Source organism: Bufo bufo, chromosome 2, assembly GCF_905171765.1.
Source record: "Bufo bufo chromosome 2, aBufBuf1.1, whole genome shotgun sequence".
In the NCBI taxonomy this organism is placed as follows: Eukaryota; Metazoa; Chordata; class Amphibia; order Anura; family Bufonidae; genus Bufo; species Bufo bufo.
In genome coordinates, this window is record NC_053390.1 from 360,746,001 (window position 1) to 361,034,358 (window position 288,358).

At 45.4% G+C, this 288,358-nt stretch overlaps 2 protein-coding genes across 2 annotated transcripts; one reads left to right on the forward strand and one right to left on the reverse strand.

Moving 5' to 3' along the window:
- Positions 1 to 14,028: 14,028 nt before the first annotated feature.
- MLANA (melan-A) lies at positions 14,029 to 45,532 on the forward strand. Its single transcript, XM_040420327.1, has 5 exons — positions 14,029 to 14,085; positions 23,541 to 23,656; positions 35,887 to 35,983; positions 43,870 to 43,974; positions 45,222 to 45,532. The coding sequence occupies exons 2-5, from the start codon at positions 23,574 to 23,576 to the stop codon at positions 45,288 to 45,290; spliced, it is 354 nt and encodes a 117-aa protein (XP_040276261.1). The 5' UTR covers positions 14,029 to 14,085; positions 23,541 to 23,573; the 3' UTR covers positions 45,291 to 45,532.
- Positions 45,533 to 67,400: 21,868 nt separating this feature from the next.
- Positions 67,401 to 147,547, reverse strand: KIAA2026 (KIAA2026 ortholog). The gene is made up of 8 exons (XM_040417146.1): positions 147,035 to 147,547; positions 102,785 to 102,979; positions 98,666 to 100,059; positions 97,444 to 97,523; positions 93,664 to 93,753; positions 93,419 to 93,534; positions 82,168 to 82,334; positions 67,401 to 71,157 (listed from the first exon to the last, which is right to left on the reverse strand). The coding sequence occupies exons 1-8, from the start codon at positions 147,409 to 147,411 to the stop codon at positions 67,952 to 67,954; spliced, it is 5,625 nt and encodes a 1,874-aa protein (XP_040273080.1). The 5' UTR covers positions 147,412 to 147,547; the 3' UTR covers positions 67,401 to 67,951.
- Between the last annotated feature and the right edge of the window lie 140,811 nt (positions 147,548 to 288,358).

A 288,358-nucleotide genomic window follows, 5' to 3' on the forward strand; every position in this document is an offset into this window, starting at 1 on the left:
TGAAATATACCCGTGCGAAGCCAGGTTCTTCTGCTAGTATCTAATATATAAAGCTGAGTGTATGTATGTGTGTATGTTCGCTAAAGGAATCCGCACTGTCGCATTTACAACAACAACATTTTGCACAGCCGCCTCCTTTGACTTGGAGAACATCATAGATTATGTTTTGAGTGGAAATTTTCACCCTATGCTTTCCAATTATTTGCTAGAAAATATGCTTAGTAACCTAACCTACAGGAGGCATTGTCTGTTGTGGCAGTTAGCCTGGATATTCATCAGGTTGCATATTACAACCAATCACAGCTCAGCTTCTACTTTGCAGGTCATTAATATGAACTCTGATTGGTTGCTATAGGCAATGAGGGACATTCTTGGTATAAGACAGATTATGTGTGAGTTAATATGATTTTGATTGTGACTAGGGATAAGCGAACACCTGGAAGTTTGGGTTCGCCGGGTTCAGTCAAACTTTGGTTCAAAGTTCGGGTTCGGGACCTGAACTTGACCCCGAACCCAAACCACATTGAAGTCACTAAAATGCCTGTAAAATTGACATAGTAAGGGGTAGAGGGCTGCAAAAGGAAGCAAAATGGGGGTAAGAGCAGGACAATTGTCCTGCAAACAAATGTGGATAGGGAAATTACTTAAAATAACATAGAATAGAAAAAAAAAAAATTATAATCTTGAACTAGGAGGTGGAGGTCAAAGTGGAGTAGGAGGTTGAGGAGGCGGTGGACGTGGCGGTGTAGGTGGAAGCGGCGGTAGCCAACACTGTTTTTGTTGTGTTTTTTTTACACAGTTTTTTTTTATTAATTTGGGAAGACCCCAAAACATTGGGAAATAGAAAAGAGAATGCAAAGAGAAAGTGCACTGGAGTATAACAATGGCTGGGTGCGGCCAGTATACTTGTATACTCAGCACAAGGTACGGACAAGTCCTGTGGGATCCATACCTGGTTCATTTTAATGAACGTGAGCTTGTCTACATTGGCTGTGGACAGGCGGCTGCGCTTGTCTGTGATCATCCCCCCTGCCGTGCTAAACACATGTTCAGACAATACACTGGCCGCAGGGCAGGCCAGCATCTCCAAGGCGTGAAGGCCAAGCTCAGGCCATGTGCCCAATTTGGAGACCCAGAGGTTGAATGGGGCAGACCCATCAGTCAGTACGTGTAGGCGTGTGCACACGTACTGTTCCACCATGTTGCTGAAATGCTGCCTCCTGCTAAGACGTTCCATAACAGCTGGTGGTGTTGGTTGTTGTGGAGTGCTGACAAAGCTTTTCCACATTTCGGCCTTGCTAACTTTCTTCTGAGGTGCTGGCAGTGCCCCAGCTGTGTTGGCGACTTCTTCCTCCTCCTCTGCCTTCGCCTTCTGCTTCCACTGAGCCCCCGCTGTCAGGTGGGAATGCCATCAGCAGCACGTCTACCAGCGTGCGCTTGTACTCGCACATTTTCCTATCACGCTCCAGTGACGGAATTAAGGATGGCACATTGTCCTTGTAGCGGGGATCCAGGAGGGTGGCCACCCAGTAATCAGCACTGGTTAAAATGTGGGCAACTTCATGGTCGTTGCGCAGACATTGCAGCATGTAGTCGCTCATGTGTGCCAGGCTGCCCAGAGGCAACAACAAGCTATCCTCTGTGGGAGGTGTATCGTCTGTGTCCTCTGTATCCGCCCAGCCATGCTCCAGTGATGCCCATAAGCTGCTTTTGGTGCCACCCTGCTGTGAACACGGTTCCTCCTCCTCCTCCACATCCTCCAGAACTGTGCCCTGGCTGGACAGTTGTGTACCTGGCCTCTGTTGGTGCAGGAACCCACCCTCCGAGCCACTTGTGAATGACTGGCCTGATAACCGTGGAAATGATCCCTCTTCCTCCTCCTCTTCCTCCTGTGCCACATCCTCTTCCATCATCGCCCGAAGTGTTTTTTCAAGGAGACATAGAAGTGGAATAGTAACGCTGAGGATGGCATCATCGGCACTGGCCATGTTGGTGGAGTACTCGAAAACAGCACAACACAGCACACACGTCTCGCATGGAGGTGAAGTGGTGCTGTTCCGCAGAGTGACTTACCCGTGGGTGATGCAGCTGAAACTCCACTATCGCCTGCTGCTGCTCGCACAGTCTCTCCAGCATGTGCAAGGTGGGTACATCGCATATGAGGCGGTAAGCTGGAAGGCCGAAGTTACGCTGCAGCACAGACAGGCGAGCCGCAGCAGGGTGAGAATGCCGAAAGCGTGCAGAGACGGCCCACACTTTCTGCAGCAGCTAAGACATATCGGGGTAATTTTTCAGGAACCTCTGCACCACCAAATTCAGCACTTGCGCCAGGCTAAGGATGTGCGTCAAACCAGCTATGCCCAGAGCTGCTATGAGATTTCGCCCGTCATCGCACACCACCAGGCCGGGCTTGAGGCTCAGTGGCACCAACCACTCATGGGTCTGTTGTTCCATGCCCGTCCACAGCTCCTGCGCAGTGTGGGTTTTCCCCCCCAAACAGATGAGTTTCAAAACTGCCTGCTGTCGTTTCTCCCTGGCTGTGCTGAAGTTGGTGGTGAAGGTGTTACGCTGACCGGATGAGGAGGTGGTAGAGGAGGAAGTGGAGTAGAAGGAGGAGGCAACAGGTGGCAAAGAGAAACGTCCTGCAATCCTCGGTGGCGGAAGGACATGCGCCATACTGCTATCGCCTCAGGCCCAGCCGCCACTGCATTTACCCAGTGTGCAGTTAGGGAGATATAACATCCCTTCCCGTGCTTACTGGTCTGCGTATGGGTGGTTATGTGGACCTTGCCACAGATGGCGTTATGCAGTGCACACCTAATTTTGTCCGCCACTTGGTTGTGCAGGGCAAGGATGGCTCACCTGGAAAAGTAGTGGCGGCTGGGAACCACGTACTGTTGGACAGCCACCGCCATAAGGTTTTAAAAGTCTCCGTCTCCCCCAGACGGAATGACAGCATTTCAAAGGCCAGGAATTTAAAAATGCTGGCATTCAGGGCCAGGGATCGTGGGTGGGTAGGGGGGAACTTCCTCTTTCTCTCCAGTGTTTGGGAGATGGACAGCTGAACGCTTCCATAGGACAGTGTGGAGATGCTTGGTGATGGTGGCGTTGCTGCCACATCCTCTGTTTGCTGGGTGGCAGGTGCCACTGTCACTCCAGAGGGGGAGGACGAGGACCAGACTGCAGCAGAAGAGGGAGCAGGAGGACCCTGAGACCTTTCTTGGTTTTTGAGGTGTTTACTCCACTGCAACTCGTGCTTTGCATTTAGATGCCTGGTCATGCAGGTGGTGCTCAGGTTTAGAACATTTATGCCTCGCTTCAGACTCCGATTGCACAGCGTGCAAACCACTCGCATCTTGTCGTCAGCACATTGTCTGAAGAACTGCCACGCCAGGGAACTCCTTGGAGCTGGCTTTGGTTTGCTTAGTCTCTGGGTGTGGTGGGCAGTAGAAGGCGTACTGGCTAGGGGACGGCCACTCTGCTTACCACCTCTTCCTCCGACCTGCACACGTTACTAGCATGACCTTGATTCCATGTGGGGTCTAGGACCTCATCATCCTCCACATCATCTTTCACCTACTCTTCACCCCTGCCCTCCTTGCCGGTCTGCACACTTCAAAAAGACGCAGCAGTTGGCACCTGTGTTTCATCAGCATCAGGGACGTGCTGCGGTGGTCCTCCCATGTCCACATCCTGAAACATAAGTGGTTGGGCATCGGTGCACTCAATCTCTTCCACTTCTGGGGCAGGGCTAGGTGAATGGCCCACGGAAACCCCGCCAACAGAGTCATTAAAAAGCATAAGAGACTGCTGCATGACTTGGGGCTCAGACTGCTCGGCTAATTTGCAAGGGGGTGAGGTGAAAGACAGATGCCCATGGGCTGCAGGTGCCAACTCTGCGCTTTCAGCAGGGGACCGGGTTGGAGACAATGTGAGGGAACTGGAGGCACTGTCAGCCACTCAATCTACTAACACCTCTACTTGTTCTGGCCTCAGCATTCGTACACCGGTATTCGGGCCTACAAAATAACGCTGACGTTTTTGTTGTCTACGTGCACCTGAGGAAGGTGTATCATTTGGGCTTGTAGCTGGCACAGATCGACCATGTCCTCTCCCTGCAACAGAAGCTCCACCAACACCAGCAGCACCACAACCAGGGCCACGTCCCTTATTTGATGCTGTCCTTATTCTTTGAGGTCACCCACCGAACAGATGATTAACTATATTAATTTCCCTGTCACATATGCAATGTACCTCACACAAAAATTGGGTATATTTCACCCACCGAACTAACAGACGAATTAACTATGTCAATTTCACTGTCATGTATGCAATGCAGGTGTACCTGAGACAAAAATTGGGTATATGTCACCCACTGAACTAACAGACAAATGAACTATGTCAATTTCCCTGTCACGTATGCAATGCAGGTGTACCTCACACAAAAATTGGGTATATTTCACCCACCGAACTAACAGACAAATTAACTATGTCAATTTCACTGTCATGTATGCAATGCAGGTGTACCTGAGACAAAAATTGGGTATATGTCACCCACCGAACTAACAGACGAATGAACTATGTCAATTTCACTGTCACGTATGCAATGCAGGTGTACCTCAGACAAAAAATGGGTATATTTCACCCACCGAACTAACAGACGGACAGTGATGGCTAGTTCGCAGTGTTCGCCAACGAACACATGCGGGCTGCCATCTTAACTCACAAGTCCGGCGATGCACAGGTAAGCCCTTACCTGTGCCTGTGTCGGGAGCCGGTCTGAAACAAATGCGATCACCGGGAGCAGGCAGTTCCGAGAACAGCCCAATGAAGGCCCCCGGTGGCTGTTCTCGGAACTACCTGCTCCCGGTGACCGCATTTGTTTCAGACCGGCACCCCCGCCACAGGCACAGGTAAGGGCTTAACTGTGCATCGCCGGACTTGTGAGTTAAGATGGCAGCCTGCATGTGTTCGTTGGCGAACACTGCGAACTGGCCATCACTGCAGACGGATTAACTGTATTTATTTCCCTGTCACGTATGCAATGCAGGTGTACCCTCACACAAAAATTGGGCATATTTCACCCAACGAAGTAACAGACGAATTAACTATATCAATTTCACTGTCACGTATACAATGCAGGTGTACCTCAGACAAAAAATGGGTATATGTCACCCACCGAACTAACAGACGGATTAACTCTATTTATTTCCCTGTCAGATATGCAGTGTAGGTGTACCTCACAACAAGAATGTGAATATGTCACCCACCAATCTAACAGACGGATTAACTATATAAATTTCACTGTCACGTATGCAATGCAGGTGTACCTCACACAAAAATTGGGAATATGTCACCCACCAATCTAACAGACAGATTAACTATATCAATTTCACTGTCACATATGCAATGCAGGTTAACTATTATATTTTTGTATCAGGGGTACAAAGATGGTGCATTGCACCCACAAAAATCACTATAGGTCACCCACAGAATTAACAGCCAGATTAATTATTATATTTCTGTGTCAGGGGTGCAAAGATGGTGCATTGCAGCCACATAAGATTGCTATAGGTCACCCACAGAATTAAAAGCCAGATTTAGTATTATATTTCTGTGTCACGGGTGCAAAGCTGGTGTATTGCACCCACAAAAAATCTTTATACTGTAGGTCACCCACAAAACATATAGCCAGATCCCTAACTCTCTCCCTCACTTCAGCTGCCTGTTTCCTGTCCCTGCAATACTCAGAGCTGATGGGCGGTGCTACATGTGATCCAGCTTTTATAGAAGCTGGGTCACATGATGCACCGGCCAATCACAGCCATGCCATTAGCAGGCATGGCTGTAATGGCTTCTAAGTGCCTACAGCCTAAAAGCTTGTTGATTGGCTGCCCTACAGCCTTTCAACAAGCTTTATTAAATGCTCGAACACCGAACTCCAACTTTTCCAGCAAAGTTCGGGTTCGGGTCCGGGTACCCGAACTCGCAAAGTTCGGTGCAGACACGAACTTTACAGTTTGGCTTCGCTCAACACTAATTGCGACGCTTAGCCAACGTTGTAGAGGCTGATGTAACTCACATGACCTTAAGTGTACAGTCGTGGCCAAAAGTTTTGAGAATGACAAAAATATTAGTTTTCACAAAGTTTGCTGCCAAACTGCTTTTAGATCTTTGTTTCAGTTGTTTCTGTGATTGTAGTGAAATATAATTACACGCACTTCATACGTTTCAAAGGCTTTTATCAACAATTACATGACATTTATGCAAAGAGTCAGTATTTGCAATGTTGGCCCTTCTTTTTCAGGACCTCTGCAATTCGACTGAGCATGCTCTCAGTCAACTTCTGGGCCAATTCCTGACTGATAGCAACCAATTCTTTCATAATCACTTCTTGGAGTTTGTCAGAATTAGTGGGTTTTTGTTTGTCCACCCGCCTCTTGAGGATTGACCACAAGTTCTCAATGGGATTAAGATCTGGGGAGTTTCCAGGCCATGGACCCAAAATGTCAACGTTTTGGTCCCCGAGCCACTTAGTTATCACTTTTGCCTTATGGCACGGTGCTCCATCGTGCTGGAAAATGCATTGTTCTTCACTAAACTGTTGTTGGATTGTTGGAAGAAGTTGCTGTTGGAGGGTGTTTTGGTACCATTCTTTATTCATGGCTGTGTTTTTGGGCAAAATTGTGAGTGAGCCCACTCCCTTGGATGAGAAGCAACCCCACACATGAATGGTCTCAGGATGCTTTACTGTTGGCATGACACAGCACTGATGGTAGCGCTCACCTTTTCTTCTCCGGACAAGCCTTTTTCCAGATGCCCCAAACAATCGGAAAGAGGCTTCATCGGAGAATATGACTTTGCCCCAGTCCTCAGCAGTCCATTCACCATACTTTCTGCAGAAGATCAATCTGTCCCTGATGTTTTTTTTGGAGAGAAGTGGCATCTTTGCTGCCCTTCTTGACACCAGGCCATCTTCCAAAAGTCTTCGCCTCACTGTGCGTGCAGATGCGCTCACACCTGCCTGCTGCCATTCCTGAGCAAGCTCTGCACTGGTGGCACTCCGATCCCGCAGCTGAATCTTCTTTAGGAGACGATCCTGGCGCTTGCTGGACTTTCTTGGACGCCCTGAAGCCTTCTTAACAAGAATTGAACCTCTTTCCTTGAAGTTCTTAATGATCCTATAAATTGTTGATTGAGGTGCAATCTTAGTAGCCACAATATCCTTGCCTGTGAAGCCATTTTTATGCAACGCAATGATGGCTGCACGCGTTTCTTTGCAGGTCACCATTGTTAACAATGGAAGAACAATGATTTCAAGCATCACCCTCCTTTTGACATGTCAACTCTGCCATTTTAACCCAATCAGCCTGACATAATGATCTCCAGCCTTGTGCTCGTCAACATTCTCACCTGAGTTAACAAGACGATTACTGAAATGATCTCAGCAGGTCCTTTAATGACAGCAATGAAATGCAGTGGAAAGGTTTTTTGGGATTAAGTTAATTTTCACAGCAAAGAAGGACTATGCAATTCATCTGATCACTCTTCATAACATTCTGGAGTATATGCAAATTGCTATTATAAAAACTTTACCAGCAACTTTTCCAATTTCCAATATTTATGTAATTCTCAAAACTTTTGGCCACGACTGTATACTAATTCTGTGAGGTTTTATATACTGTCAAGTAAAGACAATAATGCCCCGTAAGAAAAGGAATTCGATTGGACGATTGTCAGGCCACTGTGGAGGTCACTGTTAAAAGGGCTGGCACTGTGGAGGTCACTGTTAAGGGGTCAGGGAACTGTGGAGGCCACTATTAAAGGGGCAGCTGCTGTATTGATGGGCTGGGAGGGGAGAGTTAGATTACATAGCAAGGCAATTCACAGCGCGTCCACGCTATTACCCCAACTCCCCTGACGAAGCAGCATCACGGCGAAACATGTTAGCCGGGGTAGTGTCAGTTTGCGTTTTTTAGGCAGGAGACAGTACAGGGCTATACATTGAATACTATTGTAGGGATAGAACCCTGATCAGTTGCTTAGCAACTGTGTGTGTGCTCAGCGGGAGATTAGCTCCCATAAACATTTGTATGGAGATGGTGTGAGTGTATGATGGATGCCTGATAAATAGGGTTTAATGAGTCCACTATACTTGGTCCATGTAATCCCATGAAAAGGACATTGCGGCAATTTTCAATATATAAGTGAACAGTGGGAACCCATTAATTCACCACTAGTGATCACACCAGTTAACAAAACAAGCAGAGAGCTGTGGCATTAATATACAACCTATATGAGGAGTAGCGTCACATCTCTCAGCTGATCTCCAGTACAAAGCACTTTGTTACCAATCAATAATATACTGCTAGCGATAGGCAGAGCATTTATTGAGAAAAGCTTTGGGGAAAAAAGCTCTTAATACATAGTGCTTAGCAACTGGCAGTGACCATTTACTATACACTGTGATAAGATATAAGCCCATAACTGTCTCTCATTTTGTGGAGTTCCAGTGACATAGTAACATAGTACATAATACATAAGGCCGAAAAAAGACATTTGTCCCTCCAGTTCGGCCTGTCATCCTGCAAGTTGATCCAGAGGAAGGCAAAAAAAAAAACTGTGAGATAGAAGCCAATTTCCCCCACTTTAGGGGAATAAAAAATCCCTTCCTGACTCCAATCAGGCAATCAGAATAACTCCCTGGATCAACGACCCTTCTCTAGTAGCTATAGCCTGTAATATTATTACACTCCAGAAATACATCCAGGCCCCTCTTGAATTCCTTTATTGTACTCACCATCACCACCTCCTCAGGCAGAGAGTTCCATAGTCTCACTGCTCTTACCGTAAAGAATCCTCTTCTATGTTTGTGTACAAACCTTCTTTCCTCCAGATGCAGAGGATGTCCCCTCGTCACAGTCACAGTCCTGGGGATAAATAGATGGGATAGATCTCTGTACTGACCCCTGATCTATTTATACATAGTAATTAGATCTCCCCTCAATCGTCTTTTTTCTAAAGTGAATTACCCTAATTTTGATAATCTTTCAGGGTACTGTAGTCCCCCCATTCCAGTTATTACTTTAGTTGCCCTCCTCTGGACCCTCTCCAGCTCTGCTATGTCTGCCTTGTTCACAGGAGCCCAGTAGTACACAGTACTCCATGTGTGGTCTGACTAGTGATTTGTAAAGTGGTAGGACTATGTTCTTATCACGGGCATCTTTGCCCCTTTTGATGCAACCCATTATCTTATTGGCCTTTGCAGCAGCTGCCTGACACTGGTTTTTGCAGCTTAGTTTGCTGTTTATTAAAATTCCTAGATCCTTTTCCATGTCAGTGTTACTGAGTGTTTTACCATTTAGTATGTACCGGTGACTTGCATTATTCCTTCCCATGTGCATAACTTTACATTTGTCAGTGTTAAACCTCATCTGCCACTTATCTGCCCAAGCCTCCAATCTATCCAGATCCCTCTGTAGTAGTATACTGTCCTCTTCAGTGGTAATTACTTTACACAGTTTAGTGTCATCTGCAACAATTGATATTTTACTATGCAAGCCTTCTACAAGATCATTAATAAATATATTGAACAGAATAGGGCCTAATACTGACCCCTGAGGTACCCCACTAGTGACAGTGACCCAATCTGAGTGTGTACCATTAATAACCACCCTCTGTTTTCTATCATTGAGCCAGTTACTTACCCACATACAGACATTTTCTCCCAGTCCGAGCATTCTCATTTTATATACTAACCTTTTATGTGGTACAGTGTCAAATGCTTTGGAGAAGTCCAGATATACGACATCCATTGATTCGCCGCTGTCAAGTCTAGAACTTACCTCCTCATAGAAACTGATTAAATTAGTTTGCCATGACCAATCCCTCATGAAGCCATGCTGATATGGCGTTATTTGCTTATTTCCGTTGAGATGCTCTAAGATAGCATCTCTTAGAAAACCTTCAAACAGTTTACCCACAACAGATGTTAAACTTACCGGCCTATAGTTTCCAGGCTCTGTTTTTGGACCATTTTTGAATATTGGCACCACATTTGCTATGCGCCAATCCTGTGGAACACTCCGTGTCAGTATAGAGTCTGTAAATATCAGAAATAAGGGTCTGGCTATGACATTACTTAATTCTCTTAGGATACGGGGGTGTATGCCATCCGGTCCTGGCGATTTGTCTATTTTAATCTTTTTAAGTCACTGTTGTACTTTTTCCTGGGTCAGACAGGGCACTTTTAATGTGGAATTTATTTTTACATTCAGCATTTCATCTGACAGTTTATTTTCATTGGAGAAAAAAATATTTAACAGCTTTGCTTTCTCCTCGTCGCTCTCTGCGACTCCCCCCTCATGATTCTTTAAAGGGCCGAAACCTTCAGATTTATACTTTTTAACATTTATATAATTGAAGAACATTTTAGGGTTAGTTTTACTCTCTTTGGCAATTAATCTCTCGGTCTCTAGTTTGGCCGCTTTTATTTGTTTTTTACATGTTCAATTTTTTTCCTTATAATTTTTCAGTGCTTCCGTGCTACCCTCCTGTTTTAGTGATTTATATGCTTTCTTTTTGTCATTTATTGCTTTCTTTACAGTTTTATTTATCCACATTGGTTTCTTTTTGTTCCTTAACCTTTTATTCCCATACGGTATGTACCTCTCACAATGAGATTTTAAGATGCTTTTAAAGATATCCCATTTTGTGGCTGTATTTTTATTTTTGAGGACTTTGTCCCAGTTAGTTAGGCCTATGGCCTCTCTTCGTTGGCTAAATTTTGCTTTTTTGAAGTTTGGTATTTTTGTTCCTCCCTGTAGAAACGCTCTTTTGAATAATAATTGGAAGGTTATTACTTTATGGTCACTATTTCCCAGGTGTCCCCCAACCTGCACGTCTGTTGTTCTGTCAGGCCTATTGGTTAATACTAAGTCCAGTACGGCCGTCCCTCTAGTCAGGTCCTGAACCAGTTGGGAAAGATAATTGTCTTTGGTTATTGCCAAGAACCTGATTCCTTTATGAGATATACAAGTTTCAGTTTCCCAGTCTATATCTGGATAGTTGAGGTCCCCCATAATAACCACCTCATTATGATTTGCCGCCTTGTCTATCTCGTTTAGTAGTTGATTTTCTGTGGACTCTGCTATATTAGGTGGTTTATAGTAAACTCCTATTAGTAATTTATAATTGTTTTTAGCTCTATGTATCTCTACTCACAGTGACTCCACATGTTCATGTCCCTCACTTATATATTCTCGGAGTGTAGGCTTTAGACAGGACTTTACATAAAGGCAGACCCCTGCCCCTCTCTGACGAACCAGGCTCTCTTTCAGGCTGCCCTCCTTCGGGCTAGGGCAGCGCTAAAGCCCGCCCATCAGAGTCGGTGACGTCACCGAACACACTGCTGGGAGGATGCCTCTGCCCGGCAGTGTGTTATAGTAAATAAAAGAGCCCTTGCCCTGCGCAATTCCTGTGCAGGGTAAAGGAGAGCATCGGAGCATGAACTGCTCCGATGCTCATGTCAGGGGGGGCTGCCTGGGTGAAATTATGGGTCTGTGTTCAGCTCTGAACCTCGACAACTCCTTTAAGGGAGCGGGGTACTGTGGCAGTCACTGTTAAAGGGGCAGGCACTGTGGAGGTCTCTGTTAAGGGGGCAGGAAATAGTGGAGGTCACAGTTAAGGGGACTGTCCCCTATGGAGGTCACTGTTAAGGGGTGGGGTGCTGTAGAGGTCACTGTTAAGGGGGCAGGCCCCTGTAGAGGTCAATGTCAAGGGTTTGAGGTGCTGCGGAACTCACTGTTAAAGGGGCAGGCTGCTGTGAAGGTCCCATTTTAAGGAGGTGGGGCACTGTGGGGGGTCAGTGTTAAGGGGTGGGGTGCTGTGAAGGTCACTGTTAAGGGGGATACTGTCGATATCTTTTAACGACAAACACAAACATTAAATGAAATAGATGAAATATACCCGTGTGAAGCCGGGTCCTTCTGCTAGTATGTACATATAATTCACAGAACATTTTGACACACATTTGTACCTGTGCTGGAGCTTCATGGGGTGAGTAGCAGAAGCATTTATGTGTCCTCGAATTATATTGAAGTATGTAAAGAAAAGTCAAAACATATGCACAACTATAAAAAAACTTTACTGCATGGTAAGGGTTGCAAACCAAGCAAATGCAAAAATCACTGTTCACCACTTGAAAGCCATGAAAGACCTATCTGGATGAATTGGATAACTAGTGCAGCAGTAAGTTTGAAGGACTAGGTATAATACTTAAGTCTCGGAGACTACTTTGTTACAGAAGATATATTATAAAATGTAACCATACTTTTCAGTCAACCGCATGTAAAAGGACCTAAAAAAAAACCTTGGCAGTCTTAGGGGTGTGTGGCCATATAGGGGCGCATTACCTTTCACTTCTGAAGAGGGGGGCAAGACAGTCCCCTCTCCTGGCCACCGGGTTGATTCAACCGGTTTCTGGACGCCCGACACTCAGTGGTATCCGCGCTCACAGGACACAAATATATTTGAGTAACCACCTCAGCCCTGGCAGGACAAGAGAACTACTGTATCCCTGCCCTGCCATTTGGTGCTATGTTATGATGTCATTGCACTGCCTGCGATGTTCTGCAGATGCCGTCCTGAAGAGGCTAGGACTGCATTGCTGGATAACTTTGTGGGACCAGGGAAAGTTGAGTATTATACAGTCTGTGCACTATATACTGGGGCACAAAGCATGAGGCACAGTATGGGATCATACAGAATGAGGCAATACATGCAGGAGGCATAGAGCTTATGGGACCAGGGGAATAACTACCATAGCGGCAGACCATGCAACTGCTATGGGGCCCCGGGCAAGAAGAGGCCCAGTTGGTATCATCCCCTCTTCTACTGGGGTGAAAACTTGGTCAAGACTTTACCCTCTAAAGGAACAACTTCTAGCCAACGAGGCAGTGAAAAAAATGGCCCACGGGTCATTGAAAGGGGTTTAGGTGGAAACCTTTCTGTCTTGTGTGGGGGGCCTGGTTTGATCCTTGCTATGGGGCCCTTACTTCTCTATGTACACCACTGTATGGAAGTATGTATGGGCACTATATGAGCTGCTATATATGGGCCACAGAGTGTGTGGAACTATTTATAGAAGGCTCTACCTTTAGGGGCACTCTGTGTGGTGCATTATTGTCACACGGCATATTATGTGACATGATTGTATTCAGGGGCACAGCATGTGGCACAGTAAGGAGTTTATGTTTGTATTTTGGTTGCAGGTAAGTTCGGAAAGTGAGAAGCTGAAGACATCTAGGTGGCAGTCGTGGCCTGGAGAAGCCAACTATGGTGGTTTGAAATGGATGGAATGAAAAGGAAAGAGAATAACTCTGGAGAAGACATCACCTATAAGTAAATCTATATTCTGTCACTGACTACGTTTGATCAGTACTGTAGTCACAACTATGGTCAACAGTGTGAAACAACAACTCCCAGCATACTTTTACACCTGTTCAGGAGCTGCAAAATACTGACCATATACTTCTGGAATTGGTCTAATACAATAAAATATTTCAGAAAGACTCTTTGCCGTGGAATGGAACCTATAGAGGAAAGTTTAAGGGTCCGGCTACATGTGTTGCGCAACTTTTTTTGTATTGATAGTCAATAGTGTCGCAAAGCTGCATGCTGCAACTGCGATGTGACAGTTGCAAAAATCGACTTGGGTCACAGTCGCTACATGTCTCATTGCAACACCATTGACTATCATTACAAAAAAAGTCCCGGAAAAAGAAGCTGTCACATGTTGTCGTGTAGCATATATATGCTGAGAGTGTGCCACAGACATGGTGTAAATCTGGCCTAAACTTGTGATGTATTTTATTTAATATGGTTATAGTGGGGAATATGTGGGGAATGTGTCTGGAGGGCTTTCAGAGGGGGTGAGGGTGGCTTCAGCTTTCACGCTCATTAAAACATATCAAAAGGTTTCTTTAGAGTTCAACCCGTGATGGTCACAAGATTCAATCTGCAAAGATTAAGAGTGGAAAGCAATATCTATGCCCAGAAACAAGGAGCTGCTGCACTGACTGAGAGGTAAGTCCAAGCTGATGCTTCTGAAGCATCTCGAGAATTAGATTTTTATATATAAATATATCTCTAAAGAATTATTTTACAGACCCATGATATCAACTAAACACAAACATTAAGATAACTACAAATCTTTATTTTTTAGTCTGCACGCATTCCATCTAATGCGATTTGGTTTTAGATAATAATGGTTTGCATTGCATGACTATGAAAATGTGAATCAAATTTGATTTTGAAAAGTTATTACTTCATTTTCCACAGAATCTCCAGTTTTTGAAGCCTGTGCTTAGAGTACAACTGGTCCATTCAGTAATCATTTATGATTAGTTACACTGAATTTTTGCAGTAGGTTTTCATAATTAGAATTGTACTGCATTTTTATATGCACAATTTAAATTATGGATGAAGCCAAAAAAATGCATATTTATATAATGTATGTATTATATAAAGTATGTATTTCACATCCATTAAGAGTAAGAGCACATGGGACTGAACGCTTTGGATTTGCCAACACAGAATTCCATGTGGCAAACATGCAGTGGGTGCCTTCACACATTGCACAAAATTCTGCCAGAAAATCAGCAGGATTTTTGAAGATTTTTTGGTGTGAAGTATAGTGCAGATTTCCTATATGAGAATCTCTCCTTTCAATTCAATGTCAAACTGATTCTGAATCTGTTGCTGATCAGCTTGCCATAGGATAACATGGTGGAAGTCTTTAAGTTGCAGATTTTCTGGCAGAATTTTCCGCAACGTGTGAAGGCACCCTAAATGACCTGCGACATGGAATGTAAAGCTAGGGCTACACTGCAATTTGTTATTTTTTTTTGTAGCACTACTGATTGATTTTAAACATTGAGTGACAGTCGTAGTCCACACGATTGCATACAACCTAATGGGGGTCATCTCTGAATATTTTTACAACAGCTCTTGGGGTAAAAATAGTTGCAAGACCCTTTTTTGAACTCCCATGCAATAATATTTATATTTATTTATTATCCAGGCCACTGTTTGCAAAAACACCCGAAAAGAGCCACAAAATACACAAGTGGACAAAAAAATGCTTGCGCTTAATTTGTTGCTTTTAAAGCCCAAACTTGAATAAAAGGATCAGAAAAGGAGAGAAATTATGGGGGTCATTTACAAAGGACAGCTTTTTATGCCAGTCTTTGTTTCCAACCTGCGCTGGAGAAAGTATTGTCGCACAGGCGTTCAAAAAAGGGTCTTGCAACTATTTTTACACCAAAAGCTGGCATAAAATTATTTGGAAATGATCCTCCTCCTACTTCCCTTTTTTGTAAATTCACCTCTTGTGGCTTGAAAAGCTACATAAATATCCTGAACATGTAAATACACCCAATTGGTACATAGTTGTACACATGAGACTGAAAATCTGCAATGGGAATTATCAAGGGACTTACGACTAGTCGCAAGTCACATTTTTGACTGGCCGAGCAACAATATGAAAGGGTATCTGTCAGCAGATTTGTACCTATGACACTGGCTGACCTGCTGCATGTGTACTTGGCAGCTGAAGGCATCTGTGTTGGTCCCATGTTCTTATGTGCCTGCATTGCTGAGAAAAATGAAGTTTAAATATATGCAAATGAGCCTCTAGGAGCAACTGGGGTGTTGCTGTTACACCTAGAGGCTGTGCTCTCTCTGCAACTACCACGCCCTCTTCACTTTAATTGACAGAGCCAGGCATGCTAACATTTTTACTGCCTGGCCCTGTCAATCAAATTGTAGAGGGCGCGGCAGTTGCACAGAGAGCAGAGCCTCTAGATGCAAAAACAACGCCCCAATTCCTCCTAGAGGCTCATTTGCATATATTAAAACATAATTTCTCCCAGCAATGCGGGCACATATGAACATGGGACCAACACAGATGCCTTCAGCTGCCAAGCGCACATACAACACGTCAGCCAGTTTCAAAGGTACAAATCTGCTGACAGATGAACTTTAAGTTGCGTGGCTTGTGTCAAAAAGTTCTCGGCAGTTGGGTGGGACAGGGGTGGAGTGGGGGCATGTCAGGGGCTGTGTCGGGATTGGGACACTGGCCCTGGCAGATTTACTAATCTGTACCACTGGAAACAGGCGTACATATTGGCTAAAAATTACGCAAGCTTGGGGCTGGCATAGTTTTCCGCCAGACTCACAGGTGCCGGAGGATTAGCCAAATGAATGATAAGGCACACGTTTCATCATAAGGCCTCATGCACACAACCATTTTTGTGGTCCGCATCCGAGCCGTATTTTTTGCGGCTCGGGTGCGGACCCGTTCACTTCAATGGGGCCGCAAAAGATGGGGACAGCACACGGAGTTGCACCGTTCCGTGGCCCCGCAAAGAAAATATAGCATGTCCTATTCTTGTCCGTTTTGCGGACAAGAATAGGCATTTCTACAATGGGCCGCCCGTTCTGTTCTGCAAATTGCGGAAGGCACACGGGCGACTTCCATTTTTTGCGGATCTGCGGTTTGCGGACCGCAAAAAATGGCATGGTCGTGTGCATGAGGCCTAAATTAGGCCTCTTGCACACGACCGTGGTTTGGTTTCCCAACAGAGCTGCATTTTTTGCGGCTTGGGTGCAGACCCATTCACTTCAATGGGGCCGCAAAAGATGCGGACAGCACTCCGTGTGCTGTCCGCAATCGTAGCTCTGTTATGTGGCCCCGCAAAAATTATAGATCATGTCCTATTCTTATCCGTTTTGCGGACAAGAATAGGCATTTCTATAATGAGCCGTCTGTTCCGTTCCGCAAATTGCGGACCGCAAAACATGGCACGTTCGTGTGCAAGAGGCCCAAGGGTACTTTCACACTTGCGGCAGAGGGATCCGGCAAGCAGTTCCGTAGCCGGAACTGCCTGCCGGATCAGGCAAAACGTATGCCAACTGATGGCATTAGTAAGACTGATCAGGATCCTGATCAGTCTTAAAAATGCCGGATCAGTCGAAAAAATGCATTGAAACGCCGGATCCGTCTTTCCGGTGTCATCCGGCAAAACCGATCCGGCATATTTTTTCCACCTTTTTTTCAGTCTGCGCATGCCGGATCCGGCACTAATACATTCCTATGGGAAAAAATGCCGGATCCGGCATTCAGGCAAGTCTTCAGTTTTTTTCGCCGGAGATAAAACCGTAGCAAGCTGCGGTTTTCTCTTTTGCCTGATCAGTCAAAACCACTGAACTGAAGACATCCTGATGCATCCTGAACGGATTGCTCTCCATTCAGAATGCATGGGGATAAAACTGATCAGTTATTGTCCGGTATAGAGCCCCTGTGACGGAACTCTATGCCGGAAAAGAAAAACGCTAGTGTGAAAGTACCCTTAGGCTAATCATCTGGCAGCGCAAGGGGAAACAAAGATTTTCTGCTGGAAATCTGCAGCAGAAAAAAACACACCCAATGGCTGGTTTCACACGAGCAAGTTCAACACATTGCAGCATGTGTCTGCGGAAGCTCCCGTACTGATGTCCCTAGCACAGATGGGGGCACGTAGTATCATATTGATTTATGATGCTATAAAACCGTTACATAATGCTGTCAGTGTTAGGCTGAGTTCACACGGGCGAGATTTCCGCGCGGGTGCAATGCGGGAGGTGAACGCATTGCACCCGCACTGAATCTGGACCTATTCATTTCTATGGGGCTGTGCACATGAGCTGTGATTTTCACGCATCACTTATGTGTTGCGTGAAAATCGCAGCATGCTCTATATTGTGCGTTTATCACGCAACGCAGGCCCCATAGAAGTGAATGGGGCTGAGTGAAAATCACAAGCATCCGCAATCAAGTGCGGATGCTAGGTGACAGTCTATTCATTGTATTATTTTCCCTTATAACATGGTTATAAGGGAAAATAATAGCATTCTTTAATACAGAATGCTTAGTAGGTGGTCAATTGAGGGTTAAAAAATAAAAAATAATTAACTCACCTTCTCCTGTTGATCGTGGTGATGGACCATGTGATTGGACCATGTGATGAGCTCAGTGACGTCACCACAGGTCCTTTAGCCGGCAGCTCATGATTAAAGAAGTAAGAAGAGACCGGCAGCTACGCGATCAAGAGGAGAAGGTGAGTTAATTATTTTTTATTTTTTAACCCTCAATTGACCACCTACTAAGCATTCTGTATTAAAGAATGTTATTATTTTCCCTTATAACCATGTTATAAGGGAAAATAATAACATCTACACAACACCTAACCCAAACCTGAACTTCTGTGAAGAGGTTCGGGTCTGGGTACCACAGTCAGTTTTTTATCACGCGCGTGCAAAACACATTGCACCCGCGCGATAAAAACTGAACGGAACGCAATCGCAGTCAAAACTGACTGCAATTGGGTACCTACTCGCGCGGGTTTGCCGCAACGCATCTGGACCTTATCCGGACACGCTCGTGTGAACTCAGCCTTATACATTACATTCCAGAACTCTAGGGGTTACATAGCATGATAAATTAATATAATGCTAAGTGACACCGTCAGTGCTGGGAGGTCAGAACGCGAGTTGCAGCAGACATACGCTGCGAGTTCAATGCATTGAACTTGCGTGTGTGAAACCATCCAATAGAGAGTATTTTTTGTTGCGTACTTCATTGCAGAAAGACTGCTGGTTTGATGCAGATGCATACCTCCCAACATTTTGAACGTTCAAAGAGGGACACTTATGGTTCATTGCGTGAAAGATCCATTTTTCCTGCATATCTATATACTTCAATAGTTCTCTCTTGCGAAATGCAAAAATAATCGGAATATAGAAACTTCTAAAATTGAAATTGCATCAAATAATGAACTAATAAACAAGGTGGGTTCTAATATGCAGAAAGGAACCAGACGAACACTTTCTGGATCAATATTGTAAATGCAGTAATGAAAATCTATACCTCAGATCAAAACGAGGGACACTTGGGAGGTCTGCAGATGTGCTGCAAATTTAAAGGGGTTGTCAGGCTGCAGATATTGACAACCTATCTTCAGGATAGTTCATCAAAATCACATTGGCGGGGTTCTGACTCTTTGCTCTCCCACGGATAAGCTATTTGAAGGGGCCACGCCACACATCTCCCTTATAACAGCTGTTTATCCCATTCAAGACAATGGGAGAGCAAACTGTTTGGCCCCTTTCACACAAGCGAGTTTTTCGCACGAGTGCAATGCGTGACGTGAACACATAGCACCAGCACTGAATCCTGACTCATTCATTTCAATGGGTCTGTGTACATGAGCATTTTTTTCACGCTTCAGTTCTGCGTTGCGTGAAAAACACAGCATGTTCTATATTCTGCATTTTTAACGCAGCCCTGGCCCCATAGAAGTGAATGGGGCTTCCGTGAAAAACGCATTGCATCCGGAAGCGTTTTTCACTGGTGGTTGCTAGGAGATGTTGTTTGTAAACCTTCAGTTTTTTATCACGCGCGTTAAAAACGCATCAAAACGCATTGCACTCGCATGGAAAAAACTGAACAACTGAACGCAATCGCAGACAAAACTGACTGAATTTGCTTGTAAAATGGTGCGAGTTTCACTGAACGCATCCAGAGCCAATCCGTCACGCTCGTGTGAAAGAGGCCTTATACATTAGGGTGCCTTCACACGTTGCAGAAAATTCTGCCAGAAAATCTGCAGGGATGTTACAGATTTTTTGGTGTGAAGTATGGTGCAGATTTCCTGTATGAGAATCTCTCCATTCAATTCAATGGCAAACTGATTCTGCAGTAGAGAATGTTGCAGAAAAATCTGCAACAAAATCTGCGTTTTCTACTGCAAAATCAGATTGCCTTAGGATAACATGGTGGAAATCTTGGTGTCGAGGACTTTTTGGCAGAATTTTCCGCAAAGTATTAAGGCACTCTTAGGCCCCTTTCACACGGGCGAGTATTCCATGCGGATGCGATGCGTGAGTTGAACACATTGCACCCGCACTGAATACCGACCCATTCATTTCTATGGGGCTGTTCACATCAGCGGTGATTTTCACGCGTCACTTGTGCGTTGCGTGAAAATCGCAGCATGCTTCATATTCTGCGTTTTTCACGCAACGCAGGTCCCATAGAAGTGAATGGGGTTGCGTGAAAAAGTGCGGATGCGGTGCGATTTTCACGCACGGTTGCTAGGAGACGATTGGGATGGAGACCCGATCATTATTATTTTCCCTTATAACATGGTTATAAGGGAAAATAGCATTCTGAATACAAAATGCATAGTAAAATAGCGCTGGAGGGGTTTATAAATAAAATTTAACTCACCTTAATCCACTTGATCGCGAAGCCCGGCTTCTCTTCTGTCTTCATCTTAGCTGTGTGGAGGAACAGGACCTGTGGTGACGTCACTTCGGTCATCACATGGTCCATCACATGATCCATCACCATGGTAAAAGATCATGTGATGGATCATGTGATGACCGGAGTGACGTCACCACAGATCCTGTTCCTCCACACAAAAGATGAAGACAGAAGGAGATGCCGGGCTGCGCGATCAAGTGGATTAAGGTGAGTTAACTTTTTATTTTTATTTTTTTAACCCCTCCAGCGCTATTTTACTATGCATTCTGTATTCAGAATGCTATTATTTTCCCTTATAACCATGTTATAAGGAAAAATAATACAATCTACAGAACACCGATCCCAAGCCAGAACTTCTGTGAAGAAGTTCGGGTTTGGGTACCAAACATGCGTGATTTTTCTCACGCGAGTGCAAAATGCATTACAATGTTTTGCACTCGCGCGGAAAAATCGCACGTGTTCCCGCAACGCACCCGCACCTTTTCCCGCAACGCCCGTGTGAAAGAGGCCTTACTCTGCCTGTACAAGGTAACCATTGAAGAGGACGCAGTGCTAACACAATCACTGCAGGTCCTTCAAAACAGCTGATTAGAGGGGATGTTGAGAGTCAGACCTGTCCTGAGAATATTTGTAGCAAGGACAATCCCTTTAAAAATCTGCACCACAGGTCAATCTCCACTGGGGGTTATTTATCAAAGGACTTGCGACCCCTTTAGATGTTAAAATAGTCGCAAGTCCCCCTTTTGACCGACCATGCGACAATATTACGTCGTACAGCCAGTGTCTAAAAGTTTTTGACAGTTGGGTGGGACGGGGGTAGAGCGGGGCATGTCAGGGCGGTGAAAAACAGGCATACATGTTGGCTAAAAACGACACCAGCCTGGGGGTGGCGCAGTCTTTCCACAAGGCACACGGCTCCCGGGATGAAAACGCTGGTCTTTGTAAATCTGCTCCACTAGTTTTTTTTCTGCAGCGTGTGGATGAGAATTAATAAAACTCATTTATTAAAGACTGGCTTTTTACGCCAGTCCTTCATAGCCACTGTGCTGCTACAGGAAGCCCCTAATTGACAAGGCGCAAGCACACCTCTGGTAATCCAGGCGTAAATGTTCGTGAAGTTGCTGGGGATGTCCCAGCCCCTGCCACTCCCGAATGGCGAGGTCGGCGTAAAAATGCCCGTGTGACAAAATATTCACGTGGCCTTGCTACTTTTTTTTTATGCCAAATATTACTGTGGCACTAGTAGTAAAGTAAGGTCCGCAATATACGGGTAACGGGTGATTGTGCACAGCATCACAGATGCTGACCAATTCACTTGAATGGGTCCTCAATCCAGAAGATGAGGTGTGGAATGGAGGCATGAAACCACACGTGAATAACATAGTAACATAACATCGTTTATAACGCCGAAAAAAGACATTTGTCCATCCAGTTCAGCCTGTTAGGCCTCTTGCACACCAACGTGTGCGCCCCGTTGCCGTATTGCAGACCGCATTTGCGGATCCGCAATACACGGCTCCGCAAATCCGGAGATGCGGAATGGTGCGGAACGGAAGCACGGAACGGAACCCTACGGAAGCACTACAGAGTGCTTCCGTGGGGTTTCGTCCTGTACTTCCGTTCCGCAAAGAGATAGAACATGTCCTATCTTTTTGCGGAACGGCAGGATTGCGGACCCATTAAAGTGAATGGGTCCGCGATCCGCTGCGGCTGCCCCACGTACTGTGCTCGTGCATTGCGGCCCGCATTTTGCGGCCCGCAGCACGACCACGGGGCGCACACGTTCGTGTGCAAGAGGCCTTATTCTGCAAGTTGATCCAGAGGAAGGCAAAAAAAAAACTGTGAGGTAGAAGCCAATTTTCCCCATTTAAGGCTACATGCACACGACCGGATGACATCCATATGCTATAGCCTGTAATATTATTACACTCCAGAAATACATCCAGGCCCCTCTTGAATTCCTTTATTGTACTCACCATCACCACCTCCTCAGGCAGAGAGTTCCATAGTCTCACTGCTCTTACCGTAAAGAATCCTCTTCTATGTTTGTGTACAAACATTCTTTCCTCCAGACGCAGAGGATGTCCCCTCGTCACAGTCACAGTCCTGGGGATAAATAGATGATGGGAGAGATCTCTGTACTGACCCCTGATATATTTATACATAGTAATTAGATCTCCCCTCAGTCGTCTTTTTTCTAAAGTGAATAACCCTAATGTTGATAATCTTTCAGGGTATTGTAGTTGCCCCATTCCAGTTATTACTTTAGTTGCCCTCCTCTGGACCTTCTCCAGCTCTGCTATGTCTGCCTTGTTCACTCTAGCCGAGAACTGTACACAGTACTCCATGTGTGGTCTGTAAAGTGGTAGGACTATGTTCTCATCACGGGCATCCATGTCCCTTTTGATGCACTCCTTTTTTGCGGTGCGGATTGCGGACCCCATTCAAGTCAATGTGTCCGTGTCTGCAGACGGTAGGCACATGGCCCGGCCATCACACGTTCATGTGCACGAGCCCTAAGGCCTGTTTCACATATTTTAATTCCATGTCGTTCCGTTTTTTTGGCGTATACGAAACCATTCATTTCAATGGGTCCGCAAAAAAAACAAAAAACGGAAGTTACTCCGTATGCATTCCGTTTCCGTATTTCCATTCCACTAAAAGATAGAACTTGTCCTATTATTGTCCGCATAACGGACAAGGATAGAACTGTTCTATTATGGGCCAGCTGTTCCGTTCCGCAAAATATGAAATGCACACGGACGTCATCCGTATTTTTTGCGGATAACAAAATACATACGGTCGTGTGCAAGAGGCCTCAGTATTTGGTCGGTACTTTGCATCAGTATTTGGTCAGTATTTTTAAGCCAAAACCAGGAGTAGAACCTACAGAGAAAAGGTATAATAGAAATATTTGTGCCTCTTCAGTGCTTGCCTCTTGGTTTTTGCTCAATAAAATTCCACAATGGCATATCCACAGCATTTCAGTCATATGTGGACATTGACTAACTATTGAAATTAGCCCCCAGTCTAGAGTCACTGCAGATCAATGAAGGGTTTAATGCACCTGTCAAGTACTAATTGGATAGCTGGGAGGGTACTTAGGTGTGAGCCTAAAGATAGATCACATACATGATTTAAGACTGAAATGGTTTTATACAATTCTTTCTCCCAGTTTAGCAAAAGCTGGCTCTGTGAACCCAGGAGAATGCCTCGTCCTGATTCAGCTCGTGCACTGGGGGCGTACAATGCAAGCAGGGGCAGGCCACACTTGGGGCTCAGTGCAGAAGAGTAAGTGTGATTACCCTTAAGTTTATGGTGTCTGTGTGTTATTTTGCTGTAGTTGTATTAGACTTCTTTCACATGAGCGTGTCCAGTGCAGAAAACATGCTCCGTGTGGGAGCGTGATTTCCTATGATGGACTCTGCTTGTTTAACAGGATCGCACTGCATTATAATACTGTGTGTCTCTGCGTGACCTGTATCTACAGCATTATGTCATTGTGAGGCCCCATTTACACCGCTGTATTCTGGGTCCTCATTTGATCTGCATTTTTTGCAGATCAGATACAATGAGGCCGCATAAAATACGGACGTCATGCATATTTATTTTTGCGGACTGCAAAATACATATGGCCATGTGAACGCACCCTAATTATGTAAATGTAAGGTGATGGAGAGAGACACACCGCATTATAATGCCATGCAGTCCTGTGAAATGAGATGTTCACAATGGGAAATTGCACTCCCATATGGAGCATGTTTTCTGCACTGGACACACTGGTGCATGTAATTTGGATTTTGTAGACGCTAAGGCCACCTGCACACAGATTTTTAAATCTGCAATGCAGGTCTATTTCCGCATGGAAAAAATCTGCAGCATTTTAATTATGTTTGCAGTTTTAGCTGCAGATTTCACCCTTCTTCAATGGAAGGCTGAGATTTTCATCAAAACCACATGGAATAAAGTGTAACAAATTTAGGCTGTGTTCACATCACTATTTCGTTTTCCGTTCCTCTGATCCATCAGAGGAAAAGAAAACAAACAAAAAAAAAACACTTCCTGTATTTTAAGCATCCATTTTGCATCTGTTAGGCCTCATGCCCACAAATGTATTTTCATTCCGTGTCCGTTCCAGTTTTTTTTGCGGACCGTATACAAAACCATTCAATGGAAATGCAAAAAAAAAAAAAAGTTACTCCGTGTGCATTCCATTTCCGGATTTACGTTCCGCAAAAAAATAGAACATGTCCTATTATTGTCCGCATTACGGAAAAGGATAATACTGTTCTATTAGAGGCCAGCTGTTCCGTTCCGCAATATATGGAATGCACACGGATGTCATCTATTTTTTTTTATTTTATTTTTTTGCGGATCAGTTTTTTGTGGACTGCAAAATACATACGGTTGTGTGCATGAAGCCTTAGACTACTTTCACATCTGAGGCACTAAAATCCTGCTGCCTAATCTGGCAGAGAATGCCGGGAATCAGACAGACAAAAAACACAGTGTGCAGCGGTTTGTGTCTGGCCAATTCTCAGCATTTTTGTCGAACTGCAGACAGATTAATGGGGCCGGCAGGCATTCTATTGCATCCAGTAGTGCCAGATACAGAGAATTCCAGCAGTCTGTTATCTGTCTGAACAGCCTGTCAGAATCAATCCTGCAGATGTGAAAGTAGCCTTAGTCATTTCCGTCTAAGATCCGTTATTGTAGATGGGGGAAGGTAGTGCACGGATGCAAAATGTGCATGACTGATGCTTAAAATACAGGATAAGTTTTTAAGACTAAGTTCACATCACAGTTCTTCTGATCCATCAGAACAAAAAATAAATAAAACCAGATCCTTTATTTTGAATATGCGTTTTGCTCACTTTGCATCAGTTTTTCTCAGTTACTTTAGATGGGACTTTTTCACCCGTCTAAAACAGATCTGACAGAGATGACATAAACTGATGCTCAAAAAAAGGGCTAACTGAGCAGTACTGATGCTCAAAATAAAGGATCCATATATAATTTTATTTTAATTTTTTTTTGTGATATTTATGTTCTTCTGACGGAGTTCATCTATACCTTCATAGGTAAGATAATTATTTTTGGTGTATTGCGCTTCGCTTATACGGTATGTTTTAGGTAGCAAAGGCACCTAGGAAGGGCTCCACATGGGCCGAGAATCCACCAGATAATCACTAACTAGCGTTCATAGGAACGCTCATTAGTAGGGTTGAGCAAACCCGAACTTTAGGCTTTTTGGACCACGGTCCCAAACCCGAACATTTCAGGAAAAAGTTCGGGTTCAGCGATTTCTTGGCGCTTTTTGAAAGGCTGCAGAGCAGCCAATCAACAAGCGTTTAACTCTGTGCCCTTAGAAATCATCACAGCCATGCCTACTAATGGCATGGCTGTGATTGGCCAGTGCAGCATGTGACCCAGCCTCTATATAAGCTGGAGTCGCGTAGCGATGCACGTCACTCTGCTGTGCTTAGTGTAGGGAGAGGATGCTGCTGCTGTGAGGGAGAGAATAGGAAAGCAACTTTAATCAGAACTGCAATTGAAATCAGCGATCTACATAGATTTAGTTGTGTGGGTGCAGTGCACAATCTTTTTACCCTGCCCTGAGCCCAGTGACAGAGAAAAATAACTTTTATCCGTCTGTTAGTTAGGTGGGCGGTGGCGGCGGCCATTTTATGCAAGCTCAGTGCACCAGCATTGCATATGTGCTTTTGTGACATTGAAATCCAAGCTTGAAATACTGCAATAATAATCTGGGTTTAAAAAAAAAACACCCATTTTTGACAATACCCTACATCTGGTGCCTTTGCAGCATTAGTCAGTGTGCAATTTAAGCTAGAAATACAGCTATAATTTTATGGGTTTTAACCGCCTCCGGACCGCCTAACGCAGGATCGCGTTCCGGAGGCGGCAGCCCTGCGCAGAGTCACGCATCTACACGTCATCTCGCGAGACGCGAGATTTCCTGTGAACGCGCGCACACAGGCGCGCGCGCGCGCGCTCACATGATCGGAAGGTAAGCGAGTGGATCTCCACCATTTAGGGCAAAATACTTAATTTGTGGCCTTGTCTGCATCTGTACGTGTGAAATTCAAGCGTTATATACTGCTGTCATATTCTGGTATTAAAAAAAAACCACACATTTAGGGCAAAAATCTTAATTTTGCTGCATATGTCATTGTGAGATACACCCTTTAGATACTGTTGTTCTATTCTGTTATAAAAAAAACACCCATTTTGGGCAAGATCCTAAATATGAGGAGAGTGTCAAATACGGGACGTGGCCCCAGTCGTGGAGCTCCTGTTGCAGGGAGAGGACGTAGTCTATCTGTGCCAGTTACATGCACAAGTGAAACACCTTCCTCAGGTGCGAGTAGGCGACAGAACCTTCAGCGGTATTTGGTCAGACCTAATACGGCTCTACGAATGGTAAGGCCAGAACAAGTACAGGCGATAATAGATTGGGTTGCTGACAGTGCCTCCAGTTCCTTCACATTGTCTCCCACCCAGTGTCCTGCTGATGGACATCGGCTGCAGGTGCCAACTCTGATCTATCAGTCTTTCACCTCACCCCCTTGCAAATCAGCCAAGCAGTCTGAGCCCCAAGTAATGCAGCAGTCTCTTTTGCTTTTTGATGACTGTTAGCAGGGTTTCCCAGGGCCATCCACCTAGCTCTGTCCTAAAAGTGGAAGATATTGAGTGCACCGATGCCCAACCACTTATCTTTCAAGATGAGTACATGGGAGGACCATCGCAGCATGTCTCGGATGATGACTAAACACAGGTGCCAACTGCTGTGGCTTTCGAAAGTGTGCAGACCGACAAGGAGGGCAGGGGTGAAGACTGGGTGGAAGATGATGTGGAGGACTATGAGCTCCTTGACCCCACATGGAATCAAGGTCATGCCAGTGACCTGTGTAGTTCAGAGGAAGAGGCGGTGGTCGCACAGAGCCACCAGCACAGCAGAAGAGGGAGAAGGGTTAAAAAGCGGAGTGGCCATCCTCTAGACAGTACGCCTTCTACTGCCCACCGCAGCATGGGACCGAGCACACCAAAGCCAGCTCCAAGGAGTTCCCTGGCGTGGCAGTTCTTCAGACAATGTGCTGATGACAAGACACGAGTGGTTTGCACGCTGTGCAATCAGAGCCTGAAGCGAGGCATAAACGTTCTCAACCTGAGCAGAACCTGCATGACCATGCATCTGAGTGCAAAGCACGAGCTGCAGTGGAGTAGACGCCTCAAAAACCAAGAAAGGTCTGTGGCTCCTCCTGCTTCCTCTTCTTCTGCTGCAGTCTTGGTCTCTTCATCCACCTCTAGAGTGACAGTGCCACCTGCCACCCCGCAAACAGAGGATCTGCCAGCAACACCATTATCGGGGTCACCAAGCATCTCCACAATGTCCCAAGGAAGCGTTCAGCTCTCAATCTCCCAAACGCTGGAGAGGAAAAGGAAGTACCCCCCTACCCACCCGCGATCCCTAGCCCTGAATGCCAGCATTTCAAAATTACTGGCCTTTGAAATGCTGTCATTCCGTCTGGTAGAGACGGAAAGTTATAAAAGCCTTATGGCGGTGGCTGTCCCACAGTACGTTGTGCCCAGCCGCCACTACTTTTCCAGGCGTGCCATCCCTTCCCTGCACAACCAAGTGGGGGACAAAATCAGGTGTGCACTGCGCAACGCCATCTGTGGAAAGGTGCACCTCACTACGGATACGTGGACCAGTAAGCACGGTCAGGGATGTTATATCTCCATAACAGCACACTGGGTAAATGCAGTAGCAGCTGGGCCTGAGGCGGATAGCAGTTTGCCGCATGTCCTTCCACCACCGAGGATTGCAGGGCGCTTCAGTTTGCTTCCTGTTGCTTCCTCATCCTCTACCGCAGGGGTGCACAACCTGCGGGTCGCATGCGGCCCCCAGAGCCATGGTTTGCGGCCCCCGCCCTGCTGGGCAGAAACACAGCTGATCCTGCAATCAGCTGTGTTTCTGCACAGAGCGCCACACAGCAGATGGATCACAGTTTTTGCACTGTAGCAGGAGCGAAAAGGGTCCCTGGCTATTAGTGAGAGCGGGGAAGACGAGGAGAAGACAGAAGCGCTTTATTAGCGCTTCTGCCTTCTCCTCTGAGTGCTCTGTGTGGACCCGGCGATCACGTGATCGATGGGTGTCTCGGGAACAGAGGAGCGCTGCCCTGGTACAAAGCCTGGTTTCCCTGTAACTGGGGCTCCTTGAATGCTCCAGTTACAGTGGAAATAGTACAAAAAAAAGTCACTTATTGTCTCCCAAAGGTCTTTCAGTGACCTCTTGGGGACAAATTGTGGTAAATATATATTTTTTTAAAAAGCTACAATGATTTTAAAAAATTTGAAAACTAAATAAAAAATATAATAAAATATAAATAGAAACCATACAATAGAAAGGAAAAAGTGCTTACTAAAAGTGTTCACTGTCCCACAACAGTCTTTTTATGACCCCTTGGGGGACATATTATGTGGCAAAAATATATTTTAAAAAAATTATAGGAAAAAAAAAAAATTAATTATAAAAAAAATACAATAAAATTATTAATACATTTCAAATCGAAGTAAAAAAATTAAAAAGAAAAGGTGCAAAATTTAAGTGACAGTGTCCCCCCCCCCCCCAAGGTCTTTTTATGACCTCTTGGGGGACATATGTAGCAGAAATATATTAAGTAAAAGAAAAAACACCTACACCAATCAAAACTGTCACCATTACCGCCCCATTCACGTGAAACCTTTCATATTATATAGCAAAACGGCCTACACGAAATATGGAACTAATTATAATAATTTATTTTGGTGTCAGTTTGCATATTTAAAGAATAAGGAGCTATAGTTTGAAAAAAATATACTTTTTAAAAACGTTCTGTACAGTTTCCCCCCAAATAAAAATTGTTGCAAAAATTATTTTGGTAGTCCAACAAATAAGATAGTTACAACCATTTGAACCACCACGCGCGCTAAATCACAAAAAAGTGTCTGGTCATTAAGGCCTTTTCGGGCCTGGTCATTCAAGTGTTAACCAATAGGAGCCTTCCCCACTAGCAAGGTAATGTTTAGGATTGGTAGGAAATGGTAATAACCAGTGAGCTCCGTCCTCTGCAGTGAAGGAAAACGATGATTTATAAATAGGAGGCAGGATGGAAGGAAATGTTGCCACTTTTCTGATAAAAATTATTTTTAACAGCAACTGCAGCATGGCCTCTGAAATAGAAGATTCATAATTACCTGCTCCACTCCGCTCTGGTCCTCTGCGCTGCCTCCATCTTCCGATTCCTGCTCAGTTTACACCTGACAGTGCATGGCTCCAGTCAATGACTGGCTTCAGCAGTGACACGTTGCTTGTGGCCACATCACAGCGTAAGCCAGTCATTGGCTGGAGTGGTGTATGACTGTCCATGCACTGCCAGGTGTAAACAGTGGGGGCAGTTTGAAGGACCGGAGCGGCGGGGAGCAGTTAAGTATAACTCTTGGGTCTATGCTGCAGCATGATATTTGGGACAATTACTGGGAACAAGTGTTCATATGAGCACTTATATCTGGCCAGTATAATCGTCCAGCTGATCAGTCGATAAACAAGGAATCGCTCATTTGTTGGCTGATTTGCATATTTTATCAGGATGAAAGATGTCCGATTATCTGCAGCACATCTCCCTGTGTAATCTAAATGAAAATGGAAGACTGTGACAGCAATCACTCCTCCCCAGTCACTTTGCACTGGCTTGTGTAATAGGCAGATGAGCGCCGATCAACATTTTTTATTTGCGGCCCCTTGAAATAGAACGATGTGACCATGCGGCCCCCAGATCCAAAAAAGGTTGTGCACCCCTGCTCTACCAGCTCCTCATCCAGTCAGCGTAACACCTTCACTACCAACTTTAGCACAGCCAGGGGTAAACGATAGCAGGCAGTTTTAAAACTTATCTGTTTGGGGGACAAACCCCACCCCGCAGGAGCTGTGGAAGGGCCTTGAACAACAGACCGATGAGTGGTTGGTGCCAGTGAGCCTCAAGCCCGGCCTAGTGGTGTGCGATAATGGGCGAAATCTCGTAGCAGCTCTGGGACTAGCCGGTTTGATGCACATCCCTTGCCTGGCGCATGTGCTGAATTTGGTGGTGCAGAGGTTCCTGAAAAATTACCCCGATATGCAGCAGCTCTGACATAAAGTGCAGGCTGTCCGTGAGCGCTTTCGGCGTTCTCACCCTGCTGCTGCTCGCCTGTCAGCGCTGCAGCGTAACTTCGGCCTTCCCGCTCACCGTCTCATATGCGACGTGCCCACAAGGTGGAACGCCACCTTGCACATGCTGGCCAGACTGTGCGAGCCGCAGCAGGCGATAGTGGAGTTTCAGCTGCAGCACGCATGGGTGAGTTGCTGTGCGGAACAGCACCACTTCACCACCAATGACTGGGCCTCCATGCGAGACCTGTGTTCCTTGTTGTGCTGTTTCAAGTACTCCACCAACATGGCCAGTGCCGATAACGCCGTTCTCAGTGTTTACTATCCCACTTCTATGCCTCCTTGAAAAAAACGCTGCTGGCGATGATGGAAGAGGATGTGGCACAGAAGGAGGAAGAGGGATAATTTCATAGGGTTTCCAGACAGTCATTCCCAAGTGGCTCTGAGGGTGGGTTCCTGCACCCACAAACGCCAGGTACACAATTGTCCAGGCAGGGCGCAGTTCTGGAGGATGACTAGGTGGAGGAGGAACCATGTTCACAGCAGGGTGGCACCCAGACCAGCTCATGGCCATCACTGGTGCGTGGCTGGGGGGATACAGAGGACAGCTTTTCGTTGCCTCTGGGCAGCCTGGCACACACGAGCCATTACATGCTGCAGTGTCTCCGCAACGACCGCCGAGTTGCCCACATTCTAACTTGTGCTGATTACTGGGTGGCCATGTTGCTGGATCCCCGTTACAAGGACAACGTACCGTCCTTAATTCCCTTACTGGAGCGTGATCGTAAGATGCGCGAGTACAAGTGCACGCTGGTAGACTCTCTGCTGGTGGCATTCCCACCTGACAGCGGGGGAACAGTGGAAGCACAAGGCGAAGGCAGAGGAGGAGGAAGAGGTCGCCAACGCAGGTGGGGCACCACCAGCACCTCAGAAGGCAGGGTTAGCATGGCCGAAATGTGGAAAAGCTTTGTCAGCACGCCACAACAACCAGCACCACCAGCTGATATGGAACATCTTAGCAGGAGGCAGCATTTCAGCAACATGGTGGAGCAGTATGTGTGCACACGCCTACACGTACTGAATGACTGGTCTGCCTCCTTCAACTTCTGGGTCTCCAAATTGGGCACAAGGCCTGAGCTTGTCCTTTACGCCTTGGAGGTGCTGGCCTGCCCTGCAGCCAGTGTATTATCTGAACGTGTGTTTAGCACGACTGGAGGGTTATATTTCCCAATGTTTTGGGGTGTACCCTAATTAAAAAAATTAAAAACCAAAAAGCAGTGTAGGCTACCTTCTCCTCCACCGCAGCTTCTGCCTCCACCACCTCCTCAACCTCCTACTCCATATGGACCTCGTCCTCCTAAATCAAGATTATTTTATATATTTTGTTATTTAAAGTCCTTTCCCTATCCACATTTGATTGCAGAGCACTTGCCATGCTCTTAACCACATTTTGATGCCATTTGCAGCCCTCTAGCCCTTTCCATGACATTTTTACAGCCATTTTAGTGCTCAAAAGTTCGGGGCCCCCATTGACTTCAATGGGTTTCGGGGTCAAGTTCAGGTCCCGAACTCGAACCTTTTTTGTGAAGGTCGACCCCGAACATCCAGGTGTCCGCTCAACTCTACTCATTAGCGATTATCTGGTGGTGTAAAGGGTAATTGGATCGTTTGTGTAGGCATTTGCCAGCAGCAGATTGTGCTGCGTAAAAAGCCTCTGCTGTGGTCAAATAACGAGTCTTTATGGGGATGAGCGATGGCATTAGCTATTACTCCTCCCCATACTGTGGAGGAGATTGCTGCATATAAATGCAGCAGTCTCCTCCACACTGATGAGCAGATGATTGCTGTGAAGGAACACTTCCTTCCCGACAACTGCCTGAAAAATCAAGTGGCCAGTGTAAAGGGGCCTTAAGAATAGAGAATGTGGGGTGTGTAGACGTTTGTTACTGCAGATTATATATATATATATATATATATATATATATATATATATATATATATATATATATATATATATATATATACACAGGAAAAATGGCGGCACTGGAACACAATCAAAGAAAAAGAGGGTGCACGTATCCAGGGGATTAGGCTTCTTACCCCAATATGTAATCCAGAAAGGTAGGCGGCACTCCGAGAAAGATGACAAGTGAACTTTATTCACCCAGGTGGTGCAACGTTTCGGTTCTTCACTAGAACCTTTTTTGCTTGAAAAAGGTTCTAGTGAAGAACCGAAACGTTGCACCACCTGGGTGAATAAAGTTCACTTATCATCTTTCTCGGAGTGCCGCCTACTTTTCTGGATTATATATATATATATATATACCGTACATACCTTGTGTAGACTGGTTGCTAATCTACTGTGATATCAGAAAGGAAACATTATTAAAATCCTGGAAGTATCATCTTCCCAAAGCTGGTGGTTTTCGAAGGCTATAGTAAGGATTTGAAGTCTTCTTATGAGGAAGAATATGAGATTGACTTGGGCGAGATCTTTTCAGAGGAAGCCTCGTTCTCTGATACAGCAAGGAATGCCTTATTCCCAGTGGATACACAGCTTCTGCTAAAAGGGGTTAAATCCACTATGCTGTTGGAGGGTGTGAAACTGCCTAAGGCCCCTTTCACATGCGCGTGACTGATTAGGTCTGGATGCATTCAAGGTGCGTCCAGTGAAACTCGCACCATTTTGCAAGCAAGTTCAGTCAGTTTTGTCTGCGGTTGCGTTCAGTTTTTTCCGCGCGAGTGCAATGCGTTTTGATGCATTTTTCACGCGCGTGATAAACTGAAGGTTTACAAACAACATCTCTTAGCAACCATTAGTGAAAAACACATCGCATCCGCAATTGCTTCCGGATGCAATGCGTTTTTCACTGAAGCCTTATTAACTTCTATGGAACCAGGGCTGCATGAAAAACGCAGAATATAGAACATGTTCAGTTTTTCACACAACGCTGAACTGATACGTGAAAAAAATAAACGCTCATCTACACAGACCCATTGAAAGAAATGGGTCAGAATTCAGTGCGGGTGCATTGCACCCGCGTGGAAAACTCGCTCGTGTGAGAAGGGCCTAAATCTACTGCAGATCAGATGTTTAAAGGCTTGGGGCCTGGGCGGATTTTTTATTTATTTTTTTTGTCCACAAAAATATGGAAGCTTTAATCAAGAGAGAATGAAAAAAAAAATATACAAAGTTCCCTCTATTGATACCCTGGAGACAAAAATATCAAAGAAGTCTTCCCTTTCCATAGGTATAGAGGCTTTCAGGGAATTTCACGCTTCGACAAATTCTGTCATCTCTTCCCTCTTTTGTTAAGGTGGGAGATTTATTTTTTAGTAGATGCTTCAAAGGATGCAGTTAGATTTTAAAGGGCTTCTGTCACCCCACTAAACTTTTTTTTTTTGCTTACTTATAATCCCTATACTGCGATTTATGCATACATACTGTAATTAATCATTTTGGTTCAGCAGATTATGTTAAAAACGTACTTTTAAAATATGCAAATTACCTTGCTACCAGCAAGTAGGGCGGCTACTTGCTGGTAGCAGCCGCATCCTCCTATCCTAAAGACGCCCCCTCCGCATGTTGAGTGACAGGGCCAGCGGACGGGATCTTTCTCTGCTGGCCCTGTTTGCATTCAAAATCTGGCGCCTGCGCCGTACCTGTCTTCAGTCGGCGCAGGCGCACTGAGAGGTGGACGCTCGCTCGGCCGCTCCATCCTCAATGCGCCTGCGCCAATGACGTCACATCTACACCCGATGCAGGCGCATTGAGGAAGGAGCGGCCGAGCGAGCGTCCCCCCTTCTCAATGCGCCTGCGCCGGGTGTAAATGTAACGTCATCGGCGCAGGCGCATTGAGGATGGAGCGGCCGAGCGAGCATCCGCCTCTCAGTGCGTTTGCGCCGACTGAAGACAGGTACGGCGCAGGCGCCAGATTTTGAATGCAAACAGGGCCAGCAGAGAAAGATCCCGTCCGCTGGCCCTGTCACTCAACATGCGGAGGGGGCGTCTTTAGGATAGGAGGATGCGGCTGCTACCAGAAAGTAGCCGCCCTACTTGCTGGTAGCAAGGTAATTTGCATATTTTAAAAGTACGTTTTTAACATAATCTGCTGAACCAAAATGATTAATTACAGTATGTATGCATAAATCGCAGTATAGGGATTATAAGTAACCCAAAAAAAAAAAAATGTTTAGTGGGGTGACAGAAGCCCTGCAGCTCACAAAGCTATTTGGCTGTGATAAAGGCGGTTCTACAGTAGACTGGTTCTTCCTTAGGGCTCTTTCACATGACCGTAGGCCGTCCGTGCCCAATTTGCAGACAGCAAACGGCGGATCCGCAATATATGGGCACTGGCCGTATAAATCCTGTATCATGGATATGGGAATGGGTCCACAATCTGCAAGATACACGGAGGTACGGATCAGAAGCCCATGAAAGCACTTTGAAGCGCTTCCGTGGGCTTTTTTGGTTTGTCCTATCTCTCCCTGATTATTGGGGAACGTTGACCCATTCAAGTCAATAGTTTGCGCTGTAATACCAGATTCACACGGCCAGTGCCTGTGCATTGCGGACCGCATGAGCCCTTGGGGTCAAATACATGTGGACTGAAGCAAATCTGAAATTTGCTCATCTCTATCCAAAATCCTTCAAGAAAATGTGATTAGCTGCAAAACCTACCAAGAATTAAGAGTAATACATTTATAGTTGGGCTTTGCAAGATCAAATTGTAAGGGTCCAGACACGCATGGCGGGTCTACGCCAAATATTTCACAGTGGAAAATCCAGTGTCTACCAAAATTCCACAGCAGCAAATTCCACATGAAATGGTAAAGAATTAGCTACTGAAATGCTGCAGATTTTTACAGATTTCACCCTTTGCAGATTTTAAATTTACACCATATGTCAAGTAATGTGCACAACATTTGCTGCGGCTGTAAATGTTGCAGATGTTCTGCATTCAGTTCCATTGCGGAAAATCCACAACATCTATGCCGTGTGTTGCCATTCCCTTACTGTACAGCGATGTGTCCTAATGATTATCAATGGTGTCACAATGTGACACTCGACATACTGCAACATGGCAGTCGCACAAATCTAGGCATGTCTGAATTTGTCGCAGGTCGCGCCCAACTTTCCTATGATTGGCTTTAATGTTGTCACAGCTAAATCACAATTCTAAAGTAGTCACGCAACTGTAAGTTGCAGAAAAGTTGCCCTTGCAAATGGATGGTCTTGGTCACTATGGCGGTATTCACTAACCATTTTTAAAGCTGTACCTTTGACATGTTCTTGCCATTTATATTTTGCTAGGACTGCTGGAATTGCAATACTTGCCATTATAGCTGCCCTTGTCTTGATCATTGGATGTTGGTATTTCAAGAGGCGAAATGGCTACAAAATACTTGGGGTAAGAACTTTATTTTACAATAAGGCGTGAGCTGTAGTTAAAGCTGCTACATACTTTGGCTATTTCTTTTTTGATTAGCTTTCTCTTGATTAGGCCTCCTGCACACGACAGTATTTTTTCACGGTCCGCAAAACGGGGTTCCGTTGGTCCGTGATCCGTGACCGTTTTTTCATCCGTGGGTCTTCCTTGATTTTTGGAGGATCCACGGACATGAAAAATGAAAAAAAAAATCTAAGTCAAGTTTGCCATTGAAATGATAGGAAAAAACGGACACGGATAACGGACACGGATCACGGACGCGGATGACAATCTTGTGTGCATCCGTGATATTTCACGGACCCATTGACTTAAATGGGTCCGCGAACCGTTGACCGTGAAAAAAATAGGACAGGTCATATTTTTTTCACGGCCAGGAAACACGGATCACGGATGCGGCTGCCAAACAGTGCATTTTCCGATTTTTCCACGGACCCATTGAAAGTCAATGGGTCCGCGAAAAAAAACGGAAAACGGAACCATGGACGCGGATGCACACAACGGTCGTGTGCATGAGGCCTTAATCTGTCGCTGCTGATTCATCCAGTTACATAGGCAGAATTTCGCACCAGTTATCACGAACATTTTAAAGCTGTTAGCTCGTCACTGATAAATGTGCCACTGAGCATGCAACAAGCTTGTTTGTCATTTGATCACGTAATTTATGCTGCATAAAATATAATTGGTTTGTCGGCAGCACATCTCTATACAGTGCTATAAGCTGCATGGGGACGAAACAATCGCAGTACTTTTAGTCCGGCTGCCTTTCGCCATGCCACGGCCGGAACTCCGCCCCACCCCCATTATAGTCATGGGGGACGGAGCTGCAGTCCGAGGACAAACATGAACTAGCAGCAGGACAGATCCGACAGGCTGTTCACCCGCCAGAACAGCCTGCCGAATTCCCCTGCCGCTAGTGTAAAACTAGCAGGCCGCGTTCACATCAATGTTTTCCATTCTTTTGATCCTTCAGAAGAACAGGAAAAAATAAAAATGGATCCTGTATTTTTAAGCATCAGTTACTTTTTCTTGCAACTGTATGTGAACCCTTTGGAATGAATTGGATTTCTGCACAAATTGGTCATAAATTGTGATCTGATCTTCATCTAAGTCACAACAATAGACAATCACAGTCTGCTTAAACTAATAACACACAAAGAATTAAATGTTACCATGTTTTTATTGAACACACCATGTAAACATTCACAGTGCAGGTGGAAAAAGTATGTGAGCCCCTGGGCCTAGACTAATGACCTAGAGCTAATTGGAGTGAGGTTTCAGCCAACTGGAGTCCAATCAATGAGATGAGATTGGAGGTGTTGGTTACAGCTGCCCTGCCCTATAAAAAACACACACCAGTTCTGGGTTTGCTTTTCACAAGAATCATTGCCTGATGTGAATGATGCCTCGCACAAAAGAGCTCTCAGAAGACCTATTACTTAAGAATTGGCCTTCTGGAGTGGTCCAGTCAGAGTCCTGACCTCAACCCGATTGAGATGCTGTGGCATGACCTCAAGAAAGCGATTCACACCAGACATCCCAAGAATATTGCTGAACTGAAACAGTTCTGTAAAGAGGAATGGTCAATAATTACTCCTGACCGTTGTGCACGTCTGATCAGCAACTACAGGAAATGTTTGGCTGAAGTTATTGCTGCCAAAGGAGGTTCCACCAGTTATTAAATCCAAGGGTTCACATACTTTTCCACCTGCACGGTGAAGGTTTACATGGTGTGTTCAATAAAAACATGGTAACATTTAATTCTTTGTGTGTTTATTAGTTTAAGCAGACTAATTGTCTATTGTTGTGACTTAGATGATCAGATCACATTTTATGACCAATTTGTGCAGAAATTCATATAATTCCAAAGGGTTCACATACTTTTTCTTGCAACTGTATGCACCTTTTGCATCCATTTTAGCTCTTTCCGTCTGAGATCTTATTTTAGATGGGTGGGGGACGACTTTTTTTTCCATCTAGAATAATGGATTTCAGATGAAAATGGCTAGAACGGATGCTTAAAATACAGATATATTTTTTTTATATATCTATATATTATTTTTTTTTTTTAAGGTACCATGCACCCACCTCCCAAACCATATTAAGTTCAACCTATAATCCTATAGTGTTGATCCAGAGGAAGGAACTAAAACCCTAGATGCCAATTAGAAGGAAAACGAGAAATTCTTTAAAATAACAAAAAACATCCAGGGATTCCAGGCTCTTTTTATACTTAAAGGGATTCTGTCACCAAGTTTTAGGCTATAGAGATACGGACATGCACGGCTAGATCGCCGCTGGCATGTCCGCAATATACCTGTCCTATAGGGCTGTGTGCTTTTATTTTGTTAAAGTTTAAAAAAAGGATTTTAGAGATATGTAAATTAGCCTTGTAAGGTGCCCAAGGGGCTGTACGAACCTTCCTGGAGCCCAGCCGTGCCCAGCCACTCCCCCCTGTGAAGGAGCCCAGCACCGCCTATGTCCTCCGAATCTCCTCCTTTCGTCACCGATAGATTGCTGTAATCTTGCGATGCGCAGTACCTTCCCTGAGGCTGATGCCAGCACAGGGAAGGAACACTATACCGGCACTGCGCATGCGCGAGCATCGCGAGATTACGGCAATCTATTGGTGATGAAAGGAGGAGATTCGGAGGACATAGGCGGTGCTGGGTTCCTTCACAGGCAGGCGTGGCTGGGCACCAGGAAGGTTCGTACAGCCCCTTGGGCACCTTACAAGACTAATTTACAAATCTCAAATCCTTTTTTAAACAAAATAAAAGCACACAGCCCTATAGGACCGGTATATTGCGGACATGCTAGCGGCGATCTAGCCGTGCATGTCCGTATCTCTATAGCCTAAAACTTGGTGACAGAATCCCTTTAAGGGCCCTTTACAAGGGCTGAGAATCTGCCAGATAATCGCTAAAGAACGTTTGTTGGATAGTCATGATCTGGCGGTATAAAGGTGCCACCGATTACCCCATGAACAAGCAAAACGCTTGTTCATCTGGTAATTCGATTGTTTGTCATTTGCTGGCAGCAGATCCTGCTGTGTAAACACGCTCTGCTGCCAGCAGACAAGTCTGTATGGGGACGAGCAATGGCATTAGCTATCGCTCCTTCTCATGCTGTGGAGGAGATTGCTGCATGTAAATGCTGCTGTCTCCTCCACTGATGAGCAGGCAATTGCCAGGAAGGAACTCTTCCTTCCGACAATAGCCTGCTGTATTGTCCCATCTAAAGGGACCTTTTAGTTAAATGAATAAACCGTCACAACAGTGTTCAACAGAGGGTTCCATAGTTTTGCTGCCAAGTAAATAACTCCTCTCTGACCATGTTGAAACCTTCTTTCCTCTATATGTAGAGGATGGCCTCTTGTCCTGGTTACTTACTCCTAGCCCTGTCATCAGACAGATCTATGTATTGTCCATTCATATACAGTTGAGTCCATAAATATTGGGACATTGACACAATTCTAAAATTTTTGGCTCTATGCACCACCACAATGGATTTGAAATAAAACTAACAAGATGTGCTTTAACTGCAGACTGTCAGCTTCAATTTGAGGGTATTTACATCCAAATCGGGTGAACGGTGTAGGAATAACAGTTTGCATATGTGCCTCCCACTTAAGGGACCAAAAGTAATGGGACAATTGGCTTCTCAGCTGTTCCATGGCCAGGTGTGTTATTCCCTCATTATCCCAATTACAATGAGCAGATAAAAGGTCCAGAGTTAATTTCAAGTGTGCTATATGCATTTGGAATCTGTTGCTGTCAACTCTCAAGATGAGATCCAAAGATCTGTCACGATCAGTGAAGCAAGCCATCATTAGGCTGAAAAAACAAAACAAACCCATCAGAGATAGCAAAAACATTAGGCGTGGCCAAAACAACTGTTTGGAACATCCTTAAAAAGAAGGAACGCATCGGTGAGCTCGGCAACACCGGAAGACCATGGAAAACAACTGTGGTGGATGACCGAATAATTTTTTCCCTAGTGAAGAAAACACCCTTCACAACAGTTGGCCAGATCAAGAACACTCTTCAGGAGGTAGGTGTTTGTGTGTCAAAGTCAACAATCAAGAGAAGATTTCCCCAAAGTGAATACAGAGGATTCACCACAAGATGTAAACCATTGGTGACCCTCAAACCGGAATGCCAGATTAGAGTTTGCCAAACGACATCTAAAAAAGCCTTCGCAGTTCTGGAACAACATCCTATGGACAGATGAAACCAAGATCAACTTGTACCAGAGTGATGGGAAGAGTATGGAGACGGAAAGGAACTGCTCATGATCCTAAGCATACCATCTCATCAGTGAAGCATGGTGGTGGTAGTGTCATGGCGTGGGCATGTGTGGCTGCCAATGGAACTGGTTCTCTTGTATTTATTGATGATCTGACTCCTGACAAAAGCAGCAGGATGAATTCTGAAGTGTTTTGGGCAATATTATCTGCTCATATTCAGACAAATGCTTCAGAACTTATTGGACGGCGCTTCACAGTGCAGATGGACAATGACCCAAAGCATACTGCAAAAGCAACCAAAGAGTTTTTTAGGCCTCATGCACACGACAGTTGTTTTTCTCGGTCCGCAAAATGGGGTTCCGTTGTTCGGTGATCCGTTTGTTTTTGTTTCTGTGTGTCTTCCTTTATTTTTGGAGGATCACCAAACATGAAGGAAAGTAAAAAAAAATCTAAGTCAAGTTTGCTTTGCAAATGATAGGAAAAAAAACGGACGCGGATGACAATCTTGTGTGCCTCCTGTTTTTTCGCGGACCCATTGACTTGAATGGGTCCGCGAACCGTTATCTACGAAAAAAATAGGACGGGTCATATTTTTTTGACGGACTGAAACCACTGATGCGGATGACAAACGGTGCTTTAGCTGAGTTTTCAACGGACCCATTGAAAGTCAATGGGTCCGCAGAAAATCATGGAAAACGGACACGGAACACAACAACGTTTGTGTGCATGAGGCCTAAGGGAAAGAAGTGGAATGTTATGCAATGGCCAAGTCAATCACCTGACCTGAATCCGATTGAGCATGCGTTTTCACTAGCTGAAGACAAAACTGAAGGGGAAAATGCCCTAAGAACAAGCGGGAACTGAAGACAGTTGCAGTAGAGGCCTGGCAGAGCTTCACCAGGGATGAAACCCAGCGTCCGGTGATGTCTATGCGTTCCAGACTTCAGGCTGTAATTGACTGCAAAGGATTTGCAACCAAGTATTAAAAAGTGAAAGTTTGATTTATGATTATTATTATGACCCGGGCCGTAACAAGTGGAGGCACATATGCAAACTGTTGTAATTCCTACACCGTTCACCTGATTTGGATGTAAATGCCCTCAAATTAAAGCTGACAGTCTGCAGTTAAAGCACATGTTGTTCGTTTCATTTCAAATCCATTGTGGTGGTGTATAGAGCCATAAATGTTAGAATTGTGTTGATGTCCCAATATTTATGGACCTGACTGTATTTCTACATGGCAGTTGACCCTAAGGCCCCTTTCACACGGGCGAGTATTCTGCGCGGATGCGATGCGTGAGTTGAACGCATTGCACCCGCACTGAATACCGACCGATTCATTTCTATGGGGCTGTTCACATGAGCGGTGATTTTCACGCATCACTTGTGCGTTGCGTGAAAATCACAGCATGCTCTATATATTCTGCGTTTTTCACGCAACGCAGGCCCCATAGAAGTGAATGGGGTTGCGTGAAAATCGCAAGCAAGTGCGGATGCGGTGCGATTTTCACGCACTGCTGCTAGGAGACGATCCGGATGGAGACCCGATCATTATTATTTTCCCTTATAACATAGTTCTAAGGGAAAATGGCATTCTGAATACAGAATGCATAGTAAAATAGTGCTGGAGGGGTTAAAAAATAAATAAATAAAATAATTTCACTCTCCTTAATCCACTTGCTCGCGCAGCCTGGCATCTCCTTCTGTCTCCTTTGCTGAACAGGACCTGTGGTGATGTCACATGATCCGTCGGATCATGTGATGACCGGAGTGACGTCACCCACAGGTCCTGTTCAGCAAAGGAGACAGAAGGAGATGCCAGGCTGCGCGAGCAAGTGGATTAAGGTGAGTTAAATTTATTTTATTTTTTTTAACCCCTCCAGCGCTATTTTACTATGCATTCTGTATTCAGAATGCTATTATTTTCCCTTTATAACCATGTTATAAGGGAAAATAATACAATCTACAGAACACCGATCCCAAGCCCGAACTTCTGTGAAGAAGTTCGGGTTTGGGTACCAAACATGCATGATTTTTCTCACGCGAGTGCAAAACGCATTACAATGTTTTGCACTCGCGCAGAAAAATCGCGGGTGTTCCCGTAACGCCCGTCTGAAAGAGGCCTAAATGTGCCTACATGCCTTCAATAGCTGTCTGCTGAATGCTTGTTTGGCCGACTGCTATTTCTCCATACTCCCTTATACATATACACACAGGGAAGAGAGGGGAATGTAGCTTCCGAACACATCTGGCGGCTTATCTCATAGGACAGCCATGCTCAACCTGTGGCCCTCCAGCTGTTGTAAAACTACAACTCCCACAATGCCCTGCTGTAGGCTTATAGCTGTAGGCTGTTCGGGCATGCTGGGAGTTGTAGTTTTGCAACAGCTGGGCCGCAGGTTGAGCATGCCTGTCCTAGGATAACAAAAGGATCAGGCATTGACACTTGAAGCACCTAATCCTTTTCTGACATCTGTCAGGAAAGAGATTGGAGATACCCATATACAGGTGAAACTCGAAAAATTAGAATATCGTGCAAAAGTCCATTTATTTCAGAAATGCAAATTAAAAGGATTTGCATTAATGCAGCTTAAAATTAGAATTTTGTGAAAAGGTCAAATATTCTAGGCTCAAAGTGTCACACTCTAGTCAGCTAATTAATCCATACCCCCTGAGCTAAGGGTACCTCAAAATTGTGACTTTGGGGGTTTCATAAACTAAGCCATAATCATCCAAATTATAACAAATAAAGGCTTTAAATCTCACTTTGCATGTAATGAGTCTATCTCATATGTTAGTTTCACCTTTAAGTTGCATTACTGAAATATATGAACTTTGCACGATATTCTAATTTTTCGAGTTTCACCTGTACATTCGCGTGTTGCCAGGCTCTACCGAAAAGGCTATGGGGGCCTTTTAGCCATAGAATTTTGCCCTCCTATGCACCTTATCTACTTCAGCTATATCCTTATACACCAGTGCCCAAAAATGTACACTATATTCCATGTGTTTGGTGACAGATAAATTTAAGTATCTGTCCAAGTAACTTTCAATGGCAGTTGTTGTACCTTTCAGTGCATAACTGTAGAATTTGTTCCTTGGCCCAAGTGTGTAACCTTACATTATGCCCTCTGACTTTCCTTGCAGAGTTTAGAATAATCTGCAAATATTGACATTGGTATACTATGCCCAAAATAGTGGTCCCCTTTGGTAACTGTGACCATATGTTCCCCAGTTAATTTGAACTAGAATAGAGAAAATCAGATGAAGCTCCTTTTTATTTTTTTTTTTTTTTTCCTCCTTCTTTTCTTTTTCTTTCTATATACGTTACTATTTCCATGAACAATGGGAGAGATTTATCAAAAGTGGTGCAGAGGACAACTGGCTTAGTTACTCATAGCAACCAATCAAATTCTACCTTTTTATTTTTATGAGCTCCTTTAGAAAATTAAAGGATCAATATGGTTGCTATGGGCAACTAAGCCAGTTTTCCTCTGCACTACCTTTGCTAAAACTCCCCTATTGTATCCTGACAACTGCATGTACCACTATGTTACATGAATATTTCAAATGATGTGACACCCCCTCACCTTTTATTTAGAGCCGCCACTTCAGTCCAACTGCAATCAGATCTATGATGGGTTCATCTCGGGAAAATGGAGAATGTAAAGTGCCTTTACAGGATTACAACACTTTGAACAATGTGGTAATTTTTTTTTTTTTTTATACGCCCCAAAAACACCATTTGTGTACTATCCCTGAAGCTCTACTATAAGGGTATATTCACACAATGCAATCTTAATGTCATACAAAACACTATACAGTAGCATGTGGGTTTTAGTAAAAGAAAGATATGAAAAATCTGCTAGCCTAGTGTCAGGTGTATGTGTATATAATTTTATTTTTATTTTTTTCAATTTTCTTTTAAATAGTTCTAGATGGCCCCCAAATCATTTTTGTAATATACTTAATTACGGTAATTATGCTTTTTTTTTTTCTATCTTCAAAAGGACCCAAAGTCCTTGATTGTACCGCTTTTTAAAACCTCATTCTGGTACAGTACTGGTGTACGGTTTACTGGTTGCCATGGAGAACGCTGCACAGGACTCAGCTCAAGGCTCCTATACCAATGTGCTATAGAGACCCTTGAGCCGAGTGGAGTGGGTACAGGCAGACGCCCGCTCAGCTAAATCCTGGCAGAGCACATGGGTACACTGCTATGGCAGAATTCTCTTGAAGGGAGAACAGGCAGGACAACGATCTGCAGCGTTCTCCATAGCAGACAGTAAAATGTACAGCGCTGTACCAGCATGCTGATTTTAGGAAATGGTACAATCCAGGACTTTGCGTCCTTTTTCAGATGATAGAACTGCATAATGAAGTATAGAACAAAAATGATTTGGGGACCGTTTTAAAAGAATTTTAAAAAGTTTTTAGTTACTCTTTAAGCATAGTCTTTTATTTTTATTTTTTTCTAATACTGGAAAATGCACACAAATTTTGTGGTGTTATGACCCTTAAGGTCCATTCACACGTCCGTAATTTGGGTCTGCATTAGTTCCGCAATTTGCGGACCCATTCACTTTCAATGGGGCTGGAATGCATCCGCATTTTCGGGATCCGCATCCTTTTTTGGAATACGCAATTCCGTTCCTGAAAAAAAAAATAGAACATGTCCTATCCTTGTCCGCAATTGAGGACCAGAAAAAGCATTTTCTATTATGTCTGTGATGTGCGGTCCGCAAATTGCAGGTGTCCGTGTTTTGCGGATCCGCAAAACACTTACGGACGTGTGAATGGACCCTTATTCTGTTTTTACTATAAGTAATATAGGTTACATTTCTATTTATTTTTAATTCCATATGCATTGTGTATGTAGTTGGTCTCCAGCCACAAAGTCTTGAATATAATGAATATTTAAATTAGTTAAACTTTTTTTTTTTTTTATGGTAGGTACCTGGAGCCCCCCCTGCATATGAGAAGATTGCTGGAGAAACTGAGCCACCACCTTACACCCCATAAGAACACTAGCAAACATCCCCACGTGTATTTTGGTGGAAACAGATCAGCTAAACCTCACTTAACAAAAGGTGTATATATAATAATAAATAAAATTTAAAAAAATCTTTGACTTGTAAAATGACACAATCCTAGTTCTGGATCTATTGGTCAAATAATCAGATTTATTAATGGGGTATAGGCACGATATGTTGTGTCTTATAAAATTAAGTACATTTTTTAAATAAAACGTACATAGTGGCAGAAACATTGGCAATTGTGTGAAGTTTTTGCGGTCAATGGTATGTAATATCTTGGTTCATAAATGATGGGCCTGAGCAGTGTCGGATTGGGTTGCCTAGGGCCCACCAGCAAATAAGACCGCGCAGCAGCAGTAAGGCCCTCAAGATGATTATGGGGTTTCCTGCATTGACTTCAAGAAAGTGGGTCCCTAGGGAAAGAAAATGGCTGGCCTGCCTCTGTACCTTGAAGTCATCTCAGACTCCTGATGCATCTACTGTATAGTAATAAACAGTAGTTTGTGAAATAATCTATCCAGTTTTTAGCTGAACATAGGTTGAGAGAGGTGCTGTATGCTGCGTATCTACATGTGGTGCAGTTACACTCTCTACTGTGCCAGAGGGTGGGGGACCCATCTTTCACGGGGGTCCACCAGCAGGATTCACCTGTTTCCCTGTGGGCCAGTTCGAACCTGAGCCTGAGGACAGAATAAAAAAAAAAGTCTGAATACTTGGTTCTTGGATATATCCTTATGAAAACTTTGCACTTGATGTAGAAGAGATTTACGAGTTGATTGTGATGACATCAGCAAGGATACGGAGATCTAATATTGGACCTTGCTGAGTGAATTTCATTGCAGTCACCATGCCTAGGGTGCTGCCACACTCAAATTTTCAAAAATGCTGTGAAAAATGCACTGATAGAAATTAAATTTTGCAAAAGATATATATAGTGTGACACCCGGAGACTTCTGGGGTCTGGCTTAAAAAAAAAATTATATAATAATCAATAAGGAAGGTCAATCAGGATAGGCAGGTAAAGCCTTTCCTGAATGTTACTCCAAGGCTGAAAAATTAAGTATTAGAGGGGGCAGTGACTAAATAAAACTTCACTTTTAATAAATATAAGGGTAAAAAGGCCCCTACAGACAAACAAACATTGTAAGAAGTGGTGGTATAGAAGCTCATATGGTCATGGATTTGAGACCATATAAGTCTTCAATAGGACCATCAAGTGGAGGAAGTGCCCACACAGTGCATAGCACAGAAAAGAGCACTAAACTATTGGCCTGAAATAGGGAGTAACGGGATCCCAAAGGAGTGCTAAGGATATCACACTAGCGGGTAAATGGAGCCAAATAAAGGGTTGTAGTGGGTGATGGTATGGTGTATGCGCTGACCCTAATAAAACCCTACTTGGCCTAGTCCACCCTACAAATCCATCCTTGCAAGATGGAAAGACCAGCGGCCTCTGTGGCCGTGCAGTCCCATTAAATAGGCAGAGGGGCCAGGTGAAACGCATTCCTCGACGGCGCCATTGCGGTCACTTGATCAAAAAGTACAGTGTCACGTGACCGCGCATGGGGAAAAAAACAGCCCCAGTGTATAGCAAGGGGGGTGGAACGCATACCAGCAGTGACTTCCGTGTCACATGACCGGGGCGCCGACTGCTGACGTCAGAGGTAGCGACAGCGCTTTCGCGGTCACGTGATCGTGAGACTGTCGACCGCGCATGCGCAAAATGTGGCGGCGAAACCTGTAAAGCATCTGAAGCCTGGTAAACACTAACAGATGGAAAGAACAGTTCCTAGCCGCCGCATTTGTGTGCCATAGAACAAGTAACAATGTATATAGTATGGCACAGTACGAAGGGCGTCCCTATTGGTCATTTAGTGAAAATATGACCAGAAGAAGGGCATGAACCCGGTATCCACAATGAAAGGTGGGGGGGAGAGAAAGATATGTCTCGCACTGAGTTTGAGAGACCGCGATTCCAACCATCCACCTCCATGTATGCTGAGGGACAAAAAGTATATATAGTGCCCCTCGAAGCAGACCATACAGAAGAAGTATTAATTGACAGGATATAAGACCAAGGGACTAACGGAAAATAACGAGTTTGTTTTCGACAGGAAGTGCGTTCCACCCGAGGAAAGCTCATTCAGTCAAATATATTTAAAATATGCCAATAGATTATTGGGGTGATTGAATGTGGTAAATATCAAATATAAGATCCAATAAAATATGGGAAAATAATATGTGGTGCTGGGGCTTGGAGAAGCGCTTCGTTGGTTTACTTCCGGTCACGTGAGACCGGCGGCCGGGATACTGCTGGAACTGCCCTGCCCCAGGTTCCAGTCATGTGGTGCTGAAAGCCAGGTATGCGCTCCACTGATCAAATGCATCATGGACAGGAAAAAGCTGGAACCAATCAGGGCCCAGGCCGCAATAGTACTGGAATCATTCATGGCCCCAAGCTCAGGGGCGGACTGGGAACTTAAAGTGGCCCTGGAAAAAATATGAAAAGTGGCCCCTTTTTGTAGTTGTATCCAAATTGATGGAAGGCAGGGTCAGCAATACTATATTGTTGCACATTATACCACCTCAACAGAGCCAAATACCACAGTTCATCACAAAATACTGCCAGCAGCACAAAATTCATCCTCAAAAACTTCCACTGGCCGGCTGTGAGGAGAGCCTAGGCAGCCCCCTGGGCAATTTCCCTTTAAGATCTATGGCCAATCCACCCCTGCCCAAGCTATCACTATAGCTAATACATTTTAAAGATAAAAATGTGTTTTACAATCAGATTAAAAGATGGAATAACATACAAATGTAAATATAGATCTAAAAATATGTAAGTATAAATACACAGTATATACGGTAAGTATAAGTAAAGTATGCACATTTTACAGTCAATCACATTGACTGCTGGAGGTTTAGAATGAAATACATAGAGATTGCTATTAGAATGTTGCGAGTTTCCGCGTTCCACAATAGGAAACGAGGAGGGTTCTACCCAGAGGTATGAAAGATCAGAAGAACGGCGAACATGACAATCAAAATTTAATACAAAGATCAAAAAATATATGTATGTACTTGTTCAAATCAATAAATAAATAGAGGGTTATTGGCTTTAAAGGGTTTCTATCACTTCGTTTCACCTATTTAGCTTTCAGACACTAGCGATCCGCTAGTGTCTGCTTTATCTAACCATCCTAATATAAGAGCTTATTGTCCTGCCGTTTAGCTAAAAAAATAACTTATATAGATATGCAAATGAGCCTCTAGGTGCTATGGGGGCGTCATTAGCACCTAGAGGCTCCGTCTACCTTAACAAACTGCCGCCGCCCAGCGCGTCCCTCCAGCCCGCCCATCTCCAGCTGAAGCGATCCTCTCCGTGCGCGTCTCTGTTCTGCGCATGCGCAGTGAATGTCTGATCGCTTCCCTGCTCAGACATCTCCACTGCGCCTGTTCCTCGGAGCACTATGACGTCATCGGCGCAGGCGCAGTGGAGATGTCTGAGCAGGGAAGCGATCAGACATTCACTGCGCATGCGCCGAATACGAGGAGCATCGCATTCCGGAGGAGATGGGCGGGCTGGAGGGACGCGCTGGGCGGCGGCAGTTTGTTAAGGTAGACTGAGCCTCTAGGTGCTAATCACGCCCCCATAGCACCTAGAGGCTCATTTGCATATCTATATAAGTTATTTTTTTAGCTAAACGGCAGGACAATAAGCTCTTATATTAGGATGGTTAGATAAAGCAGACGCTAGCGGATCGCTAGTGTCTGAAAGCTAAATAGGTGAAACGAAGTGATAGAAACCCTTTAACCCTATATGCACACTGCTCAAAAAATAAAGGGAACACTTAAACAACACAATGTAACCAAGTCAATCACACTTCTGTGAAATCAAACTGTCCACTTAGAAAGCAACACTGAGTGACAATCAATTTCACATGCTGTTGTGCAAATGGGATAGACAACAGGTGGAAATTATAGGCAATTAGCAAGACACCCCCAATAAAGGAGTGGTTCTGCAGGTGGTGACCACAGACCGCTTCTCATTTCCTATGCTTCCTGGCTGATGTTTTGGTCACTTTTGAATGCTGGCGGTGATTTCACTCTAGTGGTAACATGAGACGGACTTGAACCCATACAAGTGGCTCAGGTAGTGCAGCTTATCCAGGATGGCACATCAATGCGAGCTGTGGCAAGAAGGTTTGCTGTGTCTGTCAGCGTAGTGTCCAGAGCATGGAGGCGCTACCAGGAGACAGGCCAGTACATCAGGAGACGTGGAGGAGGGCAACAACCCAGCAGCAGGACTGCTACCTCCGCCTTTGTGCAAGGAGGAACAGGAGGAGCACTGCCAGAGCCCTGCAAAATGACCTCCAGCAGGCCACAAATGTGCATGTGTCTGCTCAAACGGTCAGAAACAGACTCCATGAGGGTGATATGAGGGCCCGACGTCCACAGGTGGGGGTTGTGCTTACAGCCCAACACTGTGCAGGATGTTTGGCATTTGCCAGAGAACACCAAGATTGTCAAATTCGCCATTGGCGCCCTGTGCTCTTCACAGATAAAAGCAGGTTCACACTGAGCACATGTGACAGACGTGACAGAGTCTGGAGACACCGTGGAGAACGTTCTGCTGCCTGCAACATTCTCCAGCATGACCGGTTTGGCATTGGGTCAGTAATGGTGTACGGGTGGCATTTCTTTGGAGGGCCGCACAGCCCTCCATGTGCTCGCCAGAGGTAGCCTGACTGCCATTAGGTACCGAGATGAGATCCTCAGACCCCTTGTGAGACCATATGCTGGTGCGGTTGGCCCTGGGTTCCTCCTAATGCAAGACAATGCTAGACCTCATGTGGCAGCAGTTCCTGCAAGACGAAGGCATTGATGCTATGGACTGGCCCGCCCGTTCCCCAGACCCGAATCCAATTGAGCACATCTGGGACATCATGTCTCGCTCTATCCACCAACGTCACGTTGCACCACAGACTGTCCAGGAGTTGGCAGATGCTTTAGTCCAGGTCTGGGAGGAGATCCCTCAGGAGACCGTCCGCCACCTCATCAGGAGCATGCACAGGCGTTGTAGGGAGGTCATACAGGCACGTGGAGGCCACACACACTACTCAGCCTCATTTTGACTTGTTTTAAGGACATTACATCAAAGTTGGATCAACCTGTAGTGTGTTTTTCCACTTTAATTTTGAGTGTGACTCCAAATCCAGACCCCTATGGGTTGAAAAATTTGATTTCCATTTTTTTATTTTTGTGTGATTTTGTTGTCAGCACATTCAACTATGTAAAGAACAAAGTATTTCAGAAGAATATTTAATTAACTCAGATCTAGGATGTGTTATTTTTGTGTTCCCTTTATTTTTTTGAGCAGTGTAGTTAAAACCCATTGAAGGAACAGACTAAGGGTGGGTTCACATCTGCGTTCTGGATTCCATTATATCTTTCCGTTATAAAATGGCTATAACGAAAAATAACGGAATCCATAAGATGGAAGCCTTTAGAGGCATTCCGTTTTGATCCGTCTTAATAGAAGTCTATGGGGAATCATAACGGATCCGTCTGGGTCCTGTTATGCAAGACGAAAAACAAAGTCCTGTCGACAGGACTTTTTTCTCCGTTCTGCATAATGGAAACCAGACGGATCCGTTATGCTTCCCCACAGACTTCTATTAAGACGGAAAGCAAAACGGAATGCCTTTTAAAGGCTTCCATTTTGCATTCTGTCATAATACAAGTCTATGGGCAGCATAATGGATCCGTCCTTCCGTCTTATGGATTTCGTTATTTTCCGTTATAACCATGTTATAACGGAAAGCCATAACGGAATCCCTAGCGCTAGTGTGAACCCACCCTAAGTCTACTTTCACACTCGCGTTTTGGCTTTCCGTTTGTGCTCTCACAAGCGGTCCAAAACGGATCAGTTTTGCCCTGATGCATTCTAAATGGAAAAGGATCCGCTCAGAATGCATCAGTTTGCATCAGTTGAGTCTCCATTCCTCTTTGGAGACGAACACCAAAACGCTGCTTTCAGCGTTTTATTGTCCGTCTGACGAAACTGAGCCAAACGGATCCGTCCTGGCACACAATGTAAGTCAATGGGGACGGATCCGTTTTCACTGACACAATAGAAAAAGGATCCGTCCTCCATTGACTTTCAATGGTGTTCAAGACGGATCCATCTTGGCTATGTTAAAGATAATCAGAACGGATCCGTTTGTAACGGATGCAGATGGTCGTCCATGACGGAGTGTGAAAGTAGCCTAAAATAGGAATGTATAGCGGTATGAGGGGGGGGGGGGTCATGTCAGTGCTGGTTACCCCTTCTTACATCCCCTTTCTTTCTCCTACGTTTCCCTCCATTTCCCCCTTCTTCTTTACCATTCCCTTCCTTTTTATAATGATAAAATCATATTGGGAATGATAGTGAAGGAATTAAGTTGTGTAATTAGCATGATATTGATCATGTGGATAATGGCAAGGGAAATGTGATGGTGAATTATTGGATTAGTATATTATTGGGTCTATAGAGTCAATAACACATGTCTCTTCCATCTGGCTGATGGTACTGTGTAACTAGATGTCTGGTTGGGAAAGGAATTTTATTTCTTCTTCATTTAATAGTGACTATATTCCAAAGTTTCATTCAGGCCAAATGGGGCAAGGGTGTTGAACCTATAGATCTAGTACATTTCTATTTTACAAAACTGGGAATTGGATTGGGGAACTGAATCTAGGGGAGTCCGTTTAAGACCCAAGAAGTTGCCCCCATGTACCTCGGAAAAATGCTTTGACACTCCATGTTTCAAATATTCTCACTGGATGTTGGAACGATGTTAGTTAACTCTCTCCCTCACTGTTTGGGTAGTACAGCCAATATATTGTAACCCACAGGGGCACTCCAAAATATAGACAACATACCTGGAGTTGCAATTCATGTTGTGTTTAAGTGGGATGGATTCACCCATGTTGGAAACAATCACTGTATCTACATGGTCCGAGATACTGAGACAACATATGCAACGTCTGGAACCACGCCGGAATGAATCCCTAGGATCACCATTAGAGGAACCCAGATTACGGCCCGTGAGTTTAGGGCAGGAGGGTGCTAATATATTTTTCAAGGTGTGGACCCATCTATAGGTAATGCTGGGTTTGCTGGGGAGTGTTTTACCAATGACTGGATCTTGATGAAGGATTGACCAATGTTTCTGAAGAATCAGTTTGATAGAGTTATGGAGATAGTTGTACCTAGTGAAGAAATTGTACTGTACATCTGGTGGTTCTATTTTAGGGATGGTTGACCGGGGTTTAAAACAATCATCCTGACTCTTTTTCAGAATACGAGATCTAGAGTCTCGTATTAGGTCTTTAGTGTACCCCTTATCTCTAAATCTCTTCTGTAGTACTGTTAGTTGTTTGGCTAGGAGCTGGGCGAAGCTGGCCCCCCTTCAATCGGCACAAACAAAAACTCCAGTGTGTTTCTTTAGTGCATACGTGTTTGCTGTTTTGTGCCGCAAAAATTTACATTTGTGCTGCTTTTATTTTAAAGTTATTAACCATTTATTAAAAGGTCACCAAAAGGTCACCCAGCCCCCCACCACAGCCAAAAGACATGAAACAGCGCTGGTTTGTGCCATTTAAATCTACGTTCTACCTCCTTTCGTTTGAGTTATTAACCATTTATTGAAAGGTCACCAAAGGTCACCCAGCCCCCCACCACAGCCAAAAGACACGAAACCGGGCCGGTGATGTCATCATCTTAAAAAAAAAAACTGTTGTTATTATTTTACAAATAAAAGCAGCACAAACGTAGCACTAACCAACCAGCCCAGTTTCGTGTCTTTTTGCTGTGGTGGTTGGCTGGGTGACCTTTCAATAAATGGTTAATAACTCGAAAACAAAAGGAGGTAAAATGTAGATTTAAATGGCACAAATCAGCACAAACGTAGAACTAACCAACCAGCCCAGTTTCGTGTCTTTTGGCTGTGGTGGGGGGCTGGGTGACCTTTGGTGACCTTTCAATAAATGGTTAATAACTCGAAAACGAAAGGAGGTAGAATGTAGATTTAAATGGCACAAATCAGCACAAACGTAGCACTAACCAACCAGCCCGGTTTCGTGTCTTTTGGCTGTGGTGGGGGGGCTGGGTGACCTTTGGTGACCTTTCAATAAATGGTTAATAACTCAAAAAACGAAAGGAGGTAGAATGTAGATTTAAATGGCACAAACCAGCACAAACGTAGCACTAACCAACCAGCTCAGTTTTGTGTCTTTTGGCTGTGGTGGGGGGGCTGGGTGACCTTTGGTGACCTTTCAATAAATGGTTAGTAACTTTAAAATAAAAGCAGCACAAATGTTAATTTTTGCGGCACAAAACAGCACAAACGAAGCACTAAAGAAACACACTGGAGTTTTTGTTTGTGCCGATTGAAGGGGGGCCAGCTTCGCCCAGTTGTAGCTAGGACCTTGTTGTCCGAGCAGTTCCTACGGACCCGTTTCATTTGTCCGTAGGGAATGTTCTTCTTTCATTTGTGGAAATGACAGCTACTGAAATCCAAGTAACTGTTCGCATCCACTTCTTTAAAATGCGTGCTTGTTATGATTTTGCCTTCTTGGGCATGAAGGTGGAGATCGAATAAGACTATAGAATTTGGGTCCGAATGGGCAGTGAATGATAGGTTCCAATCATTCTGATTTAGTTTATGGATACGTGCGGACAGGGTGGAGGGCTACCCCTCCAGATGAAGATGTCAATATATCTTTTGTAAAAAATGATTTCATCATGATCTAGAAGACCCTCCCTACATTCAAAGGCCCCCATGAACAGGTTAGCGTAACCCAAAGTATCCCTGGTTCCCAGTTGATATCTCGGAGGAGTGCGATCAGATGACTGGAATCCCTCAAGTAAGATGGAAGGTGTTTGACATATCTCTGTAAAGTCTGATCTACATACGCAGATAGGTTCGAAGTCAGTGAGTCAACCCCCGAAATGATCGGGCGGCCAGCGGGATTGATCGAGGTTTTGTGCATCTTAGGTAAAAAAAAATAAAAAATACGGAGTGAGGGGAATTCTGTTTTGAGGAATTGAGTTTCTTTTTTTGTAAGTATTTTTTCAGCAAACCCTCTGTCTATAAGTAAAGCTAGGGTCTTCTTAAAGTCATCATCTGAGTCACTTGAGAGTTTGGTATAGTAATTCTCATCTGACAGGATGCTCAGGGCCTCGTTGTTGTAGGCATTTGAGTCCAGAATGACAACCCCCCCCCCCCCCCCACACCACCACCCTTATCCGCATTCTTAATAACTATTTCCTTATTGGATTTTAGGGAGGAGATGGCGCTCATTTGTGCTCCAGTGAGATTGCGTTTTGGTTTTATCTCTGCCTGGCCAGGACCGACTAGGGTTTTTAGGTCATGTTGTAGAATGTTTAGAGGTGGGGTCCCCTATTTTCTATTGGGTAGTATGTAGACCTTGGTTTAAACTGGGATGAAATGGGACAGTCAAAAAATTCCTCCATTAGGGTTTCTACTGCATCCTCCTCTGTCTCGTCAGCTGGAGGGTTAGTATTTGTCCCTGTTACTGCCACAGCTTCTAACAGAACATATGGCTGGTGGTAGTTGACACTCACTAGCTATACAATTTTTTTAATTGCATGCAATTACAGAAGTATTCAGATCCAGGTGCTGGTTTAAAAATGTAGAACGTTACAGGTAATGACCCCTTTTAAAGGCCCCCTGCCTCTGTGACATGACGTGCAGTCCATAAAGACGGCCCATAACATGGGTGGGTTTGACCCTTGCAGTATCGAGTTGGCCATTGACATAACTACAATGACTATTGACTAGCTGGATCTATCATGGAGTGTAGGCACGAACCTAGCGATTTTACCCAGGACAAGTCTTTTCTCCCAAGCAGGTACTATACTACATTGAAGGGGCTCACATAGGATATGAATGAGCTTACCTACTGTACCTTTCTTCACACATGCCTGGTTCCTTCTTGCTCTACTGTTCCACTCTGTAATTCAGGCAATATAAGGGGAGGTCAGGGCCACTGATTAGAACTTGCTAGTTTATAAACTCAGGATATATACAGTTCCAATTGAAGTAAATACCAAACAAAAATATGCCCCCATATTATATATATATGGGACTACATATCTGATAAATCCATAACACTAATCAATCATATATGAATCCAAAGTATGCAATACATAAACCCAATAAGTACCACCACACAAGTACCACCACAAAGCTTTATGATTTACAAACGTCAATCCAATATAAAGAGCAATTCAAAACCAATCTTGGTGCTGATGAGGTGAATGGGAAAATTACATATGGCCAGTGGTTGACCACCAGTGTCTTTAGAAAACCAATTACTACTAGTGTTGAGCGAACCCGAACTGTAAACTTTACCATTTTGGGTACCCGATCCGAACTTTGCCGGAAAAGTTTGGGCATTTAATAAAGCTTGTTGAAAGGCTGCAGGGCAGCCAATCAACAAGCTTTTAAGCTGTGGGTACTTAGAAGCCATCACAGCCATGCCTTGTAAATATAGTTAATTCGTCTGTTAGTTCGGTGGGTGACATATACCCATTTTTTGTGTGAGGTACACCTGCATTGCATATGTGACAGGGAAATTAATATAGTTAATCTGTCTGTTAGTTCGGTGGGTGACCTCAAAGAATGAGGAGAGCATTAAATAAGGGACGTGGCCCTGGTGGAGCTCCTGTTGCAATGAGAGGACATGGTCGATCTGTCCCAGCTACACGCCCAAATAAAACACCTTTCTCAGGTGCACGTAGGCGACAGAACGTTCAGCGTTATTTTGTAGGCCCAAATACCGGTGTATGAATGGTGAGGCCAAAACAAGTAGAAGTGGTAGTAAATTGGGTGGCTGACAGTGCCTTCACATTGTCTCCCATCCAGTCCCTCACCCCCTTGCAAATCAGCCAAGAAAGTCTGAGCCCCAAGTCATGCAGCAGTCTCTTATGCTTTTTGATGACTATGCTGGCAGGGTTTCTGTGGGCCATCCACATAGCCCTGCCCCAGAAGTGGAAGAGATTGAGTGCACCGATGCCCAACCACTTGTGTTTCAGGATGTGGACATGGGAGGACCACCGCAGCATGTCTCTGATGATGACAACACACAGGTGCCAACTGCTGCGGCTTTCTGCAGTGTGCAGACCGGCAAGGAGGGCAGGGGTGAAGAGTGGGTGGAAGATGATGTGGAGAATGATGAGGTCCTAGACCCCACATGGAATCGAGGGCATGTGAGTGACGTGTGCAGTTTGGAGGAAAAGGTGGTGGTAACACAGAGCCAGCCGCACAGCAAAAAAGGGAGCAGGGTGCAAAAGCAGAGTGGCCGTCCCCTAGCCAGTAGCCTGTTACTGCCCACCGCACCCATGGACTGAGCACACCAAAGCTAGCTCCAAGGAGTTCCCTGGCGTGGCAGTTCTACAGACAATGTGCTGACGACAAGACACGAGTGGTTTGCACGCTGTGCAATCAGAGCCTGAAGCGAGGCATAAATGTTCTAAAACGAAAGTCCAGCTGAAGTGTAACCCTAAATTATAAATAATCTTATTATTAGTAAAATAATCTTAGTATTACCAAGACAAACATAGGTCCTAAAATGTCCAAACCTGGGCGTGTCCACCAAAAAAGCCTAGTGGGGAGTAGATAACCCTAATGATGGTCCTAAGCCTAGGCCCTGTGCCCAGGGGCGAATCCTGAAGGTGGAGACCCCCTGTCCTCGAAGTAAGTAAATGGATATGAGTGCCCCATAAACACAATAGCCCCCTACACAGAGGGACATATAGAGACTTTAGTTACTTACTATGGATGTTGCCAGGGCGCTTAACCTCCCATGCTGGATGCAGCCTCTCCCAGGGTCCAACATTGAGCCTCTAAAGACCCTCCCCTTAAATAGTGTATCGCCTCCCCAACAAAGGTGCTGATTGAATAAATCCCCGGAGGTGGCAGCCGCACCGCGTTCCTCAGGTGCACGTGCGTTCCACCGTGGAACGCACGCCACCCGAGTCACTTCCGGTATCCAAATCCCGGAGGTGACGTCAGGACATTCCGTTGTAAACTATAGAGCAGCCAATTGGATGCTGCGACCTGTATGAGGCACGGCCAAAGACGTAGTAGGCAGGCGCGCTGCGTTCCTAAGGTGCACGTGCGTTCCACTGAGGAACGCGGTGCGGCTGCCGGAACCTAACCCTAAAATAGATAACCCTAGTTGGCCCTGTGAGGACAGGGGATGGCCCAGTGGGGCTTGCGGACCAGGGTACACTATTAAGATGGAGGTGAAAACAAGTATGCAGATATGCTCAGAGTCCCTACGCGTTTCGTTAGAGAGTATATCCTACTATATATATCCTGCAGTAAGGGAATAAAGGCGACTACCTATAGCGGACCCCATAACTCATCAGGGGACAGGGGTGCAAGGTAGACAATAAACCCCCGCTCACAGCCCATCTGTGTGGTTATAGCAGATGCAGGGAGGGGGTATGTATAAGAGTGGCGCAGACTTAACAGGACTTGGTAGTCCAAAGGTAACCCGGATTCTGTTTAGCATGAGGGTCGTATGGCTTCCATCATGAGGTGCGGCAAGGTAGATGCACGTGCCGACCATCTGCCGGCGTCTGACAGGTGATGGTCCCTCACTATTATGTATCTGGGTGTTTGGCTCTAGGCACCTATTTACAGCTATATACAATTGGATGTTTCTCTTTTGCCCACAGGCTTCCTTAGACTGCTGCTGTCCATCTGTGCCTCCCTACGCTTCTCGCATTATCATCTGGTCCAATCTTTTAATTTTTGTCCGTCACTTGAAACTCTCATTTGACCGTCAGTTGACACCCTCTATGTCCCATGGTTGCATCGATGATGTCCAAACGTGGACTTCTTACAATCAGACATGTATCTATAAGCATTATCTAGAACAACTCATTTACCCCCTGATGATCCCACACAGTGGGGGAAACGCGTTGGGGTTTACACAGATACGTCTGTGCTATTTTTTCAGGTGTCGTTAACTGAGTGTCATGTAGTCTCTTGCACCGTGTACCTTTTGGATATTTTTTCCAATAGGGTTGTATACAAGGTGCATAATTTTTGTATCCTTTTCTGTCCATACCTGACCTGTCCACCAATCATCCCTTGGTTATCTGCCCTTCCCCAGTAGGGATAACTAGGAGTTGCCAGTTAGGTTCGAGGACAGGGGGTCTCCACCTTCAGGATTCGCCCCTGGGCACAGGGCCTAGGCTTAGGACCATCATTAGGGTTATCTACTCCCCACTAGGCTTTTTTGGTGGACACGCCCAGGTTTGGACATTTTAGGACCTATGTTTGTCTTGGTAATACTATTAAAGATTATTTATAATTTAGGGTTACACTTCAGCTGGACTTTCGATTTCTACATTGAACCCAATATAATTATATATCCATTTGTGCTGGATGTTTAATAAATGTTCTAAACCTGAGCACCACCTGCATGACCAGGCATCTAAATGCAAAGCACGAGCTGCAGTGGAGTAAACACCTCAAAAACCAAGAAAGGTCTCTGGCTCCTCCTGCTTCCTCTTCTGCTGCAGTCTCGGCATCTTCCTCCCCCTCTGGAGTGACAGTGGAACCTGCCAGCTCGCAAACAGAGGATGTGGCAGCAACGCCACCACCTCCGTCACCATGCATCTCCACACTGTCCCATGGAAGCATTCAGCTGTCCATCTCCCAAACACTGGAGAGAAAGAGGAAGTACCCCCTACCTACCCCCAATCCTGAATGCCAGCATTTCAAAATTCCTGGCCTTTGAAATAAAAACCTTATGGCGGTGGCTGTCCCACAGTACGTGGTTCAAGTGGCGGACAAAAGTAGGTGTGCACTGCACAACGCCATCTGTGGCAAGATCCACATAACCACCAATGCGTGGACCAGTAAGCACGGGCAGGGACGGTCTATCTCCGTAACTACACACTGCGTAAATGCAGTGGTGGCTGGGCCTGAGGCGGATAGCAGTTTGGCGCATGTCCTTCTGGCACCGAGGATTGCAGAACGTTTCTCTTTGCCTCCTACTCCGCTTCCTCCTCTACCACCTACTCATCCGGTCAGCGTAACACCTTCACCACCAACTTCAGCACAGCCAGGGAGAAACGACAGCAGGCTGTTTTGAAACTCATCCACACCGCGCAGGAGCTGTGGATGGGCATGGAACAGTGGTTGGTGCCACTGAGCCTCAAGCCTGGCCTGGTGGTGTGCGATAACAGGCAAAATCTCGTAGTAGCTCTGGGCCTAGCTGGTTTGACGCACATCCCTTGCCTGGCGCATGTGCTGAATTTGGTGGTGCAGACGTTCCTGAAAAATTACCCGATGTCAGAGCTGCTGCAAAAAGTGAGGGCCATCTGTGCGCGCTTTCAGCGTTCTCACCCTGCTGCTGCTCGCCTGTCTGTGCTGCAGCGTAACTTCGGCCTTCCCGCGCACCACCTCATATGCGACGTACCCACAAGGTAGAACTCCATCTTGCACATGCTGTAGAGACTGTGCGAGCAGCAGCAGCAAGTGATAGTGAAGTTTCAGCTGCAGCACCACTTCACCACCGACGAGTGGGCCTCCATGCGAACGTGTGTGCCATGTTGCGCTGTTTCGAGTACTCAACCAACATGGCCAGTGCCAATGACGCCGTCCTCAGCGTTACTATCCCACTTCTATGTCTCCTTGAAAAAACACTTCGGGCAATGATGGAAGAGGATGTGGCACAGGAGGAAGAGGGATAATTTCCAGGGTTATCAGGCCCATCATTCACAAGTGGCTCAGAGGGTGGGTTCCTGCACCAACAGAGGCCAGGTACACAACTGTCCAGCCAGGGCACAGTTCTGGAGGATGATGAGGAGGAGAAACAGTGTTCACAGCAGGGTGGCACCCAAAGCAGCTCATGGGCATCACTGGAGCATGGCTGTGGGGATACAGAGGACACAGACAATACACCTCCCACAGAGGACAGCTTGTTGTTGCTTCTGGGCAGCCTGGCACACATGAGTGACTACATGCTGCAGTGCCTGCGCAACGACCGCAGAGTTGCCCACATTCTTACCAGTGCTGATTACTGGGTGGTCACCCTGCTGAATCCCCGCTACAAGGACAACGTGCCATCCCTAATTCCGTCACTGGAGCGTGATAGGAAGATGCACGAGTACAAGCACAGGCTGGTAGACACGCTGCTGATGGCATTCACACCTGACAACGGGGGCTTAGTGGAAGCACAAGGCGAAGGCAGAGGAGGAGGAAGAAGTAGTCACCAACACAGCTGGGGCACCACCAGCACCTCAGAAGGTTAGCCTGGTCAAAATGTGGAAAAGCTTTGTTAGCACACCACAACAACCAGCGCCACCAACTGATACGGAACGTCTTAGCAGGAGGCAGCATTTCAGCAAAATGGTGGAACAGTACGTGTGCACACGCCTACACGTACTGAATAATGGGTCTGCCCCATTCAACTTCTGGGTCTCCAAATTGGGCACATGGCCTGAGCTTGCCCTTTACGCCTTGGAGGTGCTGACCTGCCCTGCGGCCAGTGAATTGTCCAAACGTGTGTTTAGCACAGCAGGGGGGATGATCACAGACAAGCGCAGCCGTCTGTCCACAGCCAACGTGGACAAGCTCACGTTCATTAAAATTAACCAGGCATGGATACCACAGGACTTGTCCATACCTTGTACTGAATAGACAAGTATAAAGGCCGCACACAACCATTGTTATACTCCAGCGCACTTTCTCTTTGCATTCTCTTTCGCAATGTTTTGGGGTCTTCCCAAATTTATAAATAAAAATTATAAAAAAAAATATATATAAAAAAAAAAAGGGTTGGCTATCTCCTCCTCCACCACCACATCCACCGCCTCCTTAACCTCCTACTCCACTTTGACCTCCTAATTCTATATTTTTTTCTATTCTATGCAATTGTCCTGCACTTACTCCCATTTTGCTTCCTTTTGCAGCCCTCTAGCCCTTACTATGACTATTTTACAGGCATTTTAGTGCCCCAAAGTTCGAGTCCCCATTGACTTCAATTGGGGTTCGGGATCAAGTTTGGGTCCCGAACCCGAACTTTGAGCCTAAGTTCGGGCAAACCCGAACTTCCAGGTGTTCGCTCATCCCTAATTACTACTAATTATCATACTTATCAACCATAATATGTGAAATGCACCCTACCCTATCATCAGTAACACAGTTAGGCCTCTTGCACACAAATGTATTTTCTTTCTGTGTCCGTTCCGTTTTTTTGCGGACCGTATACGGAACCATTCATTTCAATGGATCCGCAAAAAAAACAAAAACTGAAGGTACTCAGTGTGCATTCCGTTTCCATTCCGCTAAAATATAGAACTCGTCCTATTCTTGTCTGCATTACAGACAAGTATAGTACTGTTCTATTGGGGGCCAGCTTTTCCATTCCGCAAAATGCAGAATGCACACGGATGTCACGTGTTTTTTGGGGACCGCAAAATACATACGGTCGTGTGCAAGAGGCCTTAGAAGTAATTTCTGGAATGTCATTGGAGTTGGTTGGTCACCTAAGATTGAGAGGCAATGAGGAAGATGTTATTTCGGATATACTTACCAGGACTATTAATCAAGATTAAAGAAAACTGTTAGCTGTAAAAACAAAAAAAAATAAAAAAAATAAAAAGAAGTGTGGGATAACACTAGGTTTCTTTTTTTCCATTGATATAAAGTCCTTTGGTGAGCATCAGAAAAACAGGCACATTATTGAGGTTGTTGAGGACTTGGCCAATTGTTGCCTTTCACACATGTAGAAATCTGAGAGAGGAGTTTGTTAGTATGGAGATACACTCCAGATATGCGCCAAATGTAACCTACACTTAGAACAGAGGCCGCAAAGTGCTGAAGGGTGCACTGCGCATACGTGGCCGCCCTCCATTCATATGGGAGGTCTGAAAATAGCTGAGCGGCACACTCGGCTATTTTCGAAAGTCCCATTTGAATGAAAGGAAAGAGCACGGCACAAGCATGGCCACAGCTTGACTACTTTTGGTGCTCCCATAGAAATGAATGGACGGCAGCCAGGCATGCACAGTGTTTTCTGATCACTGGTAGAGACTAGGGATGAGTGAATCGACTTCGGATGAAACATCCGAAGTAGATTCGCCTAAAACTTTGTTCTAATACTGTACGGAGCAGGAGCTCCATACAGTATTAGAAAGTATTGGCTCCAATGAGCTGAAGTTATTGCTTTGTGAAGTCTCACGAGACTTCGCGTAATAACTTCTGTGAGGCAGTGACAGGCCTCACGGCTTCTAGGGGAGAGATATGGCAGGAGTTTCCATTTCTTCGCTGTCAATCAGCAGGTCAGAGGCCGCACCAGGTGGAACAATCAGTCTGGTATAAGAGCCCAGTCCAGACTGTTAGGAGGAGGAAGAGTGTGTGCAGCAGAGGCCTGGGAAGGCTCTGTACAAGTAGGCTCAGCCGAGCTGGCTGAGGGGCCACGGGGCTAGGTGTTAGCCTGAACTTTGGGGGACTCCGCAAGGTATTTTGGGGTGCGTGTGACTTTTTGATCGCTTGCTATTACACTTTTTGTGATGTAAGGTGACAAAAAATTGTTTATTTAGCAGTTTTTATTTTTTTACTGTGTTCATCTGAGGGGTTAGGTCATGTGATATTTTTATAGAGCCGGTCGATACGGACACGGCGATACCCAATATGTATACTTTTTTTTTCCCCCTATTTTTTACTTTATTTGGGAAAAATGACGTTTTTGTTTATTTTTACTTGAAACTTTTAATTTTTGGGGGGGGAAACTTTTTTTTTTAAACTTTTTTTTTTCACTTTATTTTTTGTCCCACTTTGGGACTTGTACTTTTGGGGGTCTAATCTTTTAGAATGCATTCCAATACTTCTGTATTGGAATGCATTGGCTGTATGAGTAATACTGTGTGTATTACTCATACAGCTTCCGGCCTGTGAGATCCAGGGGGCTGGATCTCACAGGCTAGTCACCGGAAGGCATCGCGCTGCCTTCCATGCCATCGGGTCCTCCCTACAGCCGCATGGGGACCCGATGGCACCGCCGCCAGCAGCCGCAAACCGCAGGTAAAGCCGCAAACCGCAGGTCTGAATTGACCTGCGGTTTGCGGCGATCGCTGACACGGGGAAGTCACGGGGACCCCCCGCGCATTTAGCCAAGGTGCCTGCTCAATGGTTTGAGCAGGCATCTTGTTCCGATCACCGCCCGCCGGGCGGCGATCGGAAATACACATGACGTACCGGTACAACCTGAAGAGGTTAATATGATCTTCAACTGAATCTGTGAAGGAATAGAGCCATTCCTACAGAGATTCAGCTGAAGATCATATTAAACTGTATTCAGGATTATAATCTCTGACCGGTAGGAAAGAGGGATGAGGTAGCTCTTTAGCTCAGTGTGGTGAAGTAACTTGTCCTGCGTGGAAAGGTTTTGTGTGTACATTTTATTTCTCCAGATTGCTCCCCAGAAAAAACAAGCCATTATAACTAATGAAAGGTATTTGGGAATATATTTATAATAAAGTAATATGTAAGTATTTTGATTTTCTTAATTCCTGGAGAACCCCTTTAAGGAGTTCCAAAATGCTCACTATGACTTGTTTTGCATGGTACAGCAATCCCCATTTTATTTGGCATACATTAGATATAGCATTTGTTATGTTATATATGCGACCTGTAACCATTAACCTTAGTGGTAATCTAAAGTGTGGCTCGGGGTCACATTACACTGCAAGCAGCGGTAACCCCCGAGCCACACTCGGGACCCCCATGAGTTAATTTGAACGGTGCAGGGATGGAGATACGGACAGCACACAGTGTGCTGCCCGCATCCGCATTTGAGGAGCGCGGTGCGAACTTCCGTCCGCAGCTCCGGAAGTTTGAACCGCTCCGGGTACAAAATGAATGAAGATATCGTACCGCCATGGAGGTTAAAGAGAATTTTGTTATTCCCAATGCACAGGGTAGGGGATAACTAAATTGTGGGGTCTCACGGGTTTTGGGGGCAGGGGCTTTGGTGATGCAAAATTTTAAAAATAAAAATAAAATGAAAAATAAAAAAAGTTAGTACAGTTACCAAGGTTTAAAAAAAACTTGACATTTTTATTGGTACTTTCATTGGTTTTGGGGTGGCAGACAAAAACAGCAATTCTGGTATAATTTTTTTCTTCCTTTATGGATTTCACCGTGCGGTATAAACAACATCTGGTTGTTATGGATTTTATATTTAAATTTTTTCATGGAGAAAATGTGGATTCTTTTTAAAGTGGGGCTTTTTTTTTTCATATAAAAAACTTTACTGAATTCTTATTCATATTATATAATAGTCCTACAAGGGGACTTTGATGTCAATGTGTGATCAATCATATGATACACTGTGTACTGTGCCTTGCAAAAGTATTCAATACCTTTGGCGATTTTCCTTTTTTCTTGCAACCAGGAATTAAAATGAATTTGTGTGTTTTGTATCATTTGATTTACATAATATGCCTACTTTGAAGGTGAAAAATACAGTATGCCCCTTTGTTAAACTGGACCAGGAAGAAGCACATGTAGAGCGAAACAGGCTGTTGTCCGAAGCTTTGCTTGATTCCACATTGCTATGCTGCTATTTTTTAAGAATGAAATAAAGGAAATCTATTTTATGGACTATCTGCCATTTTAACACTGAGCACCCTGGACACAGGGAGATCTGGATAGTTTGAGCGATACAAACAGTGAATGCCAGTGTAAATCTATTGCCATTACATTCTTATTAGTAGATTTGCCGCAATGTCCACACAACTTACCATTTACAGCATTTATAATGCAGATGATGTATTTCGATCTGTAAGGTTCTTCATGACAGCGCTGCAACTCACAGAAACCAGTAAAGGTTACTGTCAGAAGCTGGCATCAGTGAAACTTTAGCAGACCTCCCAAATGTTGGAGGGACAGTACCTACTTTTGATCCAAGTCCCTGTCCCCCTTTGCTCCTTAAATGTCCCTTTTTTGATCTGAGGTGTAGATTTGCATCATTACACTAATTATATTGATCCAGTAAGTGTTTGTCAGGTTCCTATCTGTATATTAGAGCCAGCCTTGTATATTTTTTTATTATTTGATGCAATTTGGATTTTAGAGACTTCTGTATTCAGATATTTGCGCTATTGTATTAAAGAAAACTATTAAGTGTATAAATATGCAGGATAAATGGATCTGTAACATAATGAACCAAATGTGTCCCTCTTTGACCATCCAAAAAGTTGGGATGTACGCTTTAGGCTGGGACAACGAAGACTTTGATCAGGACAAGTCACAAGCCAACAATCGTGTCACAATGTTACTGTACTGTACATCGAAACATGATTAAAGGGAATGGGGTTGCATTGCAACTCAAGTTGCCACAGACAGGACATGATAGACAGCGGATTTGGGTTTCTAGTGGTCAAGGACACAGTGGGTCAGATTATTTAGTTTTGCCACTTTTGTGGTGCGAAAAACTCGCAAACTGCATGTTTGCAACATTTTAAACAGCACTTGTATTTATCTGCTGCCCCACTACTTTCCCCAAAAAGGGGAGTAGCGAGCAAGGAGTCAGCAGGGCCTGCGACCCCGCCACATTTACCATCTATGACACAGGCTGGCATAGATATCAGTACACACGCACGGACTGCAGGATGCCTAATTTATGACGAGGCATCTGACCTATCCTTAATGGGTTTCCGCTTCCTGGTCCAGTCTCAACACAAATAGCAGGAACTGCCTGCTCAGCCAATCACTATTACACTCCATCACTATTCTGAGGTTTTTGTAAATGATTTGTATCGTCTGGACAACCCCTATAAAGTGGTTGTCCGGGCTTTTAACCTCCCTGGCGGTATGATTATGTCAGGAATTTTGTTCAAAAAGCGGTACCATTTTTTTGCTTAGAAAAAACAGCTAAAAGGGCAGCCAGGGCAGTGTAGAATGATCAGATGTCAAATCTGTCTAATCTGAGGTGATAGTGTAATCTGACAGGATTCCACTGTATCACCTAACTTTATGTGTGTGTTTGACTTTTATACAATGTATTTTTTTTTTTTTGAATCTCCCGCCCAGTTCCGCCTCTGTGAGGCGCTGCGGCTCACAGAGACGAAACCAGGAAGAGAGATGAGACATCCGCCGGAGCTCTCACCGGCGATCACAGCGGGGAACATCTCTGGATCGCCGGGATTAGGTAAAGACACCCGCCGCTCCCTCTGCAATGTACCCCGAGCGTGACTCGGGGTTACCGCTTCTGGCAGCGAAAATTAACCCCGAGTCACGCTCGGGAATACCGTCAGGGAGGTTAATGTTGATGACCCATCCTCAGGACAGGTCATCAATATTAGAGCGGCGGGGGTCAGACACCCCTGCCAATCAGCTGTATGAGGGGACGGCACACGCAGTGCGCACGTGCCCTCTCTCTTACTGCTCTGCCCCCACTTTGCCATAGACAACAGCGGCAGAGCATGAAGAGAGAAGAGAGGTAGCACGTGCTCACTGTGCACGCCATTTCCTCATACAGCTGAACGGCGGGGTTGCCGGACCCCTGCCGATCTGATATTGATGATCTATCCTGAAGATAGGTCATCAATAGTAAAAGCCTGGACAACTCCTTTCATGTATGTTACAGGACCTTTTAAAATGGTTGGTCTCCTTTAAGATCACATTAAAGGGGGAATTCACACAACAGTCTCTATTTTGAAGTCCACAAAACATGGATACCGGCCATGTGCATCACACATTTTTCCTTCCACAGGTCCCGCACTATAACAAATGGCTGTTCTTTTCCGCAAAATGGACAGGAATAGGACATGTTCTATTATTTTTACGGGACTGCAGAACAGACCTACGGATGCGGACAGCACATTGTGTCAACGCAATAGGGCCACATTTGATTGACAAAAAATGCAGATTGGATGCAGAACAAAAGCACGACCGTTTGAATGCCCCCTAAACATAGACTTGCTTTCAAGAAATAAGGACAGTAAAAATTGTTGCATGACTTTTAATTTTCTACATGCAGAATGGTCTGCATTAATGCTAAACAGTACACTTTTCTGTAAAATACTTAAAAAACTTTACACTATGTAAACAAAACATAAATAAGACAATGTTCTTTATACAGAATATTTAGTAAAGAATGTTAAGGGTAAAGAATATATACAATTTTACAATTTAGTCTAAAACCTTCTGATAAATATCCATGCCCCCACCCCCCCCTAAAAAAAACAAAAAACAAAACAGGAAATGTTATTTTTTTTTTTTTTTTACAAATGTAAAAAGACAAATACTGCTCTAGATAAACTGCTAAATAGTGAAATAGAAGTGCAAATAGCTAGACTATCAATGGCAAACTATACTGGCTGATCAAAGTGAATCCTCATTCACTCAAAGTAGATTCCACAGTCTTCTCTACTAAATGTGAACAAAAAAAAATAAAAAAAAAATAAAATGTATTTGAACTGTGTAAACTGAACTCAATGAAGACACTGAGAAACATCTATAAAAAGAAAAAAAAAAAAAACCTGGACAGTTCAACATGAAATAAGTGCCACAAAAAAGCTACCCTTTCATCACATATTATTATCATTTACGATACTACAGTGTGCTGCTTTTCCGGTGCTGAAGAGGGATACATAAAAAGGGGAGAGTCGGCCATGTTGTTCTTTGAAACAGCTGAAGAAGGTGTGCTGCCCATATTTATAGCAGCTTGTTCCTTGACTGGTATACTTTTAGGTAAATGCATCTCATTACTTGGCTGCGGATAGCTGCCCTGTGGTATGCATGGACCAATGCAAGGTAGAGGTACATTGGGTAATGCAGGACACGTTGAAATCCTTTCGCCTAAAGAAACCGGACATGGAGACATAACTCTAGGTGTCATATACTGAGTTGTATTCTGCACTGAAGGCAGAATTTTAGAACTGGCGACAGAATACGTATTCTTAAAGGTTTGCCCTGATGCCTGTACTGGTGCCATGTTTTGATTTATAGGACTTTTCTGTATTGTAGTAGGAAGGGAACTATGGCATGATTGCACACCACCGCCAACTAAAGAAAGCCCTGGTTTAGTATTTGTTGACAGGAGCAGAACATGACTTCCTACCCCAAGTCCTTGAGGAGGAACAATTAAACGTGTACCATTAATAGTAATCTGAGTTCCAGGTGCTAATGGTGTACTAGTATTAATAAGCAGTTTCTGATGGGTAGAGGGGTCATTCAACTGTGGCTTTAACTGGGTAACAGTAGTGGATGCAAATGGCGGTACAGCTTGATACGAAGAGTCCACAGAACCAAATTTACATAAACTAGGTATAAAAGGAGATGTCCCTGCCACCTGTGCCTTGGGGGCATTTGTTGATAGCATTTTAGTAAGCTTTTCTGAGACATATGGACTATTTTCCACTAGTTCCTTAGTTACTGGCCGATATGCAGATGCTATAAGAGTTTTTAAGTGTGAACTTTCTCCGAGACAAGTGGTTTTAACAGGTATTTGCAAAGATGATGAATCCTTTGCATGTCCAGATAATTGTTTAGTCGACAGTAAAACAGATGTTGAAAGATGTCCAGTTTTCACAGTTGAGAAAGCTACAATACTCCCTTCACTGGAAGGACACAAACTCTTTGAAAAAGGTGTCAAAGTCTTTAAAATGTCACTTCCACTCGACTGAGTTGAGATAGGGTTTGCTGTCGCCATTACAGTACATGATGTCGATGCCTTGGTTATAGGCACAGTACGTACAAGGTTTGAACGTGCGAGATGTCCATTTTGACAGTTTACACTTGAAACTGCTAAATCTTTATGGGTATGTTCACCTCCTTTGCTCAATGTATTTTGTAAAATATTAATAGGTAGTATGCTTTTTACACTACTTGCAGAATTGACAATAGTCTGTCCTATGGTTAAACCAATCTTGACATCCTTAACTTGAGACACAATAGAGGCAGAACCTGTTTTTATTGGCGACGTCATGGTAGAAGGTATTAAAATGATTTGAGAAGACTCTGTGGGCTTGACATACGTTTTGCCAATAATAGAAGGAGCAGCTGTTTTGGGGGTTTGTAGTGCTACATTTGTGCTCGATAAACTGGATGGAACTTGAGCGTTGATGAAAACAAACTTTTGTGGCGTTACTGCTGATGTTGCCGTTGTCAGCATGCTTATTTTAGGAGAATTTACAGAGGGAAGAATAGGAGGCGGTTTAATAACTACAACCTTATGGAGGGAGGAGCCACTCAGTAACCCGCCCTTTGAAGTGGTGTTAGTGTCAGGCTGAACAACTGAAATACTATTTTCTGTTTGTTTCAGGTTTGTATTCTTGGTCATAGTACTACCACCTTGTGGCATGTTTACAATATTTGCAGCAATATTAGTCGTAGTTTGGGAACCTGGCCAATGACCTGGATAAACAGTCGTGACTAAATTCGAAGAGTGCATTGACTTCTCTGTAGTTTTACATACCTGTGAACTAGGATATTGGACTTGTGTAGACTTAGTGTTTATTTCTGTCTGATAGTTTCTGTCACCAGAAACGGATGATGTCTGCAGGCCTGGAGATGGAGTTACTGGAGTAAAACTGGGAGAAGCAGTTTTAGATCTTGAGAGTAAGAATGACTGAAGCTGTGGGGTAAAAGTAAATATAGAGTTTGATACTGGAGTAACTGGTTCTTGACTTTGTTGTACTTTTACAAGTCCGGTATTGCCGCCTCTAGTTCTTACAAGAATTGACTGGGAGTCTCTAATGCATACAGTTTTTAATTCCTGTTTAGCTTCCGATACATCCGTTTTTGGTCCACTGGATACATTTAATATGTGACTAGCCATAAGATTTCTGCCTGTGTTAGATGTGACATCAGACTGAAAGTCAGACTGAACTCGTGATGTCAAAACTGATGGCACCACTGATGTTGGCAAATTAGCAGAAAAAATGGGAGTAATGCTTTTACTTGGTTCACATAGTGATCCTGAGGTACTACAAGAAAACGTTGTTACTGGGGGTTGAGATATTGTGGAATGTACTGTGCTGTTGAAAGGTAAGACAACCTGTACTGTTTTCTCTGCATTAACGTAACCTATAGAAGAAACAGGCGATGAAACATTAGACATAAGGATTCGGTTGGATACATCTGGATGAGCACAGAGGTTATCCTCTCTTGATAGTGTTTCATCCTTTTGCTGGACGAATAGGTTTTTAGGCAAAAGCAGTACCTGCTGCAAAGGCTTGTCTCCTGGTTTAGTATCTAATCCAGGTTGTACTTGAATCTTCACAGGGGAGTTCTGGAGAAGAGGGATGCAGTGCGCATCTGGGAGCTTGTAAATCATATGTAATGGACTTTTTAAAGTCTGACAAGGTACTGTAGACTGCGCTGTGACTACTTCAACATTTTGAGAAACAGGTTTGACAGCAGTCTGTTCAAGATGGCTTGTTAAGGTCACTTTGTTCCCAAGATTTTTTGCTAATAAAGCCTGTATTGGCTTGGTCCCTTTGAAAGCATCCGATGGTGAGGCACACATGACATTGGGCCTTATTTCTGCAACACCTGGTTGAACGTGCTGCTGGCCTTCTAAACATTTTAGATGGGCCCTGCATTCAGAGGAAGAACTTGAGACTTGAGTGACAAGACTGCTTAATTTTATTCTCTTGTGTGGGAAATTGTTTTTTTCTTCATTATCTGTATAAGTGCACTGTCTGTTCAGGCGCTTACAGCTTCTTCCTGGCAATTCTTTTGAAAGAGAATCTGGCCCATCTATCTTGCTTTTTCCACACATTCCCACCTCCGATTCCACTAGCTTTTCTGTAAAACAAATAGACATAAGAAAATACAATGCTGAATGCCCAATTGTAGAGTGCTATCAGGAATAAAAAAAAAGGAGCTATTATAATATATCTATACCTCTCTATAAAGCTGTTTGCAGACAGATAGCTGCGGTTCACCTGATTAAAACACTGTTTAGGCTACTTTCACACTAGCGGTTTTTGTTGGATCCGGCAGGGTCCAGCAAAAACGCTTCCGTTAACGATAATACAACCGTCTGCGTCCATTCTGAATGGATCTGGCTGTATTATCTTTAACATAGCTAAGATGGATCCATCATGAACTCCATTGAAAAGTCAATGGGGGACGGATTAGTTTTCTATTGTGTCAGAGAAAACGGATTCGTCCCTATTGACTTGCATTGTGGGTCATGACTGATCCGTTTTGCTCCGCATCCCAGGACGGAAAGCAAACCGCAGCAGGCTGCGGTTTTCTCTTCGGTATGAGAACGGAACGGAATGCATTTTGGAGCATTCAGTTCTGTTCAGAAGCATTTTTTTCCGGTATTGAGGCCCTATGACGGATCTCAATACCGGAAAATATTAAAGCTAGTGTGAAAGTAGCCTTACCTTTGATCCGAGGCTCTGCGCGCGAGTTAGGATACTTTTTTGTAATATATGCAAACTAGGTCTTTAATGCAATGAGGATGTGACCACTGTTCTCGTTACACCCAAGCTCTACTCCTTTCTGTGGTCAGCTCCTTTTTCCTGGCCACAGAGGAGTGGAGCTTGGGTGAAACAGTGGTAACCGTGATTCCCTCATTGCCCCAAAGGACTAATTTGCATATCAAACCTGGTGAACACATCCTTCGATTAAGAAACGAAAAACGGATTTTTAGTCAGGTGAACCACATTTATATGTCTATACAAACAGTTGAGTTTGGAGGTTCCTGGTGATAGATTTTTTACATCCCAACGACCCAACCTATATAATAAAAAAATAAAAATAAAAAAAGGTCCCTGGTCATTTTTCCAAACAGCCCGCTGAACAGATTTCATATTATATATTGAAGTTAAGAAAACGGGCAAGAAACATTGTTAGTCATTCCTGGGATTCTCACAGAGGGGTCTGCTTGGCTATTTTTCACTTTCCACAGAATCTCGTCCTCTTAAGAGTCACCAACAGCTGACTTATGGAAAAATGGGGTCCGGGCAGTCCAAATTTTGGTACAATCTCAGTGACCCCACAAAACACAGCCGCACACTGCCAAGGTACGTGCAATCATTAAATATCTAAATACTTAACATTGCATTAATGCTGTATTTGGAATGCCCCTTTTAGGACACACACTCACATGGGATTCATTTTTATATAATAAAAATTTCATTAATTCCTAGGCAGCCAGCGCCGTACATATACAGCGGAAGTTGTCCCTTTAAAGATGGAGCCTGTTTTGGAGCACAGTGAGTGCCATAGTCTCTGAGTGCCTGCTATTTCACACAGCAGACACCCAGGGCTAATGTCTGTGATTGTCGATAGCAGACATTGCTTATTATAGTCCTCTAGGGGGATTTTAAAAAAAAATTAAAAAAAAGTAAAGTTTTTTAAAATCTAAAAATTTTAATCAAATTTAAAAACAAACAAGATAGGCATCACCGCGTCCCAAAATGCCCATTCTATTAAAATATTTAAAAAATTATCCAAGAGAAAGGCGTAACGGGAAAAAAAAAAATTCGAAATGGCCAATTCACCATTTAAAAAAAAAAAATTAAAATTTATAAAAAAAAAAAAAGTTATCAAAAAGTCATACACACTCCATATAAAGTTATGGAGTTCAGAATACGGAGAAGAAAAGAAATAGTTTTTTTCCCCCAAGTGTTTTTTTTTTTTTTTTTGTACTAACCCCTTCAGGACCAAGCAAATTTTTACCTTAAAGAGGACCTTTCACCTGTATAAACTATGTGAACTGAGTATGCTGCCATATAGAGCGGCGCCCGGGGATCTCACTGCACCTACTATTATCCCCGGGCACCGCTCCGTTCTCCCGTTATAGGCTCCGGTACCTTTGCTTTTTAAGTTATAGTAGGCGGGTTTTCCCTTGTCCTGTTGGAGTCTCCTTCTCCTAGGCTGCAGCGCTGGCCAATCGCAGCGCACAGCTCACAGCCTGGGAGAAAAAAACCTCCCAGGCTGTGAGCTGTGCGCTGCGATTGGCCAGCGCTGCAGCCTAGGAGAAGGAGACGCCCACAGGACAAGGGAAGACCCACCTACTATAACTTAAAAAGCAAAGGTACCGGAGCCTATAACGGGAGAACGGAGCGGCGCCCGGGGATGATAGTAGGTGCAGTGAGATCCCCGGGCGCCGCTCTATATGGCAGCATACTCAGTTCACATAGTTTATACAGGTGAAAGGTCCTCTTTAAGGACCGAGACAAATTTGGAAAATCTGACACTGTGCGCTAATAAGTTTGGAAAGCTTTTAGTTATCCAAGTAATTCTGAGATTGTTTTCTTGTGACACATTGTACTTCATGTTAGTGGTAAATTTGAGTTAATATGTTTTAACTTTATTTAAAAAAAAAAAAAAAAAAAAAAATCTACAATTTACAGAACATTTGGAAAAATTTGCAATTTTTGAAATTTTTTATTTCTCGGCTTTGAAGACAGATATGGATAGCTCTTAAAATAGTTATTACTTGACTATTTTTTTAAAAAAATTTCAAGAAAATTTCCAAAACCGGACTTTTTTTTTAAAAGGACATCTGTCAGTATATTTGTAACTGGCTGACCTGTTGCATGTGTGCTTGGCAGCTGACCACCTGTGTTGGTTCCATGTTCATATGTGCCCGCATTGCTAACAAAAATTATGTTTTACTATATGCACATGAGCCTCTAGGAGCTATGAGGGTGTTGCCATTACACCTAGAGGCTCAGCTCTCTCTGCAACTGCTGTGCCCTCTGCACTTTGACAGGGCCAGGCAGTGCAATCATCACGCCTGACACTGTCAATCAATGAGGAGAGGGTGCGGCAGTTGCAGAGAGGAGAGCCACTAGGTGTAATGTCAATGCCCCCCTTTACCCCTATAGGCTCATTTGCATTATATTAAAACCTCATTTTTCTCAGCAATGCGGGCAACATATGAACATGGCACCAACACAGATGCCTTCAGCTGCCAAACGCACATGCAACAGGTCAACCAGTTTCATAGGTACAAATCTGCTGACAGATGCCCTTTAAGGACCAGTTTAGTTGTAAAATCACTGAGTGGCTTACATAATAGAAACCACCCATAAATGACCCCATTATAGAAACTACGCCCCTTAGACTCAAATAGGATTTTAGAAACCTTGTTAACCCTTTAGGTGTTCCACAGGAGTTAAAAGCAAAAAAGGGGTGAAATTTAGAAATGTTTTTTAATCCATTTTTTTTCCTTGTACACATGAAAATACCAAATTTATACTGCTTTTAATGTTTTACCATGTTTATTCAGTGAAAACACGTAAAAAAATACCCGGATCAGTTCTGAATAAAAAAAATAAAAGTAATGTTAAATGTCCCCCAAAAATTCTTAAATGACCATATTTGGGCACAAAGTATAAAATAAAATAAAAAATGTGTTTTATAAAAATAAAAGAGTAAATCACATATATATATATATATATAATATATATATATATATATATATATATATATATAAAAAATATAAAAAAACACACAACTATGTCAGAACAACCTTGCCTCCCAAAAAACATGGTATCAAGCGATGAACAAGTTGTATGTATCCCAAAATGGTATCAATGAGAATGTCACGCAAAAAAATTAGCCCTCACACAAGACCATCACCAGAATAATAAATATGGCTCTCAGAAAATGGAGACACAAAAATATATATTTTTTCAGAAATACTTTTATTACATAAAAGTATCAAAACGAAAAAAATTAAAATTGGAGTCTCTGTAATCGTACTGACAAGCACAAAGTTAACATGTTGTTTTCTCTACTTGGTACACATTGTACCCAAAAAAAGCGATGGCAGAATTGCTGCCTTTTCTTCATCCCGCTTCCCAAAGCAAAATAAAAAACAAGCAAAAAAAAGTCTATAGACCCCAAAATAGAACCAATGACAATCGCAACTTATTCTGCACAAAACGAGGCGAGTACAGCATACGCAACACTGAAATGCCATGTCTGTAGAAAACTTGCAATTTTCATTCTGGGCCGTCTGCTGCTTATTTATTTCTGCAAAATACCTGTGACGTCAAAATGCTCACTCACCACCTTTATAATTAACTTTAGGAGGGTAGTTTCTAAAATTGGGTCACTAATTGGGGATTTCCATCTGAGGGGCTCTGCAAATGTAGTGCTCAACCATTCTAGCAAAATCCTTGCTACAAAAGCCAAACGTCGCTTCTTCTGTTCTGAGCCCTGCCGTGTGCCCATACAGCAGCTTACATCCAAGTTTATGACTTTTCCATACCCAGTAGAAACTGCCTCAAAATTTAAGAATTGTGATGTAATGGCACCAGATGGGCACTGAAATAGCAATTTTCACTTTGCACAATCCACTGTCCATTAATTCCTGCAAAATATCTGTGGTGTCAAAATGCTCACTCCACCCCTCAATACCTTGACTGAGTTTACAAAATGGGGTCCCTTCTCAGTGGTTCCATTTATTATTTCTCCCCAAAGTCTCTACAGTTGTCTACACAAGATGTGTAAATCACCACATTGGGCCTTTAATATACATGGTGCTCATTTACTATTGTGCCCTGTAGTATGTCCAAGCAAAAGAATAGGGCTACATGTAGGGCGTTTATAAAAATCAGGAAACACAGTATAATAATAAGAGGGCTTGCTTTACACACTGGCACACGATGAGCACTGGCATATCTGTGGAGAAATTGCAATTTTCACTTTGCACCATCTGCTGTGAATTAATTTTTGCAAAACAACTGTGGGGTCAAAATGCCCACTACTCCCCTTGGTAAATTCTGTGAGCGGTGTGGTTTCTAAAATGGGGTCACTTCTTTGGAGTCATCCCCCCCCCCCCCCCTATTCACCACAGAGCCTCTACAGTTGTCAGACAGTGCTGTAAAAAAAATATATATATATAGATCACCAAACTAGGCCTCAAATGCACACTTATGAACCCTGAAATGTGCCCAAAAAGCAGTTTACGACCACATAAGGGGTATTGTCGTACTGGAAAAAATATAACTATATTTTGGGTGCTTTGTTTCCTATTACCCCTTGTAAAAATGAAAAATCTAGGGCTAAAACATTTAATTGAAATAATGTTTTTCATTTCCACAGTCAAGTGTTTCTAACTTCTTTGAAAAACCTGTGGGGTCAAAGCATTCACTACACACCTCGAAAAATTACTTGAGGAATGTGGTTTACAAAATGTGGTCACTTCTAGTGGGTTTTCACTGTACGGGTACTCCGGGTCTCAAATATGACATGGCGCTCAAAAAATATTTCAGCAAAAACTGCGCTCCAAAAGCCATATGGCTCTACTTCCCTTAGCCCTGTGCTATGCCCATACAGCAGTTTAGGACCACATAAGGGATTTTGCAGAAAACGGGATTAAATTGTGGTTTGATTTTTTTTCCGTTTACACCTTGTGAAAATGAAGTTTAGACCTAAAGCGACATTTTATTGTAAGAAATGTAATTTTTCATTTTCACTGTCAAGTGTTTCTAAATTCTATGAAATGCCTGTTAACCCTTGGTGTGTTACAGGAAAAATGGATTAAAATGTAAATCCTGCAAAAAAATAAAAAATAAAAATCTAATTTTTTAATTTCACCTCCATTTTGCTTTAATTCCTATAAAGGGTTGACAGTTTCAAAAATCAGTTTTGAATAATTTGAGGGGTGTATTTTCTAAAATGGGGTCAATTGTTGGTGGTTTCTATTTTGTTAGCCCCTCAAAGTGACTTCAGAACTGAACTGGTCCTTAAAATAGATGTTTTTGGAAATTTTCTTAAATTTTTTTTAAAACTGCTTCTAAAATTCTAAGCTTCCTAACATCTTAAAAAAATTATGACGACAATTACTCTTACTAGTAATTTGATTTCCCGTAGCCTCCACAACGGCACTGATAGGAGCTTGATCCCGCCTCCCAGGGACAGGAAACAACAGCAGAAGCCAAACTAAAAGGACACCTCCTCCAACTTACTCCAGGTAACAGAGAACCGAAGATAATTTATAACAAAAGAATATCATGTAAATAAACTGTGAATAGGATCCATTACTATATATGTGAAATATTTATATGTACAAAAAGAACATTTTTTTTTGGGGGGGGGGGACCCCAGTGCCGTTGTGGAGGCTACGGGAAATCAAGTTAACGGTAAGAGTAATTGCCATCTTTCCCTAACGCCTCCACACCGGCACAGAGAGATTTTCAAGGAGGGACTACAGTTGAAAGGACTTTCCATCCAAAAGCCAAATCCTGGTTAGCCATAACATCAAGTTTATAATGCCTGAAGAAGGTCATGGGGTTGGACCATGTGGCAGCCCTACATATCTGATCCACAGAAGCAGATCCCGTTTCCGCCCAAGAGGTGGACAGAGCCCTAGTGGAATGGGCCTTCAACCCTAAGGGGGGGGAGAAACCTTTTTCTCTTTATAACACAGGATGATGGTTTATGGTTTGTTTTATTCATCTGGCTATTGAAGCCTTAGAGGCCCATATTTTTTCCTTGAAACTGGACACTGAGATGATCAGACTTTCTAAAGGAATCTGTAGCCTCAAGAAAGTTATCTGCTTTCTACTGTGTAGTAAGGTCGATAATGACCACCTCAGAAAAACCCTTTTCTTTTAATAAGATCTGTTCAGTCTACAAGCCGCTAAGTGTAGATGCTGTATGTTAGGATAAAAGGGCCGGACCCTGATGGAGAAGGTACGGAATCTGAGGCAGAAACCTTGAAGCGAGGTTTTGAAGCAGGGGGAGCCAAGACCTTTTTGGCCAATAGGGGGCAATCATAACTTGTGCCTCTTCCTCTCGTATCTTCATCAGAGTCCTTGCAATCAGAGAGTATGGTGGAAATGCATAGAAAAGACCTCTGGGCCATGGCAGAGAGAGAGCATCTATCTGATCTAGATTCTCCCTGGGGCTGATGGAATAACATTTTTCTACCTTCCTGTTCTGTCTTGTTGCGAACAGATCCAACACGGAAGCCCCCACTTGTCTATGATCTGACTGAAGATCTTCTGATTTGACGATCATTCTCCTTCGAGAGACTGTCTGCTAAGGAAATCGGCAAAAACATTTTCTTTCCCTCTTAAGTGAACCGCTGAAATGGATGTTAGGTTCTCCTCTCCCCATTTGAATATTCTTCTTGAGACAACCGCCAAGGATTTGCTTCTCGTCCCTCCTTGGCGATTTAGATATGCCACCGTCATTGTCAGAGAATACCTTGACATGGTGGTGTAGAATAGTTGGTTTCAAACTTAGGAAGTCTTGGAAGACAGCTGTCAATTCTCTTAGGTTTGAAGATGCTAGAGTAATCTGAGGACTCCATGTTCCTTCTACCAATTCCTGCAGAGCATGTGCTCCCCAACCTTTGCTGCTTATATCGGTGGTTACTGTAATCTGATTCTTCGGCCACCACTGCACCCCTGTAGATGTTTCTCCACCGTCCACCAACTCAGGTTTTTTTTTTTTACCTGGTATGGGATTTTTATTTTAATTTCCTAGGGAACTCTGCGTCTTGTCTCAGGATGACAGGAGAAAAGACTGCAGGATTCTGGTGTGGGCCTGACCCCAATTTACGGAGAATATTGCTGAGGAGTCCCAACAGGCACATGATGTCTCTTATCGATGCGGTCTGAAAGAAGAAAGAAGAAATGGTGGGTGTCCAGGAGTGCACCTAGAAATAATCTCTGTTGACTTGAACTAGTCTTGACTTCTCCTGATTGATAACCCACCTTAGGGAGGCCAGGGTTTGTTTCACAATTCTGAGATGGTCCAGAAGACGAGAACAGGAATCTGCAGCGATTAGGGTGTTCAGATAGGGTACCACTATTATTCCTTTTAGATGGAAGTAGCCCACTACATCTGCCATCATTTTCGTGAAAAGACATGGTGCACTGCAGAGGCCAAAAGGTAAAGCCCGATATTGAAAAAAGCGGAGCTCCCCCTCTATGTAGACAGCGAACCTGAGATCATTTTTGACTCTCGCGGTAAATGGAAACATAATAATAGGCATCCACCAGATCGACTGTTATCATGTAATAATCCTAAAAGAGGAGATTTACTGCAGATTTTATCAATTCCATTTTGAATTTTTTTTAAATGACAAAGTGATTTAGGCCCTTAGATTGAAGATGGTTCTGAACTTCCCACTTTTTATTGTTTTTTTTTTTTTTATAAGAAATAGGGGAGAGTAGACCCCCTGACCCCCCTGGGTTATCGGAACTTCTGAAACAACCCGTTTTTTTCTAATAGGAAAGAAACCTCTGACTCTAGGGCCTTCTGTTTGAGAGGATCTGTAGTAACCTTGTTTGTAAGGAATCTTGCGGGCGGCAAGGAATGGAAATCTATTTTGTGACCAGAATTTATTTGTTTTAGGACCCAGGGGGAGGCTCCTATAGAATCCTAAGCTTGGCTGAACACTGAAGGCCTGCCACCTACTGGACTTCTGGCGTCATTGGGGCTTCTTGGAAGAGGAGTCGGGATTGAATAAGAAACCCCTACCCCAGCCTCTAGAAGATTTCCATCTACCTGAAGATTCCTTTTTTGTTTTGGGTCTGCTTAAACTTGTTTTGGAAACGAAAATGTTTTCTTTGTTGGAAAAAACGGGATTCAGAAGTAAACCCTTTTTTTCTCAGTCTGAGGCCTTATACAAAAGGTCGTCTAATGCGGATCCAAATAGTCTATCCCCCTCAAAGGGAATAGCATAAAGGCGACTCTTTGAGCCCACTTTCCCCGACCAGGATCTCAACCTACAGGTGGCGTTTGATAGAGCTGTAGACCTGGCTGAGAGCCTCACGAGATCTGCAGAAGCATCCGCCAAAAAACTTGAGGCCTGCTTCAAAACCGGGAGAGAGGATATAATTTCTTCCTGGGGGGTACCAGCTGCTAAATGACTTTCCATCTGATTGATCCAGAAAGAAAGTGACCTAGCAGCACAGTTTGTTTTTCACTTGTTTCACAATTGGACTCTGCAAACCGATATTTTTGTTTGAAGGCTTTTGAAATAATGGGTCTTTTCTCCGGGTCTTTCCATTCCCTAGATAGAATGTCCTTTATATTATCATGAATAGGGAATACCCGTTTTTTTTTATTTTCACCCAAACCCTGAAATATTTGGTCAGGGATAGATCAGGGTTCTTTAGCATCTTCTATTTTCATAGTTTCCCGAATAGTTTTTAACAGAAAGTCTGTATCCTCCGGGGAACATAACATACGGCCGGAGCAGTCATCTGAGGAATCAGAGTCACCAGAGAAAAGTTATCCTTCATCCAAGTCAAATACGTCCGAGGAAGGATCCATGGATTTTGAAGTAGATGGATGGGATGAGGAAGGTGCCATACGTTGGTCTATTGCTGAATTGACCTCGCCCCTAATACGGGTTCTAAGGTTTTCCATAAAAGGTGACTCTACCGCCACCATCTTTTCGTACATCGTGGACATAGCGCTTTTTTACTAGAATGGGGGAGACACACATTTCTTTTTTGTGGGTTTACCACCTGAGAATTTTGCAGGGCCAGCCTCTTTTACCTAAAGGAATATATACATTATATTAGAACTAGACCCACACCAGCACCCGGGTGGTGATCATGAGACAGGAGAATATCATCCATCAAACCCAAAAGGAGGAGGTCTCTTACCAGGCTGATGGCTTTGCAGGGATCAGAAGGTCTGCATTAGGCATCAGAGGAGGACATCTTGCAGAGATCAGCGGGTCTGGATCCTTGCTGCATTCCACTTCTCAGGAAAAGCCGAGCCATATTTGAACTCAGCGTCCTGTCTTTTGGCTCCACACCCACGCCGGCTTCGAGCGCACGCTGCGCGTCCCTATGGCCACGCCCCCTCCGGCTGGCATGATGACATCAGCCAATGCAGGAAGCGCGCCAAGGAAAGGCAATGCGGCGTCCCAGGAATTCCCTGCCCACAGAGGATTCCTCCTGCCCACAGAGGATTCCTCCTGCGAGACGCGCAAGGCGTCAAACCCCTCTTCCTAAAGGTAGGCACAGCCCGGGATGCCCAGAGCGGGACTTACTCCTAGGGACAGAGAAGGAGAGCCCACGCTCCACCCAGAACCTCTGTCCCCTGCTCAGCCCTCCCAAAAAAGGGGAAGGATCCTAGGCTGAGCGCTTCAGAATCTTTAGTCAGCGCACTGACAAGGCTTCCACCCGTCCTGAGGGACAGGAAACAACAACATCTGGAGTAGGTTGGAGGAGGTGTCCTTTTATTTTGGCTTCCACTGTTGTTTCCTGTCCCTGGGAGGCGGGATCAAGCTCTTATCAGTGCCGGTGTGGAAGCGTTAGGGAAAATGACATTTAAAAAATGATGCCAACATAAAGTAGACATATGGTGAATGTTAATTAATGGAGTATTCTGGTTATAGGAAGTTATCCTCTACCCACAGTACAGTACTTGGCCATCTCCAGCACTCCCACAAAAATTAATAGAGCGACGGCGTGCTTTTCCGAGCAGCTGCTTTATCCATTTCATGCAGGACTTTTCTCTCCACCATTTCAAGCACTGTGTTCTCTCCGCATCCATTCCGTCCACATAGAGAATTAATTTGTCCGCACCCGTTCCACAGAATTGCGAAACGGGTGCGGACACATTCACGGACGTGTGAATGGACCCTTAAGGGATCAGTCAGGTTACCTTTAGAACCTGACAATTCAATCAACAAAATAATGAAGCATGTTGCACTATTCTGTTCCCTAGCTTTAAAGGAAAATGCTATAGAGCCCCCTAACAACGCATCAAATGCAGATGTGAATATAGCCTTAATAAAATAGTGTATGTAAACTTATGAGTACAAATGTATGTCTTTCACCAACAGTAAAGAAAATTCTAAATTCTTACCAGGAAAGTCTTTTTTCTGTGCTTCTTGTTGACAATGAACAGACATTTTAGAAGCAGAATTTGGAGATCTATTATCCTCACAATTTACACGATTACATGATTCCCTGGTAAGATTTTCTGAATTTGTCAGTTTTAGAAAATCATCGTAATCCTTTCTGAGGCGTGCCCTGCATCAAGACAAAAAGGAAATAAAGAAACAGAATGAATTCTCTTTCCATTATTTTTCGGAATAAGCTGTTGTGTATCACTGTCCAGCTGCATATACATTACAATAATGATAATCACTATAGCACTTTAAACCCTCAAAACCCGGGCCTATTTTCATTTTTTACTTTTGTTCCCCACGTTCCAATAACCATAACTTTTTTATTTTTCCATTCACATAGCCATGCGAGAGCTTATTTTTTTGTGGAACACGATGATGCTTGTACAGTTTTTATTTTATTACAAAATTTTCTTTGCATCAACATTTACATTTTTTGACAGCCATAACTTTTTATATTTAGGGCTACAGAGCTGTGTGAGGGCTTTTTTTTTTTTTTTTTTTTTTTTTTACAGAACTGTAGTTTTGATTGGTACAATTCCTGGGGTACATAAACATTCTGATCAAAGTTATTACATTTTTGGGGGGGAACAAGGTGACAAAAAAAAAAAATGTCGAATCGTGTGCTTTTCATTTTTGTTTCAGTTACGTAAAATTGGGAAAGGGGGGTGATTTACACAATTATTTTTTTTTTTTACTTTTAACTTAATCCCTATTACTATTGATCCCTTGTCCCATTCACTGTAATTGATATCTATTAGAGTGATAGGAATTCTGACGCGCTCCCTGCATTCCAAGAGCAATAACATTTTAAAAAAAATTCATTCACATATCATATGAGGGCTTGTTATTTTCGAGACAAGTTGCACTTTCTAATGGTACCATTTATTGTTCCATAGGATGTAGTGGGAATCTACATAAACATAAGCAACCAAGAGCCGTACATGTATAGTCCTGGGCTTTAATCCAGAGCGCCGTATATGTACAGCGCGGGATTAAGGAGGTATTTCGGTTTCATGATATTGATGATCTATCATGAGACCTCGAACACCTCTGTATGTGTAGAATGCCCCCACAAGGTTGATGTATTCCCTGGCAACTAGGGCTATTCTGCATGCCCCAGTTACAGTGGAAAAGTTCTAGAGAAAAAAAAAAAAGTACCTTTCAATGACCCCTTAGATGACATACTAAAATACAAATGAGAAAAAAAAAAAAAAGTTGCCCCGTTAACAAGAAACTATACATGTTACAGGGTGGATAAAAATCTATGATTTTTAAAAAATAAAATACAAAAATCTGTTTTTTTTTTTATTTAAATCTGATTTTTTTTTTTTATATAAAATGCTTTTTGAGGAAAATATATTACCATCCAAAGGTTATTCCATCATGAAATGAAGATTAGTTTTTTAATTATGTAGAACAAGCATGTCAAACTCAAAGGCTAACATGGGTCAAAAAAACAAAATTTAAGTTTATGTGGGCCGCATCAAAAAAATAAAATAAAAAATCGTACATTTTCATAGAACAACATTGTTGTTTCATGACTGCTGACCCCCAACATCCCGTTGCCCAATAACACAAGTGAGACCTATATATATATATATATATATATATATATACAAATATTAAACTTCACTATAAGACGCACCTAGGTTTTTGAGGAGGAAAATAAGAAAAAAATATTTTTAACCAAAAGTTCTGCTTTTGGTGGGCTTTGAATTAATGGTGGTCTGTGCATGACACTATTATGGGGGATCTGTGGATGACGCACTGTCATGTGGGGGATCTGTGGATGGCACTGTTATGGGGGACCTGTGGATGACGCACTGTCATGTGGGGGATCTGTGGATGGCACTGTTATGGGGGATCTGTGGATGGCACTGTTATGGGGGATCTGTGGATGGCACTGTTATGGGGATCTGTGGATGGTACTGCTATGGGGTGGGATATCTGTGGATGGTACTGCTATGGGGTGGGATATCTGTGGATGGCACTGTTATGGGGGACCTGTGGATGACGCACTGTCATGTGGGGGATCTGTGGATGGCACTGTTATGGGGGACCTGTGGATGGCACTGTTATGGGGGACCTGTGGATGGCACTGTTATGGGGGACCTGTGGATGGCACTGTTATGGGGGACCTGTGGATGGCACTGTTATGGGGGACCTGTGGATGGCACTGTTATGGGGGACCTGTGGATGGCACTGTTATGGGGGACCTGTGGATGGCACTGTTATGGGGGACCTGTGGATGGCACTGTTATGGGGGACCTGTGGATGGCACTGTTATGGGGGACCTGTGGATGGCACTGTTATGGGGGACCTGTGGATGGCACTGTTATGGGGGACCTGTGGATGGCACTGTTATGGGGGACCTGTGGATGGCACTGTTATGGGGGATCTGTGGATGGCACTGTTATGGGGGATCTGTGGATGGCACTGTTATGGGGGATCTGTGGATGGCACTGTTATGGGGGATCTGTGGATGGCACTGTTATGGGGGATCTGTGGATGGCACTGTTATGGGGGATCTGTGGATGGCACTGTTATGGGGGATCTGTGGATGGCACTGTTATGGGGGATCTGTGGATGGCACTGTTATGGGGGATCTGTGGATGGCACTGTTATGGGGGATCTGTGGATGGCACTGTTATGGGGGATCTGTGGATGGCACTGTTATGGGGGATCTGTGGATGGCACTGTTATGGGGGATCTGTGGATGGCACTGTTATGGGGGATCTGTGGATGGCACTGTTATGGGGGATCTGTGGATGGCGCTGTTATGGGGGATCTGTGGATGGCACTGTTATGGGGGATCTGTGGATGGCACTGTTATGGGGATCTGTGGATGGCACTGTTATGGGGATCTGTGGATGGCACTGTTATGGGGATCTGTGGATGGCACTGTTATGGGGATCTGTGGATGGCACTGTTATGGGGATCTGTGGATGGCACTGTTATGGGGATCTGTGGATGGCACTGTTATGGGGATCTGTGGATGGCACTGTTATGGGGATCTGTGGATGGCACTGTTATGGGGATCTGTGGATGGCACTGTTATGGGGGATCTGTGGATGGCGCTGTTATGGGGGATCTGTGGATGGCGCTGTTATGGGGGATCTGTTGATGGCACCGTTATGGGGATCTGTGGATGGCACTGTTATGGGGGATCTGTGGATGGCACTGTTATGGGGGATCTGTGGATGGCACTGTTATGGGGGATCTGTGGATGGCACTGTTATGGGGGATCTGTGGATGGTACTGCTATGGGGTGGGATATCTGTGGATGGCATTGTTATGGGGTGGGGGGATCTGTGGATGGCATTGTTATGGGGTGGGGGATCTGTGGATGGTGCTGTTATGGGGGATCTGTGGATGGCATTGTTATAAGGTGGGGGATCTGTGGATGGAACTGTTATGGGGTGGGATATCTGTGGATGGTACTGCTATGGGGTGGGATATCTGTGGATGGCATTGTTATGAGGTGGGGGGGGATCTGTGGATGGAACTGTTATGGGGGGGGATCTGTGGATGACACTGCTATATGTCATCCACAGATCCCCCTCATAACAGTGTCCCCCAATACACCGGCCCTCTGCTCACCGAAGTATTTATAAACGTGAATCCTTATCCTGTTATTAAGTTGAACTAACGCTGCGCTCTCCCATGTTCCCATGTTCCCCTGTATCCCCACAGCACTTACGAACACGCTTCCATAGCAGGCAGAGCGGACGGCACCAGTAACGTCACTCACTGACGTCGCGCGTCTGCTCCGCCTGCTTCATTCATAAAGTGGGCGGAGCAGTGGCTCGACGTCAGTGAGTGACGTTACTGCTGCCGTCCGCTCTGCCTGCTATTGAAGCTTAAGTAAGTGCTATGGGGATACAGGGGAACATGGGAGAGGGCAGCGTTAGTTCAACTTAATAACAGGATAAGGATTCACGTTTATAAATACTTTGGTGAGCGGCGGGGCCCGGTGTAAGAGTACAGTGACTGCACCGGGCCCCGCCCCTAGTTACGGACTCCAGCCCCTCCTCTCTCCCGGCTCATACATAGCAGTCTGCGATGCTGCATCTTTGCCGGGCCGCAAAGATATTCATTGCGGGCCGCATGTTTGACACCCATGATGTAGAATAAGGCTGTATAATTTTTGCTCTTCCAGAGGTTTTTGTAAGATTATTGGGCAGTTTCTCTGCCTACAAGATATTATCACAGATGCTTGGTTTACTTTTGCAGTTCTCAAAACTGAATTTGACTCAGCAGAGATCACATGCCTCTTCTTCACAGCAAAAATGTTATAATATGAACAGAGTTGAGAAAAAGACCTTAAAGCGAACCTTTCACCTCTTTTTCACCTTATAAACTAGCAACAGTACCTTATAGATTATCTTGAGTGTGTTGTTATCCATGTTAGTGCCGCTTTCCTGGGCTCTTTATACTTCAAAAAATCGTCTTATAAACTTCACATTCTGTGCTCCAACAGTCATGCAACCAGTCAAGGGGGTATCCCTTCCATCTCCTCTGGCCGTACCGCCCCTGCCCTAACCCCTCCTCTATGCTCCTTAACTGACAGCCGGCTCAGTCGCCGGGACGGCGCTTCTGAAACCTGCGCATGCGCCGTCCTCCTGATTCGCCGCGCGATCCCGTGTTTCTTGCTGACAAAAGCGCGATCATGTAAGAGAATCGCGCATGCGCATTACGCAATGCCGGCCTGTCTGCTCTCCCTCCCTAATGTGCGGCAAGTCTACAGTGATCACGTGGGGCACTTTGAGCATGAAGATAGTGGAGCGCGCGCACATTAGGGAGGGAGAGCAGACAGGCCGGCATTGCGTAATGCGCATGCGCGATTCTCTTACATGATCGCGCTTTTGTCAGCAAGAAACACGGGATCGCGCGGCGAATCAGGAGGACGGCGCATGCGCAGGTTTCAGAAGCGCCGTCCCGGCGACTGAGCCGGCTGTCAGTTAAGGAGCATAGAGGAGGGGTTAGGGCAGGGGCGGTACGGCCAGAGGAGATGGAAGGGCTACCCCCTTGACTGGTTGCATGACTGTTGGAGCACAGAATGTGAAGTTTATAAGACGATTTTTTGAAGTATAAAGAGCCCAGGAAAGCGGCACTAACATGGATAACAACACACTCAAGATAATCTATAAGGTACTGTTGCTAGTTTATAAGGTGAAAAAGAGGTGAAAGGTTCGCTTTAAAGGGGTTGTCCGAGTTATGAAAAAAAAAAATATTAGCACTGAAAATCTGATGGGCAGCAATATATAACTAAGCAAATCAAGTTTTATGCAAAAAAAATATCTATATTTCCTCATTTCCCTGGTTCTTTTCTGGCCCTTTGTTTACATGCAATAAAAACTGCGGCTCGGATGTGGACCAAAAACAACGGCCGTGTGCATGAGGCCATACAGACACACCCTGGTTCTTGCTGCTGACTTTTTAAAAGCAACCGTGGACATGGGCCACCTGTAAAACCCGGAGTAGATCATGGGGATTAAGCACCCATCCAGCTCTTTGCTTATTCCCAATAAAAAGGCAGTCCCGGATTAGCTATGGCGCCTGCACATGCAGAGGGCGCCATAGCCGTCGGGTTTCTGCTATTTAAAATCGCAATGGAGCGAGCCGAAACCTGCCCTTTGAGGGAGCTGAGAGCCAGCCCCAAGTCCATGTCTGACTGCAGGAAAGACAAAAGTAGCGGCAAAGAGAACCGAACAGGAGTCAGCTGATGCCACTCGCACCAACTAAAGTAGGACTTCCAGGTCTGATGGTAGATTCGAGAAGACGATGGCTTCCAGGCCCGAATCATGGTCTGGACCACCGAAACCGCGAAACCCAGAGCCTTCAGTACGGTGTCTATAACAGCCATGCCGTTAAATGTAGCGACCCATAGAGGAAGATGCCAGGGTTAGTCGGCGAGAAGGGCGACTAGAGACCTTGTTGTTGAAGCGGGAGGCCATGAGATCCACATCTGGTGGCTCGAAAGACCTGCAGGTGAAGAGACCACTCGCCGGGATCGAGACGCTCCCGGCTGAGGAAGTTTGCGAACCAGTTGTCGACGCCGGGGATGTGAACTGCCAACAGTGCCAACACAGGTTTCTCCGCCCAGCTGAGAATCAGCGTCATCTCTGCCATGGCTGCCGGGTGCCGCCCTGGTGATTGAGGTATGCCACCACCCTGGAGTTGTCCGACTTAACATGAACCGGACGACCTCTGAGAGGGTCGTCCCAATGCCGAAGAGCGCGCCAAATCGACCTCAACTCCAGAACATTGACTGGAATTGAGCGTTCCTCATGCGACTATACTCCTTGAACAGAGAGATTTTTGCGTCCATTGTTAACGCCTTCCAGCAGAGAGGAAGGAACGAGCGGCCCAACGTCAACATCGAAAAGACCAACCAACATCTGAGGGCCCGGCGGAAAGGGGCAGGTAGACGCATGGGCCAATCCAGGGAGGCTGGGGAACGGTCCCAGCTGGACAGAATGGCTCGCTGTAGCGTTCTGGTATGGAATTGAGCATAGGCAACTGCTTCGAAGGCCGAGACCATGTGACTCAGAGCCCGTATGCAACGAATGGGAACAGGACCTGGCTGCAACAAGGGGAGAATATGAAGACGGAGAGTGGATAGCTTCTGTGGAGGCAAGAACACCTTGGCCTGAAATATGTCGAGCACCATGCCCAGATAAATCAACCGCTGTGATGGATAAAGACAAGACTTCTGCCTGTTCAGGATCCATCCAAAGCGTTCCAGGGTATCCATAGCTATATTCAGGCTGTCCGCCGTCACCCGGAATGACGGACCCTTCACCAGGATGTTGTCTAAGTAAGGGATCGCCACGATCCTCCTGGCATAGAGCAGGGCCATGACTGTCGCCAGAATTTTCGTAAAGACCCTGGGAGCTGCGGCCAGGCTAAGCGGGAGGACTACAGACTGGAAGTGAAATGGACCCACTGCGAACCAGAGAAATCTCTGATGACTGACGCAGATTGGCATGTGAAGATAAGCATCCTTGATGTCTATCGAGGACAGATACTCCCCCGGTTCGCAATGACCGACCTCAGGGAGTCCATTCGAAAACTGCGGACGCGAAGAAAACGGTTGAGTGCCTTGAGGTCCAGAACGGGACGGAGGGGAGGACTTGAATTCCAGCTTGTAGCCCTCTGCAATGACCTTCCTCCCCCACGCATCAGAGACGTGAGCCAGCCAGACATGCCGAAACAAATAAAGCCGGCCGCCCACCCGAACGGACAGCGCCGGGAGCCACCCATCATGCAGTGGCGTTCTTGGGGTTAAAGGACTTGGAGCCCTGTTGACGGGAACATCAGGAAGAGCGAGGTTTGACGGAAGGTTTGCGCTTCTGATCCACGGCCGACTTGTCGGACATCCTCTTGAGACTGAAAAAGCTCCGAAAGGACCGAAAAAAAGGCTTCTGCTTTTTTTGACCTATTAGACCGCCCCCTGTTCCAAAAATGCTTCACAAATATATGCACTGGCATGAGAGAGTTGCAGGCCCATATCTGCAAGTTCCCCCGAGGGGACTCCCAAGTCGAGACCCTGACGTAAATTACTTGCCCACTCCCCCATAGCCTTGCTCACCCATATAGAGGCAAATACCGGCTGCAGCGCTGTGCCTACTGCCTCAAAAGGAAGATTTTGCAAACGCTTTCAGTTTCTTATCTCGGATATCAGAGAAAGAAGCCCCATCAGCCATTGGCAAGGTAGTATGCTTAGCCAAGCAGGAAACTGGCGGGTCCACTATAGGCGAGGACGATCATTTCTTAGTCAAATCCTCCGGAAATCGATAAAGGAAGTTTAATCGTTTTGGCAAGGCAAAACGTCTATCAGGAAAATTCCACTCCTTGGAAAGAGGATTTAAACTCTTGGTGTTTGGGGAAACACTTGTGCGAGCGATGGGACCTTTGAATGAAAAAACCAAGCTGACCAGAGGACTGTGCGGGATCATCAACCTGCAACGTCTCGATAACCACTGTAAAAAGATTGTCCACCAGGGAGGGCGGCGACAACATCCTCATCTGACCCCCCCTCCTCAGAACATGCCTCTTCCTCTGAGGACACGTCAGAGTGAGACGCTCTAGCAGGAGGAGAGGGAGAGGCTGAGGAAACTGGAGACTCAGACACCCTTTTGGGACAGTATGTTCTAGCCCGTTTTGCGGGACGGCCGCGATGGGCATGAGCCCCAAGATCCCCAGAGTCGGACCGGTCAGAGGACTGCCTTGCCGACAAACACCCCAATATTTCCATAATGGCTTTATTGGTATTGGAGACATCCTGTACCACCCTAGACAGGGAACGTGCCCATTCAGGTTCTACCATAGGCTGGACAGCAGGGACCATTGGGTCCAGGACCAAGCCACTTGATGGTGGAGCAGCACATGCAAAGCAGAGGGGGGTCTGACTTAGGGGATAGAAATTTTGCACGACAAAACACACAGGCAAAATGACGCACAGAAGGGACCGCCTGCTTTGGGACCTAGGGTCTGGGCTCAGACATAATGACCACCCTGCCATCCTAAATGAGAACGAGGGGGGAAGGTTAGGCCCTGTAACAACACTTACCCAGCCTGTGTCCCTCCAAGCAGCAGATCAGCTTGTCAGCATCCCGCCAGGTGCCTTTAAACACCGGATGTGGGCGGAGCCCACACTCCCTCTGCTTAGCTGTCGGCGTGGGGAGAACACAAACCCGGCCCCCAAAATGACTCCAGCGCTCAGCATTAGCCTTCCATCTTCTGCTACCGCTCCCCGCAAGCAAGCCGCCGCATCCCCTGCCGAACAAAGACGCCGGCTGGGGAATAAGCATCCGAGGGGGGACCTTGCAGAAGCAGGCCACACAGAAGCCGGGGCCTCAATTGACAATGGCCCAGGCGGCCCGGGAACCAAGCCGACACGCTGAGACTACATGGAAAACGTACGCCCCAACACCAGACCTGCCACCAAAACCCCAACCCCCCCATCTACCCCAAAAGGCAGCAACATCCTGGAGGGGCCCAGCCTGGGGACCAGGTCTCTTGGAAAGGGGAGGGTACTGGAAGGAGGGGAGCACGCTTGTGGCACATTTCTCTTTTTTTTTTTTTTATACTCACCTGTCCAGCATCTTTTGCCCCCCTGTATCCAGGCCAGATCACCACCTTCGGTGTGTGGCCCCTTGGTAAAGACTTGTGGTTGACGGCCGTGGTGATCTGAATGCTGGCGGGAAACAGAGACTTTGTAGGAACCTGTGGTCCTCCTTTGCTTCTGGAGAACAGGAAAAAGCGGGGGGCTTTGGGGACCCCCTGGTGTCCCATCTTCTGGGTGGGAGTGCAGGAAGTTTTTAGAACTGCCCGAAGCTCCCGCTAGAAAAAAAGAACAAAAAAAGAACAAAAACCAGCAGACCTGCAACGCAGGGAGGTCTGCCTCCTAGACACTAAGCTAAAACTGATTTAGCTTAGTCCCTGTAGGAAGGGTATAGCTTTTTTTGCTTAGTGTCCGCCTCCTAGCAGCAACAGCTATACCCATGGTCAAGCCTGTGTCCTCCAATGATACGGATGAGAAAATTTTATAATAAAAATTGGTCAAAAAGTCGCACACACTTCAAATTGGCATCACTGAAAAGTACAGATTGCCCAACAAAACATGCGCCCTCATACAGCCCCATACACATAACTACAAAAAAGTTAGTGGGGTCAGAATATGATGATAATTTTTTTTCCCTCAAAAGGTTTTAATTTTTCTTTCAGTATTAAAAACGCAAGAAAAATTAACCTGGAGAATGAAGATAACAGGTCAATTTTTTACTGTAAAAAAACAAACAAAATATATAAAAAATCCCCCCCCCCCCCTTCCCACTACATGGTATTCAACTGTAAATGGCACCATTAGAAAGTACAACTTGTCCCACAAAAAATAAGCCCTCATAAGGCTATGTGAACGGAAAAATAAAAAAAAGTTTGAAATATGGGAAGGCGGCGACGGAAAAATGGAAAGTCGCAGGGTCCTCTAAGGGTTAAAAAGCTATGCGTTTGTGACTTTATATGCGACTTTTAGAAAACGGCTGAAATTCCTTTTTTATGCCCTCACCACTTTTCCAAAAGGGGGCGTAGAAAGGGGTGTGGCCAGAGGGGGGGAAAATGTATCTTCATTTACAACAGTTTTCTCGGATTTAGTGCTTCTAGGAGGGAATATGCTGCAGTATGAAACACACAATACTGAACAATGCAATCCTGTATGGTGGTTTGCAGTTGATAAAGGCAAACCTACTTTGTAGTAGTCATTAAGAATCAATGAGATGCTTTATGTTAAAGAAATGTTGATTTGCTTGATGGATGAAGAAAAGTCAAATTAAAATGGTTATCCGGCCTAGGGGCTAATAAACCCTATAACTTTAAAGGGGTTCTGCACTTTCATTTAACTGATGATCTATCCTCTGGATAGATCATCAGCTTCTGATCAGCTGTTTGAGAAGGCAGTGGTGCTCCAGCAGCGCCACGGCCTTCTCACTGTTTACCTCCGGCCCACTGATGTCACGACTAGTATCAACTAGCGTGGGCGGGGATAAGCTCTGTTCACTTGAATGGATAGATCATCAGTTAAATGAAAGTGCAGAACCCCTTTAACATGTGTCCTATTTAAAAATAAAATAAAATAAATTAAAAACAATAAAAAAAATTTAAAAAAAAAGAGAAAAAGTCCACAGTCCTGCTGTCCCAGGCTTCCTCTGGCCCCTAAGTATCGGTTCAAGCAGATGTAACCACTGAGGCCTTTGACTGGCCACAGCAGTCACAGGATCAAGCCACTCTCTGGTCCTGCAGTGGACAGAAGAATGTGTTTGTTTTTTTTGTATTATTCTTAGGGGCATAGTTTTGTTGACTCCTAGGCCAGGCGATGGATTGACAGAGAATGCGCCCTCCCACTTTCTAACCTCTTAGCTGTGGTCACCATTAACCACGGTATCTCAGGGGTTAGATGGCTCAGATCGGAGTTCTCTCTGATTCTGGCTGTTGCCGGAGCCCAGCAGTGTAATGCAGCTCTGATCTTGATCGCCCCAAATACCTCCCCCCTCCTGGGATAAGAAAGATGTAATAGTACAGCAGTGAACCTCTGAGGACTCCTGCCAACACTGCACTATTACAGCTTCTTTTTGTAGTTAATAGGCCAAGCAAATAAAAGGTAACTGGACATAAAATGCAATGATGGTGGTGGCAGATTATTACCGGTTTTTCTGAAATGCTTTTAGTAGCTTTGGTTCCCATGGAAGCAGCTCGTTTAGCAGACGGGTCAAGGTGCTGTGTAGCTCTTTCACACCTTGTCTCCTGAAGTGCCACTTTCCCTAAAACATTAATACATTAGACACTCACAGGGAAAACAAGCTCTCATAAATCCATATATATCTATTTAGCTATCTAAAATAATAGGAGGCTTAATATTATTTTTAAAAAAACAAAAAAAACTGCCTTACCGATTTCTTTTTATTGTTTTCCATACATTTCAGCTCTCCATCTACTTTCTTAATCAGTTCCTTTAGTTCCTGAAGATTGGTACAAACAAGCTGAAAATAAAATGAAATCAAAATGAGACTAATAACCAAACATTTTCTTAAAAAACTGCTATTTATGATGTCCCTTAACATTACAAAAACATTCTTAGATAAACTGGCTTTCCGTTACTCTGGTTCTAGAGAATTTGTGTTCTTGATATTGGGAAATACATGTACTGTAGAATGCCTTCAGCTGTCTGACCGGATACATTCTCACTACAGTGCTGCAGTCTATGTTAGCACTATATAAACAGGGAATACATACGGAAAGTAACAAACAGTTTACCAGGCAGGAGATTTTTGCAGAGTTGACCGAGAGACCAGTATGAAAACTACAAAACGTCATAAATTTAAAAACAGATAACTGAAAACGTATATTCATATACAGAATGTTACTCACCTCTCCCTGATCCAGCAACAACGTCCTGTTGGTGGCTGCGGATTCCATGCTTCCAACCACTTTGTAGCAACCGACCATCCTCTGGTGATGCTGGGCCATGTGGTACATTTGAAGAACCACCCCTTTCTGACAACTGCCTCTGGATTAGTGGTACTTCTAGTTGATCTAGTTTACTTGTGTTTGATTTTGAGTCTGACCCTGACTTCAGCCTTGCCTCTGAATTTTGACTTTATCTTGCTGCTTGGATGTGTTACCTGGTAGTAACTGTAGAGCCCTGCCCTGTCTTCAGTTTACCTCTATATCTCATTTTCTGCTTTATCTCACCATGAAGGTTCTCTTAGTGATGGCCCCTGTTGTTGTCACTGCTACTTTAGATTAGTGTACCAGAGGGCAATCATTGACTATTCTGGGGACCGTGACCTAAGAATCTGACTTAGGGCTCATGCACACGACCGTATGCCCTCCGAGACATACGATCCGTGAGCGGGCCATATGTTCTGGAGTGACATACATCGTGCGCACGGGAGTGGACAGCATCATAGGTTACTATGATGCTGTGCGCATCGGCCCGCCCGTGGGGCTATTGTCCCACACTCATATGATATTATGAGTGCAGGATAAGAGCCCCGCGGGCGGCCCGATGCGCACAGCATCATAGTAACCTATGATGCTGTGTGCTCCCGATGTATGCCGCTCCGGGACATATGGCCCGCTCACGGACCGTATGTCTCGGAGGGCATACGGTCGTGTGCATGAGCCCTTATTCGAACGTTAATGATAAAGAATAGAAAAATTCCATAGACTCTGCAGCTTAGTTAAGTCAGCCCCAAAATGACTGCAGATCAAGGATCCCCTTCAGTGAAAATCCTAACAGTGACTATGAAACATTTGCTGGTCTGCAATCTCCATGAGACTACTGTATGTGACTTCTAAAACCAATCTGCTGTTCCACTGAGGATTTATAGTAACATGGGTGAACTATATAAAAGGGAGCCTGCCAGCTGCACTACGCTGCTCTCACTGAGGGTAGGTAGTATAGTGTAGTAACAGGTCAGACAATTTCAGCAGTCTGTTACTACTGTGCTGGCAGCCAGATCTTTTAGAGCCGGTCACGATTTGAGAATATCCCACGGAATGAATACCTGTGATAGGTCTTGATGCAATGACACTAATCACCTGCTCAATACTAAGGAAATCCTGAAAACATGACCGGCCCTTAGGACTGGAGTTGAGGAACACTGCTTTAGAGAACTGATATACCAAACCCTGCAGTACACGCCAGCGATCCAAGCGAGACGGGTCTGATGAGGCTCTGCCCCCGTCCAATGAGTAACAGGTTTCTTTCCTAGGCACAACAGGAAAGAAACCTGTCAGACATCATCTAGGAGGAGAGGTAGACAACCTCATTGGACTCATCTCTGGCGCCTTGCTGGAGTGTACTGCAGGGTTTGGTATATCAGTACTCTAAAAGTACTGACTGCCTTCACAGGAGTGACAGACCACTGAAATCAGTAGGCATGTCACTGCACTATGCTACCCCTCAGTGAGAGCAGCATAATGCAGATGATTGGTTTCCTTTAAAGCATTCAATTATTTTATATTTAATAATCTTAGAGGAGACCTGTCAGCTCCCATATCACTGAGGGCAGCACGATTTCAGTGGACTCAACAACATTAAGCACTTTTACAGAACTGACCTGTTAAACTCTGCAGCATACACTAGCGCTGAGAGATCGGTCCAACGATGCGTGCTCTTCCCCATCCAGATGGTGACGGACAGGTTTCGTTACTGATGTGGGAAAGAAAACCGTCAATCATCATCTGTAGGCGAGAGCAGTGCGTTTCATCTGACGCATCCCTCTCTCAGCACTAGCGCGCACTGTGCAGTTTAGCTGGACAGTTCTGTAAAAGCGCTTAATGTTATTGCAGCAGTGACATTGAAGTACCAAAATAGCCTCAAGAAGGTCCAGGGTATATTGAAATGTACCACAAAATTAACCCTAAGCTGAAAGAACCCTGTTTCTGACCTGTATACATTAAAGCTTAAAAGGGGTTATCTGGGAAATAATATTAATGACCCATCTACAGAATAGGTCACCAATATCATATTGGCAGGGGTCCAAGTTTTGGCACCCCTACCAATCAGCTGTTAGCAACTGCAGTGCTCGCCGGAGCTCTGGTGACCAGGATGGCCTCCTGGGCGCTTACCAAACACAGCACTGTACACAGTATGGCGGCTGTGCTTGTTACTTTAGCCCAGCCCCATTGAATTGGGCTGAGTAACAACTAGACCACCTATATACGTTGACATCAAATGGCCTAGGAAGAGGCTGCAGCACTCACGGAAAGCCCGGTCTCTTCTAATAGATGATCGTGGGGGTCGGACCCCACCTATCTGATATTGATGACCTGCCTTGAGGATAGGTCATCAATATAATTTCCCAGATAACCCCTTTAACCTTTATTAAATGAGTATATAAGAATGACCCAAAATACAGTTTAAAACAAGGACAATTCTCCCCTTTAGATTTTTTTTTATATTTGTAATGTGGAATTTTCACAGTAGATGCAGCAAGTGCGTTCTTACTGGTTCAAAGACTCTGAAGGTACATATACCTGACTAATGATAGCCTGCCTATATTAGAACAAGTGCCCTGGTGATTCCTTATTCTGACAATAATATGAGAGCACAAGTCACTATACATGTATTACACTTAATACGCCACGGAATATATCTCTATATACATATATATCTCCCTGCAGTGACAGTGAGGGCAGCATATGGCAGCTGACTGATTCCCTATTATGAATGTAAAACACTTTATGGATGCTGAATTTCTACCATTGATTTGTGTAATAAAATATTCTTTATGACTCAGCAAAGGAAAGTAATACAATTCAGTTTAGGAGGGGATATTTGTATTGAGCTATGAGTCAGAAAGTAAGATTAAAGGTGTTTTCCGAGCCAACAATATTGATGACTCAGGAAAGGTCATCAACATCAGATTGGTGGTGGTACCGGGTGTCGGACCATCACCTATCTGATGACCCATCTCGAGGATAAGTTGTCAACATTGTTAACTTGGAAAACCCCATTATTAAATTATGGTTATACACACCGAGAGAAAGAAATTCTAATTTGTCTGCAGCATAAAAATGATATATGGAATGAGAACGATGATGCAATCAATCAAGGCATCATATTTGAGGTTCTGGTCAGCTACTGTACTTGACCACATCTAATAATGACTGTTATATGTAGCTTTAAATTATGTGTTTATAAATTCAAGAAACTCAGTTACCTGGAATTCAGGAGGAGCGGACGAAGCTGCAGAGATCTCCCTCTTCTTGATCACAATTTTCTTAGATACAGATTTTTTTCCTTCCAAAAATCAAGAACAGTTTTATTAGAAACCATAAGGCTTCTTCTAACACAGGTATAGAATAATGAGTCAACATAGGTTGGCTAGTAAAAACATCTGGCTATGCTTATTGCTGTGTGAACAGATACTACTTTGTATGCTGCCCTATCTGAGACATTTACGTCAACGGACACAGTGATTCGGCAAAAATTCAGAATTGAGCAGCTCCAGCGCATGCCGAATGGTGGAGTCCACTGCATGAGCTCATGAGTCCGACATTAACAAGCTTTGATATACTGTGCACAGGAAGAAAGCTGCCAATCACTGGGAGGCCTGAAGCTCAGGAACAGGAGGACTCACAAGCTTGTGCAGTGTATTAAGTGGACTACAGTGATCATCTCGCACTGGGGCTGCTTATCCTATTTTCTGCCAAAATGACTGGGCCAATTCAAGTAACTGACCCAGCGTGTTAATCACAGTCTCTGTAACCAATTTATGCTGACCCTATGACAACGTAAATCGTGACAGATTCCCTTTAAGAACTAATAATGAAGCAGGGGTTGAAATAAAATTGAAAGACCTGATGGTATGAAGTGTGCCTCCAAATACATTAAGATATGTACAGGGCAAAACTCACCAATGGCTAATTTACCAATGGCTAATTTACATTGGAAGTATGTATGCAAAGTTCATTTATTAATAAAACCTGATATTAATAATGAATGTTGATTAATAAGTGTCTATTACAGATCAATTAAATTCATTCTGCACTATGAATTATCTGGGGGAACGCCAAGATACCAGATAACTAGCAATGCTAAATCGATGGATGTTTGTCAATACCAAATCCCGTATATTTTTACCTGCTCTCAGTCATCTCAGTGGCTAGTTCTCGGCTGATGAGTCAGGTATACTGGGATTGATGGTGGCATGCTAGCACTAAAGGTTAGAAGCCAACATGCTGATAATACGATCCCTTGGCATACAGTATATGACTCTTCAAAATCATCTGAGTATCTGCTGGGTAGCAAAAGAGATGCCACTGACCCAACATGGGAGACAAGTTCCAGACTATTTTTGTGGCATGAGGAATTCTCAGGAGTCGTAGACCAATATATTAATGAACTTTTATTGTAAATGGACTCGTTCATATAGTACTCACCAGACTTGTGCTTCTTGTGTTTGGCTTGCTTTCTGTTCAGATACAATTTACTATGAATTTCAGACTTGAATGTGTGTGTTTGGAGATTTTCACATTTACCCTGTATGCTTTCATTTAGTAGATCCTTTATTTGTTTCTTCCTCCTTTTCTTTTTAGCTCGCATCTTATTGAGTTGTAGCTGCTCATGGTTTAGTAGAGGATGGTCTAAGATAATGTCTCTTGCTACCCTGTGGCAAATAACCTCAGAATTGTCAGTGTGGCTGCCATTCACATGGACTTGATAAGTCTTAAGTGCATTTTCTTTCAATGGGCTAGTGTCAGCTTTGAGTAAGGTTGCTTCACCTAATTTATCTACATTTTCAAGAATTCTAATCTCCCCTGGACTAAGAGGGTCTCCATATCCCACAAGTTCCCCAGGACTAATAGGCTTCTCTACATTTTCTTTGCAAGAGACAGTCATATTACAGCCATGGCAACTATGATCTTCATGCTCACAGTCTGGCTTTATGTCACTGTCAGAGACGCTATTGCCGTTGTCCACTTGACAAGAACTTTCTTCTTTAAAATCACAGCATTTCTCTGGATCAGTTGATGATACAATCTTCTTAACATTTTTAAAAAGGTCATTTCTTTTTTTAGAGTATTTGCATTTGGGCCTCCTCATTTTTACCCTCAGAGTTCTTTTAATTTTAATTGGTGGGATAGGAAATTCAGGGGCTTTCAAAGGTCTCTGCTTGTACACTCGCACATCTGCCCCACAAAACTGGGGAAAGTGAATGTATGCATTTTCCTGGGCGTCATAACCGAGAATCACCTCTCTACATTCATGAATTGGTTGTCCAAGCACAGCATCTTGTACTTCACTTTGTGTTTCATAGACAAAGTCACAAAGACCTTTCAACAACCAAACTTTTTGGGAAAATGTTAACTCATGAAATGTTTTTTGTTCAAGTGGATTGACCTCACCTACAACTTTAAAAAACTGAGAGCAAAGCCCGAGTTTCTCAGCACATCGGTCAGGGTTCTCAGCTTGACCTATAACGGTATACCACTGCTGAACCTTTTGTTTAAGTGCAGCTTCCCAGGCTCTGTATGGAAGGTTGGGGCGCCGATGCAACATTGGTCTACGATGTGGAGGACTCAATAATGAAGTCATTATTTTTGCCAAAAATACATTAGACTGAGGCATCAATAAACACCGCTCCAGTTCATAAAACACTATCTCAGGGAGGTTTAAAATTTGCTGAGCCAAGCAAAGAAAATGTCCTATGGCTGGTATTTCCCACATTGTCTCTACTGATGAAGGTGTTGCAAGAGCCAGGAGACCTCGATCCCACTCGTCCATCTCCTTCTGGTTGGCTTCCTCTGCTTCTTTCTTCTCTTGCTCCTTCATTCTAATTACAAAAGAACCAAATTACCAAATGTATGTCAAGTTAGATGGGAAGCACAATCAGTTTCATTTTACTCTCCTCTCCCCAATATTTCTTAGTAACTACAAGTTACATTTTTGTGTTAACTAAAGTTATATACAGGCAATGGTCATCATTAAACGACCCTCTGAGTTTTACCTATAAAAAAAATTAACATAAAGTTGGGAATGTATAGTAAATATACAGCCTCCTCCTCCCCCTCCCCATACAGCTATCCTGAGGATAGGTCAGCAATAGAAAAAACCCGGACAACCCATTTAATACTAGAGCAATTACATTTCTTGAACTCTTTGCTAACCCCTTTGAACAATGGAACTGTGAATATAAAATTTGCACAAACAGAATGCGGATTAAAAAAAAATAATATATATATATATATATATATATATATATATATATATATATATATATAAGAACAAAATGGGAAATGTTAAAGGGTATTTATTCCCTATCCAAAGTATAAGGAATAACTATCAGATCAGTAGGTAGCCAACTGCTGGGATCCCCATTGGCCAAGAGAACTGGGCCACAGAAATTAATTAAGTGGCAGATCGAGCATGCAAACTGCCGCTCTATTATCTCCGGGACTTCCAGAGACAGCAGAGTACAGCATTGAGCTGTCTCCGGCAGTCTCACAGAGAATAATGGAGTGGCAGTGTGTACATTGGACCTGCCGCTCAATTAATTTTCAGGGGTTCTGTGCGGAATGGGGCCCCTGTTCTCCTTATGGGTGGCGGTCCCAGTGGTAGGGGGGCTCTGACCCACCGATCTAACAGTTATCACCCATCATGTGGATATGAGATAACTTGAAATTACCAAAATATCAGTTTAAGTTATATTATCTTGAATGCTGTGATTGTACATTAAACCAAAACCAAATGAAAACCAAAAACATTTTTGCAAAAGTTCAGATAAATTATTCTGATTGACAGAACAATTTTTTTTTTTAAGCAAAGCAACATAATCACTGGTGTGAACTGTTGGTTAAATTATTATTTCTATATTTATTGCAATTTAAGAGCATATGTTGTCTTAAAGGGGTTTTTCCATGATCTTTATGCTGATGATCTATCCTCTAGATCAGTGTTTCCCAACCAGTGTGCCTCCAGCTGTTGCAAAACTACACCTCCCAGCATTCCCGCACAGCCAAAGGCTGTCCGGGCATGCTGGGAGTTGTAGTTTTGCAACAGCTGGAGGCACACTGGTTGGGAAACACTGCTCTAGATAAGTCATCATTATCTGACCGGTGGGGGTCCGACACCAGGGACTCCCGCCGATCAGCTGTTTGAGAAGTCACCACCGATCCTGTGAGCACAGCAGCCTTCTCACATGGGCTGAGCTGCTCCTAGACCACGTGACTGGTGAACGTGTCATCACTGGTCTAGGGAAAGCTACAACAAGGCCGCGGCGCTCACAGGAGCACCGCTGCCCTCTCAAACAGCAGACTGGCGGGGGTCCCAGGTGTTGGACCTCGACCGATCAGATACATGACCTATACAGGAGTATAGGTCATCAGTATTAAAAGCTCACAAAACCCCTTTAATATCAATAAATGTAAACTTTTATTTGAGAAAAATATACTGCATTTAATCTTTGCGTGTGTCATTAATAATGTGGTTTTTAAAGGAATTTTCTGATTATGGCCTATTAGGATAGGCCATCAATAAGTGATAGACATAGGACCAACTACCATCACCTCCTGGAAAATGTCTTCAAGCCTATTGTCACGATGGGGAGTGGGGAAAACCCCCCACCATACAATATCAGGGAAGAATGGAATGCCACCAGGCCAGGATACCGGGATAAGGGAGCAGGAGACCACCTAACGCCACCCTAATCCAATCCCTGACCTCCTAACTGTATGAGCTAGCCTCGATGGTAGGGGGGCTCATACTCCGTAACCTGGGCCCTTCTGACCCTAATGATCCCTGACATAGGAGACAGGAATAAGAGACAACCGGTTCATCCACGACACTGATGAATCGGAGTCTCCCACAGGCCTAGCAACAAAGGGAAGGGAAAGCCAGTGAGCAAAACCCAGATTGACAGATAAGCCCCAGCAACACACACTGGGGATACAGCACTTACCTGCCACAACGACTGGGTGGAACAACATGTTGCTTGCTGACTTTAGGTTCCCCCTCCGGGAAACCCCTCAGACCCACTTCCGGAGGAACAGACAAACAGGGGAACATCTAGCATCCATGCCGGACAGAATACACCAAACACTAACCAGACACGGACCACCACCTAGACGTACAACAACCCCAGAACATATACCACCAAACATTACAACAGGTAAGGTAGAGGATAAGAAGGAGAACATAGGGAGACATCGCAAAAGACCTTGATGTTCCACAAGGAGGCCCTCACGAACAGGTGAAACATCCAGAGAGGAGAAAAGCTCCTTCTGAAACAAAGGCAGACCTACAAAAGACCTCAGGCTCACAACACCAGTATAAGAAGAGCCATGAGGCCACACCCATCTCCACCTTGCACACAACTTAACCCCGAACACACCAGGATAGGAAGGAACACAAAACTTAAAAAGGGGATGTGTCAAAACATGCTAAAACAACATGTTGCCACCGGCAACAAGCATGGACGGCAAAAGGGTCATGGTCCACTACATCAGACCATGACACAGCCGTGACACCTATTTGAGCAACATTTAAAGCAATTTCTGTACCTCTTTTCTTCCTTCGCCCTTAAAAACTCTGCTTGTTTTAAGATTTGCACCATTACAGATTCCATAGCCGCACTGTTTGCGCTGGCCAAATTTCTTGCTGATAGTCTCCGTCTAGTTAAAGTGTATCCTACATCGTCTTCCGGTCTTACACAACTTACAGAGGTTATCGTTGCAGATGTTTTATCTCTCAGATTCCTAAAATACAGAAAAAATATATTTCTTGTATTGAAAGAATTGCAATATATGAATACATACAAAATAGAGAATTGCTTAAAAGGATTGTCCATGTTTTTATTAAAGAAGCACTCCCATACTTTTGTAGTGAAGGTAATATTCTTACCAGTGGCTGTATTTGTGAGTTATCCCCTCCCTTCTGACCCTCAGCTGTGTCATGCGAGTAGCACTCTGATCCAAATAACACAGCATCTTACTGTATGTGTGCACAGGAAGTCCGTTTCTCGGTGTGTTCCTATGGGAGCCTCAATGTCAGTCTCATAGGAATGAATAGAGAAGTAAATGACTTCCTGTCCTGTGTCAGTTGGAGATCAAAGTGACACAGCTGAGGATCAGAAGGGAGGGGATAACTCACAAATACAGTCACTAGTAGAAAGATTATCTTCACTGCAGTTTACATAGTGTATCTTTCTAACAGGTCAGAGAATAAAAATAGGCGAAGGCCTATTCTAAGTGGTCTAATGTTTGCAATAGAACTGGGACAACACAGGAAATCTGAAGTTCCATCTCCACCATTATTTCAACATTCCTTGTAGCTAACATAAGTTGGGTTCCTTTCACACTAGCGTTTCTATTTTCCCGTATTGAGAACAGTCATAGGGTCTCAATACCGGACAAAAATGCTTCAGTTTTGCCCCCATTCATTGTCAATGGGGACAAAACATAACTAAACAGAACAAGTCCAACAAAAACGCTAGTGTGAAAGTAGCCTAATTATGTTAATAATGTTATGAAACTACTATTGTTTAAGATACCAAAATTCTTAAAAGTTAGGATATTACGCGTGTCCGGAAGAAAAAGTCATGCTTCATTATAAAATTGGATTTAGAAGGTGATTATGGTCATACAATCATGGCCATGGGTGGTTTGTGCAACTCAAATTGCAGGATGTTACTACATCTGACTTAGGCATCATGCACACGCAATTTGCGGAACGGCACGGACAGCCATTGCTATAACTGCCTATTCTTGTCCGCAAAACGCGGACAAGAATAGGACAGGTTATATTTTTTTGTGGACCACGGAACAGAGAAATTGATGCGGACAGCACACGGAGTGCTATCCGCATCTTTTGCAGCCCCATTGAACTGAATGGGTCCACATCCGAGCCGCCAAAACTGCGGCTCGGATGCGAACCAAAACAACGGCCGTGTGCATGAGGCCTTACACTACAGAAGTCGACAACTGGAAACATTGCCCAGTCATCATAAAGGTATTTACAGTTGCAAGAAAAAGTATGTGAACCCTGTGGAATGATATGGATTTCTGCACAAATTGGTCATAAAATATTATTTGATCTTCATCTAAGTCACAGCAATAGACAATCACAGTCTGCTTAAACTAATAACACACAAAGAATTAAATGTTACCATGTTTTTATTGAACACACCATGTAAACATTCAGAGTGCAGGTGGGAAAAGTATGTGAATCCTTGGATTTAATAACTGGTTGAACCTCCTTTGGCAGCAATAACTTCAACCAAACGTTTCCTGTAGTTGCAGATCAGACGTGCACAACGGTCAGGAGTAATTTTTGACCATTCCTCTTTACAGAACTGTTTCAGTTCAGCAATATTCTTGGGATGTCTGGTGTGAATCGCTTTATTGAGGTCATGCCACAGCATCTCAATCGGGTTGAGGTCAGGACCCTGACTGGGCCACTCCAGAAGGTGCATTTTCTTCTTTTTAAGACATTCTGTTGTTGATTTACTTCTATGCTTTGGGTAATTGTCCTGTTGCAACACCCATCTTCTGTTGAGCTTCAGCTGGTGGACAGATGGCCTTAAGTTCTCCTGCAAAATGTCTTGATAAACTTGGGAATTAATTTTTCCTTCGATGATAGCAATCCATCCAGGCCCTGACGCAGTAAAGCAGCCCCAAACCATGATGCCCCACCACCATACTTCACAGTTGGGATGAGGTTTTGATGTTGGTGTGCTGTGCCTCTTTTTCTCCACACATAGTGTTGTGTGTTTCTTCCAAACAACTCAACTTTGGTTTCATCTGTCCACAGAATATTTTGCCAGTACTGCTGTAGAACATCCAGGTGCTCTTGTGCAAACTGTAAACGTGCAGCAATGTTTTTTTTTGGACAGCAGTGGCTTCCTCTGTGGTATCCTCCCATGAAATCCATTCTTGTTTAGTGTTTTACGTATCGTAGATTCGCTAACAGGGATTTTAGCCAGAGACTTTTGTAAGTTTTTCACTGACACTCTAGGATTCTTCATCTCATTGAGCAGTCTGCGCTGTGCTCTTGCAGTCATCTTTACAGGATGGCCACTCCTAGAGAGAGTAGCAGCAGTGCTGAACTTTTCCCATTTATAGACAATTTGTCTTACCATGGTCTCATGAACAGCAAGGCTTTTGGAGATACTTTCATAACCCTACCCAGCTTTATGCAAGTCAACAATTCTTAATCATAGGTCTTCTGAGAGCTCTTTTGTGCGAGGCATCATTCACATCAGGCAATGCTTCTTGTAAAAAGAAAACCCAGAACTGGTGTGTGTTTTTTATAGGGCAGGGAATCTGTAACCAACACCTCCAATCTCATATCATTGATTGGACTCCAGTTGACTGACACCTAACTCCAATTAGCTCTTGGAGATGTCATTAGTCTAGGGGTTCACATACTTTTTCCACCTGCACTGTGAATGTTTACATGGTGTGTTAAATAAAAACATGGCAACATTTAATTCTTTGTGTGTTATTAGTTTAAGCAGACTGTGATTGTCTATTGTTGTGACTTAGATGAAGATCAGATCACATTTTATGACCAATTTGTGCAGAAATCCATATCATTCCAAAGGGTTCACATACTTTTTCTTGCAACTGTATATCCAATGTATTGGATAGGTGAGATTCTTTTTTTTATTGTAGCAAAGGGGAACATTTATTCCGAATGTATGCCTCCCTTTTAGATAAAATGTGAAAGTAAGTAGATCAGATCTAAAATAAACGTGATAAAAAAAAAAAGAAAAAAGGGGGATATACAGTGAGGAACAGAAGTATTTGAACACCCTGCCATTTTGCAAGTTCTCCTACTTAGAAATCATGGAGGGGTCTGAAATTCACATTGTAGGTGCATTCCCACTCAGAGACAAAATATAAAAAAATAAAAATTCAGGAAATCACATTGTATGATTTTTAAAGAATATATTTGTCTTGCACTGCTGAACATAAGTATTTAAACACCTGAGAAAATCTGTGTTAAAGAGGACCTTTCAATAGATTAAAAAATCTAAACCAAGTATACAGACATGGAGAGCGGCGCCCAGGGATCCCCCTGCACTTACTATTATCCCTGGGCGCCGCTCCGTTCGCCCGGTATAGCCTCCGGTATCTTCACGTTAGGCTCCACCCAGTGGAACCTGCCGGCATCTCTTTCTCCCATGCTGTAGTGCTGGCCAATCGCAGCGCTCAGCTCATAGCCTGAGAGAAAAAAAAAACTCTCCTTTTCCCTGCTCCTATCTACCTTGTCCTTTGGCATCACATGTATGTAATTTTAATCATGTCTTGTTATAATGTAATAAAATTTAATATTCATTATTTGGTACTTTGAGCTCCATTTTCTTTGTTTTTTCTGCCATTGTACTCGGGAGCTTGTACCGAGTCACCTCCCATGGGTGTCCTCTGTGATTACATTGGGTGGGCACCGCCCCCTTTCCCCTTGGTACACCCGGGGTCCTTTCCCCTTTTCTTCTGATTAATTGTCTACAGTGTATTTTTCACAGAGTCATCGACCCAAACCACCACTATGGATTACAAGGCCAGAGAATTGTCTTGGCTTTCCCAACTTGATGCCGTGTTCAAGGACGAAGGAGCAGTGGGTGGTCCCAGCGGTGGCATAATTAAAGAGGTCCAAAACTCATTACAACAATTGCTACACAAAAGAGCACATACATGGTGGAATAAGGCCTTCCTGGAAAAATACCTCCAGAGGGGCCTTATACCCAGTGGCCTTAGGATACAAGTCTTTCCCTCCTTCCCTATAGAGGATGATATGTTTGTCTCTAAATGGGAAGAGATTTGCAATCAGAGCGCATTTAAATTTATTGAGCTTCTGATTGGCCATAATAAAAAAAAAGTCTGGAACAAATGGACAGCGAAATTGATCTACTGCAGGCACGCTTATCGAGCGACTGCAGCGCAGCAAATCTGAAAAGCTTCCAAGAACAACTAGATATAAAATACCCAATCTGGGAAAAAGAGATTTAGGAAGCAAAAATCCAGAAGTTCTCCCGGGACAGCAACGATGCACAACAAAAAGGTGTATATAAATCGAAAAATAGAGGACTCAACAACAACAAAAACAAAAATAGGGCTCGCAGTAGATCATCTTCGGTATCCTCTGTATCATCAGCTGGAGACTCCCAGTTACAAGGTACCAACCCTACCCGCCTGACTCGCAACAAGAGAAAAATGGAGCAGGGAAATGGTCCTGGGAGAAAGAGACAACCTGAGTCATCCGCGAACTCGAAAGGGCCAGATAATGAACCTAAGGTAATTAATATCTGGTCACACTTTTTCCAATGTAGACATCTCTTTATTGGAGAAAGGCTTGTCGTACGCACCAAGTTGCAGGTTTGACCGTTTTACTGCCATCAAGGACCTGCACCTGTTTGGGCGCTCCCTGATGATGAAGAGGTGGCATGCTAGGGGTGACTCCGCCGGGGCCCTTGACACCGAGGATGAGCAACTGGCTCTCCGTGTGTTGGAGGACTTATTGGCAGAACAGGCAGGACCGGCTGCCAATGTCACCAACGGAATACCATCGGAGATTAGGAAAAAGTCTGCAAAATTTCCCCCCTTGTCGTTATGTACGGCGATTGATCTTTTTGTCAAGATGGTCAGCAGGGATTTTGAACAAATCCCGACGTCTATCCGACGCGACAACCTTGACAGGGACCAACGATTGAGCCTTGACAAACTAAAAAATATCAATGATGTGATCTACAAACCGGCCGACAAGGGGGGAAATTTGGTGGTCTGGCCCCGGAGCATGTACCTGGCGGAGGCATATCGACAACTAAATAACCCCATTTGTTACCAAAAACTAACTTTTAATCCCTCCATTTCCTTTAGAGGTGAACTACTGAAAATCTTGGATACTGGTTTGGAGAAGAACATCATCTCCAAACAGATGTATGAAGACCTTACTATTCAGGAACCATCTATTCCAACCTTGTACCTTTTACCTAAGGTTCACACGAATGCCTCAGTACCTCCAGGTAGGCCGATTATATCTGGGTGTAAACTATTGGATTTCCACTTAAAACCTATTGTGGAAACCCTGCCATCGTATGTCAGAGACACCTCTGACTTCCTGCAGAGGATACAGGGGATTATGTTGGATGAGGATAACATCATGGTAACCTGCGATGTAGAGTCCCTCGTCACTAGTATTCAACATGTAGATGGTTTGTGGGCAGTAGAGTTTTTTTCTCTCTGCCAGCAACCTACCGGGGGACTTTTCATCGTTCTTATTACAACTCCTCAGATTTGTGCTTAAGAGGAACTTTTTCTCTTTTAACGGGTCCTTTTTCCTGCAGCTCCAGGGGACAGCTATGGGGGGCGGCTTGTGCGCCCGCATATGCCAACCTGTTCCTGGGGCTGTGGGAGAGGGACCTTTTCCTGTCAAACAGACACATCACGGACCGCGCCATTTTATGGGCGCGGTACATAGATGACGTTTTCTTGATCTGGCAGGGAACGGAGGAACAACTCCATGACTTCTTCAAACTACATAACACCAACTCCAGAAACATAAAATTGACCTATATACATCACAAACAGAGGGTTGATTTTCTGGATGTATCTGTGTTTAGAGACACCGGTGGCCATCTCAGGACTGACGTCTTCCAGAAAGAGTCGGCTGTCAATGCGTATCTACACGCAACTTCCCTACATCCCAAGAGTACCATCTCTGCAATTCCTGTTGGCCAAATTTTGCGCATTCGTCGGATATGTTCCGACGATGCGACTTTTGAAAGACAGGCTAGTGATTTGAGGGACCGGTTCCTCAGGAGAGGCTACAGCCACCGGTCCATTAAAAAGGCATATTGGCGGGCTAAAACCCAGGGCCAGTCCCAATTGTTACAAGCAAAAAGGAGAGGGTACCTGATAAAAAAAGTCAGATTTATAAGCACTTACCATTCATATTGGGATGAAATGAGGAATTGTTTGGCCGCACATTGGCCTATTTTACTAACTGACCCAGTCCTGGAAAAACTCCTGCCCACACGACCCCTCGTCACGGCGCGCAGGGCCAATACCCTGCGAGATAACCTGGTTAGAGGATACTTACAACCGGCTCCTCCCCAGCTTTTTGTTGGACAGGGTAGTCCCAGGACTGGTTTCAGACCATGTGGCAAGTGCGTTGCGTGACCTAACATGGAGCGCTCCTTCGATTTTGTGGATTCCTCCGGCACAAAGACGTTCAGGATTAACCAGTCCCTCACGTGCTCCAGCACGCGGGTGGTATATTATGCCCATTGCCCATGCCCCAAGATCTATGTGGGTTTGACAACACGGGAGTTGAGGGTCCGCGTGCGGAAGCATGCGAGGGACATTTTGAATGCACAGGAACTAGAGGAGGCTGAGGTCCTTAAACCCATTGCGAGGCATTTTAAGGAATTTCATTAATGTAATCCGAGACTCCTCAGGGTGAGGGGGATTGACTGTATCCAGGTGGACTTGCGTGCTGGCAATATATCCAAGAGGCTAGCCCAACGGGAGAGCCGTTGGATTTGGACCCTGGGGACTTTACGTCCCAGGGGCCTTAATGACAATTTGGGTTTTTCTGCTTTTTTGTAGCCGCTGGGCCCACAACTGTGGATCCCATTATTTCTTTTAACAGTATGTGTGTTTATTAATTTACAAATTTTATTGACTTTTTCTTAATTTGTCTCTCTCTCCAGCACCTTATCAGTTCTTTGCAGGATACCATATCCACTTACCCTCTATCTGATCCACCATCACATTGGACTCTTTTTATTTGGTTATATTCCCATCATTGAAGCTTTTGTTGCACATCTGTATTTATATTTGAATCTACATTGATGCATTCTCATGTTGGTCTGGTATACCCTTGTTGTCTCACTTTTTTGTTTTTTCTTTCCCCCTTTCCTTTCTTCCCCCCTTTCTTTTCCTCCCCCCTCCCTTTCCCTTCCCCTTCCCCCTCCCATCCCCCTCCCCCTCCCATCCCCCTCCCCCTCCCATCCCCCCCCCTCTTTTTCGTCCTCCCCTTCTCTCCCCTACTTTCACCCCCTTATCCTCTCGGTGTGTGCACATATAATTTTTTTTTTTCGGTGGTCACTCTGACGGCTATTTATCTACTATGTACACGCCATACATTTTATACAGTCACCTCGCTTCAGCACTTTACTTATATTCATGAATTACTGGTTTTTACATAATTCTGTTATTGTACACACTTATTTGTTCACCGCACTTCACGTTTTTGGGTTCTCCATTGTCACCGTACGACATACATGGATATATTGATTATCCTGAATATGTCCCTAACTTTTTTCCATTGGTATGCCTCCTTATCCAATCATGGACTTATTGATTATTATGACTATATGAGCTATTATTTTTATTTCTATATATATGTATTTATTTGTGTATGCATTTGTGGTCAAGTATGGTCTATTATAGATTATTTACCTCACATTAGCACTGCACTTGACGTTCTCATGTGTGTGCCTTTCACAATCAATGTACTACTTTTTCTAATATAATTATGGATATATCGATTATTATGATCATGTCATTGACTTTTTCTCTTAATCCTGGTATGTCTCCCTATTTGAATTACGGATTCACTCATCTATGTGATCATATATGAGTTATTGTCTTTAGTATCTGCATGCACTTTTACATTTTTATTGTCTATGTATATCACTGTTTATACATACATGTATACATCTGGGCATATATTTCATATTTGTCTTTCATCTAGTCCACACTATATGATGTATATGGTCACGATCATGAGTATGTATACAGACGCGCCTTAAGTAGGTCTCATTCTGTTTCCATGCGATGGTTCACGATGGAGATATTCGGACTTTGGGGGGGGGGGGGGGGGGGGGTGTCTTGATATGTTGACGTTCGTTGCTCCTCCCCCCCGTCATGTGTGCGCACGCGTCATCCAGCGCCGCCTCCGGCACCCTGCGCCTGTGCGTCCTCACGCCATTTCCGCCCGATCAGGTGACCTTGTCACGTGAGGTGGGCGTGTCGGCGGGACACCGGCCGGATGTGTTTGCGCTGGATTGTTCACGCGCCAACCAGCATACGCACCTGGGGACGAGTAAGTATTGATTTCTGATTGGCCCAGAGAGACTTTAAATATCTGATTTACAGTGATGGCGTTACCCCCTGACGAAGGCACGCGGAAACGCGCATTGGGGTAGCGCCATCCTGGGCTGTCTCACTCATGGTCCATTTTAGGTGAGTTCCGGCTGCTTGTAACCTCATTTCACGTTTTTTTGACCTGGGTGCTTTCATTACACCTGGTCTTGATCCATTGTGGTATGCTGTTTATTGTTCATCTTTTACCTTACAGCTTTTGCTCAACATACCTTGTTTCATGTCCGTGGTTGGTTTTGCAGCGGATTTTTCACTCACCTTCTATTTTTGTATGTACACTGCTCAAAAAAATAAAGGGAACACAAAAATAACACATCCTAGATCTGAATTAATTAAATATTCTTCTGAAATACTTTGTTCTTTACATAGTTGAATCTGCTGACAACAAAATCACACAAAAATTAAAAATGGAAATCAAATTTTTCAGCCCATGGAGGTCTGGATTTGGAGTCGCACTCAAAATTAAAGTGGAAAAACAGACTACAGGCTGATCCAACTTTGATGTAATGTCCTTAAAACAAGTCAAAATGAGGCTCAGTAGTGTGTGTGGCCTCCACGTGCCTGTATGACCTCCCTACAACGCCTGTGCATGCTCCTGATGAGGTGGCGGACGGTCTCCTGAGGGATCTCCTCCCAGACCTGGACTAAAGCATCTGCCAACTCCTGGACAGTCTGTGGTGCAACGTGACGTTGGTGGATAGAGCGAGACATGATGTCCCAGATGTGCTCAATTGGATTCAGGTCTGGGGAACGGGCGGGCTAGTCCATAGCATCAATGCCTTCATCTTGCAGGAACTGCTGACACACTCCAGCCACATGAGGTCTAGCATTGTCTTGCATTAGGAGGAACCCAGGGCCAACCGCACCAGCATATGGTCTCACAAGGGGTCTGAGGATCTCATCTCGGTACCTAATGGCAGTCAGGCTACCTCTGGCGAGCACATGGAGGGCTGTGCGGCCCTCCAAAGAAATGCCACCCCACACCATTACTGACCCAATGCCAAACCGGTCATGCTGGAGGATGTTGCAGGCAGCAGAAGGTTCTGCACGGCATCTCCAGACTCTGTCACGTCTGTCACATGTGCTCAGTGTGAACCTGCTTTTATCTGTGAAGAGCACAGGGCGCTAGTGGCGAATTTGCCAATCTTTGTGTTCTCTGGCAAATGCCAAACGTCCTGCACGGTGTCGGGCTGTAAGCACAACCCCCACCTGTGGACGTCGGGCCCTCATGGAGTCTGTTTCTGACCGTTTGAGCAGACACATGCACATTTGTGGCCTGCTGGAGGTCATTTTGCAAGGCTCTTGCAGTGCTCCTCCTGTTCCTCCTTGCACAAAGGCGGAGGTAGCGGTCCTGCTGCTGGGTTGTTGCCCTCCTACGGCCTCCTCCACGTCTCCTGATGTACTGGCCTGTCTCCTGGTAGCGCCTCCATGCTCTGGACACTACGCTGACAGACACAGCAAACCTTCTTGCCACAGCTCGCATTGATGTGCCATCCTGGATAAGCTGTACTACCTGAGCCACTTGAGTTAGAGTGAAAGCACCACCAGCATTCAAAAGTGACCAAAACATCAGCCAGGAAGCATAGGAACTGAGAAATGGCCTGTGGTCACCACCTGCAGAACCACTCCTTTATTGGGGGTGTCTTGCTAATTGCCTATAATATCCACCTGTTTACCTATAATATCCATCCCATTTTCACAACAGCATGTGAAATTGATTGTCACTCAGTGTTGCTTCCTAAGTGGACAGTTTGATTTCACAGAAGTGTGATTGACTTGGAATTACATTGTGTTGTGTTGTTTAAGTGTTCCCTTTATTTTTTTGAGCAGTGTAGATTTGGTTTATGGGCTGGTCATTGTACCATGCACTTCCCTTTGACCTCCCTATTTATGTATTCCTGACCTGTGTGCTCTCCCAGGGTGGCACCGTTCTTTCCTTTTCACTGCTCCTATCTACCTTGTCCTTTGGCATCACATGTAGGTCATTTTAATCATGTCTTGTTATAATGTAATAAAATTTAATATTCATTATTTGGTACTTTGAGCTCCATTTTCTTTGTTTTTTCTGCTCTGCTGCACAGTCTAGTATCACAGAATATGAGCGCGCTGCTGTCAGCGCGCTCATGTTCTCTCAGCAGCACAGGGGACAAGGAAGCTGTCTCTCCCTCCCCCTGTGCTGCGCTGCCAATAGAGAGAGGGGCGGGCGCACTCAATGACAGGAGGACCTTTAATGGGTCGGACTTAGTTAAGTTACCAGGCTACATAGAGCGGCGCCCCGGGATCTCCCTGCACCTACTATTATTCCTGGGCACCGCTCCGTTCGCCTGCTGTGCCCCCATTATCGTCTCCTGCTCGTATGCTAATTACTACTATCGAAGCGATGGGGAGGAGACATCAGATTCTCTAGTGGGCTTTCCTTCTCCCTGCGCTGCGATTGGACAGCTAGTAGTAATTAGCATACGGAGCAGGAGACAGTAATGGGGCACAGCGGGCGAACGGAGCGGCACCCAGGAATAATAGGTGCAGGGAGATCCCTGGGCGCCGCTCTGTGTAGCCTAATACTTAACTAAGTCCAAACCCACGAAAGATAGTCTAACTTTTAATACAGGAGGCGGGTGCCGACAGCAGAATCACATTGCCGGCACCCTGCCTCTGACAGGGAGCTGCGATCAGCGGCAGTTAACCCCTCATGTGCGGCACCTGAGGGGTTAACTGCCGCTGATCTGCTGCCAGTACCCGCCTCCATTAGTCGCGCAGTGCGCGCCCCCCCAGTATTAAAATCATTGGTGGCAGTAGCCACAGGGTCCCCTCCTCATTGGTGGTGCAGTGGCAGCTTCTGATCGGAGCCCCAGCAGTGTAATCCTGGGGCTCCGATCGGTTGCCATGGCAGCCAGGACGCTACTGAAGTCCTGGCTGCCATGGTAACGATCCCTGATGCTGTGTGCACAAAAGCACAGAGGAGCAGGGACAATGTGAAGTCCTATTCACCCTGATAGAGCTCTATCAGGGTGAATAGGACAAGGGATGAAAAAAATCCCAGGTTCTAGCCCCTAAGGGGGAAAAATAGTTATTAAATAAAAACAAACACACACACACACCAAAATATTAAGTATAAAATATATAAACAATAAATAAACATATCGCCACATACGAAAAGTCCAAACTATTAAAATAGAAAAAAAAAAATCTATGCGGTGAATGCCGGAAGAGAAAAAAAAATAAAAAATTTTAAAAAAATGCGCGATTCAACATTTAAAAAAAATGCGGAATGCACGTGGCTTTTTTGGTTTATTTCTTCGCATGGTATCGAGTATCTCAATACTTTCTTATGGTATCGAAATCGAATCAAAAATTTGGTATCACAACAACTCTACCCAGCTCTCTTCATGTCATTGAGCAGCATCTCCCTTGTGGAAGGGATAAATGCTCCGACTCCTCAGTTTTTGGTACTTCCAACTAGGGGTGGGCGATATAGGCGATATGCGATATGCGATATAAATTTGTGCCACGATATGAATTTTGAGCATATCGCCTAGATCGCCGGACCGCGATATGATCGCGCTCTCTGCGCGCACCATCTTCTCCTGAGCCGGCACACTGGGCACAGTGGAGGAGAGAGTGCCTCCCCTCCCCACTGTGTGCGGCTGCCGCTGACCACCAATGACAAAAGAGGAGGGGAGGGACTGACAGTAAATCATAAGTTTTCACGATCTCAGTGAGCGCGTGAAAACTCAAATCCGATGGTATATTCTAACCCCCAGGCGTTCCCATGGTGACAGGGACGCTTGCCTGGGGTTAGAATATACAGGGCCACGCCGCTGACAGTAGAACATTTAAAAACTAATCAGTAACTTTAACTTTATTAATTGGTGATCTCTTTACTGTATACCTTACTAGGTCTTAGCTCCGATAACAGCAGGCAGTGCGGGCGGGCGGCGCTCACTCACTGACGTCACGCGCCTGCTCCTCCCACTAGGCGGCGCAGGCGCGTGACGTCAGTGAGTGAGCGCCGCCCCCCGCACTGACTGCTGTTATCGGAGCTAAGACCTAGTAAGGTATACAGTAAAGAGATCACCAATGAATAAAGTTAAAGTTACTGATTCGTTTTTAAATGTATTCCTGTGAGGGGGGAGGGGGGGATCTGTGGATGGCACCGTTTAGGGGAGGGGGGGGGGATCTGTGGATGGCACCGTTTAGAGGAGGGGGGGGGGATCTGTGGATGGCACCGTTTAGAGGAGGGGGGGGGGGATCTGTGGATGGCACCGTTTAGGGGAGGGGGGGGGGATCTGTGGATGGCACCGTTTAGGGGAGGGGGGGGGATCTGTGGATGGCACCGTTTAGGGGAGGGGGGGGGGATCTGTGGATGGCACCGTTTAGGGGAGGGGGGGGGATCTGTGGATGGCACAGTTTAGGGGAGGGGGGGGGGGGGATCTGTGGATGGCACAGTTTAGGGGAGGGGGGGGGGATCTGTGGATGGCACCGTTTAGGGGAGGGGGGGGATCTGTGGATGGCACCGTTTAGGGGAGGGGGGGGATCTGTGGATGGCACCGTTTAGGGGAGGGGGGGGGGATCTGTGGATGGCACCGTTTAGGGGAGGGGGGATCTGTGGATGGCACCGTTTAGGGGAGGGGGGATCTGGGGATGGCACCGTTTAGGGGAGGGGGGATCTGGGGATGGCACCGTTTAGGGGAGGGGGGGATCTGGGGATGGCACCGTTTAGGGGAGGGGGGGGATCTGTGGATGGCACCGTTTAGGGGAGGGGGGATCTGTGGATGGCACCGTTTAGGGGAGGGGGGATCTGGGGATGGCACCGTTTAGGGGAGGGGGGGTCTGTGGATGGCACCGTTTAGGGGAGGGGGATCAGCTCCCTGCTGCTGTGTGCACAAAGCACAGGGCAGCAGGGAGAGTGTAAAGTCCTATTCACCCTAATAGAGCTCTATTAGGGTGAATATGACAAGGGTTCTACGTTCTAGCCCTTAAGGAGACTAATAGTTATTAAATGAAAAGTTTAAAAAAGTTTAAACACGCCCCCCCAAATATAGAAAACAATATATCGCAATATATATCGCATATCGCACATGCTTAAATTATATCGCAATATAGATTTTAGGCCATATCGCCCACCCCTACTTCCAACTCAGACTCCTCTGTATTTAATATGCAAATGTATTTTATACATTCCTTGAAGGAAAGAAAGGCAACATACATGTCATTACCACAGAACTACTGGCTAGGAAGCCAACAGTCTACTGTATAGAGCAATAGGTCTACCTTAGGAATCCACAATATAAATCTTAGAATAAGGTTGTATTTAAACATTTTATGTGATACGGTCATTTTTGAGCTGTGGAAAAAGCATAGAAAAAAAAAAACTGCCACCAGCGTGTTTGCTAGATCCGTCATGATAATTCAACCGGCTGCATCTGTTCTGAACGGATCCGGTCTTATTATCTTTAACATAGCCATGACGGATTTGTCATGAACACCATTGAAAGTCAATAGGGGACGTTTCCGTTTTCTATTGTGTCCAAGAAAGACGTCTTGCTTCGCACCACATCGCGGTCAGAAAAAAAAAAAAACGCTGCTTGCCTATGACAGATCTCAATAGAGGAAAGGGAGAGCGCAGATGTCAAAGTGTGTCACAATCTGTTTTAATTTGTACAAAAAATATACTAGTTACAATCATTTTACCACCTTAAAGACCAGGCTGTTTTTTAGAAACTTGACATGTGTCACTTTATGTGGTAATAATTTCAGAAAGCCATTCTGAGATTGTTTTCTCGCAGGACATTGTACTTCATGATAGTGAAAAAATTGTCGATATAATTCACATTTATTAAAAAAAAAAAATCCCAAATTTACAGAAAATTTGGAAAAATTAGCAATTTTCAAAGTTCAACATCATAAAAGTTATTACTTTACATTCTCCATATGTCTACTTTCATGTTAGCATAATTTTTTAGGATCTTATAAGGCTCAGAATTTTAGAAGCAAATTTTTTAAGAAAATTTCCAATTTTGGGGTACCTGGAGTCGGAAAAAATGAACCGACTCCTACTAAATTTTAATTGAAAAAAAAATAAAAAAAATGCAAGTTTAAATGTCCCAATTCACAAAGTTAGAATTAATTACTTCTCTACTGTAAGAATAAAGGCCAATTCATGCAGTGCGTCACGTTACCACAAAACGAACACGTTAAGTGACCGTGAGGAAGCATGCTTTTCATGTGCTTCACTATATGGCACGCAACGCACAGTTAAGGAGCAGCAATACTTATACTTTCCAACGCCCATGGGTAACCTGATAACCGATTAAGTAAATATGTTTTTTGTAGGACTAGGAATGGATAGTCAATAGTTCAAGCCTGAAGCTGTAAACCATTTGAAAAACTGCCGTCATTCAGCTAAGACTATAAAAATTTGTAAACTCAGATTGTTAGCTTAAACTTTAAACATGACTATGGGATTCTACTAGGGAAATCATGTTTTAAAATAAATGCCCCTTCCTGGATCCTCCCACTGCCCTATCTTCAGCAGAAGTTCAGCACACAAAGGAGAAGGCAGCAGCACCATTTTTGAACTGGTAAAGTTCATGTTCCTGATGTTTATGCCTGCTGCTAGTATCCAGCCACTTGATAAAAAAAAAACAAAAAAAAAAACACACACACACACACACACACACACACACACACACACACCTTTGTTGTTTTCATTGTGTTTGTCTTTTTCTTAACCACTTAAGGACCACAGGTTTATACCCCCCTAAAGACCAGGCCCTTTTTTACAAATCGGCACTACACTACTTTCACCGTTTATTGCTCGGTCATGCAACTTACCACCCAAATGAATTTTACCTCCTTTTCTTCTCACTAATAGAGCTTTCATTTGGTGGTATTTCATTGCTGCTGACATTTTTACTTTTTTTGTTATTAATCGAAATTTAACGATTTTTTTGCAAAAAAATGACATTTTTCACTTTCAGTTGTAAAATTTTGCAAAAAAAACGAGATCCATATAGAAATTTTGCTCTAAATTTATAGTTCTACATGTCTTTGATAAAAAAAAAAATGGGTAAAAAAAAAAAATGGTTTGGGTAAAAGTTATAGCGTTTACAAACTATGGTACAAAAATGTGAATTTCCGCTTTTTGAAGCAGCTCTGACTTTCTGAGCACCTGTCATGTTTCCTGAGGTTCTACAATGGCCAGACAGTACAAACACCCCACAAATGACCCCATTTCGGAAAGTACACACCCTAAGGTATTCGCTGATGGGCATAGTGAGTTCATAGAACTTTTTATTTTTTGTCACAAGTTAGCGGAAAATGATGATTTTTTTTTTTTTTTCTTACAAAGTCTCATATTCCACTAACTTGTGACAAAAAATAAAAACTTCTATGAACTCACTATGCCCATCACGAAATACCTTGGGGTCTCTTCTTTCCAAAATGGGGTCACTTGTGGGGTAGTTATACTGCCCTGGCATTCTAGGGGCCCAAATGTGTGGTAAGGAGTTTGAAATCAAATTCTGTAAAAAATGACCAGTGAAATCCGAAAGGTGCTCTTTGGAATGTGGGCCCCTTTGCCCACCTAGGCTGCAAAAAAGTGTCACACATCTGGTATCTCCGTACTCAGGAGAAGTTGAGGAATGTGTTTTGGGGTGTCATTTTACATATACCCATGCTGGGTGAGATAAATATCTTGGTCAAATGCCAACTTTGTATAAAAAAATGGGAAAAGTTGTCTTTTGCCAAGATATTTCTCTCACCCAGCATGGGTATATGTAAAATGACACCCCAAAACACATTCCCCACCTTCTCCTGAGTACGGCAATACCAGATGTGTGACACTTTTTTGCAGCCTAGGTGGGCAAAGGGGCCCATATTCCAAAGAGCACCTTTCGGATTTCACAGGTCATTTTTTACAGAATTTGATTTCAAACTCCTTACCACACATTCGGGCCCCTAGAATGCCAGGGCAGTATAACTACCCCACAAGTGACCCCATTTTGGAAAGAAGACACCCCAAGGTATTCGCTGATGGGCATAGTGAGTTCATGGAAGTTTTTATTTTTTGTCACAAGTTGGTGGAATATGAGACTTTGTATGAAAAAAATAAAAAAAATAAATCATCATTTTCCACTAACTTGTGACAAAAAATAAAAAATTCTAGGAACTTGCCATGCCCCTCACGGAATACCTTGGGGTGTCTTCTTTCCAAAATGGGGTCACTTGTGGGGTAGTTATACTGCCCTGGCATTTTCCAGGGGCCCTAATGTGTGGTAAGTAGGTAAATGACCTGTGAAATCCTAAAGGTGCTCTTTGGAACATGGGCCCCTTTGCCCACCTAGGCTGCAAAAAAGTGTCACACATGTGGTATCGCCGTATTCAGGAGAAGTTGGGGAATGTGTTTTGGGGTGTCATTTTACATATACCCATGCTGGGTGAGAGAAATATCTTGGCAAAAGACAACTTTTCCCATTTTTTTATACAAAGTTGGCATTTGACCAAGATATTTCTCTCACCCAGCAAGGGTATATGTAAAATGACACCCCAAAACACATTCCCCAACTTCTCCTGAGTACGGCGATACCAGATGTGTGACACTTTTTTGCAGCCTAGATGCGCAAAGGTGCCCAAATTCCTTTTAGGAGGGCATTTTTAGACATTTGGATACCAGACTTCTCACGCTTTGGGGCCCCTAGAATGCCAGGGCAGTATAAATACCCCACATGTGACCCCATTTTGGAAAGAAGACACCCCAAGGTATTCAATGAGGGGCATGGCGAGTTCATAGAAATTTTTTTTTTTTGGCACAAGTTAGCGGAAATTGATATTTTTAATTTTTTTCTCACAAAGTCTCCCGTTCCGCTAACTTGGGACAAAAATTTCAATCTTTCATGGACTCAATATGCCCCTCACGGAATACCTGGGGGTGTCTTCTTTCCGAAATGGGGTCACATGTGGGGTATTTATACTGCCCTGGCATTCTAGGGGCCCTAAAGCGTGAGAAGAAGTCTGGAATATAAATGTCTAAAAAATTTTACGCATTTGGTTTCCGTGAGGGGTATGGTGAGTTCATGTGAGATTTTATTTTTTGACACAAGTTAGTGGAATATGAGACTTTGTAAGAAAAAATAATAATAATTCCGCTAACTTGGGCCAAAAAAATGTCTGAATGGAGCCTTACAGAGGGGTGATCAATGACAGGGGGGGTGATCAATGACAGGGGGGTTGATCAATGACAGGGGGGTAATCAATGACAGGGGGGTGATCAGGGAGTCTATATGGGGTGATCACCACAGTCATTGATCACGCCCCTGTAAGGCTTCATTCAGACGTCCGGATGCGTTTTGCGGATCCGATCCATCTATCAGTGGATCCGTAAAAATCATGCAGACATCTGAATGGAGCTTTACAGGGGGGTAATCAATGACAGGGGGGTGATCACCACAGCAATTGATCATGCCCCTGTAAGGCTTCATTCAGACGTCCGGATGCGTTTTGCGGATCCGATCCATCTATCAGGGGATCCGTAAAAATCATGCGGACGTCTGAATGGAGCTTTACAGGGGGGTAATCAATGACAGGGGGGTAATCAATGACAGGGGGGTGATCAGGGAGTCTATATGGGGTGATCACCACAGTCATTGATCATGCCCCTGTAAGGCTTCATTCAGACGTCCGGATGCGTTTTGCGGATCCGATCCATCTATCAGTGGATCCGTAAAAATCATGCGGACGTCTGAATGGAGCTTTACAGGGGGGTAATCAATGACAGGGGGGTAATCAATGACAGGGGGGTGATCAGGGAGTCTATATGGGGTGATCAGGGGCTAATAAGGGGTTAATAAGTGACGGGGGGGGGGTGTAGTGTAGTGTAGTGGTGCTTGGTGGGACTTTACTGAGCTACCTGTGTCCTCTGGTGGTCGATCCAAACAAAGGGGACCACCAGAGGACCAGGTAGCAGGTATATTAGACGCTGTTATCAAAACAGCGTCTAATATACCTGTTAGGGGTTAAAAAAAACACATTTCCAGCCTGCCAGCGAACGATCGCCGCTGGCAGGCTGGAGATCAACTCTCTTACCTTCCGTTCCTGTGAGCGCGCGCGCCTGTGTGCGCGCGTTCACAGGAAATCTCGGCTCACGCGAGATGACGCCTATTGGCGTTAGCGTAGCCTGGGGGAGCCGCCGCGATGACGCCTTTCGGCGTTAGCGTGGCGGCAAGAGGTTAAACTGTTCAATATAGTAGACTGTTGGCTTCCTAGCCAGTAGTTCTGTGGTAATGACATGTATATTGCCTTTCTTTCCTTCAAGGAATGTATAAAATACATTTGCATATTAAATACAGAGGAGCATTTATCTACCGACTTCACAGCCCTGGTGGAAAACACCAATAAATGACCCCATCGTAGAAACTACACCCCTCAAGTTAATCAAAACTGATTTTACAAACTTTGTTAACCCTTTAGGTGTTCCACAAGAATAAAAGGAAAAGGGGATGAAATTTTTAAATTTCACATTTTTGGCAGATTTTACATTTTAATTCATTTTTTCCTGTAACACATCAAGGGTTAACAGCCAAACAAAACAATATTTATTACCCCGATTCTGCAGTTTACAGAAACACCCCACATGTGGTTGTAAACTGCTGTATAGCCCCACGACAGGGCACAGAAGGAAAGGAACGTCATATGGATTTTGGAGGGCAGATTTCACTGGGATATATTTTAAGTTGCCATATGACATTTAAAGCCCCCCTGATGCATCCTAGGAGTAGAAACTCCAAAATGTGACCCCATTTTGGAAATTCTAGGATAAGATGACACTTTTATTGGTACTATTTTGTGCTATATATGATTTTTTATTGCTCTATATAAGGATACTTTCACACTAACGGCAAGGACCTCCGGCAGTCTGTTCCGTCGGGTGAACAGCCTGTCGGATCCATCCTGTTGCTAGTGACTGTGTGCCCCCGGACTGCCGCTCCGTCCCCATTGACTATAATAGGGGCGGGGGCGGAGTTCCGGCTAAGGCACAGCAGCGCACGGCTCTGCCGGAATAAAACTACGACATGTCCGACATCAATGGGGACGGAGCGGCAGTCCGGGGGCACACGGTCTCTAGCAGCAGGACGGATCCAACAGGCTGTTCACCCGATGGAACAGACTGCCGGAGGTCCGTGCCGCTAGTGTGAAAGTAGCCTTACTCTTTGTGTAATGAAGAAAAACCGTAATTAGACTTACCGGTAATTCTGTTTCCTTGAGTCCACCATGACGGCTTAACCATGAGATTGACCCCTTGACCTCTGTAGGGGCAGGAACAGAGTTTAAAAGGCCACCACCCACTCTCACCCTCAGTGTTTACAAATTACCAAGTGGGTGCACTTTATTTATTTATTTGGGGATTATTACTTCACACTCTAACCCCTCTTATAACCTCAGGGGGGAATTTACGAGCCGTCATGGTGGACTCAAGGAAACAATTACCAGTAAGTCTAATTACGGTTTTTCCATTTCGTTTACCATGACGGCTTAACCATGAGAACTAGCAGATTACTTAGTAGGGAGGGAGACTGCTTGCAGGATCTTCTGTCCAAAGGTCAAATCAGCAGAAGCAGACATCAATACGATAATGTCTTATGAACGTATTTATATTAGACCAGGTTGCGGCCCTACAGATTTTGTCTAGGTAAATGCCTGCTCTTTCAGCCCATGAAGATGCCATTGACTCTTGTGGAATGGGCTTTTATATTTGTTGGACTAGTAAGGCCTGACATTTAGCAACATCAGGATATAGTTGACTTAATCCAACGACCTATAGAAGCCTTGGATGCTTTCAAGACCAGGTTTAAATCCCACTGGGGAATCCTTGGGGTTATAGATGGTCTTCGTCTAAAAGCAGCTCTAACAAATCTTCTTATCCACCTATGGCTGGCTAGATTTGTATCATAGCATGCACCCAAAGCGGATATCTGTACTGTAGAAAAACGCAAGGGGCAGTCATTGACGGAATATATGTGTCACTGAGGTTCCTGGCCTCGGTGAGGTAAGAGCCGGTAATTTTAAGTGTCAGCAACAGCTAGTGCTGACTGACACTATTGGTTATTTAGTGTGGCTGTAAAGCCGATCCGGGCCAGCTCTTACTGGGAGCAGCCAAAGTGCACGGTGGGTGGCTGTTCCCCACCTTCCAGACCGGGTTTTGGTTAGAATATAAAACCCAGCCAGCAGTCTCAGCTTGGTGTGGATCATCCTCCATTTCACAGTGGAGTCTCTGTGGTTTGAGAGCTGCATGATGTGTGCCGTACTAAAGGGCTGAGAGCCGCATTGCTGGGAAGCAGGACCTAAAGCCTGTTGGGGACTGCTACTGCCAAAACCGCTGACAAGGTGAATGCTTTTTGTTCTGTGGACTTGCCATGGTGTGAATGAACACCAAGACGACAAACTGTCATTTTTGTTTATATCTGTTTTTTATGTTTGTTTTTTGCCTTTGTACTGCGTCAGCTAATCTGCCGACCAGAGCGAATCCCCACAGTACCTTTAGTGTACTGGTTCTGAGGCCCATATCCAGCCCCCTCTGGAGAAAATCTAAAATCTTCGATACTTGGGGGAGAATTTATTGGTGAATCTTGTCCCAGCCAACTGCAGTATTTTCTCCAGATTTAGAGATAGATTGCTGAAGTAACTCTTTTTCTGCTGGATTTTAGAGTATTAACCACCTTTTCTGAAAGACCTTTACTCTAAGATCTCGCGTTCAGGATCCATGCTGATAATTTGAACAGGCTGGGATTTTGGTGAAGGATGGGACTCTGTGATAGAATGTCCTTCTGGAGAGGTATTTTCCATGGCTCTTCCAGAGCCAATTCCTTTAGGACGGGGAAGAAACTTCTCTTCAGCCAATAGGGAACCACCAGTATTACTGTTACAGGATCGGTTATTATCTTCTGCAGTACTCGAGGTATTAGGGCCCAGGGAGGAAAAGTGTAAGCAAGGTTCCAGGTCCATCCGACTGAAAAGGCGTTGACTGCCCATGGCTCTTCTCTGGGGTTTAGAGAACAAAACCGCCCCACTTTCGCATTGTTTTTTGACGCGAACAGGTCTATTTGAGGGACTCCCTATCTTCTGGAAATTTTATTAAAAATGTATTGATTTAGGGACCACTTCCCTGGGTCAAAAGTTTTTCTGCTGAGGTAGTTGGCTTCTATGTTTTCTCAACCCTTTAGATGGATCGCTGTGTCAAAGTACATTTCTTTCTGCCCAGAAGAATATTCTTTCCGCCAGACCCTTTAGGCTTGAAGATAGTGTGCCCCCCTGGTGTTTTAGGTAGGCCACAGCTGTTACATTGTCAGAGAATATTTTTAGATGTTTTCCGGACAATAGTTTTTGGGATACTTTTAGAGTCTCCCAGACAGCTCTCAACTCTCTGTTGTTTGATGATTTTTGTTTTATTTCGTTTGACCACCTGCCCTAGTAGTTTGGGGAGGCTACCTTTGCTCCCCAGCCCGTGCCGCTTGCATCTGTCACGATCTGGACTTCTGGATTTCTCAACCAGGTTATGCCCCTCGACAGATTCTTCCTTTCCGTCCACCAGTTTAAATCTGACTTAACGCATAGGGGGATGGTTATCTTTTTCCCTAGGAAGGACTGTTTTCTGTCCCACTTCCCTAGTATCCAGGATTGAGTTATCCTGTTATGGGGCTGGCACCATGCCACTGCGGTGATGCACGAGGTCATCATTCCCAGAAGGCTCATGGCACTCCTGATAGAACACCGACTTTGGGATTGAAATCTCTATCTTTTCCTTGAAAGATACCAACTTTTCTTGTGGTAGAGATGACATCTGGGTAATAGAATTTAGCATCACCCCTAGGAATTTCATTTGAGTAGATGGTGCTAGACAAGACTTTTTCCGATTTATTAACCGGCCCAACTCTGAACTTGTGAATCAGGTAATCCGTTTGACCGGATGTTTCTAGTTCCGAGTTGCCTATAATAAGGAAATCGTGTAGGTATGGAAAATTTTTTAGTCCCTCTGTCCTGATAGGGGAGATCATTTCCACCACCAGTTTTGTGAACACCCTTGGGGCGGAGGATATCCCAAAAAGGTAGAGCTGGTGAACTGGAAATTATTTACCACACCAGCATAGTCTATTAATGCAAATCTGAGGTATTTTTGTGTATGGGGACGTGGTAATAGGAGTCTTTTAGATCTATGGACGTCATGAAGGCTCAGTTTTTGATTAAAGGGATAATGGAAGATATAGACCCCATTTTGAATTTACTGTAAAAAAATTGGCTTTGTTTAACCCTTTTAGATTTATAATGGCACCGGAAGACCCATCTGGTTTTTGGACTAAAAAAAGGTTTGAATAATAACCTTTTCCCTTTTCTAGTTCGGGAACTTCTATTACTACGTTTAACCCCTTAGTGACCAAGCCTGTTTGGGCCTTTATGACCAAGCGTTTTTCTTCCTTTTTTTATGGTCTCGTTCCAAGAGCTATAACTTTTTTATTTTTTCATCTATATAGCTTTATGAGGGCTTGTTTTTTACGGGACACGTTGTAGTTTTTAATGGCGCCATTTTGGGGTACACATAACTTTCTGATTAACTTTTATTAACTCTTTCTGGGAGGGAGATGGGGGAAAAAATAGCAATACTGCCACTGCGTTTTTACATTATACATTTTTTGGCGTTCATTTTTCGGTACAAATAACATAATATCTTTATTCTCTGGGTCAGTACGATTACAGTGATACTAAATACTTATAATTTTGTTTACGTTTTACTACTTTTTTTGCAATAAAACACCTTTTATTAACCCAAAAAATTATTTTGCATTGCCACTTCACAAGACCCATAACTTTTTTTTATTTTTTTATATGGAATTGTGTGAGGGCTTGATTTTTGAAAGACGACTTGTATTTTTCATGGGTATGATTTTGGAGTAAATGCCGCTTTTTGATCGCTTGTTATTACGTTTTTTTTCGGTGGAAACTAAGAATAAATTCGAAATTGTCTTTTTTTTTTTTTTTTTTTTACGGCGTTCACCATAGGGGATAATTTATGTAATATTTATGTAGTCCCGGTCGTTACGGACGCGGCAATACCAAACATATGGGGGATATTTTCTTTTTGCAATTTTTTTCATTGAAAAGCGTATTTTCAATGGAAAAAAAGGCATATTTTTTTATTTTATGGAATTTTTTTTTTTTTTTACTACTTAATAGTCCCACAAGGGGACTATAATATACAGTATTTTGATTGCTTTTAAAATGTAATGCATTATCTCTATAATGCATTGCATTTCAATAGCAATGCTATTCGAACATTGACCAGCAGGCTGCGCCAGAGAGGCACAGCCTGCTGGAAGTAACTGAAGACAGGCTCGGGCCCTCATCGGAAGCAAGGTAAGCTTCCCAGCACATCAGCACCCCGCGATCGCATTTTCGGGGTGCTGATGGGAGACAGAGGGAGTCCGCTCCCTCTGTCACCACTTTACATGCAGCGGGCGCCATTGCGCCCGGCATGTAAAGGGTTAAACAGCCCGGATCGGCACTCCTGCCGTTCCGGGCTGTGAGAGCCAGGTCCGCGCTCCCCGCTGCACGGGGGAGCCGCGCGGCGTTTAAACTGGGCCGCCGTAAAAACGCGGCGGCCCAGCCTAAGGCCCCTTAGTGACCGCCGTAAAAACACGTATGGGTGGTCACTAAGGGGTTAAGTCTATTAAATCTAAGACATCCTGCCAAATTTTTTCTAACACACTCTGGCTGTGGGAGGTTATCCGGAACTTCTTTGGAGGGGTTGAGGAGAATACTATCCTGTATCCGTTTTTTATTATGTCCAAGGCCCAGGGATTCTGGGTCATGGATTCCCACTGGGATAGAAAACTTCTCAACCTTCACCCAACCTTGGCATCATTGTTTATCGGATTGTTTATTTTGGGGATTGAGAAGGAAACCCCTGCCTTTCCCCCCTTTTTGATAGCTCCACCTCCCCGATTTTCCTTGCCTCTATAGGATTTAGACTGAGGGTTAAAGGAACGAAAGGGCTTCTTTTTACTCTCCTCAGGGAACCCTTTCGTCTTGTCAGCTGCTTTTTCGAGAATAGAGTCTAAGACCGAAAACGTATTCTCCAGAGAAAGCAATAGAGCATAACTTAGCTTTAGATGTTCTCTCCCCCACCAAGATTCCATCCACAATGCTCTTCTCGCTGAATTAGAGAGAGCCGCATCCTTAGCGGCAAACCTAACAGATTCAGCTGAGGCATCCACCAAGAACGCTGTGGTTGACCTGAGAAGGGGAATAAAGTTTAGGATCTCCTCTCTAGGAGTCTTGTTTTTAATATGGTTTTCTAATTCGCTGAGCCCAAAAAATACATGGATCTAGCCACTGATGTTGCCGCTATGTTCGTTTTAATCCCAAACATGGATGCTTTCCAGGATTTTTTCAGTAGAGCATTAGCCTTCCTTTCCATTGGATCCTGTAGTGGAGAAGAATCTTCAAATGGAAGGTAGGTCTTTTTGGCAACTTTCGCTACCTGGACATCAATCTTTGGCGTTTCATTAAAGATTTTTACTTCAGCTTGATCAAACAACAGCCTGTTCCTAAACACCATAGAGACACCTAATCTCCTTTCTGGATCCGTCCACAATCATATCTTTAATATTTTCATTTACTGGGAACACTTTGGATTTCTTTGCTTTAAGTCCTCCAAACATTTTGCCCTGGACCGAACGGGGCTTTTATATTTCCTCAATGTCCATGGTAGTTCTTACAGATCCCAATAGTTCCTCCATATCCTCATAAGAGAAAAAAAAAATTTTACTATCTTCCACAATTTCTCTCTCTGACAGAACATCCATATCAATGTTCTGTCTAGAGGTGGAAGCCTCTTCATCCATGTCCTCTACGTCAGAGGATGGAACGGAAATCTTAGACCTTTTCGCAGGTGGAGCAGAAAGAACGGATTTGAGGGAGGCCAGGGAGGATTTTATCCCATTCTGGATCATAGATTTAACTTCCCTAAGAATAGATGGTTGCTTTTCTTTTACAAGCTCATTAATGCAAGAATGACAGAGCTTCTTTTTGTGATTTTCAGGAAGTCTCTTGGTTGCACATCTAGAGACTTTGGATTTAATTCTGGGCTCTTTCACTCCCTATAAGAGAGGAGCAACCAGGTATCAGAAGACCATACACATTAAGCATGTCAAAGTGATACATATTCTCCCCAGAGGGAAACTCACGGTTGGAGTAGCAGAGGGGGGGGGCGTCTGTAGAATCCATCTGGCCTGCAGGGGCATCTGGAGCTGACATCCTATCCTGGAGGAGGAACACCACACTGGAAGCAGCGATGCCTGTTGAATCTGCCGCTTTTTACCACCAGCGCAGTGTCTGACGTCATCAGCGCGCGCACACACGTGGGTTCAAAGCTCTGCCTCCCTATGTCCTCTGCAGGCCGGGAACAGAACGGCGCTGTGGCTTCGCGCTGAGGTCGGCGTGCAGAGTGCTCTGTAGTGCGCGGTCAGCTTCCACACAGAAAGGGAAGGACGAAGCTGCGCATGTGGAGAGATAACAGGCCCCCGCTGGAAGGGGACGAGATCTGCTTCCGAACGTCTTCCTCTGCCCAGCTTTAGAATGAACCGCAGGAGGGCAGAGGGGGGGGGGAACAAAAAAAAAAAAAAAACACAACAGGTATTTAAAATAAAACAAAAAAATCATCACCTCTCACAGGAGGTCTCTCTGAGGTGCCCCCAAGGGACAGGAAACACTGAGGGTAAGAGTAGGTGGTGGCCTTTTAAACTCTGTGTTCCTGCCTCTACAGAGGTCAATCTCATGGTTTAGCCGTCATGGTGGACGAAATGGAAATGGCTGTTCTGGCACTTTTTTTTTTTTTTTTTTTTAGAGTTCACCTGACAGGTTAGACCATGTGCTATTTTTATAGAGCAGGTTGTTATGGACAACAATACCAAATATGTCTACTTTTATGTTTCTTTTGTTTCAGTTTTACATAATAAAGCATTTTTTTAATAAATCGTGTTTCTGTGTCTCCTTTTTCTGAAAGCCATATATTTATTTTTTTCCGGGCAATTATGTAGGGGCTCAGGTTTTGCGGCATTAGGTGAAGGTTTGATTAGTACTATTTTAGAGTAAATACTACTTTTTGATCGTTCGGTATTACACTTTTTTTTTTTTGTCATCTGTGTTTTTATTAATTTGAATAGCTAAAGGAAGCCATTCAACAATGTCATGACAGGTTACAAGCATTCCCAAACGGGATCAAAACGACAATAGTTTACATGACACATTCTCAATACAATGTATGACTAGTGTTACAGCAACTATAGATTACATATTCTGATGACATCTTACCGAACAACAACTTTATTTATATCTATAAACTAGATAAGGAGTTGATGTATATTTAGTGTAGAATATGCATAGAATAATAAGTATAAAAGTAAAAAATAAAATGTAAGGGAGGATGATGGGAGGGGGGGGGGGGGGGGGGGGGGGGAAGGGAAGGGGGGGGGGGATGGAAGGAGGTGGGTGGTAAGTGTGTTTCATCAAGCTATTTCTACAGGCAGAAGCTCATGCATTAGGAGGAACGGTTGGCTCGTGTTTCTCCACAATATGAAGAGTTCAGCCAAGCATCCCAAGTTTTAAGAAACTTATGATGTGTGCGACATGACCTACTGGACATCTCTTCAAATCTGCAGATTTGATGTACTTTTTCAATCCATTCACTAGTAGAAGGAGGAGTAATACTTAACCATTTCAAGGGGATTAGAGACTTGGCTGCTGCAAGAAAATGGCTAATTAAGACTAAGGGCTGCTGACTTCTGTCCGATAAAGGAAGCCCAAGTAAAACCAGGGTCGGGGTCAATGTTAGTGTTATGCCCAAGATGTCTGTTATTCGGTATTACACTTTTTGTGATGTATGGTGACAAAAAAAAAAATTGGTTTTTTTTGGCACGGTTTTTATTTATTTTTACGGTTTTCACCTGACAGGGTAAATCATGTGATTTTATTTTTATAGAGCAGGTTGTTACGAATGCGGCGATAACCAATTTGTCTATAAATATTTTTGTTTTACACAATAAAAGCATTTTTTTTTTTTTTTTTTTTTTTTTTTTAAGAAAAACAAACAATCATGTTTTTAGGTCCCCATTTTCTAAAAGCCAAATTTTTTTTCTTTTATGGACGACTCTTAGCTAGGGTCTCATTTTTTTGCAGGATGAGATGACAGTTTGATTGGTATTATTTTTGGGTACATATGACTTTTTGATCACTTTTTGTGATAAAAGTTTGCAAAAAATTGCTTTTTTTTAGCACAGTTTTTATTAAATTTTTTATTGTGTTCACCAGACAGGTTAAGTCATTTGATATTTTTATTGAGCAGGTTGTTACGGACGCAGCGATACCGAATATAATTTTTTCAAATATATTTTGGTTTTAAACAATAAAATCCGCACACTGGCCACCAATGAAATTACAATAGAGGGGGGCCGACGGAGGCCGCACACTGGCCACCAATGATATTACAATAGAGGGGGGGGGCGGGCCGCACACTGGCCACCAATGATATTACAATAGAGGGGGGGGGGAGGGGGCCGACGGAGGCCGCACACTGGCCACCAATGATATTACAATAAAGAGAGGGAGGGGGGGGGCCGCACACTGGCCACCAATGATATTACAATAGAGGGAGGGGGGAGGGCCGCACACTGGCCACCAATGATATTCAAACTGGGGAGGGAGGGGGGTCTGCCCCCTGCTGCCTGGCAGCCCCTGATCTCTTACAGGGGGCTATGATACGCACAATTAACCCCTTCAGGTGCGGCACCTGAAGGGTTAATTGTGCTGATCACAGCCCCCTGTAAAAGATCGGGTGCTGCCAGGCAGCAGGGGGCAGTCATGTACACAGTTCGTAGTATATTCTAACTAGAAGCGTCCCGATCACTATGGGAACGCCTCTGTGTTAGAATATACTGTTGGATCTGAGTTTCACGATGTAACTCAAATCCGATGGTATATTCTAACATAGAGGCGTTCCCATGGTGATGGGGACGCTTCAAGTTAAAATATACCATCGGATTGGAGAAAACTCTGATCCTATGGTATATTAACTCCTGACTTTACATTGAAAGTCAATGGGGGACGGATCCGTTTGAAATTGCACCATATGGTGTCAACGTCAAACGGATTGACTTGCATTGTAATTCAGGACGGATCCGTTTAGCTCCGCACGGCCAGGCGGACACCAAAACGACTTTTTTTCGTGTCCGTGGATCCTCCAAAAATCAAGGAAGACCCACGGACGAAAAAACGGTCACGGATCACGGAAAAACGGAACCCGTTTTTGCGGACCGCAAAAAAAAACGGTCCTGTGCATGAGGCCTAATACACTGATAGTTTGCCTATGAAACCCAGCCTGGGCAAAACTCCCAAATGCCGCGGTCAGCGCTGACAAACAAATGAGGGGTCATCACTGATTCTGGTGGATGCAGCAGGGATACGGCTGTCAGTAACAGCCGGATCCTTGCTGCTTATCGCGGCACTGCACATGGGGGAACAGAAGACCCGCAGGACGAGAATGCGCATGCGGGAGCACTAAGTACTGGCCATTTACGACGAGGTTAAAGAAGATCTGTCACCAGAAACTGCAGTGCAATCTGAAAGCACCATGTTTTAGAGCAGGAGGAGCTCACCAATTTAATATATATAGTTTTGTGGGAAAAGATTCAGTAAGATCTGTAATTTAAACATTTATAACTCTGCTTTTTCCTCCTGTGAAGAGCTATCGGTACAGGAGGAGGAGTTACCAGTGACTGACAGCTATCTCTTATACACACACAGTGCCATCAATCACTGATATCCCCTCCTCCTGCACCAATGCTGTTCACAGGAGCTAGAAAAAGTAGAGATATAAATGTATAAAGTTACGGAAACAGAGTAGCTTCCATTCATTGCTATGGGAGTAACGGAACCAGTACGACATCTGAGCGGCACTGGTCGCTCAAATGTTATGGTAATTCTGAACCTCCTGGGCTGGCGCTTACTGTGGGTTACTACCATCTCAGTCATGAAAGGCCAAGATGAGACAACCCCATTTAAAAGGCACCCGAGTTGTGCACTAACTATATTTATTTGGGACATGAATACAAAGGGGGTTATTTATTAAGACTGGCATTTTAGATGCCGATCTTAATAAAGCCCTGCATAGGTGGTAGATCCGCCGGAGTTATTAAGAGGTGCTGGCCTCTCCATAACTTCGGCAGATTCTCCGCCACTTCCTAGCTGTCTTACATTTAGACCCTTTTCTACACCGGTCCATCCCCTTCCCCGCCCACTTTTTTAGACCTAAAGTGAGTGGGTAGAAGTCACAGAAATACGTCTATTTTAGGTGTGGCGAAACCAACCTCGCCACTGGGTTTTGGAGAGGCCTGTTTATCAGCCTTTTGCCTCAGGATTATGGCCCATACTAACTTTTAAACCCCTGAACCTATTCAAGTGAATTTTGGATAGGTTTGTCCCCAAGTTATACTGTTTAAATTGATGTAAGTTATATGTATGGCCAATGTAAACTCACAAAGTTGTAACAATTTATAATAAGTGTAACTTGTCAGCTTGGGAGTGTTTCTATTGTGCCATTGTGTGTTTAAATGGTGATGTCTGTCCTGTTGTCTGCACATGTGTATTGGTGATTTCTCTTTGTCTTGAGAGATAATTGGATTACGCCTCGGGTGTCTCCAGGGCAGAGAGGAGGAAACCATGATGCATTGTGGGGATGTATTGTCTCTGTAAAACCTGCTTGAGCCAGATTGCCATGCTGCCAGCCAGGGCCCAAAAGATACTTTTACTAACTTTTCATATGCCATTTTGTAATATGTTGTTCCCCTGAATGGATTGATTGTGAATATGTAATTTTTATGTGAATGTGATGTATGGTTTTAGAGTTATGAAAGTTAGGTAGAAAGTATGTTTTAACTGTATGTGTAATTGAGTTTCCTCTCAGGATAAGGGGAGGGAATATGTGGGATGTAACCAATATGTGATTGGTTGTTTTATACCTCCCTGTGGGCGGTCCTGTATTTGAAAAGACTGTAATAAAAACCAGGCTGGGTGTGCCAGCACCTCAGACCACTGCTTGACCCTCAACACGGAGCCTTGTCTCGTTATTGGGGGGGGGATCTGCTGTATGCTGTTAGAGACTGATGGCCAGGAGTGTAAGCTGATTCCTGTTCGTCTGCTAGCAGCTATTCGTGAGGTTCCAGTTTGGAGTACTATTTTGTATCCAGGTCGGGAGTTGGTGTTCTGCAGTAGTTGTGCCTGTCTCTCAGAAAGGGGCACATCGCCTAAACGGATTTTAACCCCTTGTCTTCTGCTGAAACGGTCCGTTACATAGGCCTATTTGTTTAATAAATGACCCCCAAAATGTATCATGTACACCTGTACATTGCACATTAAAGTAGGGTTGTTGCGGGTATCGAAATTTCGATAATCGATACGATACCGGGATTTCCATTTTTTTCAATACTGACCAGCGCTGCTGCGCAGTCTAGTATCTCTGAACATGAGCGCTCTCATGTTCCCTCAGCAGCACAGGGGAGAAGGAAGCAGACTCTCCCTCCCTCCCCCCCCCCCCCCCCCCCTGCCGCTGCTGCCGCCAGCAATGGTGAGAGAGGAGCGGAGGAGGGGAGGAGGGGAGGGCGCACTGCGCCACCAATGATAGGACGTCCTTTTTTATGGGTTCGGACTTAATTAAGTTACCAGGCTACATAGAGCGGCGCCCAGGGATCTCCCTGCACCTACTATTATTCCTGGGCGCCGCTCTGTTCGCCCGCTGTGCCCCAGTTACAGGCTCCTGCTCCGTATGCTAATTACTACTATCGGAGCAATGGGGAGGAGACATCAGCTTCTCTAGTAGGCGTTTCTTCTCAGAACGCCCAGGAGAGAAGCTGATGTCTCCTCCCCATTGCTCCGATACTAGTAATTAGCATACGGAGCAGGAGACTGTAAGGGAGGATCCCTCGGCGCCGCTCTATGTAGCCTAGTAACTTAACTAAGTCCGAACCCACGAAAGGCTGTCTTTAACTCTTAATAAGGAGGCAGGTGCCGGCAGCAGAATCACGTTGCCGGCACCCTGCCTTTCACAGGGAGCTGCGATCAGCGGCAGTTAACCCCTCAGGTGCGGCACCTGAGGGGTTAACTGCCGCTGATTTGCTGCCAGTACCCGCCTTCTGTATTAAAGGTTAATTATCATTGGTGGCGCAGTGCACCCCCCTCAACCCCCCCCCCCCCCAGTATTAAAATAATTGGTGGCTCAGTGCCCCCTCCCCCCTCAACCCCCCAGTATTAAAATCATTGGTGGCAGTGGCCACAGGGACCTCTCCTCTTCATTGGTGGCAGTTCTGATCGGAGCCCCAGCAGTGTAAGCCTGGGGCTCTGATCGATTACCATGGCAGCCAGGACGCTACTGAAGCCCTGGCTGCCATAGTCTGCTCCCTGTGGCTGTGTGCACTATGCACAGAGCAGCAGGGAGAGTGTAAAGTCCTATTCACCCTGATAGAGCTCTATCAGGGTGAATAGGACAAGGGATGAAAAAATCCCAGGTTCTAGCCCCTAAGGGTGGAAATAGTTATTAAATAAAAAGTAAAAAAAAAAAAAAAAAAAAAAAAAAAAAAAAAGTATAAATTACATATAAAATATACAAACAATAAATAAACAAACATATCGCCACGTCCGAAAAGTCCAAACTATTAAAAAAAATCTATGTGGTGAATGCCGGAACTGAAAAAAAACTGCGCGTTACGCCATTTTTAAAAAATGCGGAATGCACGTGGCTTTTTTGGTTTATTTTTCTCGCGTGGCATCGAATGGTATCGAGTATCGCAATACTTTTTTATGGTATCGAAATCTAATCCAAAATTTGGTATCGCAACAACTCTACATTAAAGGTTTCCATTTAACGTACAAGAGAAGTATACGGTTACAGTGTTGAAAGCCTTCCTCTTCTGTGTCCAGTTGTTCCATACACTGTACATACTGGCTCAAAAACAAAATGTACATGCCATTCGGTTTTGTGGAAGCCAGATATTATATTTTAATATTTGTTCCATCTAGGTGGGGAGGTAAGCAGTAGAAGAGGTGTCTGGCCACTTGTTGCTCTGGTAATTAAAGGGAATCTTATACTATTACCTGCAGTAATACATGAGCAGTACTGCAGATAAGAAGTCCAGATCACCATTTTTTATTTTCCTATTGCACCCCCCGTCAGTGTTTAAAGCTGCGCTGAAATACAATATCAGGACTGCTGCGCATGCGCACAGCAATCAAGACTATATATTTCAGGGCAGCCTTGAGGGCTTACAGCAAGAGAACAGGAGGCAGTCTAAATAGCAATCCAGGGTTACTGCAGATAATAGTCCAGAATGGTTGTGATCGATTTCATTTCAAGGACTGGACAGGATAGAATACGCACCTTTTAATCTTTGCTTGCCTCGTCAGTAGATATTGGGGTTATCTGTCCCCATTCACATTGGGTCTAGTTGAAAACTTGCAGAACCTGAATGCAGTGCTATTTTTCCAGTCAAAACAAAGACAGAAGCCGATGGGCCCATTATAAGTCCTCCTTCCTGCAACAGATCTGGCAGTGCCGTGGTTTCCATTTAGAACAGAAACCAATACATAGATGTGAACAGAGCCTTAAAGGTGTTGCGCAGTGTTATGATACTGATGGACCACCGGGTTGGAGCTCTCCACCGTCCAGCAGCTGAGGGAGCTCATCGTCACAGAACAGTTCTTATGGAACTGCCCAGAGGATCTCCAGCAGTACCTCCGTGACCGGAAGCCAAAGGGGGCCTCCGCAACAGCAGCCCTGGCCGATAAATACACCAACAACAGGACTTCAGAGGCCCGGAAACCTGTCGGCTGGAGAGGGGGTAAGACGCATGCTGCACCTGCTACCCCTGCCCCTAGGCCCAAGTGGGCACCGGCCCCTGCTGCACTTTCCACGTCGGTGGGGGAACCCCGCCTGTGTCACCTGTGTAAGCAGCCAGGACACTTCAAAGCCATGTGTCCCCAGCGCCCGAGGGATCCGTCCCAGTTATCAACCCGGAAACCGTCCACTGTGTTGTGTGTGGGTGGGGGTGGTGGGAGGTCCCTTGACAATGTTCAACCGGTCACCGTGGGCCATGCCGTGGCCATGGGACTTAGAGACACCAGCGCTGAAATGACACTGGTACGGCCTGAACTGGTGGCACCCCATGATTTACTGCCCGGGAGATCCCTCATTGTCTCTGGGATTGGAGGAGTAGAACCGGCGCTGCCCATCGCCAAGGTCTATTTGGACTGGGGTGCCGGTCGAGGAGTAAGGGAGGTGGGGGTATCCGCAAATATCCCCGCCAGTGTTTTGCTGGGGACAGACCTGGGGCGGCTTGTGTCTAAGTATGTGGCCGCTGACCCCCCGATGTCTGATTCCCCAGAATGTGATGTACCTGTAATGCCCCCCCCCCCCCCCCCCCCCCCCGATGATACTGTGAATGTACCTTCCATGCCTGTTTTTGGGGATGTAATGAGTGCCTCTCCCCTTAGTGGGGAGGGGGTCATTCCTGCCAGCTGGGCTGAAACCCCAGGCTGTGGCCAGCAAGCCTGCTGGACCCTGTTGTCCTCCAGTGTGGTGACTGAGGGGACAGACAAGCAGGGGGCAGACAGCTGCGGGGGGGGGGGGGATGCAAATGAGGTCAGGGCTGTCCCAGGAGAAGTAGGGCTGCCAGGTGAAGCCTCAGTGCAGGGTTCCTCCCCCACTGGGATGTCAGAGGGCCAGGTTAGTCCGTCTGGACTGGCGACTTGGTCGGGAGCCGAGGGAAAGCAGGCACTACCAGCAGTGGCAGCGGCCATAGCTGCTGTCACGCGCAGTGGGAGTGCTGGGGCCCTAGGGGCCCCTCAGGGGTCTGATGGCTTTCCCCCTTCCGACCAAGTGGCTGCCGAGTCAGAGGGAGGCCAGGAGACAGGTCCCTGGGACCTGACAGGGGACGTGGCAGTCTCGTCTATTCTGGCCACGTCCAGTCAGGAGTTTCAGGCAGCGTTAGCGGCTGACGCCAGCCTGAACGCTCTCAAGGAGCAAGCAGAACAGCCCCCTTCGAACTCAGACCTCGAGCGGATGGTCTGGGACCAAGGACGGCTGTACCGGGTCACGGTCCAGCCGGGCTCACGGGAGGCGTGGCCTAGGGACCGACAGCTAGTGGTACCCTATCAGTTCAGGACGGAGTTGTTGCAGGTTGCGCATGAGATTCCGATGGCTGGACACCTAGGGATCGCTAAGACAAGGGCCAGATTAGCCCAGCATTTCTACTGGCCAAAGATGGGGGCTGATGTGGTTGCCTACTGGCGTTCATGTGACACCTGCCAGCGGGTGGGGAAGGCGGGGCAGCGCCCCAAAGCCCCACTGGTAACGCTGCCCATAATTGAAGAGCCTTTCAGGAGGGTGGCTGTGGATCTCATTGGACCGCTGTCCATTCCCAGCAGCTCCGGGAAACGCTTCATATTGACGGTAGTAGACTATGCCACCCGGTACCCGGAGGCGGTAGCCTTGTCATCCATTCGGGCCGACAAGGTGGCTACTGCCTTGCTGGAGATTTTCTCCAGAGTGGGCTTTCCCCAGGAAATGCTCACCGACCGGGGGACCCAGTTCATGTCGCAATTGATGGAGTCCCTCTGTAGGCAAACACAGGTGCAACATCTGGTGACCAGCCCGTACCACCCACAGACAAACGGCCTGTGTGAACGATTTAATGGCACCTTAAAGCAGATGCTTAAGATGTTGGTCGACTCCCACGGGCGTGAGTGGGAGGTACCACTCCCAGATCTACTGTTTGCCTACCGAGAGGTCCCCCTTCAAGCTCCTGTACGGGCGACGTGTGCGGGGGCCCCTGGCTCTGGTGAAAGAGGCCTGGGAGGGAGAGGTAGCTACCCCTGGAGTGTCAGTCGTCGAGTATGTCATGCGCTTCCGGAACAAGATGCAGGCCTTGTCGCAGCTGGTGCACGATAATATGGAGCGGGCCCAGGCCGACCAGAAGCGATGGTATGACCAGAATGCTTGTGAGAGGACCTACCAGGTGGGTCAGAAGGTATGGGTACTGGTCCCCGTACCTCAGGACAAGCTTCAGGCGGCCTGGGAAGGCCCGTACCTCGTGCATCAGCGCCTCAATGCTGTGACGTACCTGGTCACCCTGGACCACGTCCAAGGAAGGCAGAAGGCCTTCCACGTGAACATGATGAAGGCTCATTATGAGAGGGAGGCATGTGCCCTCCTCCCGAAGAGGGGGAGGAGGAAACCCCCCTGGACATGCTCACCCAGGTGAAGGCGGGTGGGTCCATCGAGGATGTGGAGGTGGGCCAACAGCTCTTGAAGGACCAACTGTCCCAGCTATGGGCCACCCTTCACCCCTTCCGGGAGTTGTTTAGCAACAAGCCCGGAAGGACGGAGTTGGCCGTCCATCACGTGGACACTAGGGATCACCCCCGAATCCGGCGTTCAGCATATCGGGTTTCCTTGGAGGTGCAGCAACACATGCGCCAGGAAATTGACGAGATGCTGAAGCTGGGGGTCATCCAGGCATCCAACAGCGCTTGGGCCTCGCCTGTGGTCCTCGTCCCAAAGAAGGACCGGACCACCCGGTTCTGCGTGGACTACAGGGGACTCAACGCTGTCTCAGTCACCGATGCGTACCCTATGCCACGCATTGATGACCTGCTCGATCAGTTGGCCGGGGCCCGGTACCTGACCATCATGGATCTGAGCCGGGGGTACTGGCAGATTCCCCTGACCCAGGAGGCGCGGGAACGCTCTGCCTTTATCACCCCCTTTGGATTGTACGAATGCACGGTGATGCCGTTCGGCATGAAGAATGCCCCTGCCACTTTTCAGCGGATGGTCAACACGCTGCTTAAGGGACTTGAAGAGTACGCGGCCGCGTACCTGGATGACATTGCCGTCTTCAGTCCCACCTGGGAGGATCACCTACAGCACCTGACGCAGGTGCTGGGGCGGATCCACCAGGCAGGCTTGACCATCAAGCCAGAAAAGTGCCAGCTGGGCATGAGCGAGGTCCACTACCTGGGGCACCGGGTAGGCGGGGGGACCCTTAAGCCAGAGCCTGGGAAAGTGGATGCTATTGCATCCTGGCCCACCCCCAGGACCAAGAAACAGGTGATGTCCTTCCTGGGCACCGCCAGGTACTAAAGGAGGTTCGTCCCCCACTATAGTAGCCTGGCGAAGCCCTTGACGGACCTCACCAAGAAGAAGCTGCCCTCCGCAGTCGATTGGACGAACGACTGCGAGACGGCCTTCCGAGCGCTGAAGGCCGCCCTCTCGAGCTTCCCTGTACTACAGGCGGCCGACTTCACGCTGCCGTTTATAGTGCAGACCGACGCCAGTGATTTTGGCCTTGGTGCCGTACTCAGCCAGGTTGACACTACGGGCCAGGAACACCCCGTTCTGTACCTGAGTCGGAAGCTCCTGCCGAGGGAAGTGGCGTACTCCACAATGGAGAAGGAGTGCCTGGCAATTGTCTGGGCCCTGCAACGGTTGCAGCCGTATTTATACGGGCGCCGCTTCACGGTGGAGACCGACCACAACCCCCTCAGCTGGTTAAACACCGTATCCGGGACGAATGGGAGGCTGCTACGCTGGAGCCTAGCTCTCCAGCAGTATCACTTGACCATTCGCCACAAAAGGGGCCGTGACCACGGGAACGCCGATGGGCTATCCCGACAAGGAGAGGGTGCGGATGGGCGCACGGGGGAACACAGGAATGTGCTGCCCCCTGGCGCCCTCTAAAAGGGGGAGGTGTGAGGAATATGGATTAATATTTACTGTCAGCCATGTCCTCACACCCCCATTTGCTGACAGATAGCGGAGGTAGTGAACTCCACAGGAGGGCCCTGCTTCAAAGCCCCAGGCCTGATTGTCATCTGATGCACCTCTCGGCATGTTCAGTGTACATGCAAAATTAGTTTCCACCCCCCAGCCACCTGAGTGTCAGATGGCAAGGAAGAAAGCCCCCCCGGGGGGGTCCAGGCTTCAAGGAGAAGGTCAGACCTCACCTCCACCAGTTTGGAGCCAACTGAATCCTGCAGGAATATCCGCCCTTGCCCCGGATCAATGAGACCTCCCAGACATGTTGGCACCTACCTTTCATAAGGAATTATTAACCGCCTGGCCATCGCAGGCGCAAACCGGATACATATTTGTGTCCCGGTGGCCACGATGTACGTTCCCATGGTCTTTGGTTAATGTGACGAGGTCAGGGTAGGGAGATATCCGTATCTCCCCATAGAAACCACATAACGGTACCAGGTTTGGGCTCTACTTGTAGCCGGAACACAGGCAGGTCCATTGGTCCCAGAACCATCTTCCTATGACCCTCTGGTCTGGAGCTATGAACCCTAAAGGGTTTTGTGGGTCATTTGCTGCCAGCCCAGAAGAGGGGGGAGTGGACCCCTCCCTGAGGCCGGGAGGGGAGGGGCTGGCTACAGGTTAAAAGTCTGGTGCCAGCAAGTAGGCGCGTCTTTCTCTGAAGAGGGGTCACATCCTACAAATGTGTTTAGAGGGACCCAGGAAATAGCTGAGATCACAGCCCTTCATGTGGACTCCAAAGAACATCTCACAACTAAAAGGAACTTTCATCTTATCCGGTAACTGACTTTTACACTGCTTAAACCTGTTGTAACCATATAACCTGTAATCTGTAACTTCAGACCACTGTATATATTGTCTGTGTATATTGTGTTACATCTAGTGTGCCCATACGGCGATTAAATCTATAATTTAATCTTGTGCTATCTTGTATCTCGATCACGAATCCCCACGTCCGTGTTTTGGCCTAGTTATAAGCTACCGCGGGTTGGTTTCTGACCCTATATAATCCCGTTAGCGGACCGGGCTTATATCAAACTAGAACTGGTGGCAGATACCCAGGCTGAGGAGTCGCTGTTTCACTGCGGCAGTGAAAAGGCTCTCTCAGCTTGTTGCCTCTCTGTGCACGCGTGGACAGGAGGTGTGTGTAAGCTATACCAACCTGACCTTACGTGCTCCACTGGAGGGCGTAAATTCACGTTTTTGGTAGACCTGTGACCATACCACATCTCGTGAGCTCGACGTAGTTGACGTCAAGTGGGCACGAGGTGTGGTATTCATCACAACATGTTTGAAACGTTTACATGCTTTATTATACACGTACTAAAGCCCATTTTAAACTTGGTGTTCAAAAAAAAAAATCTACAGGGTGGGCCATTTATATGGATACACCTTAATAAAATGGGAATGGTTGGTGATATTAACTTCCTGTTTGTGGCACATTAGTATATGTGAGGGGGGGAAACTTTTCAAGATGGGTGGTGACCATGGTGGCCATTTTGAAGTCGGCCATTTTGAATCCAACTTTTGTTTTTTCAATAGGAAGAGGGTCATGTGACAAACTTATTGGGAATTTCACAAGAAAAACAATGGTGTGCTTGGTTTTAACGTAACTTTATTCTTTCATGAGTTATTTACAAGTTTCTGACCACTTATAAAATGTGTTCAATATGCTGCCCATTGTGTTGGATTATCAATGCAACCTTCTTCTCCCACTCTTCACACACTGATAGCAACACCGCAGGAGAAATACTAGCACAGGCTTCCAGTATCCGTAGTTTCAGGTGCTGCACATCTCGTATCTTCACAGCATAGACAATTGCCTTCAGATGACCCCAAAGATAAAAGTCTAAGGGGGTCAGATCGGGAGACATTGGGGCCCATTCAACTGGCCCACGACGACCAATCCACTTTCCAGGAAACTGTTCATCTAGGAATGCTCGGACCTGACACCCATAATGTGGTGGTGCACCATCTTGCTGGAAAAACTCAGGGAACGTGTCAGCTAGATGAACAGTTTCCTGGAAAGTGGATTGGTCGTCGTGGGCCAGTTGAATGGCCCCCAAGGTCTCCCGATCTGACCCCCTTAGACTTTTATCTTTGGGGTCATCTGAAGGCAATTGTCTATGCTGTGAAGATACGAAATATGCAGCACCTGAAACTACGGATACTGGAAGCCTGTGCTAGCATTTATCCTGTGGTGTTGCTATTAGTGATGTCCGGTTCATGAACGAATCGTTCATTTGAATCGATTCAGTTCAGTGAACCGGAGGAGTCGATTCACTTGAATGATCCGATCCGTTTGAAACGGCTCTTCTCAGTCACAGCACAGACAATGCAGCTCACCTCAGGCTGGCAGCAGGAGCCTGAGGGAGGGACTCGGGAGGAGTCAGTAATATGATCTTAGAGTGGAAGCTGCTTCTGCCAGCCCCACCCCTCCCACCAACCACCGACCAGAGCTGAGGGGGCGAGGCCAGCACAGCACAGTAGCAGCTCTGACTCGAGTCCTCGGAGTAGTGCAGGGTCAGGGAGTCTAAATGAATCGAATGAGTCACAAGAATCTAAAGATCCGACTCAGTTAGTGACTCATTCGATTCATTGAGTCATTCGATTCAAGAGCCGTAAGTCACTAGAACAGGTTACACTGAGGCTGTCGGCTCTCGGTGCAGCAGTGATAAGGAGCAGAGAGATAAGAGAAGGGACAGATGACACAGAGTTTAGATTATAGGATGAATTAAATTAACCCTTTAGAATCAAATTGGCTTCTCAGGAGATATATATGTTAAAGGCATCTCATGTGAACCCACCCTTAGTTATATAGCTACTGAATGAGATGCCTTTAACATATATATCTCCTGAGAAGCCAATTTGATTCTAAAGGGTTAATTTAATTCATCCTGTAATCTAAACTCTGTGTCATCTGTCCCTTCTCTTATCTCTCTGCTCCTTATCACTAGAGAGCCCGACAGCCTCAGTGTAATGTAACCTGTTCTACAGTCTGACTCACGGCTCTTTTAACTCAATGAATCGAATGAGTCACTAACTGAGTCGGATCTTTAGATTCTTTTGACTCATTCGATTCATTTAGACTCCCTGACCCTGTACTACTCCGAGGACTCGAGTCAGAGCTGCTAGTGTGCTGTGCTTGCCTTGCCCCTTCAGCTCTGGGTCGGTGGGGAGGGGCGGGGCTAGCACTTGCAAGTCAGCTCAGCAGTCTGACTGACCAAGTGAACCGAAGATCCGATTCATGAATCGGTTCATTTGAATGAGCTGATTCAAATGAACCGATTCACCTAAAAGATCCGAACTTCCCATCACTAGTTGCTATCAGTGTGTGAAGAGTGGGAGAAGAGGGTTGCATTGACAATCCAACACAATGGGCAGCACATTGAACACATTTTATAAGTGGTCAGAAACTTGTAAATAACTCATGAAAGAATAAAGTTACGTTAAAACCAAGCACACCATTGTTTTTCTTGTGAAATTCCCAATAAGTTTGATGTGTCACATGACCCTCTTCCTATTGAAAAAACAAAAGTTGGATTCAAAATGGCCAACTTCAAAATGGCCACCATGGTCACCACCCATCTTGAAAAGTTTCCCCCCTCACATATACTAATGTGCCACAAACAGGAAGTTAATATCACCAACCATTCCCATTTTATTAAGGTGTATCCATATAAATGGCCCACCCTGTATATCACTTGACTCCTAATATTTTTAAAAAGCCTCTGCCTATTGAGTAAGTGGTGGGGCCTGCTCTGACAAATAGGGAAGTGATGAGGAGAGGAGAGGTGAGGCGCTCAGATTTACACCACCGCAGGATCAGGGGCAGATTTACTAGTCCTGCCCATCAGAGAGACCTAGGCAGGTAGTCTACCTTTATATTATCTATTTGGCTTACCTTGCGTTAACATTTTAGCCACACCTCTTTCCCACTAAGCCACGCCCCTTGATGAGACGAGGCGCACAGTCAGAACAGTAAATGTGGACAATTGTGGTTATTTTGCCATGGTCGTACTCTAATGGTGAGCCACAGCGAAACAGCTTGTGCTACTACTGCTAAGTAGACACAAGAAGCATTAATCATGGCTTACAAAATAAAGGATGCTTTAAAGGGTCTGGCACAAGTTATGAAGTGTGAGGACATTAAAGGGGTTATCCTGGAAATGATAATGATGAGGTCATCATTACCACATCAGTGGGGAATCCAAATCCTGGCACCCCCGCCAATCTAGCTGCTGCCCTCACAGGGGGTGTGGCGAACAATGCAGGCACCCAGCAGCTTCCCAAGGACATCGCCATCCATAGTAGAGTGGTAGTGCTTGGTATTACAGCTCAGCCCCATTGACTTGAATGGGGTGAGCTGCATCTAGGCCATGTGACCGATGTACGGTCATGTCACATGGCCTAGAAAGAAGTGTTGAGAGCTGCAGTTTCTTCGATGGAGGTGCCGGGGTCACACCCCCGCAGATCTGATGACCTGTCCTGAGGAGGTTATAAATATCTTTTCCTGAATAACCCCTTTAATATTGATGATCTATCCTCAGAATAGGCTATCAATACAGTGATCGCTCAAGATACAATGGCCTCAGGATACAATATTTTCAACACACAATGATCTCTACTAACCCATCGTAAGATGAAACCAGACTCAACATTCACTGCCTCAGACTCAGCTCCAACCAATCAAGGTCACTTCTCTGGTAAAATACCTGGATTAGATGCTAGTTAGCAGCTATTCCTGACTGTTATATGTAAGCACTTGTTTTATCTGTCCTAGTTATCTGCTTATTTATTTTCTCTCATCTTGGATGACATTTTGGGGTTTCAGATCCAATTACTCAACTTATAATAGTTTCAACATACAATGGTTGTCCTGGAACCAATTAATATTGTAACTCGAGGGACCACTGTATCTGATCGGTGGAGGTCTCACACCCAGGATCCCCGCCAATCAGCTTGCAGTAACATTGCGGCCTTCTCTCAGCTTTTTCTAGGCCGTGTTCATCGGTCACATGGCCTGGGCACAGCTCAGCCCCATAGAAGTGAATGCCAAACACAGCCACTATACAATTGTACACCGCTGCCTTCTCAAACAGCTGACCGGCGGAGGTCCCAGGTGTCGGACCCTCACAGATCAGATACTGATGACCTATCCAGAGGAGAAGTCTTGGAAAACCCTCTGAAGTGCATATGAAAATGAAGTGACATTTGTTATATCATATGTACGATGATAAAATAAAACTTCAGGAGTCCGAATACACATTTAGAGGGGTTTTCTGGAGCTACGGCTCAGTGCTTGATCAGAGTGAAGGTAACCCCCAGGACCCCACTAATCTGCACAATTTAGGAGCAGCATCCTTCATAGCTTAATGGGGTTGTGCACTTTCAGTAAGAAACCAGGCAACAGAAGGGATCTTCCCGCATGTGACCACTGTAGCCAGTCACTGGGTGGTCAGATGCAGTGGTCACATGATGACGTGGCATCATCACCATAGGGCCCGGCCAAGGGAAAGAGTGCAGAAGCAGAGGATCTGTCAGCTAAGAGCTCACCTTTTCTTTATTTCAGATGGATCCCAGGGGCTGTCTGGTTTCTTCCTGAAATCGGACAAACCCTTTAAGTCTTGGAAAAAACCTGTATATAAAAAGGAAAAAAAAAAAAAACACAAAAAAACCTGGAGGAAATCTGATCACCAGGATAGCAAGAAGGTCAGCTGTGGGTGGTCCCTGCTTCCACCCGATGCCATGGATCCTACCTGATGCTTACGTTACTGCCAGTTGAGGAACAGGTAGTGGCTTTGCTATTAGAAGGTTTAACTGACATGTAGGGAAGGGGGGGGGGGGGGGGTATTTGACAATTTTAAATTGGACCTGTAACATCTGATGCGTCTGTTTTAGTAACTACTGGGGCATGTATTCTTATGACTATGTTCTGCCCTTCCTCTATTATTCCTGCTAGAAGTTATGAATGAATACCTGCGCTCCTTTAAATGACTAGGAAGCCAGAGCTTTAAAGTGCCACCCAACTTCCCAGTGCCTGTCAACATGCCTAAGGCTACTTTCACACTTGCAGCGGAGTGATCCGCCAAGCAGTTCCATCGCCAGAACTGCCTGCCATATCTGGCAAAACGTATGCCAACTGATGGCATTTGTAAGACGGATCAGGATCCTGTTAAGTCTTACAAATGCATTGAAAGGTTGGATCCGTCTTTTCAGTGTCATCCGGAAAAACTGATCCGGCATTTATTTTTTCACCTTCTTTTCGGTCTGCGCATGCGCAGAATGGAAGGACGGATCCGGTATTCCAGTATATTGAATGCCGGATCCAGCACTAATACATTCCTATGGAGAAAAATGCCGGATGCGGCATTCAGGCAAGTTTTTTTTGGGCCGGAGATAAAACCCTAGCATGCTGCGATATTATCTCCGTCCTGAACAGTCAAAAAGACTGAACCGAAGACATCCTGATGCATCCTGAACGGATTGCTCTCCATTCAGAATGCATGGGGATAAAACTGATCAGTTATTTTCTGGTATAGAGCCCCTAGGACGGAACTCTATGCCGGAAAAGAAAAACGCTAGTGTGAAAGTACTCTAAAGTGGTTACCCAGGGGATACCTGGATGCGGCAGACGGGGGAAATCAGTGCAGAACTAGTTTATTTTACAGTGGTTTATTCCTTTTGTACATTTCTCTCAGCCATTGATGTAAGCAGCTCAGCCCTGTACTCACCGGGACAGCACCGCCAGCTTCTGCTCCAGCATCTGCTCCAGTTTTTGGGCTTGCTTGGACAGCCAGTGGTCAGCCCCATGCAGCTGGTAGCATCCCTCCAGCATGGTCCTGAAGTCTGCCACAAAGTCCTCAATGACGCGATACTGGCCCGAGGAAAACTTCTCCTCCATTTTCATCAAGGACATGGCTGGCGCCTCACATCTGTCTACAGGTAGCTTGCCCATCCCATCCTCCCCGGGGGCAGAAGGCTCACTGACAGCCGCGGGTCCATCTTCACAGGCTAATGTCACTGCGCCGGGCACCTGTTTCACTGACTCCGGAGACATCCCCCCGTCCTCCTCTAACGGTGACACAGTGACACTCGGCACCCCCGCCATACCGGAGTCCCAGACGTATCCGGCTGCACTCCTTCATGCCTCCCGTCTCCACCGCGGGAGTCGGTACAGCAGCAGCTGAGCACAGCCGCTAAGTGAGGATTACGGTGTACCGGAAGCACTGAGGTGAGCAACAAAACACTTCCCTGTTGCCTTTGCCCCGCCCACCACCATACTGTCTGCTTGGTGGGAACGCGTGCGCTTGTAGCCAATCACAGGGGCTTGTACAGTGAGCGCCGAAGTCGTGATGAAAGGAGAGTGCTGATTGGCTGGAAATAGAACCATGCGTAGTTAGTTGCTTGGGCAGAATAGTTTGGAGATGAAATTGGAACCAAAGCTACCTGTTACTTCCATGTGTATGAGTGACTGTAGGGCAGAGGCATCAGGAATGGCAATACTTGTATAGATGCCAGCTTGTACAGGGTTGCCACCTTTTGCAAACAGAAAAAAAGCTAAGTGAAAAAAGAAGTAAGCGACCCTCCAGATGTTATGAAACTACAACTCGCAGCCAGGGCCGATGCAAGGATTTTTGCCGCCCTAGGCAAGATAAAAATTGCCGCCCCCCCCCCCCCCCTTTATCAGATGATCTGCCTATATCATGACATCACATATGCTCCACCCCTTTCTCAGCATTTAAAGGGAACCTGTCACCTGGATTTTGGGTATAGAGCTGAGGACATGGGTTTCTAGATGGCCACTAGCACATCCGCAATACCCAATCCCCATAGCTCTGTGTGCTTTTATTGTGTTGGAGAAAGGTAAGTGGCTGAAGGGGTTTTAACCCCTTCAGCCCAGTGGGAGGGAGACACGAGGGTGGCCCACTCCTAACAACTATATAGTGCCAGGAAAATGAGTTTGTTTTCCTGGCACTATAGTGCAATTGCGGACAAGAAATACGGAACGCACATTGCCGCTTTCTGTGTTTTGCGGCTCCTTGTATCCGCAAAACACGTTGTGGACGTGTGAATGGAGCATTAATGTGAGGTAAATTAGTTTCCAATGTAGTATTAATAACTAAACAATTACATAATAAACATATTGCATTGTCTACTTACCACCAGGACAATAAGATGATCTGGTCTCTGGCTGCAGTCTGGCTCTTGGTCTGGTTCTGAGGACTCCCTTGTCACTCTCTTTCCCCCCCCCCCCCCCCTCCCTTGTCACTCTCTTTCCCCCCCCCCTCCCTTGTCACTCTCTTCTCCCCCCCCTCCCTTGTCACTCTCTTCTCCCCCCCCCTTGTCACTCTCTTCTCCCCCCTCCCTCCCTTGTCACTCTCTTCTCCCCCCTCCCTCCCTTGTCACTCTCTTCTCGCCCCCCTCCCTTGTCACTCTCTTCTCGCCCCCCTCCCTTGTCACTCTCTTCTCGCCCCCCTCCCTTGTCACTCTCTTCTCCCCCCTCCCTCCCTTGTCACTCTCTTCTCCCCTCCCTCCCTTGTCACTCTCTTCTCCCCCCTCCCTCCCTTGTCACTCTCTTCTCCCCCCTCCCTCCCTTGTCACTCTCTTCTCCCCCCTCCCTCCCTTGTCACTCTCTTCTCCCCCCTCCCTCCATTGTCACTCTCTTCTCCCCCCTCCCTCCATTGCCACTCTCTTCTCCCCCCTCCCTTATCACTCTCTTCCCTCCCCCTTGTCACTCTCTTCTCCCCCCTCCCTCCCTTGTCACTCTCTTCTCCCCCCTCCCTCCATTGTCACTCTCTTCTCCACCCTCCCTCCCTTGTCACTCTCTTCTCCCCCCTCCCTCCCTTGTCACTCTCTTCTCCCCCCTCCCTCCCTTGTCACTCTCTTCTCCCCCCTCCCTTGTCACTCTCATTCCCCCCCACTCCCTTGTCACTCTCTTCTCCCCCCCTTGTCACTCTCATTTACTCCCCCCCCCACTCCCTTGTCACTCTCATTTACACTCCCCCCCTTGTCACACTCATTTACTCCCCCCCTCCCTTGTCACTCTCATTTACTCCCCCCCTTGTCACTCTCATTTACTCCCCCCCTTGTCACTCTCATTTACTCCCCCCCTTGTCACTCTCATTTACTCCCCCCCCTTGTCACTCTCATTTACTCCCCCCCCTTGTCACTCTCATTTACTCTCTCCCCCCCCCTTGTCACTCTCATTTACTCCCCCCCTCCCTTGTCACTCTCATTTACTTCCCCCCTCCCTTGTCACTCTCATTTACTTCCCCCCACCCTTGTCACTCTCATTTACTCCCCCCCCTTGTCACTCTCATTTACTCCCCCCCCCTCCCTTGTCACTCTCATTTATTTCCCCCCTTGTCACTCTCATTTATCCCCCCCTGTCACTCTCATTTACTCCCCCCCTCTCTTGTCACTCTCCCCCCCGTCCTCCCTTGTCACTCTCCCCCCCTTGTCACTCTCATTTACTCCCCCCCTTGTCACTCTCATTTACTCCCCCCCTTGTCACTCCTCCCCCCCTTGTCACTCCTCCCCCTCCCTTGTCACTCTCATTTACTCCCCCCCTTGTCACTCTCATTTACTCCCCCCCTTGTCACTCTCATTTACTCTCTCCCCCCCCTTGTCACTCTCATTTACTCCCCCCCTCCCTTGTCACTCTCATTTACTCCCCCCCTCCCTTGTCACTCTCATTTACTCCCCCCCTTGTCACTCTCATTTACTCCCCCCTTGTCACTCTCATTTACTCCCCCCCCCTCCCTTGTCACTCTCATTTACTCCCCCCCTTGTCACTCTCATTTACTCCCCCCCCTCCCTTGTCACTCTCATTTACTCCCCCCTACCTTGTCACTCTCATTTACTTCCCCCCTCCCTTGTCACTCTCATTTACTTCCCCCCCTCCATTGTCACTCTCATTTACTCCCCCCCTCCCTTGTCACTCTCATTTACTCCCCCCCTCCCTTGTCACTCTCATTTACTCCCCCCCTCCCTTGTCACTCTCATTTACTCCCCCCTCCCTTGTCACTCTCATTTACTCCCCCCTCCCTTGTCACTCTCATTTACTCCCCCCCCTTGTCACTCTCATTTACTCCCCCCCTCCCTTGTCACTCGTCCGCCCCCTCCCTTGTCACTCTCCCCCCCTTGTCACTCTCATTTACTCCCCCCCTTGTCACTCTCATTTACTCCCCCCCTTGTCACTCCCCCCCTCCCTTGTCACTCTCATTTACTCCCCCCCTTGTCACTCTCATTTACTCCCCCCCTTGTCACTCTCATTTACTCTCTCCCCCCCCCTCCCTTGTCACTCTCATCCCCCCCCCACCTCTAATGTAGCGTGGCCGAGCTCTGTTCGGTCCGCGGTACAGGAGCATTTCCTGTACCCAGCCGGACTGACAGGAAGTGCACACTAAGTGAGCACTTCCTGTCAGTCCGGCCGGGTACAGGAAACAAAAGCTCCTGTACCGCGGACCGAACAGAGCTCGGCCACGCTACATTAGAGGCGCTTCCCTCCTGTGACTGTGAGTCCCTCTCTTCAGGCTGCGCCCGGGCGGTGCACAATCATAGACGCACCAGCCCGGGCAGTGCGGCAGTTGCCCGGTGCGGGGGACGGCCCGCCGCCGTACTTAAAAAAAGAAAACTTGCGGCAACGCTTTTTTTTTAAATCGCACGGGGCCGGCACCCCCTGCTAAATTGCGCCCTAGGCGGCTGCCTAGGTCGCCTTACAGGTGGAGCCGGCCCTGCTCCCAGCATGCACTTACTCAGCTGTTCTTGTAACTCCCACAAAAGTGAGTGGAGCATGCTAGGAGTTGTAGTTTTCTCAAAAGCTGGAGTTCCAGAGGTTGGTTTCAAATGATTTGTCACTGAAGTTGGGTAATTGTTGGGTATTAAGAATTTTTGTGCATTTTAGATATAAATACAAAGACTGTCAGTTTGTTGTCAGTCTCTTTGTCCCACTGCTGTCAGATCCACCACTCTTAGAAAGGTCTCACAGTTGGTGTAGATTTCAGGTATAAGTTACGCCAATGTTATAAATGAGGCGGGTAGGTCCGACCCTGCACATCCCACTTGTAGAGTGTCAAGTGGAGTAAAAACATTCCATAAATGTGATCATTTATGCAATTTATTAACAGCAGAATACTGGCTTTGGGGCATCCTTTAAAGGGGTTGTCCAGGTTCAGAGCTGAACCCCATCTTCACCTCTCCAGACCCTTTAACATGAGCATCAGAGCTGGATCGCGCAGGGCAAGGGCGGTTTGTTTATATTTATGACACTGCTAGGCAAAGGCTTGCGCCTAACATTGTTCCCGGTGACGTCACCGGCACTGACGGGTGAGTTTTAGCGCTTTACCATTTTACAGGCTAGGGTAGCGCTAAAGCCCGCTCATCAGCGCTGGTGACATCACCTGGCTTAATGCTAGGTGGAAGCATACGCCTAGCAGTCCCTATGGAGAGCCCGGTACGTCTCCAGATCTTCATAAAAAGCCTTTGCCGTGCGCAATTCAGCATAGGGCAAAATAGAACATGCTCTGATTCTCATATCAGGGGGAGCTGCCTGGGTGAAAATGGGGGTATGTCCCCAGGGACGAAGTGCAGAGCGAAACCCAGGTCAGGCAGCAGCACGAGGAGTGTCTAACCTTTTTTGAAATGCCTGTTATTTTAACTCGTTTGTGAGTATATTAAATAGTTTTATATCTGACCCTTGGTTACTGTGCTTCATGATTGGTACGAATCTTTAATGTTCCACAGAGGTGTCCGATAAAGAAAAAGAGGATACATGTGGTGATTGATGTTTTCCCATACCCATACATGTGAATGGCCTTGAATTAGGAAGATTACTTCCCGAATAATTGAGGCAGCGTGGTCCTACAAAAATACCGTACATTGACTGATTATGATTCTACCCACTTCACACTTGGGACCTGCAGCGCCAGCACTACAGGCAACGTACCGGAGATTATTTATTTTTATTGGTAATTTATTGCCTCTGCCGATGATTTTTTTTTCTACCGGCTATAATACTAATGAGCACTTCCATTGTCGGGCGCTCATTAGTACAGCCTTTACCTCCCGCACCCTCCCCCGCTTGTGTTAAGAAAAAAAAAAAGAACTCGCCTCCTCCCTTTGATCGTGCTGCTGTGAACACTCGCTGCTGACTGGATGTGCAGGACAGGACCTACGAGATGTCATCACACTGCAGCAAGTGTTCACCGTGGAGCGGTCAAATGGAGGTGAGTTATTTTTTTTTTTTTTTTTTTATAGAGAATAGAAGGGGTCATTACTATTACTGGGGGGGCTGTAATGGGGGCACTATTAATTCTAAAGGGGCACTAATGCGGGCATTAATATTACTGAGAGGGCTCTAATTGGGGCACTGTTAATCAGTGTCGGACTGGGGTGCCTAAGGCCCACCAGTAAAATTTATTTTGGGGGCCCACCGTTGTGAGGGATGAGAATCCATTTTGTATAAACATGTCCTCCATCTTGTACATATGTGGAAAAATTTATGAACCAGCTGACAGAACGTAGGGAGCCTCAGTGTATAAAAATCAAATGTTCCTAGCTGCAAGGCCAAGGTAAGCATCCCCCTTGCTTCCTTATCAGAGTCTGACATACAAGAAAGAGTTATGTTTCTACTGAATTCGGGATGCGCTGCTAACGAATACTAACTTTGAATTATTAGAAGTTTTTAACCATTAAAGACTAAGGCCCCTTTCACACGAGCGAGTATTCCGCGCGGATGCGATGCGGGAGGTGAACGCATTGCACCCGCACTGAATACCGACCCATTCATTTCTATGGGGCTGTGCACACGAGCGGTGATTTTCACGCATCACTTTTGCGTTGCGTGAAAATCGCAGCATGCTCCTCTTTGTGCGTTTTTCACGTAACGCAGGCCCCATAGAAATGAATGGGGTTGCGTGAAAATCGCAAGCATCCGCAAGCAAGTGCGGATGCGGTGCGATTTTCACGCACGGTTGCTAGGAGACGATCGGGATGGAGACCCGAACCTTGATATTTTCCCTTATAACATGGTTATAAGGGAAAATAATAGCATTCTGAATACAGAATGCTAAGTAAAACAGGGCTGGAGGGGGTTAAAAAAAATAAAAAATCATTTAACTCACCTTAATCCACTTGCTCGCGATGCCGGGCATCTTCGTCTGACTCTTTTACTGTATAGGACCTGCGGAGAGCATTAACTATAGTTTAAGGACCTGGGATGACGTCACTCCGGTCATCACATGGTACGTCACATGATCTTTTACCATGGTGAATCACCATGGTAAAAGATCATGTGACGTACCATGTGATGACCAGAGTGACGTCATCCCAGGTCCTTAAACTATAGTTAATGCTCTCCACAGGTCCTATACTGTAAAAGAGTCAGACGGAGATGCCCGGCATCGCGAGCAAGTGGATTAAGGTGAGTTAAATGATTTTTTTTTTTTTTTAACCCCCTCCAGCCCTGTTTTACTTAGCATTCTGTATTCAGAATGCTATTATTTTCCCTTATAACCATGTTATAAGGGAAAATAATACTATTTACAGAACACCGATCCCAAGCCCGAACTTCTGTGAAGAAGTTCGGGTTTGGGTACCAAACACGCGCGATTTTTCTCACACGAGTGCAAAACGCATTACAATGTTTTGCACTCGCGCGGAAAAATCGCGGGTGTTCCCGCAACGCACCCGCACATTTTTCCGCAACGCCCGTGTGAAAGAGGCCTAATTCTTTTAGTATGGTGCGGAAGTATTGCCTTTTATGAATAACCAATCAAATCATTAGTTTCGCTTTCCACCCCTTCGGTGGTGTGTCAGATTTGTCTGTGATAATCTGTGTTATAAAATGTATGCTTTTATGGAGTAAAGGAGAGAAATTGATTCCGCAGTGTGTATGTGTCAGATCTCTGAACGGTCATAAAGAAAACTTCAATTAGAACCCCGACAGTCATAGAGGTGGGGGTTTTGCCCCAACAAAACTTTGCGCCCAACGTGGGGCTCGACTAAAGGACACTTCATTGATCTCCCGACAACTTGGATAATCCGGACCGGGACGGACATACAGTCAGGTCCATAAATATTGGGACATTGACACAATTCTAACATTTTTGGCTCCATACACCACCACAATGGATTTGAAATGAAACAAATAAGATGTGCTTTAACTGCAGACTGTCAGCTTTAATTTGAGGGTATTTACATCCAAATCAGGTGAACGGTGTAGGAATTACAACAGTTTGCATATGTGCCTCCCACTTGTTAAGGAACCAAAAGTAATGGGACAATTGGCTTCTCAGCTGTTCCATGGCCAGGTGTGTGTTATTCCCTCATTATCCCAATTACAATGAGCAGATAAAAGGTCCAGAGTTCATTTCAAGTGTGCTATTTGCATTTGGAATCTGTTGCTGTCAACTCTGAAAATAAGATCCAAAGAGCTGTCACTATCAGTGAAGCAAGCCATCATTAGGCTGAAAAAAAACAAAACAAAGCCATCAGAGAGATAGCAAAAACATTAGGCATGGCCAAAACAACTGTTTGGAACATTCTGAAAAAGAAGGAACGCAACGGTGAGCTCAGCAACACCAAAAGACCCGGAGGACCACGAAAACAACTGTGGTGGATGACTGAAGAATTCTTTCCCTGGTGAAGAAAACACCCTTCACAACAGTTGGCCAGATCAAGAACACTCTCCAGGAGGTAGGTGTATGTGTGTCAAAGTCAACAATCAAGAGAAGACTTCACCAGAGTGAATTCAGAGTGTTCACCACAAGATGTAAACCATTGTTGATGTTGATGTTCCTGGAGGGATACACCAAATGGAAAAGGACTTAGGAAAACTAGAGGAATGGTCAAAAATATGGCAACTAAAATTTAATGTTGATAAGTGCAAGATAATGCACCTGGGCCGTAAAAACCCAAGAGCAGAATATAAAATCAGTGATACAGTCCTAACCTCAGTATCTGAGGAAAGGGATTTAGGGGTCATTATTTCAGAAGACTTAAAGGCAGGCAGACAATGTCATAGAGCAGCAGGAAATGCTAGCAGAATGCTTGGGTGTATAGGGAGAGGCATTACTAGTAGAAAGAGGGAGGTGCTCATGCCGCTCTACAGAGCACTAGTGAGACCTCATTTGGAGTATTGTGCTCAGTACTGGAGACCATATCTCCAGAAGGATATTGATACTTTGGAGAGAGTTCAGAGAAGAGCTACTAAACTGGTACATGGATTGCAGGATAAAACTTACCAGGAAAGATTAAAGGACCTTAACATGTATAGCTTGGAAGAAAGACGAGACAGAGGGGATATGATAGAAACTTTTAAATACATAAAGGGAATCAACAAAGTAAAAGAGGAGAGAATATTTAAAAGAAGAAAAACTGCTACAAGAGGACATAGTTTTAAATTAGAGGGGCAAAGGTTTAAAAGTAATATCAGGAAGTATTACTTTACTGAGAGAGTAGTGGATGCATGGAATAGCCTTCCTGCAGAAGTGGTAGCTGCAAATACAGTGGAGGAGTTTAAGCATGCATGGGATAGGCATAAGGCCATCCTTCATATAAGATAGGGCCAGGGGCTATCCATAGTATTTAGTATATTGGGCAGACTGGATGGGCCAAATGGTTCTTATCTGCCGACACATTCTATGTTTCTATGTTTCTATGTTTCTATTGGTGAGCCTCAAAAACAGGAAGGCCAATGGAACTGGTTCTCTTGTATTTATTGATGATGTGACTGCTGACAAAAGCAGCAGGATGAATTCTGAAGTGTTTCGGGCAACATTATCTGCTCATATTCAGCCAAATGCTTCAGAACTTATTGGACGGCGCTTCACAGTGCAGATGGACAATGACCCAAAGCATACTGCAAAAGCAACCAAAGAGTTTTTTAAGGGAAAGAAGTGGAATGTTATGCAATGGCCAAGTCAATCACCTGACCTGAATCCGATTGAGCATGCATTTCACTTACTGAAGACAAAACTGAAGGGAAAATGCCCCAAGAACAAACAGGAACTGAAGATAGTTGCAGTAGAGGCCTGGCAGAGCATCACCAGGGATGAAACCCAGCATCTGGTGATGTCTATGCGTCCCAGACCTCAGGCTGTAATTGACTGCAAAGGATTTGCAACCAAGTATTAAAAAGTGAAAGTTTGATGTATGATTATTATTTTGTCCCATTACTTTTGGTTCCTTAACAAGTGGGAGGCACATATGCAAACTGTTGTAATTCCTACACAGTTCACCTGATTTGGATGTAAATACCCTCAAATTAAAGCTGACAGTCTGCAGCTAAAGCACATCTTGTTTGTTTTATTTCAAATCCATTGTTCTGGTAGAGTTGAAGAGCAATGGGCAATAATTTTAGGTAACCCAAAGGTTATAAGACAGCCTAAACATTGGTCCAGGAAAGAGGAGGTAAGGAGGGTCTGAAGAATGTGGACAGAGTGTTGGAGAAGGAAGGGAGGAAGTATGGGAATCTTAACCCTAGGAGTACTAGTACGGTGGCACCCTGATTTAGGTAGGAAGCTCAGAGGAAGCTAGTCTGGGAAAGATTCAGAAGAAAACATTGTGGTTGGATAAAGGATCATGGATGTAAAGAAGTGGTTAATATATGGATAAAAGTAGCTCATGATGTTTCAACTGAGGGATGAAGAGGAGAAGCCCAGCATGCAGGCTCGGGGGAGGCAGCTCACACTGCAGCCTCATTAGTTAACCCCTTGTTATGTAACAGCTGTGGGATTCACAAGAGAAACCGTTTTTTGTCCTTGAATCTGAGCCAGTTAACTAAAGATAAAAGACAGTACGGTTGTTAGGCTAATTTTACACTGGCGTTTTGGATTTCCGTTTGTGAGATCCGTTCAGGGCTCTCACAAGCGGTCCAAAATGGATCAGTTTTGCCCTAATGCATTCTGAATGGAAAAGGATCCGCTCAGAATGCATCAGTTTGCCTCCATTTCGCTTTGGAGGCGGAGACGTTTTGGTGTCCGTCTGATGAAACTGAGCCAAACAGATCCGTTCTGACACACAATGTAAGTCAATGGGAACGGGTCCGTTTTCTATGAGGCAATCTGGCACAATAGAAAACGGATCCGTCCTCCATTGACTTTCAATGGTGTTCAAGACGGATCCGTCTTGGCCAGGGGTGTCAAACTCAAATTCATCGGGGGCCGCATCAGCAGTTTGGTCACCCTCAAAGGGCCGGAAAACTTACAGTTACTTGGCTTGGCCCTTGGGGATCTCGGACGCCACTTTCACACTTTGGCCGGGGGCTCGGTGGAGCTGATGAGGTGTTTTATCCTAATGAGAAAGATTTCATAATAAGTATTTGGAGAAGGTGCAGAGGGATAGCAGAGCAGGGAGAGGCTGGTGCTGCTACTAGGGGGTCATACCATGGGGGAGTAATAAAGCCCACCATAATGCCCCCCCAGTAGTAATAATTCTCCTTATAATGTGACAGTGCAAAAAATACCCCCTTGTAATGCCCGCATTTGAGCTAATGTTCTCATAGTGCCCCCATAATGTGCCAGTATAAAATACCCCTATATAGTGCCCCTAGTAAATGACCCCATAGTGCTCCACACCCTCCTTCCTCCTAGTGCCCCCCATAATGTACCAGTATAAAATGCTCCAGTAGATGCCCTCAGTGTCCCCCATAATTTGTAAGTATAAAATACCCCATAATTTGTAAGAGCCCCTCTGTGCCAGTAATAACAGCCCCCAGTAATAAGAGCCCCTCTGTGTCAGTAATAACAGCCCCCAGTAATAACAGCCCCTCTGTGCCAGTAATAACAGCCCCCAGTAATAACAGCCGCTCTGTGCCAGTAATAACAGCCCCCAGTAATAAGAGCCCCTCTGTGCCAGTAATAACAGCCCCCAGTAATAACAGCCCCTCTGTGCCAGTAATAACAGCCCCCGCCAGTAATAACAGCCCCCCTTTGCCAGTAATAACAGCCCCCCCTTTGCCAGTAATAACAGCCCCCCCTTTTCCAGTAATAACAAACAGCCCCCCCTTTGCCAGTAATAACAGCCCCCGCCAGTAAAAGTATTGTACATAATTAAAAAAAAACCACATACTTACCTCCATGTCAGTGATGCGATGCAGGCCTCTTCTGGTCTGTGTCCCACGCTGTATGGCCCAGGCAGCGCGATGACGCCATCGCGCCGCCTGCGCCGGCCTCTGATAGGCTGCAGGCACTAGGCCGGCAGCCTATCAGAGGAAGGGAAAGGGACACGCCTCTCCCTCCCCTACCGCAGCACAGGCAGGCATCTGTATCGCTGTCCTGAGGACGGCGATACAGATGACTGGAGATGAGCGCTTCCACAATGGAAGCGCTCATCTCCCTGTGCCCTGCCGCTGCCGCCAGCTCGCTCGCTGCCCGGGCCACATGATGAGGTCTGGCGGGCCGGATTCGGCCCGCGGGCCTTGTGTTTGATACCCGTGGTCTTGGCTATGTTACAGATAATACAAACGGATCCGTTCTGACCGGATGCAGATGTTTGTATTATCTGAACGGGTCCGTCTGTGCAGAACCATGACGGATCCGCACCAAACACGAGTGTGAAAGTAGCCTTACCCAATTGTTAGTTAAAGAAAACCTGCCAGAACCTCTTTTAGGGACTGATGTTTTGCAAGCTCTGGGAGCCGTAAGAAGGTACCTGGAATCATTGTGGATGGAAGGTATGTGTCACCGAGGTTCCTGGCCTCGGTGAAGTAAGCGCCGGTATTTTATGTGTCAGCAGCAGCTAATGCTAATTGACACCTTGAGATTTAGCATGACTGTCATAGCTGATCCGGGACGGCTCTTACTGGGAGTAGTCAAAGTGCTGGGTGGGTGACTACTCCCCATGTTCCAGGCTGGGTTTTGCCAGGCATAAAAAACAGCAAGCACTGCCAGGTGTGGTGGATTTATCTTCCTCTGACAGTGGAGCTCAAGAGACTGTGCTGTGAACTGAGGGCTGTGCTGGGATTTGAGGTTTGAGCCGGGCTGGAGGACTCATAGAAACATAGAATGTGTCGGCAGATAAGAACCATTTGGCCCATCTAGTCTGCCCAATATACTGAGTACTATGGATAGCCCCTGGCCCTATCTTATATGAAGGATGGCCTTATGCCTATCCCATGCATGCTTAAACTCCTTCACTGTATTTGCAGCTACCACTTCTGCAGGAAGGCTATTCCATGCATCCACTACTCTCTCAGTAAAGTAATACTTCCTGATATTACTTTTAAACCTTTGCCCCTCTAATTTAAAACTATGTCCTCTTGTAGCAGTTTTTCTTCTTTTAAATATTCTCTCCTCTTTTACCTTGTTGATTCCCTTTATGTATTTAAAAGTTTCTATCATATCCCCTCTGTCTCGTCTTTCTTCCAAGCTATACATGTTAAGGTCCTTTAATCTTTCCTGGTAAGTTTTATCCTGCAATCCATGTACCAGTTTAGTAGCTCTTCTCTGAACTCTCTCCAAAGTATCAATATCCTTCTGGAGATCTGGTCTCCAGTACTGAGCACAATACTCCAAATGAGGTCTCACTAGTGCTCTGTAGAGCGGCATGAGCACCTCCCTCTTTCTACTGGTAATTCCTCTCCCTATACACCCAAGCATTCTGCTAGCATTTCCTGCTGCTCTATGACATTGTCTGCCTACCTTTAAGTCTTCTGAAATACTCAGGCCCCTCTAAAGGCGAACAGGCTTTCTATGGAATTGATGAGGCTGAACTGCTAACAGGGTGTTAATTAACACACGGGAGAAAAGGTGACTTTTATTGTTTATGGACTTTCTTTTTGTGTGAACAAACACCAAGCCACCTGCGTTTTGTGATACACCTTATCTGCATTTTGTTATACACCAATGTGTGAATAAACACCACTGTTTGATTCAAGAACTGTGTACTTTGCCTCTATACTGCATCCGCTAGTCCTAACTACCAGAGTGAATCCCCACAATTGGTGGAGGATGCGGGCAAGTGCACTGAGGCTGGCGTGAACGCCGATATATTTCTGGGTTTGCATTTTTGGGCACAGTTGTATGTCGTACATCAAACCAGCTGTATTTCAGGGAGAAGCTACCTCGAGACCAGTGGGCTGAGGTCGTCGCTCCATTCCTGGCATCCGATTCCCAGCGGGTGTATTTCGACTTGCCGGACGATAAAGCGGCTGACTACCAAAAAGTAAAGGGTGAGATTTTGGCAAGACTGGGGGGTGAATGTCTTGGTCCGGGCCCAGCGGGTACATCAGTGGGGGTTTAAGCCGTCTGAGCCCGCGAGACCCCAGTATTATGACTTACTCCACCTTTTGCAAAAGTGGCTACAGCCGGATGTGCTGAGTCCCACGGCTATGCTGGATAGACTATTGGCTGACATATTCTGGTGGGTGCTGCCACCCCCTCTCCAGCACTGGATCGGCCAGGTATCTCCTGGAAATGGTGGACCTGGTGGCCACCAAGCATCTCAAGGGGGGGTTCTTTTGGGAGGAGGGCAGGCAAACTCCAGAACTCCCCACCCCAGGCCCACCGGTATGAGACAATGAAACATCCCCCCGGGAGGTTCCCCCTGTGGGCCGGACCCAGTTAATCTGCTGGCAGTGTCAGGAACCTGGCCACACCAGGGCTGAGTTTCCTCATCGGATTGAGCCCATGGACACTAATTGTGGTTACCGACAATCGCTATATGCTAGGAAACTGTGTGCCACAGGTACCCCGGAGGCTCTAGACCACTTATGCCAGGTGCAAATGGGAGACACTCAAGCGGTGGCGCTGCTGGACTTAGGGAGCTTGGTGACCCTGGTAAGGGCTACCCTGGGGCGGTCCGCTGAGTATACTGGCCGGAAAGTTGTGCTGTGCATTCATGGAGACTTGAAAGACTACCCCACCGCGCTGGTGTCTATAACCATAGTGGCCGGCAGGTGGACCCACGAAGTGGCAGTCGCCACAAATCTCCACTATGAACTCATAATATCGAGAGACTTTCCCTGCCCTATGGCTGGTTGTGAGAGTTAAGGATACCCCTGAGACAGGAATAAGCCCAGGAGATTGACCCTGTTCAGGGGGACGACCAGAACCCTGGGAACCTGAGGCCGAAGTGCCAGCAGAAGGGGTGACCGCCACTTCGGTGGAAGAGGGGTAGACAACCCTGCGTAGGGTAATAGTGGTAGACGTGGAGGAGTTGCCACTGGGTCCTGGGTTGGCAGACCTCAACGTCTCCGCCGAAAATTTTGGTACAGCCCAACGCCAAGACCCAACCCTATCCCGGGCCTGGGAGAATATGGTAATACTTGATGGTGTACCCCAACAACCTGGGGCCGAGTCGATGTTTCCCCGTTTTGTGGTCCACCAGAATATGCTATATCAGGTAAACCAGCTGCTTAGTGGACCTGTTGAACAATTGGTGGTGCCTGGGGCCTATCGAAAACTCGTGTTAAAGTTAGCCCACCAACATGTTCTCGGGGGTCATCTGGGACTGTAGAAGACACAGGACCGGATACTACAATGGTTTTACTGGCCCAGTGTCTTTAGAGAGGTGGATGACTTTTGTGAGTCTTGCCCGACCTGCCAAACCACTAGCCCTCAGCACCTGTTCTGCAGTCCCTTAGTGCCCCTCCCAATTATCGAGGTACCATTTGAGAGAATCGCTATGGATCTCGTAGGCCCAGTATCAAAGTCCGCTAGGGAACACCAACACATCTTGGTCGTCCTGGACTACGCCACTCAGTACTCGGAGGCGGTGCCACTGCGACATACAACGGCCAAACTCATAGCAAAATAGTTAATGGAGATGTTTTCCCGAGTGGGGCTACCCAAAGAGGTTCTGACTGACCAGGAGACTCCTTTTATGTCCAAGCTCATGGGGGAGCTCTGTAAGTTGCTAAATATCAAACAGATACGGATAGCCGTCTATCACCCGCAAACTGACTGCCTAGTAGGAAGATTTAATCAAACGTTAAAAACTATGTTAAAGCGAGTAGTAGCTAAGGATGGAAAGGACTGGGACCTCCTTCTGCCCTATCTTATGTTCGCAGTGTGAGAAGTACCCCAGGCCTCTACTGGGTTCTCATCCTTCAAACTACTATGTGGCAGACATCCACGTGGTCTGTTGGACATAGCGAAAGAGGAGTGGGACAACCCACACCATATAAAGGTGTTGTTGAATACGTCACCCAGATGCATGAACATATGGAAACTGTGTTGCCGCTGGTAAAGGAACATATGGAGGCAGCTCAGCGAGCTCAAAGTCAGGTGTATAATCTGCAGGCTCGGGTCCGGATCTTTAACCCGGGAGGTCGGGTTTTGGTTCTGGCACCGACAGTGGACAGTAAGTTACTGGCTAGGTGATAGGGACCCTACGAGGTACTCGAAAAGGTTGGAGAAATAAACTATACTACAAGGTACACCAGCCAGGGCGGCGGAAGCCGGAGCAGGTGTACCATATGAATTTACTCAAACCGTGGCAGGATAGGGAGACCAGTACTGACAATAGCCCGCGGCCAAGTTTTCTAGGGGGACAGGTTCAGGCCCCTAAGTCTGATGTGAGGGAAGCGGTTGCCACAGTGAACATTGCTGACAGCCTCTCCTCTAAACAGACTCAGGAGGCCAGGGAGTTCGTCAGCAGGAACACAGATGTATTCTCAGACCTCCATGGACGCACTTCCATAATCCAGCATGATATTGTCACTGAGCCTCAGGCCAAAATCCAGTTGAAACCATACCGGGTACCCGAGGCTCGGCGATAGGCCATCTCTGAGGAAGTACAACTAATGCAGCAACTAGACGTCATCGAGGAGTCTAGAAGTTAGTGGGTCAGCCCTATAGTACTGATACCCAAACCAGATGGGACGTGGTGGTTTTCTAACGATTTTTCAAAAATTAAACAAGGTATCTAAGTTCAACGCGTATCCCATGCCCCGTGTAGATGAGCTGATTGAGAGGTTAGGACAAGCCCGGTATTTTTCTGTTTAGGATCTCACCAAAGGGTACTGGCAGGTACCCTTAACGGAGGCTGCCAAAGATAAAATGGCCTTCATCACACCGGAGGGGCTGTACCAGTATAAGGTGTTACCCTTTGGTCTGCATGGCGCACCCGCCACTTTCCAAAGGCTAATGGACATTGTACTGCAACCACATCGTCGGTACGCTTCGGCTTACCTGGACGATATTGTCATCCACAGTACTGACTGGGAAAGTCACCTGCCCAAAGTGCAGGCTGTAGTAGACTGCCTTCGAAAAGCTGGACTAACCGGTAACCCCAAAAAATGTGCGGGGTTAGAGGAGACAAAATACCTGGGGTATGTCATTGGGCGCGGAGTGATCAAACCCCAAGTAAACAAAATTGAGGCGATAATAAATTGGCCCGACCTGTCACCACTGAACAAGTAAAGTCGTTCCTAGGAATGATAGGCTATTACATGAGATTTGTTCCCCACTTTGCCACTATAGCCGCGCCCTTGACAGAGCACTTGAAGGGACGAAAATCAGTAATGGTTCGCTGGGATGAGCTGGCGGAAGAGGCTTTTTCCACTTTGAAGTCAGCCCTGTGCGGGTCACCGGTTTTGGTGACGCCCAACTTCAATAGGGAGTTTGTGGTACAGACAGATGCCTCCAAAGTAGGCCTCGGTGCTGTACTCTCTCGTTGTCTTTTTAAGACGCAAGCTCACCCCAGCTGAAACCAGGTATAGTATAGTTGTCACGGGACGCCGCCGTCGGCGTCCCGGCTCTGTGCAGGAGATAGGGGGCAGGATGGACCGGCCGCGCACGTCTCCTCAGCGCGGCCGGAGTCCTCAGTTCCTCCGGCAACCAGGGGAGGTCTGAGCACCGAGCTGGGCACTCGGTGCTCAGCTGTATTCAGCAGCGTGGGTCATGTGAAGCTGGCCACGTCACATGACCCCAGCTAGTCGGTATTTAACAGGCAGCCTGCTGGCCCCGGGTTGCCTGTTAATTAGGTTAATTTGCGATTCTGTTACCTGGCATACTTACCTGTTCCTGTGTTCCCTGACGATCCTCTGCCTGCTCCTCGTGTACCTCGCTGCTCTCCTGGTATTCAGACCCCGGCTTCCACCTGACGAATCTCTGCGAACTCCTGTGGTACTTTATGACTCTCCTAGTATTTGATCCCGGCTTCTCCTGACTATTCTCTGCTTACTCCATTTGTACTTCGTTGCTCTCTTGGTATTGACTCGGTCCGTTCACTATCCGTTGTTTGTCTTGTCTGTCCTCCCAGCACGTATTCTAAGCTAGGGACTGCCGTCCAGTTGTCCCCTGTCATCAGGACTTGTGACGCAAGTAGGCAGGGCCAGGGGTGAGGGTGGAGCGCAGTAGTCACTATCCTCCCCCCTGTGTGTGTGTGTACGTGACCATTACAGATTAACAGGCCCTACCTAACCACTGTATCATGAATCCTCTAGTGACCCTGACAGATCATGTTTCTAACCTGACGCAGATGGTGCAGGAGCTTGGGGAGAAACTCAGTTCTTTTGAGTTAGGACAAGGTTCTTCCATTCCTCAGGCCTCCAGTCCGCATTTAGAGCCTCAGATTAAGCTTCCTGAACCCTTTTCTGGAGATTGGAGGAAGTTTATTTTCTTTAAGGAAAATTGTAAACTTTATTTCCGTTTGCGCCCCTTGTCCTCCGGCCCTGAGAGTCAACGTGTGGGCATTGTCATTTCCCGATTACAGGGTGATCCCCAGGAGTGGGCGTTCTCTTTACCAGTTGTTTAGCATCAGTAGAGGTTTTTTTTCAGGCCCTAGGTACCCTGTATGATGAACCAGACAGGGCACTGGTAGCCGAGACTGCTCTAAAGGCACTGGTTCAAGGCGATCAACCTGCGGAGGAGTATTGCACCCAATTGAGAAGGTGGTGTGTTCCCTCAGGGTGGAATGAACCAGCCCTTAAGAGTCAGTTCACGTCAGGTCTGTCTGATAACCTAAAGGGTCTTCTAGTGAGTTATCAGCTTCCTGAGACTCTAGAGGAGATGATGACCCTAGTTGTTCGACTTGACCGACGGGTTAGAGAGAGACGACAGGAACGACAGTTCTCTTCTCAGATGGTGGTCTAGCCTGGGGTCTGTCCCAGGAACAAAGCTGAGGTCTCTTCCGAAGAACCCATGCAGGTCGGCATGACCCGAGGGATATCCCTGGGTGTAAATAAATGGCCGGGTAAGGTCTTTATTGACTCTGGCTCAGCGGCCAGCTTTATTGATTGTGAGTACGCTATAAGACTGGGTAGTCAAATTTTTGTTCTACCTACGCCTATCCACATCATGGCTATCGACGCCACTCCCCTGGTAGGTGGTACGGTGAGGTTGTGTACCTCAGAGATTTCTTTAACCGTGGGTGTGTGCCACTCTGAGAAATGTTCCCTGTTAGTCCTGGAGAACTTACCGGTCGAGGTGGTACTGGGGTTGCCTTGGTTGCAATTACACAACCCCACTATAGATTGGTCCAGGGGGTAATTGGTGAAATGGGGACCTAAGTGCGACTCGTGCTTGTCTGTGGTACAGGCTGGGGTCTCAGTAGAATCTGATACATTACCCACAGTCATTATGGAATATTCAGATGTGTTATCATTGAGCCCGGAGGCTCTACCACCCCATAGACCTTATGATTGTGCCATAGAATTAGTAGAAGGTGCCAGGTTTCCTAAGGGGCGTATTTATAATCTTTCTAAGCCTGAACGCGAGGCCATGGATGATTATATTAAGGAAAGCCTCAGTAAGGGGCACATTAGACCCTCTGTCTCTCGAATGGGGTTGAGGTTTTTCGTTAAGATGAAGGATGGTGGTCTTAGACCTTGTATCGATTACCGGAAATTAAATAAGATCACTATCCAGAATAGATACTCCCTCCCATTGATTCCAGATTTATTTAACCAGGTACTGGGGGCAACCTGGTTTTCTAAAATTGACCTGAAAGGGGCATATAACCTAATCCGAATCAAGGAGGGAGACGAATGGAAGACGGCGTTCAATACTCCGGCTGGACACTTTGAATATCAGGTTATGCCTTTTGGACTCAGCAATGCCCCAGCTGTGTTCCAAAACTTTATGAATGATATTCTCAGGGAGTTCTTGGGTAAATTTGTCATTGTCTATCTTGACGACATTTTCATATTTTCCCCTGATTTCAAATCTCATGTGTTTCATGTTAGACAAGTATTGGAGGTGTTGAGGGAGAATCAGTTATCCGCTAAACAAGAGAAATGTGTCTTTGGTGTACAGGAGATACTATTTCTAGGTCATGTCCTGACTCCTCACACCTTCAAAATGGACCCTAGTAAGGTACTAGCAATTAAGGAATGGGTAAGACCTTCATCCTTAAAGGCCTTACAACGTTTCTTAGGATTTGCCAATTACTACCGTAAATTCATGAAGAATTTTTCAGTAATTGCTAAACCGTTGACCGACCTCACTAAGAAAGGGGCGGATTTGGAGGATTCGTTTACTGAGGCCATTACTTCATTTAAAACCCTAAAGAAGGCATTCAGTAGTGCTCCCATTCTGATCCAGACAGATTAGGAAAGACCTTTTATTGTGGAGGTGGATGTGTCCGAGGACTGGGCAGGAGCGGTCCTTTCACAAGGTCCTGCTAGCCTTACTAACCTGAGACCTTGTGCCTTCTTTTCCAGAAAATTTTCCCCCACCGAGAGAAACGATGACATAGGGAATCGGGAGTTTCTGGCCATTAAATGGGCGTTTGAGGAGGGGAGGCATTTTCTAGAAGGGGCAAGACATTGTGTTACTGTTGTCACTGACCATAAGAACCTAATGTTTCTCGAGTCTGGTTGAGGTTGAATCCCCGTCAGGCAGGGGCGTACATAGAAATCACTGGGCCCCATAGCAAAAATCTGAATTGGGCCCCTTAACCCCGCCCACTACCCACAATGGCCCATCCCACTTCCTGACCTGGCTCCTCCCATGCCACACCCCCATTAAATAAATTTATACATGACCTACTGAAACTGTTAGGGATAAACATTTTTTTTTTATTATTAACCAACTTTGTTGCAGTAACGTATAAAATGTACATGTATTTTCCAATAAGGATTTTTTCTGTTTGTTTGCGTTTTGATAGTGAAAAAAAATTCTAAATTGGGGGAAAAAAAAGGTTTTACTTTTTTGTCGGCATATTTGGACCCCTATAACTTTTTTGCAATTATGTATACGGAACTATATGGGGGCTCAAATTTTGCGGGGCGATCTGAACTTTCCATTGATACCATTCTGGGGTGTTTATGACTTTGTGATCACTTTTTATTTAAATTTATTGTGGAAAAGGAAGCGACCAAAAACAGCTAATCCGCCTTTTGGACTCTTTTTTTCTGTTTTGCTGTTTGCCATATGGGGAATATTTTTTTATATTTTCATACAATGGGCATGTCACTTGCCAGGCTTGCCAGAGTGGGCACAGGACAGTGGACACAGATGGGCCATGTCACTTGCCAGGCTTTAGCAGAGTGGGCACAGGACAGTGGACACAGGGCGCAATATGTATGCCACACAACTAAGTGAGTGCATGGCAGGAGCACATACACAGCACTCCTCCTGCCTCTGTCCACTGTGCTAAAGCCGGACCTAAGCCATCCTCCACATCTTAACCCCTTTGCTACCTGCGCCATTTTGTCATCACTTCTCCTACCCCAAACCCCTTTAACTCCTTGCTGCTGATGCTGAGTGTGCACATATGCGCATGTGTTTGTGTGTGTGGGGGGGGTTTGGCTGGTTTGTGAAATATAATTTGGTGGCTATGTGCACACTCAGCATTAGCAGCAAGGAGTTAGAGGGGTTAATATCCATCCAACCCCACCTAATGCCCTCCAAAATGCCCAGGGAGGGGTTGTTAGGAAGGAGTAGGTGTAGGAGGAAAGCACACTGTCATCTATGAGCCCCCCCAACCCCTAATGCCCCCCAAAAATCTCAGGACAGTGTGCTTTCTTCCTTCTCCCCCATGGGAAAAGGCTCAAAGTACTCAGAAAGTCACATGACCACAGCTAGTCGGTATTTACCACGCACCCTGCTGGCCACAGGTTGCCTGTTAATTAGGTTCATTTGCGATTCTGTTACCTGGCATACTTACCTGTTCCTGTGTTCCCTGACGATCCTGCCTGCTCCTCGTGTACTGCGCTGCTCTCCTGGTATTCCGACCCTGGCTTCCACATGACGATTCTCTGCAAACTCCTGTAGTACTTTATTACTCTCCTGGTATTTGACCACGGCTTCTCCTGACTATTCTCTGCTTACTCCATTTGTACTTCGTTGCTCTCTTGGTATTGACTCGGTCCATTCACTATCCGTTGTTTGTCTTGTCTGTCATCCCAGCACGTATTCTAAGCTAGGGACTGCCGTCCAGTTGTCCCCTGTCATCAGGACTTGCAAGGCAAGTAGGCAGGGCCAGGGGTGAGGGTGGACCGCAGTGGTCACTACCCCCCCCCCCCCCCTGTGTGTGTGTGTGTACATGACCGTTACAATAGTGGAAAGAGAGTGCCTGAAGTGGGCACTCAAGTCTCTCCGCCACTATTTGTTGGGGAGAAAGTTCCGCATTGTGACTGACAACTCCCCTCTCAAGTGGATGAACCAGGCCAAAGAGAGAAATGCCCGAGTCACCAGGTGGTTCCTGTCCATACAGAAAGTTCTCAGTGGAACACAGGGCAGGCCGGTTGCAGGGAAACGCGGATGCCCTCTCCCGGGTATACTGTATGGCAGGTGTTCACCTCCTCAGGGTTTAACAAAGGGTAAGAAGGTACCTGGAATCATCGTGGATGGAAGCTATGTGTCACCAAGGTTCCTGGCCTTGGTTAAGTAAGAGCCGGTATTTTATGTGTCAGCAGCAGCTATTGCTAATTGACACCTTCAGATTTAGCATGGCTGTCATAGCTGATCCGGGACGGCTCTTACTGGGAGTAGTCAAAGTGCTGGGTGGGTGACTACTCCCCATGTTCCAGGCTAGGCTTTGCCAGGCATAAAAACCAGCCAGCACTGCCAGGTGTGGTGGATTTACCTCCCTCTGACAGTGGATCTTAGGAGTCTTTTTGCTGTGAACTGAGGGCTATGCTGGGATTTGAGGTTTGAGCCGGGCTGGGAGGACTCAGGCCCCTCTAAATGTGATTAGGCCACCTATAGGCTTGATAAGGCTGAACTGCTAACAGGGTGTGAATTAACACCCAGGAGAAAAAGTGACTTTTATTCTTTATGGGCTTTCTTTGTGTGTGAACAAACACCAAGCCAGTTGCGTTTTGTGATACACCTTATCTGCATTTTATTATACACCAATGTATGAATAAACCCTGCTGTTTGATTCAAGAACTGTGTACTTTGCCTCTATACTGCATCCGCTAGTCCTAACTACCAGAGCGAATCCCCAGAGAGCCCACATACACATACCCCAATGGCACTATCCGTGTAGATTTCAAGGCCCCAGAGGAAGTATTATGTTCCTTAATAGCGACACTGGCCCTGCCTGAGACTGAACCATCATAATTAACTCTTGTAGACCAGGCTGTTTTTGAGGTGGTACCGAAGGATTTATGGGCAACATCAAAAACAGACATAGGGAAACTCCCCGTGTCTCCGGTCACTGCGCATCTTAAGCCAGGATGTTAGCCCCCTGAAGTGAAGCAGTACCCCCTCAGTCATGCCCAGGAGATAGCAGTGGCCAGCCAAATTGAGGCTTTTCTCCAGGCCGGTGTATTGATAAAAACAGTATCTCCCGCTAATACCCCACTGTTCCCAATAAAGAAGAAACCAGTTAAGGGACAGCCTGTCAGTTACAGGATGGTTCATGATCTTAGAGAAGTTAACAAGGTGACAGTTTTACAAACTCCAATAGTGCCAAACCCACATACCTTACTATCACAAGTTCCATCCACTGCTACATGTTTCACAGTGATAGTGTCACGAGGGTATCAAGAGCCACGTCTGACTCCGTTATACCCGGGGTCAGGAAGTCGCAGCGGGTGGCTGCGCGCTCTATATCTAAAGATCACAGTGTTTCTTAGTTATTGTTTTCTGTGTTTGCCTTGCTGTCCTTTTTGTCTCTCTCAGGGATCCGTAGCTTCTCCTCCTCAGCTGTTTCTTGTCTGCCACTCCCTACCTCCTTATATTCTCCCCTCACACTTCTCTAGTTGCCAGTTATAGAGCTTCCTGCCTGGACATCTATACTGACCCACTGGAGTGGTTAATCCTGGTTGTTGTTCCTGTGTGCTACCCTCCGGATCCCTGTTTGGCTTATTGTTGTCTCTTGTTGTCGCCCACCTGGGAATATTTGTTGAGTCTGTGTTGTCTGTCCTCCCCTTGGTGTTTTCCCTTAGAGCTAGTGGTGCGGACTAGTGTTCCCATCGCCCTGTTCACTACCTAGGGCTCAGCTCAGGGAAAGCCAGGGCTTTAGGCACGTGATCGGCGTACGGGTGAGGAACCCGTCTAGGGACGTCAGGGCAGCCAGGTGCCAGCCGCCAGGTGAGTCAGGGGTCACCATCTTCCCTCTCACTTGGGCAGGGCCTTCCTCGTTCCCTCCCTCTGTGTCACGTATGTGATAGCCACGCCGACCGTGATATTATAACTGGCCTTTACTTTTTGAGAAAAAAATAAAAATAAAAACTTTTAATTTTTTGTTTGTTGTTTTTTTTTTTTTTCTCTCTCTCTACTTAGAATCCAATATGGATCCTATTGATGCCTTGGCAGAACAGCTTCAAGGCCTGTCTTTGGAGGTGGCAGGATTGAAGGCGTCTGTTCTCCAACAACAGCAGCAAATGCAGCAGACCGCACCCCCAGCGGTTACTATGGGTAACCAGGTTGTCACTGAACCCAAGGTTGCTCTTCCCGACAGATTTTCTGGGGGAAGGGACAAATTTGCGACGTTCCGTGAGGCCTGCAAATTATATTTTAAGTTGCGACCTTACTCCTCAGGTCATGAAGAACAGCGGGTAGGGATTGTCATTTCCCTGCTTAAGGGGGATCCGCAATCCTGGGCGTTCTCGTTACCCCCTGGTTCTCAGGCTCTTCGGTCAGTTGAGGGATTTTTTGGGGCTTTGGGTCTCATATATGATGACCCTGACCGAGTCGCCCTGGCTGAGTCGAAGTTACGGAGACTCCTACAGGGAGATCGGTCAGCAGAGGAATAATGCTCAGAGTTCCGTAGGTGGGCTACGGATACTCAGTGGAACGACCCGGCTCTCAGGAGTCAGTTCTGCTCTGGGTTATCTGAAAGGGTTAAGGATGCACTGGCGCTGTATGAGACCCCCCTTTCCCTTGATGCTGTTATGTCCCTCTCTATCAGAATAGATAGACGTCTTAGGGAGAGATCGAAAATTCCGGAGCAATTGGTTACCTCTCCCAAGCAACAGTCAGCCTGTACTGACTTAGATGAGCCTATGCAGCTAGGCGGAACTTCTCGTCAGGTCCGTCCTCCCGAGGTTCGCCGTAGGAGGGGGGCTTGTTTTTTTCTGTGGGGGGAGGGGTCATTTCATTAATGTCTGTCCCTCCTTTCTCAAAAACAAAAGACCGTCGGAAAACTACTAACCCCGGGCTGTGCGGAGGATGTCAGCCGGGGGGTATACGTTTCCTCCATACGAACATCTCAATTTGTGTTACCAGCGGTCATTGTTTTTGGTGTTAAGACGGAGTCTATTTCTGTTTTTCTAGACAGTGGAGCAGGGGTAAACTTGATTGATGCCCATTTTGCCCGCACTATGGGTTTGTCTCTCTGTACGCTGCAGAGACCTATTCCCATATTCGCTATAGATTCTGCTCCTCTGTCTCAGAGAAACCTCACCCACATTGTTCGTAATTTACACCTTCGGGTAGGGGACCACCATAATGAGTGTCTTTCATGTTACGTTCTGGAGGGTCTTCCCTCTCCGGTGGTATTGGGTCTTCCCTGGTTGGTAGCGCACAATCCAGTGGTGGATTGGCAGGCCAGGGAGATATTGGAGTGGAGTGAGCACTGCAGAGAGAATTGCTTAAATAACAATTGCTTAATCGCCTCCATAGCTTCCCTACCTACATTTATTTCGGACTTTGAGGACGTTTTTTCTGAAAAGGGTTGTCAGAAACTACCACCTCATCGTCCTTATGATTGCCCGGTTAACCTGATTCCCGGGGCAAAATTACCCAAGTCCAGGTTGTATAATCTTTCGGGTCCCGAGAGACAAGCCATGAAAGATTATATCTCCGAGAGTCTGGCTAAGGGACACATCAGACCCTCTTCTTCACCCGTGGCTGCAGGGTTTTTCTTTGTTAAAAAGAAAGATGGGGGCCTGCGTCCTTGCTTAGATTTCCGTGAGTTAAACCAGATAACTATCCGTGACCCATACCCTCTTCCTCTCTTTCCTGACCTTTTTAATCAGATTGCGGGTGCTAAGTGGTTCTCCAAACTTGATCTTAGGGGGGCCTACAATCTGATTCGTATCAGGGAAGGGGATGAGTGGAAGACAGCTTTTAACACCCCTGAGGGGCATTATGAAAATCTAGTTATGCCTTTCGGTCTGACCAATGCCCCTGCTGTCTTCCAACATTTCGTTAATGATATTTTTAGTCATCTCATCGGCAGGTTTGTAGTCATATACCTAGATGATATCTTAATTTATTCGGCTGATCTGAAAACACATGAGGTGCATGTCAGGCAAGTACTGCAGGTCCTACGGACGAATAAATTATATGCGAAAATTGAAAAATGTGTCTTCGCTGTTCAGGAATTACAGTTCCTGGGATATCTATTATCTGCTTCAGGTTTCCGCATGGATCCTGGGAAGGTCCAGGCAATTTTAGATTGGGATCTTCCTGAGAACCTTAAAGCCCTACAACGGTTTTTGGGTTTCGCTAATTTCTATAGAAAGTTCATTAAAAATTATTCAGTGATCGTTAAACCCCTTACCGACATGACTAGGAAGGGGACGGATTTTTCCAAATGGTCTGACGCCGCTAAAGATGCATTTTCCTCTCTAAAGGAGAGGTTTACCTCGGCACCTGTTCTAATTCAACCTGATGTCTCCCAGCCTTTTATTGTCGAGGTAGATGCGTCAGAGGTGGGAGTGGGAGCTGTATTGTCTCAGGGTCCGTCTCCTGGCAAATGGCGTCCTTGCGCTTTCTTTTCCAAAAAATTATCTTCTGCGGAGAAGAATTATGATATTGGAAATAGGGAACTGTTGGCGATTAAACTGGCGCTTGAAGAGTGGCGTCACTTCTTAGAGGGAGCAATCCACCCCGTCACGGTGATTACGGATCACAAGAACCTTCTGTACCTAGAATCGGCTAAACGTCTCACCCCTAGACAAGCTAGGTGGTCGCTATTCTTTACCAGATTTAACTTTGTAATCACCTATCGTCCTGGGGCAAAAAATACCAAGGCAGACGCATTATCTCGTAGCTTCCCTGGAGGGGGTAATGTTTGTGATCCGGTACCTATTTTACAAAGAGGAGTGGTTGTCTCTGCTGTACACTCTGTTCTAGAGGGAAAGGTGTTAGAGGCTCAGGGGGACGCCCCGGCCTCTTGCCCCTCAGAGAAATTGTTTGTACCGTTAAACCTGCGTCTTGAATTATTAAAAGAACATCATAATTCGGCACTTGCTGGACACCCGGGTAGTAAAGCAACCTTGGAGCTTTTATCTCGTCGTTTTTGGTGGCCAAGGTTGCGTCAGGATGTAATGGATTTCGTGTCTACTTGTTCTACTTGTGCACGCGCGAAAGTCTCTCATACACGTCCAGCAGGGTCTTTATTGCCACTTTTCATCCCCAATAGGCCATGGACACATCTGTCAATGGATTTCATCACTGACTTACCGTTGTCGGCGGGTAAAACAGTTATCTTGGTAGTAGTAGACAGGTTTAGCAAAATGGTACACTTTATTGCGCTACCCGCACTTCCTAATGCTAAAACTCTCGCTCAGGTGTTTATCAGTGAAATCGTGAAGCTTCACGGGGTCCCTTCCGATGTGGTTTCGGATCGGGGAACCCAGTTTATTTCTAAGTTTTGGAAAGCTTTTTGTTCCCGTTTGGGGGTTCACTTGTCCTTTTCCTCAGCTTTCCATCCTCAGTCGAATGGACAGACTGAGCGTACCAACCAAAACCTAGAAACATATTTAAGGTGTTTTGTGTCTGAAAACCAAGAGTTGTGGTCATCATATTTACCGTTAGCTGAGTTTGCCATAAATAATCATTATCAGGAGTCCACTGGCAAGTCACCATTCCTTGGTGCATACGGTTTTCATCCCCAATTTTGTACTTTCAAAGAGGGGGGGTCTTCTGGGGTTCCCGAAGAGGAAAGGTTTTCTTCATCTCTTTCATCGGTATGGCAGAAGGTGCAAGTTAACTTGAAAAAGATGAGTGGTAAATATAAATGCATGGCCGATAAGAAACGGTCGCCAGGTCCGGACCTAGGAGTGAATGACTATGTGTGGTTGTCTACTAGGAATATTAAGTTGAAGGTTCCTTCTTGGAAACTGGGTCCTAGGTTCATTGGTCCCTATAAAATAGTAGCCGTCATTAACCCTGTGGCTTTTCGCTTGGAGCTACCTCAGACTTTTAAGATCCATAACGTCTTCCATAAATCGTTACTCAAGAAGTATGTTCCACCTCTAGAACCATCGCCGCTGCCTCCTCCTCCTGTTATTGTGGATGGTAATCTGGAGTTTCAAATAGCCAGAATTGTTGATTCTCGTCGGGTCCGCCGCTCTCTTCAGTATCTTGTGCATTGGAGGGGTTACGGTCCCGAGGAAAGAATGTGGGTTCCAGCGTCAGAGGTAAACGCCAACAGGTTAATTCAGACTTTCCATGCCTCTCATCCGGAGAGACCTGGTCCTGAGTGTCCGGAGGCCCCTCGTGAAAGGGGGGGTACTGTCACGAGGGTATCAAGAGCCACGTCTGACTCCGTTATACCCGGGGTCAGGATGTCGCAGCGGGTGGCTGCGCGCTCTATATCTAAAGATCACGGTGTTTCTTAGTTATTGTTTTCTGTGTTTGCCTTGCTGTCCTTTTTGTCTCTCTCAGGGATCCGTAGCTTCTCCTCCTCAGCTGTTTCTTGTCTGCCACTCCCTACCTCCTTATATTCTCCCCTCACACTTCTCTAGTTGCCAGTTATAGAGCTTCCTGCCTGGACATCTATACTGACCCACTGGAGTGGTTAATCCTGGTTGTTGTTCCTGTGTGCTACCCTCCGGATCCCTGTTTGGCTTATTGTTGTCTCTTGTTGTCGCCCACCTGGGAATATTTGTTGAGTCTGTGTTGTCTGTCCTCCCCTTGGTGTTTTCCCTTAGAGTTAGTGGTGCGGACTAGTGTTCCCATCGCCCTGTTCACTACCTAGGGCTCAGCTCAGGGAAAGCCAGGGCTTTAGACACGTGATCGGCGAACTGGTGAGGAACCCGTCTAGGGACGTCAGGGCAGCCAGGTGCCAGCCGCCAGGTGAGTCAGGGGTCACCATCTTCCCTCTCACTTGGGCAGGGCCTTCCTCGTTCCCTCCCTCTGTGTCACGTATGTGATAGCCACGCCGACCGTGATAGATAGATCTGGCAAATGCTTTCTTTAGTGTCCAGCTGCATCAAGAATGTCAGTATCTGTTTGCCTTTACATTTAAGGGTAACCAGTATAATACTTGGGCCATCCTGCCTCAGGGAGCTCAGAACTCCCCGACCATGTATACACAGGCTCTGCATTCTGTTCTTACAAACTAGGCATTGCCCGTCTCAGTGGTCCTGTTACAATACGTGGATGATTTGCTCCTTTGTGCTGAAGACAATGAGACTTGCTGTGAGGCAACCAGTGGCGTAGGGATCGCCATAGCAACCATAGTAGTGGCTATGGGGCCCTACGCCAGTGGGGGCCCGTCCGTGCCGCCTTCTGTTGATTTTTATTTAATTTTTTTATTATTTAATTTTTTTAAATTTACACACACACCAACCACACACAGGCAGCCAGGCCCGAGCCGCGGACCGCCCGCCCACTACACTAGACTAGTGTAGTGGGCGGGACGCGGGCGGTCCGAGGCTCTGGCCTGGCTAGGGGAGGAGTCAGGACTGGAGCAGGGCGCACGCAGGGCCGGGCCCACACAGTGGCTGCGGAGGCTCCAGCCAGGCCACTGAGTAACTCAGAAGATCCGATGGTATAGTCTAACTCCCAGGCGTTCCCATGGTGACGGGGACGCTTGCCAGGGGGTTAGAATATACCATCGGATCTGAGTTTTACGAGCTCAGTTAGAATATACAGGGCCACGCCGCTCACAGCAGTATATTTATAAACTAATCAGTAACTACTTTAATCATTGCTCATTGCTGAGCTCTTTACTTGGATTATTTGGATATCTTACTTTGTCTTAGCTCCGGTAATAGCAGGCAGTGCGGGGGGCGGCGCTCACTCACTGACGTCACGCGCCTGCTCCTCCCACTAGACGGCGCAGGTGCGTGACGTCAGTGAGTGAGCGCCGCCCCCCGCACTGCCTGCTATTACCGGAGCTAAGACAAAGTAAGATATCCAAATAATCCAAATAAAGAGCTCAGCAATGAGCAATGATTTAAGTTAAAGTAGTTACTGATTAGTTTATAAATATACTGCTGTGAGCGTCGGGGAGGGGGATCTGTGGATGGCACTGTAGGGGGATCTGTGGATGGCAGTGCCATCCACAGATCCCCCTACAGTGCCATCCACAGATCCCCCCTCCCCTAAACAGATGGCACTGTTTAGGGGGAGATCTGTGGATGGCACTGTTTAGGGGAGGGGGGATCTGTGGATGGCACTGTTTAGGGGGGATCTGTGGATGGCACTGTTTAGGGGAGGGGGGAATCTGTGGATGGCACTGTTTAGGGGGGAGATCTGTGGAGGGCACTGTTTAGGGGAGGGGGATCTGTGGATGGCACTGTTTAGGGGGGATCTGTGGATGGCACTGTTTAGGGGGGGATCTGTGGATGGCACTGTTTAGGGGGGAGATCTGTGGATGGCATTTTTTTGCTATGGGGCCCATGCATTTCTAGCTATGCCCCTGGAGGCAACTATATTCTCTTTTAATTTTCCTACATCAGAACGGGTGTAAAGCCTCAAAGCAGAAGCTGCAGTTTTGTAAAAACAAGATTGTATTTCTAGGACACTGTCTCTCCCATGGAGCTCGCCACCTAACCCAAGAAATAAAGGAGGCTGTTGAAAGGATACAAGTGCCCAAAAGAGCACAAAGCGTAAGGGTGTTTTGGGGTCTGGTGTCATACTGTTGCCCCTGGATTAGACATGCCTCCATGTTAATGCAGCCTCTGTATGATTGTCTGTCATCTGACCCATTTTGCTTTACAGAAGAGGCAGTGAATAATTTTCATACATTGAAGCTGTGCATAAACTCGGCCCCAGCCCTGGGTATTCCAAAATATGATGAGGAATTTAACCTGTTCTGCTCAGAAATGCAGGGTCACAGCCCGGCTGTACTGACTCAGAAACATGGTGACCGCCAGCGGCCAGTGGCGTACTTTTTATCCTTTTTAGATCCTGTCAGCAAAGGCGCCCCCTCCTGTGTCAGGGCGGTAGCAGCAGTGCAGGCAATAATAGAAAAAGCCTCTGAAATGGTGTTAGACTACCCAGTGATTTTACAAACACCTCATGACATACAGGGCATATTAACACAGGTTTAACCTAAGCATATTTCTATGGCCATGCAACTCAGACTCCAATGTGCACTCCTCATGCCCGCTAACATTTCTTTCAAAAAGTGTACTACTCTAAATACTGCTACTTTGTTACCAATCACAGATTCAGAAATGGGAGAAGGGTCATAGAAGGTACAGGCAGCCTCCTAAATGACATGATGGAACATGACTGTGTACAATTAATGCAAAAAGAAATGTGAGGATTTAACCCCTTCCCGACACATGACCTACTTACGGCATCTTGACGTAATAGTACGTCATGGATAACTCCGGTCACCGCACCGAATCGCGCGGTGACCGGAGTAAGCTGACTGCATTAATTGGCAGTCAGCCATCTTAGCTGCGGGAGACGAGGAATTTTTCCGCCCCCCTGCAGCCCCGATCGCTGCTATTGGCTGGCTAGTGAAGACCAGCCCATCGCAGCGTCGGCAATGTATGGAGCTGCAGGGGGGCTCGGCTAGAGGTGGGAGGGGGCTGATGACATCAGCCCATGTCTCCTCCTAGGTCAGGGAGGGAACACCAGACACAGGTGTCCCTTCCCAGCGCTGCGATTGGCTGGAGCAACGCTCCAGCCTATGGCAGTGCTATACTTCTATTGCCCTATCTGTGTTGCTGCTGGTGGCTGGGACAGAGGTGATTGGGGCTGATTACGAGGTCAGGGAGGGGACATCAGACACTGATGTCACCTCCCTGCACTGCGATTGGCTCCAGCCAATGGCAGCGCTATGCAGCAGAAAGAACCGATGGTGCCTCTCTGCAGGCAGCCATTCTAGCTTGGTGACTGCTTGCAGAGAGGACCTGTGCCCCTCTATGCTGCTCGTTGTTGGCTGGGACTTGTGGTACTACCACATAAATCAGTGCTTTTCATTCAGAGCTTTTCAGAAAAAGAAGAAGAAGAAAAAGAACAACATCTGGAACAGCTGTAGTGATCTTTGGCTCATCTGCAGCTGTTTCAGTCAATTTTAGTTAGTAGTATTTCTGATTTTTGAACCCACACACGTGCCGTCTGCGTGCGTGGGTCCTGCCCCTGCTGAGCGCCGGTCAGTACTGTCAATTACTGACTGCGTCTGCTCAGGTTTAGTGCCTTTATTTTTATTTTTTTTAAAGAAATCAGTTAGTGCTAGCTAGTGCTATATATATATATATATATATATATATGTCAATTTTAGTTAGTACTAGTTTAGATTTTTTAACCCACACACGTGCAGTCTGCGTGCGTGGGTCCTGCACCTTTTGACCGCCGGTCAGTACTGTCAATTACTGACTACGTCTGCTCAGGTTTAGTACCTTTTTATTTTTTTTATTTTTTTTTTTGAGCCTTTTTGTCTACATTTTTAGCTTATTCTTTCACTTATCTTTTTCTCTTTTCTTTCTTTCTCTTTTATTCTTTATCATAGTTTTTATTTTAATTAATTCATTACAAGCCTCCTCACGTGTTAAATCACTGCATAGACCCCCTGACACTTTTCACTTTACATACACCAATAAAAATAAAAATGTCCAATTCATCCCAGAGAATGTACTCCGCTGAAGAGGCATACGCCATCCTTGCATCTTAAACAGAGTCTGCAAGTGAGGGAGAAGAGGATGCCACATTCCTCTACTCCTCTACTCCTTCATCATCATCATCATCCGGTGATGAGGGTCCCTCAAGGAGACGCCCCAGGAGAGATGAAGTAGCCCCCCCCCAGTGATCCCCTATGGACCACACCGCCTGAGGATCATGAGCCCCAAATTCCAGAGTTTGTGGGAAACTCTGGAATTCTTTTCTGACGATCTCATAAATTTGATGGTGACCCAAACTAATTTGTACGCCCAGCAGTTTATTGCTCAAAACACGACATCATTATATGCTAGACCCCTAGGTTGGACCCCTGTAAATGCAGCAGACATTATGAAGTTTTGGGGGCTGTTGCTGCATATGGGCCTGGTAAAAAAAAACTAAATGAGACAATATTGGAGTTCAGATGTCTTGTACCACACTCCAATTTACAACATGGCCATGTCCCGCTCAAGTTTTGAATCCATTTTGAAATCCTACATTATAATGATAACGCACAGTGCCCCCCCCCCCCCCCCCCAAAAAAAAAATGACCCAAATTTTGACCGTCTATTCAAAATAAGACCCTTCCTGGAGCACGTCAACTCAAAATTTACAGAGGTGTTCACCCCAGAAAAAGAAATTAGCATAGACTAGTCCCTTGTACATTTTAAAGAAAGGGTTAAATTTCACCAGTACCTACCCAGCAAGCAGCACGGTACGGAATAAAAATGTACAAGCTGTGCGAAAGTACCTCCGGATACATCTACAGGTTCCGGGTTTATGAGGGGAAAGATTCCCGGATACAACCCCCTGAATGCCGCCCCATCATAGGAGTTAATGGCAAGATTCTGTGGAACTTACTGCACCCACTGCTGGATAATGGTTATCACCTCTATGTAGATAAATATTACACTAGCATCCCCCTATTTATGTCCCTAAAAGCCAGAGGTACTGTGGCTTGCGGCACAGTGCAAAAAAATCTGAGAGGGCTCCCTAGATCCCTTGTAGGGCAACTACTCCGAAAAGGTGACAGTAAGGCTCTCCGCCATGAGAACATGCTGGCGGTTAAGTACAAGGACAAGAGGGATGTCCTTGTACTAACCACCATTCACACAAACACCAGTTCTCCTGCCCAAGTGCGAGGTACCACTACCCCTGTCAACAAGCCAGGCTGCATCCTTGATTACAACAGGCACATGAGAGGGGTTGATCTGTCCGGTCAAGTCCTGAAGCCCTACAGTGCCATGCGTAAAACTAAGGTGTGGTACAAAAAGCTTGCCGTATACATTGCACAGATGGCAATGTACAATGCGTACATTTTACATCGAACTGCAGGCCAAAAAAGAACTCTCCTTCAGTTCCAAGAGGCGGTAATCAATCCCCTAATTTTCCAAAGTCAGGAAGGGGAGGGCCCGAGTACTTCAGGAGGTCATGGTGCCCGTGTTGTACCAGGACAACATTTCCCTAGTGAAGTGCCACAAACTGCAAAAAGGGGAAAGACCCAAAAAAGATGTCGGGTTTGTTACAAAAAGGGAATACGAAAGGACACCATTTATCAATGCGACACCTGCCCTGATAAACCAGGTCCCTGCATGAAAGAATGCTTCCGAACCTACCACTCATCCATGGATTTTTAATTTCATCCTTTATGCGCCCTGTAATATTTCCATATCTCTGATTTAGTCCACTTCACTTGCATACCCACTTTCCAACAACCACTACATAATCTTTTCTGGGAGACACCTGTTTGCTAAAAAGTACCCTTTCCACTACTTAAAATGTTCGTACGGGGTGTTGTTTCCGAAATGGGGTCACTTCTTGGGGTTTTTCATTTCTGGGGACCTCTGGAAATTTTTTAAATGCGACATGGCAGCTAAAATCCATGTCTGCCAATTCTGTTCTGCAAAAACCATATTTTGCACTTTGCCTATAGAGGCTATGCACCAATACAGCAGGCTACGAGCACATATGGGGTGTTCGCAAAATGGGTAGAAAATGGGGAACATATACTGGGGTGCATTTTCTCCTTTAACCCCTTGTGAAAGTGAAAAATTGGGGTCTGCTAGTAATTTTTCATTTTTACAAATGTGTGCTTTGAAATCCTCTCTCTAGTATTTCTGCCTTCTGTGAGACACTGGTTTGGTGAAAAGTACCCTTTCCACCACTTAAAATGTTCGTACGGGGGTGCTTTTTCCGAAATGGAGTCACTTCTCTGGGTTTTTCATTTCTGGGGACCTCTGGAAAGTTTTTAAATGCGACATGGCAGCTAAAATCCATGTCTGCCAATTCAGGCCTGCAAAAAACATATTTTGCACTTTGCCTATAGAGGCCTGCTGTGCGCCAATTCAGCAGGCTACGGGCACATATGGGGTGTTTGCAAAATGAGGAGAAAATGGGGAACATTTAATGGGGTGACTTTTCTCCTTTCCCCTTGTGAAAGTGAAAAATAGGGGTCTGCTAGTAATTTTTCATTTTTACAAATGTGTGCTTTGAAATCCTCTCTCTAGTATTTCTGCCTTCTGTGAGACACCTGTTTGGTGAAAAGTACCCTTTCCACCATTTAAAATGTTCGTACGGGGGTGCTTTTTACGAAATGGGGTCACTTCTTGGGGTTTTTCATTTCTGGGGACCTCTGGAAATTTTTTAATTGCGACATGGCAGCTAAAATCCATGTCTGCCAATTCAGGCCTGCAAAAACCATATTTTGCGCTTTGCCTATAGAGGCCTGCTGTGCACCAATTCAGCAGGCTACGGGCACATATGGGGTGTTTGCAAAATGAGGAGAAAATGGGGAACATATAATGGGGTGACTTTTCTCCTTTCCCCTTGTGAAAGTGAAAAATAGGGGTCTGCTAGTAATTTTTCATTTTTACAAATGTGTGCTTTGAAATCCTCTCTCTAGTATTTCTGCCTTCTGTGAGACACCTGTTTGGTGAAAAGTACCCTTTCCACCGCTTAAAATGTTCTTACGGGGGTGCTTTTTCCGAAATGGGGTCACTTCTTGGGGTTTTTCATTTCTGGGGACCTCTGGAAATTTTTTAAATGCGACATGGCAGCTAAAATCCATGTCTGCCAATTCTGTCCTGCAAAAAACATATTTTGCACTTTGCCTATAGAGGCTGTGCACCAATACAGCAGGCTACGAGCACATATGGGGTGTTCGCAAAATGGGTAGAAAATGGGGAACATATACTGGGGTGCATTTTCTCCTTTAACCCCTTGTGAAAGTGAAAAATAGGGGTCTGCTAGTAATTTTTACAAATATGTGCTTTGAAATCCTCTCTCTAGTATTTCTGCCTTCTGTGAGACACCTGTTTGGTGAAAAGTACCCTTTTCACCGCTTAAAATGTTCTTACGGGGGTGCTGTTTCCGAAATGGGGTCACTTCTTGGGGTTTTTCATTTCTGGGGACCTCTGGAAATTTTTTAAATGCGACATGGCAGCTAAAATCCATGTCTGCCAATTCTGTCCTGCAAAAAACATATTTTGCACTTTGCCTGTAGAGGCTGTGCACCAATACAGCAGGCTACGAGCAAATATGGGGTGTTCGCAAAATGGGTAGAAAATGGGGAACATATACTGGGGTGCATTTTCTCCTTTAACCCCTTGTGAAAGTGAAAAATTGGGGTCTGCTAGTAATTTTTCATTTTTACAAATGTGTGCTTTGAAATCCTCTCTCTAGTATTTCTGCCTTCTGTGAGACACCTGTTTGGTGAAAAGTACCCTTTCTACCACTTAAAATGTTTGTACGTGGGTGCTTTTTTTGAAATGGGGTCACTTCTTGGGGTTTTTCATTTCTGGGGACTTCTGGAAATTTTTTAAATGCGACATAGCAGGTAAAATCCATGTCTGCCAATTCAGGCCTGCAAAAACCATATTTTGCACTTTGCCTATAGAGGCCTGCTGTGCGCCAATTCAGCAGGCTACGGGCACATATGAGTGGTTTGCAAAATGAGGAGAAAATGGGGAACATATAATGGGGTGACTTTTCTCCTTTCCCCTTTGTGAAAGTGAAAAATAGGGGTCTGCTAGTAATTTTTACAATTGTGTGCTTTGAAATCCTCTCTCTAGTATTTCTGCCTTCTGTGAGACACCTGTTTGGTGAAAAGTATTCTTTCCACCGCTTAAAATGTTCTTACGGGGGTGCTGTTTCCGAAATGGGGTCACTTCTTGGGGTTTTTCATTTCTGGGGACCTCTGGAAATTTTTTAAATGCGACATGGCAGCTAAAATCCATGTCTGCCAATTCTGTCCTGCAAAAAAACATATTTTGCACTTTGCCTGTAGAGGCTGTGCACCAATACAGCAGGCTACGAGCACATATGGGGTGTTCGCAAAATGGGTAGAAAATGGGGAACATATACTGGGGTGCATTTTCTCCTTTAACCCCTTGTGAAAGTGAAAAATTGGGGTCTGCTAGTAATTTTTCATTTTTACAAATGTGTGCTTTGAAATTCTCTCTCTAGTATTTCTGCCTTCTGTGAGACACCTGTTTGGTGAAAAGTACCCTTTCCACCACTTAAAATGTTTGTACGGGGGTGCTTTTTCCGAAATGGGGTCACTTCTTGGGGTTTTTCATTTCTGGGGACCTCTGGAAATTTTTTAAATGCGACATGGCAGGTAAAATCCATGTCTGCCAATTCATGCCTGCAAAAACCATATTTTGCACTTTGCCTATAGAGGCCTGCTGTGCGCCAATTCAGCAGGCTACGGGCACATATGGGGTGTTTGCAAAATGAGGAGAAAATGGGGAACATATAATGGGGTGACTTTTCTCCTTTCTCCTTGTGAAAGTGAAAAATAGGGGTCTGCTAGTAATTTTTCATTTTTACAAATGTGTTCTTTGAAATCCTCTCTCTAGTATTTCTGCCTTCTGTGAGACACCTGTTTGGTGAAAAGTACCCTTTCCACCGCTTAAAATGTTCTTACGGGGGTGCTGTTTACGAAATGGGGTCACTTTTTGGGGTTTTTCATTTCTGGGGACCTCTGGAAAAAATTTTAATGCGACATGGCAGCTAAAATCCATGTCTGCCAATTCTGTCCTGCAAAAAACATATTTTGCACTTTGCCTGTAGAGGCTGTGCACCAATACAGCAGGCTACGAGCACATATGGGGTGTTCGCAAAATGGGTAGAAAATAGGGAACATATCCTGGGGTGCATTTTCTCCATTAACCCCTTGTGAAAGTGAAAAATTGGGGTCTGCTAGTAATTTTTTATTTTTACAAATGTGTGCTTTGAAATCCTCTCTCTAGTATTTCTGCCTTCTGTGAGACACCTGTTTGGTGAAAAGTACCCTTTCCACCGCTTAAAATGTTCTTACGGGGGTGCTGTTTCCGAAATGGGGTCACTTCTTAGGGTTTTTCATTTCTGGGGACCTCTGGAAATTTTTTAAATGCGACATGGCAGCTAAAATCCATGTCTGCCAATTCTGTCCTGCAAAAACATATTTTGCACTTTGCCTGTAGAGGCTGTGCACCAATACAGCAGGCTACGAGCACATATGGGGTGTTCGCAAAATGGGTAGAAAATGGGGAACATATCCTGGGGTGCATTTTCTCCATTAACCCCTTGTGAAAGTGAAAAATAGGGGTCTGCTAGTAATTTTTCATTTTTACAAATGTGTGCTTTGAAATCCTCTCTCTAGTATTTCTGCCTTCTGTGAGACACCTGTTTGGTGAAAAGTACCCTTTCTACCGCTTAAAATGTTCTTACGGGGGTGCTGTTTCCGAAATGGGTTCACTTCTTGGGGTTTTTCATTTCAGGGGACCTCTGGAAATTTTTTAAATGCGACATGGCAGCTAAAATCCATGTCTGCCAATTCAGGCCTGCAAAAACCATATTTTGCACTTTGCCTATAGAGGCCTGCTGTGCGCCAATTCAGCAGGCTACTGGCACATATGGGGTGTTTGCAAAATGAGGAGAAAATGGGGAACATATAATGGGGTGACTTTTCTCCTTTCCCCTTGTGAAAGTGAAAAATAGGGGTCTGCTAGTAATTTTTCATTTTTACAAATGTGTGCTTTGAAATCCTCTCTCTAGTATTTCTGCCTTCTGTGAGACACCTGTTTGGTGAAAAGTACCCTTTCCACCGCTTAAAATGTTCTAACGGGGGTGCTGTTTCCGAAATAGGGTCACTTCTCTGGGTTTTTCATTTCTGAGGACCTCTGGAAAGTTTTTAAATGCGACATGGCAGCTAAAATCCATGTCTGCCAATTCTGTCCTGCAAAAAACATATTTTGCACTTTGCCTGTAGAGGCTGTGCACCAATACAGCAGGCTACAAGCACATATGGGGTGTTCGCAAAATTGGTAGAAAATGGGGAACATATACTGGGGTGCATTTTCTCCATTAACCCCTTGTGAAAGTGAAAAATTGGGGTCTGCTAGTAATTTTTCATTTTTACAAATGTGTGCTTTGAAATCCTCTCTCTAGTATTTCTGCCTTCTGTGAGACACCTGTTTGGTGAAAAGTACCCTTTCCACCGCTTAAAATGTTCTAACGGGGGTGCTTTTTCCGAACTGGGGTCACTTCTTGGGGTTTTTCATTTCTGGGGACCTCTGGAAAGTTTTTAAATGCGACATGGCAGCTAAAATCCATGTCTGCCAATTCAGGCCTGCAAAAACCATATTTTGCACTTTGCCTATAGAGGCCTGCTGTGCGCCAATTCAGCAGGCTACGGGCACATATGGGGTGTTTGCAAAATGAAGAGAAAATGGGGTGACTTTTCTCCTTTCCCCTTGTGAAAGTTAAAAATTGGGGTCTGCTAGTAATTTTTCATTTTTACAAATGTGTGCTTTGAAATCCTCTCTCTAGTATTTCTGCCTTCTGTGAGACACCTGTTTGGTGAAAAGTACCTTTTCCACCACTTAAAATGTTCTTACGGGGGTGCTATTTCCGAAATAGGGTCACTTCTTGGGGTTTTTCATTTCTGGGGACCGCTGGAAAATTTTTAAATGCGACATGGCAGCTAAAATCCATGTCTGCCAATTCTGTCCTGCAAAAAACATATTTTGCACTTTGCCTGTAGAGGCCTGCTGTGCGCCAATACAACAGGCTACGAGCACATATGGGATGTTCGCAAAATGGGGAGAAAATGGGAAACATATACTAAGGTGCATTTTCTCTTTTAACCCCTTGTGAAAGTGAAAAATTAGGGTTTGCTAGTAATTTTTCATTTTTACAAATGTGTGCTTTGAAATTCTTGTCTCAAGAAATTCTGCCTTCTGTGAGACACCTGTTTGGAAAAAGTACCCTTTCCACCACTTAAAATGTTCTTACGGGGGTGCTGTTTCCGAAATGGGGTCACTTCTTGGGGTTTTTCATTTCTGGGGACCTCTGGAAAAAAAAATTATGCGACATGGCAGCTAAAATCCATGTCTGCCAATTCAGGCCTGCAAAAAACATATTTTGCACTTTGCCTATAGAGGCCTGCTGTGCGCCAATACAGCAGGCTACGGGCACATATTGGGTGTTCGCAAAATGGGGAGAAAATGGGGAACATGGGGTTAAATGGGGTTATCAAGGGGGTGCAAAAAATACACATCTCATATACTGCAGACTTTCTTATGAGAAGAACAAGGCCTTATACAAGCAATCAACAGTGGACAGGAATCTCTTTCTTTTCAGAAAAGAGCTCCTACAGCATCTGCATCTCAAATTCTGTAATTGTATTTAAAGGATTAGAGGGTTTTTTTATGCAATATAAAGATCTGACCCCTAAATTTTTGAACTATACAGATTTAAAAAAAATAATCAGCAACCAAATCAAACTAAAAATGTAAGGCAGAAAATGTACTGTAAAGGATAAGAATCAATGTATTCTCGAAAACTGAAAATCTGCATCCATTAAACAAACACTAGTCATATATCTTAGTTCATTAACATATTAGATGCTCTGGCCATTAAGTGGTTAAAATAATCTGGCCTTCATCCTGGCAGAGTATTATGATGTAATCACATTTGCATAGAATGTTATAGAACTGGGACTGCAGCTGTGATGTCACTGGATGACATCACAATTATGAATTTGTGAAGGTGTGACTTCATGTTGGATGCACACAACTTCAGAAAGAAGATTGGACGCCATTATGAGGCTTCATGGGCGTCGGCGCTACATTATGTTGATCGGCGGCTGCTGGTCAACTCTCTCTCATCCTGTATGTCGATTGGCTCATTCCTTTTGACCCGATTCAGGAAATTGAATCAAAAATGGAGAACTCTGATGAGGAACTCCAGCTTCCTGGCCAAGAAATCAGCCATCATGACACAGGCCAGGAGCTTCTTCAGGTCAGTTGCCTTAAGACGTAAAAACCATGTAATCCGCCATGACACAGCGGAGAAGACACCAACCAATTTTATTTCTGATCCAAAAGTTGCAAATGAGGGGCCCCTTAACTGCCTCAGCTCCCTTAGCTTAAACCCCCTTAATGACCAGACCACTTTTTACAATTCTGCACTACACTACTTTCACGGTTTATTGCTCGGTCATACAACTTACTACCCAAATTAATTTTACCTTCTTTTCTTCTCACTAATAGAGCTTTCATTTGGTGGTATTTCATTGCTGCTGACATTTTTACTTTTTTTGTTATTAATCAAAATTTACCGAACTTTTTGCAAAAAAATGTAATTTTTCACTTTCAGTTGTAATTTTTTTAACCACTTCCCATCTGGGCCCTTTGCCCCCTTCCTGACCAGGCCAAATTTTGCAAAACTGACATATCTCACTTTATGTGGTAATAACTTTGGAACGCCTTTATTTATCCAAGTCATTCAGAGATTGTTTTCTCGTGACACATTGTACTTCATGATAGTCATAAATTTGAGTCAAAATATTTCACCTTTATTTATGAAAAAATCCCAAATTTACCCAAAAATTTGAAAAATTCGCAATTTTCAAAATTTCAATTTCTCTGCTTTTAAAACAGAAAGTGATACCTCATAAAATATTTATTATTTAACATTCCCCATATGTCTACTTTATGTTGGCATCATTTTGGAAATGTCATTTTATTTTTTTAGGACGTTAGAAGGCTTAGAAGTTTAGAAGCAATTCTTCAAATTTTTAAGAAAATTGCCAAAACCCACTTTATAAGGACCAGTTCAGGTCTGAAGTCACTTTGTGGGGCCTACATAGTGGATACCCCCATAAATGACCCCATTGTAGAAACTACACCCCTCAAGGTATTCAAAACCGATTTTACAAACTTTGTTAACCCTTTAGGCGTTCCACAAGAATTAAAGGAAAATGGAGATCAAATTTTTAAATTTCACTTTTTTGGCAGATTTTCCATTTTAATCAATTTTTTTCTTTAACACATCGATGGTTAACAGCCAAACAAAACTCAATATTTATTACCCAGATTCTGCGGTTTACAGAAACACCCCACATGTGGTCATAAACTGCTGTATGGGCACACGGCAGGGCGCATTAGAAAAGGAACTCCACATGGTTTTTAGATGCCATGTCCCATTTAAAGCCCCCTGATGCACCCTTACAGTAGAAACTCCCAAGAAGTGACCCCATTTTGGAAACTAGGGGATAAGGTGCCAGTTTTATTAGTACTATTTTTGGGTACATATGATTTTTTGATCATTCATTATAACACTTTATGGGGCAAGGTGACCAAAAAATTGGTTGTTTTAGCACAGTTTCTATTTTATTTATTTTTACAGCGTTCACCTGAGGGGTTCAGTCAAGTGACATTTTTATAGAGCAGATTGTTACGGACGTGGCGATACCTAATATGTATACTTTTTCTCATTTATTAAAGTTTTACACAATAATAGCATTTTTGAAACCAAAAAATTATGTTTTAATGTGTCCATGTTCTGAGAGCTATAGTTTTTTTATTTTTTGAGAGATTTTCTTATGTAGGGGCTCATTTTTTGCGGGATGAGGTGACGGTTTTATTGGTACCATTTTGTGGGACATACGCGTTTTTGATCACTTGGTGTTGCACCTTTTGTGATGCAAGGTGACAAAAATTGCTTGTTTTGACACAGTTTTTTTTTTTTTTTTTTTACGGGGTTCACCCGAGGGGTTAGGTCATGTGATATTTTTATAGAGCTGGTTTTTACGGACGCGGCAATACCTAATATGTATACTTTTTTTATTTGTTTCACTTTAACACAATAATAGCATTTTTGAAACCAAAAAAATGATGTTTTAGTGTCTCCATGTTCTAAGAGCTATAGTTTTTTTATTTTTTGAGAGATTTTCTTATGTAGGGGCTCATTTTTTGCGGGATGAGGTGACGGTTTTATTGGTACCATTTTGTGGGACATACGCATTTTTGATCACTTGGTGTTGCACCTTTTGTGATGCAAGGTGACAAAAATTGCTTGTTTTGACACAGTTTTTTTTTTTTTTTTTACGGTGTTCACCCGAGGGGTTAGGTCATGTGATATTTTTATAGAGCTGGTTTTTACGGACGCGGCAATACTAAATATGTATATTTTATTTTATTTTTTCTATTTTAAATTTTTTTTTTTATTCCTTACTTGGGATTTTTTTTTTTTTTTACATGTGAAACTTTTTTTTATTTTATTTTTTCAACCCTTTATTTTATTTTTATTTTATTTTACACTTTTCGTCCCCCATAAGGTCATACAAGACCTCTGGGGGACATTTACTTCACTTTTTTTTTTTTTTTACACTGTTGATTTCTCCTGTAACTGGGGCTGACATAGTAGCCCCAGTTACAGGACAAATACACCACTAGAGAGGCTGTACAGCAGCAATCCTGCGCTGTACAGCCTCAGTGCAGGGCTGATCGAGGTCTCTGAGAGACCTCACACAGCCCCTGCACTCTCCGGTCACGGCGGTCACATGACCGCCGGGCCGGAACAGGAAGCGCACAGCGCTTCCTGCTCTGCAGACACAGCGCTCGGTGAGCGCTGTGTCTGCAGCGATCGTGAAGGCAGGGACACCTGGGCCCTCTTAGGGTTGCCCTGCTGTCATTGACAGCGGGCAACCCGATCAGCAGCTGCACGATTAGCGTGCAGCTGCTATTTCTGACAGGACGTTTTAAAATGTGCTGTCAGAAATAGACGTCCACCCATAGGACGTTTATATCCTATGGGCGGACGTGAGGCGGTTAAAAAAAAAACTACATTTCTATATAAATTTTTCTCTAAATTTATTGTTCTACATGTCTTTGATAAAAAAATGGTTTGGGTAAAAGTTATAGCGTTTACAAACTATGGTACAAAAATGTGAATTTCCGCATTTTGAAGCAGCTCTGACTTTCTGAGCACCTGTCATGTTTCCTGAGGTTCTACAATGGCCAGACAGTACAAACAGCCCACACATGACCCCATTTCGGAAAGTAGACACCCTAAGGTATTCGCTGATGGGCATAGTGAGTTCATCGAACTTTTTATTTTTTGTCACAAGTTAGCGGAAAATGATGATTTATTTATTTATTAATTTTTTTCTTACAAAGTCTCATATTCCACTAACTTGTGACAAAAAATAAGAACTTCCATGAACTCACTATGCCCATCACGAAATACCTTGGGGTGTCTTCTTTCCAAAATAGGGTCACTTGTGGGGTAGTTATACTGCCCCAGCATTTTAGGGGCCCTAATGCGTGAGAAGTAGTTTGAAATCAAAATGTGTAAAAAATGCCCTGTGAAATCCTAAAGGTGCTCTTTGGAATTTGGGCCCCTTTGCCCACCTAGGCTGCAAAAAAGTGTCACACATGTGGTATCGCCGGTACTCAGGAGAAGTTGGGCAATATGTTTTTGGATGTCTTTTTACATATACCCATGCTGGGTGAGAGAAATATCTCTCTAAAAGACAACTTTTCAAATTTTTTTATACAAAGTTGTCATTTTAGAGAGATATTTCTCTCACCCAGCATGGGTATATGTAAAAAGACACCCAAAAACACATTGCCCAACTTCTCCTGAGTACGGCGATACCACATGTGTGACACTTTTTTGCAGCCTAGATGCGCAAAGGGGCCCAAATTCCTTTTAGGAGGACATTTTTAGACATTTGGATCCCAGACTTCTTCTCACGCTTTAGGGCCCCTAAAATACCAGGGCAGTATAAATACCCCACATGTGACCCCATTTTGGAAAGAAGACACCCCAAGGTATTCAATGAGGAGCATGGCGAGTTCATAGAAGTTTTCTTTTTTTTGGCACAGCGAATACCTTGGGGTGTCTTCTTTCCAAAATGGGTTCATTTGTGGGGTGTTTGTACTGCCCTGGCATTTGAGGGTCTCCACAATCATTACATGTATGGCCAGCATTAGGAGTTTCTGCTATTCTCCTTATATTGAGGATACGGGTAATGAGATTTTTTTTTTTCGTTCAGCCTCTGGGCTGAAAGAAAAAATGAACGGCACAGATTTCTTCATTCGCATCGATCAATGTTGATGAAAAAATCTCTGCCAATAAAAAAAAAGGAGGGGAAAGGCGTCTGCCAGGACATAGGAGCTCCGCCCAACATCCAAACCCACTTAGCTCGTATGCCCTGGCAAACCCGATTTCTCCATTCACATCAATCGATGTGGATGAATAAATCATTGCCGGGATTTTTTAGTTTTTTTTATATATATACAAAGTGTTTACCAAAGCATATGAACACCCCCCTCAGCTCATATGCCTCGGCAAATATATCTTTTTTACAAAGATAAAATATGGGGGATTCAATCAGCACAACCCTATATGCAGGTGCACATCGCTATGGCGAAATACATATACAAAGAAAAAGACACAAATGCAATAGCACTCTGCAACCAGCATTCTGCCCTGCCTCTATGCTGGATGAGGCATTGGTGTACATTTTGGCCAAAGCGTAATAAGCCACTCACCACGTCAAGGTCGCCTCTATGGAGTGGTCCCTAACACTAGTTCCTACCTGTTTATGGGCCATGACAGCCACACAAAGTCCAGGGAATGCAGGTGCAGCATGCACGCCAAGCACACTCTGCTTTTAACCCTGTCCGGTGCCATTACAGCTTTCATCGGATCCAGGGATGCAAGTACCAACATGCATGCTGAGCCCACTATATACTTCTCCTGGAGCCAAATGGCTACTGGTAGGTGCTATATAAGCAGACTCAGTTTTATACTGACTTTAAAACCAGCCTCCAGGACAGATTGACTGGTCAGGTGTGCATGACTGCATGGAGATCGCCACGCCTCCAATATATACTACAAAGAAAAAATATGGGGGATTCAATCAGCACAACCCTATATGCAGGTGCACATCACTATGGCGAAATGCATATAGGGTTGTGCTGATTGAATCCCCCATATTTTTTCTTTGTTGTATTTATTGGAGGCGTGGCGATCTCCATGCAGGTAGGAACTAGTGTTAGGGACCACTCCATAGAGGCGACCTTGACGTGGTGAGTGGCTTATTACGCTTTGGCCAAAATGTACACCAATGCCTCATCCAGCATAGAGGCAGGGCAGAATGCTGGTTGCAGAGTGCTATTGCATTTGTGTATTTTTCTTTGTATCTTTTTTACTGCAGAGGAGAAATCTCGTCTTGCAGCGCCGCATACACCGACTTTTGTGTAATCTGACAGCAGCACAATGCTTCTGTCAGAATGCACATCAGTGCTGCAGCTGGTTCATTGGTTGGTCCACCTAGAAGGTAAAAAAAAAAAAAAAAAAAAGAAAAAACCAGGCCGCAACGCAATAAATTTATTAACATTAACTTTATAATAACATTTGAACGGAACATTAACTTTTATAAACTTTTTGAACAGAACATTAACTTTTTTGCTTACCGGTGATTTTTTATTTAGATTTTTTTACCTTTTTTTATAGGACAAACCTCTCCTTCCCCATGGGACAATGTGCAAAGCGCAAATCGCCCAGAGATGTGGCGAAGTACATTATGCACTTTGTCCCAGTTGAAAGGAGAGGTTTGCAGCAGCTCTGTGTGAAAGGGCCCTAATAGCCCTGTGTGCCTATCCTGTGTAACGCAATCCCTATGCTAAGTGTACCTGTGTGTGGTACTTACGGAAACACTCCCCTAAGCATTAGGGCAGGGTGGTCAGGGCAGTCAGAACAGAAATAGCGGGTATCACGCCTTATTCCACTCCTGCTACAGACACAACATCTTTTTCGGGGTGGCGCTTGGGTTGAGGTACCAGAAACGACACTGGGGAAATGTCGCTCGAGTAGACGGCTCACTACACTGGTGGATGGCGCCACGGAACCTCCTGGATACAGGAGATTCTCGATGATCTCTTCCTGAAATTTGAGGAAGGATAGTGTTCTCCCAGCCTTACTGTAGAGAACAAAACTATTATATGCAGCCAATTGAATCAAATATACAGACACCTTCTTATACCAGCGTCTGGTGCGTCGGGAAACTAAATAAGGAGCCAACATCTGGTCATTGAAGTCCACCCCTCCCATGAGCAAATTATAGTCGTGGACTGAGAGGGGCTTTTCAATGCCCGTTCTATTTGTATTGTCGTGTCTGCGTGAATGGAGGAGAGCATGTAAACGTCATGCTTGTCTCTCCATTTCACCGCGAGCAGTTCTTCGTTACACAAGGCAGCCCTCTCCCCCCTTGCAAGACGGGTGGTAACGAGCCATTGGGGGAAGCGCCATCAACTAGGTCGCACGGTGCCACAGCAGCCAATCTGTTCTAGGAACAAATGCCTGAAGAGGGGCACACTTGTGTAAAAATTGTCCACATAAAGATGGTACCCCTTGCCAAATAAGGGTGACACCAAGTCCCAGACTGTCTTCCCACTGCTCCCCAGGTAGTCAGGGCAACCGACCGGCTCCAGGGTCTGATCTTTACCCTCATAGATCCGAAATTTGTGGGTATAGCCTGTGGCCCTTTCACAGAGCTTATACAATTTGACCCCATACCGGGCGCGCTTGCTTGGGATGTATTGTTTGAAGCCAAGGCGCCCGGTAAAATGTATAAGGGACTCGTCTACGCAGATGATTTGCTCAGGGGTATACAAATCTGCAAATTTGGTGTTAAGGTGGTCTGAGGGGCCAAATTTTGTGGAGCCGGTCAAAAGCTGGGTGGCCTCTGGGACGAGAGGTGCTGTTGTCGCTAAAGTGCAGGAAACGCAGGATGGCCTCAAATCGTGCCCTGGACATGGCAGCAGAGAACATGGGCATGTGATGAATTGGGTTCGTGGACCAATATGACCGCAATTCATGCTTTTTGGTTAGGCCTATGTTGAGGAGAAGGCCCAGAAAAACTTTTTAATTCGGAAACTTGGACGGGTTTTCACCGGAAAGACTGGGCATAATAGCTTCCCGGGTTGGCGGCTATAAATTGAGTGGCATACCGATTTGTTTCTGACACGACTAAGTCCAAGAGCTCCGCAGTCAAGAACAGCTCAAAAAATCCCAGTGCCGAACCGATCTGAGCTGTCTCAACCCGAACTCCAGACTGGGCGGTGAAAGGGGGAACTACTGGTGCGGCTGAAGTTGGGGGCTGCCAATCAGGGTTTGCCAGCACCTCAGGGACTCTAGGGGCTCTACGGGAATGTCTGTGCGGTAGCTGCAACGGGGGAACTACTGCACGTGCCACTGTACCAGCTTCAACTGCCCTTCTGGTGCTCGCCACTTCACCATGTTGTACGGCAGTGCTGGTACTAGGTCCAGGATGGGCTGCGCTGCTGGTGTATGCCTCACCACCTAATCCGACAGCACCAGCCCCACTCTGCTGCCCTTGAAGCGGATCCTGCGCAACCTGTGGTCGAGCAACACAGGGTCGGGTACGCCTGGTGGTATCAGGGACCTCAACCTCCTCGTCCGAACTTTGGGTCAGACTGCCACTGCTTTCTACAGGTTCATATTCTGACCCGCTGGATTCGTCAGATGAGGGTTCCCATTCCTCATCCGACTGGGTCAGAATCCTCTAGGCCTCTTCAAAAGAATACCCCTTATTTGCCATTTGGTCAACTAAATTTAGGCGGTATTCCCTGAGACTACCCAAGAAAAAAAGCAAGCCTGTCTTACAAATGGGAGGCTAGCGAAGTACCGGAAGCTGCTGCGATTGATAAAAAATATCAAAACTAAAAAATTTGTCACTGCGGCGGGGCAGACGTGGGTGAATGCACGTGTGGGCGACCGATCAGGCCTGATCGGGCAAATACTGCGTTTTGGGTGGAGGGCGAACTAAGGTGACACTAATACTATTATAGATCTGACTGTGATCAGTTCTGATCACTTACAGATACTATAAAAGTACAAATGCTGATTAGCGATACGCTAATCAGCAAATCAGTGACTGCGGTGCGGTGGGCTGGGCGCTAACCGACGCTAACTGCCTAACAAAGGGGCCTAAACTATCCTAAACCTAACCGTCAATACTAGTGAAAAAAAAAGTGACAGTTTACACTGATCACTTTTTTCCCTTTCACTAGGTGATTGACAGGGGCGATCAAGGGGTGATCAAGGGGTTAATTGGGGTGATGGGGGGTGATCTGGGGCTAAGTGTTGTGTCTTGTGTACTTACAGTGATGTGTGCTCCTCTGCTGGGACCAACCGACGAAAAAGACCAGCAGAGGAGCACAGAAGCCATTTAACACATTATATTTATAAATATAATGTGTTAGATGGCTTCTGATTCGTTTTTTTGAAAATCATCAGCCTGCCAGCGACGATCATTGGCTGGCAGGCTGATGACGAACTTGTCCTTTAACTTTTGCCGGCCCGCGAGCGTAATTTCGCGTCTCGCGAGATGACGCGTAGATGCGTGACTGTGCCTGAGTGAGCCGTCTACGGAACGCGATCCTGCGTTAGGCGGTCCAGAGGTGGTTAATACCACAATGCATGTCCCTGGGAGAAAAAACAGAAAGTGGGGAACTCCACAAAAAAGACCCCGGGACACTGGTGCTGTAGAGCCATTTCTTGTCCACAAAGCAGCGCCTGCCAAAAAAACACCAAAGAGCTGTAAGTGATAATGTAATAGAAAGACTCGTCAAAAACAAGACACAGCAGTGAAGGATGATGTCTCTTTAATTTTTGAGACCCTTAAAACATTGGACAACAAAAAGTCTGTTGAAGACCTTTTGAAGGCATCTCGTTAAGCTTCCAAGGCCAGTCTTGGACGGAAAGCACCAACCTCCAATGACAGTCAGTCTGGGACATTTTCACCAGCAAAAAGAGCTGCGGTGGAAAACACGTCCACTCCATCTACCAAAGACGTAGGAAGCCCGGAGCTGGCAACACCACAAGTGGAGATGGCCTATACCTGGAGAGCACAGAACAACTTGTCTCCAGAACACTTATCCATCCTGAAGAGCAGCGGCCAGGAAGGAATGCTGGATGATGACATCATTAACAAGGTGTCACCACCAGTTCTGTGAGAAGGTCTGTTAGACGTTCTTCTCTACCTCTTGCATGAGGTTCTTTGTTTTGGTTTCACTTTGTCATCTCCTTTCCTTCTCCCAGCTGTCACCTATTTACACTAATTGTCTCCCTTTATATTCCCTCCCATACTGCCTCACTTTGCGGTTTATACTTCTTCCTGGATGAGTTGCTCACTGCTGGGGCTGCTACTGCTGATTCCTCAGATAAGTCCTTTTCCTTTATTTGTGTTTCCTTGATGGTGGTCGTGTCCCCTCACTATTATAGGGTTTTCAGGTGTCACACAGTATAAGGTACGTGGGCATGCAATCGTCTACCATAAAGACCTTTTGCATGGGCATAGCAGTCAGGGAGAGCTCTAGGGGTTTTATAGGGCTCACCCATATGCTCCTTAGTTTGTGATCAAGCCAGTCGGATGTTTATTTATAAGTTCCAGCTTTCTGCAACACCATCCGTGACATTATAAACCACCATAACCGCCTTAAGCATGGATCCGGTTTCAGCCTTGATTAACCGCATGCAAGGTCTTTCGCTGAAGGTAGCAGATCTCCGTAAAACTGTGTCTCAGTTTCAGGTGACCGGTTCTGCTGGCGTTCATGGAGTTTGTTCCGAGCCTAAGATCTCACTTCCGGATACGTTCTCCGGGGGTAGTGAGAATTTTGTTCGCTTTAGAGAGGCTTGCAAACTCCATTTTCGCCTACTTCCCCATTCCTCTGGTGATGAGGAGCAGAGGGTGGGGATCATCATCTCGCTGCTCAGGGATAACGCTCAGTCTTGGGCCTTTTCGCTGCCGGTGGGGGCACGGCCCCTCCGATCGGTGGATGAATTTTTTGTAGCCCTGGGGCAAATATATGATGACCCGGATCGTATTGCTCTGGCTGAATCTAAACTGCGTCTTTTATGCCAGGGTAAACAGTCCGCAGAGATATATTGTTCAGAATTTCGGAGATGGGCACCTGATACTGGTTGGAATGATGCTGCACTCCGAAGTCAATTTTGCCATGGTTTTTCGGAAAGATTGAAAGATGCATTTGCTTTTCATGAGAGACCAGCCTCGTTAGAATCTGCCATGTCTCTAGCTGTTCGTATTGACAGGCGTCTTAGAGAGAGAGAGGAGACTACTCATTCCTGTCATATTCAGTCCAAGGACAGTGGGGCGGTCTCATTCAGTGCGCAGGGGTCTCAGTCTCTCTCAATCCCCTCTGAGGAGGAGGCCATGCAGCTGGGTTTGCTTGCCTCTGATAGTAGAGGATTCAGCTCTCAGAGGAGGGTTTGTTTCTGTTGTGGGGGTATAAATCATTTGACTAATGTTTGCCCCTCTAGGAGATTCATGGAGTTTTCTGAGGGTAATAAAAGAAAAACAAAAAGAAAAAAAACCTCTAAAAACTTTCCATTTTCTACTATTGGCAAGGTTGATGCGGAAATTGAAGGTTTGCCGTTTACTTGTAGTTTCCGTTTTCTCCTACCTGCCAGGGTGGCGCTAGACAGCAAGAACATTGTTTGTGAGATTTTTGTAGATAGTGGAGCAGCTGTCAATCTCATTGATAATCAATTTGCAATAACACATGGTTTCCAGGTATGCACTTTAGAAAAGGATATACCTGTTTTCGCTATCGATTCTGCTCCACTTTCTCAAAGATCGTTAAAGGGCATAGTTCACAATATCCGTTTGACTTTGGGTGACGCTCATGTTGAGGATATGTCATGTTTCGTCTTAAGCGGATTACCTACTCCTCTAGTGTTGGGGCTACCCTGGCTCACTAAACATAACCCCACCATTGATTGACAAGCAAGGCAAATAAATGGTTGGAGTGAGTTTTGCAGAGAGAATTGCCTCATGGCGTCTCTTTCAGAGGTTTCTACCAAGACTGTGCCATCTTTTCTCTCAGAATTTTCAGATGTGTTTTCCGAGAGTGGTGTCCAGGAGTTGCCCCCTCACCGGGAGTACGACTGCCCTATTAATCTCATCCCAGGAGCCAAACTGCCAAAATCACGTTTATACAATCTCTCCCAACCTGAAAGAGTCGCTATGCGTACTTATATCTCAGAGCCTGAGGGACACATCCGACCCTCAAAGTCACCTGTTGCCGCAGGTTTTTTTTTTGTTAAGAAAAAAGATGGTTCTTTAAGACCTTGTCTGGATTTCAGGGAGCTGAACCGTATCACGATTCGTGACCCATATCCGCTTCCTCTGATCCCGGACCTGTTTAACCAGATTGTTGGGGCTAAGGTTTTTCTAAGTTGGATTTAAGAGGGGCATACAACCTGGTCAGGATCAGGGAAGGGGACGAATGGAAGACGGCCTTCAATGCCCCTGAGGGTCATTTTGAGAATTTGGTTATGCCCTTTGGTTTGATGAATGCTCCGGCTGTCTTCCAACTTTTTGTGAACAGCATTTTTTATCATTTAAAGGGGAAATTTGTACTGGTGTATCTAGATGACATTTTGATTTTTTCTCCTGATTTCAAGACTCATCGAGACCACCTACGTCAGGTCTTGCTGATTCTGCGGGATAATAAATTGTACGCTAAACTGGAAAAATGTGTGTTTGCGGTTCCGGAGATTCAATTTCTTGGTTTTCTTCTCTCCGCTTCTGGTTTCCGCATGGACCCTGAAAAGGTCAGCACTGTGCTTGATTGGGAGCTTCCTGAGAATCAGAAGGCGCTGATGTGGTTTTTGGGTTTTGCCAATTATTACAGAAAGTTCATTTTGAATTTTTCCTCTGTTGTTAAGCCACTCACTGATATGACTAAAAAGGGGTAGATTTTTCTTCGTGGTCGGTAGATGCGCTTAAAGCCTTTTCTACTATCAAAGAGAGTTTTGCTTCCGCTCCCATTTTGGTACAACCTGATGTCTCTCTACCGTTTATTGTTGAGGTGGACGCTTCTGAGGTGGGTGTGGGTGCGGTCTTATCTCAGGGTCCCTCTCCTGCCAAATGGCGACCGTGTGCCTTTTTCTCAAGGAAACTCTCCTCTGCAGAGAGAAATTACGATGTGGGAGATAGGGAGTTGTTGGCCATCAAATTAGCTTTTGAGGAATGGCGCCATTGGTTAGAGGGAGCCAGACACCCTATTACCGTGTTTACAGACCATAAGAATCTGGCCTACTTGGAATCGGCCAAGCGTCTGAACCCGAGACAGTCCAGATGGTCTTTGTTCTTTTCTAGGTTTAATTTTGTTGTTACGTTCCGTCCTGGGGTTAAAAATGTGAAGGCGGATGCCCTGTCACGTTGTTTTCCAGGAGGGGGGAACTTTGAAGACCTGGGTCCCATTTTGGCTGAAGGGGTGGTCGTCTCTGCTCTTTATCCTGATTTGGAGGCAGAGGTTCAGGCAGCCGAGGCAGAGGCTCTTGATCTTTGTCCCCCTGGGAGGTTGTTTGTGCCTCTTGCTTTACGACACAAGGTTTTTAAGGAGCACCACGAAATTTGTTTCCAGATTCTGGAAGGCCTTCTGTTCTCGCTTGGGGGTTCGGTTGTCGTTCTCTTCTGCTTTTCACCCGCAGTCGAATGGTCAGACCGAACGCGTCAATCAGAATCTGGAGACATATCTGCGCTGTTTTGTGGCGGAGAATCAGGAGGATTGGTGTTCTTTTTTGTCCCTTGCTGAGTTTGCTTTAAATAACTGTTGCCAGGAGTCCTCTGATAAGTCACCATTTTTTGGTGCATATGGGTTTCATCCGCAATTTGGGACATTCTCTGGAGAGGGGTCTTCTGGTTTACCTGATGAGGAGAGATTTTCCTCGTCTTTGTCATTTATTTGGCAAAAGATTCAGGGTAATCTGAAGAGGATGAGTGAGAGATTTAAGCGTGTGGCGGATAAGAGACGTGTGCCTGGTCCGGACCTGAATGTGGGTGATCTGGTGTGGTTGTCTACAAAGAATATCAAACTGAAGGTTCCCTCCTGGAAGTTGGGTCCTAAGTTTATTGGGCCTTACAAGATCTTGTCCGTCATCAATCCCGTTGCCTTCCGTCTTGATCTTCCACAGACTTGGAAGATCCATAATGTTTTTCACAGGTCCCTATTAAAACCTTATGTCCAACCCACTGTACCCTCCTCTTTGCCTCCTCCTCCGATTGTTGTTGATGGTAATCTTGAATTTCAGGTCTCTAGGATTGTGGATTCTCGCAATATACGCGGTTCTCTCCAGTACCTCGTTCATTAGGAGGGTTATGGTCCTGAGGAGAGGATGTGGGTCCCAGTGGCGGACATTAAGGCCACTCGTCTCATCAGGGCTTTCCATAGGTCTCACCCTGAGAAGGTGGGCTCTGAGTGTCCAGAGTCGACCCGTAGAGGGAGGGGTACTGTCACCGCCAGTTCTGTGAGAAGGTCTGTTAGACGTTCTTCTCTACTACTTGCATGAGGTTCTTTGTTTTGGTTTCACTTTGTCATCTCCTTTCCTTCTCCCAGCTGTCACCTATTTACACTAATTGTCTCCCTTTATATTCCTTCCCATACTGCCTCACTTTGCGGTTTATACTTCTTCCTGGATGAGTTGCTCACTGCTGGAGGCTGCTACTGCTGATTCCTCAGATAAGTCCTTTTCCTTTATTTGTGTTTCCTTGCTGGCTTGATTCCAGGTGACCCTGACTCCGTCCGTATTAAGTGCAGGGAGCCGGTGGTCGTGTCCCCTCACTATTATAGGGTTTTCAGGTGTCACACAGTATAAGGTACGTGGGCATGCAATTGTCTACCATAAAGACCTTTGCATGGGCATAGCAGTCAGGGAGAGCTCTAGGGGTTTTATAGGGCTCACCCATATGCTCCTTAGTTTGTGATCAAGCCAGTCGAATGTTTATTTATAAGTTCCAGCTTTCTGCAACACCATCTGTGGCACAAGGCCCAAGATCTCCTGCAGAATTAGTTTGGGGACTTTGATGGCCTGCAGCCTGCAGCTGCTATTCTCTTCTGATTCTATTCAATCAGACCTCAGATAAGAGCCCCATGCCTCATAGCAGCCCCCAGTAGCCTCATAGCAGCCCCCAGTAGCCTCTCCATCAGCCCTCAGTGCCTCTCCATCAGCCCCCAGTGCCTATCACCTGCTCCCAGTGCCTCTCACCAGCCCCCAGTGCCTCTCACCAGCCCCCAGTGCCTCTCCATCAGCTCCCAGTGCTTCTCCATCAGCTCCCAGTGCCTCTCACTAGCCCCCAGTGCCTCTCCATCAGCCCCCAGTGCCTCTCACAAGCCCCCAGTGCCTCTCCATCAACCCCCAGTGCCTCTCACCAGCCCCCAGTGCCTCTCCATCAGCCCCAGTGCCTCTCCATCAGCCCCAGTGCCTCTCCATCAGCCCCCAGTGCCTCTCCATCAGCCCCCAGTGCCTCTCACCAGCCCCCAGTGCCTCTCCATCAGACCCCAGTGCCTCTCACCAGCCCCCAGTGCCTCTCCATCAGCCCCCAGTACCTCTCACCAGCCCCCAGTGCCTCTCACCAGCCCCCAATGCCTCTTACCAGTCCCCAGTGCCTCTCACCAGCCCGCAGTACCCTCTCCATCAGCCCCCAGTGCCTCTGACCAGCCCCCAGTACCATCTCCATCAGCCCCAGTGTGCCCTCCCCGGTATTAAAATCATTGGTGGCCAGTGCACCCTTCCCCACCTTCGGTATTAAAATCATTGGTACATACTGCAGACTTTCTTATGAGAAGGACGAGGCCTTATACAAGAAATCAACAGTGGACAGGGATCTCATCCTTACTTTTTAGAAAAGAGGTCCTGCAGCAATGCTCCGCACAGACCTGTGACGAGTTACAAGAAGGAGGAGCGCCCGGCGGCCACAGCGCATGTAAGTATGCTGCAGAGTAACTGGCCATGGCAGACGGGATTTCAGTAGCGTCTTGGCTGCCATGATAACCGATCAGAGCCCCAGCATTACACTGCTGGGACTCCGATCGGAACTGCCGCTGCCACCAATGAGGGGGGGTACGGCTTTACTGTGGCTTTCCTGGCTTGAGGGGGCCCCGTGGCTGGACGCGGCTAAGGCATTCAATAGCGTGGAGTGGGAATACCAGTGGGCAGTCCTGGAGAAGTTACGGTTTGGTTCCCCTTTTGTTCAGTGGGTAAAGTTATTGTATGTTGCCCCTAGGGCAAGAATTTGCGTAAATAATGCCTTATTGTCCTCATTTGCATTGGGAAGAGGAACACGTCAGTGCTGCCCTCTCTCGCCACTGCTCTTTGCTTTGGCGATTGAACCCTTGGCTGCCATTCTTCGGTCTTCTGGGGGACTGACAGGATTTCAATACGGGGACCATGAGAAGAGAGTGTGTCACGATGCAGTGTTCTGGGAAGCGGGGGCGGCCGGGGAGCGCTCGTGTCATCAGCGCGCCCGGCGTCGCCCGTTCCCATGACAACCGCAATAGGGCTGAGCGCCGAGCTGATCACTCGGTGCTCGGCTGCATCAGAACTCAGGAGTCATGTGACATTGGCCACATCACATGACTCCACCAGCGCTCTATTTAAACAGGCAATCTGCTGTCCACAGATTACCTGTTATTGAGGTCCTGTTTGTTCCTGCTTTGCTTCCGATTTCCCGTCCGTCTCATCCTCTGTTCTTGGCCTGCTCTCCTGGTTTGACTTCGGCTTGTCCTGACGACTCTCTGCTTGTTACTCCGGTACCGATTCTGCTCTCTTGGTTTTGACGTGGCTTGTTTGACCTTTCTGTTTATGTGTTGTTTGTTTTCCCTGCACTATCCTAGCTAAGGGTTTGTCGACTAGTTGTCCCTTGTCATTAGGACTTGCGAGGCAAGTAGGCAGGGACAGGGGTGAGGGTGGAGTTCAGTGGTCACTAGCCCACCCCCTGTGTGTGTGACAGAGTGTCATTATACGCTGACGATCTTTTGTTGTTTGTGGATAATCTTCCTCCCTCCCTACCTAGTATTATAAATATTATCAAACAGTTTGGTAAATTCTCAGGGCTTAGCAGAAATTGGGAAAATTCGGCACTGATGATGGCACTCCCTACGAATGTGATTATCCCTCGAGTGGATAGATTCAAATATTTAGGTATTTGGGTTACCCCTAAAGTTTCTTATCATATTCCTTTGAATCTCTTGCCTCTATTAGACAGACTGAAAATTAAAATGGAAGCTTGGAACAAACTCCCATTATCGGTGATGGGTCGTGCTAACCTGATTAATAGGGAAGGCTGGGAACACAGCCTGCATTTGTGGGAGGGGCGTGAGGGCCTTTATATCCCCCAGGCTCCACACACCGGTGCACGCACGTTTCCAGTGCATGTTGCGTTTTGTGCTGTACGGCCTCAGTTCGGGCTAGCAGGTCTAAGGGTAAGCAGGGTTACTTCGGCGCAAATCGGTCCTGCCACCTTCATCTGGTAAGCATGGGTTTGTTTTACCTCCTTTTCACCTCGTTGCGGCTGTCAATCCTGGGCCGCATGCGCCACAGCCCGGGGGACTTCGCACGCCGGCGGAGTTCGTTTTCTCCACAGCCGGACTATTACCGAGATATCGCGTCATTTTGCGGGATTTGCTCCGCTGCATTCATCGTTCAGTGAATCGGAGCTATGGGCAGAGTTCGCGTTGACTCTTCGGTGCGGTGAGGCAATTTGTTTTTCTAGGATCCTACTTCTATGTTTAATTTCCTACAGCGGCGTACATGCGTTTTTGGGTGCGGGGTCCTTATGGGCGGTGTGTCAGAAGTACAGTGTATCCAGCGGGGGCATGTGGGGTACGGTCACAATGGGTGTTGTGTGTTAAATTTGGTGGTGGGCGCAAACATCTGTGTCGCATGTGGTCGGAGTGTCGGCACTTTGGGGGGCGCACAAGCATCGGATCACGGTGCTGTCTCCCCTATTGCTCTTGGCCAATGGGATGGCTGCGGTGTCCTGGTCTGAGCTTGGTGGCGCCGCTGGCAACAAAAAGAAAAAGTTGCCTACCCCCTACTATTTGACAACCTCTTGTTATTTGTTTCCTCTAGGTATATGTGGCATAGGCGCACTTTTGTGTTAAACTTGCTGGCTGCGTCTTTCAGGTTACATAGCTAAAAAAAATAAAAAAATAAAAAAAATTCTGTTGCCTGTCACGTTCATCAGGCCCGCGTTGCTAAGTTAATTTTGCCTTTCACGTTTTTTCAGGCTCACGTAGTTTAAATTCATCTCTTACCACCTGTTACGTTTTCAGGCTTACGTTGTTTAACCCTTTCATGACCAAAGGTCATTGATGCCCCAGTGTCCAGGTCAAAATTTACAAATCTGACATGCGTCACTTTATGTGGTAATAGCTTTGGAACACTTTTATTTATCCAAGCCATTCTGAGATTGTTTTCTCGTGACACATTGTACTTTATGACAGTCATAAATTTGAGTCAATATACAGTACAGACCAAAAGTTTGGACACACCTTCTCATTCAAAGAGTTTTCTTTATTTTCATGACTATGAAGGCATCAAAACTATGAATTAACACATGTGGAATTATATACATAACAAACAAGTGTGAAACAACTGAAAATATGTCATATTCTAGGTTCTTCAAAGTAGCCACCTTTTGCTTTGATTACTGCTTTGCACACTCTTGGCATTCTCTTGATGAGCTTTAAGAGGTAGTCTCCTGAAATGGTCTTCCAACAGTCTTGAAGGAGTTCCCAGAGATGCTTAGCACTTGTTGGCCCTTTTGCCTTCACTCTGCGGTCCAGCTCACCCCAAACCATCTCGATTGGGTTCAGGTCCGGTGACTGTGGAGGCCAGGTCATCTGGCGCAGCACCCCATCACTCTCCTTCATGGTCAAATAGCCCTTACTTTCAAAGTTTTCCCAATTTTTCGGCTGACTGACTGACCTTCATTTCTTAAAGTAATGATGGCCACTCGTTTTTCTTTACTTAGCTGCTTTTTTCTTGCCATAATACAAATTCTAACAGTCTATTCAGTAGGACTATCAGCTGTGTATCCACCTGACTTCTCCTCAACGCAACTGATGGTCCCAACCCCATTTATAAGGCAAGAAATCCCACTTATTAAACCTAACAGGGCACACCTGTGAAGTGAAAACCATTTCAGGGGACTACCTCTTGAAGCTCATCAAGAGAATGCCAAGAGTGTGCAAAGCAGTAATCAAAGCAAAAGGTGGCTACTTTAAAGAACCTAGAATATGACATATTTTCAGTTGTTTCACACTTGTTTGTTATGTATATAATTCCACATGTGTTAATTCATAGTTTTGATGCCTTCAGTGTGAATCTACAATTTCCATAGTCATGAAAATAAAGAAAACTCTTTGAATGAGAAGGTGTGTCCAAACTTTTGGTCTGTACTGTATTTCACCTTTATTTATGAAAAAATCCCAAATTTACCAAACATTTTGAAAAATTTCAATTTCTCTGCTTCTAAAACAGAAAGTGATACCTCATAAAATATTTATTCCCCATATGTATACTTTATATTTGCATAATTTTGGAAATTTCATTTTATTTTTTTAGGACGTTAGAAGTTTAGAAGCAATTCTTAAAATTTTTAAGAAAATTTCCAAAACTCACTTTTTAAGGACCAGTTCAGGTCTGAAGTCACTTTGTGGGGCTTACATAGTGGATACCCCCCATAAATGACCCTTTTGTAGAAACTACACCCCTCAAGTTACTCAAAACTGATTTTACAAACTTTATTAACCCTTTAGGCGTTCCACAAGAATTAAAGGAAAGACGACATTTGGAGATGACATTTCTAAATTTCACTTATTTGGCAGATTTTCTATTTTATTACATTATTTTCTTTAACACATTGAGGGTTAACAGCCAAACAAAACTCAATATTTATTACCCTGATTCTGCGGTTTACAGAAACACATGTGGTCGTAAACTGATATAAGGGTACACGGCAGGGCGCAGAAGGAAAGGACTGCAGCATGGTTTTTGGAAGGCAGATTTTGCTGTACTGGTTTTTAGATGCCATGTCCCATTTAAAGCCCCCCTGATGCACCCTTACAGTAGAAACCCCCAAAAAGTGACCCTATTTTGGAAACTAGGGGATAAGGTGTCAGTTTTATTGGTACTATTTTGGGGTTCGTATGATTTTTAATTGCTCTATATTACGTTTTTTGTGAGGCAAGGTAACAAAAAAATTGCAGTTTTGGCACCGTTTTATTTTAAATTTTTTACAACATTTATCTGACAGGGTAGATCATGTGCTATTTTTATAGAGCAGGTTGTTACGGACGCAGTGATATCAAATATGTCTACTTTGTTTGTTTCAGTTTTACATAATAAAGCATTTTTTTTTAAATAAATTATGTTTTTGTGTGTCCATTTTCTGAACGCCATATGTTTTTTATTTTTCTGCCGATCGTCTTGTGCAGGGGCTCGTTTTTTGCAGAAAGAGTTGAGGTTTTTATTGGTACCATGTTTGGGTACATATGATGTTTTGATCATTCATTATTACACTTTATGGGGCAAAAAATTTGCTGTTTTGGAACAGTTTTTATTTATTTATTTTTACAGCGTTCATCTGAGGGGTTAGGTCAGTTTTATAGAGAAGATCGTTACGGACGTGGCAATACCCAATATGTATACTTTTTCTTATTTATTTAAGTTTTACGCAATAATAGCATTTCTGAAACCAATAAAATTATTATGTTTTAGTGTCTCCATAGTCTGAGAGCCATAGCTTTTTTATTTTTTGGGCAATTGTCTTAAATAGGGTATCATTTTTTGTGGGATGAGGTGACGGTTTGATTGGTACTATTTTGGGGTGTATACGCCTTTTTGATTGCTTGGTGTTGCACTTTTTGTGATGTAAGGTGACAAAAATGGCTTTTTTTTACACAGTTTTTATTTTTATTTTTTTATGGTGTTTATTGGACGAGGTCGATCATGTGATATATTTATAGAGACGGTCGTTACGGACGCGGTGATACCTAATATGTGTGGTTTTTGTTTTGTTTTTTCATTTTTTATAGGAAAAGGCAATTAATTTTTTTATTTACATTTTTATTTATTTATACTTTTATTATTTTCACTTTTTTCTTTTATCAAGTCCCTCTTGGATCTTGAAGATCCAGTGGGGCTGATGGCTGTACTATACTTTGCAATGCTCTTGCATTGCAAAGTATAATACTACCTGATTTCCTGTAGGTGGCAACACCGGACTCCTTTGCAAAGCGTCCGATTGCAGCGCAGCAGCCCCGATGGTGGAGAGAGGGAGCCCCCCTCCCTCTATTAACCCCATGGATGCCGCTGCCGCGGCATCTAAGGGGTTACAGCAGAGTGTCAGCATAGAGCTGACACTCGCTGCTGATGGTGGCGGCTCAGGAATAGAGCCGCCGCCATCAAACACAGCAGGGGGACCGCATCGGAGCCAGGGGGCACAAATGGGGCAGGGCTGGAAACGGGGGAGTATGGCCAGCATGGAGGGGGCACAGATGGGAGCAGGATGTATGGGGGGGAGGGGGCGGACCGCATCAGGGGCACGATACATGGATGGGGGGGCGGGGACCGCATCAGGGGCAGGCAGAGGCGGGGGTCACGGTGCTGGTGGGGGGTTGGAGGCGCACAGGAAGGGGGCACAGATCGGGGTGCTTCAGGACACTTCCTGATTTCAGGCTCTGATCTGCAGAGTGCAGATCAGAGCCTGAAACCAGCATTTTAACACTGCCGCGATCCGATTGGTTAGTCTGCACAGACTAACCAATCGGATCGATTGCCGGCAAGGGACCACTCTGATTGGTCCCTTGTCTGCATTACTGCACTGTATGCTGTCCGTGACAGCAGCAGTGCAGGGGCAGAAGCTTTAATCCAAGCGTTTTTCAGCGCTTGGATTAAAGAGCTGGCTTGACGTTTATACACATGCTAGCTGCACGGGGCATGTGCAAATAGCACGTATATAAACGGATTGCAGTCGTGAAGGGGTTAATTTCATTGCCTGTCTCGTTCTTCAGGCTTACGTCATCTTAATAATAATAAAAAAATTATATATATATACACTGCTCAAAAAAATAAAGGGAACACTTAAACAACACAATGTAACTCCAAGTCAATCACACTTCTTTGAAATCAAACTGTCCACTTAGGAAGCAACACTGAGTGACAATCCATTTCACATGCTGTTGTGCAAATGGGATAGACAACAGGTGGAAATTATAGGCAATTAGCAAGACACCCCCAATAAAGGAGTGGTTCTGCAGGTGGTAACCACAGACCACTTCTCAGTTCCTATGCTTCCTGGCTGATGTTTTGGTCACGTTTGAATGCTGGTGGTGCTTTCACTCTAGTGGTAGCATGAGACAGAGTCTACAACCCACACAAGTGGCTCAGGTAGTGCAGTTTATCCAGGATGGCACATCAATGCGAGCTGTGGCAAGAAGGTTTGCTGTGTCTGTCAGTGTAGTGTCCAGAGCATGGAGGCGCTACCAGGAGACAGGCCAGTACATCAGGAGACGTGGAGGAGGCCGTAGGAAGGCAACAACCCAGCAGCAGGACCGCTACCTCCGCCTTTGTGCAAGGAGGAACAGGAGGAGCACTGCCAGAGCCCTGCAAAATGACCTCCAGCAGGCCACAAATGTGCATGTGTCTGCTCAAACGGTCAGAAACAGACTCCATGAGGGTGATATGAGGGTCCGACGTCCACAGGTGGGGGTTGTGCTTACAGCCCAACACCGTGCAGGACGTTTGGCATTTTCCAGAGAACACCAAGATTGGCAAATTCGTCACTGGCGCCCTGTGCTCTTCACAGATGAAAGCAGGTTCACACTGAGCACATGTGAGAGACGTGACAGAGTCGGGAGACACCGTGGAGAACGTTCTGCTGCCTGAAACAACCTCCAGCATGACCGGTTTGGCATTGGGTCAGTAATGGTGTAGGGTGGCATTTCTTTGGAGGGCCGCACAGCCCTCCATGTGCTCGCCAGAGGTAGCCTGACTGCCATTAGGTACCGAGATGAGATCCTCAGACCCCTTGTGGGACCATATGCTGGTGCGGTTGGCCCTGGGTTCCTCCTAATGCAAGACAATGCTAGACCTCATGTGGCTGGAGTGTGTCAGCAGTTCCTGCAAGACGAAGGCATTGATGCTATGGACTGGCCCGCCCGTTCGCCAGACCTGAATCCAATTGAGCACATCTGGGACATCATGTCTCGCTCTATCCACCAACGTCACGTTGCACCACAGACTGTCCAGGAGTTGGCAGATGCTTTAGTCCAGGTCTGGGAGAAGATCTCTCAGGAGACCGTCCGCCACCTCATCAGGAGCATGCACAGGCGTTGTAGGGAGGTCATACAGGCACGTGGAGGCCACACACACTACTGAGCCTCATTTTGACTTGTTTTAAGGACATTACATCAAAGTTGGATCAGCCTGTAGTGTGTTTTTCCACTTTAATTTTGAGTGTGACTCCAAATCCAGACCTCCACGGATTAAAAATTTGATTTCCATTTTTTAATTTTTGTGTGATTTTGTTGTCAGCACATTCAACTATGTAAAGAACAAAGTATTTCAGAAGAATTTTTAATTAACTCAGATCTAGGATGTGTTATTTTTGTGTTCCCTTTATTTTTTTGAGCAGTGTATATATATATATATATATATACGGTCGTGGCCAAAAGTTTTGAGAATGACACAAATATTAGTTTTCACAAAGTTTGCTGCTAAACTGCTTTTAGATCTTTGTTTCAGTTGTTTCTGTGATGTAGTGAAATATAATTACATGCACTTCATACGTTTCAAAGGCTTTTATCGACAATTACATGACATTTATGCAAAGAGTCAGTATTTGCAGTGTTGGTCCTTCTTTTTCAGGAGCTCTGCAATTCGACTGGGCATGCTCTCAATCAACTTCTGGGCCAATTCCTGACTGATAGCAACCCATTCTTTCATAGTCACTTCTTGGAGTTTTTCAGAATTAGTGGGTTTTTGTTTGTCCACCCGCCTCTTGAGGATTGACCACAAGTTCTCAATGGGATTAAGATCTGGGGAGTTTCCAGGCCATGGACCCAAAATATCAACGTTTTGGTCCCCGAGCCACTTAGTTATCACTTTTGCCTTATGGCACGGTGCTCCATCGTGCTGAAAATGCATTGTTCTTCACCAAACTGATGTTGGATTGTTGGAAGCAGTTGCTGTTGGAGGGTGTTTTGGTACCATTCTTTATTCATGGCTGTGTTTTTGGGCAAAATTGTGAGTGAGCCCACTCCCTTGGATGAGAAGCAACCCCACACATGAATGGTCTCAGGATGCTTTACTGTTGGCATGACACAGGAATGATGGTAGCGCTCACCTTTTCTTCTCCGGACAAACCTTTTTCCAGATGCCCCAAACAATCGGAAAGAGGCTTCATCTGAGAATATGACTTTGCCCCAGTCCTCAGCAGTCCATTCACCATACTTTCTGCAGAAGATCAATCTGTCCCTGATGTTTTTTTTGGAGAGAAGTGGCTTTTTTGCTGCCCTTCTTGACACCAGGCCATCTTCCAAAAGTCTTCGCCTCACTGTGCGTGCAGATTCGCTCACACCTGCCTGCTGCCATTCCTGAGCAAGCTCTGCACTGGTGGCACTCCGATCCCGCAGCTGAATCCTCTTTAGGAGACGATCCTGGCTCTTGCTGGACTTTCTTGGACGCCCTGAAGCCTTCTTAACAAGAATTGAACCTCTTTCCTTGAAGTTCTTGATGATCCTATAAATTGTTGATTGAGGTGCAATCTTAGTAGCCACAATAACCTTGCCTTTGAAGCCATTTTTATGCAACGCAATGATGGCTACACGCGTTTCTTTGCAGGTCACCATGGTTAACAATGGAAGAACAATGATTTCAAGCATCACCCTCCTTTTAACATGTCAAGTCTGCCATTTTAACCCAATCAGCCTGACATAATGATCTCCAGCCTTGTGCCCGTCAACATTCTCACCTGAGTTAACAAGACGATTACTGAAATGATCTCAGCAGGTCCTTTAATGACAGCAATGAAATGCAGTGAAAAGGTTTTTTGGGATTAAGTTAATTTTCATGGCAAAGAAGGACTATGCAATTCATCTGATCACTCTTCATAACATTCTGGAGTATATGCAAATTGCTATTATAAAAACTTAAGCAGCAACTTTTCCAATTTCCAATATTTATATAATTCTCAAAACTTTTGGCCACGACTGTATATATATATATATATATATATATATATATATATATATATAAAGAAATAAAAATAATAATAATAAAAATAATAAAAAAGTTTCTACATTGCCTGTTACGTTTTCAGGCTTACGTTGTTCTTAATTTTGCTTGACAAATTCTTTCAGGCGCATGTTATTTAAATTCATACCAGGCGCATTTTTTATTTTAAACTTTGCTGGCAACGTCTTTCAGGTTACGCAGCTGAAAAACATTCCGTTCATCAGGCCCGCGTTGCTAAGTTAATTTTGCCGGTCACGTTTTTCAGGCTCACGTAGTTTAAATTAAACTCTTACCGCCTGTTACGTTTTCAGGCTTACATTGTTTTAATTTTGCTTGACACGTTCTTTCAGGCTCATGTTATTTAAATTCATACCTCGCCTGTCTCGTTTTTCAGGCTTACGTCCTTTTCATCAACACATTGCCAGGATCACTTGCTTTAATCTATCTTTTCACTATGTTCTTCGCCCTTTCACTTCCTTCCAGGGTAGTCTCTTCGGGTTTACCCCTTTACTTCTTCAGGCACTCTTGTTGTCGCCCCGTTTTTTGTTTGTCGCCCATCACCCGGTTACCGTCCGTGTCAGGTTTCATGTGGGGTCCCGGCCATTCGACTGGTGCTCATATCTTTAAAAAAAAAAAAAGATCCCCTTTTCTGTCGACTTGCGGTCCGTTTTATTTCTTCGGTTGTTTTTTTTTTTTTTGTTCAAGTTCTCTCATTTCATCCGCACCTTTTCCAGGTTGTTCCAGTTCAGAGACTCAGGTAAAAAAATAAAAATAAAAAACAAGAAGGGGGAGGGCAAGCTATTTTCACTTTCACAACGTCACTGGCCCATACTTCTCTCGCCGTCGCTTTTCTCAGCTTCTCTTCTTTTCGCTTGCACATTTGGCCGAGTTCTTTACAATCTTGCGCCGTCGGCCAGCTGCCTACGCTGTCAGGATCAAGTTTTTTCCTTTTCAGTTCTGCCCCTGTTCTTCGGTGCTCGGTTTTTCAGGCTCTTTTTCTATTCTAATAACTGCTTCATTCCACAGCCAACCATGTCGCACGTTGTAAAGGATCTCCTGACACCCCGACTGGGTACCTCCGTTGATGGATGCTCCCAGTGCCTCCCGAAGACTCCAAGCACTCCACTCGACACCGATACCACCACAGGAACCAGGAACAGCTCTTACAAGAGCTAGGAGTAATAGCCAGGGGAGTAAACACGTATAGCAATCGCCATACACATGAGACGAGGCTCTATGTTGAATGTAAAACAGGAACTCTTTATTGAACACACAGCATTGACTTATATACACATGACATACTGAGGACATGACATAGCAGCCAATCCTGTACAGTTTAAACACAAAACTAACCCTATTCGACAAACACAATGGCATTGTCTGTGATGCAATTAACAAACACACTGGCATTGTCTTTGAAGCAATGTCACGGATGGTGTACAGGAAACAAGACAATACCATATAAACAATGTCTCTCTGGATCCACAACTAAGGAACAAAGGGAGACCCCTGCAATAGACCTGCCGCTCTCCCTCACTGCTCAGCCTATGCGAACACCCCAAAGGTGGATGGCCGCATATCCACGTTCCTCGGCTATCTATTACCTGAAGACCCTACAATAGTGAAGGGACACGACCACCGGCTCCCTACACTGACATGGAGGGAGTCAGGGTCACCTGGATCCAGAAAAGACAAAATCATAAATACATAAACAGCACTTATCTTGCAGACGAATGACGACTGACGACTGGGAACAGGGAACTGGGAACTGGGAACAGCATGCACACACACTCCAGGAAGTTGTATCAGCCGCACACTACTGCATTATGGGGAGGAACTTAAAGGGTAGCGATCAGTCCAACTGCATGACAGCTGAGATAGACTAACGAGATGAGAAACTAAACCAAAACAAAGAAATTCAAGGAGGAGGATCTGAGAAGCTCCTGTGAGCGCTTCTCAGCTGTCTGGCTGTGACAGTACCCCTCCCTCTAGGAGTGGACTCCGGACACTCAGGGCCCACCTTCTCAGGATGGGACCTATGGAAAGCCCTGATGAGACGAGAGGCCTTAATGTCCGTCACTGGGACCCACATCCTCTCCTCAGGACCATAACCCTCCCAATGAACGAGGTACTGGAGGGAACCGCGGACAAGACGAGAATCCACAATCCTAGAGACCTGAAATTCAAGATTTCCATCAACCATAATCGGAGGAGGAGGCAAAGGCGAGGGTACAATAGGTTGAACATAAGGTTTCAATAAGGACTTATGAAAAACATTATGGATCTTCCAAGTCTGAGGAAGATCAAGATGGTAGGCAACAGGATTGATGACAGACATGATCTTGTAAGGCCCAATAAACCTAGGACCCAACTTCCAGGAGGGAACCTTCAATTTGATATTCTTGGTAGACAACCACACCAGATCACCAACATTCAGGTCCGGACCAGGCACACGTCTCTTATCCGCCACACGCTTATATCTCACACTCATGCTCTTTAGATTATCCTGAATCTTTTGCCAAATAGATGACAAAGACGAGGAGAATCTGTCCTCATCAGGCAAACCAGAAGAGCCCTCTCCCGAGAAAGTCCCAAACTGCGGATGGAACCCATATGCACCAAAAAATGGTGACTTATCAGAGGACTCCTGACGACGGTTATTTAAAGCAAACTCAGCAAGGGACAAAAAAGAACACCAATCCTCCTGATTCTCCGCCACAAAACAGCGCAGATATGTCTCCAGATTCTGATTGACGCGCTCTGTCTGGCCATTCGACTGCGGATGGAAAGCAGAAGAGAATGACAACCGAACCCCCAAGCGAGAACAGAAAGCCTTCCAGAATCTGGAAACAAACTGTGTGCCCCTATCAGAGACTATGTCTGAAGGAATCCCATGCAATTTGACAATGTGGTAAATAAATGCCTGCGCCAGCGTCTTAGCATTGGGCAAACCAGGAAAAGGGATAAAATGCACCATTTTGCTAAAACGGTCCACCACCACCAGAATCACAGACTTCCCCGAGGAACGAGGCAAGTCCGTTATGAAGTCCATGGACAGATGTGTTCAAGGACGGGAAGGAATGGGCAAAGGAAGGAGAGGACCTGATGGCCGTGAATGAGGGACCTTGGCACGAGCGCAAGTCTCGCAAGCTGCCACAAAACCCTCAACCGACTTACGAAGCGCAGGCCACCAGAATCTCCGAGCGATGAGATCCAGTGTGGCTCTTGCCCCCGGGTGCCCAGCAAGGACCGTGTCGTGGTGTTCTTTAAAAATCTTGTGTCTCAAAGCGAGAGGCACAAACAACCTCCCAGGAGGACAAAGATCAGGAGCTTCTGACTGGGCTGCCTGCACCTCTGCCTCCAATTCAGGAAAAAGAGCAGAGACCACCACACCTTCAGCCAAAATGGGACCCGGGTCTTCAAAATTCCCACCTCCCGGAAAACAACGTGACAGGGCATCTGCCTTCACATTCTTAACCCCAGGGCGGAACGTAACAACAAAATTAAACCTTGAAAAGAACAAAGACCATCTGGCCTGTCTCGGGTTCAGACGCTTGGCTGACTCCAAGTAGGCCAGATTTTTATGGTCAGTAAACACGGTAATAGGGTGTCTGGCTCCCTCTAGCCAATGGCGCCATTCCTCAAAAGCCAACTTGATGGCCAACAATTCCCTATCTCCCACATCATAATTTCTCTCTGCGGAGGAGAGTTTCTTTGAGAAAAAGGCACACGGTTGCCATTTGGCAGGAGAGGAACCCTGAGACAAGACCGCACCCACCCCTACCTCAGAAGCATCAACCTCAACTATGAAGGGTAACTAAATATCAGGTTGTACTAGGATGGGAGCGGAAGCAAAACTCTCCTTGATATTAGAAAAGGCCTTACGCGCCTCTACCGACCAGGAAGAAAAATCTACCCCCTTTCTCGTCATATCAGTGAGTGGTTTAACAACAGAGGAATAATTCAAAATAAATTTCCTGTAATAATTGGCAAAGCCCAAAAAACGCATCAGCGCCTTCTGATTCTCAGGAAGCTCCCACTCAAGCACAGCGCGGACCTTCTCGGGGTCCATGCGAAAACCAGAAGCGGAGACAAGAAACCCCAGAAATTGGATTTCTGGAACCGCAAACACACATTTTTCCAGTTTCGCGTATAATTTATTCTCCCGCAGGATGAGCAAGACCTGACGTAAGTGTTCCTTATGAGTCTTGAAATCAGGAGAAAAAATCTAAATGTCATCCAAATACACTAATACAAATTTTCCCATTAAATATTAAAAAATGCTGTTGACGAAATGCTGAAAAACGGCTGGGGCATTCATCAAACCAAAAGGCATAACCAAATTCTCAAAATGGCCCTCAGGGGTATTGAAAGCCGTCTTCCATTCGTCTCCTTCTCTGACCCTAACCAGGTTGTATGCCCCTCTTAGGTCTAATTTGGAAAAGACTTTAGCCCCAACAACCTGGTTAAACAGGTCCGGGATCAGAGGAAGCAGATAAGGATCACGAATAGTGATACTGTTCAGCTCCCTGAAATCCAGACAAGGTCTTAAAGAACCATCTTTTTTCTTAACAAAGAAAAAAACAGCGGCAACAGGTGACTTCGAGGGTCGTATGTGTCCTTTTCTCAGACTCTCAGAGATATAAGCCCGCATAGCGACCCTCTCAGGTTGGGAGAGATTGTATAAACGAGATTTAGGCAGCTTGGCGCCTGGGATGAGATTAATAGGGCAATCATACTCCCTGTGCGGAGGTAAACCCTGAACTCCACTCTCAGAGAAGACATCCAAAAATTCAGAGAGGAAAGGTGGTACAGTCTTAGTAGAAACCTCAGAAACAGATGTTATGAGGCAATTCTCTCTGCAAAAGTTACTCCAACCATTTATTTGCCTCGCTTGCCAATCAATGGTGGGGTTAGGTTTAGTGAGCCAGGGTAGCCCCAACACTAGAGGAGTAGGCAAACCGCTAAGGACGAAACATGACACATCCTCAACATGAGCATCACTCACAATTAAACGGATATTGTGAACTATGCCCTTTAATGATTTCTGAGAAAGTGGAGCTGAATCAATAGCAAAAACAGGAATATCCTTTCCCAAAGTGCATACCTGGAAACCATGAGTTACCGCAAATTGACTATCAATGAGGTTGACAGCTGCTCCACTATCCACAAAAATCTCACAAAAAATGCTCTTGCTCTCTAGCGCCACCCTAGCAGGCAGGACAAAACGGGAACTACAAGCAAACGGAAAACCTTCAATTTCCGCCTCAACCCTGCCAATAGTAACAGACGGAACATTTTTAAAAGATTTTTTCCTTTTTGTCTCTTTATTACTCCCAGAAAACTGCCTGAATCTCCTAGAGGGACAAACATTTGCCAGATGATTTATACCTCCACAACAAAAACAAACCCTCCCCTGCGGGCTGAATCTTCTATTGTCAGAGGCAATCAACCCCAGCTGCATGGACACCTGCTCAGAAGGGGCTGACAGCGACTGAGACCCCTGTGCACAGAATGAGACCGCTGCACTGTCCCGGGACTGAGTATGACAGGAAGGAGAGATCTCTCCTCTCTCTCTAAGACGCCTGTCAATACGAACAGCCTGAGACATAGCAGAATCCAAGGAGGTAGGTCTTTCATGAAAGGCAAATGCATCTTTCAATCCCTCTGAAAGACCATAGCAAAATTGACTTCGGAGTGCAGCATCATTCCAACCCGTATCTGCTGCCCATCTCCGAAATTCTGAACAGTATATCTCTGCGGATTGTTTACCCTGGCATAACAGACGTAGTCTAAACTCAGCCAGAGCAATACGATCATCATATATCTGACCCAGGGCTAAAAAGAATTCATCCACTGAACGAAGGGGCCATGCTCCCTCCGGCAGCGAAAAGGCCCAGGACTGAGCGTTACCCCTGAGCAGCGATATAATGATCCCCACCCTCCGTTCTTCATCACCAGAAGAATGGGGAAGAAGGCGAAAATGGAGTTTGCAAGCCTCTCTAAAACGCACAAAATTCGCACTACCCCCGGAGAACGTATCCGGGAGCGAGATCTTAGGCTCAGCACAAACTCCATGAACGCAAGCTGAACCGGTCACTTGAAACTGAGAAAAAGTCTTACGGAGATCAGCTACCTCCAAAGAAAGACCCTGAAAGCGTTCAGCCAAAAGTGAAACCGGATCCATGCTTGAGACGGTTTCGGCGGCTGATAATGTCACGGATGGTGTACAGGAAACAAGACAATACCATATAAACAATGTCTCTCTGGATCCACAACTAAGGAACAAAGGGAGACCCCTGCAATAGACCTGCCGCTCTCCCTCACTGCTCAGCCTATGCGAACACCCCAAAGGTGGATGGCCGCATATCCACGTTCCTCGGCTATCTATTACCTGAAGACCCTACAATAGTGAAGGGACACGACCACCGGCTCCTTACACTGACACGGAGGGAGTCAGGGTCACCTGGATCCAGAAAAGACAAAATCATAAATACATAAACAGCACTTATCTTGCAGACGAATGACGACTGACGACTGGGAACAGGGAACTGGGAACAGCATGCACACACACTCCAGGAAGTTGTATCAGCCGCACACTACTGCATTATGGGGAGGAACTTAAAGGGTAGCGATCAGTCCAACTGCATGACAGCTGAGATAGACTAACGAGATGAGAAACTAAACCAAAACAAAGAAATTCAAGGAGGAGGATCTGAGAAGCTCCTGTGAGCGCTTCTCAGCTGTCTGGCTGTGACAAGCAATCAACAAAATACAATTACCAAAACACATTGGGCTCTGCCTGTGATACAATTACCAAACATAATGGGCTAACTTAATCACTCACAGACAGAAAACACACATTTTTCCCAAAACACAGAAAACACCTCAAAACCCCACATATCCCCATAATGTATACATCCATGGATAGCTCTGATCTGGGTGATTTTTGGATATGTTGTTCACCCAGATCAGAGCTATCCATGGATGTATACATTATGGGGATATGTGGGGTTTTGAGGTGTTTTCTGTGCTTTGGGAAAAATGTGTGTTTTCTGTCTGTGAGTGATTAAGTTAGCCCATTATGTTTGGTAATTGTATCACAGGCAGAGCCCAATGTGTTTTGGTAATTGTATTTTGTTGATTGCGTCAAAGACAATGCCAGTGTGTTTGTTAATTGCGTCACAGACAATGCCATTGTGTTTGTTGAATAGGGTTAGTTTTGTGTTTAAACTGTACAGGATTAGCTGCTATGTCATGTCCTCAGTATGTCATGTGTATATAAGTCAATGCTGTGTGTTCAATAAAGAGTTCCTGTTTTACATTCAACATAGAGCCTCGTCTCATGTGTATGGGGATTGCTATACGTGTTTACTCCCCTGGCTATTACTCCTAGCTCTTGTAAGAGCTGTTCCTGGTTCCTGTGGTGGTATCGGTGTCGAGTGGAGTGCTTGGAGTCCTCGGGAGGCACTGGGAGCATCCATCAACTGAGGTACCCAGTCAGGGTGTCAGGAGATCCTTTACATGGATAGCTCTGATCTGGGGGAACAACATATCTAAAAATCACCCAGATCCGAGCAGGGGTTACCGAATTCCATGGAAGTCACATTTGGCTGGCCGCAAGCATGGCTTTCCTGCCCAAAACAGTTCCACAGATTTAAGCTGTGCGGCCGGTCTGTCTTCTCCTTCAAAGTTAGTATATGGGCCATAATCCTGAGGCAAGAGGCTGGCAAACAGGCCCCTCCAAAACCCAGTGGCGAGGTTAGTTTCGCCACACATCTCCCCCTCCCAGGGAAGACTAACCAGATACCTGACCTCACGCCGGTCGGTACCTGAGTTAGTCTGGCAGTCCACCCACAACCAAATACTGGACCTGTTGAATTTGGTAGCCTGTCTCTGTTCAGTGAGTCCACCAAGGTTATGTTGGTAACTGGTACTCCCGGTCTCTGTGTTGCTCCTTGGCTTGGAGTGGAGGTTGCTTTGTGGGCAGGGATCAGCGGTACTCTGCCCTGGTGCCAGCGCTACCACGGAAGAAGCCTGGTTGGAGCCTGGTTGTTGGAGGGGGAGACTGACTGTCTCCCCTTTGGATACCCAGCTCTGCTGCTGGAGGGGGAGACTGACTTTCTCCCCTTTGGCTAAACAGCCCTGTTGCTGGGGGACAGGACCGACTGTCCCTACCCCCTGTGCTGTAAGTGCAGAGACCACGGTCCCATCTGCACTGTTGTGGGGCTTACTGTCTCCCCCTGGTGCGTTAAGCTGCCGCTGGGGAGAGGGGGTAACGAGCTCCTCTCCTATACATACTTCCAGCCGCTGGGGAGGGCGATCGACCGTCTCCGCTCCCAATACAGTGTCCTGCTGCTGGGGAAAGGAGACTGGGCTCTCTATTCCCTGTAGGATACTCTGCCGCTGGGGGACAGGACCAACTGTCTCTGCCCCCTGTAATTCCGCCTGCCGCTGGGGAATGGAGACTAGGCTCCCAATTCCCAATAAATCACATTGCCGCTGGGGTTCTTCCCAGTAATCCTCCACAATATATTCCCAGCTGAAGAGGTCTGGCTCTGGGTCTGTCACTCTCCTCTCCTGCTGAGCCTTCTCACTGGAGTGGAACAGCTGCTGGTAGCCCTGTTCCATCTCCATCTCCCGGGTTACCAGGTGGACCAGGTCCTGGTCAATCTCATGAGTGTCGTCCCAGTCATACCTGCTCTCCCTCCATTCCAAGAGATCACGGAACCGGGCTTGTGTAGGGCTCCCAAACTCCAGCTCTGAAAAAGTCTCCCATAACAAGCCAGGACCATCAAACTCCTCTCCCTCTGGCTTGTCATGCTCAGCTGTCCTGGGTAGGTACTGTGCCCCATACCACCAGAGCGCCTGGTAGGCATCTTCCAGCCACAGCTCCTGCCATGCTAGGTGTTCCAATTTCTTTACCCATTCCTCCCAGGGCTGCTCTCCCAGGAAGGGAATCCGCAGGGCTACTCGCTTCTGCAACCGCTGGTCTTCCGTGGGGAGTCTCTCGTCCCTCATATACTCCACAATACCCAGTGCCTAGTACCAGATGCCTTTGCGGACTGCATCTCGGTCATCCATGACACCCTCATCGTACTCCACTGCTTTCCATTCTGCTGTAGCCAGGGGCGCTGTACGGATACTAGCGTTGCCCTCAATATGTTCCACGAACAGTGTCTCCGAGCTGCTCCTCCTCGCACTAGGACACCATCCCACTGCTTGCCACCAATGTAAAGGATCTCCTGACACCCCGACTGGTTACCTCCGTTGATGGATGCTCCCAGTGCCTCCCGAGGACTCCAAGCACTCCACTCGACACCGATACCACCACAGGAACCAGGAACAGCTCTTACAAGAGCTAGGAGTAATAGCCAGGGAGGGTAAACATGTATAGCAATCCCCATACACATGAGACGAGGCTCTATGTTGAATGTAAAACAGGAACTCTTTATTGAACACACAGCATTGACTTATATACACATGACATACTGAGGACATGACATAGCAGCCAATCCTGTACAGTTTAAACACAAAACTAACCCTATTCAACAAATACAATGGCATTGTCTGTGACGCAATTAACAAACACACTGGCATTGTCTTTGACGCAATCAACAAAATACAATTACCAAAACACATTGGGCTCTGCCTGTGATACAATTACCAAACATAATGGGCTAACTTAATCACTCACAGACAGAAAACACACATTTTTCCCAAAACACAGAAAACACCTCAAAACCCCACATATCCCCATAATGTATACATCCATGGATAGCTCTGATCTGGGTGAACAACATATCTAAAAATCACCCAGATCCGAGCAGGGGTTCCCGAATTCCATGGAAGTCACATTTGGCCGGCCGCAAGTATGGCTTTCCTGCCCAAAACAGTTCCACAGATTTAAGCTGTGCGGCCGGTCTGTCTTCTCCTTCAAAGTTAGTATATGGGCCATAATCCTGAGGCAAGAGGCTGGCAAACAGGCCCCTCCAAAACTCAGTGGTGAGGTTAGTTTCGCCACACACGTCTCAGATATTTAAGACGCGCTGTCGATTGCTAAATCCGCAGGCACGGATCACTTCAGCAACACCTCATTTCGGAGCTGGACAATTCCCAAGCTAAACGCTGAGCTGAAATGAAAAGGGATTTGAAATTCTGTATCTGCCCGGATGGCTGAATTGTATAGGCTTTTGGTATCTGACTCATCAGCTTCATCAGCTGAACAAGTCTCCATGTTAACCATTGAACTTTCACTCACGCAGTTACATTCTGCCATCGATAACATCTCCTCCTTAGTTTCCATTTTACAAACTAGGCTTCTCGCAGTAGAAGCAGTGATTCCGTCCCCTACCATCCAACGTCACCCATTCCAGGCCCTTCCGTTCCTCGCTCTCTCTCTCCAGGTAGGGTCTCTTGCACTCCAGATATAGCCCCGTCGCATTTCGTTCCTGACAGTATTAAGGAGGACATTTTGCCAGGTAAAGATGTCAATCTCGCGTCCATTCTCATTGCCACCCATGACTCGCTTGATAATAAAACTATCGCCTGCGGCGATGTCTCCATCATCCTCAAATCTAGAGATGCTCGCCCTTAACAAGAAGCTCACTATCCCAGAGTTTGTGTTGGCATTTAGCCTTTTTAGGGATATCATTTGTTCTGCGCAGCCCAGTAGACGGCAGGAATTAGATATTTATTTATACAGGGTGACAGATCTGGGTCATAAATATGGTGGCTTCCCGTTCTAAGATTATCATCGTTCTTTCTCCGCTAAAGCTGCAGCCGCTTTAGCCCAGTTTTAGCACGTTACTAAGTGGGCTGTTATGGATGTGAAGTTATTTTGCAGGCACTTTGCAGGGCTCAAGGCCTCTGCATGCGCCACTTGTCAATCTATTCTCCATTCTTCTGAATGGTGTCCTAACATGGTTCCTACCTCCCAGAGTAGATTTGTTCCGGGCCCTCCTCCCCCGCCCAAACCCATCCCTTCGGTAGACAAACTAGGCAGACCTATAGTTTTTTTGGGCAAAACTCAGGTTTGCAATAATTACAAACTGTCTGTTTGTAACTAAAATAAGTGTAGGGCCCTTCACGTCTGCTCTGTTTGATTCCAGGCACATCCTCAGTCCGCTTGTCCGCAAAGGTCATCCAGGAGCACCTGACTAGCTGAGGTTAACGTGGATCTGTTAGCTTCCCTCCTATCAGAACATCATGATCCTAATTTTGTTCAGTTTCTAGTTTTGGGGTTTAGGGAAGGCTTTCACACTGGATTGGTAGCTCTACCTCAATCCACCTGGGAAGGTACCAACCTCCTTTCTGCGCTCAGCGACCCGGGTTCATTGGAGTTACTAATCCAGTCTGAATTACAAAAGGGTTTCTTGTTAGGGCCTTTTGCTTCATCCCCTTTTGAGTTTTGGAGAGTCAGCCCTATCGGGCTTGTAAGTAAGACATTTTCAAATAAAAAACGTTTAATTTACGATCTTTCTGAGCCTCATGTCTCCGGTATTCCAAGCATTAATTCTCTTATTCCTTCAGAATAATTTTCTATGCAATATTCATCTATTGAAGAGGCTATCCAGCTTATCATTCAGACAGGTAGGGGGTCATGGTTGGCTAAAGCTGATATTGCCGATGCATTCAAGTTGCTTCCAATCCAACCAGAGTTATGGAAATTTTACGGGATCAAATGGTCTAATCTGTATTACTTCGCCAATCATTTAACTTTTTGGTCCAAGAGCAGCCCGTGGCTTTTTAATCAATTTGTTCAAGCCCTCCACTGGATTCTAGTTAACCATGCTGGCTGTCCTATGGTTATCCATTATCTGGACGATTTCTTATTAATAGAGCCACCTAGTCATAATCCCGACAAGTTGCACAGTCTCTTACAGATTTTCTCCGCTTTAAATGTTCCAGTTGCTCCATCAAAAATAAAAGGCCCTTCCTCCTCAATAACCTTTCTGGGCATTGTGTTAGATACCCAAAAAATGCAAGCTAGGTTACCATTAGATAAGTTGTTAAAAATCAAAGAAACATCTCTAAATCGGTAACCTCCAGGCCTTAAACCAAGTTAGAGCTGCAATCGTTGTTAGGGATGCTAAATTTCAACACTAAGGTCATGCCTCAAGGGCGTTCATATCCAGATTACTGCAACTCCTCCCCTCAGTTCCTGATTAGGATTCCTTGGTCCACCTAGACCAGTGGTGGGCAACCTTTTTTTTCAACTGAGCCAAATATCGCCAAAACCACGATTGAAATTTCTTTGGAGAGCCACATTTTTAAAACCTAAAATATTGCGTCAACAGTACCAGTGAGGACTATTAGGGCTCATGCACACGACCGTGTGCCCGCCGTTGCCATATTGCAGGTCTCATACGGCGGGTCCGCAATACACGGGCACTGGCCGTGTGCAGCCCGCATCAAGGACCCATTCACTTCAATGGGTCCAGGATCCGGAATATGAGTGCTACAGAGTGCTTCCGTGGAGCTTCTGGCTGTGCCTCCGCACCGCAAAAAAGTAGCGCATGCACTACTTTTTCGCGGTGCGGAGGCACAGCCAGAAGCACCACGGAAGCACACTGTAGCACTCATATCCCCGATCCTGGACCCATTGAAGTGAATGGGTCCATGATGCGGGCTGCACACGGCCAGTGCCCGTGTATTGCGGACCCGCCGTATGAGACCTGCAATATGGCAACGGCGGGCACACGGTCGTGTGCATGAGCCCTAATAGTCCTCACTGGTACACTGGCATCATGGACCCATTCACTTTAGCATGCGCTACTTTTTTGCGGTGCGGGCAGTCGGATGCGGATCGTGAACCCCATTCAAGTGAATGGGTCCGCGATCCTCATGCAGCTGCCCCATGGTCTGTGTCCGTGCATTGCGGACGGACCGCTATTTGCGGTCCAGAGCACAGGCACGGCGCCCTTACATTCGTGGGCATGAGCCCAGAGTGTGTTTTTACATACTTTTATATGTACTTTCTTTTATTTGGATCTTGATTATTATTTCATTTAATCTTTATAATTTTTTACTTTTATTAAACGCACTTATGGGGGATATCTGTGGATGACGCACTTATGGGGGATATCTGTGGATGACGCACTTATGGGGGATATCTGTGGATGACACACTTATGGGGGATATCTGTGGATGACACACTTATGGGGGATATCTGTGGATGACGCACATATGGGGGATATCTGTGGATGACGCACTTATGGGGGATATCTGTGGATGACGCACTTATGGGGGATATCTGTGGATGACGCACTTATGGGGGATATCTGTGGAGGGCGCACTTATGGGGGATATCTGTGGAGGGCGCACTTATGGGGGATATCTGTGGATGACGCACCTATGGGGGATATCTGTGGATGACGCACCTATGGGGGATATCTGTGGATGACACATATATAGCATAAGATGCTATATAAGTGCCCTCCACAGATATCCCCCATAAGTGCCCTCCACAGATATCCCCCATAAGTGCCCTCCAGTAAGTAAAGTAATGTATTAGTGGGGGGAAGGGAGGAGGCACATGAAATACATGAAGCCCACGGGGGCACTCGGGAAAGCGGCATTTGATATTTGCCATTCGGTGTTCTTGGAAAGGAGGGTGACCACTTTTTTGCGCGCAGTAATGGCGGACATATTGCTTAAGACTCATAGTCATTGGTTATTATTTTTAAACTTTTATTTTTGAAGAAAATTTTCCACAGCTCACAGAACATTTTCCACAGCTCACAGAACATTTTCCCTCAGAGCCTATGTTCATTTTTGAGGGCTATTTTCCCTCAGCACAGTTCAGTCATTAATCCCAATTCATCCCTGTTTACTAAAACTTCCCCCGACGTTAGTCTCCACACCTCCCCATTGACTGCGACCTTCATCTGTATTATAAAGTACTGTAGAGGGCCCGGCCAGAGGCTATTCAAAACTCACCGCACGTCCGCACAGTCACTGCCGCCTGCTGCTTCTGAGTGTCTGACTGGGAGGGATCCGGAGATGCACGGAAACCACGCCTCCGGGCGGCTCCTCCTCACTCTCCTCTGACACACGTGAGCTGCCTACTGCGCTGCGCCGTGCGCACTGCCCCCGGCACTGTTAGATCACATTTTGAATAGGAGGCGGTGGGGGGGCCGGGGGCCCCCCTGGCTCAGGGGCCCGGTCGCAATTGCGACCGCTGCGACCCCTGTAGCTACGCCACTGCATCTCACCCTCCGTCATGCGCCTCCTGCCCCGCCTGCCTGCTTCATTCATAAAGTGGAAGGAGCAGACAGACGGGGCAGGAGGCGCATGACGGACATTTTGCAAGCTTGAGCGGCGCGATATGGCTGCGCGGCCGCCCACCCGCCAGCCCGCACGAAAGAGCCGCATTCAAGGATAAAAAGAGCCGCATGTGGCTCGCGAGCCGCGGCTTGCCGACCACTGACCTAGACAATGAGGCTGCCACTGATCTCGTCATGTGGGACTTCTTCTTGTCTGGTTGGAACAGGGGTTTCCTTATTCGTGCCACAGTGGAGTCCAGCGTCTCCCACCGTTTTTTCGATGCGGCCGCTTCGGGTGGGTTTGCGGCGATTTTCGGCAGACATTGGTTTGCCGGTCATTGGCCGCCTGAACTCTCTTTATTAAAAGAGTTTTTAAAATCCCCCCTGTTGCTTGAAATGTATCCTATAGTCGCTGCTGCGCTAGTTTGGGGTAGGCATTGGAAAAATTCTTCAGTTGCCTTCATCACGGACAATCAGGTAGTTGTTGATTTCCTCTCCAAAGGCAGGTCCAAATCTCCACAAATTATGCCATTTGTACGTAAACTGGTGTGGCTAGCCCTACATTTTAATTTCCACTTTACTTGTCGACACATTCAGGGAGTTCAAAATATCTCAGCGGACGGTTTGTCACGTTTCAATTTCCCCACTTTCTTTCAGACGATGCCAGAAGCAGACCAAACAGGAATTTCCCCACCAGCAGCCAGGGAATTGATGATGGATTAAGAAGGCATTTCTCGGCAGCCAAGTCTCTCATCCTTAAGTCACTGTCAATCAATACTGTCCGTAATTACAAAACCGGTTGGAATATTTTTAAGCAATTTGCACGGCTCCAGCTCCGAAACAACGTCAACCTCACCACGTATATCATGGCTTTCTTAGCTTACTGTCACGAGGAGCTTCACCTGTCATATAACACGATCAAGCTTTATTTGGCAGGGGTTCAACATCATCACATCTTACAGCATCCAGACTGTGGGTCGTTTTTTGCATCACAAGCGGTAAAAGCCACTCTAAGGGGCATTCAGAAAAGCTCTACGAGTCCGTGTCCGGGCAGACAGCCGTTCTCTGGGGAGCTGTTCAGAGAACTTTCAAATTCACTAGATGGCAATCCTTTTGGGCCCTATATCAGTACAGTTATTAAAGCCGCCATGTTCCTCAGCTTTAAGGGTTTATTAAAACCCGGGGAATTCACTAGCTCTTCACCCCTTCAACCCCGGGCCTGTTTTCACTATCCTGCCCAGGCCATTTTTTGCAAATTTCCAAGTTTCAATTTCTCTACTTCTATAATACATAGTAATACCTACAAAAATAGTTATTACTTTACATTTCCCATATATCTACTTCATGTTTGGATAATTTTGGGAATGACATTTTATTTTTTGGGGATGTTACAAGGCTTAGAAGTTTAGAAGCAAATCTTGAAGTTTTTCTGAAATTTTCCAAAACCCACTTTTCAAGGACCAGTTCAGGTCTGAAGTCACTTTGTGAGGCTTACATAATAGAAACCACCCAAAAATGACCCCATTCTAGAAACTACACCCCTCAAGGTATTCAAAACTGATTTTGCAAACTTTGTTAACCCTTTAGGTGTTCCACAAGAATTAATGGAAAATAGAGATACAATTTCAAAATTTCAATTTTTTGGCACATTTTCCATTTTAATAATTTTTTTTCAGTTACAAAGCAAGGGTTAACAGCCAAACAAAACTCAATATTTATGGCTCTGATTCTGTAGTTTACAGAAACACCCCATATGTGGTCATAAACCGCTGTATGGGAACACGACAGGGCGCAGAAGGAAAGGAATGCCATACGGTTTGGTAGGCAGATTTTGCTGGACTGTTTTTTTGACACCATGTCCCATTTGAAGCCCCCCTGATGCACCCCTAGAGTAGAAACTCCAAAAAAGTGACCACATTCTAGAAACTACACCCCTCAAGGTATTCAAAACTGATTTTACAAACTTTGTTAACCCTTTAGGTGTTCCACAAGAATTAATGGAAAATAGAGATACAATTAAAAAATTTCACTTTTTTGGCAGATTTTCCATTTTAATAATTTTTTTCCAGTTACAAAGCAAGGGTTAACAGCCAAATAAAACTCAATATTTATGGCTCTGATTCTGTAGTTTACAGAAACACCCCATATGTGGTCATAAACCGCTGTATGAGCACACAACACGGCGCAGAAGGAAAGGAATGCCATACGGTTTTTGAAAGGCAGATTTTGCTGGACTGTTTTTTTGACACCATGTCCCATTTGAAGCCCCCCTGATGCACCCCTAGAGTAGAAACTTCAAAAAAGTGACCCCATTCTAGAAACTACACCCCTCAAGGTATTCAAAACTGATTTTACAAACTTTGTTAACCCTTTAGGTGTTCCACAAGAATTAATGGAAAATAGAGATACAATTTCAAAATTTCACTTTTTTGGCAGATTTTCCATTTTAATATTTTTTTTCCAGTTACAAAATAAGGGTTAACAGCCAAACAAAACTCAATATTTATGGCTCTGATTCTGTAGTTTACAGAAACACCCCATATATGGTCGTAAACCGCTGTACGGGCACACGGCAGGGCGCAGAAGGAAAGGAATGCCATACGGTTTTTGGAAGGCAGATTTTGCTGGACTGGTTTTTTGACACCATGTCCCATTTGAAGCCCCCCTGATGCACCCCTAGAGTAGAAACTCAAAAAAAGTGACCCCATTCTAGAAACGAAAACCCTCAAGGTATTCAAAACTGATTTTACAAACTTTGTTAACCCTTTAGGTGTTCCACAAGAATTAATGGAAAATAGAGATACAATTTCAAAATTTCACTTTTTTGGCAGATTTTCCATTTTAATAAAAAAAAATCCAGTTACAAAGCAAGGGTAAACAGCCAAACAAAACTCAATATTTATGGCTCTGATTCTGTAGTTTACAGAAACACCCCATATGTGGTCGTAAACCTCTGTACGGGCACACGGCAGGGCGCAGAAAGAAAGGAATGCCATACGGTTTTTGGAAGGCAGATTTTGCTGGACTGGTTTTTTGACACCATGTCCCATTTGAAGCCCCCTGATGCACCCCTACAGTAGAAACTCAAAAAAGTGACCACATTTTGGAAACTACGAGACAAGGTGCCAGTTTTATTGGTACTATTTTGGGGTACATATGATTTTTTATTGCTCTATATTACGTTTTTTTGTGAGGCAAGTTAACAATTTATGTTTTGGCACCGTTTTTATTTTTTATTTTTACAGCGTTTACCTGAGGGATTAGGTCATGTGACTTTTTTATAGAGCAGATCGTTACGCACGTGGCAATACCTAATATGTCTACTTTTTCTTATTTATTTAAGTTTTACACAATAATAGCATTTTTGAAACCGAAATAATGATATTTTAGTGTGTCATAGTCTGAGAGCCATAGCTTTTTTTATTTTTGGACCGATTCTCTCAGGTAGGGTCTAATTTTTTGAGGGATGAGGTGACGGTCTGATTGGTACTATTTTGGGGGGCATACGCCTTTTTGATCACTTGCTGTTGAAATTTTTGTGATGTAATGTGACAAAAATGGCTTTTGTTTACACATTTTTTTTTTTTTTTACGGTGTTCACCTGAGTGGTTAGGTCATGTGATATTTTTACAGAGCTGTTTGTTACGGACGTGGCGATACCTAATATGTATACTTTTTTATTTTTTTCACTTTAGCACAATAATAGCAGTTTTGAAGCAAAAAATAATCATATTTTAGTGTCTCCATAGTCTGAGAGCCATAGCTTTTTTATTTTTTAACCGATTCTCTTAGGTAGGTTCTAATTTTTTGCGGGATGATGCGATGGTCTGATTGGTACTATTTTGGGGGCATACGCCTTTTTGATCACTTACTGTTGCCATTTTTGTGATATAATGTAACAAAAATGGCTCTTTTTTACACAGTTTTTTTTATTTTATTTTTACGGTGTTCACTTGAGTGGTTAGGTCATGTGATATTTTTATAGAGCTGTTTGTTACGGAAGTGGCGATACCTAATATGTATACTTTTTAATTTTTTTCACTTTAGCACAATAATAGCAGTTTTGAAGGAAAAATTAATCATATTTTAGTGTCTCCATAGTCTGAGAGCCATAGCTTTTTTGTTTTTTGACCGATTCTCTTAGGTAGGGTCTTATATTTTGCGGGATGAGGTGACGGTCTGATTGGTACTATTTTGGGGGGCATACGCATTTTTGATCACTTGCTGTTGCAATTTTTGTGATGTAATGTGACAAAAATTGCTTTTTTTTACAGTTTTTTTTTTACGGTGTTCATATGAGTGGTTAGGTCATGTGATATTTTTATAGAGCTGTTTGTTACGGAAGTGGCGATACCTAATATGTGTGTTTTTTTTTTTTTCTGTTTTACTTTATTAATTTTATTACTTTATTAATTTTATTAAAAACCCTTTTTTTTAAACTTTTTTTTACTTTACTTTATTTATGACATTCACTTTTGGGGGTCTTATCCCCTCTTCAATGCATTACAATACATCTGTATTGTAATGCATTGCCTGTTAGTGTATGACACTGAGTCATACACTAACAGGTTGCCTAGGAGACCCAGCCTGAGGCTGGATCTCCTCAGCTCCCGTAGAAGGCAGTTCCTGATGCCGTGCAAGGCATTGGGCAGCCTCTGCACGGCATCGGGCTGCCTTGTGTCGCATCGGGTCCCCGCGACAGCAGTGCGGGGACTCGATGCGATCGTTCACCTGACACAAACCTCTTCTATGTCGCGGTCAGCGCGGACCGCGGCATAGAAGAGGTTAATCCGTCGGCATCGGCTTTTACAAAAGCAGGGGCCCGGCTACCACGGACTGCCGGGCCCCTGCAGTGATCGCGCGCGCATCGCTCCGGTGCCGCGCGATCACTATGACGTACTATTACGTCAAATTGCGGGAGCTCAGTGGTTCCCATGACGTAACAGTACGTCAAAGGTCGGGAAGGGGTTAAAGGTTTGGCTTTAGGCCAATAAGTCTGGCACGCCGATAATTTTTCGCTGTATCTTTTCGCCACCAAAACCTTCCAAGTAGGGCCGCCAACTAAGGTAGATTACTTCCAGACTTTCAACGAATGGTGCCCTGTTAGGCCCCTTTCACACGGGCGTTGCGGGAAAATGTGCGGGTGCGTTGCGGGAACACCCGCGATTTTTCCGCGCGAGTGCAAAACATTGTAATGCGTTTTGCACTCGCGTGAGAAAAATCGCGCGTGTTTGGTACCCAAACCCGAACTTCTTCACAGAAGTTCGGGCTTGGGATCGGTGTTCTGTAAATAGTATTATTTTCCCTTATAACATGGTTATAAGGGAAAATAATAGCATTCTGAATACAGAATGCATAGTAAAACAGGGCTGGAGGGGTTAAAAAAAAATAAAAAATCATTTAACTCACCTTAATCCACTTGCTCGCGATGCCCGGCATCTCCGTCTGACTCTTTTACTGTATAGGACCTGTGGAGAGCATTAACTATAGTTTAAGGACCTGGGATGACGTCACTCTGGTCATCACATGGTACGTCACATGATCTTTTACCATGGTGAATCACCATGGTAAAAGATCATGTGACGTACCATGTGATGACCGGAGTGACGTCATCCCAGGTCCTTAAACTATAGTTAATGCTCTCCACAGGTCCTATACAGTAAAAGAGTCAGACGGAGATGCCGGCTACGCGAGCAAGTGGATAAAGGTGAGTTAAATGACTTTTTTTTTTTTTTTTAACCCCTCCAGCCCTGTTTTACTATGCATTCTGTATTCAGAATGCTATTATTTTCCCTTATATCCATGTTATAAGGGAAAATAATAAGGTTCGGGTCTCCATCCCGATCGTCTCCTAGCAACCGTGCGTGAAAATCGCACCGCATCCGCACTTGCTTGCGGATGCTTGCGATTTTCACGCAACCCCATTCATTTCTATGGGGCCTGCGTTACGTGAAAAACGCACAAAGAGGAGCATGCTGCGATTTTCACGCAACGCAAAAGTGATGCGTGAAAATCACCGCTCGTGTGCACAGCCCCATAGAAATGAATGGGTCAGTATTCAGTGCGGGTGCAATGCGTTCACCTCCCGCATCGCATCCGCGCGGAATACTCGCTCGTGTGAAAGGGGCCTTAAGGTCCTAAAGCGCTTACTGTCCGTTCTGGATGGCTCCTCTCCAGATACTCCGTTGCTGCCATTTAACAACCGCCCTCTCACATCTTCACAATTTATCCTTCATATTCGCTCCTTAGCTTCTGGTCTCGGTTATGACCCTAAGCGCATATCAGGACACTCTTTCTGTATCGGAGCAGCATCCTCAGCTTCAGCACATGGTGTTCCCGCTCACATCATCATAAAAATGGGACGCTGTTAATCTTCTTGCTTTGTTCGTTACGTGCCAAACCCACAAGTTGAAATTGCTAAAGCTTTTACGCTTTGTAAATTTAAGGCTTTGTAAATTGTTTTTCTACTAAATACAGCATTTTCATATTTACTATCTGGTCTTGATTTTTGCCCCCATATAGGCCTACCCACGTTCATGGCTAAGGGCACATCACCAGCCATTTTAGCTAGATGGTAGCTTTAGTTTTCAGTTAGGTTTTTCTAGTTGGGTTCTGCATTTCCCATAGCCATGACCACAAATAGGGAAAGCTGGGAACACAGCCTGCATTTGTGGGAGTGGCGTGAGGGCCTTTATATCCCCCAGGCTCCAAACATTGGCGCACGCACGTTTACGGTGCCCCTCCCACCCTTCCCCTCTCTTTTTCCTTATCTTCCTCGGGTATGCCCCCTTATATGCCTACCCACGTCGATGGCTAAGGGCACACCACCAGCCATTTTAGCTAGATGGTAGCTTTAGTTTTCAGTTAGGTTTTGCTAGTTGGGTTCGGCATTTCCCGTAGCCACGACCACAAAAATGATTTGGATTCCGCAAATACTGTACATTCTGCATAATCCTCCTTTATGGCTTCCTCTATATCTTTTAAAGAGGATAGACTGTATATTTAGGGACCTTCTCTGGCGTAAGGAAACCCCTAGAATTAAATTTGATAAATTGCAATTAGATAAGGAGAAAGGAGGGGTGGCATTGCCTCATCCCTGGGCGTATTATTTAGCTTCACAATTGCAACATCTACTGGGATGGGGCATACCAGCAAATCCGGACTCTAGGCACTAGGCAGAAGATTTTACAAAACCATTTAAGTACGACCAATTTGGTGTGGTCTCTGGAAGCTCAGAGATTTAAACTAATCACACCATCCTTGCCCACTTTCTCCCTCCTACATACAGTTGGTGGAAATGTAAGGATTTACTGGGTGTTTAGGGCTGTACCAAGTACACCCCAATTTGGAATAATCCTCACTTAGGACATGTTCTATTTTTTCCAGGAATGGAATTGCGGACCCGGAAGTTTGGATCCGCATTTCCGGATCCGGACAGCACATCGTGCGGCCCCATAGCAATGAATGGGTCCACAATTCCATCCCGCAAAATGTGGAACAGAATTGCGGACGTGTGAATGGAGCCTTAGGTGAATTGCATATGCTGGAAGGCTTTGAGGCCTCAGAAAGGAGAGGTGTAAAATACATTCACCAGTTATATGAGACTGACACACTTAAAACATGTCAGACTCTGCAGACTGAATTTGGACTAGAACACTCTGTGCTCTATCAGTACCTTCAATTGCGACATGCTATTCATTCTCAGGGGCGCACAACACATTTGCCTATCTCTGGTACTGGGGTCTTTGATAGGATAGTTATGGCCCTTATCTCTAAATCATTGATCTCCTTAACTTATGGTGATCTCTTGCCAAAGTGTGTTGGGGACCCGTTACATGGACTGAAAGATAAATGGGAAACTGATGTTGGGCCCCTGACAGACATCCAGTGGGAAAGTGTTCTGGCCTACACTCTGTCACTCTCTTTGTCGGTGGCACAGTGTAGGTCACAACTATTTTTACTACACAGGGTGTATAGAACACCTTCATTATCATGCAAAATGGGAATTCGGTCGGATGCTGGTTGTCCTAGATGTACCCATCTTGAGGCGGATATGGCCCATATGTTGTGGTCCTGTCCGGCTCTCGCAGGTCTATGGTCTGCAGTTTACACCTTTTTGGAAGATGTCTATGATGTTACGATACCAAAGGTCCCCAGAATTGGACTCCTGGGTTGTGTGATGGATATTCCTACTACAAATATAATACAGTTACTAGCTCTTGCCAAGATTTTTTATCTAACTAGGAAACTCATAGCTAAGTATTGGTTACAATCATCTGCTCCAGGGATAACTGAATTAATAAACGTGGCAAATAATATGATTTACATGGAATGGAAAATATATGTACAAAGAGGCAATATTAGGAAATTTGAAAACAATGGGATGCTTGGATTGCACATCCAAGGCTTGCTACTGTGGCTCTGTTGCACACACAAATGCTGGCACTTAGAGGTTTCTAATTGGCCAGGGACTAATTGAGAGGTAGGGGACTGGTGATGGCCTTGCGGTTCACCCAGCGGTCGGTTCGCGGCGAACTTTGAGCGTTCGCGATCCACCGAACATGCGAACATATGACGTCATATTCTTTTGCATTGCACTGAACTTTGACCCATGACACATCCATCAGGTGGGACAGGACAACCAATTGAGACGTTTCAGCACATGGACACACCCCCAACACTATAACAGAACCCGATCTGGCAGCCATTTTACATTATGTGTTTATCACGGTCGGCGTGGCTATCACATACGTGACACAGAGGGAGGGAACGAGGAAGGCCCTGAACAAGTGAGAGGGAAGATGGTGACCCCTGACTCACCTGGCGGCTGGCACCTGGCTGCCCTGACGTCCCTAGACGGGTTCCTCACCCGTACGCCGATCACGTGCCTAAAGCCCTGGCTTTCCCTGAGCTGAGCCCTAGGTAGTGAACAGGGCGATGGGAACACTAGTCCGCACCACTAACTCTAAGGGAAAACACCAAGGGGAGGACAGACAACACAGACTCAACATATATTCCCAGGTGGGCGACAACAAGAGACAACAATAAGCCAAACAGGGATCCGGAGGGAAGCACACAGGAACAACAACCAGGATTAACCACTCCAGTGGGTCAGTATAGATGTCCAGGCAGGAAGCTCTATAACTGGCAACTAAAGAAGTGTGAGGGGAGAATATAAGGAGGTAGGGAGTGGCAGACAAGAAACAGCTGAGGAGGAGAAGCTACGGATCCCTGAGAGAGACAAAAAGGATAGCAAGGCAAACACAGAAAACAATAACTAAGAAACACCGTGATCTTTAGATATAGAGCGCGCAGCCACCCGCTGCGACTTCCTGACCCCGGGTATAACGGAGTCAGACGTGGCTCTTGATACCCTCGTGACAGTACCCCCCCTTTCACGAGGGGCCTCCGGACACTCAGGACCAGGTCTCTCCGGATGAGAGGCATGGAAAGTCTGAATTAACCTGTTGGCGTTTACCTCTGACGCTGGAACCCACATTCTTTCCTCGGGACCGTAACCCCTCCAATGCACCAGATACTGAAGAGAGCGGCGGACCCGACGAGAATCAACAATTCTGGCTATTTGAAACTCCAGATTACCATCCACAATAACAGGAGGAGGTGGCAGCGGCGATGGTTCTAGAGGTGGAACATACTTCTTGAGTAACGATTTATGGAAGACGTTATGGATCTTAAAAGTCTGAGGTAGCTCCAGGCGAAAAGCCACAGGGTTAATGACGGCTACTATTTTATAGGGACCAATGAACCTAGGACCCAGTTTCCAAGAGGGAACCTTCAACTTAATATTCCTAGTAGACAACCACACATAGTCATTCACTCCTAGGTCCGGACCTGGCGACCGTTTCTTATCGGCCATGCATTTATATTTACCACTCATCTTTTTCAAGTTAACTTGCACCTTCTGCCATACCGATGAAAGAGATGAAGAAAACCTTTCCTCTTCGGGAACCCCAGAAGACCCCCCCTCTTTGAAAGTACAAAATTGGGGATGAAAACCGTATGCACCAAGGAATGGTGACTTGCCAGTGGACTCCTGATAATGATTATTTATGGCAAACTCAGCTAACGGTAAATATGATGACCACAACTCTTGGTTTTCAGACACAAAACACCTTAAATATGTTTCTAGGTTTTGGTTGGTACGCTCAGTCTGTCCATTCGACTGAGGATGGAAAGCTGAGGAAAAGGACAAGTGAACCCCCAAACGGGAACAAAAAGCTTTCCAAAACTTAGAAATAAACTGGGTTCCCCGATCCGAAACCACATCGGAAGGGACCCCGTGAAGCTTCACGATTTCACTGATAAACACCTGAGCGAGAGTTTTAGCATTAGGAAGTGCGGGTAGCGCAATAAAGTGTACCATTTTGCTAAACCTGTCTACTACTACCAAGATAACTGTTTTACCCGCCGACAACGGTAAGTCAGTGATGAAATCCATTGACAGATGTGTCCATGGCCTATTGGGGATGAAAAGTGGCAATAAAGACCCTGCTGGACGTGTATGAGAGACTTTCGCGCGTGCACAAGTAGAACAAGTAGACACGAAATCCATTACATCCTGACGCAACCTGACGCCACCAAAAACGACGAGATAAAAGCTCCAAGGTTGCTTTACTACCCGGGTGTCCAGTAAGTGCCGAATTATGATGTTCTTTTAATAATTCAAGACGCAGGTTTAACGGTACAAACAATTTCTCTGAGGGGCAAGAGGCCGGGGCGTCCCCCTGAGCCTCTAACACCTTTCCCTCTAGAACAGAGTGTACAGCAGAGACAACCACTCCTCTTTGTAAAATAGGTACCGGATCACTAGCATTACCCCCTCCAGGGAAACTACGAGATAACGCGTCTGCCTTGGTATTTTTTGCCCCAGGACGATAGGTGATTACAAAGTTAAATCTGGTAAAGAATAGCGACCACCTAGCTTGTCTAGGGGTGAGACGTTTAGCCGATTCTAGGTACAGAAGGTTCTTGTGATCCGTAATCACCGTGACGGGGTGGATTGCTCCCTCTAAGACGTGACGCCACTCTTCAAGCGCCAGTTTAATCGCCAACAGTTCCCTATTTCCAACATCATAATTCTTCTCCGCAGAAGATAATTTTTTGGAAAAGAAAGCGCAAGGACGCCATTTGCCAGGAGACGGACCCTGAGACAATACAGCTCCCACTCCCACCTCTGACGCATCTACCTCGACAATAAAAGGCTGGGAGACATCAGGTTGAATTAGAACAGGTGCCGAGGTAAACCTCTCCTTTAGAGAGGAAAATGCATCTTTAGCGGCGTCAGACCATTTGGAAAAATCCGTCCCCTTCCTAGTCATGTCGGTAAGGGGTTTAACGATCACTGAATAATTTTTAATGAACTTTCTATAGAAATTAGCGAAACCCAAAAACCGTTGTAGGGCTTTAAGGTTCTCAGGAAGATCCCAATCTAAAATTGCCTGGACCTTCCCAGGATCCATGCGGACACCTGAAGCAGATAATAGATATCCCAGGAACTGTAATTCCTGAACAGCGAAGACACATTTTTCAATTTTCGCATATAATTTATTCGTCCGTAGGACCTGCAGTACTTGCCTGACATGCACCTCATGTGTTTTCAGATCAGCCGAATAAATTAAGATATCATCTAGGTATATGACTACAAACCTGCCGATGAGATGACTAAAAATATCATTCACGAAATGTTGGAAGACAGCAGGGGCATTGGTCAGACCGAAAGGCATAACTAGATTTTCATAATGCCCCTCAGGGGTGTTAAAAGCTGTCTTCAACTCATCCCCTTCCCTGATACGAATCAGATTGTAGGCCCCCCTAAGATCAAGTTTGGAGAACCACTTAGCACCCGCAATCTGATTAAAAAGGTCAGGAATGAGAGGAAGAGGGTATGGGTCACGGATGGTTATCTGGTTTAACTCACGGAAATCTAAGCAAGGACGCAGGCCCCCATCTTTCTTTTTAACAAAGAAAAACCCTGCAGCCACGGGTGAAGAAGAGGGTCTGATGTGTCCCTTAGCCAGACTCTCGGAGATATAATCTTTCATGGCTTGTCTCTCGGGACCCGAAAGATTATGCAACCTGGACTTGGGTAATTTTGCCCCGGGAATCAGGTTAACCTGCAATCATAAGGATGATGAGGTGGTAGTTTCTGACAACCCTTTTCAGAAAAAACGTCCTCAAAGTCCGAAATAAATGTAGGTAGGGAAGCTATGGAGGCGATTAAGCAATTGTTATTTAAGCAATTCACTCTGCAATGCTCACTCCACTCCAATATCTCCCTGGCCTGCCAATCCACCACTGGATTGTGCGCTACCAACCAGGGAAGACCCAATACCACCGGAGAGGGAAGGCCCTCCAGAACGTAACATGCAAGACACTCATTATGGTGGTCCCCTACCCGAAGGTGTAAATTACGAACAATGTGGGTGAGGTTTCTCTGAGACAGAGGAGCAGAATCTATAGCGAATACGGGAATAGGTCTCTGCAGCGTACAGAGAGACAAACCCATAGTGCGGGCAAAATGGGCATCAATCAAGTTTACCCCTGCTCCACTGTCTAGAAAAACAGAAATAGACTCCGTCTTAACACCAAAAACAATGACCGCTGGTAACACAAATTGAGATGTTCGTATGGAGGAAACGTATACCCCCCGGCTGACATCCTCCGCACAGCCCGGGGTTAGTAGTTCCGACGGTCTTTTGTTTTTGAGAAAGGAGGGACAGACATTAATGAAATGACCCCTCCCCCCACAGAAAAAACAAGCCCCCCCCCCTACGGCGAACCTCGGGAGGACGGACCTGACGAGAAGTTCCGCCTAGCTGCATAGGCTCATCTAAGTCAGTACAGGCTGACTGTTGCTTGGGAGAGGTAACCAATTGCTCCGGAATTTTCGATCTCTCCCTAAGACGTCTATCTATTCTGATAGAGAGGGACATAACAGCATCAAGGGAAAGGGGGGTCTCATACAGCGCCAGTGCATCCTTAACCCTTTCAGATAACCCAGAGCAGAACTGACTCCTGAGAGCCGGGTCGTTCCACTGAGTATCCGTAGCCCACCTACGGAACTCTGAGCAATATTCCTCTGCTGACCGATCTCCCTGTAGGAGTCTCCGTAACTTCGACTCAGCCAGGGCGACTCGGTCAGGGTCATCATATATGAGACCCAAAGCCCCAAAAAATCCCTCCACTGACCGAAGAGCCTGAGAACCAGGGGGTAACGAGAACGCCCAGGATTGCGGATCCCCCTGAAGCAGGGAAATGACAATCCCTACCCGCTGTTCTTCATGACCTGAGGAGTAAGGGCGCAACTTAAAATATAATTTGCAGGCCTCACGGAACGTCGCAAATTTGTCCCTTCCCCCAGAAAATCTGTCGGGAAGAGCAACCTTGGGTTCAGTGACAACCTGGTTACCCATAGCAACCGCTGGGGGTGCGGTCTGCTGCATTTGCTGCGGTTGTTGGAGAACAGACGCCTTCAATCCTGCCACCTCCAAAGACAGGCTTTGAAGCTGTTCTGCCAAGGCATCAATAGGATCCATATTGGATTCTAAGTAGAGAGAGAAAAAAAAAACAACAATTAAAAAAAAATATATATATTTTTTTTTTCTCAAAAAGTAAGGGCCAGTTATAATATCACGGTCGGCGTGGCTATCACATACGTGACACAGAGGGAGGGAACGAGGAAGGCCCTGCCCAAGTGAGAGGGAAGATGGTGACCCCTGACTCACCTGGCGGCTGGCACCTGGCTGCCCTGACGTCCCTAGACGGGTTCCTCACCCGTACGCCGATCACGTGCCTAAAGCCCTGGCTTTCCCTGAGCTGAGCCCTAGGTAGTGAACAGGGCGATGGGAACACTAGTCCGCACCACTAACTCTAAGGGAAAACACCAAGGGGAGGACAGACAACACAGACTCAACATATATTCCCAGGTGGGCGACAACAAGAGACAACAATAAGCCAAACAGGGATCCGGAGGGAAGCACACAGGAACAACAACCAGGATTAACCACTCCAGTGGGTCAGTATAGATGTCCAGGCAGGAAGCTCTATAACTGGCAACTAAAGAAGTGTGAGAGGAGAATATAAGGAGGTAGGGAGTGGCAGACAAGAAACAGCTGAGGAGGAGAAGCTACGGATCCCTGAGAGAGACAAAAAGGATAGCAAGGCAAACACAGAAAACAATAACTAAGAAACACCGTGATCTTTAGATATAGAGCGCGCAGCCACCCGCTGCGACTTCCTGACCCCGGGTATAACGGAGTCAGACGTGGCTCTTGATACCCTCGTGACAGTGTTTTGCCAGTGTAGGGAGAGATTGCATTTTGGAGCAGGGACACGCTGTTAGGAACTTAGGGACACCAAATGCTAGCTAATAGGGCCACAAAAGTCCTTTTAAGGACTGGTAACGTTGTGCATGCTTTTGGAAGACTTCAGATGTGTTTTTGCAAAATGTAGCCTGGCTTGGATGTTTTAATTTCGTAAGAAAAGGCTTTCGTCTTGCCACTCTACCCCATAGCCCGAACATATGAAGAATTCGGGAGATTGTTGTCACATGTACCACACAGCCAGTACTTGCCAAATATTCCTACAGTTACTTTAATGTTGCTGTAGGCCTCTTGGTAGCCTCTCAGACCAGTTTTCTTCTCGTCTTTTCATTAATTTTGGAGGGATGTCCATTTCTTGGTAATGTCACTGTTGTGCCATATTTTCTCAACTTGATGATGACTGTCTTCACTGTGTTCCATGGTATATCTAATGCCTTGGAAATTCTTTTTTACCCTTCTCCTGACTGATACCTTTTAACAATGAGATCCCTCTGATGCCCCGCTCCAACATGCGCTGCAGGATAAAGATGCAAGCATATTATGTAAATTTTTTTTAATACAAGTTCAGTAAATAATGTCCTTAGTAAAACATCAAAAAGTATTTTGCCTTCGAAGTGGAAATATTAGATTTAATGTTACCGTTATAAGATCAGATTGTATTGCGATTGCATGTGTGTGGGGTCTGAGCAATCGGATAGTGGCCAGCTGAGTACCTGTCTAGTGAAGTGACGGTACGGTATGGGGTGTACAGCTGGTTCGCCTCCCCGTGGTGCACCGTGGGTAACTCTAAATGAACCAGCAAATACTGGCAGTAAGACAAAGAAAGCTTCTCCTGAGTCCTGACCAACAGGACACAAACTTTAATCTATAGACTGTGTTTGTTGGTATGTGTGTGTGGGGGGGTGTGCGGCAGGAAAATGGATGTGCAATGTGCATGTGAGAGATATTTCTCTGCTGTCCATATGTACATGCTATAGACATAGTGCTGTGATGTTACAACAATACTTAGTGCACCAATCAGTAATGTCTACTTAGACCTGATAAAAAGTGAAGTTATATGTATCGCGAAAAAAAATTTGGATCATAAGTGGTGATTTTCACTATTACAAATATTTTATAACACTCTATCTGCATATAAAGTGATTGGTCCGACATGCATGTGAAATGTAATCAAATACACTGCTGTAATGTGAAATTACTTGCAGTGATCAGGAGTTCTTCCTCACTGTTGCGAAATTTGCTTCCAACCATCTTTTCGAATCGCATCAAACTTCCGGTAGTTCAAACCAGTTGCTAGAATAGGTCACGCCCTTTTTGCGCATGTGCATAATATGAAATTTAACTATGCGTTTTTCGCATAAAAAAAAAAATTATGAACGGAGATAGCTGCACATTTGTATACATCAAACCGAAAGGAAATAAAGTTTCTCTAGGCTCCAGCAGGGCACATTTTTCAGTTTCCCTTTAAGACGCATAAAAATGGCCCCTGATTAAAATACATTTTTTGTGGGAATTTTTGCCAATGATCCCCCTCTGATATGTCACTGTCCATGTTGTGGGACTTTGTGCACTCATAGTTTGTATTTGGTGGCTGCAAATATGACCTGAAGGTTTTCCAGGTTCGCCTGCTATTAAAGTCAATGGGCGGGATGTGAACGCACGGTTCGCGAACATTTGATCGCGAATTCGCGTTTGCGGATAGTCCCGGCCGATGTTCGTCCATCACTATAAGGGACTGCACGGAGGGGGCAGGGTGGGATCAGGGGGGTGAAAGGGGTCTTTGTTGGCGGTGGTTCCCCATCTTTATGTAAGTTGTGTGTACTTTTTGTGTTATGTAAACCTTTGTATGTTAAAAATTTTTAATAAACAGATCTGATTTAAAAAACTAAAATGTGTTTTGGGTGTGACGTGAACCCCCAGTTCTGATGAAGAGTTCTACTTTCTCAGCTCTGCAGATGAACCTGAATCTTCACCCTCTCAGTCACCGACACATTGTAATGTTGCCATGCCATGCTCTGTACACTTAGGTACAGTAAGTGTTTCTGTGTCAGCTTGATGCACTGATGTAGAGACACATTGTTTGTCCTGCTTTACACTGCAGCTTAGCTACGTAAGGGCATTACTATATGCTATCAATCACTGATAACACCTCCCCTGTGTACAACTATCAGTGACTGACAGCTATCTATATATACACACACACACACACAGAATGATGTCACTGATAACTCTTCTTCTGTGTACAACTGTCAGTGACTGACAGCTATCTATGTATATACAAACCGGATTCCAAAAAAGTTGGGACACTATACAAATCGTGAACAAAAACTGAATGCAATGATGTGGAGGTGCCAACTTCTAATATTTTATTCAGAATAGAACATAAATCACGGACCAAAAGTTTAAACTGAGAAAATGTACCATTTTAAGGGAAAAATATGTTGAATCAGAATTTCATGGTGTCAACAAATCCCCAAAAAGTTGGGACAAGGCCATTTTCACCACTGTGTGGCATCTCCCCTTCTTCTTACAACACTCAACAGACGTCTGGGGACCGAGGAGACCAGTTTCTCAAGTTTAGAAATAGGAATGCTTGTCTAATACAGGCCTCTAACTGTTCAATCGTCTTGGGCCTTCTTTGTTGCACCTTCCTCTTTATGATGCGCCAAATGTTCTCTTTAGGTGGAAGATCTGGACTGCAGACTGGCCATTTCAGTACCCCGATCCTTCTCCTACGCAGCCATGATGTTGTGATTGATGCAGAATGTGGTCTGGCATTATCTTGTTGAAAAATGCAGGGTCTTCCCTGAAAGAGATGACGTCTGGATGGGAGCATATGTTGTTCTAGAACCTGAATATATTTTTCTGCATTGATGGTGCCTTTCCAGACATGCAAGCTGCCCATGCCACACGCACTCATGCAACCCCATACCATCAGAGATGCAGGCTTCTGAACTGAGCATTGATAACAACTTGGGTTGTCCTTGTCCTCTTTGGTCCGGATGACATGGCGTCCCAGATTTCCAAAAAGAACTTCGAATCGTGACTCGTCTGACCACAGAACAGTCTTCCATTTTGCCACACTCCATTTTAAATGATCCCTGGCCCAGTGAAAACACCTGAGCTTGTGGATCTTGCTTAGAAATGGCTTCTTCTTTGCACTGTAGAGTTTCAGCTGGCAACGGCGGATGGCACGGTGGATTGTGTTCACTGACAATGGTTTCTGGAAGTATTCCTGAGCCCATTCTGTGATTTCCTTTACAGTAGCATTCCTGTTTGTGGTGCAGTGTCGTTTAAGGGCCCGGAGATCACTGACATCCGGTATGGTTTTACGGCCTTGACCCTTACGCACAGAGATTGTTCCAGATTCTCTGAATCTTCGGATGATGTTATGCACAGTTGATGATGATAGATGCAAAGTCTTTGCAATTTTTCGCTGGGTAACACCTTTCTGATATTGTCCACTATCTTTCTGCGCAACATTGTGGGAATTGGTGATCCTCTACCCATCTTGGCTTCTGAGAGACACTGCCACTCTGAGAAGCTCTATTTATACCCAATCATGTTGCCAATTGACCTAATTAGTGTTAATTGGTCTTCCAGCTCTTCGTTATGCTCAAATTTACTTTTTCCAGCCTCTTATTGCTACTTGTCCCAACTTTTTTGGGATTTGTTGACACCGTGAAATTTTGAATCAACGTATTTTTCCTTTAAAATGATACATTTACTCGGATTAAACGTTTGATCTGTCATCTACGTTCTATTACAAATAAAATATTGACATTTGCCATCTCCACATCATTGCATTCAGTTTTTATTCACAATTTGTTTAGTGTCCCAACTTTTTTGGAATCCGGTTTGTACATTTATACAGAGAATGCCATCAATAACTGATAACACCTCCACTGTGCACAACTATCAGTGACTGACCACTATCTCTGTATACACACTTACACAGAGAATGCTATCAATCATTGATAACACCTCCCCTTTGTACAACTATCAGTGACTGACCACTATGTATGTATACACACTTACACAGAGAATGCTATCAATCACTGATAACACCTCCCCCATATACAAATATCATGTGACTGACAGCTACCTATGTATATACACGTATACAGAGAATGCTATCAATCATTGATAACACCTCCCCTTTGTACAACAATCAGTGACTGACCACTATCTTTGTATATACACTTACACATAGAATGCTATTAATCATTGATAACACCTCCCCTGAGTACAACTATCAGTGACTGACAGATATCTATGTATACACACTTAGGGCTCATTCACACGACAGTATATTTTTTCAGTTTCCATTCAATTTTTTCTGCGAACCATATACGGAACCATTCATTTCAATGGGTCTGCAAAAAAAAACTTGTGTACTCCGTAAGTATTCCGTTTCCGTATGACCATATTTCCGTTCCGCAAAAAGATAGAACATGTCCCATTATTGTCCACATTACGAACAAGGATAGTACTGTTCTATGAAGGGCCAGCTGTTCCATTCCGCAAAATACAGAATGCACACGGATGTCGTCCGTATTTTTTGCGGATCCATTTTTGCGGACCACTAAATGCATACAGTCGTGTGAACAAGCCCTTTTGCAGAGAATGCTATCAATCACTGATAACACCTCCCCTATGTACAACTATCAGTGACTGACAGCTATTTATGTATACACACACACAGAATGCTATCAATCACTGATAACTCCTCCCCTGTGTACAACTATCAGTGACTGACAGCCATCTATGTATACACACTTACACACAGAATGCTATCAATCACTGATAACTCCTCCCCTGTGTACAGCCATCCGTGACTGACAGCTATCTATTTATTCACACTTAAAGAATTCTATCAATCACTGATAACACCTCCCTGTGTACAACTATCAATGACTGACAGCTATCTCTGTATACACACTTACACAAAGAATGCTATCAATCACTGATAACACCTCCCCTGTGTACAGCAATCAGTGACTAACAGCTATAGCTATCTATTGTAGGAAGGCACAAGGGACCATAGTTGATGGTAGTTATGTGTCACCGAGGTTCCTGGCCTTAGTGAAGTAGGAGACAGTATTTCAGATGTGTCAGTGGCAGTAGGTGGTTGACATTTTGTTTATTTAGTATAGCTGTGGATAGCTGATCCAGGCCGGGTCTTGACTGGCCTACAAAACAGCCAGCAGTGTCAGGTGGAGGTGATTACCTCTCTCGGACAGTGGAGCTCTGTGGAGTGCTGTGTTCAGGGCCGGTGCAAGGATTTTTGCCAACACAATCAAAGCTATATTTTGGCGCCCCCATATAAGATTTCTCGCCCTCCATGTCACATTTCTCTCCCCTCAAGGTCAAATCACCTATGTCACATCAGCCCTCCATGTCACATTTCTCCCCCTCCATCCATGTCACATTTCTCCCCCTCTAAACCATGTCACATTTCTCCCCCTCCAAACCATGTCACATCACCCCCTTCGTGTCACATCATTACCCCCTATTGTGTCACATTTCAGTCCCCTCCCATGGTACATCATCCCCCCCCCGGCCGGCCCTGGCCCCATGTCACTACAGACATTGTCCCCCCTCCCATCATGTCACGGTCACCATCACCCCCCTCCATTTATGATTGTTGTTTGTGTAATAATTTTTTTAAAACAAATTTATGCCGTGCACTCTGGCGCTATTGCGCTCATCAGTGATCACCTACCCACCTGTCCTGTTGCTACGGCAATCTGGCTGTGTGTGAGTCAGACTCACAGACAGTCAGTCGCCAGTCACACCCCCTCTGGCCTGACCCCGTGACCTTGCTGCTGGGCCCGTGCCGCTCTGTGAGTGAGGGCCAGGGCTGGGGGGGGGGGGGGGGTGGCCGGCGGCGCTGAGGTGCAACTCACAAGTACGTGATTTACAAAAAAAAAAAGTTCATTTTTCCGCCCTCCCCCAGGGTGCGCCCTAAGGCAGCCGCTTGGTCTGCCTTATGGTAGCTGTGTTGGATCAGAGTCTGAGCTGGAGTTGCAGTGTCTGAAAGACTGAGGAAAGCAAGGTACTGTGGAGTTACGGTACTGTGCAAAACCATACCTGTGTTGTGCTATAGATACAAGACTTTATTGTTTCTTTAACACCTTAAGGACTCAGCCCTATTTCACCTTAAGGACTTGGGCATTTTTTGCAAATCTGACCAGTGTCACTTTAATGCTGGGTTCACACCTGAGCGTTTTACAGCGCGTTCCTACGTGCTGTAAAACGCTCAACAGGCAAGAACCAATGATCCCCTATGGGCATGGTTCTCACCTGAGCGTTTTACAGCGCGTACGAACTCGCTGCAAAATGCCCTACGCCCCAAGAAGTACAGGAGCTTCTTTGGGGCATATGGTCGCGCGTTCCCGTACATAGACTTCCGGGAACGCGCGACAATGGGCGTTGCTTGTTGCCTGAGTCGCGTCTGTAAAACGCCCCCGATAAAATCGCGCATACAGAGCGCTCCTTCGGTACGCTCAGGTGTGAACCCAGCGTAAGTGCTGATAACTTTAAAACGCTTTGACTTATCCAGGCCATTCTGAGATTGTTTTTTCGTCACATATTGTACTTCATGACACTGGTAAAATGAAGTAAAAAAAATTTCATTTTTATTTATAAAAAAATACCAAATTTACCGATTTTTTTTTTAAAAATTGCAAATTTCCAAGTTTCAATTTCTCTACTTCTATAATACATAGTAATACCTCCAAAAATAGTTATTACTTTACATTCCCCATATGTCTACTTCATGTTTGGATCATTTTGGGAATGATATTTTATTTTTTGGGGATGTTACAAGGCTTAGAAGTTTAGAAGCAAATCTTGAAATTTTTCAGAAATTTTCAAAAACCCATTTTTAGGGACCAGTTCAGGTATGAAGTCACTTTGCGAGGCTTACATAATAGAAACCACCCAAAAATGACCTCATTCTATAAACTACACCCCTCAAGGTATTCAAAACTGATTTTACAAACTTTGTTAACCCTTTAGGTGTTCCACAAGAATTAATGGAAAATAGAGATACAATTTCTAAATTTCACTTTTTGGGCCGATTTTCCATTTTAATATTTTTTTTTCTTTCACAAAGCAAGCGTTAACAGCCAAACAAAACTCAATATTTATGACCCTGATTCTGTAGTTTACAGAAACACCCCATATGTGGTCGTAAACTGCTGTACGGGCACACGGCAGGGCGCAGAAGGAAAGGAATGCCATACGGTTTTTGGAAGGCAGATTTTGCTGGAGTGTTTTTTTTTACACCATGTCCCATTTGAAGCCCCCCTGATGCACCCCTAGAGTAGAAACTCCATAAAAGTGACCCCATCTAAGAAACTACACCCCTCAAGGTATTCAAAACTGATTTTACAAACGTCGTTAACCCTTTAGGTGTTCCACAAGAGTTATTGGCATTTGTTATGTAAGGTGACCATGTTAATCTGGGGGGTTAGGTCATGGGGTATTTTTATAGAGGAGATTATTACCGATGCGGCGATACCTAATTTGTATACTTTTTTAAATTATTTTAGTTTTTACAATTTTTTTTGGTGTCTCAAGTCTGAGAACCAGTTTTTTTATCCGATAGTCAGTGCTAAATTGGGATATAAATTTAGTACTCCATGGAAGTGTGGTATTACCTGAAGCAACCGTCAATGCAGAGGCCCGGATGATCGGGGCACGTGTCGCACTGAGTGCGACACACTCTGCACTTTTTTGGGGTTCGTCCCTTCTTTCCAGTATGGGGGACCACACCTGGAAAGTGTTGGCCAGGGACGATCCGGGAGCCTCCAGTTCCCGAGGTACTCCGGCCTGCTCTTTCCCGGTCCGAAAAGATCAGGGCCTTGAGGAATGCCTCATAGAACTGAAGGAATGTCCCTGTGTTTCCAGCGCTCCGGGACAGCACAAAAGAGTTGTACAAGGCAACCTGCACCAAGTAGACCGCAACTTTTTTGTACCATGCCCGGCTTTTGCCCATGCCGTTATATGGCTTGAGGACTTGATCAGAGAGATCAACTCCTCCCATATACCGATTGTAGTCGACGATACAATCGGGCTTGAGGACCGTTGCCGCGGTACCTCGCACAGGGACAGGGGTGATGCCGTTACCATGAATTGTGGACAGTACAAGGACATCCCTCTTGTCCTTATATCTGACCAGCAACGGGTTTTCACTGGTAAGGGCATGGGTCTCACCCCTGGGGATAGGTACCTGGAGGGGGTGGGCAGGGAGGCTGCGTTGATTTTTCCGCACGGTCCCACAAGGGGACGTGGATCTGGCGGCGAGGGACTGGAACAAGGGGATACTAGTATAAAAGTTATTCACATACAAGTGGTAACCCTTATCTAGCAGTGGGTGCATAAGGTCCCACACAAGTTTCCCGCTAACACCCAGAGTGGGGGGACATTCTGGGGGTTGAATACGGGAATCTCGCCCCTCGTACACACGAAACTTGTAAGTGTACCCTGAGGTACTCTCACAAAGTTTGTACAGCTTCATGCCATACCTCGCCCGCTTTGAGGGAACATACTGGTGGAAAATGAGTCTCCCCTTGAACGCAATGAGAGACTCATCAACCGCGACCTCCCTTCCAGGTGATTGATGACCGGCCGTATCTTATACAGACGGTCATAAGCAGGATCACCTTGGGGGGGACATGCTGCATTATCTGAATAATGCAGGCATTTCCGGATGGCCTCAAACCGGGTACGTGTCATGGCCATACTGTAAAGTGGGGTCTGGTAGAGGATGTCCTCACTCCAGTAATGCCTGACACTAGGTTTCTTGACTAGGCCCATGTGCAGCATGAGGCCCCAAAATGTCCTCATCTTGGCTGCACTGACCGGGGTCCAGCCACCGGGCCTAGCCAAAAAGGAGCCCGGGTGTTGAGCAACGAACTGTTAGGCGTACAGGTTCGTCTGCTCCACCATTAGATTTACCAGATTGTCACTGAAAAAAAGACTAAAAAAGTCAAATTCAGTGAAGCCCACTGTAGAAATCTGGATTCCTGATTGGCCTACAAACTCAGGAATCACGGGCTCAAATCGCTCTGGGGTACACCAGACAAGTTCACCGGCAGGGGGCTCCGGTGGATTTAACTGGTGGGCCGGAAAACTAGTACGAGCCCCAGAGCTGCTCGTACTAGGGTGGGCCACAGGGTCCCTAGCATGGCGGTCCCCTTGCTCCGCCTGGCGGCGTCTCCGCCGCCTTGGGGGCTCATCATCATCGCTAGATGATGAGGAGGACGCGGATGGCAACAGGAAAGTGGGGTCATCCTCGTCCTCACTATGGCTCTCGGACTCAGAGGCAAGCTGGGCGTATGCCTCCTCGGCCGATAACATCCGGCGGGCCATGGGGGAGTGTGTGTCTGTGTGTGTGTGTGCGTGCATGTAAATGTTCACATACTTATCCCTAAAACTAACAGAAAAAAAAAAGACTAACTAAAAAAAAAGGGGAAAAATGGGAAATTTTTTTTTTTTTTCAATTCTAAACCGCTGATCAACCGTCCGAAGTTGATCAGCAGTGGGGTGTGCGATGCGCTAACAGTGGCCGGACGCTAAGAGTGCTGGCCACAGTCAGCGTACACACACAAAAAATAAATAAAATGTCTGCGCCCCAAAAAAGTAACTTTCCCTTTATTTTCCCTGCCTAGCCCAACCTTTCCCTAGACTTTCCCTAATTACCTGCAGATAAGATGGGGGGTGCTGGGGCACAGATCGGGTCCTGGGGGCAAGGATGGGTGCTGGGGTACAGATGGGGTGATGCTCCACACGTGCAGGCAGCGCTCCTCTCTCCTCGGGCTCCGGACACAAAAGGAGGAGGAGAGGAGCGCTGCTATCATTTGAATCTCCCGCCGGCCCGCCCTCCTACCAATCAGAGGCGATCCTGATAGGTGATGTCACCATCACCTCTCAGGATCTAAGGATGGTGATTGGTGGGGTAAAATCACACCACCGATCACCATCCTGTTTCGGGTTATCGGGTCCTCAGAGACCCGAATAACTCGGAAATGCAGCAAACCGCAGGTCTGAATTGACCTACGGTTTGCTGCGATCGTCTACACGGGGGGGTCACAGGACCCCCCGGCGCATTTGCCCCAGGTGCCTGCTCAATGATTTGAGCAGGCACCGGGTTCCGATCACCGCCCGCCACGGTGATCGAAAATACACAGGGCGTACAGGTCCTTAAGTCACGGCGGGGCGTGGGGGAAACCCCCCGCCGTGCAATGGCAGTGGCTGCTAGCCAGGTAGCAGGGAACAGGGAGCAAGTCACCTCCTAATGCAACCCTAGGTTCTCCCTAGACTCCTAGCGCATGAGCCGCCTCAGATGGTAAGGGGGCTCATGCTCACCGACCTAGGACCCTGGGAATGCCTGCTGTGCCCTAATCCTGAAGACAGGGCAGAGACCACCCATTCATCCTTCTCCACGGATGAATGGTGTCTCCTGAAGCCCAGCAACTGACCACCAACTAGACAGGGCCACAGCCGAACGACAGGAAAGTACATAAGACAACAAAAGTTATCAGGACTTACCTGTCGCCGACGAGATGGACCGGAAACTCACAGTCTAGCTGTTTGTTTAAACCCCTCCAGGAAAGCAAGCCCCATTAGGAGCACACACACCAGCAAACAAGGCCCACACCATACAACATACACCACAGGTGGGGAAAGGTAAACAGAAGCAAGCAGGAGGGAAAGCAAGGGAAAACAGTATAACAAATAACGGTGGCTCACACAGACATAATCACAACAGCCCAGGAGCAGAGCTCCACACCAAGCTGACAACAAAATACAAACTGACCTCACGCTCCACCACGCCAACATATAAGGAGGCCTGAGGTCACACCCACCACACCTACCAAACACCTTAACCCTGTGCACACCAAAGCAGGGAAAACACCATAACAAATACAAATTGCCGGAGGCAACAACATGCAAGGCAACCATGTCACGGCACAAACCACAAAGGCCGTGACACTGCCCCCGCATGCAAGCGTGGCCAAGTGTCACAGCGCACACCAAAGGCCGTGACACCTTAAGTACCAGGACATAAGGGCGTACTTGTACGCCCTGTGGCCGGAAGAGGTTAAAGACAGAGGAGGGTATGGTGTCCCATCAGGTAGGGGTTGTGCAGGGGCTGATGCATAAGATGATCATTGGCTGGGATTGTCCTTTGTTCTGGGATCTTTGGGCCAGGGCAGTACCACAACAACGCCCTGCAAGCAAAGACAGCCCCGTGCTCATTGACCCTGAGGTGGTCCCCGAATTTCCATTCTCGCCATGGTAGGTGATAATGAGAAGGAGTCTGCCCTTGAAGAGGTGGTCCCTGACTTAGAAGTATCTCGGGGAAACTTTGGGATGGCCTAACTCTAAAAGGGGCCCTAAATAATGTGGGGGTAATCAATGGGGCACCTCAAGAGCCAGGGGCATACGAAAGGCACCCTTGCTTTGCCATGAATGGAAACTTGTTGTACAGAGTGACTAAAATCCGTGAAGAATTAGTGGAACAGCTTGTGGTCCCCAAGCCATATAGATGCCATGTCTTAGGGTTTTACAAAGGTTTTATTGGCCAGGTTGTTACCAAGAAATTAAGGATTATGCCACCCTGTACCCTAAGTCAGTGCCCTTGAGAAAGGCCTCCTCCAAGGCTATCACCAGAGAGCTGTTTCAGATTTTTTTCCAGAACAGGGCTGCCCAAGGTGATCCTGACCGAACAGGAGACCCTGTTCATGTCAAGGGTAATGCAGGATCTCTGTAAAGTACTGAAAGTTACCTAGTTACGCACCTCGGTTTACCACTCACAGATGGCTTGGTAGAACGCTTTAACAAAACCTTGAAAGCCATGTTGAAGAAAGTAGTTGAAAAGAATGGCCAGGATTGGGATTACCTGTTGCCTTACCTACTGTTCTCTATAAGAGAGGTGCCTCAAGTTTCAACAGGGTTCTCACCTTTTGAGTTGTTATATGGCAGGCATCCTCGAGGGCTGTAAGATATAGCTAAGGAGACCTGGTAGAGCGAGGTCACGCCTTACAAAAGCGTGATTGAACATGTCACCACACTGCAAGAGAATCTTCTCCGGGCTCAAGAGGCACAAGCTAGATATATAACCGGTCGGCTCGTCTAAGACAGTTTAGTCCAGGGGACTGGGTTCTAGTCCTAGTGCCCACAGTGGAGAGCAAATTCCTGGCAAAATGGTCCTATGAGATAGTTGAGAGAGTTGGTGAAGTTAACTATCAGGTACACCAGCCAGGTAGGAGAAAGCCTTATCAGATTTACCATATCAACCTGCTTAAGCCATGGAAAGATAGGTATCCTCCTGAGGCTCCGTGTCTGATGACCCAACCAGACGCCACCATAGAGAATGTGAAGATTGCAGAAGCCCTGTCCCCCTTCCCGAAAAATACCAATGCAAGCTCCTGTTGCAGCATAATAGGGACTTATTTACAGAAATACCAGGGTTAACCAATGTTGTAGAACATGAGATTATTACAGAGCCACGTGCGAGAGTAAATTTAAAACCTTGTAGGATTCCTGAGGTCCGTAGGGAGGTTGTGTCCAAGGAGGTCCAGAAAATGATAAAGCTGGGGGTGGTAGAGGAATCTAAAAGTGGGATGTCCTATGGACAAATATATAGGTGTACTGATGTATACATATATACAGATATGCTCATGTATACAGATGAACTGTTTCTATATTGCTATACAGATGGCAAATATACAGATGTACTATGAACAAGTATACAGATGTGCTACGTATATACAAGTTTACAGATGTATAGTAAACAGATCTGCAGAATGCTATGAATATAGCTCCAGAAGTGGAAGAGTAGTGCTATGAACAGACTATAATAGTGAACAGTGTAAGTGTACGTACTATAAGGGGTAAGTACGTACTATAACAGAGACTTATGCTATGACAGTGTCCCAACTATAGCAGTAACCAATGTGAACATACCGTGAATGTTAAGAATGAATGACAGTCATGATCATGGTTATTGGGAAGAATGGAGGGGAGAAAGGAGTGTAGAGTGTTAAGTGAGTGTGGATGAAAATGTTCATCGGGGGCTTGAGTTCAGTAGGATAACAGCTGTGGGGAAGAAACTGTTCCTAAACCTGCTGGTTTTAGTCTGAAGGGTCCTGTAGCGCCTTCTGGAAGGAAGGAGCTGGAAGAGTTTTTTGGCAGGATGAGAGGAGTCCCGAAGAATGATGCGTGCGCGACGTAGACATCTCTTCTTGTGAACATCCTCAATAGCAGGAATTGGGGTCCCTGTGATGGGTTGTGCAGTTGTCACCACCCACTGCAGTTCCTTGTGGTCAGTAACAGAGCAATTCCTATACCAGACTGTAACACAGTTGGTCAGGACTCAGGATGCTTTCTATTGCACAGCGATAGAAGTTACCCAGTATGTCAGCAGACAGGTGGTTTTTCTTCAGTGTCCTCAAAAAAATGAGGCGCTGATGTGCCTTCTTCACCAGGCTGGAGATGATGGTTTACCAGGACAGATTCTCAGATATAGGTCCCCAGGAACTTAAAGCGTGAAACCCGTTCAACAGCTGTGCCATTTATGTGGATGGTGTCTCTCTTCTCCTTCCTGAAGTCCACAATGAGCGCTTTTGTTTTGCTGGTATTCAGGAGCAGGTTATTGTCAGTGCACCACACAGCTAGGTGCTTTGCTTCTTCCCTATAGTCAGACTCATCGTTGTCAGTGATGAGACCAATCACTGTGGTGTCATCTGCAAACTTAATGATGGAATTGGATCCACACCTACACCTGCAGTAATAGGTGAAAAGGGAGTAGAGGAACGGGGTCAGTACACAGACCTGTGGAGTGCCAGTGTTGAGTGTGATGGTGGTGGAACTGTTATTTCCTGACCTAACATGCTGGGGTCTGTTGCTCAAAAATTCCATGATCCAGTTACAGATAGGGTTGCTTATTCCAAGATCCACAAGCTTAGTGATCAACTTGGAGGGAATGACTATTGAATGCTGAGCAACAAACAGCATTCTTGCATAAGTATTCTTGTTATCCAGGTGTGAGAGTACACAGTGAAGCGCTGTAGATACAGCATCCTCTGTACTCCTATTACTTCGATAGGCAAATTGTTTAGGATCCAGTGTGGGGTGCAAGCATAACTTGAGGTGTGCCAGTACCAGTCGCTCAAAGCACTTCATAACTATAGGCGTGAATACTACAGGGCGACAGTCGTTTAGGCACATTGGTGATAAGTGTTTTGGCACTGGCACAATAGAGGTGGTCTTAAAGCACGCTGGTACTACTGCCTGGGCAAGCGACCGGTTGAAGATGTCAGTAAAGACCCCTGCAAGCTGCTCAGCACATGCTCGAAGCACACGTCCAGGAATGCCGTCAGTGCCAGCTCAGTGCGTTATGGACATCTGTGATGGTGAGAGTAAAGGTATGGCAGAGGGTAGGGTAGGGTTTTGGCAAACTTTTCCTTATTGTCCTTGTCAAAACGAGAGTAAAAATCATTTAGCTCATTGAGGGAGGACACAGTCATGGCTGTCTGTGTGGAATTGCTGAGCTTATAGTCAGAGATTTTACTGATGATATGCAGAAGTGGACAAGGCATATAATGTTTTGGTCGAGATTCATCGACGACATTCTGTTGTTGTGGTCAGGCTCATCAGATGATTTTAAAGGCTTCATGCAGGATCTAAATAAAAACCATATAGGCTTATTTTTCACGTATGAATTACAGCATCAGAGTATAACCTTCTTGGATGTACAAATCAACAGAAATGCGAATGGCACCTTAGCGACAACGTTATTTTGCAAACCGACGTCCACTAACAGTCTGCTCGGGTGGAAAAGCTTTCACCCTAAACCACTGAAACGGGGCATCCCTAAGGGCCAGTTTCTGCGAATACGCAGAAACTGTTCAGATCAGATGGAATTTAGGAATCAGGCCTCCATATTATTCCATCGATTTAAACAGAGGGGTTACTCAGATGCCTGCCTGTATGATGCGTGGAATCACGCAGAGTCTGTGGATAGATCCACACTTATCCACTCTGATGGGAAGCAGGGAAGCTCAAATGAGGTCATCAGGATCATAGGAACATATGATACGGAGTCCCAGCAGGTTCGGGAAATAATAGGACGCTATTGGTCACTATTAAAGTCAGACCCGGACCTCACGGACCTCCTTCCCGAATGCCCGTCAATTACATTCAGACGGGATCGGAGCATTGGTGATCAGTTGGTACGTAGCCACTTTGAGGCACCCCCAATGCATAGCACATGGCTCATGGACAGAAGGGTTGGGACCCACAAATGTGGGAGATGTAAGGCCTGTTCCTTTATTGAGGTAGGCAATACATTTTGCAACAGTAACCGGGACCACACATACTCGGCTCGCTCTTTTGCGAACTGCAATACTGTTGGCCTGGTGTATAAGGCACAATGTGGATGTGGACAGAGCTACGTTGGTAAAACATGTAGGGCTTTTAAAAAGAGAATATTGGAGCATGTCGGAGATGTCCGTAATAAACATGACAAACCATTGTCCAGACATGTTGTACTCCAACATGGAGCAGATCCAAATATATTGCGTTTCTCTATGATAGAGACCATCAAACACTCTATCAGAGGAGGTGACATAGACACCATTTTGAAGCAAAAGGAGTCCAGATGGATCCATAGGTTAAATACTATGTCACCACTGGGACTTAACGAGAACATTGATTTCTTTTGCTTCATTTAGTCTGCCATGAACTATCGATATAAGAGTGTGGTTATATTATAGCAGAGGATTGATTGTACTGGGGAGGGCTTGTAGCCATCTCCCACACCCCGCTATTACATTTTCTCTTATAGTAAATAAAGTAAACGTCAAAATAATATAAAATAAGAACAAGATCTGAGTGACTACATAATTATAGTCAGAGATGGCCTGAATGCCCAGCGATATTGTTGTTTGCTAATGACCGCATGAAGTTCGTTCATAGCAAGCTTGGCATTAGCATCCAGTGGGATATATGCAGCTGTTATTATAGTAGAGGTGAACTCCCTCGGCAGACATAACGGTCTACACTTAACCATGAGATACTCTAGGTCAGCTGAGCAGTGTTTTCCAACAATGTCAGAGTTTGTACACCAAGCCTTGTTAACATAAATGCACAGTCCTCCGCCTCATGTCTTACCGAAATCATCTTCTATTCTGTCCGCCTGGAGAGTATGGCGTCCGATCAGCTCGACAACACTGTCAGATATTCCGCTGTGTAGCCATGTTTCCGTGAGTATCATGACATTACAATCCATAAGTATCCTGTTGTCAGTAATCCATAGTCGTAACTCATCCATTTTGTTCACCAGGGACTGCACATTAGCAAGGAAAATGCTGGGTAAAGAAAGCTGATATGGTGCTAGCCTTAGCTTAGCTGTTAGCCCGCCGCGCTTCCCCCATCTTTGTTTGCGGTCCCTGCGCCATCTTCAAGCACTTCTGGTCGGCCGAGTAGCCTGCGAAGCGTCGGGTGTTCTTCTTAGTTCAGGGATGAGTCGAAGGTTGCTGATAAAACAGTCAGAGTTGTGTAATCCTATATCCAAAGCTCATGTCGGGTGTAAGATTTAAAAGCGAAGCTGCTCTGAACGAACAGACCCGAAATGAGCAGGAATAACACTGCTAACTTGAAAAATCTGAGGAGACTCTGGGCCTCGCGTGGTGCATGCGCCGCTATCTTGGATCTTGATCTTGAACTTGCGCAAGTTAAAACGAGGTATCCAAGGTAGACGCATACCCCATGCCCTGGGTGGATGAGCTTATTGAGAGACTAGGGCCAGCTCACTATTTAACTACCCTAGATCTTAGCAAAGGGTACTGGCAAATTCCTTTATCAAAAGAAGCTAGAAAAAAGACAGCGTTTCCCACACCAGAAGGGTCCTTCCAGTACATCAGGATGCCATTTGGTTTGCAAGGGGCTCCCGCCACTTTTCAGAGGGCTATGGACCAGATCTTACGCCCACACAGGGAATATGCGGCAGCTTACTTGAGTGACATAGTGATCTTCAGTCGGGATTGGGAGAGTTACCTCAGTAAAATTCAAGCCGTTCTCAATCTCTAGAAAAGGCAGGCTTCACTAAAAATCCAAGTAAGTGTGCCATGGGAAACATCGTGGGAAGAGGGGTGATAAAACCCCAAGTAAATAAGGTCGAAGCTATCCAAGAATGGCCCTGCCCACTTACCAAGAAACAGGTTAATATACAGGGATATTATAGGAGATTTGTCCCCAAGTTCGCTTAAATAGCAGTACCCCTGACCGACCTTACAATGGGGGGGGGGGGAGTCTGCCATGATCAAGTGGTCCCCCGAGGCTGAAGAGCCCTTCCAGAAGCTTAAGTTGGCCCTCTGTAGAAAGCCATTCTTGGTAGCTCCTGACTTCTCACGAGAGTTTATCATTCAGACAAATGCATCAGAGTTAGGCCTAGGGGCGGTGATGTCTCAGGTCATAAATGGGGAGTAACATCCTGTGTGTTATCTCAGCAGAAAGCTGTCTTCGGCAGAGCAGAATTATTCTATAATTGAGAGAGAATGCTTGGCCATTAGGTGGGCACTTGATTACCTCCAATACTACTTCCTGGGGCGGAAATTTAAGCTGGTATCGGATCATGCCCCTCTAAAATGGCTAAGGCCCCTTTCACACGGGCAAGAATTCAGAGCGGGTGCAATGCGTTTACCTCACGCATTGCACCCGCACTAAATCCGGACCCATTCACTTCAATGGGACTGTTTACATGAGCATTGTTTTTCACGCATAACTTCTGCATTGCGTGAAAATTGCAGTATGTTCTATATTCTGTGTTTTTCATGCAACGCAGGCCCATAGAAATCAATGGGCATGCGTGAAAATCGCAAGCATCCGCAAGCAAGTGCGGATGCAATATGATTTTTACGCATGGTTGCTAAGGAGACGAGGGATGAGTTACCTGGGACCCCATTTACTTTATTATTTTCCATTATAACAGGGTTATAATGGAAAATAATAGCATTCTTTAATTCAGAATGCTAAGTAAAAGGTCCATTGTGGGATAAAAAATAAAAATTAAAAATGTAACTCATCTCATCCACTTGATCGCGCAGCCGGGCTCGTCTTCTTTCTTCTTCTTCTTGCAGGACCTGGCTGGAAAAGGACCTTCGGTGACTTCATCGCGCTCACCACGTGGTGAGCGCGGTGACGTCAGTGCAGGTCCTGCTGAATGAAGATAGAAGATTTCAGCAGGACCTGCGCTGACGTCACCGCGCTCACCACGTAGTGAGCACGATGACGTCACCGAAGGTCCTTTTCCAGCCAGGTCCTGCAAGAAGAAGAAGAAAGAAGATGAGCCCGGCTGATGAGGTGAATTACATTATTATTATTTTTTTTAACCCCACAATGGACCTTTTACTTAGCATTCTGAATTAAAGAATGCTATTATTTTCCATTATAACCATGTTATAATGGAAAATAATAAAATATACAGAGCACCGATTCCAAACCTGAACTTCAGTAAAGAAGTCCGGGTTCGGGTCTGGGTACCACAGTCAGTTACTGATCACCGCATGCAAAACGCATTGCACCCGCGCAATAAAAACTGAACATCGGAACGCAATCGCAGTCAAAACTGACTGCAATTGCGCTCCTATTCGCACAATTTTCCCTGATCGCAGACGCAACGCATCCGGACCTAATCAGGACACGCTCGTCTGCAAGGGGCCTAAGGGAGAAAAAGGGTAACAATGCCCGGGTCACCCACTGGTTTCTGGCTCTACAGTATTTTAGGTTTTCTGTGGAGCATAGGCCGGGCAAGCTGCAAGGGAATGCAGATACCCTGTCTAGAGTACACTGCATGCTCACTGAAGTTGCCCAGACCCCCAGCTTTGGCCAGAGAGGGGGTGGGTAGGTAGAAAGGCACAAGGGACCATCGTTGATGGTAGATATGTGTCACTGAGGATCCTGGCCTTGGTGAAGTAGGAGCCAGTATTTCCGAAGTGTCAGCAGCAGTAGGTGGTTGACATTTTGTTTATTTAGTATAGCTGTGAATAGCTGATCCGGGACGGCTCTTACATGGAGTAGTTATAGTGCTGGGTGGGTAACTACTCCCCACGTTCCAGGCCGGGTCTTTAGTGGCCTACAAAACAGCCAGCAGTTTCAGGTGGTGGTGATTACTTCTCTCTGACAGTGGAGCTCTGTCGAGTGTTGTGTTGGATCAGAGTCTGAGCTGAAATACTGAGGACAAAGAGAGGTCCACCATTGCTTATTTTTAAAATTGTTTATTTTTATTTAAAAATGTTAAATTGTTTATTTTTATTTTGGGGAAAGGGGGTGATTTCAATTTTTATATTTTATTTTCTAAACTTTTTTTCTTTCAGTTAGGTCCCCGATTTGACCCCAACGTACAATTTGCATAGAATAATGGAATTTGTTCCATTATTCTATACAGAAATCACTATATAACAGTTCAGAATTGCCACCTGCTATCCTGAACTGTAATATACAGGCTCATTACTATGCATGAACACCTTCCCTGATCTCGAACCCGGGCGAGGTGTTCCATACCCGGAATCTGTGGGGTTAAATGTCTGCAGTCGACATTACCGCTGATCACAGACATTAGCCACGGGTTGCAAAGAAAAAGGGGGTCAGTCAGCACATCCCAATGCGCAGGGGCACATTGCTATGGCTGAGAACAACACTGTAAAACAAAACATGCAATGCAAACCAAATAAAGCTCTCTGCAAATAAAGCTCTCTGCAAACCAAATAAAGTACAAAAATGCATAATAATTGCTAGTGCTATACTTATAAATTAGAGATGCTTGGCAAATCATTTTGTACAAAATTATTTGAGCCCATTTGCCGCACGTCAAGGCGATCTCTGTAAGAAGGGTTCCTAAAACTAAATTCTACCTGTTATTTGCCATGACGGCTACCATACAATTTAGGCAGTGTAGGTTCCACATGCATGCTGGACCTGCATTATTTTCTGTCATCTTTGGTGCCAAAATGGCCTCCATTATATCCAAGGAATGCAGGTACCACGGGTGTCTGCTGTATGAAACAGTAGGCACCCGGTGGCTATGGCGTTCACTTTTATCCGGAGCAGGCGCCATCTCTAAAGACCCGATATCCGCCGTACATGGTTAACCAGTAACATTAACATGGCAGAACATCCCGAATAATAAAACTTTTTACCTTCCAGGACCTTAGCCAATGTCAGATAATTTATTTATATCTGAAAACAGATTGGGGTAGGCTAACACCCAAAATAATATTTAAGACCTTTAACAGGACTAGGGGACTTATCTGTGGATTAGAATGTTAAAGGGGTTTTCCAAGATTTTCTTTTTGGTGACCTATCCACAATTATATTGTACCTTTGATCCAAAAAAAGATCATGGAAATTGGCAACTTTACTCTGCTATAAATTATGCAGATTATTACCCTATTGCTGAAAAAATTGAAAAGATGGGGAATGTCCACATTCAGCTTTGGGCTATTTCTAACATACAGTGGGATGCGAAAGTTTGGGCAACCTTGTTAATTGTCATGATTTTCCTGTATAAATCGTTGGTTGTTACGATAAAAAATGTCAGTTAAATATATCATATAGGAGACACACACAGTGATATTTGAGAAGTAAAATGAAGTTTATTGGATTTACAGAAAGTGTGCTATAATTGTTTAAACAAAATTAGGCAGGTGCATAAATTTGGGCACTGTTGTCATTTTATTGATTCCAAAACCTTTAGAACTAATTATTGGAACTCAAATTGGCTTGGTAAGCTCAGTGACCCCTGACCTACATACACAGGTGAATCCAATTATGAGAAAGAGTATTTAAGGGGGTCAATTGTAAGTTTACCTCCTCTTTTAATTTTCTCTGAAGAGTAGCAACATGGGGGTCTCAAAACAACTCTCAAATGACTTGAAGACAAAGATTGTTCACCATCATGGTTTAGGGGAAGGATACAGAAAGCTGTCTCAGAGATTTCAGCTGTCTGTTTCCACAGTTAGGAATATATTGAGGAAATGGAATACCACAGGCTCAGTTCAAGTTAAGGCTCGAAGTGGCAGACCAAGAAAAATCTCGGATAGACAGAAGCGACGAATGGTGAGAACAGTCAGAGTCAACCCACAGACCAGCACCAAAGACCTACAACATCATCTTGCTGCAGATGGAGTCACTGTGCATCGTTCAACCATTCGGCGCACTTTACACAAGGAGATGCTGTATGCGAGAGTGATGCAGAGGAAGCCTTTTCTCCGCTCACAGCACAAAAAGTGCCGCTTGAGGTGGGCTAAAGCACATTTGGACAAACCAGCTTCATTTTGGAATAAGGTGCTGTGGACTGATGAAACTAAAATTGAGTTATTTGGCCATAACAAGGGGCGTTATGCATGGGGGAAAAAGAACACAGCATTCCAAGAAAAACACCTGCTACCTACAGTAAAATATGGTGGTGGTTCCATCATGCTGTGGGGCTGTGTGGCCAGTACAGGGACTGGGAATCTTGTCAAAGTTGAGGGACGCATGGATTCCACTCAGTAATCAAGTAACCAAGTCAGGGGACACACCACATAATATACGGAGTGCAAAGGGCGGTAAAAGAATTCATGAAACAATATTGACCCAAGAGAGAGTCAGCAGAACCACCCTAAAAATGCACATCCGACAATGAATGGTATCAAAAATATATATAAAGTTTATTAGACACACCAACAGACACATTAAAAATTTTTATACAATTCAAACAAAGTGCGGTATGCAATATGATATGTAACCAGCACATGCAGGTCCACTGAGTTGCCCCACCATAGGCAAAAATACACCAGCATATAAAATTTCAATATAAAGTGTAGAGCAAATATAGCATAGGGTAAGACCTCTGAAGTACAGACAGACCTGAATAGGGTCACAATGAAAGAGCCAAACCTACATACGCAGCTGGTTCAGTGGACCTGAGAATATGAGAAAACGCCCAACGCGTATCGCCGGCTTCCTCAGGGGTGGTGGATTCCACTCAGTATCAGCAGATTCTGGAGACCAATGTCCAGGAATCAGTGACAAAGCTGAAGCTGGGCCGGGGCTGGATCTTTTAACAAGACAACGACCCTAAACACTGCTCAAAATCCACTATGGCATTTATGCAGAGGAACAAGTACAATGTTCTGGAATGGCCATCTCAGTCCCCAGACCTGAATATAATTGAAAATCTGTGGTGTGACTTAAAGAGAGCTGTCCATGCTCGGAAGCCATCAAACCTGAATGAACTAAAGATGTTTTGTAAAGAGGAATGGTCCAAAATACCTTCAACCAGAATCCAGACTCTCATTGGAACCTACAGGAAGCGTTTAGAGGCTGTAATTTCTGCAAAAGGAGGATCTACTAAATATTGATTTCATTTCTTTTTTGTGGTGCCCAAATTTATGCACCTGCCTAATTATAGCACACTTTCTGTAAATCCAATAAACTTCATTTCACTTCTCAAATATCACTGTGTGTGTATCCTATATGATATATTTAACTGACATTTTTTATCGTAACAACCAACGATTTATACAGGAAAATCATGACGATTAACAAGGTTGCCCAAACTTTCGCATCCCACTGTATAATTGTTTGATATAGATTTAAAACTATGGACCGCCTCTGTAGACTTTACTAGTATTTGGGCAAATTGAAAACACCCAGTTTACATAAAATAATAACAAGAAAAAAATAAATTGATCTACTCCCAGCCTAAAAACATTAATTACAAAATAACACACATCAGTATAATATTAATGTGATAAAAGCATATTATGTAAACAAGATCTTTGAACTGAATGTCACTACTGGATTAAATCAATATGTAGAGAACGCTACTAAATAACTTGAAAACATATGATAAACAGTGTTGATGTATTAGAACAATTTGTGTAATAAACGACACTACTAAATTGGTATAATAAATAGTGCTGCTGAACGAGCGCTAATTAATAAAATAAATAATTCACATAATATGTGGCACTGTTGGAATCATTTGTCAAAAATCTAATGTGCCAAGAGTTTTAATATTGTTAATCATAGTCTAATGCATTTTTGAACTGCTGCCAACTGTTGGGATTATGTTGCTTAGTGTTCACTTAAGCCACAACTTTCATGAAACCAGTCAAATATAATCCTATTGGATGTATGTGTGTCACTGCCTGCCCTGTGAGAGATCTAAGAAGATCGGATAGACTTGCAGCACGTGAGTCTATCTGACAGGTCTTTGTGTTTCCCTCCTGTTTGTTGTTGTGGGCTGGTTATCACCCACTTCACAGGTTCTGCTCGTTAGCCATTTAAGAGGCTTTATTTAAGTCCACCTCTTACTGCTGACTTTGCGGTTGATATTTTCCTTCTGGAGTTCTATACAAGTTGTTTGTGGATCCTCTGCTTCCCGCTCGTCTCAAGCTAAGTCCTCCTGTTCTCCCTTTTGTGCGTGTGTTGCTTCTAGGTCTCAGGGAGATGCTGGTCCCTTCACGGTGGAAGGTACTGGCAGTCTCATTCCCCGCTCCCTAAGTTAGGGTTTGCTTCAGTGTCAGCAGGGCTTAAGTTCCAGTGTATGTGTTTGTTCACCATCAGGACTTGCTCATACTGTCAGCAGTCAGGGAGAGGCTCAGGGATTGTTGTTCCTCTTTCCCACTTGCCGTGACACAGATGCAGATGGATACTGTTAATGCACTGGTGGATCGCATGCAAGGATTATCTTTGGAGGTAGCTGACCTCTGTAATTCAGTTGCACAGTTTCAGAATTCTCAGGAGTCTGGTTCCATCCGTGGGAACCAGGGCAGCTTCGAATCTAAAGTCGCCCTCCCAGATAGGTTTTCTGGGGGGAGCGATAATTTTGTTCGGTTCAGAGAATCTTGTAAACTGTATTTTCGACTGCGTCCGCTATCCTCTGGGGAAGAAAATCAAAAAGTGGGGATTATTATTTCTCAGCTGAAAGGTGATGATCAGTCCTTGGCCTTTTCTCTACCGATCGGTTCCCAATCCCTCCGATCACTGGATGAATTTTTCAGGGCCCTGGGCCTTATTTATGATGACCCAGACCGGGTTTCTCTGGACGAATCTAAGCTGCGTAGTTTGAGTCAGGAAGAACGTTCTGCAGAGTCATATTCCTCAGAATTTTAGAAGATGGCCGTGATTCGGAGTGGAATGACCCAGCACTGTGTAGTCAATTCTGTCAAGGGCTGTCTGAAAGACTAAAAGACGTTCTGGCATTCCACAAAAACCCTGATTCTTTGGAGGCGGCTATGTCTCTGGCCGTACAGATTGATAGATGCTTGAGAGAGAGGTGCAAGGTTTCCCTCACTCTGGATGCACTACCATATGGGGAAACAGCCTCTTCTGTCCCGCGGGGTACAGAGACACTGTGGATCTTATTTCCCGGAGATTCTGGTGGCCAGATTTACGTAAAGGTGTGGAGGGTTATGTGGCAGCCTGTGCGACCTGTGCATGTGCCAAGGTGATTCGAAATTGGCCTTCGGGATCTCTTCTTTCTTTGTCCATCCCATCCCGTCCTTGGACGCATTTGTCAATGGACTTCATCACCGATTTGCCTAGTTCCTCTGGGAAGACAGTGATTTTGGTGGTGGTAGACCGCTTAAGTAAGATGGCGCACTTTATACCATTATCAGGTTTGCCCAATGCCAAAACTCTAGCCCAATGCCAAAACTCCCCTCTGATGTGGTATCTGATAGGGGGACACAATTTGTTTCCAGGTTCTGGAGGGCATTCTGTACTCATCTGGGAGTTCAGTTGTCCTTCTCTTCGGCTTTCCACCCTCAGTCGAATGGACAAACTGAGCGCACTAACCAGAATCTGGAGACTTATTTGAGGTGTTTTGTCTCCGAGAATCAGAAAGAGTGGTCTTCATTTTTGTCTTTGGCTGAGTTTGCCTTAAATAACCGTAGACAGGAGTCCACTGATAAGTCACCATTTTTTGGTGCATATGGGTTTCACCTTCAGTTTGGTACCTTTTCTGGGTCTGAGTCCTCTGGTATACCTGAAGAGGAAAGATTTTCTTCCTCATTGTCATCTATCTGGCGGAAGATTCAAATCAATTTGAAAAAAATGGGCTAAAGATATAAACGTATGGCTGCCAAGAGACGTATGGCTGGTCCGGACATGTGTGTGGGCAATTTGGTGTGGTTGTCCTCTAAGAACATTAAGTTGAAGGTACCCTCTTGGAAGTTGGGCCCAAGATTTATTGGTCCTTACAAGATCTCTGCCATTATTAATCCGGTTGCGTTTAGTTTTAAAGAGGACCTTTCATCTGAATCAAGTAAGTAAACTGAATATACATACATGGAGAGCGGCGCCCAGGGATCCCCCTGCACTTACTGTTATCCCCGGGCGCCGCTCCGTTCTCCGGTTATAGGCTCCGGTAAAGTCACAGTTAGGCTCCACCCATTGGAGCCTGCCGGCGTCTCTTTCTCCTATGTTGTAGCGCTGGCCAATCGCAGCGCTCAGCTCATAGCATGGCTAAGAGCTGAGCGCTGCGATTGGCCAGCGCTACAGCATAGGAGAAGGAGACCGCGGCAGGCTCCAATGGGTGGAGCCTAACTGTGACTTTACCGGAGCCTATAACCGGAGAACGGAGCGGCGCCCGGGGATAACAGTAAGTGCAGGGGGATCCCTGGGCGCCGCTCTCCATGTATGTATATTCAGTTTACTTACTTGATTCAGATGAAAGGTCCTCTTTAAACTTCTGCAGGCTTGGAAGATCCATAATGTGTTTCACAGGTCTTTGTTGAAAAACTATGTGGAACCTGCTGAACCATCTCCCTTGCCACCTCCTGTCTTGGTAGATGGTAATCTGGAGTTTCAGATCTCCAGAATAATTAACTTGCGTATTCTTCGTGGCTCCCTTTAGTACCTCGTACATTGGAAGGGTTACGGGCCAGAAGAAAGAAAGTGGGTTCCGGCGACTGATGTCAGTGCTAGTCGTCTTCTGAAGGCTTTTCACAGGGCGCACCCGGATAAGGTCGGTCCTGGGTGCCCAGAGGTCACCCGTAGAAGGGGGGGTACTGTCACTGCCTGCCCTATGAGAGATCTGAGAAGATCGGATAGACTTGCAGCACGTGAGTCTATCTGACAGGCCTTTCTGTGTTTCCTTTCTGTTTGTTGTTGTGGGCTGGATTCCACCTCTCCACAGGTTCTGCTCGTTAGTTGTTTAAGAGGCTCTATTTAAGTCTGCCTCTTACTGCTGACTTTGCGGTTGATATTTTACTTCTGGAGTTCTATATTGGTTGTTTGTGGATCCTCTATTTCCCGCTCGTCTCAAGCTAAGTCCTCCTGCTTTCTCCTTTGTGCGTGTGTTGCTGTTAGGTCTCAGGGAGACGCAGGTGCCTTCGCGGTGGAAGGTATCGGCTGTCTCATTCCCCTCTCTCTAAGTTAGGGTTTGCTACAGTGTCAGGAGGGCTTAGGTTCCAGTGTATGAGTTAGTTCACCATCAGGATTTGCTCATACTGTCAGCAGTCAGGGAGAGGCTCAGGGATTGTTAGGAGGTTACCATTCCCTCCTCCCTAGCTTTGGGGCCTAGTCTGTTTACCTGTTGTTGTTTGTTTTCTTGGTGTTCCTCTTATCCCCACTTGCTGTGACACTACCCTTGAATGTCATGTCCACAATTGGCATGTGTATAACCAGATATATCCTTACAAGATCCTTTACAATCTACCTATAGAGCTACCACTACTACCACTAATAGTCACTATGGGATTAGGATACCTCAAAGACACAACTGATTTAGAGCGACCTCTTTATGAAATGGTGTTCATTTCTATTTTTATTGTCATTCCTAATAAATTTTCTTATGTTTTTTTTTTATATATATCATGGAATCCGGAACATTTATAGGATAACTGTCATATTTTCACTCAAAATTCAATTTTCATATATGTTGTTGCTGCTGTGGTGATAATCCAAAATCACTAATTATTGTGTTCACATACCACTTGTTTAATAAGATTCCGTCCATAACAACCGCTCCTCACAAGACTTCTTTCTGACTATCTTCTCAAGATGGCCGCCAATGTCCTTACCCTGAGGCTAAGATCTCCCTCCTTAACTACCCAGAATTAATTTGGCTCATCTCGGGAATGCGCAGCCTCACCCCAACCAATCAGCTTTCTCCAGACTTAAACACGCCCTCTTCCTCCTGAATAGTTGATTGCGAATTTTATCGCGAATATCGGCACTATCCCGGTACAATAGGAGCGCGCACGCAGCGTTCGGGACTGCCCACTACTACGTCTTCCGGCTTCTGTAGATAGAAGAAAGGAGACAGAGGACACCTAGCAACGCTGTTTTAGCCGCACCACTGAAATGCCTGGGGGAGGAAATAACATGCTGCAATTACTAGGTAATTCAATACCTATACAAAAGTATTAACTAGGGAACTAAGGTAAACTTAGGGTCCATTCACACGTCCGCAATTTCGTTCCGCATTTTGCGGAACGGAATTGCAGACCCATTCATTTCTATGGGGCAGCACGATGTGCTGCCCGATCCGGAATTGCGGATCCGCACTTCCGGGTCCGCAATTCCACTCCCGAAAAAAATAGAACATGTCCTATTCTTGTCCGCAATTGCGGACAAGAAAAGGCATTTTCTATTAGAATGCCGGCCATGTGCGGTCCGCAAAATGCGGAACGCACATCGCCGATGTCCGTGTTTTGCGGATCCACGGATCCGTGGATCCGCAAAACACACACGGACGTGTGAATGGACCCTTAGTCAGACCAATCCAATTACATAAAAAAAATATATATGACAGTTACCCTTTAAATCATGCAATTAATGATTATATCAAATATCATATATTTGCATAATACTTACCACTGCCATATATCTGTATGAATCATGTCATTTATGTTACTTCTTTTCATTCTGTTGTAGTTTGATAAAGGCCAAAATAGGCCAAAACGTAACTTAAATCAGCCTCAGATTTAATAAAGTATAACATTCACTGAATTGCAGACCCATTCATTTCTATGGGGCAGCACGATGTGCTGCCCGATCCGGAATTGCGGATCCGCACTTCCGGGTCCGCAATTCCACTCCCGAAAAAAATAGAACATGTCCTATTCTTGTCCGCAATTGCGGACAAGAAAAGGCATTTTCTATTAGAATGCCGGCCATGTGCGGTCCGCAAAATGCGGAACGCACATCGCCGATGTCCGTGTTATGCGGATCCACGGATCCGTGGATCCGCAAAACACACACGGACGTGTGAATGGACCCTTAGTCAGACCAATCCAATTACATAAAAAAAATATATATGACAGTTACCCTTTAAATCATGCAATTAATGATTATATCAAATATCATATATTTGCATAATACTTACCACTGCCATATATCTGTATGAATCATGTCATTTATGTTACTTCTTTTCATTCTGTTGTAGTTTGATAAAGGCCAAAATAGGCCAAAACGTAACTTAAATCAGCCTCAGATTTAATAAAGTATAACATTCACTGAAGACACGACGACTCGTGATATTTCTGGAGTTTTTTCCATATATTATTCTTTGGAGTGGGAACCCGACTCCTAGAAATCATAGTGAGTGGTGCGACTAAGCAACTATTCATCATTACTGGAAAAAAAAAACAACCAGCAGCAGGACATGGAGCAGAACCTAAACCCGCAGGTTGTGGCATACAGGGAGTGCAGAATTATTAGGCAAGTTGTATTTTTGAGGATTAATTTTATTATTGAACAACAACCATGTTCTCAATGAACCCAAAAAACTCATTAATATCAAAGCTGAATATTTTTGGAAGTAGTTTTTAGTTTGTTTTTAGTTTTAGCTATTTTAGGGGGATATCTGTGTGTGCAGGTGACTATTACTGTGCATAATTATTAGGCAACTTAACAAAAAACAAATATATACCCATTTCAATTATTTATTTTTACCAGTGAAACCAATATAACATCTCAACATTCACAAATATACATTTCTGACATTCAAAAACAAAACAAAAACAAATCAGTGACCAATATAGCCACCTTTCTTTGCAAGGACACTCAAAAGCCTGCCATCCATGGATTCTGTCAGTGTTTTGATCTGTTCACCATCAACATTGCGTGCAGCAGCAACCACAGCCTCCCAGACACTGTTCAGAGAGGTGTACTGTTTTCCCTCCTTGTAAATCTCACATTTGATGATGGACCACAGGTTCTCAATGGGGTTCAGATCAGGTGAACAAGGAGGCCATGTCATTAGATTTTCTTCTTTTATACCCTTTCTTGCCAGCCACGCTGTGGAGTACTTGGACGCGTGTGATGGAGCATTGTCCTGCATGAAAATCATGTTTTTCTTGAAGGATGCAGACTTCTTCCTGTACCACTGCTTGAAGAAGGTGTCTTCCAGAAACTGGCAGTAGGACTGGGAGTTGAGCTTGACTCCATTCTCAACCCGAAAAGGCCCCACAAGCTCATCTTTGATGATACCAGCCCAAACCAGTACTCCACCTCCACCTTGCTGGCGTCTGAGTCGGACTGGAGCTCTCTGCCCTTTACCAATCCAGCCACGGGCCCATCCATCTGGCCCATCAAGACTCACTCTCATTTCATCAGTCCATAAAACCTTAGAAAAATCAGTCTTGAGTTATTTCTTGGCCCAGTCTTGACGTTTCAGCTTGTGTGTCTTGTTCAGTGGTGGTCGTCTTTCAGCCTTTCTTACCTTGGCCATGTCTCTGAGTATTGCACACCTTGTGCTTTTGGGCACTACAGTGATGTTGCAGCTCTGAAATATGGCCAAACTGGTGGCAAGTGGCATCTTGGCAGCTGCACGCTTGACTTTTCTCAGTTCATGGGCAGTTATTTTGCGCCTTGGTTTTTCCACACGCTTCTTGCGACCCTGTTGACTATTTTGAATGAAACGCTTGATTGTTCGATGATCACGCTTCAGAAGCTTTGCAATTTTAAGAGTGCTGCATCCCTCTGCAAGATATCTCACTATTTTTGACTTTTCTGAGCCTGTCAAGTCCTTCTTTTGACCCATTTTGCCAAAGGAAAGGAAGTTGCCTAATAATTATGCACACCTAATATAGGGTGTTGATGTCATTAGACCACACCCCTTCTCATTACAGAGATGCACATCACCTAATATGCTTAATTGGTAGTAGGCTTTCGAGCCTAAACAGCTTGGAGTAAGACAACATGCATAAAGAGGATGATGTGGTCAAAATACTCATTTGCCTAATAATTCTGCACTCCCTGTACATGGAGTGCACCCTGTCACCCCAGATCCAAGATCCCCTGGACTACTGGGCAACCAAACTTGAATTGTGGCTGCAACTGGCCGAGTTTGCCCTAGACAAGCTTTCCTGCCCGGCCAGTAGTGTAGCACCAGGCGGGGGGCATAGTTACCCCAAACTCGCCTTTCAACAAAAATTGGGTCATTTATCAAACTGGTGTAAAGTAGAACTGGTTTAGTTCCCCATAGCAACCAATCAGATTTCACCTTTCATTTTTAACAGCTTCTTTGGAAAATGAAAGATGGAATCTGATTGGTTGCTGTGGGCAACTAAGCCAGTTCTACTTTACACCAGTTTGATAAATTACCCCAAAAATGTTAAGAGATTAACATTTCTAAAGATGAGTCAGGCATGGATCAGCCAGGATTTTCACACACCGGTGCCTGATGCATCAGACTAGATCATTCTGGCAGTAATGTTCTGACTGCGGTGTGCTGCCACAGCAGAACATTGTGAATAAACATGGCCCGTTACTTCTAGCCACGTGCTTCAGCCACTATTCTGATGCTGCCAACCGCCTGATGCCACAGACCTGTAGCCATCTTCTACTAATGCCACTATCTTGTGCTGTTACTGCAACTGCTGTTGCCCCCACTCTGTGACTGGGCCACTATGTTGACTCATGCTGTTGGCACCATGTTGACCCCTCATGCTGTTGCCACCTTCACTAGTCTGTTCTGGGGTCACTAATGCCCCTGTCTGGCCTTGTTGACATCATTGTGTATTTTACCCATCTTCAGATCTGTAAGAAGAACCAAAAAATGAAAAACAGTACGGATCCTGTCTTTGGAGCATCCATAAGGCCTCAATCACCTGGTCAATATTTAGCATCAGGATTTCATCATGATTTGGAAGCCAAAAGCAGAATTTGGTCCAAAACACAGAAGAAATGCAAATATTTCCTTCACATCTCATCTCTGTTTGACTGACACCATCTCCACTCTGTGACTGGGCCACTACTTGTATGAGTGGCTAACAAATGTTATCTATCAATCTATGTGGAAGCAGCAGAATGTTTAAAATGAGACAGCTCTTTTCCACTTTAGTAGAATCAGTGACTAACAGAACAGGTTATCTAGCAATCAATGTGGACTCCCCACAGTTAAATGAGACAGCTCTTTCCCACTTTAGTAGAATCTCTGGCCACTACACAGTTAAGTCCATTATACCTGACACTAACATTGACCTGGAAAGTTGTGTTCACACTTCAGTCATTTGGTCAGTTAATTCCAGCAGTTACTGTATAGTGAGCCAAAATCAGGAGCCAATCCTACTCTCAGATAAGGTATCATGAAAAGATCTACACCTCTTCTGTTCCTGTTCCTTAACTGACCAAATGAGTGAAGTGTGAACTGAGCCTAATAGTGACACGCAATCATTTTACAGCTAACAGAAGTGATTCAAAAGCATGTTTTTGCACTGCCAGAACATGGCTTAAAAGAGCCCTTTTTTTTCTCTGCTACTTTATTGGCACTGCCTCCATACCCGAAGCATACTGCCAAACTGGTTACAAAGTGGTTTAAGGGTAACAAAGTCAATGTTTTGGAGTGGCCATCACAAAGCCCTGATCTCAATCCTATTGAAAATGTGGGTAAAGCTGAAAAGGGAGGTGCGAACAAGGCGACCAACAAACATGGCTCAGTTAGGCCCCTTTCACACGACCAAGTTTTTTGCGCGGGTGCAATGCGTGACGTGAACGCATAGCACCCGCACTGCATCCTGACCCATTGATTTCAATGGGTCTGTGTACATGAGCGTTTTTTTAAACACATTATTTCTGCGTTGCGTGAAAAACGCAACATGTTCTATATTCTGCCCTGTTCTATATTCTGCCCTGGCCCCATAGAAGTGAATAGGACTGCAGTGAAAAACGCATTGCATCCGGAAGCAAGTCCGGGTGCAATGTGTTTTTCACTGATGGTTGCTATGAGATGTTGTTTGTAAACCTTCAGGCGCGTGAAAAACGCATCAAAATGCATTGCACTCGCACGGAAAAAAACTGAACAACTGAACGCAATCGCAGACAAAACTGACTGAACTTGCTTGCAAAATGGTGCGAGTTTCACTGAACGCACCCGGACCAAATCCGTCACGCTCGTGTGAAAGAGGCCTTACAGCAGTTTTGTCAGGAGAAATGGGACCAAATTCCGACCAACTTTATTGAGAAGCTTGTGGAAGGATATCCAAAATGTTTGACCCAAGTCATACAGTTTAAGGGCAATGGTACCAAATATTAATGAAATGTATGTAAACTTTTGACTTTGCAGAAAGTAATAAAATGCCTTAAAACATTCTCTCTCTCTCTCTCTCTCATTATTCTGGCATTTGGCAAATAATAGTAATAATTATGGTAATCCTAATTGACCCAAAAACAGGAAAGGTTTATTCTGATTTCATGTCAGATATTGAGAAAAACATGTATATGTGTCTTTTTATATAGTGTATGTAAACTTCTGGTTTCAACAGTACACTCTCCCAGCAGGCCAGGATTTCCATTCAAGTGAACAGAGCTTAGCCCCGCCCAGGCCATTGATACTAGTCGTGACGTCACTGGGCCTTCGGTAAACAGCGAGAAGACCGCAGCACTACTGCCAGCACCGCTGCCTTCTCAAACAGCTGATCGGCAGGGGTCCCGGGTGTAGTACCCCCGCTGATCAGATGCTGATGATCTATCCAGAGAATAGATCATCAGTTTAAAAAAACTGCAGAACCCCTTTAAGATTAGCAGGACAGACTTTTTAGAGGAAATGATGTACCTGAAAAAGGAGACACTCTCCACCTCAAAATTACATTTCTGGTGCCTTACAGCGCTGGGGTCTTGGGTTCGAATCCGACCAAGATCTGCATGGAGTTTGTATGGTCTCCCTGTGTTTGTGTGTGTTTCCTCCGTGTACACCAGTTTCCTCCCACTGTTGTGAGCCCCACTGGGGATTGCTTGATGCTAATGTCTGTAAAGTGCTGTAATATGTCAGTATATAAGTGAGTAAAAAAAAAAAAATTGCCAACAAGGAAACTCTCTCTCAAATTAGGCATGAAAACAATGTTCCTCCATCAATGAGGTAAAAAGAAAATCAAGATATTGTCCAAGTAAATCACTGCAACATGACTTAAATACTATTTGAATACATCATTGATAAAGTCCTGGTAGACAGCTGAGGTATCGCAAAGCCCAAAAGGCATAACTAGGTATTCATAATGCCCTGTATGAGCATTAAAAGCTGCCTTCCATTTATCCCCCTCATGGATTCTGACAACGTTATAGGCTCCTTTAAAGTCAATTATAGACAAGATGACTGCCTTTCTGAGCTGATCAGATAATTATAAGATGAGAGGCAGAGGGTAGCTGAACTGCTGTAACCTGGCACAGCCGCTACACTTTGAACAGAGCTGTCCTCCTGGCTCTTTTCAAAGTGTTAATTTTGGCATCATAGGCTGCAAAGAACAGCAGATTGGTGGGGATGCAAGGTGTCAGACCCTATCCATTTAATGATTAATCCTGAGGAGAGGTCATCAGTATCATTAACCTAGTGAACCCTTTTAACTTGATCAGAGAGACCCAAACGATACTGACTATGGAGGGTGGTGTCATTCCGATCACTCACAGTAACTTTCCTGCAGTTTCAAGGCACAAAGATTTGTCGTAACACTCTAGGTCATCAGAAACCATAAAGGAGAAATGCATCCACAGCAGGATCTCCAGGCCTAAGACTAAATGTCCAAGACTCTGCAATAGCATCTTAATAATTCCTACTGTTTGGGTCTCTGTCCCAGAGGATCTAGGCTTCAAAGAAAAATAGAATTTCTAGCTTTTACAAAAATTATCAAACTAGGGAAAATTACCAGAGAAATAAAGATCAGTACACAAGCCTACAAACTGTGAGTGAGTTGTTCCTGAATAACTAAGCGAGCCAGGACATCTTGCACCAAAGAACTCAAGGCCAAAATCTGGTCATCCAAATTCTGTACAGAATTGTCATACATAATATGGGTTCTGGTGTAATCTGGGTATAATATACAAACACTGGTCATTCAAAAGATTGCCAAACTAGACTTCACCTATAGCAGTCGCCTTTCCAGGGTACTAACAGTGTCCTCCAACACTCAAATACCCCCAGATAATACAGTAGGATCGAACTGCATAACTGGTCAGTCAGAAGAATAATATTATGAAGCATGTATCAACATTAGCAGGTAACAAATATACAGAAGACAACTCACAGATACATGACGGGAACCAAATGATGATGGTAAACAGATAAGGAGATGGCAGTCCAGCAATAAAGCGTAAGAAACCCAGAAAACAAACAATCAACAAAATCCACTAGGAAACAACTAACAAACCTCAATGTTGGCTGCAATTAAAGCCTTGGACAGATGGGCAGCAGTACAAGACCCAAGAGGAGGCAGCCACTTCTCGAAATGTACAATGCTAAAGACAAAGTTAGAGCAGCATCTCCAAACAATATGAAATCAATGTCCAGGTGGACTCTACCATGGTTGAAATGCAAAAGCAAATAAATCAATGTTGCTGATTTTTAATCCACAGCATGTAAATTTTTTGACTGCGGATTTCACCTTTTGCAATTTTCACACCAAAATCAGCACGATTTGGTGTATTTTGCCACAGCAGATTTCAGTCAGATACATTTTTTATGTTGCAATGTATTGTGGGGATTCGCTCTGGTAAACAGGGAAAGCGGACACAGTGATAAAGACGCCCTAAATTAGGGCATTTAAGATACACTCTGGTGTTCCAAATCAATGTACCCCCCCCAGGGGTTAATATCCACGCGTGGCTGAGAGACTAGACGCTGACACATAGATGGTCAATGCAATCTCTAACTTTTATTACATGGGGTAAGCTGTATATACATCTTCAGAAGAGGGCAGTCCTCACTGAGGCTTAAACATTGTTTCATTGGTCAAAAAGGAAAAAGTGATAAGAGAAACAGAGATAACACTTCAACATCTGCGCAGTGAGTACCACTTTGGAATGTGAACTAATGTAAACATCTAGGTGTTCGCCATTTTGTAATGGTGGACAATCTAACAATAATACTGCATACGTCATATGTGACACTTCAAAGAGGTGCTTCTCTATAGGCAGTGGATAATATATACATATCATCAAGCCATATGATTGGCTTATGCACTCCTTCACTCTCTATATAGCTCCCTTGTAGGGACGCCTGTACAAGGATGAGAAATCAGACACCTCTCACAGCACAGCTCTTTGCCCCCCCCCTCTTCTCCAGTCTTGAAACAAAGAGAGGGGTGGGAGGAAGGCACTCGGAAAAGAAAAAAAGTTAACTCATTACAGTCCTAGAGATACAAAACATAGAATAAAATTCACACATCTTTAACAGTCCCCCCTTGAATTTCATTCTCTCCTTAAACCTAGACATCTGTCCCAATGCTCCGCCTCCTCTTCACCAGCTTCCTCGACAAGTCATTCCTAGCGAACAGCCTCCCGTGACACTGGATTTGAGCACGGGGAAGTCAGATGATCTTTCCCTAACTGGCGTTGACATTATATGGGGGGACTGGGGGTCATCAATGCTTCTGATTTTCTGGATCGAAGTTTTTATACAATTTTTCCATATTCTTTTGAGTCATGATCAACAGTCACACAAGGGAAAACCAGTCTCAACACTTCCTTGAAATCAATCCAATTATGCTTTTCTTTGAGCTTCACTGTGCTTGTGGTCAACAACAATCGGAATGGACCATCAAACCAGGGTTTTAGGACTTTTCTAACGTGTCTTTTCCTACCACCCAATCTCTAGACACAAGTGGGTGGGTTCCTGGTACTTTATCAAAACCTGGAAGTGAATCAAAAACTCGAAAATGTACTTTAGTCAAATGCTTGTACAAACTGATCACATAATCTGTCAGACAACCATGTTGCATCTGGAGCTGCTGTGGGAAATAAAATCCTATCCTAGGGCCTGACCCAAAAAGGACCTTATAGGGACAAAGGCCTGTCTCACGGTTAGGCATATACCTTACTAAAAGAGGGCTACCAGCAGGCACTCTAAGGCTTTTTGAATCTTTAACTTAGTGTCCCGTTCAGTTCGTTTTCCCTACTCTACTGCTGCTTTGTGGATGGTACGAAGCATGTAAGGCCTGTCCTACACCGAAAACCTTCATCATCTCCTGCATCACTTCACCTGTGAAGTGAACACCTGTGTCACTTTCAATGATCTAAGGAACCCCATACCTGCACACAACTTCGGCCATAATCTTCTTTACTTCTTTGGGTACGGTTTTGGCCATCCTGAAAACAAGTCACATATCAATACATACTCATACATGCCCACCTTGTGTATTTGAAGGTAGTCTGTAAATGTTGAAACAGATACAAAAAGCAAGATGTGTTTCTTGGGTACCTTAACCACCTTGCCCACGTTGTTCTGGACACGAACCATTTATCCTTGAGTATGTCGGACTGTTTACAGTGCTGAACCCTGGGGCGTACCATAGGCTACGTACTAAATCACACATAGCAGTTTTTGTCTGGTGCATCACTCCATGGGTTGCCTGTGCCATCGTGGAGTAGAGGGACCTGGGAAGGTAAAGTTTCCCTTCTTATTTGTAGTCCCCCCTTTTCCATCCACCAGTCCCTTTCCTCCTTCCCCATCTGGTTCTGTAAGGTCTTAAGAACTTTCGGGAGACAGGAGGAGTTATTTCAGGGACCTGAACTGTGGCCACTTAAGACAGGGGTCTGCTTAGGTAATTTGGCAGCCATTTTTGCCGCCTGATCTGCCGTGGCTTTCCCCTTTGCCTCCTCTGCATCTGTTTACAGTGGCCTTTCGTTGCTATCATCACCTCTCATGTTAGTGACAAGAGGGCTTCCATCAGAGACCTCACTGCTTCCCCATTTTCGATGGGTTTACCTGAAGCGATCAAGGAGACTCTGGCTTTCCATATGGGCCCATAGTCATGGGCTATCCCAAAAGCACACCTGGAATCAGTGTAAATGTTGGCTGTTTTTCCATCTGCATATCTGCAAGCCATCTTCAGAGTCTTTTAGCTCCACTTCTTGAGCAGACATGTGTGGTAGTTCACGTTTAATCACCACTGCCCAACCTGTGTAGTACCTGCCATCCTGGCCATACCTTGATCCATCCACAAAGAGCACATGATCTACAGTAGATTACCTAATGGCTGATTTACCAAATCCCACTACCTCTTGTGACATCATCTGCAAACAGTCAGGAGCCTCTTCCTTTGAATCTGGAAGAAAAGTTTAAAGTGCGGTGCCCTAACTCTTCCCTCCCCCCTTGGTCCAGAGGCAACAGGGTGGCTGGGTCCAAAGTATTACACCTTTGGAGAGCAACATTGTCAGGCAACAAAATGGAACACTGCATTCTCAAATAACGGGCAACAAAACAATCATTTGGATTGTACGTTCATGAGGATAGATGTAATATCACCATCACTTTGTGGTTCAGAGCTATCTCAGAGCTTTCATCAAACATAGCTAATACAACTACTACAGCTCTGATGCAGAAAGGGGCACCTCTGGCCACGGGATCAAGTCTGACTGAATAATATGCTACGGGGCGTTATTGCTGGCCATGCAGTTGGGTGAGGACAGCTGAGTCATGGCCACTCACTTCATAACAATACAATCTAAATGTAATAATCTGATAGGCCCAGTGTGGGGGAACACAAAATTGCCAGTTCTAGGCATAAAAAGAATCTACCACCTCATCTGTGAGGCGGTAGGGACTAAAGGACAAATCAATCACAGTGGAGTGAGCAGGGGTAATGGGAACCTGAGCCAACAAGGTGTGTGTATTGGGCACGATGTGGGTGTTAGAAACTGTGGCCTCATTAACGGCATGTAGGTCATGTACCATCCAATGGTGAGTGGTTTTGCTTTTCTTAGCTTCTGGGAGTACTGATACAAACATGGACCAGGGAATTTTATCACTAATGGCCAACAAAGAACGTTCCTGGTCGTTGAGGGCAATTGTAAGCTTCACAGTGCTGTCCTCCTGATGTCAGATACCAGAATGTACTTTTGCAAGCAATTCTGCAACTAGGAGGCAACAAGGGGCGTTACCACTGACCAGCAAACGGGCAAGCGCATCTTGGTTAGGAGCAAATCTAATATGGATGGTTTCTGTTGAAAAAGGAGCGTACTACTTTCCCATCCACTTCTACCCAAAGACTGGTGTGCTTGGAGAGTAAATCAGGGGAGGCCATGTTTGCTGTGCACAACTGTCTTGGCTGCTCCAGTATCAATCAAAAACGGGACTACTTTTTTATCACCCAGAGTGAGGGATATCATTGGACCAGACTGAATCTACTAAAAATATTTAAAAGTAGAGCCGATACTGGATTTCCTGTTTCCTAATCTTGATCTAACTCCCCCCCTCCCTGTCTTTGTGTTCTCCTTATGACAAAAAAACATGGGTGTCTGTGGGGACGGACAGTGATCCGGGCATGGTCAACATAGAATGCAATCCTCTCGTGTGGTGTGGATGAGGAATACCACACACAGCACAACACTCTCTCTTCTGGGATCTGGGTCCCACAGACTCTGCAGGCCCATCATAGGGTGGCAGACTTACTCTTTCCTCACTTCAATGAGGCGTTTGACATCAGGGCTGTAGCAATGCCAAAGGAACACTACCTATGGTTGGCACCACTGAACCACTCAATGCCGCTTAATGTTACTCTGCATTTTGGCTTACAAAAGTATCCAACTTTCCCTATCGCGGAATTCGTAGACTGGAAAACAAAACAGGACTTCTCATCTTCCATGGGAGTGTCTTATAACTAGGGGATGGGCACAAGGGCTGTCGTTGTCCGTAACGTCCACCCCTATCCTCCTCCCTCCGCTCTGAGTCATCTAAGTCCACCCCCTTCAGTCGGACGCTGTGGTCCTACTTTTGTCTGTCAGTAGTATGCCAGCTGTCCATGAGAACAGAGCTCTGATGTGAAGCACAACACTTAACATGTAACACGTAACTTCAAACATTGAAACAAACAGATCTGACAATACAGACATGAACACACAAAGGGCCCATAAAAACTTTTCATTGACTTCGATATAAAAAAATGTACAGCTTGATCAATGCTGTTGGCACCAATAAAAACCAAAAACTTCCAAGAATAATAAAATAAAATCCTCAATGCGCATATTATTTAAAAAACAAATACCGTACTCCATACACATTCATATACATTTTCATGTACTCATTTTCATTAACAGCTCATAACCACGCCCTTACACATAAAATATGAATTGCATTCACAGCTCTGCTAAAAACATCCATCAGTCACAAAGCCACACCCATTCACATTCCACTGAATCATTTATGTCTTCCAATCTAGCCACACTGTTTTCATCCCAAAAACTTGTAGCACAGACAAACACAGCTTTACTGGAAACAGATAGCCACACCACACCCAGAATTGCTGATGGTCTGTCGCTGTAAGACAATATACATGTTATAATCATACAGTAATTTTGTTAAAAGCTGGATTCCCACAGTACACTGCTTGGGAAAGAAGAAAGAAGATTATTGAACAATTCTTTGTCTTCTATAATAATCTTACACATATAACATCACTTACTCTGCATGATTCCCTGCCCCTATGATCCCCTCCCCCCTTTCCCTGCTCCTCTTATCTCAGGAATGTTTCTGTGTGAAGGTGGGGGGGAAATGAATTTCTCTATTTCACAGTTCCTGACCATCTTTTTTTTGGATCTCCCCTATTTAACCAGTTCATTTCTGAACATTTAACACAAGCGCCTTTCTGATTACAGACACTGGGGCACTTTCTTTCTTGCTAATGCCATCAATTATCATCCTGACACTGCTCTGTTTTCTCTCTCGTTAAACCTCCCCCTTCAACATCACCGGAGTTCTGATGCCCTCAGTCTGTAAGCTCTAACTTCACAGTTTCTTACAGATTTTCATCCCTGTTGCCAGCCGGGCGACCTTCTGTCCGGGGCCACACTTTCTCTAACATTCTTTGTCACATTTTAACTTTCAATTCTCCATATCACATCCTATAATCTCCCTCTTTCCTCGCTACTAGCTAGGGGCTGTATTTTCTCCTTCTTTATAATACTGGGAGTGACCCATCTTAACAACAGTATTTCAAACTGACACACACAGAAAACAGAGGAGTGATCAGCACCTTTAGCCCTTTCTTCCGCAGACAAAGGATTCACCCTCCCCACTGGTTTGCTCAAATCTGACTATCACGTCTGACTAGTCAGCTGGGACTCCCCGCACGTCTTCCCCAAAACCAGGGGTCAGGCGGGCTCCGTCGCGTCTTCCTGGGGTCAGGTCAGGTGGAGAATATCACCGCAGTCTTCCCTTATCTCAAGGATCTAAAGGTCATACGGCTCCACGCGTCTCCCTGCCAGGTCAGCCGGAGTTTACTTTGTCCCACACCTCGGCGCTACAGCGCCCCCTTCCAAACCAGGAGGTTACTGTCCCCTCCCTTTGTCTGTGGTTTTATCGTCTGTGCTCAACTCACTCCTCACATAAATCACAGACACACACAAAACATATTCACACCAGAGTTATCTATAATTTCAGACTATTGGTTCAATAGACTCTAAGCTTTCAGCATTACAGCCGACTACTATACTTACATCAGTACCACCCCACAGCAGACTGAGCTATCTGAGCATGACGAAGTAAATAGCAGAAAGGCAGATGAGATAAAAAGTTTTCTCACCTTTCTTTGAGGTTGCAATCCTCTCCCCTCTGCCGTTCGTCAAGCTCAGGGGCCCGTCTTGTCAGCTGTTTGATGCTACATTCGCTCAGAGTCCCTTCGTGGTCGCCATTTTGATAAAGACGCCCTAAATTAGGGCATTTAAGATACACTCTGGTGTTCCAAATCAATGTACCCCCCCCAGGGGTTAATATCCACGCATGGCTGAGAGACTAGACGCTGACACATAGATGGTCAATGCAATCTCTAACTTTTATTACATGGGGTAAGCCGTATATACATCTTCAGAAGAGGGCAGTCCTCACTGAGGCTTAAACATTGTTTCATTGGTCAAAAAGGAAAAAGTGATAAGAGAAACAGAGATAACACTTCAACATCTTCGCAGTGAGTACCACTTTGGAATGTGAACTAATGTAAACATCTAGGTGTTCGCCATTTTGTAATGGCAGACAATCTAACAATAATACTGCATACGTCATATGTGACACTTCAAAGAGGTGCTTCTCTATAGGCAGTGGATAATATATACATATCATCAAGCCATATGATTGGCTTATGCACTCCTTCACTCTCTATATAGCTCCCTTGTAGGGACGCCTGTACAAGGATGAGAAATCAGACACCTCTCACAGCACAGCTCTTTGCCCCCCCTCCTCTTCTCCAGTCTTGAAACAAAGAGAGGGGTGGGAGGAAGGCACTCGGAAAAGAAAAAGTTAACTCATTACAGTCCTAGAGATACAAAACATAGAATAAAATTCACACATCTTTAACAGCAGTATAGAGGCACCAACCAGTTTGTAAACCAAAAGTTCAGTGTTTATTCACACGTTAGAAAGTTCACAGAACAAAAAAACACTTTCAAGCAAAAAAGTCACCTTGCAGTATTGGTGTCAGTTCACACCATGCGGACAATTCATCAGCAGGCTTTAGTCGGCCTGTTTCCCCTCTCATGGGTCTCAGCCCTCCACCCCGACACAAGCCTCAGATCCCAATATAGAGATCCCCTCTGCATGAACCCAGCTGTCTTTTAAAGGCAGCTAGGTGTTAACAAAAACCTACAATCCAGTCCGGTGTTTGACCTGACCTGACTGTTAATTAGTCCAGCAGCACACACTGGGAGGAAAATACCTGCCTTCACATACAATTCCCTTTACTGTGTCACACCCCCTTTTGTTCAACCTTGAGGGGGTGAACACATGCATAAACAGTGCACCCGGGACAGTGCTTCTGCATTTTCCTGCAACCGGCCTGCTCTGTGCTCCACCGTGAACTCAAAGTTCTGCAGTGACCAGAGCCATCTGGTGACCTGGGACTTGCTCTCTTTGTCCAGGTGGTGACAGGCTGCGGCCAACCCCGTATCGCTCCTTCAGAGATGGCTTGTCGCTGAGCCATGGGCACCCCCGGTACGGCTTTAACCAGACTTTTGCCTGGGGCTCAGTGACAATATCAAGGTGGGTTACGGAAGGGCGTTCAGGGAGGTCAGAGAACACATCCGTGTTCCGACTAATGAACTCCCTGGCCCCCTGAGTCTGTTTGCGGAAAAGGCTGTCAGTAATCTTTGGCAGCCGCTTCACCTGTAGCAAAGGTACCGGAATCTCTTCCCCTAGATAAACTGGCCACGGGCTGTTCTCAGTCCCTAACCTTCCAAGGTTTTAGTAAATTGACATGGTAGACCTGCCTCGGCTTTTGCCGACCTGGCTGGCGTACCTTGTAATTTGTGTCTCCAACTTTCTCTGATGTTTTGTAGGGCCCCTGCCACCTAGCGAGGAACTTACTGTCAACAGGAGGCCCAAAAACCAAAACCGGATCTCCCCCAGATGCTCGATTATAGGCCCGATTCTGGGCTGGCTGAGCTATCTTCCTATGCTCCCTACCTATCCTATTCAGTAGGATTGTCTCCCCCTCACCCACCGGACCTACCGTGGGCCCCTCCACCATGGGTTTCTGGTGTTTTAACACCTAAACTGGACCAGGCCTTGCTACTGGAGCTTTCCTTATCTCCCGGGGATCAGTATGTACAACGGCCGGCCACAGGGCTGGGAACAACGCAAAGTCTCTACCTAGTATCACTTTATAGTGCATGCTGGTGGTTACGGCCACCTCATGGAACCACCTGCCGGCACACGTTCTTAGGGACAGCAGAGCAGTGGGGTACTCTTTTAAATCTCCATGTATGCTGAGCACCCCGACTTTCTGGCCCGTAAACTCGGTGGGTTGCACCAGGGAAGCCCTCACAAGGGTCACCCAACTCCCTGAGTCCAGCAGAGCCACCACGGGAGTGACTCCCACCTCCACCTGACACAAAGGTTCATTTTCGAGAGTTTCTGGAGTGTCTGACACACCGACCCTTCTGGCATACCATGACTGTCGATACCCAAAGTTTACATCCATGGGCTCGACCAGGTGGGGACAGTCGGCCCGTACATGGCCGGGCTCATGACACCACCAGCAGATCATTGGGTTCCGATCCCCAAGGGGCACATCTAGCGCGTTCCTTCTCAGCTCAGGCCACCGGGTCTGAGGCGGGGATTTTCAAAATTTTGTTAAGCCCTTCCCCAGAGTTCCTCAGTAGCCCCATACCGTTCGACCAGGTCCACCATCTCCAGGGCACTAGTAGGTGATGTCATGCCAACCCAGCACTGTAGGGGTGGTGGCAATGCCCTCCAGAATTTGTCAGCTACAATACTGTCCAGCTTAGCAGTGGGACTCAGTACATCAGGCGGTAGCCATTTTTGCAAGAGATGCTGCAAATTATAATACTGGGGTCTCGCAGGCTCAGCCAGGTTAAACTCCCTGCTGATGCACCCGCTGGGCCGGACCAACACATTGACCCCCAGTCTCGCCAGGATCTCACCCTTGACCTTATAGTAGTCTGCCACTTGCTCGTCTGGTAAATCAAAGTAAACCTGTTGGGGTCCTGATGCCAGGAACGGAGCCATGACCTCAGCCCACTGGTCTCGGGGAAGACTCTCCCTCACGGCCACCTTCTTGAACACCGCCAGGTAGGTTTCGACGGCATCCATCGATGCCATCTTGGGGATCACCGTGTGGACCAATTTCCGGCCATCGTGGACTCCCTGAGATACTCCTGTCTTCTCTAAGTCCATCACGTGTTGCAGCAGCCACTGGTTAGTTTCTTGCTGTCGCTGATTAGCCTTTAGCAGTTGTCTGTTAGTCTGCTGCTCCATGGCCTGTTGTTGCCTTAGGTTGGCCTGCACCAGCTGCTTCATCATCCTGCCACTAGTGACCGTGTGCCTCTGGACTGCCCCTCCATCCCCATTGACTATAATGGGGCGGGGCGGAGTTCCGGCGAGGCACGGCAGCGCGCGGCGAGAGGCTGCCTGATTAAATGTTGGACATGTCGTAGTTTTATTACGGCAGCCTCTCGCCGTGTGCTGCCGTGCCTCAGCGGAACTCCGCCCCGCCCTATTATAGTCAATGGGGATGGAGCGTCAGTCAGGAAGCACACGGTCACTAGTGGCAGGACGGATCCAACAGGCTGTTCACCCGACGGAACAGCCTGCCGGAGGTCCATGCCGCTAGTGTGAAAGTAGCCTTAGCAGGCTTAATCCAGGACATACAACAGACCCCGAAAAAAATGCAACTAAAATATTTCTGCTTTACGCCAGTCTCACTGCGATTGCACGCATCCTCCACCAATTGTGGGGATTCGCTCTGGTAAACAGGATAAGCGGACACAGTATAGAGGCACCAACCAGTTTGTAAACCAAAAGTTCAGTGTTTATTTACACGTTAGAAAGTTCACAGAACAAAAAAAACCCTTTCAAGCAAAAAAGTCACCTTGCAGTATTGGTGTCAGTTCACACCATGCGGCCTATTCTGCCAACAAGAGTACCTCAGCATGCTTTAGTCGGCCTGTTTCCACTCACATGGGTCTCAGCCCTCCACCCCGGCACAAGCCTCAGATCCCAAACAAAAACCCGGACCAGCACCTGCGATCCAGTCAGGTGTTTGACCTTACCTGACTGTTAATTAGTCCAGCAGCACACACTGGGAGGAAAATACCTGCCTTCACATACAATTCCCTTTACTGTGTCACAGTATGCAAATGTAATGTAAAATGTATGTGATTCGGCGAGGCAAAATTTGTTGAAGAATTTCGGGCTTCAATTATACAACTTTAAAAACATTTTAAAACAGGAATCCGAATCATGAAGATTTTGGATTCCTGTTTTAAAATGTTTTCAAAGTTGTAGAATCGAAGCCCGATGTTATTCACTGAAGTCTCACGCGACTTCAGACTTAAAGGGGGTAATACGAGAGTATAAAAAGCCCCCCAATATGCCGAGCCCCCCCACACTGAAAATACTTACCCCGCTCCGCTCCTGGTCCCCACAATGTGCATGGATGAAAACATTTGGTGTCGGGGGGAGCAGCCAATGGCAGGCTGGGATGGGGACCAGCCTCCCTAGCGTCACCAGCGATGCTAGGTAGGCTCGTCATTGGCTGCCCCCCCCCCCGACATCGGATGTTTTCATCTGTGCATGGGGGGAAGCAGGAGCAGTGGTGTGGGGACCAGGAGCAGGGTAAGTATATTCAGTGTGGGGGGCCCGGCATATTGGGGGGCTTTTTATACTCTCGGATAACCCCTTTAACGAACTTTACCTCTGCGAAGCACATTCATTTTAAAGGATAACTGTCATATTTTCATTTAAAAAATCTATTTTAGCATATGTTACTGCTGCAGCAGCAGCAGCATTATGCATAATGCAATCTTTAGTTTCTTCACTTACCACGGTTTTCCTTGAGTTTTCCCCTAAGTTACGGCTGTTTTGAATCCTACATTATGAGGATCTTCTCAAGATGGCTCCTCTGCCAGTTCTCTGAGGCCAAAACTGCTTTCCCTCACTTCACATACACACTTGCTGTAGCCAGCAGCTTCCTGCCAGACATTACTGATTACTGAGAGTCACGCCTCCTTACTCTGAAGCCTAATGCAGGCATGCAGTGTGAAGGACTGCCCCTCTGTCTTCCTAGCCAGAGACAGATGAGCCATAGCAACGGTCTTTTAAGGGAGCAGTGGAAAGGGACAAGAGACATTAATGAAAGCTGTTATTATAAGGTAATTACAGATCTTTTGGCAATCATTAACAGACTAACTCAGGTATACATGCCTAGCTCTAATAAACTAGCAAATAAATAAAAAATATGACAGTTATCCTTTAATGCTGTACAGAGACAGGTCTCCGTACAGCATTAATACAAATTATAGAAATGAATCGACTTTGGATCTTGGATTCAAAGCTTGATTAGCTCACCCCTAATCAGCAGGTAGAAAACATGTTGAAGACAGCACCCCTACATCCTCAGGAATGATCCATTGTACCATGACAAAGAATTAATGTGCAATTTACTGCAGACCTTTCATGGGAACAGCTATTTTAATAGCAAAGCAGCAGATTAGAAATGTACCGCAACAGTCACCAGTCCATAAAATATATTTCCTTTATTTCATCTTTAAAACCTTCCTGACTTCCATTGTACAGTCAGGTCCATAAATATTGGGACATCAACATAATTAAAACATTTTTGGCTCTATACACCACCTGTCACGAGGGTGTCAAGAGCCACGCCTGACTCCGTTATACCCGGGGTCAGGAAGTCGCAGCGGGTGGCTGCGCGCTCTATGTAGAAAGATTGTGCTGTTTCTTTATGGTAGCTTTCTGGGTTTGCCTTGCAACCCTTTTTGGCTCACTCAGGGATCCGTAGCTCCTTCTCCTCAGCTGTTTCTTGTCCAGCACTCCCAACCTCCTTATATAACCCTCTCCCAGCTTCTCTGGTTGCCAGATATAGAGCTTCCTGCCTGGACTTCTATACTGACCCACTGGAGCTGTGTAACTGTGTTCCCTGGTTGTTGATCCAGAACGTTACCCTCCGGATCCCTGTTGGGCCTTCGTGGTCTGCTGTTGTCGCCCACCTGGGATTATATGTTTGTCTGTATTGTCTGTCCTCTCCTTGGTGTTTTCCTCTTAGTGTCAGTGGTGCGGACTAGTGATCCCACCGCCCCATTCACTACATAGGGCTCATCTTAGGGAAAGCCAGGGTTTAGGCACGTGATCGGCGTACGGGTGAGGAACCCGTCTAGGGACGTCAGAGCAGTCAGGTGCCAGCCGCAAGGTGAGTCAGGGGTCACCACCTTTCCCTCTCCCTTGGACAGGGCCTTCCCATTTCCCTCCCTTTGCATGACGCCGGTCATTACACCACCACAATGGATTTGAAATGAAACAAACAAGATGTGCTTTAACTGCAGACTGTCAGCTTTAATTTGAGGGTATTTACATCCAAATCAGGTGAACGGTGTAGGAATTATAACAGTTTGCATATGTGCCTCCCACTTGTTAACCCCATAGGGACACAGCCTTATTTTACCTTAAGGACCAGGCCATTTTTTGCAAATCTGACCAGTGTCACTTTAAGTGGTGATAACTTTAAAACGCTTTGACTTATCCAGGCCGTTCTGAGATTGTTTTTTCGTCACATATTGTACTTCATGACACTAGAAAACTAAAGTGAAAAAATATTTTTTTTTTGCATAAAAAAATACCTAATTTACCAAAAATTTGGAAAAATTAGCAAATTTCAAAGTTTCAGTTTCTCTACTTCTGTATTACATAGTAATACCCCCAAAAATTGTGATGACTTTACATTCCCCATATGTCTACTTCATGTTTGAATTATTTTGGGAATGATATTTTATTTTTTGGGGATGTTACAAGGCTTAGAAGTTTAGAAGCAAATCTTGAAATTTTTCAGAAATCCAATTTTTAGGGACCACTACAGGTCTGAAGTCACTTTACAAGGCTTACATAATAGAAACCACCCAAAAATGACCCCATTCTATAAACTACACCCCTCAAGGTATTCAAA

Coding starts and splice junctions, on each gene's coding strand:
- MLANA (XM_040420327.1), top strand. CDS start 23,574: ATGCCTCGTCCTGATTCAGCTCGTGCACTGGGGGCGTACAATGCAAGC. Junction 23,657..35,886: donor TTGGGGCTCAGTGCAGAAGA/GTAAGTGTGATT, acceptor ATATTTTGCTAG/GACTGCTGGAATTGCAATAC. Junction 35,984..43,869: donor ATGGCTACAAAATACTTGGG/GTAAGAACTTTA, acceptor CCTTTTATTTAG/AGCCGCCACTTCAGTCCAAC.
- KIAA2026 (XM_040417146.1), bottom strand. CDS start 147,411: ATGGCGGGGGTGCCGAGTGTCACTGTGTCACCGTTAGAGGAGGACGGG. Junction 100,060..102,784: donor AGGGCGAAGGAAGAAAAGAG/GTACAGAAATTG, acceptor TTTTGTAATTAG/AATGAAGGAGCAAGAGAAGA. Junction 97,524..98,665: donor ACACAAGAAGCACAAGTCTG/GTGAGTACTATA, acceptor GATTTTTGGAAG/GAAAAAAATCTGTATCTAAG.